Source organism: Meleagris gallopavo, chromosome 1 (assembly GCF_905368555.1).
Source record: "Meleagris gallopavo chromosome 1, MGAL_WU_HG_1.1, whole genome shotgun sequence".
Lineage (NCBI taxonomy): Eukaryota > Metazoa > Chordata > Aves > Galliformes > Phasianidae > Meleagris > Meleagris gallopavo.
The window spans coordinates 176,843,932-177,132,289 of record NC_139404.1 but is presented as its reverse complement, the minus strand read 5'-3'; the positions used below and the strand labels follow the sequence as shown (position 1 = coordinate 177,132,289).

Below are 288,358 nucleotides of genomic sequence, written 5' to 3'. Positions count from 1 at the left end.
GAAGGGCCAAGTTTTCGACACTATGTTATCTGAGACTGCCTCTATCTGTACGCAGTGCTGTAAATTTCTTATTATTGTGTCCACATCCAGCCTCATGTTTTTCTTAATCCATATGTCAGATCCTGAGCTACTTAGATTTCTTTGTGTAAGTCTCACACTCCATCAATCCCAACCGCGTGGCATGAAATACTCAGGGTTTACCAAAATAGTACTTCCAATTTAATCCTCTTTCACCTTTTTTTCCCAAGTACTTTGTTATAATCTTTCCATTTTGGTGGTTAAAACAACCAAGATTCTAACTTCATAATTTCTTTGAAATATTGGTCTGGTTTCATGAGTCCTTTCCATGAATGAATGCACTGTATTTCTGTATTTTTGGCAAACTCAAAACTAAGTTCCAAACCCCACTAAAATAAATAAATCAATAAATAAATAATTTAAGACATAAATAAAAGAATAAAGGGTAAAAAAAAACAACACTGAATTTGTTGAAGATAAGGGATAAATTCAGATGGATAGAAGATTTCAGAACTTTGTCCATTTTTAAGTGGTCTTTGGCAGTACTTCAGGGAACAATTACACATAAATTGCAGTAGTTTCTACATTTTATAGAGAAGTATTTTCGAAACTTTTAATGTACAAAACAGAGTCACAATCGTTATACAATATCACGCAGATGTAGCTGTAAACGCTGGAAGGCCATGGTTTGCTGGTGCACACGAAGTATCCACGAGTCAGACAGGAGTTTGTGAACTGACAGCATCCTCTGAATCAAAAATCCTGGTCAAAAATAAAAGTCAAGAGACTCTGACCTTTGTCACTGCACCTTCCTGAGGCTACTGTCAAGGCTAGTGAAATTGTTGCTTCAAAGATCCACAATTCTTATTTGTAGTTTAAAATCAAGAGACGTTCTTTAAACAGTAGGGGCAATATAACTGTAATTTCCAAACCTCACATAACGCATGACAACTTATTGGTATTTTTATGAATCATGGGTCGAGTGTGCTTCCAAACAGAATAATTTTCTGTTCCAGTGGGTACACTATTCATTCTGCAACATGTCAAAAGTAATTGCTCTCTGAGCTCCAAAGAACTCTAACATACTCTCTCAAACCACATGCAAAATGGAATCTCAAAAATGGTTGTGAAATTAACTGTTTAGAGAAAAATTAGTCTCCAGGTTCCCAAGCTCTTCATATGGCAAATCCAGCCTGGTTCTAATACAATTAAATTGATTTCCTCTCATGCAGACTTCTAGAGAAGTAGTTGGTATGTTGGTGGCTGAATGAACTCAATTCAATAAATGTAAACACAGGAAGAATTCTTTTGCACAGCTTTTGTTGGCTTCCCGCACCAGTGGATTAAAAATTGGCAGTTGCAAAAATTTCCTCTTTCATAAACTGAGATATTCTTTCAATTTAGATGTGGTTTTGCAGTGGTGTAAAATGCTGGAAGGTAAGAGGAACCGTTGCATCATTTTCTACCATAACGTGAAATTCTTGGTGAAAAACAATTTATCCTGCCTATACCTGGGCATTAAATAAATAAATAAATAAAAATAGAAAGATAATTAGGCTGAGTTTAAATACAAAAAGAAAAAAGAAAAAAATAAATTGCAAACCTCCTAAGCACTTCTAGCTTTATTTGTTGTCATTGTTATCCCAGAAAACAATAGCTCGTCCCATGAGCATTCTTATAATTTCTGCTCTTAGTTTGACTGAAAATACAGGAGACAAAAACCTGTTCTGTCTCATTATACAAAACTGAATTTCAGTTTTGTCTTTACAATATGCCACAGTGGAAAAAAGTAAGGAGGGAAGGGAGCCTTTTTTATCTATTCCAACAGCACCCAGAAAATGAATAGAAATGTGGAAATTAAAGCCCACCTTCTTACTTTGCGTAGAGAACTCAGATATCCTCCGAGGTTTGAGAGATAATTTGAATCTGTTTTTACTTATCTCTATTATGTAGAATGTAGGGGACATACATTTGAAAAGCTTCAACTTTATTCAGAGGAAAACACAAGCAGTTTTTACCTTTTCAGTGGTTGAGGAAATGTGAAAACATAAGCCTGGAACATAAAGAGGGAATCTTGCTCCACAGAATTCTGGTACCTCTGTTTTACAGATAAATCTCTTAATGCCAAGGGAGAGATCAAGAAACATCCAATGGAGATTCAGAGCTTCTCACTCTTAGGCTAAGTCTATGCTGATTTTGGTGTCTCTGTGAGAACATTCACACCGCTGGGGACCAATTCCCTCTCAACTGACCTGCCTCTGTCCACATTCCACAGCACTTGCAGAGAACACCAAGCAGACCTACACCTAAGCAACAGGTAACATTGCCTCCATGTATACCTTCTACAAGAAGTAAGCTTGCTCAGTGGAGAACAGAGGCTGTTGTTCTAGATAGCAAGATATTTAGTGCTGTCTCCCACAGCATCCTTGTCAACAAATGGATAAATTATGGACAACACAAGTGGACTGTGAAATGGACTGAAAACTGGCTGGACTCCTGGACTCTAATCAGCAGCATGAAGTTCAACTAGAGGCCACTAAGTATCAGTATACCCCAGGGACTGATACTGGGGCCAACACCAACGTTGTTTGTCTTTGTTAATGACCTAGATGATGCTGGGAGTACACCCTCAGCAAGTTTGCAGATGATACGAAACTGGGAGAAGTGTTTCATACATCAGATGAGTGTGCTGCCATTCAGAAGGACTTTGACAGACTGGAGAAATGGACTAGCAGGGATCTCATGATATTCAACAAAGAGGTGAAAAGTTCTTCATCAGAGAGCAGTAGCTCCATGCACCACTATGCAATGAGGATCCACTAACTGAAAGGCAACTTGGTTGAGAAGGATCTCAGAGTCTGGGTGAACAAGGAGATGTTCGCCTTGCTGTGGGCAGTGAGGGACTGTTCATTCTGGAGAAGTCTGTGTAACCATCCGGTGGAGGGGTGCAAAGAAGACTGAATTAGAATCTCCTCAGCAGTGCCCAGTAGCAGGACAGAATGTAAACTAGTCATAAAATAGTTTATGACTTATTCGAAAATTCGGTGTAAATACAAGAAAATCTTTTGTTTTGTTTTATGTGAGGATGATCAAACACTGGCAGGGGATACTCAGAGAAGTTGTAGAGTCTCCATACAGTTCCATTCAAAACCCATCTGGACGTAGATGATATAGGTGGTTCTGCTGGACCAGGTGACCTCGAGAGGTGCCTTCCCAACTCTGCTCTCCTGCTATTTACTTGTGTGTTGATTTCCTCTTGCAGAGAATAATTGTGTTACTCCAGGCATGAGTTAGCATGGAGGCACTTTGGATAAATGGAGTGCCAAAGCTCTGGAGAGAGGCAGAAAGCAAGCCGACAGACAGTGTAGGTGTAGTGTAAATTAATTTATATAAAACACAGCACAGAGTTCAACAGGGCCCAACAGAGTGACCTCTGCACCTTGGACTATAAATAAGTGAGGAATACATATAAGGTTACTAAAGATATTTGATCATCTGTTTTGCATGTTAGAGTTTCTTCTGTGCTGAAGCAGAGCTTTCTGTGTCTGTAGTAGGAGAGCACCTGGCTCCCACCACACCTCCATTGCAAACCAGGTGCAAGGCAGAGAGACACCTTGTACACATCAGATCTTTAGTTCAGACCTTCAGAAAGTCTCAGAAATGTCAGTGCGAGTGTCCTGATTACCCAGAAAGCAGAGAATTGCCCACACAGAGGTGTTCACATAGATCAACCTGCACTCCTACTTTTCCCCTGTCAGTTTCAGGTGACTGCTGGCTGCACAGTTACTAAGTGCTAAACATCCTCTCTCTACCTAGAAACAGAGACAACTGTCAAATAAACGTGGTCTTCATATGGTAGAAAACGGCATTTTGTTATCCGAGAGAGCATTTCATCCAAAGCATTCCTTTCCAGTATATGCTTTTAGATGTTGTGATGCATTAAACACTTGCTCTGCTTAATGAAATCAGTGTCATGCTTGATGCAAACCAAAAGCAACACCACATGGGACACAGCCACTCAGACCTCCGCACACAAATGTGCTCCACCAGCTAGGAGAGGGAAAATGCTGCTTCTATACCAGTTTTATGCGTTGTGAAACTTGCACTTGATGTGAAAGTTTGTTGTATCAGCCCTTCCTCATGGCAGGAATACTTCAGGTGCCTCTAGGTCTTCTACCCACATGTTGTGAGGAATGTCTTCTATGTAGTGAAAGAGGTCAGCCTTCTCATCTCCTCACACAAGTGCAGTTTTAATAAGTTTTCTGTATCAATTAAATACTTCTTTGGGAGTTATCATGGCAAAAAAAAAAAAAAAAAAAAGGGAAGAAAGAAAAAAGAGTTGTAGCAAAAGAACAAATGCGTTACGCTGTACAAATAACACTGCTATCTCACTTAACCAGACACTGAAGTGGACAGCGTAATCCAAGTGTTTACTTATTATAGGTAAGGCCTGTAATATGTCACACCCATAGGATTTTCAGATAACTAGTGATGGGATAAAACAATGTTACAGTAATTAACAGGAGACCAATACATACCACAAGACCAATGTGTTAGAAAAAGTGGAGTAGCATACTTGGGAATTTGGCAAAGATAGCTACTGAAAATATAAAGTTACCTATAGATTTCTTCTTAAGTACTGCAAATATGTATTTTAAATGTATGTTACCTTATTTGAATGCTAGACAAATATTTAAGTAATTCACAAACTAAAGCTACATTTTACTCTGTTGTTTTGTTTTTGTTTTGTTTTGTAAAACACTAAATTTTAGAATTATTTTCTTGGTACCAGATAAGAAAGTATTTCTTGCTTCCATAAAAAAACAGTTCAGTAATCTGTATCTACATTTTATTTCTGCTCTGGTCTGAAGAACCTCCTCAAATTCTCGTTTCCCATTTCATGATGCAAACGGCATCCAAGAGAAGCAAGTACACCCTGGACCACGTAAGAGATGTCATCTAGAAAGTCCCCTTCCAAGGAAGTTTGTTTTTTTTCATGTACTCTGATGTTGAAGGAGATTTCATGCTATGATGCAAAGCTTTCCCAGCAGCCACAATCTTTAAAATATCTCCATTCTGTAACACTTTTGCTTGGCTTTGCATTTTTGATGAGAGACTGCATGAAATCACATCTCATACTGAGACTGGCAAGTGACAGTCCCTCCCATATTCCTGTCAGCAAGGAATAAATTGGATTAGTCTAAAACAACGTATGGGGTTCTGAAGATGTAAACTCATGCCAATAAGAAATAACATAACTCTCCAATCTCAACAAAGTAATGCACGAAGGAAGCCAGCAAGAGCCATACCAAACTTGAGTTAGTCATAATAGGCAGCTGCTGAACATGGGATGCCAGGGGACTTATCCCTGGGGACCATTAGAAGTGTTAGAAATCAGAAGGGCAAACTTGTTTTGCTGAAGCTATAAATGATGCATAAGACCACATGCTAGATCTTGGGAGGAAGATACTGGAGTGGAAAGCACTGCTCTGAATCTGACCGGTCGTGACTGCAACCCACTATGATGCAAAACCAGGCAGCAACACGTGAGAAATGTCATGGCTTCACTTTGTTTTTCAGCTGCTACCATTGTGCAGCAGAGCAGCTGCCATCCTGGTCATTGTTAGCTGTTACAGTGAACTGGGAAAAGAGGAAGATACTGGAAAAGGAGTGGGAAAACTGAGCTGTGTTCTCACATTTCACAGATGTTAAAACTGAGTTTAGACCAGAAGGGGAGGAATGAGATAACCTATTCCTGCTCAAGGTGAACAAAGGACCCCATATTCCAAGTTACAAATCCAGTGCCAAACATACCATTCTTTCTTCCATCCCCAGATAGGAGTAAGAATAAAATAGATGCTATGGAAGTCAACAATTTCTGCAATTCACACTAGCATAACTGAGGGTACCAGCTAGCAACTGCTTGTAGAATATAGTAGAGATTTTGTTTTAGATTTTGCTATCTACCACTGTGTCTGTTGCAGTCAGACAGGTTTTTCATTCCTGTGTGGGTGAACATTATGACAAATAGCCTCTGAAGAGACTGAATGATCCCTGGGAGCAGTGCTGGAGGACACAACAGCTGGGAGGTGTTACCTGCTGCAGGCTGGGACCATCTGCTGAATAATATGTGAACAAATGCATGGCCTTGCTCACAACAGCAGCTGGGAAGAAATTGAGTTGCACAGAAATGAATCAAGCCTTCATAAAACTGCACTAAATCCACAATATTCATGTGCCTAGGTGACATACAAAGGGGAATTATTAAATATAAAGGAAAATAAACCTGCAGGAGTATAAATGCCCAGAACAGGAAATTTCAATTCCATTCTCACTTGTTGAAACCAAAATTCTGACCAAAGTGCCTGCAATGATAATGCAGGAGTATCTAACACATTTGAGTGTAGTCTCCATTACCTATTAATCTTTCAAGACCATTTCAGTGATAGTGCTGTGTCTGCGTGAGCCAGCATGACAGTGATTATGAGCTCTGGAATAGCATGCACTCAACCTTTTGCATTAGAGCAATTTTCTCTGAGGCAGAGAAAATGCTGCCCAGGACATCAACAGCATCCTTAGGCTTTGTGAAGCTCAGTGGAATGAGCTGCTAAATAAAAGGGCCTCTATTTCTGTTTAACAAACAGTAAGCTGAAAAATACATCTAGTGAGACAGCAGTATCACCAGGTAGGAGGCTGTGTCTACAGCACCGCAGTCAATACCCAGGCTTTTTTATTTCCCAGCCTTTCTTCTCCATCTGTCCTAGTGTGTATTTTGAACTAAGAAGCTTAGCATAAAATGACTGTGGATTAATGGCCTCTGCAGATTTCAGTCAGATGTTGCAACGCACTCTTCTTTTGCAAATGTGCTCTTTGTTAGCTGGCATTCCCATGTCAGCCCAGCTGTACCTTAGAATGCTGGATGCCACACTACTAGGGGTGGCAAGCAGTAGCCAAATCAATATGAACACCTGGGAATTATTAATATATAATGTGTCACATTAAACAAATACCACTCATTTATGTATATGAATAAGAAAGAGGGAATAATACAGCCAAAGGAGATGAAAACATTTGGAGAAAGGGACCTCAGTGTACTGGGGTAAAGAGAAAGAACAAAAACAGTTACCTGTGAATTCTCAGAACAAAGAATGAGAAGCAACAGCTACAGAATTATAGAGTCATTAAGGTTGGAAAAGACCTATAAGATCATTTAGTCCAACCTCCAGCACATCACTATCATTGTGACCATGTCCCTCAGTGCCACATCTCCACATTTCTAGCATCTAGCTTCAGGAGATGTTTCGTACCCCGATTCCATGGCTTTGCTGTGCTGAGATGAAAAGGTCAGATCTAGAATCCTGCAGACAGAAAGGTAAATAATATTAAATAAAAAAAAAAGAACAATGGCAACAACAAAACATGAAAAACTATAGTCTTTTCGTTCTTACTTTGCTAGATATGTTCCAGCTCATGTTTCTACATGTCTACCTTCAAGCATTCTACAGAGCTTTAATGCTAAGAGTCCCATTGGAAAGCACTTCTCTTAAAGCCTTACATATCACATATGGAAGAGGTAAATAACCAACAAGGTATTTTTACTTCTGCTTTACATATAGTTACATTTATTCTGTAAATAGAAAAATGCAAATGTACTTTCATGTAAATGTAACCTTTCTACTTGTAAGAGCTGAATGAAAAAGGCGTCAGAATCAGTTGGCTTTATAATACATTTTATAGCATCTAAAAGTTGTGCAATTGGAAAACTGAAGAGGGTTGTTCCAAAATTACCAAAGCAGAAAAATATAAAATCTGTTCCTAACATCACACAAGTTCACAATAAATGCTTCATATTGGTAGTGTAGAAACATTTTTAGGGAGCTTATCTCTATGTATCAAATCTCACAAAGATAATGTTTCCTCTGTTCCACTGAGATAAGAAAAAGATAGACAGTTAACACCTTTTAATGTCATTTAGAAACCCAATAGTTAAACCATGGCCTATATGCCATCAAAAATCTTATTTTCGAAGATCTCTGGAACCAGACCAAGAACATAAATGTGCCAAAATGGGTAGGCAAGATTGGAGGCTGATTTGAAATTCAGCATGATTAAATCATTACAATCTCAACTGCAAATCTGTAGTATTTATATGGTGCTTCGCACACAAAGGACTGTTCTTTGAGAATCTTCCTGTCAGCCTGCACATAAGCAGAATCCCATGTGTTTTTTCAGGGTAAGAGCCTAGCTCTGGCCAGGCTGCAGGTGGGAGGAGACAGCACTAGGCTCACAGCATCTGGTAAACTTAAGAGTCAAGGGAGGAACAATGAAGAGAGAGACAAACATGTAAACAGAAGAAAGTGAAAAGAAAACTTCATGTGCGGAGGTCAGCCAGTCATTTGAGTTGGTAAGTCCTGTGCTGTCCTATGTGGTGCTTAGCTTATGAAAAATGCATCTGCATATTCACTTGAGAGCCTTGGCTGACCTGGTGCCCCATTACAGGGTATAAGTGAAGATGTCTGAGAGAAAAACACAGGAATTCAATATTAAGCATACATTTGAGTGTTAAGGGGAATTCAGAATAATTCAGCAGAGCAGCAGTTACAGCAACTGAAGCAGAGGATGGAAGGTCAGCAATACCCAATGAAAGGATGAAATGCCAGCTACACATGAGGGGTTTCATAGATTTTCAGGCAAGAAATAAAATTTTCATTCAGAATTTCAGCAAGAAACTTCTGAAACAAGCAGTTATTTATAGAGGCATAAAATTCAATTTATGTAGCCATAGAAAGGCTATTGTACATGACCAAAACAGAGATGATAATTCAGTCTGTGTGTGTAAATTAGGTAATCTAAGGGAGTAAGGGAGTATCTTTAATGTAGAAAAGAATGTACCAAAGGTGCAGACCAGAGTGGACTGACAGAAAGCACAAATAAATGTTAAAATAATTTAACAACCTCTTAATCATAGATCCATTATAGCAGAAATTGTAATGAAGATAGAGTTGCTAGCATTTCTACTTTTATATTTTGCAGAAAAATACCCTGTCATCTAAATATAGAAAGAAGTACACATTGAATAGCAATTGATTTTATTTACTAGAGAGCCCTAAAGAGATAATGCATTGTTTTTCAGATTACATGCTTTCATGGAAATTGCTGTGCAAAAAAAAGACCGGGGGTTCATCTGCTTCAACTGCTGGCTTCTGCCATTCAGAGGAGTCATAAGCACACCGTGTAATGCACCTGGACTGCTGTGCAGAGCTGCATCACAGGGAGAAAATCCCAGCCCAGCCCCAGCTGGCAGACGTGCTCTGCCTTCCAGCAGAAGTCCCATTCAATTTCTCCAGCACTCTTTATTCCACTTGATGCCTTACATTTTACTGAAGTCCAGACTGGAATCTTTTCAAATAGCTCTTCTTATTTAATTTCTGTGCCAGTCCAGAGTGGGCTTGAATTTTCCTCAGGGACAGGGCAGAACAAAGAAAATGGATTTCAGGTGCACGTGCCAGGAAGTGGATCTGACCACAGAATCCTTGTAAGCAGATCCTGGCTCCTTGTAGGGCCCCAGGGGTGGTGGGGGCTCCTTGGGAATGGCTGTAGTCCCACCCCACCAGCCAGGAATCCCAGCAGGTTGAGGAGCATCCAAGACAGACCCCACACCGAGCACTGGCACCACTGGGGACAGGGATGGGCTGTGGCTGTACTCAAAGCGCATAACAGTGGGCATGAATGAGAGCTGCAGCATCATATCACTGGCCTGCCTCATCTTTTCAGTGTGTGAGCATGACCTTCTGGGATCACCAATGTCTCCCTATACACACACAGAATTTGCAGCCATCATAATGAGAAACTACCCATCTGAGTATGAAGTAGTTTGTGGTAGCAATGGTAGTGGGAGGACGGTTGGACTAGATGATCTTGTTGGTCCTTTCCAACCTTGTGATTCTATGATTCTATGAAATGAGAAACTACCCATGCGAGTATGAATCCATCCTTTACAACTGTGCACAATGTTTTGTTGGCATTTCATTGCGTGACTCAAGAAGACCATCTCCCATCTCAGGACTTGACAAAGCCATCACTGTTAGGACAGCCTCTTATTTCTGCAGCAGGCTTGACCTTTTCAGCAGTGGGTAGCACCTCTCTTCTAACCTAGGATGCTTCTGTACTTATCAGTGAGTTCTAACATTTCATATGGAGTTTCGGAGTATTCATAATTGCTTTTAGGTTACTTTCTGTTGAAAGCTGCACCTGGAAGTTGGGCTTTTCAATGAAAAATGTCCATTCCCATGAAGACTTTCAACAGAAAAAATGGCTGTAGGTTTTATCTAAGCAAAAGCAAGAGCTCCACTGTGACTGTAATTCAAAATTTTTTCTTCCAAGTGAGTTGTTTTGGTGTATTTCAGTTTGCTTATTTACTGTAATAAAACAGTGATGTAATAATGTGTTATACTGTACAGAGCATTTAATAATAAATAAGCTGCATGGTGTTTAATATTGAATGGCAATATTAAAGGCAAAACAAAATGAATCAAAGGGATACTCCTGAAATAAAATATTTTTATAGTCCCTGAACAGAAATTCTGGCAAATTTTCATTTCAGAAGAGGTGATATATGAGATGATATTGCAAGTAACAGCAGCCAAAATAGTAATCATTAGTTCATCCTAGGATCTTGGAACACTATTTATGTAGTGGACGGGGCTCTGCTGAAAACAAAATACAAAGACAGACACATAAAAAAGCCAAAAATATTAGAATCCAAGTAGAAAAAATAGTAATGTTAGAGACATGGTATACAAAAATAATTAGATAGTCTCATTCAGCAAGATGGGAGAAATGCTTTTGCTCACTATTAATCTAACAGTTGTCATAGCTACTCTTCAGAATGCACTGGGTTTGCATTATTTTGTACCAAAGTTACAGCATTGATTTCCATCACATGTTAAGCATTCAGGATGAAGACTTTGGAAAGGACCAAAATTCTTCACTGTGAAGTATGAAAATTTCTCCCTTAGCACTGCCTGGCCTGGCTTATGTTCCTGCGACATGACACAGTGGCAAAGCACAGCTGCTGAACCTTCTCCAATGAGCCATGACTCTAACCACCTCCAGGTATTACTTACAGAGATAAGAAATATCTAGATGTTGTGTTTGAAGTAAGGGCTAAATCAGCCTGAGAATTAAGCGTCTTTGTCAACCAGATCTATAGCCTCCCTCTGGATGCTACACTGAACAGCATCCATGTTTTGAGCTTCAACTCCAAAATGTTTTCTGCATACAGAGTCATAAAAACAGAATCATTAAGGTTGAAAAAGGCCACTAAGATCATCTAGTCCAGTTAGTTGTCAGCCCATCCCCACCATGCCCACTAACCATGTCCCTCAGTGCCACATCTCCACTTTTCATGACCTCTCCAGGGATGGTGACTGCACCACCCCCTTGGGCAGCCTGTGCCAGTGCTTCACCACTCTTTCCAAGAAGAATTTTCTCCTAATATCTAAACTGAACATCCCCTAGTGCAGCTTACAGTCATTGCCTCTCTTCCTATATGTGCAGCAGCTTCTTCTTTTAGCCCTGGAACACACTGATTCTAGGCTGTAGCATTGCTGTTACTGATCCTTGGCAGAAAACTAGACTTTGAAAAACTATATGCCAACCCTCTCCTGCTCCTATCTCACAGATACCTGTGTATATATATATTGTTAAGGCATGTATTAGTCAAGATGTGAGAAAAGTGGTCTTTTGCATGTAAAAAAAAAAAAAAAAAGATATTGCTGATTTTTTCCGGAAACTGAACTTCAAGCTCCTGTGGTTCTTCATGTTTTACCCAAGAAAGTGCATATGTTTCTTGCACAGTGATAGACTTAAAGGCCAGTCTCCTTCTTTAGGCTTCCTACAAACATGGATAAAGAAAGTGATGACAAAGGGGAAAATTGCCTCCCCAGCAGAAAGATGATCAGATGGAAAGGTTAACACAGGAAGCAGTTAAACAAGTGCACAAGAGTATTGCCCTGGATGCATGTCCTTTGACAATCTACAGAACAAGAGTAGCTCCAGGCAGCCACAGTTGGGATGTGTTCATGGATTTGTCACAGCAGATTTTTATGATTGCTCTTCATCTGGGTCATGTCTCTGTGCTTCCCTAATGTGGTGATCAGCATATTTAGAAATGCAGGATCAGCATGACTTCATATGAAATGTTTGACTTCCTCTCACTAACCATGATGTTAACCAGGAATGAACCTCAACAGGTCACTGCAGCTTCACAGGGAAAAAAGCTGAGATGTTTACAAAGAATCAGGCAGTGAACACCACTTAAGTACATACAATACCTCAAACACATGTTTTTTTCTTGCTGAAAAGAGTGGCTTTAGTCACTTACTTAAAGCTACAGATGAATTCAAAGTCTTCTTAAGTACGAATGCTCTTTTCTCTCCAAGTCTCTCCAAGCAGAAGAACAGCTGCCCTTAACGACATCTGGTCTTATTCCATGTTGCTTCGAATATGATTCTGCTTAGGAACTTGTCCTTTATAGGAAGATACCTGCAGTTCACACTGATCACAGTCCTTGAAGTCCCACACAAGCTTCTGAGTCTCAGGCAGCTATCCTGGTGCAGCATGGGCAGCCTGCAGGTGGTAAGCTGACATAGGGGATGTGCTGAACAAGCCCTCTCCTCACACGGAAGGTGCTGCAGCCCCCACCATCTCAGGGGCCTCCTCTGAACTTTACTTTGAACTCTTCCATCCCAGGGGCAGGATCTGGCTTTTTTTTTTTTTTTTTTTCCTGAATTTCATGATGTTTCTATCAACCCATTCCTTCAGTTTGGCTAGGTTCTCCTGAATTATATCTGTAGCTGCCAGCATATCAACAGGTCCCCCAGGCTGCTGTCTTCTGATCACTAGGCAAAAACACCATCAGCACCTGAGTCCAATCATGCAGGCAGTACATCTCATTGCCCACTCACAACACAGCACTACAGGTGCACTAGGAAGAGCCTTTCTCAGACTCAGCCCCCACAGCAGTGGCTATCTGCCTTCTTAGTCTATGCATCAGATATGTTTTTTACTTGAGTGCCTCTTTTATACTACTTCCAAAATCCTCTTTCACGCTGTACTATGGCCGTACTCCCACATTTCCTTCCTATCTGTTTTGTCCCAAGTATGTTTATTTTAACATTCTTGTCGCAAGATATTCTCTACCATAGTAATCGCTGCAGTAATATGAGAACTGTGCTTCCTCTGTGTGGGTGCCAGTGGGTGCCAGAGGCACAACTCCATGTTGTGCTCAAGGAGGATCTCACATGCTAAATGTATCAGAGGCAGCTGCCCATAAAGAAACAGGATGCTCCTGAAACCCATACTGCTGGAAGCACAATGCAAGCTGAAATCCACTCCACAGCTTCCCTCTCTTACCATGCTGAGTGCAGTAGCAGTATGATGAGCACATGGCCAACCAATGAGCAGAGTCTCAGTGGTACACGTGGGGAGTGATAGGACAAAGGATCTGCTGGTGTTTCCCCACAGGCTCCCTTCCAGCTTCTGATTTGGAGGAGCAGAGTCATCTCAAGCACATTTGGCAGCAGAGACCGCATCTGTGCCCTCTTTAGGAAATAAACCTCTACACCTGTGCAGGGCTGTTGAATCACAGCAATTCCCATCATGTTAGAGGCTAAAATAAATCTCTAACAGAACATGTCTCCTCCCAACTTTTATATTCCTCTTTATTGTATTCCAAGTAGGTTAAATTCCTGAAGTTTGGGCCCATTTTGTTGCTTCGGCTTCTAGAGGAACAGGAGGATTCCTCATGGGGTGAGGCTTCAGGGTAGGACTGGGTTCCTCCAACTGCAGTCATGCAAATGTTAGGCCTCTAGTGTGAGCCAGCATCAGGATCCTGTTGTGACAATGGAGAGAGAAGCACTAGACTGACAAGAGAAGAATCCTGAACTCATCGTTCCTCCTGAAATAGTTTGGGATATTTTTTTTAGTGAGACCTGGACAGGCTGGAGAGCTGGGCAGTAAGACACCGGATGAGGTTCAACAAAAGCAAGTGTAGGATCTTACACCTAGGGAGGAATAATTGCATGCACCAATACAGGCTGGGGGATGAGCTGCTGGAGAGGAGCTCTGCAGAGAGGGACCTGGGCGTCCTGGTGGACGACAGGTTGGCCATGAGCCAGCAGTGTGCCCTCGTGGCCAAAAAGGCCAATGGCATTCTGGGGTGCATTAAAAAGAGCGTGTCCAGCAGGTCGAGGGAGGTGATTCTCCTCCTCTACTCTGCCCTGGTAAGGCCTCATCTGGAGTACTGTGTCCAGTTCTGGGCTCCCCAGTACAAAAAAGACAGGGATCTCTTGGAAAGAGCCCAGCGGAGGGCCACAGAGATGGTGAAGGGCCTGGAGCATCTCCCCTATGAAGAAAGGCTAAGTGAACTGGGTCTGTTTAGCTTTGAGAAAAGACGACTGAGAGGGGACCTGATCCAGGTTTATAAATATCTGAGGTGTGGCGGCCATAATGGTGAGGCCAGTCTCTTTTCAGTGGTATGTGGAGACAGGACAAGGGGAAACAGACATAAGCTGCAGCATAGGAAGTTTCGCACGAAAGTGCATAAGAACTTCTTTATGGTGAGGGTGACGGAGCACTGGAACAGGCTGCCTAGGGGGGTTGTGGAGTCTCCTTCAAGTCTCGCCTGGATGCCTACCTGTGCGACCTGGTGTAGGGAACCTGCTTTGGCAGGGGGGTTGGTCTCAATGATCTCTAGAGGTCTCTTCCAACCCCTACAATTCTGTGATTCTGTGATTCTGTAATTCTGTGATATGATGACTTATCCTCTGGAAGTGCACGTTTCCCTCCAATAGAGGAAGAGACCAAACAACATGCTTACACTGTTCTAGAAGCTGAACTACAGAATCCTTAAAAACTAGTAAAACGTTTGGAAAAGGTCTGATGTCACCCTGGCAATTCCAGAGAGACGCACATCATTGCTGGGGCCCAGCCCATGCCTACCGAGCCCTGTTCAACCACCCTCGTGGAGAAGGGATCTCTGGATCTGATGAACATTCAGCAGGCCCTACAACCCCTGTGAAAGACCATGCAGTGACTCCTGAAAGGCCCTGCACTTGTGAGAGGCCCTGCTGCTCCTCCAAGCCTTGTAACGGGCCCTGACGTTGCTTCAGCACCTGTGATGGATGCTGCATTGACAAAGCAATTGGCAAAGGGATCTGAGCCTTCACCTTATGAAGATGTCTTGTCAGCTGTGAAGGAAATGTATCCCTTTAAGGAAGACCTGGATTTGGATAAGGATATTTCTGGCATTTTATAGTCTGTGTACAGACAATACATATTCAACAAATGACATTTTTCACTATCACTGCAAAAATCAGAGACTGGATGGGTTCACAGGAAGTCCTGTATAAATGGCACTGCTGTTTTTCATCCCTCTTTATCCTGCTTGGTCCTCTGAGTTTGCAAACTTCTTGGAACCTGGATCTGGCTCCTTTCTGCTGGCAAAGCATCTGGCGCACCATTAGCCCTATGCAAACAAGCAGCAATAATGCTTTCTAAAAGCAGATGTTTGGAACCTGTTCTCAAATGAAAATGGTTCAATCAAATTTAATGAAATACAAATAACGTGTTACACACAATTATCTCCATATGAATGCTGGACTCCTCATTAATTAAAAGGGGACTTAGGGAATTTATAACACATCACACCAGTCTGGCCTCACAGGTAGATATTTTCTGTGTAAATGAGCACGAGTGCTAATCCTTATCTTACTGACATCAGTGGCTAAAGGAAAGTCATAGAATGTGTTCGGAGGCAGATTTGTTTCTCTCCTCAAAGCAATGACTTTGAGTATTCCTTTCTCCCTCTAATAGGAACATAACTACAGAAGTATTATTAGGTCAGTGAGGAAGCCTCTACAGAATGATAATTGTCTTTGCGATTTTTAACTGCTTAATACCATACATTACTATTTGAACACTGATGCTAATTCTTTCACTTCACAGGTGATTTATACAGCTCCTGAGCTAGTGCACTGAGTAGGTATCTTTTAGATAGCAGAAAGCAAAGATGAGAGATACGTGGTATTAATTCTGCACAACCCACATTTCGTCTTGGATTATAAAATGCTGACTAATGTGTTAGCTGTTGAACTGGAAATTATTATCCCTTCGGTCACCCATCTGAACCAAATAGGTTTTATTGCAGGCAGACAACGAAGGGACAAACTTAGCAGAATAGTTAACCTACTGGAATTTACTAGAAGGGGATATACTTTCTGCTTTCAATGTGACATAAGATATCTGAGAAGAGAAAATCATACATTTATATACACATTCTAGAATCTATAAATTATAGGAATTCAGTGCAATGGAATTTTCAATTCAGGTGAGATGACTCTTGCATACCTCAATCACCCCCAGTAACCTTCAGCATTGGGTGATATCAGAGCTGCATGTCCTTCATCACTCCAAGCCACCATCTGCCTTCTTCACTAATTCATTGCTCAGAATATTATGGCATCCTTGAAGCAAATTTAGCTTCCAGCATTAGGGATCCAGACCTCCATTCAGCACAATTGTAACTGCATTGATTTCAGTGAAGCTGTCTCTAATTGGCAGCAGTGTAAGTGAGAAGGGAGTTAGAGCTATCACACAGTTGTGTGCTATGATTAGCTACAGACTGAGAGCTGCAGATAGTAAAACGTGTGCAGAAACTGATTCTGAAGTGCCTTCAGCTTTGCTATTTGTGATGAAGAAACCTGGACAGCATTTCTCTAGCTGACCAGCTTTAATTTGCTTTGCTTCTTGAAGAAATCTGAATCCTAACTGTGGTGGGGACAAGTCCTGATTAGAGCCTTCTCCCAGAAAACATTGTTCTGAAGAAATATGAAATTTCATTCTTTTACTAGTGTATCCCATGCTAGAATCATATGCTTTCAGTACAGAGGAAAATGCTCCAAGGCTGACACAGCAGTATTGAAAACAATTGCACTCTTCAGTAGTATGCAGTGATTACCCTTTGACACAGAGCGTGACAATGTCCATTAAAACATGAAGGGGAAACCATTTGATTTGTAGATGAAAAATAAGATGTTTCAATACAACATACAATTAATTTTGTATTTTATTTTGTATTATCTACAAAGAGGCACATTCAGAATCCCCACAGTTCCAAGCTCAGAACAAAGACAAATGCAGCAGCAATAAAAGCTTCACAGATGGGAATTCTGCATTTTGACCAACTCAACTAATAGCCTTGACATTCTGACTAAGCTTGGACTGCAACTCATAGAGCTAGGATTATTACCATACAGATTTGGAAAGAAAAATGGAGCCCGAATATTAGCAAGTATTAAGTAATTGGAAAGCTCATGACACTAGAATAGCATGTCAGAGAAAATTATTGAAGATCTTTCTTTGAAGTGCTGACTTTATGATTGGTCAAAGTAGTCAGAAAACTCTGCTGCAGAACAAGAAGACAATCGATCAGATTAATTCATCATGACAAAACACTTCTATTTCTACTATCTATCCTTCTAGTGAAAATTAAATGCTGATTTTTATAAAAAAGATTGTATTTGACCCAACTGCTGCAGAGCCCTCTGTAGTTTCATTATTTCAGTTTTCAAAGCTATTTAAAATAATTCAAGAAATTTCCCGAACCTGAATATTGCATTTCATCTTTCAGAGGAGATGAACCCAAGCACAGTGTGAGCAATGTTTTCAGCTCTGAGATTTGAAACTCACAGCAGTAATTGGAGATGTGAAGTCTTTGAAGAGAAATGAATTGTACTGCTTGACACCACACTCTGCACCATTCTCACATATGCTCTTCCAGATAGACAGAAGCTATGCCAAGCTCTCCAGTACTACCATGCACAGCAAATGTTGCATTGTACTGGGAAGAATGGCAAGGCTGCTATTCTGGATTTGTGGTTTCTGCTACCATTTCTCTTAAGTAGTAGTTTACCTCTATCCAAGTAGCAAAGTCATTTGACACATGTAAAGTAGTTCTTTTACATGAAATATAAGGATTATTGTTTATTTTTTGTCCCATCCAGTCACATTTTTCTAGTTTATATGGTGAAAACTATGTGATATCAATAGCAAATTCCTTGCTATAGTTAAATTCTATTCCACTCTCAGTTTTCCAAAAACTCGGTATGGTCATAGTGCTGTAAGAAATGAAAACTTGATTTCCTGAAAACAAGAAAGCTCTAGAGGCCCCAAGCCACTTAAGTTACTGAGCTCATTTAGAAGATTCCATTCCCACAAATTACGGTCTGGCCACTGGCTTCTTCAGCTTTGTTACCTCCTTCTAGGATTACAATACACCTTTTGTAACAATATTAACATCATTGTTAATGAGCTGTGTTAAATAAGCAATATTTTGGACATGAATCTTCCAGGACTTGGGAGGTGCCATTTAGCACACAGCCTTCACATCTGGGTGTCCTCAGGCATGCTAAGGCTAAGAAGCAAATCAAACCATCCTCACCCTCCCACACCTCCTCTTAAGCTTCCCCTGAGTAATAAATCTGAAATGAGATCCAAGGTAAGTCTCTAAGGCACACTGCAGCTTGCACCTACTTCTAGACGGAGTCTCTGTCTGAGACTTCATTTCTATAGCCCAATAAACCTCACCAAAGTAAGAGGAAAAGCTTTGTACAGGAAAAAAAACTTCCTCAGGAGGTGATGAAGTGCACTCACAATGAAATTCAAGCCCTCTCTACCTGCTGGTCTGAGCGCACAGAACATTTCCTTGGCCTTCCCTCCTCCAAAAAGAGCCACAGCTATGTATGTTTACATACCTTCTCAAATGTCCAAAATTAAACCACCACCTGAAAGTACAGATAAACCATACGCTTATTAGTCAACAAAGAATTCACTCTAGAAGGTACAATGCTCCTAAGAAGTATAGCTTAGCTTACCTAGCCTAGATGAGAGGAGACAAGAGGAAAAGGAAAAAGGAAGAAGGGAAAGGGAAGGGAAGGGGAAGGGAAGGGAAAAGGGAAGGGAAGGGAAGGGAAGGGAAGGGAAGGGAAGGGGAAGGGAAGGGAACGGAAGGGAAGGAAGGGAACGGAAGGGAAGGGAAGGGAACGGAAGGGAACGGAAGGGAACGGAAGGGAACGGAAGGGAACGGAAGGGAAGGGAAGGGAAGAAGAATGTAATGTTGTTTGCTTGATTTCAAGCTCAAATCAGTGTAATTATCCAGATGCCTGCCTATAGATACCTATAATATCCTTATTTTCACTTCCTATCTTAAACTTTAGTGGTCCTGCTACAACAGGAAAGCTTTATCCCAGAAATACGAAATAAATAATTGATTTTCTTTCTATGCCTTGCCTATGTCTGTAGCATTAGCAGGAGTTTTAATATTATTTTTCTGAAATACTGTCAAATTTTTGAAATCAAAGTACTGATAAAATACAAATACACTTGCATTAATAATAAGATCATTGTTTATATGAAAAAAGTTATCAGTCTGTTTGTCCAGATGAATCAGTTTTGAATTCTAGGAAAATGAAGGCTTTCAGCTGTAACATTACCACAGTTACAACTGTGGCTATTACCTTTATTAAATGCCATTTTGTACAGACCAGGTTAGTTTCATACCAGCTGAGATATTGCTTTAAACAACTATACTCTCAGAGAAATCACAGTGCTAAAAATTTCTCTCTGTGTGGGCTGGTGTAAGAAGCCTGTTATCATAGACAGCTCTGTGGTTTTCCTGACATTTTTCGATAGCTGCTAAGAATAGGATTTCTAAAGCCATTTCCTTCAGTTCCCCCTTTGGGAAAGCAGGGAGGTGATGACAGTGATCCAGAAAGACACAAGAAGTTGCTTTCAACTCTGTTTTTATTGGACTCTAAAGCAGTACAGGAAATAATAAAGGTAGTAAAAATCTCAGTATGTATGGTAATGCAAAAGAAAAGGTAAGAAGGTCTACTCAGATTGCCAAATAAAGAGGATGCACTGTAAGGGAGCATGATGTGTGCAGGTTGTTGGGCTGAGACCCCAAAGATGTGGGTTTCCTTGTTGGGTGGCTCAGCATTAGTCGCTTCACTTCAAAGAATCATAGAATGGCTTGGGTTGGAAGGGACCTCAAGGATCATGAATCTCCAACTCCCCTGCTGCAGGCAGGGCCACCCACCTCCACATTTAATACTAGACCAGGCTGCCCAGGGTCCCATCCAACCTGGCCTTGCACACATCCAGGGATGGGGCATCCACAGCCTCTCTGGGCAAAAAAGACACTTCCCAGTATCTTCGATTTTTTTTCTTCTGTAGATGGATTTAAGTAATCACTCCTGTAAGGAATTTCAGTGCACAAAAAAGCAAAATGATAGAAGAGGTAGACCTTAGTAGGTCATTCACAGCAATTTGTAATTTAATCTTAATTTAATAGCCTTCTTGAGACAGTACTAGCAGTTGCTGCTGATCCGACAAGTCCGGTTTCAGGAACACCACAATTATTAATTTCTGTCCATCACACTCTGCTACATCTCTGCAGTACAACCCAGCTGGTAGGAACAAGCAGGGATAAAAGCTTTGCTCTCCAGCTCCTCCTGCATGATGTGATGCCTCACTTTTCTTCAGGGTACACACTGAGGTGTCACAAATAATGTTTTTGTGCTGAGTCCAACTTTACAAGGGAAGTCCTCACACACCACAGTTCTCCCAGTCCCATGAGCAGTCAGGATGTTCCCACTCCTCTCCTTGCACAGGGCACAGCAGACAGCATCTGGCTGACTGTCCTACCGAGGCTCCGTCTTCAGAATTCAACTAATGGAGCAGGGAGCTAGAGAAAAGGAAACAGGTATAAGGAAACAGTGATGAGCAGGGTATGAGGAACACAATGCAAGGATGTAGACTGAGAGAAGTCAGCTGCAAATGGAGATGAGAAACATGGCAGAGGAGTGAAGAGAAATTTACTCCAAAGGAAGCAAAATTTCTCAGCCTTAAAGCCACCGCTCCCAACCAGGGGAAGGAAATGTTCCTCCAGACAACAGCCCTACTGATTTCAGTGGGATTGCGAAAGTGAGTATAGCTGTCGGCCCTGAGCACTCCTTGAATTATTTATCATCTCAAATGCTTCTTAGGGAAGGGGCTGTGCCATCTCACAGTGCTGCTCCACAAAGATCAAAGCTTTTAGAAAGAATCCACCTACAGGACTGTGGGTTTTGGAAGGTGAGTGTAACCCCCTTACCACTCAGAGTGCTACATGAAAGTCCGCTTTGTCAACTTAGGTAAAAGGAACAAGGGTATTTCATTGTCTAATAGCTGCCAATAAGGAAAACCAGAATATTCAGACTAACAGTAATTTTGTTTTCTGTAACAATTAACAGCAGGGCTTTTTCTCTAGAGTTGTGTGCTTTGAAGAGCAAAACACTGCACATAATCACATAATGCACTGAAAAGCATCAGGCACAAAAGGATTAGGGAAAAAAAATGCCCTTTGAGCAAAGAGAAGGCTGGAGTGACTTAGGAAGTAAAATCACAGCCTTATGCCTCCGGACAGCAAATCTGAACAGGAGAGCAATAAATGTAATGGGAATGAAAACAAGCTCAGTTTATAATTGCACAAAATGATGTTTTGTGTAATAGCACTACGTGCCTCTCTACAGAATTAGTGCATTTATTCAGGAGAAGAGAACCTCACTCAAAAGGTCTTAATAACCATAAGCCAAAATGCAGATTTTGGGCCTGGGTCAAACTATACAGCAAGCTGCTGACTGCAGAGCCTTGGAAATCAGCTATGGCCTATCTGTTAGCCTGAAAGAAAAGTAAGGGCTTAGGATTTGCCTCCATGATGGTGGATTTCCTTCATTAATTAACATCTTCTAAAGCAAAAATTCATCTTATTAGCATGATGACATAGCCTAAATATGTAGTAACTGGTACTCCAAGACCAGGATGAGCTGATGTCCATGCTGACATAGCTAGCTACAGTACGGAGATGACTAGAATTTAACGTGTACCCAAGTACATGTGGTTGAACTAGGTTGGTAAGGTTAAAGTTGCACAAATTTCTTCTGATATGGCTCAGCTATACTAACATAATTTGGTAGAATTTCGTATGGTAGGCATCTGTGTTATAAACAAAAATGGCCTAGATGGGGTGGACTGAGCTCTTCAAGCATTGAATGACAACCTGGGTGAGATTCTGGGTAAGATTCCTTGTTGCCACCTCAGCTCCCTTTATAGGCACAGTTCCTCTGACTCATTCCAGGTTTAAGATGAAAAGACTGTGACCCGAGTGCGCCTGTCTGCTGGCTACAAAAGCAGGCAAGGCAACCATTACTAGAGCAGATACGGACATCTACAGGATCACTATTATATTTGGTCACATAAATTCCACCCTGTGTGCCAAAAAATGAAAGTTCTGTAACTTTCAATTAGAAACTCATAATCTTCTAAAGAAAGCCATTCGTAAGAGGACAGCAGCTGATATCTGCTACAAACCAGCTCCAAAAATACTATTATAATTCATACAGTGGGAATAAAAGTGTTCTGATAGTGCCTCTGATTTGAGAGACATATGCTCAATTTTTTATGCTGCCAGTACTAAGCAATGCCTAGGGTTTCTAAAAATATGTAGTTCAGTTTCCTAACTCATGGAAAATATGGAAAAATTCTATATTAGGTTTTGTCTTGACACAGAAAATAAAGCTGATTATAGAAAAGATTGTTCCAATTAGAGTGGCTGCTCCAGAAAAAGTGCTTGTGCACTGGCTGCAGTTCTTCCAGTCTTGACCACCAAACTCGCGTCTTGAAGGACCTGGTTTCACAGAGCCAAAAACTGCTATGCACTAAGCTGGTTTATAAAAGCAAATTAAGTAGAAAGATGCTAACGAGAACTGAAAGCAGTTCAGAACACTTCCTTAAATGCACAACGCACTAAGTAAGAGTGGGATTTGGCTGGTTAGCACATCAGGCTAGCTTAAAGAAATTAAACTGGGATAATAGGAGTATTGCAAATAAGAATATTCACATTTTAAGCTAGAAATGTAAGAAAATTAAAAAGGAAAGCAAAGCCACAAAGACAGAGCTTCAGTCTTATGGATAATCTGCTGAGTTTTACATATCTTAGGAAAAAGAGAAAATATTAAAATAATTAAAGTCCTATACTGTTTATAAATGTTAATCCTGGGTAATTACAAAACCTAAGAAGTGTTCAGTAAATATTGTTCTTCATCAGGAAAGACAAAATAACTACTGATATCAAATGACGACAAAGCAATTTAATTTCAAGAACAACAGGAGACAATGTCAATCACCATTTATTTAAGTATATCTGCATAAATAACACGTGAGAGTTTGAAGGAGCCAACATAATTGTTTTCTGGCTCATTCACACTGGAGTATTTAGTTCAGCCCTTAAGAGTGTGGGCATTAAAAGATCCAGGGTTTTTTTTTGTAAGGTCTTGACATTCAGAGAAATAGAGTTGTGCCAATGCTACCTGTGCACTGACAAGTTTGGCATTGATCCCCAGAAAAATATAAAAAGCACATGACACATGCTCATATAGTTTGTACAGAATGACAGAAGTTAATGCAATCTCCGAATATCAGTATTGATTTAAACAGATTTGGTGAAACAGACAAAGGATTTTTTTTCATGGGATTACTCATTTGGTTGATAAAAAGAATAGTGTTGATGTAATAACAGCAGACTTATATAAGCAAGTTGACTTGAGACTCTATGACATTTTAAACAAAATAGAACCATACAATATCAACATGGCACATATTATGCAGACTAAAGGCTGCCAAACAGATTGAAAACATAATCTCTCAATTTATCAAGGGCATTTTAGATTTGATTATCATTTTTTAATACTTCCAGAAATTTCATAAAAGGATTCTTTGGCAGTTTCTTCTACATTTTTCATTTTAGTGGAAAAAATCACAAGTAATGAGACCCAGTAGGTGGAAGCCTAAAGTTAAATGGAAGAGCAATTAGCCATAGGAAGGGCTCTCTAGGCATTACAGTAGAGTTCTCTCCTATATATACTTGAAAATTGGGATTGATTACTTTTTCAGAGACAGTTTTGTAGATTATTTGTACATGAAGTCAGCAAAATCCTATGACTAGCAGTATGAAAAGGTGAGACAACAGGATGGCCCCTTCGGGCCCTACAATTTCTGAATTGCATTTGTTAGAGCATTTGCCTGGCTGTATGCCTGGGTTCACAGGCTGAAACACAGACAAGGGAAGAACTGTTGATATGAAAATGGTTCTGGCTTCAGTGGAGACAAGAGGAAGCACGTGATTGTGTATCTACTATTACTATTACTACTATTAACTACTATTAGAATCGCATGCATCCAGCGCTGAATAAAGAATAGATGCTGAATAAAGAACAGAATAAATCCTTGTTTCATTCAAAAACAAGTCTCAAAAGTATTTCATCTTGCAACTGGCTGCATTTTATTGTGAAAATGAAAAGGCACGTCACCACCTGGCAGCAAAATGCACCTTGGGCTGTGTACTGTGTGACTGAAAGTCCCTGTCACTGAAGGGAACAAAGGAACAAAGCACAGGTTTTTGTTCTTAAGTAGGAATTATTCATCCCTTGAAGTTTAAGGGAATAACAATTTCATGGGCTTTGCTTGAAAGAAGACTTATCTTTCCTTTTGTACATGTAGAGCAAAGTCAGAATGAATCCATGCAGTTAATTATTCCCGTGCAAAATAGTGGAAGAAAATGGTGAGACCCACACATGAGAAGATAGAATTAGCCAATTTTAGCGAAGTAATTATACACAAAGCAAGTGAAATATGAAAGTGTTCGTAGTAATTATTATCTCCAAGGCATGGTGCTAGCCCTGCCATCAGCTCTTACAGTTAGAGGTTATGTTTAATGGGCTTCCTCTGCGGCGCCAGAAGTCCATCTCTAACAGGGCTCTTCACAACCTGACTGTGGCAGATAATATGAACTACTAATAAGTAATTAGGCTTCATCTCTTCTGCATGTCTCTTTCAGTCTGTTATTGAGCCTCAGCCTTGAATAAAACTTCCAAAAAAAAAAAAATTTCTTTCAATTCCTGAAAAGAATTTTGTTATGGTTGTTACCAAACAAAAAAGAAGGTTGGCAGATACATCAAAATTCTTATACTTGGATTTAGGTAAAAAACTCAGAGGTGAATATAACAACCATATAATAATGCTTAAGTACCATTTTTCTACTGTATTTATTGTGACTGCATTGCTAATAATGGCAGAATCACAGTACAGCTCTGGAGATCACAAAGTCCAACCCTCTTCACGCAGAGCCACTTAGAGCAGGTTGCTTGGGGCTGTGTCCAGTTGAGTATTGGATAGCTTCAGGATGGTGAACCCACAGCCTCTCTGAGCAACCTCATTCACCTTCAGTATGCCCATATCTCTTCAAGGGACAGATATAGTCTGAGGAGCCCAGCACTGGGTGAGAAGTCCAGATGTCTCACCAGGGCTAAGCAGAGGGGAAAGGTGGTGAAAGTTCACCTCCCTCAACTCCCTACCAACACTGTGTAACGTAGCTGAGGTTGCTGGGTTGCAAAGGCACACTGCTGGCTCGTGGTCAGCTTGGTGTCTGTTAGGACCCCCACATCCTTCTCTACTAAGCTGTTTGCCATCCGGTTGACCACCAGGTTGACTCTTAGAGTGCACCTAATACATGCATACATTCCACTTAATCTTACTCACATCTACTGACATATGTGGTGTTAGGGTTTGGTTGAATTTTCAGTCTACATGCATAGTTACCATTGGGTATTGTAATCTTGCTCATGCAAACGCACACATCATTTTAGGAAAAGCAAGTTTACACTAAGTATTCAGATAACAGTAATGATGATGGGATAAAAATACAGCTTTTTTTAAACTAAGAAATAATGTATTGAATTACACTGAGGTTTATTTCAAATGAGTACTTGATTAGGTGTGAAATGGAGAAGTATCTATCAGCCTCATAACATATGATACAATGTAGCAGCAGACTGCCTTAACAAGTGAATATTATCGTTATTTTTACTATGACAGCACCCTACTCATGAGAGCACAGCAGAGGAGTTCACCAAACACTCTGACAACATACAAAAAGAAAAGGAGGATCAAGAAAACAGAGATGAAGTCACTCATCCAATCTCACAGCCACAAAGCTGGAAACTGAATCCAAATCTCCTGAATTCCAATCCATTCATGTCATTAAAGCAACATGTAAAAAGAGCCCTGATGGAACAACTTTTCTTCAGATTTTGTCATTTTGCTGAAGGGAAAACATCCCCAAAGATGGTGATTTTCAGTTCTGTTCCAGCAGAAGCCATCTAGAAATGTTTACCTTCTCAGCACTTTATCCATATTGCTTTGAAGGCAGTTTCTGATTTAGGATCCCAGGAAACCAGACCTGGGATCTTCTGCATCCACTTGTGTTTTGACATAGGAACTCTCTCGAGTCTGAAAAATCTGTTGAAGTGCTGTTACCTTTTCTAGCAAACTAAAGTGAATATGACCAGGTCAAATCTTACAGTGGGTTGTTTCATGTCTTGGAGATGCCTATCTCTCTCCAGAAGAGAGAATGAGAAAGCTTTGATTACTATCTTAAACCAGATCACATCTTTCAGACAGCTCTATGATAGCTGAGATGAACCCAGCAGTGTATGTGCAATACAGAGGTGTATTCTCCTCATAATGAATGCCAGCAATCTTTCTAATTAAGAATTAGATTTGAGGATGTATATCAATTGGAAAACAGCCTTCAAAAAAATCTTAATACGACAGATCAAAAGAATAAGGAAGAGGAGGAACAGTCTTCATTGTTTTCTCGAGTCCATTTAAAGCAATTAAAAGGAATGCTTTGATCTCTTCTCTTTCAAAATAACTGTCCTGCAGTCTGGAAGAGATCTTCTCCCAGATCAAGGAGACAACAGAAAAATTACCCTGGATGAATGCTGTATAAACTTCATGGGAGCAGTTAAATAAAGCCTAATTTTTCATTAAAGTTTCAGAAGTTGCTTTAATTAGAAAAGTCTTTTAAACAGTACTTTGCTCATATATAGCACAGCAGTCTGATAATGAAGAAGCAAATTAAATACCAGTTCCCAGAAGACCCACCACTGCTGAAAGTCTAGTCTTGTTCTAGTCTCTGGATTTCACAGGAGAACTCAAAGCTTTCACCACAACTTCATGATAAGCTCCTTTCTATCATCTTCTGACCTTGGGAATTTTTGCTTTATGTTGGCAATTTGAATGAGTGTGTAATCTGTACAATCAGAAAATCATATAATGGTACAATACAGTACTGATATTAAGTTTAGGACATCTATGAATTCAAATCTTTTAGCACCTTATTTAACTGACCAATATTATTGCCTTCCTTGATTATCACAGTAGGACTTCAGTTCTCTTCTTTGTATTTGCTCAGAGGAGCTCTTGCTCAGCCTCTGCCATCTGTTGGTTCTTAAAACAAGGACATAGCTAAGAATGGATGTATTGCTATCAGCAAGAGACCTATCAGTTTGTGGTCCCTTGTAGTTTTGATGTGCACCATTTTCAGAAGGATCGAACAGACAAATGCCAAAGCCCCAGACCTTTAGAAAGGCTAGACCTTTATTAGCCTTGCAGGAAGACATGCTTCTAAATCAACTTTGAAAATTCAAGCTCTTGGTGGTGGTGTTTTTTTAAGTCTTCAGTAACTCTGTTTTTCACGGAAAAGAAATATTGGTATTATCCTATGAATTGTACACAGTGGGTTTTGACAACGGAAGGGGAAAGGATGCAGAGAAGAATCTGTCAGCATGCAATTCCTCATTGTGACTAGCCATAAGTTAGAGGATTTATAGAATCACAGAATCCTTAAAGTTGGAAGGGACTTCTGAAGGCCATCAACTCCAGCTCCCCTGCAATGTGCAAGGACACCACAGCTAGATCAGGTTGCCTAGGGCCTGATCCAGCTTCACCTTGAATGTCTCCATAGACGAGGCATCAACCACATCTCTGGGCAGCCTGTTCCAGTGCCTCACCACCTTCCCTGTTGAAGATTTTTTCCTTATATCTAAGCTAAATCTATGCTCTTTGAGCTTGAAATATTTATTTATGAAATAAACGGTTAGTCTTACTGGAAGCAATGCTGATCCTCTCACACAAGCTAATGTGCTCCAAGAGGTAAAGTGATGCCAGGCCTCTGCTCTACAGCTGGAGCTTTTTCTCTGGCAAGAGGGAGATTTCTGAGAGGAGACAAGGGCATGGATCTGCATCTTCCCCTTGCACTAGTGAGTTAATTCTGCTTTCAGTCCATGGAATACCTACAGTGAAAAGGGAAACTCATTGTGACTATCCTCAGAAACCAACATAATTGAAGCCAGACTTCTTCATTGCTGTAAACAGAACAAAAATAGCAATGCCTCTGTCAGCAGGCATGCAAAAAGATGTCAGCAGGGATTTGGTAGGATAAGAGTTAGGACACATGTAACAGTATGGTGGGTAGATGGGAAAAGCAGACTGCAAAATGTACAGGTTCAGACAGCACAGCCTGAGCCATACTTTGCACATTCCACCCACTGCCTCTGAACATCAAAATCCACTAAGAGGAGTAGGAAACAGACAGTAATTCTGCCTTGTTAAGATATATCATAAGGAAAGGTCAGGATGCCAAAGCTAGATGCACCAGTTCTGCCTGATCTCCAGCCACACTCCTGAGATGCTGCACATCCCTCAGTGACCTTAGCCATGGCACCAAAGCAGCAGGAAGGGCTGGGTCACAGAGAGAACCTTGGGGCATTGGTAACATGTTATTTAGTGAGAGTAAAAAAAAAAAGGGTGAAAACAATTTATATCAAATCCTCAAGTTGATTTTTAAATGCATGATTTGCGATGCACAATCTTCATCTGTCACATGAACATAGAGATTGACACAGTGGAACAAATCAGTCCAATTTAATTAATTAGCTGATGCTTCAGAGGAAAACACACGATGAAATATTCAGTCATACTACACTCTGTGACTGGCCTATATATTGAAACGTAAGGACTATAATGGTTGTTTTCTTAAACATCCATTTTATTTCCTTGTGGGTGCCCTCATTTTCCGTATTATTCTCACCCTCGTATTCTCTTGATTCCAAAAAATTTTACAAAAAGAAACAAAATATACTCTATTTAAAAATACAATCTATAGTTTGCCTTTCACTTCTGTTGAAAGGCATTTCTGTCCACTGCGTTTGCTCACTCAAGTGACTAAGAAAATGCAGCAAAGAGTGTTAAAATATCAGCGATGGTCGCCTGGCCTTCCCTGAAATTTACAGATAATGACTTGATTTTTCTAGTGATTACAACCTAATCTCAGGAAAAATCACTCAATAATCTTCATGCGACATATAAAAGCTTTCCAAATTCTGTGTCATCTTGTATGTTTGTCTAGTGATTAGTGGGTCTATTTTAAGTGATTAGTGGTTCTGAACGCCTCATTTTGGAGATACTTAGTGTACAGGTTGATTTATGCATTTTTTAAACAAATAAATAAATAAATAAAATTGCCGATAATTAAAAATAAGGTATAACTAAATTTACAGCTGCAATTCTTACGTGGTGAAGCAAAATTTCTCTCCTGTGAACAGTTATCAGGGGATTGTTTATTACAGACCGCTTCTGGCAGAGCTTAGGACAACTTCAGAAGGCTTGAAGTGTCCATGTAAAACTGCTTTTCAGTCTGATTTTCAAAAAACTACCTAGCAAGTCCACTTGCCATCAATCTCCGATCTGGAAAATTATTTGCATTGGAAGAGACCCTCAGAGGCCACCTAGTCCAACTTCCCTGCCAGGAACAGGAACACCTACAGCTCCATGAGGTGCTCAGAGCCCCATCCAGCCTGACCTTGAGTGCCTCTAGGGACAAGGCATCCACCACCTCTCTGGGCAACCTGTGCCAGTGCCTCACTACCCTTATCATAAAATACTTCTTCTTTATATTCATTATATTCATTAGTCTAAATCTCCCCTATTTAAGTTTGAACACATTTCCCTTCGTCCTATCACAACAGACTCCACTATAGAATCTATCCCCTTTTTGTTTATAGGCCCTCATTAAGAAATACTTGAGATCAGGAACAGTGTTGGATGCTTCAACACCAATGTGTTCCCAGGACCCTCTGACAATGAGTATTCCAGGACAGCTTGCTGCTGGGCCAGGGCTTCTGCCACAGCTCATCTGTGTGCTGAGAACTGGAAGTTTAATTCATAGCCTATTTAAACAAACAGTAATTACACTTATTCCTACAGGCTCTGCCTTGGGATATTTAGTGAACAGCTTTTAGCTATTAGTTTGGCTCTTTGCTAAATCACTTACCTACAGGATCACTGCATGCCAAATTCTTTGCCATCTGCATCCCATCCAGCCGACACTGGCCTTGCTGGGCATCATCTGTGTTCCATAGGAATGGAAATAATGTTCAGAGTGCTTTGAATAAATTAACTTGTCATTGGAAATCTGGCACCCCTTTGCTCTTGTCAGACTTCCTGATACCATATTAAAAGATCAGTCGCTGATACCATTGACAGCTTTATTACTGCTAAGTGACAGCCTGTGTCAGCAAATCAAGAGGAAGCACAGCAAGAATGTGAAAAGGTTGCAAGCAATGAAGACAACACAACTGTTGCCATAGCAAAGAGCAGCATCCAGCAGCTGGCAGGACCACTGCGTGACAGCCACTCTCAAGCGCTTCCTTTTCCTTGGTCACACTTGTAAAGCACCGGGAGCAGGCAGGAATCTACCCATACTGATATGATTGGAGTTTGCATCTTCAAAGCCCACAGGGAAGCTGGCTCCCACTCTTCCAAAGCCACACTGTTTTCCTTTGTCTCTGTGCTTCACACACTGCTCTCTGTGCTGCTTTCTAGGCAGCTGTACGGACAAAGGAAAACACGTCACTCACAGCATGTTGCTCAGTTCTAAAGCTTTCCAAATCTCTTAATTTTTATTCTGAAAATTTTGCCTCAAAAATGTGGCAGAAAACAAAAGAAATGGCTCATTTAATGTAGGAGGGAGATTAAAACTGGATAAATGTCCCTTTAATTGCCAATATTCAATATTAATTTTACTTTTTGTCTATTTTGGATAGAAGCATTTCTTTCTGTTGAGGGTCGTAGCACAGCCATTCATCTGCAATGACCTCAATAGCTAAATAAGGAGGAAGGATTATAGAAGCAGAAATATCTTTTTTTTATGTGTGTGACTGAGCCCGATTTTTAATATCTTTACTGATGATCTGGATGAGAGAACTGAGTACAGCTTACCCTCAGTAAGTTTGCAGATGACACCAAGTTAGGAGGAAATGTCCCATCTGGCAGTGTGCCCAGGTGGCCAAGAAGGCCAACAGCATCCTGGCTTGCATCAGCAATAGTGCAGCCAGCAGGAGCAGGGAGGGAATTGTCCCTCTGTACTCAGCTCTGGTGAGGCCACACCTCGAGTGCTGTGTTCAGTTTTGGGCCCCCCACAACAAGAAAGAAATCGAGGCCCTGGAGTGTGTCCAGAGAAGGGCAACAAAGCTGTGAGGGGTCTGGAACACAAGACCTATGGGGAGCGGCTGAGGGAACTGGGATTGTTCAGTCTGGAGAAGAGGAGGCTCAGGGGAAACCCTACTGCCTTCTGCAGCTGCCTGAAAGGAGGTTGTGGTGAGGTGGGTGTCAGCCTCTTCTCTCATATAACAGCAGCAGCTAATGACCTCAAAGTTGTGCCAGGGAGGTTCAGGTTGGATGTTAGGAAAAATTTATTCTCTGAAAAAGTGGTACTGCATTGGAACAGGCTGCCCAGAGAGGTGCTGAAGTCATCATCCCTGGAGGTGTTCAAGAAATGTGGAGATGTAGCACTTAGGGACATAGTTTAGTGGGCAATATTGATGATAGTTGGACAGTTGGACTAGACAATCTTTGAGGTCTTTTCCAGCCTCGATAATTCTATAATTCTGTGATTCTCCTTGCATGCAAGGAGATGGCAGAACCCCACCTTGCCACAAACAATGCTGCACTAATTGTGACTTTGCAGTACTGAGGATACAAGTTTAAACTACTTGGCTCCAACTTAACGACATTGTATTTAAATGAATTCCTTTTTGGATTAAGACATATTAGTACTTTATATATTCTAATTATAATTTTAAATCAAGTTTTTACCAGAACAAATGTATCAGCTCACTGGCAGAAAGTGTATTAGCAACTTCCCATTGTCTCATGAAGGCAAGGACGGCAAACCCAGCCAATTTAACACAGGTAGACAACCATTAGTCATTTATGCATCTCCTCTTACTCTCTTCCTAATATGACAACTACTGGGCCAAAACTTAATCTGTCTTTCAAATAATGTCTTTGCAATGCTAAATGAAATTAAACATTGCAAAGTAACAGAGAAAGTGATCATTTGTCCATATATTCTGTTATAATCTGTTCCCATGTGAACGTATCTCCTACGTAAAACAGTTTTGAAGGGGACAAACCAGTAAATTTCCCATAAAGACCCATATAACTTGTATCTGCAACTCTATAAAGATCCTAAAGCACACACCCTTCATGTTATCTTTGTAAATCCTATTCCAGCTCCCAGAACTCTGGTAGCTATCAGGAACTTAAATGAGGCTCTTAGTATATACATGACTGCAAAGTCCTTAATGTGTAAACACAGGAGTTCTGAATTTTACAGAGAAGGAAATACACTTTTATAGCAGTAGGAATTTAGCATCACCACTTTCTTTTACATTTACGGGAGCACTGTGTGAAAACATATAGAGAGCAATTTGGATAGGCCTCCCAGTGTGTGCTAGGACTATCTCTTTGAAGATGTGTGGTATTGGGTACCCACACTTGGAAAGGGTAGGCAAAATAAGAACAAGGGTGTCTTGCACTCTTAGTGTAGGAAATTTTTTCCAATGAAGACAAGATACGCAGCTCTAGTTTAATGGAAAACAGGGAAAGCAAAGCACTCCCACAAGACCTGACACAGCCTTTGAGCTTCCCAGGCAATGACCTCTAGCTCCTAAAGAAACTTATAACAAGTGTTATGTTGCACGACAGCACAGAAGTCATTCATCAAAAAGGCAGGACAGCTTAAAAAAGTGAACCCTTCACAACCACGTCCTAAAAATATCCCACGTAATATTTTAAGAGAGAAACATCATCAACAAATTGTCCATTTAAAGGAAGGTTTTGATTATTTGATTTTTTTAATTTATTTAATTACTATTGCTTTTTCTGAAATCTTGTTATTTGTTCATTTCTGCAAAATTACTTGCACCTTCTTGTTTAATGTTGCTATGTAAAGGCTACAAATTCTACTAGCAAGTCTAAGCAAGAGTGTATCTTGCAAATCACAAGAATTGTAACTTGGAAAATGTCAAGAGCTTTTGTGAGACTTTGAGTGGAGGACCATCATCAGATTCAGGCATTGTACATGTGGAGTCATCATGGGGAATATGGCAGAATTGTTTTGTTTGTAGGTATGAACATAGATGTATACTGGAAGAGTACAGCAGAGAGGCTATGGGATGTCCACAATTTGAGCTCTTAGAAAAATGTCAGACAATTTGCTAACAAAATATACAGCTCCCAGGGAAGACAGATGTACAAAACAGTCTATCAAAATTATTTCCTGTTGCATTTCTGAAGTGCTAGGGTTTTCTGATGGTTCTTGTGTAGATTAAGAGAAAATTCCTCAGTAATTTAGCTGGATAGGCTGCACAGTGTGGGAAAGAAAATTTGTTTAATTATGCTTAATTGTTCTGAGCAAACAAAGAAGGAAATGGCAGGATCCACATAACATTGCCAAAGTTTCCAAAGCAGCTTGTGACCCACAGCTCCAAGGTGTGATGCAAACCTTGTCTGGGCTTCATAGAAACAGCCTGCCTCACTCAGCTCCATTTCTAACCCAGGTTCTCCTGCTGAGAATTAGGAGGAAAGAGGACATTTTCCCCTTCAATTTTGACAGTCTCTTTCCAGCATCTTACCATGTTAGCTGAAGCAGGACTAACTGAGAGAGCTCAGCAGTGGGTCATCACTTGCTTCCAGTTTCCTTTATGTGCATGAATTCTAATGCCACACACAGCTCACAGTTTAATTTCCTTTTCCCTCAACAAATAAAAGCTATCTTTCTTTTCTGCTGTAACTCTTTAATTAATAGATTGCTGGATATCAGTATCTACTTTGTTTCTATTAGTCATGCCATCACTACATCATCTGATTACAATCCCAGGAAATCACAGGACTGCAGGGAGAAGATAAAGTGGGAGGTAACTGGCTGGCCTAGGAGTGCACAGATTGCAAGACACCAAGGAAATTAGAAATTAGTTAGAAGTGCCATACACTCATCTGCCCTGATACAGAGCAAGGACTAGATTCCCAGAAGCTGTACTTCTAGAAATTCTCTCAGAAATGTAGCCCAGGAATAAATAATACGTAAGAGCAAGCAAGCCAGCAGCGTGCAGATGAACCAGCTCTCAGATTCAGTAATGACTCAACTCAAACTCAACTCAGATACATATAACATTGGCATATCCTTGGGAAAACCAAAGCCTCATAATCTGGGAAAAAGAATTCCAGGCACTTTTTGTAATGCCATGTATTCACCAATACCAGAGGGCAAAAATAAACAAACCTGCTCAGAATCTTATTTCTATTACAGTCTCACAGAGATACTCTAGAACAGGTGGATTGCATTCACAGTTTCAACCACTGATTTCACAGATTACAAAACTACATCTACTAGCAAAGTTCTTTTCGCCAGCCTGAAAGCCCTCCTTAGTGATCCAGGAAACTGGAAGACCTGAGAGCAGCATTCCAATATCAAAAGGGGTCTGTAAGAAAGAAGAAAGAAGGGGACAGTGTCTTTGGCAGAATCTGTTGTGGTAGGACAAAGGGAAGTAGTTTATAACTAAAAGACGGGAGATTTGGATTGAATGTAAGGAAGAAATGTTTTACAGATGGCACAGGTTTGACAAGAGGGTGGTGGATGCCCCATCCGTGGAGACTCAAGGTCAGGCTGGATGGGGCTCTGAGCACCTATTAGAGCTGTAGGTGTCCCTTTTCATGGCAGGGGAGTTGGACCAGATGACATTTAAGGGTCCCTTCCAACTCAAATGATTCTATGATCCTATGATTCTACAATCCTTTTCACTTTGAGAGGGACCATCAGCTCTGGTTCTTTGTTCAAGCAACTTCATCCCTCCTGGGGACATACAGTACAATGGTCTCTGAGCCCTCAGGGCCTTTCCAACACTTTCTTCCTGATGAAGAGCCCACTTAGCTGTAACTAATAATGACAGGCTGGGTCCATCATAAAGACTGCCTGCAGTCCCCTGCTTCCTCTTGTAACCTTTCCTGGGCATCGTTTGGGCATGAGTCCCTCTTCTGCAGGTTTTCAATCTGAATACACAAGGAAAGTGCCTTTTCCCCTGCACTCCCTAACTTAACTGAGCATAGAGAAACTGTCCTCCAGAGCACTTACATGTTGGTCATCCACAGCATACATGATGGCATCACTTGTCATGCCAATAGAAGAAGTGAGCCTAACACTTTAACCAAACCATATTTTAAAACAGTGTCTTTGCCTCTGTTTTGTGTGTGGTGTGTTTTGTGTCTCTGCCTTTGCTTTCTGCCTCAAAAAATCCCAGCACTTTAATACAAAATTAGGAAAATGAAGCATACTCTCAACCTAGATGTAGATGAAGACCTTCTCCATGTTTCCATCTGAGGCATTTCCAACAGAACTGAGGGACACTTATGATTCAGTTAAGCCATGCTTGCGTAACAGCAGATATAATAAATAGCAGGCATGGTAGCAAAAGCAATAATATTTTTATATTGCCGTCTGGAAAAGCTTATTAGTATTTTTTCCATTTTGCAATTTTTTCCATAGCAGCATTGAAGAATGACACATACTCTACCTGTAGGTTTATTAGAAAGGCACCACATGCTTTCTACATGAGAAGATATTCACAGTATTTTCATCACCAAATCAGCAGTTTCCTAACTCCATGCAGCATGTTTACCCAGCAAATACGTGTTCTGGACACAGCACTTGCCAAATGCTGGTCACTGGGCTGTTAGTGCCCATTGTTTCCTGCCAAACAAAACTGAAGCATGTGCTTTTTTAATGAAATTGCACAGAAAGATATGTTAGAGCTTTCTATTAAAAAAACATGGAGACTCTATATGAAATCACAGCTCTTTATTCAAGCCATATCACAATAAACTTGATAATGTTTCAGCTTTTCTATTACTACCAGCTGTGGATGCAAAAGCAAGTCCAAACTTCTTGAAGTACAGCCTTATTTTGCCCAGTATTTTATATGTAAACTGTGACCAAAATGTTTTTACAGAAGTAAATATGCAGCAACAGGGAAAAATAGCAGCCTGAGAGGGAAAAAAAAAAAAAAAAGAAAGAAAGAAACAGCAGAGTCTTGCAGATTAAAGATGCAGAGAGCCACACATATTCTTGCAGGCAGCCGCAGCAGAGGATCACAGCCAGAAGGATGCAGAGGGAAGAGCCTCTGCACAAAGCCAGGGAAAAGGGTCATGTCAGCACAGCAGAAGCACCAAACCCATGTCTGGATATTCTGGTGCACCAAGCTCTTCTTGCAAGGTATTGTCTGGGAATGAGGGCAGTCCTGGAGTACTCAGCACACCAAGCTGAGTGGCCATATCTGAGGATGAGGTTTCAGATGAAACACAGTAAAATTAAAAGGAATTTCCAAATAATTTGTCTGACATAAAGAGGCAGATGAACCAGATGTACATTTTTCTACAATAAATTAAGTTAAGCATGCAACTGTGAACCCAGAAAGTGCATTTTGAATCTACTGCTATCTGTGGATGCTGTTCCCTGACACATGCTTAAACAAATTAGATGAAATAGTAATGGAACAAAACAGTCTAAATTCACTGTGACTGTCCTATTAGACATGCATGACAAACTGCTGGTAAATAGGTATTTCAAAACCAGCAGAGCAACACTAAATGAGATTTGTTGTGGAATGTCACATTATGTATCATGGAAGTATAAAAGGAAAATTTCCGTTAATCTTTATGACTTACAAGAAATTGGTACATTAGGCAAAATACTGATGAACATTAATTGCTGCACGTTTGCATAGAAGTTGCTTCTGAAAGCCCATCTTCCTTTTCACACAGAAGAAACTGGGGAAATTTAGCATAAACAGTTAAATACACCTTTCTTTGTAACTTAAAAGGAAGTAAAGACAATTCCAAATTCCCTTTGGAAGAAGGGAGTGTTTTATGTTATTTAAACATGGTGAAGAAACCTACATTTACTGCAAAGCAAATACTGCAGAAAGAGACTTCCCATCATTGTCCAGATCGTGTTGCAGTAACAGCAGAGATGCTATGGGGCTTTGGCCCTACATTTTTAGATTCCTGGATCTTAAAATGAATACCTTTTGAGTAATCATAATGTAATTACTTAAACCAGGCTACTTGATTAAAATAGCATGTTAATATAATAATCTCGTCATTTCGATTTTGCTCTTAACTATCTTTTCTTTTTCCCTGGGTAATCATCATTACAGCAACAACAATGAAAGCCCATATGTTTCTTTGTCTTGTGTGCTGCTGATTGACGGAGTGTGGTGCAAGCTAATGCAAAATGAGCATTGGAACATTCTGCCCCAGATAAAGAGCCCACAAAGAATGATGTGAGAACAACTGCTGCTTGTGTAATACAAATCTAAACTCCAGTGTTTAGCAGAAAAATCCTGCAGACGTTGTATCTCCTACACAGTACAGCTCCTGCTAATAGAAACAAAAACACCTTGAAAAGATACCCTCATGGAAATACCCTGATGTTCACATATCCATCATGGCATTGATTGGTTAAAGAAAGAACCAGCTACACTCCTATCTAGACTGACTAAATTTTTTCTGGCATTTCAAATATTTATTAGCTTCAATCTGCATGTGGGAAAAGCACTGGCATACACAGTTTTCCTAAACTTCACTCAGATTGGTGCTGTTTAAAGTTTATTTAATTTGGTTTCTTCAGTGGGGTTGAACATTATTGTTCCAGAATAACACAATCTGGAATATGGATGTTTCACCCTTTTTCAAGCCAGTCCCATACTGGCAACTAAACATCTCAGGTTGCATCTGAATATTTGTTCCTTGATGTGTGGCACATAATCACATTGTTTTTCTGCAGTGTTCAAAGAATGAAAGGTAAAAAGTGTCACTGGAGTCCAAAGCACTCACGAGTTTGACTCCCATCACAGTTGTTGATCACAGAGAGACTTTCCCAGAGAATCTTGGCCTCATTAATGTTGACATTAATCCTTGACAGCAGACGGGAAGGACTGGCTCCTTAATTTAAAGCAGATTCATTGATTGCATTCATAAACAAGAAGGAAGAGCTGGAATTTCTGCATGACCTTTATCCTCCCCCTTCATTTAAAAAAAAAAAATCAAAATAAAACAAATCTTTTGACCCCATCTGGATGAGGTTTATGGATTAGGGTACTGCACTGTAACCACCAGCCCATCTCCTTTCCTGAAAACCCACTATTGATGGATCACAGTCTTGATGGATTGACCTTGATTTTCTCTTTCCAAGTGAAACTGTATATGCTGCCTGGAAAAGAGTCCAACAGCTTGTTTAACTGTGCAAGGAATATCTTTGGGGTGGAGGCTGCACTTCTTGCCAACACCAATTGCCTTGCAGAAAGTTTTCTGGCTTAGGAAAGACTAAATGCTTCAACACCCATTGCAACTTTTGCTCTTCTGTCCTCAAAGATGTGTAATCTACACTTGGGCAGGTACTCTAAATGAGGTGGGAGATCTTCCTTGGGGAAAGAAGAAGGCTTCTTTATGAAAACCGCCTGAAAGCCTCCTTCAAAGAGTCTTTTCTCAAGGCTGCAGATGATAAACCTCTATTTCTGGCATGGCAAAGGGAAGATAAGTCCAGTGTCAGCACAGTTTCCTATTTCACATCACAGCTGACCTCTAACCATGGTACATACTCCAAGTATATACCCAAAGCACATTTGTTGTTTCTGGAAGAATTAGGTCTGACAGGATAGAAGAGTTGCCCATCAGAAATTCAGGGTAGCCATTTATAGAATAGATGTCAAAAGCTTTAATCATAGCCAGTCAACCAAATCTCCCTTGCTGATGAAAATTAAAAAAAAATATTTAATGATGTAGATAAAGATTACAGACTTGACTGATAACTGTTGTTCAGTTTCATGCTGTTAGTATTTACATTCATGGACAAAACCACCCTGCATTTTCAGCGCATCATAATTTTGGGGTAATTAAGATTGCAAGAATGTGAATTTAAAGAATTTTTTCTTATCTCTTCTTCTGAAAAGGAATACAAATCATAGAAATATTTTGGAGTGAATTGGTGAGGAAAAAAAGAGTCTTGGAATGGAGCCAGTCCTTCATTCCTTTGTTGCGATGTGAAGAGGAGACCTGGCTAAGGTAGCACCATTTTATTCAACTTTGCTACTCCGTTCTGGCTCAGATTTACACAGAAGGGGTCTAGGATGCTGTAAGTCAGATCTGTAGTAAAGTGAGACAGAAAACCACAAGGATGACCAGATGTTCTCAGAAAAGTGCTTCAGTTTCCAGGGCACCCCTCTGGCTGCCGGTATGTAGCAATGTCTCTGTAGAAAGAACTGATACGTATTGACATTAGCAGTACTTTCAATGTCTTGCTTTTTTTCCAGCATAAAACTTCTAAAAATAGGAAATAAAACAATTCCATGATTCTATAAACTTCTTTACAGAAAGGGTTGTTAGCACTGGAATAGGCTCCCCAGGGAGGTGGTTGAGTCACCATCCCAAGATGTGTTTAAAATCCATTTGGATGTGGTGCTCAGGGACATGATTTAGCAGAGTTGTTAGATTAGGGTAGTATGATTAGGCTGTGGTTGGACTTGATGATCTTTAAGGTCTTTTCCAACTTGAGCAATTCTATGATTCTAAATTTCTTGTATTTAAGGCAATAGATGACAGAACTCAGTAATATTTTTTTGTGGAAATATGAAACTAGAAAAGATATCCAAGATAACTGAGTCTTGCCTTGCTGTACATTAAATGTTTCATAAAGACTCTTATGAAGTAAATAAGTTTTCTCTCAAAATTTGTTAGGTATTTTGACTCCATAGTCTCCTTTCTATGATGGCAAAAACTGTTCTTTTCCCACTTAAATTTATTCTCACAGCATGGAAGGGAACAGTTAGGTGGCTGAAGAGAGAGGAGCAGGTCTGTGAATGCTTGAGAGTGAGGTGGGCTAACATCTGCCTTTCTCTTGGAGAGCACAGGACATTGAAAAACTCTCAACCAACATGCAAACCTTTCCAGAACTTAGAGAAATTGATGTCTCCATCAGCTTAATCCAAAGTTCACTGTATAGCCATAATTATCCCTTCCAGTCTCTCAGCTTAACCAGTGCCTCCCAGATAGGCACTGCCCAAAGCTTCCTCTAACACTTCTAGCCCCACAAGAAGTTGCCAGGCCCCTCCATTCGCCTAGCCTCACCGTAACCCATTATTGAGCCTCGCACCAAAGTTGTCAATAGTGTTTAACTATCCTAATTCCTTCTCCAGCATTCATATTGCCCTTTCATTTTCTCCTCTCCCCTCCTTTCTGCTACCTCCAGTTAAATTATAGAGAAAAATAACGTCCACTTGCTAAATTCAGCTCTCTAAGACGAACCTAGCTCTTTTTCATATTCTCTCAGAAGATATCTCTTCTGCTTCCTACATCATGAAAGCCCTCCCTTGTGCCCACTCCTTTGTGACTGAATTCCTTCAGCACTTGCACAACACTGCAAGGGAGCACTTGTTGACGACAGTATATCCAGTGGAAACATCTTGCCTTGTTCATCATGGGAACGTGTTTGTGTATTTCATGGCCATAACACAGTTGTTGCTCATAGTGAACCCATGATTGCCGCTAATTACATCCAGCTCTTAAAAACATGGCTCTTTTTTCAGTCAGATCTCTTTTAGTGATGAATTCTTACGTTACTGCAGATGTTTTTCTATTACTTTCTGACTGTACTGTTGCCCATTTTTTCCCCCATTTCTACTTCTGCAGTTCTGAAGATGATCCTGTTCTTTCAAGGAAGTCCGTGCCCTCAGTTTGCTCTTACATGATCCCACTGCCTGCAGCCATCACACCTTGCCATTCCACGGGCACCCACATCTCACATGCTGCAGCTGTGGCAGACCCGGAGGAGAGAGAACAGATCTCTACTGCACTTTCTTGCATAGCACTTTCCCATTTCAGATTGAATTTCTGCCATCTGTTAAGCAAGAAAGGTGATTGCACTGACACACGCCATCTGTGTACCCTAAGATGTAAGAAAGACCTTCTTCTGCTGTCACTGACAATAGTCCAAGGGAGATGTGTTTTATGTATCAAAGTCACATTTGGTTTAGGACAGGAATGCATTTGGAGTTTCTGTTGTTTCACAGAAGTCTTCATCAGTTTTGTCTATTAACACTTTGCAGCTGCATTTTTTAAAAGGCTTTTAGCATACTTATTTTAATCCTAACAATAAACATACTGAAATTGTTTTTTCAGCTTACAAATATCCCCACTCTGAAATCACTGAAAGCCCTTTGCTGACATCAGCTCTGAGCAATTCCTGGTGCTGGTTACTTAAATTTAGATCAGTCACTAATTCATGTTGGGGAATTGAGTTAGAATTACACCAATGAAATGCCTCAAAGACTTGTAGGAGGATTATTTGCAAACTCAGTGCCATATACTCAGTTCCAAAAACTGGCATTTACTGAATGTATTTATATGCATCCCAATTGATCTTTTCATATTTCCTTGAAGACTTCAGTTTGTTGAGATGGATAAATAAGAAAATACAATGGATATGAGCAATGTCTTACTTAAATAACCTGAAAAGTTTACTTTAAGAAAGAAAATTGAATGACTATAGAAATAGAATGACATTTAATATGGTGTAGAGATAAGAAGTGATTGAAAGATGGGATGAACAACACCAGAGTCAAATGGAAAGCAAGTACTAGAAGAGCCATAATGAGTATGAGACAGATAGAAGTGGAAGAATCTGGAGAGAATCTGGAGGGCGGCTTCTGTACTCCTACTCCAGGAACCTCACTTCAGTGCTACAAAAACCCCAGTGCTCACCCTCTGCAGCAGATGAAACACCAGCACTGTTGGCATGGAAAGGGATTTGGGTGGGTACCAATAATTATATCTGCAGTACTTCTTATTATGAAAGGATTTATTTTCTAACACACCCATATAAAGCCTCCCTGCATGCAAGCTTTGTGAAGGTAAGGAATGAGCCCTCTGATGCAGCCACATAACTCTGAGGCAATTCCTGCACAGCCGTAAGTGCTGAACCTTGCTTGCATACGTTTTAGAAGCAATCTGCTTGACTCCCTCAAAATAATTGGTTTTATTATTTAAATTCTCAGAAGGTAAATTAATTAATTCAGTACAAAGTGAATAAAAAAACATGAAGGAGTGTGGAGTGTGAAATACGTATGCTATGGCCGTTGCTAAGTTGATTGGCTTCATAATGGTGAGGTGTAGAGCAAAGAAGTAAAACTGCTTCCTGCAGATCTTCTGCAGTAGACCCTGCATTAAATCTCTGTATTACCTGCTACTCATGCCAGAACCACTACTCACTGGTAATTTGATTTTTTACTAAGCTTGTCTTCATATCTCCAAAACATTGCAGGCACTTGGGTAAGGCTTTTCGTACAGTAAATGGAGAGGTTGAGACATATTTTATGGGAGACTGTAGGCAGTAACAAGAGACATTGCATTTTACCATTGATAACATAGTACTCTGCACAGCTTGGCCTTCCCAAACCCCAACATGAAGAGAGCAGGAGCTGCTCATGCCAAAGATCAGACATATGGACACATGTCAACATTGGCACCCAACCTGAGTCTTCTCATGGCCTTCCCAATACAAGTTGCCTCTCATGAGGTACTCTCCAGCACCTGCATTTGTGGATAGACATTGATAAGGAGAGGAGAACAATGAAGAGAATTAGGGACAAAAAATAAAAGCAAATCAAGAGATTGTAAGATTTATTTTAAGAAATAGATGAAAAAATAAGAGCACCACTGCAGAGAAAGAAGGCTGAGTCACTTCTCCGTGAGAGGTGCCCTATGGCTCCTGCCTCACCACTCTCAGCCTCATCACACCATCCTCAGATATCAAGGTACCTAAAGTTGTGGACTAAATTACAACTGAAAGGATATTTCAGGATTTAGAGAGTACAGTCAACATTAATACAATTGATTTTGCATCTACTTGGTGACTTGAAGAGTTTTAAAGATAATAAGATGTAATTCCAACATTTTGGGGCTAAATAAGCTTGCTGCTTTTGCAGCCTAGCCTTTTCTCCACTTGTTTTGCCTATTTTATTGCTAAGAAGATTCAAAATAATTCTGATCCATCAAATACCTCTTACAAGGCCTCAAGGAAAACTTGAGCTTGAATCTTCAGCATCAGGCAAAATCAGACCTGGTAGAGATTCAGCACATCACAAATCATGCTGGAAAAAATGAACGTTTTCATATAAGGGTGATTCTCTCGGTCTAGACCTCCTTGGGAATAAAACTGATAACCGTAACGGAGTAGTTACAGTTACAGTTAGTAGTTGTGAACAGAGTAGTTCACAATTTAAGCACAAAAATATTCTTTCTGATATATCTGAAGTTATTCCATTCTTGCCAAAGGAAAAAAAATGTGTTGTATGTTATTGTGCAGATTCTAGTGGTTTAAATATATGGTTTCTTCAAACTAGATATTGTATCCTAAAAAGCAAAATTTGTTATTTCAATACAGCCCATAGCAACCTTAAAAGCAACTTAGTTTTTCACAAACTTTATAGATATCATTTTATTTGTAAATTAGTGAGATTAAATTCTTGTGGACACATTCAGTTCTCCTTGGAGTTGCTTGGAGACACTGACTGGCGATGTAATCTCAGCAGCCATAACTAAGAAATATGAAGTCTTTTCTATTGAGTGACAAAATGTAAGTAGTGATTCACAGTGGTTTATAAGCAGAGAGTTTAGCATCTTATAGCTACAGATACCACAAAGCATATTGTTTGAAAAGATAGATTTCTTTCCCGTGAAAGGGACCAGAAAAACAGAGTAAAGCCTATAGTTGTTGAGCACTTAAGAGGAAACCCCATAGCACAGAAAGGTCAATCACTCCTGCAACAGCAAGTGTCTCCAGCAGCCTCGTGTATTGACTTTCAGCCCATGAAGGTCCATGAGTTGTTCCAGGCAATACTGGCAGAAGGCAACTTTCCCCTTTTGATTTGTAAGCAATGAAGACAGTTACACGGAACTATTCAGCAGCCTCACTTAGATATATATATTTTTAAGTACACTTTCCTTCCTTTGCTAAGCAGAAGGGCTGAAACAGATGGTAGAATAACTGAGGGAAATATAAAATTAACAAGATGCAGAAGTGCTCACACTGGGATCATGGAGGAACCTTACGTTTTCAAATCCAAGAGAGAAGTCAGAAAGCTCTAGTCTATCACTGTCCAAGCTCTCTAGCTGAACAGGCTGTACACCAACCTCTCTTGACACCCTGTGTTTGGATGCATGCTCAGAGTAGCATAGTCCAAGAGCTCAGCATCTTCCTACAGCCCCTTGCAGTCCAGATATTAGGCACATCATGCTGTGCTTTTACTTCAGAAGACAGAGTTGCAACTCTGCAAGGCATCAGATGTGGAACTTTCTCTCAGGCATATCACAGCCTCTTGCCCCAGATTCTAAGCAAAACCCTCAAAATAGGCAAAGTTTTTTACACAGATGTAAAAACAGTACAGCATCTTGCTTGAACCAAAGCTAGAAAAGGCTCACTAGAAAGCCCCATATAGCTAATAGAAAGCCACTTGCTGATTTCTGTGAAATTTAGATCAGGCTTTAATTGCATTACTTATAGTTCTGGAATCCACAGGTGTAGAGAAGCTCTGCGTACAAATCCTTAAAAAAAGAAATAGAAAGGGAACACCCTGTGATTTCTCATTCTAGTTACAAATTTTGAAGTAAAGGCAAATAATCAAAATAAATACATGTTTTCACAGCTGCTCATAATAGCTTAAGATATATAAAGCTTGAGTTCTAAGTGATTTTTCTACTTTAGAACTGCATCATAACTTCCGCCCCCGTATGCATTTGCTCAGAGAGCCTCCTAAAATAATTTGCCAGGAAAGAGAGAGCCTTCCCATCTGTTAATGGTCAAATAAGATTGGAACTAGCTTTACCCATTTTTTTTAATAAAAATCTTGTCCCCATATTGCCATCAATTTCTTCTCATCATCTGTCTTGATGTGTGTGACCTATTTTCAGTTTCTGAGCCAATCCTTAGGTAATGAGTAACAGGAAGAATAACAAGTTAGGCAAGAATCACTGAAGTCAGAGAAGAAGAACACTAAATGGACAAAAAATTCTGCCTCCTTACACACTTGTATATAGATATACTTTCTTTACAGTTTCAGAACATTTTATAGCACATCAGTTGTCAGTGTTGCAGACCTCCATGCTCCTTCTGGTTCTTGTTAGAATTGACTCTGTAATATAACAGCGCATATTACCACAAAGCATTTTGTCGTATCACGAGCATTTAGGAACACTGTTGTATGTATCCATCCTGGTTTTGGCTCCAGCTCTTCTCTCTTTGCCAAAGGTAGTAAGACACTGTGGCTCTGCAGTTACATCTCTGGCTTTTCTAAACAAGGTTGTGGTGAGGAGCTACAAAAAAATGGAATGTTTTTTCTCCATAGCAAGAACCTACTAACCTGTCAGGAATAGCATCCCAGCTGTTATTGAATAATTACGATTTAAGAGGTTCTTAAGAAAGTGAGAAAATGTAATGGGACTTCTGCTGTGTAAAGAATAAGGCCTCAGCAACCTACACGGCCCCAGGTCACAACCAGATATTTTTGGCAAAGGAGGTAATTCCATATTTGTTCAGTACATAATGGAAATAGGAATGGTCTCATTCACATTTTGATAAAGAAGGGCAAAGATGCAAAACTCTCAGATACACAGCTGAGGTAATGCATCTCCAAAACACTCATGCAAAAAGGCAAAGATGCAGCCATTTCCTTGGGATGTGAAAAGATATACATCACTTTATGCATCTTTCATAGGCAGGTAGTTATGAAGAACGTAATCAAAAGAAATATATCTTATAAGCAGCTATTGCACTAGTACAATTATGTATGACAATCACTGTTCCTACAAATTGATATTATTTCATATTTTAATAAATTCTTATCGTGAGTATCCTCTGCTTATCTCCCACTTACATCTACTTTCTGTAAAATGCAGGCAGAAGATTTTCCCATATTAGCTTAAAAACAAAATAGTTGCTGGGTAGTGGATGGGGAAGATTTCTTTTGATTTCTCTCACTGTAGCTCAAATATCAATGCTCACTCAACATCACTGTCAATCATTCAAGACAATATGGGAAATCAGTCTGTTCAAGAGCAGTCTCCTTTCATTCTTAGGAAAAGAGAATTTTGCTCGTTTAGACTTATTAATTGTAAATGTTGCAAGTGATAGATTTTGAGAAGTTTCATAAATTTGATTTCTGAAGTCTGCTTATATTCACACAGCATATATTATCACTTCTTCCTCATTTAAACAGTTTCATACGTGTTCCAAAATAGATGGAACAGTGCCTGAAATATGAAATATTGAGATAGAGAGCAAAAAGGTTTTATATCGTGCACCTCAAATCCTTCAGTTCTGTCATTTTAAATGTAACACACTCTGTCCAATGGCTGGGTTTGCAATAAAAGCATATAAGCAAAGGACAGGTGCCTCAGGCTTTCAAACTTTGTTAGCCAGATCACTGTTATGTTCATGGACAGGCCATGAAAAGTGAATGCCTGAAATGCTAGTACTGCCTGAAGAAGGGAGAGGCATTTTGCTACCTGCAGTATGAGATGTATCCAGGTATGCTCATACTGCTTTCAGCAACACTGCTCTCTTTCAGTATTCCTCCAGTGGAAAGCAAGAATTAGAAAACTAAATTTTCAAGTGTTGCAGATAATTTTCTATCCCATATTTTGGAAATCATCTGGACGACCGTAGTGAAAAACAAGAATCTCAAAAGCTAAAGAATGCTAAGGGAAATGTTTTTCCTGAAATTGTGTGTCTCAAAGAACAGATATGACCAAAGTCTGGTTAGGACAAGTGAGTAGTTGGATCAGAGACTCTTTGCCAAAGGCTGCGTGGTCTCCCATCTTGGCTTCATGAGGCCCAAGTAAGCATCTGGGTTTAAAAACTGAGAGACACAAGACTTACACTATAGCCTTGAACATGTGGTAGACATTTATTATGCTCTGACAGGGATAAAAAAGTACATTAAGCTGAATTTTTATGTATTTACATTATTTCTTTATTGAGACTGATGTAAGACCATGTCCTGGTGTTGCTGGGCCAACAGATGTGGGGTTTTCTGATTTAGAGATCACAGATATGCTTCAGCAAGTTCTTCTCCTTCAGAAGTATCACTATCCTCAATGATCCTAATGTTGTCCTTAGTTCGACGTGCTACAAAGAAGAAAAGAATCAAACCTAGGTATTTCCGCAAATAATAGTTCTTGACAGCTGCCAAACTTTGTCAGAGTTCAGGTAAGCAGAGAGAAGAATACAAGTATCTGGAACTGAAATGGGGTAGTGAAAAAAACATCATAAATTTTCAAACACTGTAAGAGCAAGAAATAGATCAGAGACGAACAGAAATGATAGATGATGAGGCTACAAAAGAAAGACTCAGAAAAAAAAAGAAAAAAAAGAAAAAAAAAAAGATTTGAAGGCATAGCAGAAAAACAAAATGTGTTTCCTAACTGCATTTGCTTTGGGAAAAGAATAAAAATAAAAAAATAATAATGATGAGAATACTTGGTAAGTACATGGAAGATCTGTCTCAATTCAGAGTACCTACAGAAGTGGTTATGGGGTGAAATAAGAAAGAACAGGAAGAACTGGACATGAAGGTAGGTAGAAAGCTAAAATTACTAGTGGGAAATATCAACACAGCATTCAGAAAGAGTCTTGTGAATCTACTTGAATTCTCTGATTACATTTCCAATAAAAATACTGACAAAGGGAATGTATTTGATGTAACCTATTTTCCACTCCAAAATGCTGCTAAAGAAACAAACTAGCATAGACAAAAGGAAAGATCTTCACATAGCTAATGACTTGAAAACAAAGACTAAGCATATTTAGTTGGTTTTAATGTTGTGGGAAATCATCATAAGTCTCTGCCTCGGGCCACATTGTTCCCCATATCTATAAATAGGTAGATGATATGCATAAAGGTTGTCAACATTTGTTAAACAACCCCAGATTTCACAAGGTAACAGAAATGCCATCTGACTGCAAAAATGCAGATGGGCCTTACCACTGAGAAACAGAGGAAATGGAAGATCAAATTCAGGGCAGGTAAATCTTAAATGACACAGAGGCAGAAAACCTTAGTTATATGTTTATGATGCCAGTCTCTGAGATGGTAGTTGCCACTCAGGAACAAGGCTATTAAGTAATTCCATGAAGTAATTCAATAACCTCATAAAAATACAAACTATTGTTTTAGAAGTACTGGAAGACAAAGTATCACAGGTTACAGTACAATCAACCACATCTTCATTACTGCAGGAAATTCTTATGCCTCCATATCAAAATAATAGAAAAATAGCATAAATAAATGCTGCTCGTTTCTTATGTTCTTACTCAGTATTGGCCTTTCTTATTAGCAGGGCTTCATGGGCTATAGTCTAATGAATAAAATTTTTTTTCTTTAATATCTTACAGTTTATCCATCTAAGAAAAATTGTTCTATTACTGTAGTATAATGCTTCAAATCCAGTGAGTAGTGTACCAGGAACACTTCTAGTCCTAGCAAGTGGTGACGCAGTGATTTCAGGATTTACAAGTCCTTTTAATCTACTAAAACTTTCTATGCATATAAGAGTTTGAAAAAAAAACCAAAATGATAGAATTCAGAAAGGAAGAGGCATGACACTTTGTGCTTATGCCAGTTCACATTCATTTCTGTGTGTAAGTTTCTCAATACTTTTCTGTATTTCCTAAGATAAGTTTTTCCACAGCTTATATATCTCATGTCCTTTCCCAGAGGTTGTGTCACTGTAATATTCAAACCCTATATGTGTTAAAGACATCTGTGAGAATTTTAAACACCCACTCTGAAATTAGGATCTTAACTTAGACAAAATTTCCTTTTGAATAATGTGAATGGCAACTCTTGAAAAAAAGCCAGAGGCCTGTAGCTGTAAGCACAGGAAGAACTCAAATTGCTTAGAAATAATGAAGTAAGAGCAAGTGTTTTCCCGTACACTTTGTACTAGGACTGCAGTCTGATCATTACATCCACCCTGTCCCCTTCCAACACAGAATATTCTATTATTTCACAAATAATCAGGTGGCCTCATTCTGAGCAGTATGATTTCTCTTAAATACAGTTGGACTGTTTCAAAATGGACTGCATGATTTTTTCTTGTTTCTTTCTGCAGCAAAGTAGTATCCTAGTTTGACACTTAGGAATGTCTCAAGTAAAACTAAATGGAAAGATGTAAGGCAATAACTAAATACATCTCCCCTTTACCACCAAATAAGCCCACAAAAATCTGTCTCACATATGTACATTCTATAGGCTTCCAAGACATTAACTAAAAAATAAGATGTCAATAGATGATCCCAACACCACACCTGAGTGTTTCAAAGAAGCATAGGAACAGATAGTTAAACACTGCAAAAGAAGCTGCAGAGTGTTTTCCGATGAAGTTAACAGCAATTGACCTTCCCCAGGGAGAGCCTTCCAGCTCAAATTTCCCTAAACAGTTCATGAAAGGTATTGGTCTTCATATAAGAGATGCAGAAGAACCAGCAGGTGCTACATACATATCAGGAGACATCTCTGAAAAATGCTGTAATCTGAAAGTTGCACTGGAGCACACATGGCTCATGGCCATCCTGTTGTCCACCAAAGCACCCAGGTCCTTCTCCACACATCTCTCAAGTAGGTCAGCCCCTACCTAACCTGTGCTGATGTGTGCAGTTATTCTTCCCTAGGCAGAGTACTCTACATTTGCCTATGTTGAATCTTACAAGGTTCCTCTCCACTCAACTCTCCAGCTTGTTCAGCTCTCACTGAATGCTTTCTGGTGTCTCAGCCACTCGTTTCAGATTCACATCATCAGCAAATTTCCTAAGCATGGACTCTATCCCATCATCCAGGTCACTGATGAAGATGTTGAACAAGACCAGACTCAGTGGCCCCACATTTTCCTTAAGTCTTTCTTTTCCTATTAACATATGTAAAGAAGTCTTTCTTGTTGTCCTTGATCACTCTCACCAGATTTAATCCCAAGTGGGCCTTTAGCCTTCCTTGTTTCATCCCTGCACACCATAAAAATGCTCCTATATTCCAACCATGTGGCCAGACCTCTTTTCCACATTCTGTAGAATTTCTTCTTCCATTTAAGCTTTTCCATGAGCTCTTTGCTCATCCATGCAGCTCTCAGCCACCTTTTCCCGATTTCTTACTCTTAGGGATGCACTGATCTTGAGTTTGGAAGAAATGGTGCTCTTGGATCCCCTTACTTTCTAGTGCTCTAACTCATAGGATACCTACAAGTAGGTCCATGATGAGGTCAAAGCTGGCTTTCCTGAAGTGCAGGGTTGCAATCCTACTTACTGTCCTGTTTCGTGTTAGATCTTGAATTCCACTATCTCATGGTCACTGAATTCAAGGCTCCCCCCAGCCTTTGCATTCCCAACCAGTCCTTGTTTATTTATAAGAACAAGGCTCAAAAGTACACTTCTCTCTGCTAGCTCCTCCACCACCCGAGTCAGAAGATTATCATTCATGTACTACAGGATCCTTCTGGTCTGCATGTGCCTGGCAGTGTTGCTTTTCCAGCAAATATCAGGGTGATTGAAGTACCCATGAGAGCTAATGCCTGTGATCCTGAGGCCCCTTTCAGCTGTCCGTGGAAGGTCTCATCAACTTCCTCCTCTTGATCAGGCAACCTCGCAGGCTGGGCTGCAGGTGTGATACCTGACCTGCTTCACGTCCCTCCTCATTACATCCAGATCTGTTAATTCTACTCTCCTTGAAGCTAATGGTAAAAAAGGTAGGAGGGCTTGTGTATGTGTAGCACCAGCGGAGAAAGAGGTTTAGCTAGCATAAATCACAAAATCAGAGGAACCAGAATTAGAAATGGTTCCTGAGGAAAGCTCTCCCTGCATTGCATTGACAATTCAGTGAGGTACACACACAGTTACTAAAAGCAGACACGGAGCTAGTAAGCCAGTGTTGGCCCACTTGCCAACACTTGGAGCTTTCCATCAAGAGGAACATGAGGGCTGCAGTAATAGCCCCATTGTGTCTGTGCTGAGGCAGAAAGCATCCCATGGCACCTCCACTGCAACAGCATCCCCTTGGGAGCTCTGCTGCTTGTACAGAGCACAAAGGCTGGCCTCTAGTGATGGAAAGAAGGAAAGCAAGTGCACATGTCAGAAAACATGCAAGCACTTGCATCAAAGCTGCTAAGGCTCACTAGGAGGTACTTGCCATACTCTTGTAGTTCAGAAAGGTGCAGTGCATGCTCTAAGAATGCTACTATGCACCAGGCTCCAGTGAAGACCGCTGTGAAGATGAGAGTTTTCAGACTAATTGGGAGGTAGAGTAGGATGGGAGGTATCAGAATTGAGAACACACTATTTTTTCTCAAAAACCTTCATTATATATAACCATGTAAAAAAGACATTCCACAATGTTTTTGTGTAGAAAAAAAGTCAGAGGCTTTTGGATGATTGTCTCTTTGACAGTCTTTGCTCTGGAAGCTGGTTTAACCTCTGCTGTGTCACTACTGCAGAGTACTTTAGGCATGCACAGCTCATTGTAGGAGAGGGAACGAATACATAAGACAAACTCTCGTAAATGCATTCTCTCACTTACAAATACATATAAAGTGCTAGGAAAAATGAATCTAATCCAATCTAACCTGATCTTTAACAAGAATGTTCCAACTAAGAAATAATAAGAAGAAAAATACCTTTACTGGGACAATATCAAGCATTCAGTGATGGACTGAGTAAGGAAGATGTTGTTATTGTCAAAATAATTGGGCTAACTTAGCTTGTTCTGCTAAGTGATTTCCTATGTTTTATTCTCTATAATATCTTCAGTTATTGTACACAACTCATGTGACATTGTTTTACTCATGATTAAAAAAAAAAGAACACAGAGAGAAAAGGTTCAGGAACAAAAACAAATAAACAGAATTTTCAGTATAAATTCTTGTAATGTCAGGCAGGCAACATGAAATGATAATTGTTGCAGCATAAAGAAATTGATTCCAAATGATATATCTTGCTTTTTTGCTATACGAAGGTGAAAAAGTTCTCAAAGCATTGGGTCTGCCAGAGGCTCCCAGCCACTCTGGAGCTAACAACTGCCCTTTAGAAACGTGCATATAGCAAAAAGATATACAAAATACTGTCAAATCAAGGCTGTACAGAAGTCAATCCACTGGGAGCAGACTTTCTGGACTCACACTACTGATATAAAAGTGCCTCTTTGTAAGCCTGCAGGTTTCTGAAGAGATCTGGATTCATGAGCATATTTTGGTATCTTACAGCACCCTTCTCAGGGGCCTTGTTTGTGGTCTCAGAACTCTTGCAATCTTAGTATTTAGAACTTCCAAAGTGATCTCCATAAGCTGAGAATTTAGAACAAAATCTTTTTTTATCAAACTGGTACATCTGCTAATGAGTTTATTGAGTGTCTGCTTCCAATACCAAGACAAAGACAAAAAAAAAAGTCTAACAAGTAAGCTTTACTAATACATGCACAACTACACAAATCTAAGCAATGATATGTAGTCAGATTAGCAAGATCTCACCGTTGACTGTGTAGTGGTCAAATAATATACCGGATCTGCAGTTTTGCCATTCGGTATGAGAAGTGGTGGTAGGATGGATATCTCAAAAAGGATAAGAGAACAACAGTGTGAAAAAATACACCGATGAGGAAATAATGAAGGAAATAATTTTCTTTATACAGAGTTATTCACTTCATTATTTAAAATATTTTAAAAACTGTGCTTGTTACATAATATATATTCCTGTCTCTTTTTGCTAACAAGTGATGAAGAAGGGGTTTCTAAGTAGGATGCTAGAAGTGTGTAAGGTTACATACCTACTGAGGATATAGATGCTTCAACAAATGGCTGAGCCTACAAAGAGAAGGGGAATCAACTCTTTGAAAGGGTTGATAGCTGCAGGACAAGGGGAAATGGTTTTAAGTTGAGGGAGGGGAGATTTAGGTTGGATGGCGGGGGAAGTTCTTTACAGAGAGAGTGGTGAGGTGCTGGAACAGGCTGCCCAGAGAGGTTGTGGATGTCCCGTCCCTGGAGGTGTTCAAGGCCAGATTGGATGGGGCCCTGGGCAGCCTGGTCTAGTATTAAATGGGGAGGTTGGTGGCCCTGCGTGTGGCAGGGAGTTGGAGATTCGTGATCTTTGAGGTCCCTTCCAACCCTGTGATTCTGCGATTCTATGATTCTGTGAAATGATTTATTAAGAGATTTTTATAAATATTATGCTTACTAGTTCTTTGTGTTACTATTTCTGTGTCCATCGCTGTATATTGAATTGCAGATTTCAGTATCTATCTTTTGAAAGAAAGTAATTTGTAGGTCAAAAATTGTGATATTACACATGATAAAGAACAGGTGATGCTCAAATCTTGATAGTATGCTACTATAAAGTATCATTTATCAGAGCAAGGGTTCCATGCAGAAGAGCAGATTAGGTTCATTGAAAAAGAGAAAGGAAATAAGGAGAAGATGCTTCCCACTGTTCTTGCTTTTCTGGTTGTTAAAACTCACTGCCTGAATTGTGGCATCTGTGCATCCTGCTGAGCTGTGTCCAGCTGCTGGATAGGTATAATAGTTACATCAGAAAATGAGTAACTTGGCTCTTGTTACTTCCTCTTTTTATTTGTTCATTTGTCTCATCTGTGAATGGCCATCTTCTTACTTGTTTTCTACACATAGTGCTATTTCTTAAATTCTATCACTGGTGGATAACATCAACAGAGAAAATACTTTTGAACAGTACAGTGTGATGTTCCTTAAGTGGTATCAAGCTGACTAGAACTGAAACTGTCCAAATATGTTCTAGGTCAATGCATTTAACCATAATACTTTGATTTTGAAAATTCCTGCAATAAATTTTGTCTTGTAACTTCTGTTAGTTATGACTTCTATGGTTCAGATATGCCCTAAATTAGAGAAAATAGTTATTAATAACAAGTCATCATAATTATTATTCACTATACTCCATGTTAGCTGCTAATTGCCATGTTAACAGCCTTTAGAACTGCATCTAGCTTTGCTTTAAAAACTGTAAATTACAGAAAACCCCTCATGTTCCTCAGCAAGTTGTTAAATTCAGTGTTAGCTTTTTCTACCTATTTTTAGGACAAAGTCGCCAGTATCTACATGCTGAATCACATAATGTTTCTCATCTGCTAACTCAGAGATCCATATACTTTTTAGAAATTACTCTGCTGTATAGAAATCTACTGACTGACCAAACTCTATTCACCTTGCATTAGATAAACTACATAGATCAAGCTTTTAATTCTTTGATATCAAAGCTCTTTCTACATTGTTTGAACTTTCTGACCCTTTGTCAAAGGGCTGGACAAAAGACCATGTACAGGATAATCACCATTTCACCACTATTAATGAATAGTGCCTGTTAATGCACTGCAATGTTGCATTTCAGTTCACCTAGAACTGAATCACTCTCAGCTTATATTCAGTTCATTATGTTATCACATCCTTGTCATTTTCTCTGCTTTCAATGGTAGTTTCTTATTTGCAAAATAGCAAACACATGAGTTATCAATGCTATATGTATTATCAATGCTATATGTAGGTATTTATTCAATTATACCTTTGAAAATGAACTGAGAGGAAAATTTTCATTATAAGAGTATGAAATTCATTATGAGATTATGGAAAGCATGAGTAGAGATTTAAAAATTAAGTGCTCCTTTATCATCCCTTCTTCTTGTACTACAAGTTCTGAGTCTAATGATTTGATTTGCCAGACAAACAAATTGAGATAAGGAGCCAGAGATTATTTTAGTTCATTAAGATGTCTCGCAAAAAGTGATACGGTAGATGGGGATGGTATTATCAGTATAGCTCTTCTAATTGCTCATATGCCCATATCTGTTCCATATTTTCTGCCAAGCATTTTGACCAAAAAGGCTATGGTTTCTGGGGTGACGATTGTACTGATGATGGACACACAACAATATTTCAGGGTTTGATTCTTTATTTTCTGCTTGCACTTTTCAGTTTCTGCTTGCCAGTTTGCAAATGTCTTTTTTCAAGTCTAGCTCAGGGTCATGTACAGAGGTGCCAGTCACCAGGGAAAATGTCAGTTTTGGTTTAGATGTCAGAAAAGTCCCAGCTATTGTCTGTCTAAAAAATAGAGTGGCTGAGTACATTTCTTACTAAAACATAATCATATTTACAGCTCTCATAATTCTTAAGATATGTTATGTAAACAAATGTTTCCCACAGAAATTCAGAAATCATTACTGGGTCCAGTCCTCTGCTGCATTCCTTTTCCTTTTTGTTTTACAATTTCATTAATGTAAGTGAAGTCAAATTGACAGAAAGCTGATGTGAGGAAATGGAACAGCAGATCCCCTCTGAGAGCCCTGATTGTTTTGCAATAATGTATTGGGACTGGAGAACCCTGTTCTGACGTTTAGAGAAGATAACGTAGCTGTGAAAATGTCATGTTCATTATCAAGATCTGAATGTCAGCATCCTTTGACCTCCGTAGGGATTGGTAACACTAAAAAAGTTGTTGTGTTTTCCTTTCCTGTTTGTCTTCTGAGCAGAGTCACTGATGTTTCAGGAACTGCACTGACATTTATTTGAGTGGTAGCCACAAAATGTATCCTTGAAACAAACATACAGAAACATGTTGAGGCATGCTGGTAGCTGGATGCTTCAACCTATGCTGCCGTTCTGAAGGTCTCCATAGGCAGATGTTTTGTAGAAAACAGGTATCTTGGAGGACATCTGAACAAAACTGAAAATACTGCCTTCTTGGTTCTTAGGAAATTCTTGACTTCTGGTAGATTACGCATTGAGCCTAGTCCAGACTGAATGTGAGAGAGATCACAGGCTCTTCATATGGTGGCTTTTCCTGGCAAGTGACTGATTTGCACAATGGCTAGAAAAACTGCTGTACTGCAAATGCTAATGCAATCTGTGACCTTTGCATAATAAGAACATTGATTGTGGATTTTCCAATGGTGCATTCATTAATAAAGCATAGGGAACAGAACTTGTACGATGGGTGTGAGGCAGATATAATTAGTCACTATCCTTAATCATCTCTTCTGGATGACTGAACTGCTACACATGGATTTATCTTGGAGGTATGGGCTGGAATAATAGATAAGAACTCTACAATCTCATTAATCTCCAAGTAAATATATGTTTTCAAGCATACCATGCTTTTCAAAATGATGCTAGACACTTTTCTACATAGCCTGTGAGTCAACAGGTGCAGAAGTCGAATGCAGATGTTCAGATGTTCAGTAGGTTATTGAGTCTTCTGTGAGAATGAAGGGTAATGCCATACTGAATGTTCTCCAGAGTTCTCTCCTATTTTAGCAGAGCCACAAATAATGAATTTTCATTGAAATATCCTGTTAATGATCTGCTAATTTGTTCTGCATTTTACTGAAACAGATTATTGACTCCATTCTTCCTAGCAAGGAAGCCACTCTTCTTCTGGAAACAGTACTTTCCAGGGGAAAAAAAAAAAAGTAAGATGTGGAGGTTCCCATAGGAATGTGGGAGACAACATGTACTTTGGTAGGACTTAGAAGTAATAGCAGTAGTACTGTATATATTGTATACAAAAAGAATCCTCCTCAGGCTGCATTAAACATGCCATTGGGCCATGTGAGGTTTGAGAAGGATCCAAAATGTAAGATAGTGAATTAAGAAAACACACTCTGGCATAATCATACATGATTATCATACCTAATTACATTATATGCATCATAAATCCCATTGGTATCACAGAAATAGATAAATAAAGTAAATATTAATCTGTGAAGCACTGAATAGACCATTTATTCCAACTATATGAACATGTGAAAAGGCTGAATGCAGCCACACTGCTTTTGTTAAAAGACATTTGATTCTGTTTTTGGAAAGGGAATCTGAGATTCTTAGTAGAGACTTCTATGGTCTCATAGTCATTTCATCTCTTACCTCACTCAGAGTTGTTTTGGTAGCTCCTCAGCAATACAAGGGTATGCAGTCACACAGACCTTTCCTGTAAGAGCTTAGTTTTAGGTAGAAGTTAGACTCAGGAGTGACCTTGGTAATTATTTGGGGCTGGAGATATTGCTAGCGATCTCTTGTTCACAGTGAGGAAAGGTGTAATTATTATTTTTCAATTTAGTTGTGATACTCTGAATTTGTTGCCAGTGTGGCATGTGCATTATGTTCTAATTAAATAAATGTTGCTATGGACACACAGCAAAAATATGAATTATCTGTCAAACCCCCATTGACAGAATTGCAGTTCATAATGGAAAAAAACATCCAAAGCAAAGAACAAAGAACTGCACAAGGGATTTCAAATGATGTAGAATCTGCTCCTAATTTCTCTGAGTAACAACTATTGCTGCAGCTTTATGTTTTAGTTACCTATTTTGAGAGAAGTAGGATTGCTGGAGATCTGTATTTTTTTGAAATAAAACTGGCAGAGTAAAAAACCTAAAACGATGACAAGGAGGACGTCTGTTGTCCACTAACCATGTTGATTATGTGCTTCCATGGCCTCATCCTCAAGCATCCATACTGCCTTACTCTGGGAGTATACTTGACAACATCAAGAGAAGTTTACTTGGAACATTAGATCCAAAACACGCTCAGTCTGACCTTTCAGCATGTGTATATGTATGGCACATGCCCTTGATCTGGTATCACTAGTGTGATATTTGGGGTGGAGCTGCCATATGGCCCAAATATGCCTAGAGACTAGCAAAGTCAGAGCCCAGAGTGATATTATCATGTTTGAATAATCTTTGCAAGTACTGTGAGTATTTAGATGAAGCATTTTGGCATTTCAGCTTCTACTATGCATAGCTGTGCTTAAGTCTTTCGCTGCTTCCTTATGAGACAGCAAAAATTGTGCCAACCAGCTACTGCTACACAAAGAGGCACCAGCATGAGCTTCACCCCATGAAAACGTGCAGATGCAGCTAGCATGCCAGGAAAAGGTGCCAGCACAGCTGTCTTTCTCCAGACACAAAGCATTCTCATGCTTTCCCATCACTGCTCATTGCCAGCCGAGGGCTAAGAAGACAAAAAACTGAATATTAATTGTAGAAAATCTAGAAAATCTTTCTGGTGACAACCTTGCCCATTCTCTCTTTCCTCTGTCTTCTGCTTTCTTAAGAGGAATCAATCCACCTTCTCTCATCACTCATAATGACAGAAAACTCAAAATGCCCTTTACTGGGTCTGTTTGTGTTCACAATTGGGTTTTGATATAGAAGGAAAAGTCCTGCCTGGATATTTTTCAGATCAATGCATTAAGGAGGTGGGAACTCACCTTACTTGTGTCATTGTGTTCTTGAGGGTAAGGAAACCAGTAAGATTTTTTGGGCCACCTAGTCAGATGTATACTTGAGGAAAAAAAATACCCCAAGCTAAAGATTCTCTACCTTCGAAGTCAACTACCTGTAAGTGCAGTCCTGAGAGCGCTTTGGGACTAGCATCCTTGACTAGAGTACTGTCAATGATGGCAGTCAGGAACAGTCCCATGCTTCTTAGGGAAGATGTGGGGATGCTATTACAAAGTGGACTTTTGTGCTTACAGGGTGCTGCTGGCCTTTTTTTCCTTTTTCAGTTGGCTAAGTTGCTGGGGTAGATGCTCCTCTGTCCAGATCTTCTATCTGATTTTGATTGCTTCATGAAACAAGAATTATTTATCAGAGGATCCTGAAGGGCCTGGAATGTAAGGCAATAGCCCTTGAGAGGAGAGAAAGCTACAGTTTCATATGGAGCAAACAGACTTGCTCCACTAAGGGCCATGAGAGCTATGGCTATGAAACTGTGTCCAAGCCATAGGCCTAGTGAGTAGCTTTAACTTCCACAGCCAGCCATACACCTTTCACGTAATGAATGACTTATCCAGAATCCAACCTTTCCAACATCATATCACTATCTCACTCCATTTCACTCCTTTGTTTCTTACTTTTTAAGAACTTTATTAAATTTGGGCAAGTAGGAAAATAAAACAAAACATAACAGCACGTAGGAAATACTTTCCCAAAAATGTTTTTTGAGAAACAATAAAAGAATTGTGTATTTTAAGTAATCTAACACTTTATTGTTCTGTTCTAGGGAAGAGAAAACAAGAAATTAAGTTCATAATAGTAACTCGTTTTAAAAAACTATATGGATGACATCCAACGTAACTCAAGTTAATCCTCAACCAGGTTTTCCCTTTCACACAAAAACAATATTTACTTCAACTGTATCAGGACCAGTCACAAAGCTTTGTTATTTTTGGTAAGCTCTGTCAGCTCCTCCACCCTGGGTGGAGCTCCATGGACTCCAGCTGGTCATTGATGTAGAAGGCAGCACCCTCTCCCCTTTCTCCCATACCTGTCTTCCCAGAAGAGTTGATAACCTATGATACCATGAGGAGTCTATTCCCACAGTCCAGTCCTGGGAGCCATCCCATTACGTCTCAGTGATGCTAATAACATCACAGCCATGTAGGCATATGCGTGCCTGCAACTCTTCTTGCTTGTTCCCCTTGCTTCGTGCATTAGTGTGCAGACATTTGAGTTGAGCTCCCACTGTGGCTGATTTACCAACTTGAATTCCCTTATCCTACCCCTTAGGTGCTGTCTTACTGGCCTGTGTGACTTAGTATGTATGACTTAGAGTAGTCAAAATTCAAAAAATATTCTAATCCTAGCCTTTGCTACAGAAAGTCTTTCAAATGTGTGAGAGGGAATAACACATTTACATATCCATTGATAAATATATGTAAAGTTCTCTAGAAATCCATCTATCACCTTTTCTTTTTTACATGTTGGCCTATCTAATGGTTGCCCCTTGCAAGCATGAAGCAATGCATTCAATAATATCTACCTAATACACTGTCATAAATTCCCTTTTGCTGGACTATCTGCTTTAAAGAACATAAAAGTCATCTGGATTCAAAGCTGTCTAATCAAGAATCAATCATGTTACTGGCTCAGGTGGAGTAACAGACACCGGAGTGAAACTATGAGGGTTGTTCTGAAAGTAATGCTTCCTATTTTGTCATGTTGACCTGAGATGTCAGAGGCAGATGTTGGCAGTATGGTTGTAGAGGTTGAACCTTACTACCAATATTCTGTTACGTTTTTTTGCTGTGTGACAGGTGTTAGCAGTGGGACAGTCTGACAAATTGGCATCCGACATGGAAGTGCATATGAAGTGTGTGTCATTGAGTTCCTCCATGCAGGAAAAGAAGGACACCCACTGACATTCTTTGATGCTTGCTGAATATTTATGGAGACCAAAAATAGTAGATGTGAGCATAGTGAAGCAAGCCATGGGTGGTGTGTTTCAGCAGTGGTGACAGCAGCAGCAGGTCACCTCCAATGGTGCAGATTTTTATGAGCATGACATGCAGGCTGTTGTTCATCAGCGGCAAAAATGCAGAGCTCGTGGTGTTGGCTATGTTGAAAAATAGTGTTTTATAGCTGAGACTTTTCTCTGTCAAACAGTGCTACTATGCTCTTTGTATCTATTGCTGTTTCCATGGAAACAGAGGCATTACATTTGGAGCAACCTACATAACAGTATTAAAGCTTAAGAGTTGGATCGTGGAGGGAAATGTTATAAATAAGAAGAAGAAAAAGAGAGAGAAGCCTTTCAAGGAAAGGGAAAGAAAGAGCAAAGAGGCAAAACTGAACAAAATTCAATACAGTCTAGAGCAGACCAGTATTTCTTAGTGAACTGCAAATGTAAACAAAAGATACTGAACAGATAAATTGTAAGGACCTAAGTGTTCACATTCAGCCTCTGATCCCTGTGCATTCTTTCTACTGATATCAATGGTTAAGAGCTTTGTGCTTTGGGATTTTCTGTGTTATGTTTTTAATTAATATTTAGCTTACTGACTCCAGAAAATAAGACAAAAACCAGGGGAAGGAGCAATATGTACCTGTACTTCTCTCAGCATCAGTTGTTTATCAGACATTCCTTAAGATGGAAAGGGACCTCTGGAGATAATCTACTCCAACAGCCTTGCAGGATCACCTGGTATAGGTTGTTCACAGTCATGTTCAATCAGGTTTTGAATATCTTCAGGGAGAGAGATTCCACAACCTCTCTGGGCAAACTGTTCCAGTGTTTGACCACCTCTACAGTAAGAAAGATTCTTATTATCTTCAAAAGGAATTCCCTGTTACTCTAGATGTGCCCACTGCCTCTGGTTGTATCACTAGATACCACTGAGAAGTCTCTGGCTCCATCTTCCTTACACATTCCTATCAGATATTTATACACACTGATGAGGACCCCTGAGCCTAATGGTCTTAGCACAAAACTTTATCACTCAACAACATCTGAAAAAGATCGCCACTAGAGACAACAGGTGCAATAGCAGCCACAGAGGAGACACGGCAGAAGTAAGTGCTGCTTCTATGCAGCAAAACATTTTTCTTTCCCAGAAGTGTGTAGCACAATTAAGAGTCCCACACCGAAGACTTCTTCCCCTTCTTTGAAGTGAGTTTAACTGTATCACCTTGCACAAAATACTGAGGATAATAATGTATTTTTGTTGAAGACAACATCTGCTAGAGCTACCCCTGTTAAATAAAATCCTTATGTTTGTTTCAAATTACTGCAAACACCTTCTCATTCTAAATTACTTGCTTCTTGTATGACTCCTTAGTGATGAAGCACTGGTATTCCTGAAGGACAAAATTTGTTCAGTGTCACTCTATTTTCTCCATCCCAAGTATTCCGTGATTCAGGCTAAGATCAACGTGAATCACAGATCTTATATCACTCATTCAATAGCACGCAATGATCACATTGCTTCCCAAAAGGGAGAAGCCAAAGGAACGCCTCTGGCATAACAGCAGATTTGTACTAGAAAAATATCCACTCATGTGGCACTGCTTACATCAAGGGTTTCATGCTCAAGAGCTGACAGAAATCAAGGCTGTAACAACTTCTCCTGAACTTTGTTTAAAAAGGTCTTCAGGTTGCTTTGTTTATTGAGTAGATCCAGCTTCTGAGATTACAGAGTAAGCTAAATATTTAAAAGCACTGAGACAAGTAAACTTCTATATGACCTGTCAGAAGCTTGTGTTCCCATATATGCATGGGCATGAGAATTGCCTTGTGAAAATGCTAGGGCCACAGTTTTCTGCCAGTCTTGTGGAAGCGTAGCACTTCTAAAGATCAGAAATGTCTAAGCCATTGTTAACATAGTCTATTAATTACATTAAATGAGGTCTTGTTGAAGTCAAATGATTATTTTCACTTCCTTCTTTGATGCTGCATACAACTCAACCACTATTAGCATTGTAGCCAGTGAGGATAAAATAAAGAAATAAAGGGACAACAAAAGCTGCATATGGATTTTGATGATTATTATGTATATTACACAAAGACATCATATGATTCAAGCCTGGGACTAAGAAGCTCTCCTCCTCTCAATAATTATGTAGGTGTCCAAGGTAACGTGTTTACAAATGCAGGTGATCTTGGAAATCCTTACGCTAAACTAGGAGCACAGTTCCCTCTAGTTTACATTTTCCAACAACATCAACTATGGATTGCCAAAGTCTTATTTCTTATCGGCCATCTGCAGATTTCTCTGCTGTGAAGGAAAAAAAAAAAAGAACAAGAAGAAAACTTAATTTTAAAGTATTACCGTTGATACTTTATCCTAGGGAAAGGACAGGCAGCAATATCCATCAGTCTTTAAATCCCTTTGTTTACTGTGCCACTAGACTTTACGTAATGTTGTTTTTCTTCCTGAAATACATCTGCCAGTGATACGAAATGATTGCACTGTAATACCCTAAATGTTTTCATCGTGTGTAATTATTTATTTTCTTGCCATTTTGAAATCCTAGGCAGATTGCTGACTTGATGATCATGTTTTCCTCTAGAAAATACTTAATAGGCAAAGAAAAAAGCCTTAAAAGGACAGAAAATATTGCTTATGTAACCTGCCACTTGAGCAATCAGAGGAATAATACTAAATTTTATTAGAAAAATACGAACAAGTTTTTCTTATCACCAGCTTTTAATTCTTATTGTTTGTCTGAAACAAAATGAATTGAAATGAAATAAAACAAAGCAAAACAAATGAGTAAAAGCCAAGCTGATTGAAATAATCTGTATTGTCTTTTCAAACTCAGGAAAACGCTGAGTAGTATTATTAGCTTAATTGAATGCTTCTAGAATTTCAGGTATACTAACTCAATTCACAGAAATTTGTGAATAAATTTTACCAAGTAGGCCTTAGCTGTTAACTTAGATGAAGAATGAAGATAAACCAGTAGTGGCACCACAATCCTCTTTGTTTGTGGGGAAAAAAACAAAACAAAACAAAATGATATGAATGTTGCAAAAGATGGTATTGTTGGAAATGTCCCAATAATTTAACAGGATGGTATCTCTGATGAAGCAGATTTTATTCGCAATTGCAATGGCTGGTGTCCTGCAAGCAGGAGCACATGCAGAAAACAGCATTACATCTCTTATGCCCTATTACTCAATGGTTCTCTCTTCCTCCCCTGGTTCCTCATTGGCTAAGTACTTCAGGTTCACAATCTTCCCTCAACTGTACATATGGATACTGGATAAACATAAAATTTTACTAGCTAAGTATAAATCACTAATTATTTAACTTCTAACATTTGCTCACTCAACACTCGGTCATTATTTCTGGACATCGACTCATCCTTGGATAGACATAAGTTTGGAAGGAGGAAAGAGGGGAGTATCTTGGTGCCTGCCCGTTGCATCTACCCACAGAGCAAGGCAATCCAGCCTTGTGTGGAGACCCTGGCTTCTTTAATGTTTGTTAATGTTTTTCTTTTGCTGGGGTCTCTTCTCCAAACAGAATAGCCTTACAATATGCTTTCTAGTCCATAATACTATACCAAACTGTTTGCAATATTTAAAAACTATTGCAGTTTTGCAAGCAGAAATTAATCACATAATTCAATGACTATATTTCTAAAATACGCTACTAACATATATGGTATTTCTACTTTTTCACATCAGCTATTTCTAAGGACAAGTTATGAAATACAAATACATTGTGCTCTACTTCTTCAGATCAGTTCCCCCTTTTCAATACCTAATGCAGAAACAACATTCCATTCTTACAGTATTTAGTACATTTTCATACCAGATCAACAATTCTGAAGGCTGCCATCAGAGTGGATTAAAACATAGGACTTCAGGAGTGTGGGAATGGTCAACAAAGTAGCATGAAAAAGCACTCTTAGTCACTCCACTAAAACACAGATACTCTAACAAGCATGTTCCCTGTGGTCAGACTTTTTTTGTCATGTGCACTGAATTAATATGATTTTGAAAAGTCAGTTGCTGGTTGAGCATAAAATGAAACCTTTGTTCTTTCCTGAGGATGGAGTTTTCAGGCACCACGGACACTTCTGCACACTTGTTCAATCTTTCACTCATAATAAACTACTACACTTCAGTCTTCTCTTAGTCATGTTCACAGGCATTAGTAAATCCCAAACCTAGTACATGGCTGATGTGCATGGACAGAATGCCTGACAGTTTCTGCAGGCTGGATAGAACAGAACAAGTTTCTAGCCATAGAACCAGATGGATGGGATACCACTCAGCTAAAGTTTGTAAACATAGATGTCTCTATCTCAGCTAGTCTCCAATTTCCTGTTGCAGTTAACAGAGAAGAATAGGTAGTGTCATTCAGCAGTTTTGCTTCAAACATCTTGAGAATGTAGACTGGTATTCTAAAAGTGACTGCTCCTCTTCAGTTGTTACAAGAGGATGAATCATGTCTAGGTTACAAATAGTTATGTATCCATCCACTTAAAACCAACTCTCGAGGTAGTGAATTCCTGTTACGGTTGCAGACATGATAGCTTTTCATCACAAGTAGCAGAGAGGTGGCATTCTGCACTCTACTGGGTCTCATGTTCTTGTTAGCTTTTTAGTTTCAGCTGCAATGGAATTGCTTTCTTCAGAGTGTCTGGTATAAGGATAAGTTTTGGTTCTAGGAGAAAAACAGTGCTGGTAATGCAGCAATGCTTATAGTTGCTGCTAAGCTGTCCTGTACAGAGCCAAGGTCTTTTGCAGTGAAGGGCCCAAGTAGCTGGGAGAGAACAGAATTGGGACAGCTGACTTACACTGGCCAAAGGGATATTCCATGCCATATGGCATCATGCAGGAGTTTTGAAAGGAATGGGAGTTGATCTGTCTCTGTTCCACTGCTCAGGGGGTGAGCTGGGCATCAGTGAAAAACTAATGACATATGCAAAATAAGTGTGTGTGTACAAACTTTATGGTATGTATGCTAAATCATCATGTGCCATAGTTGAATTTAATTCTCCAGAAACACAGGCACAGTGTGTTGTTTTAACTCTAAAATATCAACTTATGTATTAGGCCTTCTTTGGATTCTTGTGTTCAGAATATGTTAGTATGGAAATACAAAACAAAATATATTGTTGCATGTCAAAAGACAATTTGAGAATGTGGCCTTACCTCTGACACTGGCCACAAGTGGCTGTTTAGAGCAAATACATAAAAATGGATGAGGGTGGATGATGCATCTTTTAGCAGACTTGATAGCTACCAAAACTTACAGACTATAAAAGCTACAGCAGGTCATGTCTGAATCATCCTAACAGTTCAATTCGTGGACCATAAAATTGACCAAATTTTAACACATTTACACTTCTGTAGGAAGTAATTTTTATTGTTAAATTATGGATTGTTTTCAAAAGTGATTCTTGCTTAATTTAAGTCTACCACTTAATCATTTCATCAGATGCCTTCCTGTTCTCATGTTAGAAGAAATGAACGAATATGCCTGCCTACAATCTCAGAGATAGGTATGATATACTCTATTCTTTCAGCGATATTCATCCTAAGCTGCAGTCTTCCTATGGAAATCTCTCTATACTTCTAACCATTCACAGTGATTTTTATCTCCACCTTCAACTGCAAAAAGAACAAATGCTCTTGAATGTGATTCAGAGTCATATTTTCTTTAATGTTCCATATTCCGTATTGCAATTATTAACCTCAATTTTATGCTCAGCATCATATGAATGTATTAATGATAGCTTTTTAACCAAGAAAAGTTAGCTATATATTTCAGTCATTACTCCAGAAAATATCAGAATGATAGATAGGAATGTGAAAGAGGAAGTAGCCAGCAGTACCAGCCAAGGTAAACAAAAACCTTTCTGTTCATTATATTTTCTTGCATTTTGAAAGTGAAACTTAAAGTACAGGTGTTTTTTTTGTTTTGTTTTGTTATGTTTTTTATTTGTTTGTTTGTTTGTTTAATTCAACCTAAGCTCTCAATGTGATAATTCTCTGTATGCATAGTAACAAGACTTTCAAACAGCAAATGTGCACTCAAAAAGTGAGCAATACAGCAATCATTTCTGGGAACAGTAGGTACAAGTGGCATACAATCATAGCTTCCTCTGGGACCACAAACACAAAGTTCTTTGCGTTTTTAATATAATCTATATAGTTGTATAGGGAATCATAGATTTAAAATTAAAATGCTCTCATTCCTGAGAATGTGCCCCACTTGCTTAGCAGCCTCTTGAAATTTTGATTCTCCATTTGTCACTGATTTCATTACTCTTCTTTTTTGTACGTATGAATAACATCAAAAAATCTTAGGACATAGAGTATTATTTAGTAAAACGCTTAAATGTCTTTCCTAGGATAGCCAGAATTCTTAGTTATTACAGTGCCAAGGATTGGAATGGGTATGGACCAGGGCAGCAATACTTTTTCTGTTAAGTAACATCACCTTTATTGGTAATGCAACAGAATTCATGAATGGTATCTGACATTTCTCATGGGTACTACACTTCCTAACTCCTTTATCTACAGTTTGGGACAAAACATCACAAAACAACAAAAATGCACTAGGAGAATTGATAACTGAATAAATAGCTTGCTTGAGGTTATCAAGGAGTAAGTGGGAGATTATGATACTACACTCTGAGTTCACAAATTTCATAATCAAAGCTCAAAACCATCAGACATAACCTAATTAACTATAGGAATTGCACATATTCTCCTTTCATTAATTCCCATTCTCAATGCATTTCAATGCAAAAGTGTTTATACAAATGAATCTTCATTTCAGAATCAGGAAAATCAGGAGCACTTTAATTTCAAGGATTTTTAATTTTCCATTTGTTTCAAGATATGAAAATGTTTATCATCACATTTGTTCTTCATATTAAGGAAAGTTTCCTTTTATGGCCTATTGTTTCCACATTGATTTTACAATGGTGACTCTTCCACAAATTATAACAAATTTGAGACACTTTCTGTTTGAAAACTAGATCTGTAAGAGAGATCAGCTCTAGCACCACTGACAGTTGAAATAGGAACTACTAACATCTGAAACGGAAATAAGAGAAGACAGATTGAGATGTAGCATGCAGTATCTGATAACTCTCACCCTCGATAGATGGAGCTAAATGCACTGAGACTAACAGAATTTCAGCTTTCCCATGGCACATGATTTACTTTCCCATTTCAAGGTCTTTTGTCTGGCAGTTCATCTGATGTGCCCTCAGCCTTTGCCACATGAAAATCAAAATGTGGAAATAGCCAGAAAATGATTTAAAACAAAAAGCAAAATTAAAAAGCCTGCAATTGCAGTTCAAGACCAGGAATGTGCCTTTTCAAACAGTCAAACTAGTGAAATAAAAATCAGGTGCACTAAAAAGAATCATAGTCTCCAGTTAAACAAGATATTTGAACATGAATGCCTAATCTAGAAATACAAATGTTCCTTTTAGCTTCAAGGAAGCAAACTGATTTATGAAAACTATTCATAGTCCTAAAACTAGGCATATGATGACATAGCTTGCTGGATGAAGGTCAAGGCTAATCAGATGTGTCTCAAGGTAATTCCACCTACAGTAAGAGACTTAAACACAGGTCAGCTCCAGACTAACCTACTTCAGTGTTTTTGAAAATCCCAAATCTGAAACTACCACATCTATCTCAGTGCATGAAAACAAGCTGTTACATCAAGATGCAGGCAGCCCCAAAAAGATTATTCAGATTCTGCATTCTTTACGCCATCATATTTATTTAGAAAATCAATAAATCATATTTATTATAGAATCATACATAGAAAATGATTTAGGTTGTAAAAATGCTTGAGATCATCAAATCCAACCTTCAATCAACACTACAAATACACCACTAAATCATGTCCCTAGGTGCTATATCCACACATCTCTTAAAATGCTTGGAGGATAGCAACTCTACTCCATTTCTGGGCAGCACATTCCAATGTATAACCACCTTCTCTGTGAAGACAATCTTCCTGATGTCTAATCTAAACCTCCTTCGGTGCAACTTGATGCCTGTCAATTCTCACATGAAAAAAAGAAACCGACATCTACCTCTCTACAATCTCACTTCAGATTGTTATAGAGTAATGAGGTCTCCCCTCAAACTCCTCTTATCCAGACTAAGCAGCCCCAGTTCCCCAGATTCTCCTTATAAATCTTTGTTTCCAGTCCTTTCACCACATTTGTTACTCTCCTTTGAACACAGTCCAGATGTTGAATTTCCTTCTTGTTGAGGAGCTCAAAACAGACTGCAGTATTCAAGATGTGGGCTTAACCTGTCCCAAGTACTGAGGAACGATCACCTTCATAGTCCAATTGCCTAATCACCTCAGAGCTAACAAAATGTTAAGGAATACTGAGGGCATTGCTCAAATGTCTTTTGAATACTGTCAGGCATGGAGCATCAACCACCTTTCTAGGAATTAACAGAATCATAGAATCACGAGGTTGTGAACGACCTTCAAGATCATCTAGCCCAACCGTCCTCCCACTACCATTGCTATCACAAGCACTAAACCATATCTCATAGCTCCTCATACAGACACCTCTTGAACACTGCCAGGGATGGCAACTCCGCCACCTCCTAGGCCAGACCATTCCAGTGCCTGACCACTCTCTGAGAGAAAAAGTTTTCCTTATGTCTAACCTAAACCTCCCTGGTACAACTTGTGGCCATCTCCTCGGGTCCTGTTTGTTGCTGGGAGAAGAGGCCAAACCCCTCCTCACCACAACCTCCCTTCAGGAAGTTGTAGAGCACAGTGAGGTCTCCCCTGAGCCTCCTCTTCTCCAGACTAAATAATCCCAGTTCCCTCAGCCACTTCTCATAAGGCCTGTGCTTCAGACTCCTCACCAGATTCATTGCCCTTCTCTGCAAACGTTCCAGGGCCTCAATGTCTGTTGAGGGGCCCAAAAAATGAACAGATACTTGAGGTGTGGCCTCACCAGTGCTGAGTACAGGGGGATGATCATCTCCCTGCTCCTGCTGGCTGCACTATTTCTAATGCAGACCAGGATGCCATTGGCCCTTTTGGCCATCTGGGCACACTGCTGGCTCATGTTCAGCCATGCATCAAACAACATCCCCAGATCCCTTTCCTCTTCATAGTTATCCAGCCACTCATCCCCAAGCCTCTGGCGCTACATGGGGTTATTGTGGCCAAAGTGCAGGACCCAGCATTTGGCTCTGTTGAACGTCATCCCATTCACCTCAACCCAGCAATCCAGTTTATCTAGATCCCTCTGAAGGGCCTCCCTACCCTCAGGTAGATCAACACCACCTCCCAACTTGGTGTCATCTGCAAACTTACTGCAAACTTACGTATACTCAATCCCTTCATCTAGGTCATCAATAAATATATTAAATAAGATGGGCCCTAGTACCAACCCCAAGGGGACACCACTTGTAATGGGTCGCCAGCTGGACTTAACTCCATTAACCATTACCCATTGGACACAGCCCTCTAGTCAGTTCCTTACCCAAAGAAGGGTATACCTGTCCAGGCCACGGGCAGCCAGTTTCTACAGAATACTATGAGAGACCGTGTCAAAGGCTTTGCTGAAGTCTAAGTAGACTACATCAACAGCCCTTCCCTCAACTACCAGTCTGGTCACCCCATCATAGAAGGAGATGAGATTGGTTGAGCACGACCTGCCCTTCATGAACCCGTGCTGGGCCTGATCCCCTGGATGCCACGCACATGCCGTGTGATCTCACCCAAGATGAGAGTCAGTTCCAGTGTTTAAACAGTAGATAAATTTTTCCTAATATACGATCTGAACCACTCCTGGTCCAGCTTTCTAATCTCACATTCTTTCTGTTATAGCAAATAAAAACAGTATTACTATCTTGCTCAGTGATTGTTGTGAGTTATCTTATTCATAGGGCCATCTCATGCATTCATCTCAGCATCCATCATGGTATACAGCACATAGATATTGACTCAGAAAGACACCGAAAGAGAACGGAGAGGAGAAATAGTTTCTCTGCAGGTGAGGCATTCTGGTTACCTTTACACAAAAAGTTGCAATGAAGGTATAAGCTAAATCTCTCATGTTTTTCACACATAATCTCTGAGGATTCAAGAAGAGACCACATCTGTTTCTCAGAGTGCTTATGTTTTTCTTAAGCCTTTGGCTCCAAGACCACTGATTTTGACTGGCTAATAATTTTCATCTTTGAAAAACAATCACACTTGTGGCATGTGGTCGCAATATGTGTATAACTACCTTCGATCTAGTTAGACAGTAATACATGAAAAAACTGCAAGCTTCATTGTGGACTGAAAAGATTACCAGGGCACCTCGCTGCCCGGGTTACCATGTTTTCACTGTTTTGCAAACAAATTGCGTAAAACACAGTTGGAGCTGTTCCTCCATGCATGAGCAGAAATAAGGCAGTCAAAACTACATGCAATCTTTACAGCATTGTGCATTATAATATTTTCTGCAGTACTCCATTCCACAGACAATAAAATCACTATTAATATTGTCCATCAACATACTTGATTTGTGAAAGCAGTTGCATGGTGCCATGCTCTACTTTTCTTTTTCCTGGAGAGTTTATAGTCATTTTAGAATACACACACATGTAAGCAGTTGAAATATTTCTTTCCAAAAAGTGTTGCTTGGCATTTTTCAGTTTTGGGTTCACATGCTATTCACATACTGCTATTCCTTAGGCTCTAGTAAAGTTTCCTGAAGACTCTGTGTACATTTAGTATTTTAGAGCTACATTTTAAAATGATCTGAACAATAAAGAAGAAGCTTAAAGTTATTCTGTATGATTAAGTGAAAACAAATTACAAGCCTACTCACCAGCGTGTTCCCCTCAGCTATGTGTTTAGAACCAAAGAACATACGCTTTTTTTTGGCTGTTGTACTAACTAAACAGTAATTTACACTCCAAAGATTTGGTGGGGAAAAAAAAGAATATTTCATGAAGAAGAATCTCAGATGGATTTTTAATGTGAAACCAAGTTTCTTAAATATTTTAAAGACCAAAGGAAAAGCTTGGTTTGCAATTTGGGATGCAATTTTATTTCCCATGGCTGATATACAACCTGCAGCTCAGAAAGATGTCAAGATCTTTTACACACATAAATATAATCAAAAGAATGCCAGACAAATTTCAGTGACTACACAAAGCCTTCAGCTAGACCCCACAGGGCACGGCAGTCTCTCTGATATCCTTTCTATATCTGGGCCCAAATTTGTGTCTTGCTAAACAAATAAGTTTTAGAAGTTGAATGATGAAGATAGAAAAAGGTTTTCTTCTTGTATAAAGAGTCTTTCTTTCCAGATGTCTTTCCCCTATTCATATGGTGTGGTCATAGTCTTTTGAATAGTAAATCAAATTGGGAATACATGCTCAGCCTTGCTAGTGGATAGACTTGGAGACATGGAGCTAAAACCTTACCTCTGCTGGGCTCCCAGATCTGGCAGCTGAGCACAACAGACAAAGCTAAGTCACAGGCCAACCTCTGGCTGCCATTTTCCTACATGGAAAAACAGCTGGAAGTACAACAAGAAGTACTGTGTCACAGTCACAATAAAAAACTTGTAAGAGGAATGTCAAGGGATGAAAGCTTGATTCAAATGTGAAAGGCATCTTATAAAAATCACAGTAATATTTTTAATCAAAAGCTTTTATAACCATGAGTTTTCATGCCATATTTCTTGTTAATACATCTGGAGACAGATTTACCAAATTTCTTACACTCTGTTTAAGTCAGGAAAAAAAAATGCATGTAATGAAAGCAGTCTGTGATCAGCACTGAAGGACCAAACTGTCCTCCATTACACTTACAGATGGTTCGTTTTAACTGTCAGGGTGGGTGAGAAAAGGATACCTGGCATATTATACAATTAATTTCATGAGTAGAAAATTAGATACATAACAGCTACTCAATATAAGCAATAAATAACTGTTAGTATGAGGAAATGCCCACTGAGAACAGTCACAGACTGCATTGTTAAATGGAAGGATATGTGCAAGAATTGTGGGGGATCTAAACAGTTACACAACTGCAACATATGGACCCATCTCACTGCATGGTTCCAGAATCATAGAATCATAGAATCATAGAATGACAAGGTTGGAAAGAACCTACAAGATCATCTAGTACAACCATCCTCCCACTACCACTGCTATCACAAGCACTAAACCATATCTCATAGCTCCTCATACAGACACCTCTTGAACACTGCCAGGGACGACGACTCTGCCACCTCCCAGGCCAGGCCATTCCAGTGCCTGACCACTCTCTGAGAGAAAAAGTTCTTCCTTATGTCTAACCTAAACCTCCCTGGTACAACTTGTGGCCATCTCCTCGGGTCCTGTTTGTTGCTGGGAGAAGAGGCCAAACCCCTCCTCACCACAACCTCCCTTCAGGAAGTTGTAGAGCACAGTGAGGTCTCCCCTGAGCCTCCTCTTCTCCAGACTAAATAATCCCAGTTCCCTCAGCCACTTCTCATAAGGCCTGTGCTTCAGACTCCTCACCAGATTCATTGCCCTTCTCTGCAAACGTTCCAGGGCCTCAGTGTCTGTTGAGGGGCCCAAAAAATGAACAGATACTTGAGGTGTGGCCTCACCAGTGCTGAGTACAGGGGGATGATCACCTCCCTGCTCCTGCTGGCTGCACTATTTCTAATGCAGACCAGGATGCCATTGGCCCTTTTGGCCACCCTGGGCACACTGCTGGCTCATGTTCAGCCACGCATCAAACAACACCCCCAGGTCCCTTTCCTCTTCACAGTCATCCAGCCACTCATCCCCAAGCCTCTGGCGCTGCATGGGGTTATTGTGGCCAAAGTGCAGGACTTGGCACTTGGCCTAGAAACACTAGTGGCAACACAAGGAAGGGTAAATATACATCTGGGACCAGAAAAATGTGATACTTCCCTTTTCAAAAACAAGACAGGTTTATATCAACCTTAACTGATCCTGAAAATTCTGTTTGGGCACAGTGATGAGAGCAACATTTTGGCTGAAGTTGAGTACACATGAATGTTTGTTTGAATGACAGTAGGCAGCTAATAGTGTTGTATAAGTCAGCTACTTATAATGACAGAAACTTCACAGAAGGTGCTACAAAAGAAATTAGGCAAATTGGGTCATTTTAGAAATCACTAATATGTACATACTAGTTAAGTAAAAAACAACAACAAAAAAAAATAAATACACACACACACACACAAAAACCTGACATTCTTTGCAAGCCTGATCTCTTTTGTAGCATATAATCTAAACCTGGGATACTTCAGAAAGAAAATTAAAAATAGCATGAACCAGAAACTGTGGGTGATGAGTTGAGACCAAGTACAGTGTGCTCCCTCAGGTATCAGCTTCTTTCTGTTAGGCACCGTAATGTCCTGAGATTGATTACTTGTCTAGCCTGTGTAAGCCTCAGAAAGTGGACAATTCAAATGTTAATCTTCTGGAATCATTGATAAAATTATTCTTCCAATAAACCTGCACATCCCCTATGTACAAACATTTCTAAATATTGCTTTTAGTCTCCCTTCTTTAAACACGTGTGTAGCCATTCCCACAACATTCAGAGGAAAACTTTTTCTGCTTTCCATAGTGATTACATACCAAATAACAAAGACTTGTATCTGCAGAACCTGACAAAAAGAAAAAAAAAAATAACCAAAGGAAAAAAACTGTCCATCTTTAGTGCATTTTGTGGTTAAATTTAGAAAGCAAATTTTATTCTGAGAAAGGACAAGATGTAGAGGATGAGAAAAAAGGGCACTACATGTTCCTGGGAAAGATGATCTACAGAATAGATATATGTTTTCAACCTAGATTTGATTATGAAATATGAAAGAAAATGGTCTGTTCAGTGTTCCCATTGTACTATATTGTAATTGCTATTGTAGACAAAGCTACAGAAGTAGATGAGATCACCCTCAAGTGAGTCCACCCGCGGTTAATCCATGCTGCCATCTTGTGGCTCCCAAGTAGATTGACCTTTTATATGGCATTTTAAGTATTGGAGTGTAAAACCAAGAAACCATGGTAATTTTCTCTCAACAGCTAATTTCACAATTAGAAAATGTTCATTCTATTCTGCATAATTACTGTTGTCTGTCCTAAAATATTAAACCATGTTGCCATTTTTGTCTTCATATTCTCAGAATGGCATGAACACAAAACTGAAGGAAGAGATGAAGTACATGTTTATGTACATGCTGACATACATAAAACAAGATACACATGATAGAATGACGTATATGCATGTATTCTATATTTCCTTCCAATTTATGGGAGATGTGTAGAGAACATCAAGCACAGCTATATTTCTATGAATTTTAACTAGCAATTAAAAAAAAGATTATATACTAAAAACAATTAGCATAAAATTTTAAATAATATGAATACTTTTTCCTATTATTCATTCATTTGTTAAATGCAACTAAAGTTAAAAGTTAAAGTTAAAAGCAAGGATGAGCTATAATTTAATCAAAGAGCTAAGTAGGCCAAATTAGACTTCTCGTCAATGAGCCAGTTGGGCTGCTTTCTAGACAATTTTAGGCACTCTCAGTTTTAAATTGCATTCAGACCTTGAACACAGAAAATCCTTCCCATCATTTCACTTTCTCAGGTACATTCCAACCGATCTGACATTACCTACCCTACATTTAACCCACTATCCACTATTCACTATTCTTCAATAACCTTTATTAGATGTTTTTGGTTGTTTGTTGTTTTTTGTTTTTTTTTTACAAGAAATTAGCTCAGAGTATAGAATAAAAGGGCAAATTTCATGTTCACAATTCATTTCTCAAGTTTGAAATAGAGGAAGTAATTTTCAAAGCTAAAGAGAAGGTGAGAAAACTCCTTAGATGTTAACTTCATTGTGATAAGTGGTTGGACAATCTAAAGGAAAAGACAACTGGGATTTATAGTGAAAGAATGGGGATTACCTCCTATGGGAGTAGTCAAACATGAGTTAACCAAAGATGTGGAAATGATAATGGGCCATAGAACTTGTATCTAAGTTGAGTCTATGAATTTTGATGTCTATATATATTTCAGTTCTCACCCATGTCTTTTGAAAATATTTTACAGAAGCCTTCTCTAGTACATTTTTGATGTACTATGGCTGGGTTTGGTTTTGCAGTGATGTATCTTTATTTTTACATTGCACTTTGCTAGCTACCCTTGTGTAGAAACATCTCACAGAAAACGTGGTAGCTTCCAAATCAAGGTGGAAAGTTAAAAGTAGGCCATTTTCTGAGTCTAGATGTTGAAGATGCCATCTGTGTGCTAGAGACGGAAACGCAGAACTAAAAGACAGCAGCTTGTGAAATTGCTGGAGCTGTGTGGAAGGAAGGTATTTGGGAATCTCTCTTCAAAACTGGAATATAATTTGGTGTTTTTTTATAAATTCACAGAATCACAGAATGGCCGAGGCTGGAGGGGACCTCCAACCCCCCTGCCACAGGCAGGGCCACCAACCTCCCCATTTAATACTAGACCATTTAAATACATAGACCAGTTTCTCTTGAGTTTAAGCAGGTCCTGCTTAATAAAGAGGGCTTCTTGCATAAAGTGCTGAATTAGCTTAGGATAAATTCTAGAAATTTCTGTTCTTCACAAACAAATCATGCTGGAAAGCACATTCAGGTGCAACTGTAGCATTCAAGCTCACCTGGTTTTATTTTACTAAAAGCAAGTGAGAATGTAGTACCATAGGATAGTTTGATGTAGAACTTTGCTGCTCTTTTTAAGTTTTTTTCCATTGAAGTACTCTACTCAAAGGATTAGAGTACTTAGAACAACCCTACTCTGAGGACAGGATGAGAGAGATGGGGCTGTTCAGCCTGCAGAAGAGAAGGCTCCATGGAGACTTGAGAGCAGCCTTTCAGTATCTAAAGGGGAGTATAAGGAGAGACAAATTCTTTAGCAGGGTCTGTTGTTATATTTCAAGGGGAAATGGTTTCCAACTAAAAGAGAGGAGATTTAGATTGGATTAGATTGAAAAAAGCTTTTCACAATAACGGTGGTGAGGCACTGGCACAGGTTGCCCAGAGAGATGGTGGGTGCCCCATCCCTAGAGACACTCAAGGTCAGGCTGGAGGGGGCTCTGAGCACATAATGGAGCTCTCGGTGTCCCTCTTCATGGCAGGGGAGTTGGATTAGGTGGCCCTTAAGGGTCCCTTCCAACCCAAATGATTCCATGATTCTGTAATTAACTTCTGTTGGAGGGGTAAAGCAATCACTGCCTGAGCAGAGGAGACTACTCAGCTGTGATATACAGCTGATCTGCAGTGGCAGGAGAGTTGGACTAAGTGGCCTGTAATGATCCCTTCCAACTCAAGTGATTCTATGATTCTACAGTGAAAAAAGAAACCTAAGATATCATGTGATGTTTTCAATACTGCTTTAATTTCTTCATCAAAACTCCAGTCTAAGAAGCATTTGATACACTTAAGATGAAGGACTTCAGAAGAAAACTACTTTTACAGTGTGAACAGTGCAAAGACACAGATAACTGAAGGCTTGTTAGGTAACCCGCCTCTTGGTTTAGAGGCTTATGGTAGCAATGGTAATGGGAGGATGGTTGGACTAGATGATCTTGCAGGTCACTTCCAACCTTGCAATTCTATGATTCTCTTTGAAATCTGGCCTGGCTTATGATTTAGCAAGAAAAGCTTCTAAAATTGAAAGGGGATATAAGTGGTGTTAGCTGTCTTTTACTGTTTGTGAATTAAATAGAAATGTGGAAATTAGCATGATAATTTTATGATAGCCAAAATAGGAATGGTAAAACACTAGAAGTTGTGCCAGAGGAGGTTCAGGTTGGATATTTCTTCTCAGAAAGTGTGGTGAGACACTGGCACAGGCTGCCCAGGGAGCTGGTGCAGTCACTGTCCCTGGAGGTGTTCAAAAACCATGGAGATGTGGCACTGAGGGCCATGGTTAGTGAGCACTGTGGGAATGGGCTGTGGATGGACTAAGTGATCTCAGTGGTCTATTCCAACCCTAATGATTCTGATTCCTGTTCTGAAAGAAATGAGAATGCGTATGGAAAATAGTAACTCTAAAGTGTGACTTGGCGGCTCTGAGCCATGGCAATGCCTCACCGAAAAGGCTCAGCCCTTGCAGCGAATGTGCGGTGAGGGAGGGATGTGGGAGGAGGTGAGGCCGGGCAGCACCTCACTGCGCCGCGGTGCGCTCTTCCCGCGCGGCCCACAGCAACCGCCTTCCCGCCTCGCTGGGATTGGCTGCGCTGGGAGCAAGGGCAGACGAGGCGCTCGGTGATTGGTTGCGCGGTCGTTGCTTTGCTGCGTGACCGGCTGTGCGAGGTGTGTGGGTACTCGTCGCAGCGACGAGCGCTGGGGGACGCGGGCGGGTTTGGTGTTGGGCAGCTCCGCGGGTATCCGTGTGGCTCCGGGTGCCGGCTGAGAGGGGAGACCGCCTCTCCCCGCTCCTCTTACATTCAGAAGGCTTTATTTTCAAGGAGAAAACAGGTGTTTTCTAGAACTGCGTCTCTTCTCTTTAAGCCTTGCCACGGGGTGTAACCAGCAGTGTTGGCTGAGAAGTTTGTGTTTGTCACTTTTTTCTTCTTTTTTCTGTTGAAAGCGTGACGACATGCTGAGAGGAAAGCAGGAGAGCCCTGTGGATGGCGGTAATGTGGAGGTACAGAAGAGGAGAAAGCTGAATGCTGTCAGGTGTGTGCCTTGGAGGCTGGTGAGATCAATCTGACTGAAGTTCTGACGGTGTAGTTATTGGGAAACAGTACTGAGGGAGTGTGAATAATAATGTCTGTGCTGGGCTGTGAGAGTATTTTCCTTTGTAACGTCTGTAACATTAGCAGTCAGGTATACCTGAGCACTTAGCATTTAGGAGGCTTGGGGGAAAACATTGTGAATGTCTTGAGATGTTTTCAGGTACTGAGGTATTGGGATATGAGTATCTTATATCGTTCTGAATGTATCCTGCAAGAAGATAGCTCTGTTGGTAGGTTCAGTGTATCATTATTAAAATTAGTTAAATTAGTTACACAGGACAAATATGATTCATACTGTTATACGGTCGGTTTCCTAGTGGTGGTTCTAGTGATCTGGTTCCTTAAAACCTCCAGTGCTGCCTTTGTGGGTGACGAACTGTTAGTTTGTGGTTTGTGGCTCATGTACTGAACCTTTTTCCTGTGCAATGCCATTTGGTAAAATTGGGCAAGCTGTGTTCTAAGAGGGCTGGAAATCACCAGTATTTGTGTTATGTTGGTGTCCCTAATGAGTTTAAACCTTTATTTCTGAAGCCAATGCCTTAAGATTCTAGAAGAGGACTTCACAGGACCAAGTTACAGGAGCGACGACTCAAAAGGTATGAATATGAAAGGTAAATTTTTTGGCTCTCCTATTTCCATCACTTTTGCACGATGCAGTATTTATTATTCATTCACCAGCGTTATGGTCTCCCAGTGACAATAGATAGGCTGCAAGATGTGATTAAAGTTACTTTGATGCCTTCTCTTAAGAGTAGTAAATTCTGTTGAGTATGTGCATGTGTAGATACTTCATGAAACATGGTTTTTTCCTAATATAGCTGCATATTTTGAATATGTGTTTTCTTTTGCCGTTTTATTTTCATTTTCATATTTTTATCTTAGTAGCAGTAATATTATGCAGCTAATCGTACAGATAATATCCTAGTCATTAAATGCAAGTAAGTTTTCTGTAGTTTCCATGTAATTTTTGTGCATATTTATAGCTGGACTTACAGCATGTATGTCCAACCTTCAGGCTTGGCTGGGCCACGTTGGGCGAAGAATTGTCTTGGTCTGCATAAACATGCTCTGAAAGTAATGTTTCCTATTTTTTTCTATGGAAATTAGAACAGCTACAAAGAGCATGATAACACTGTTTGACAGAGCAAATTCTCAGTTGCAGAGCTCTGTTTTTCAACGCAGTCACGACGATGAGCTAGGCATTCTCCCTAGCTATGAACAAGAGCCTGCGTGCTGCGCTTGTAACAGTCTGCACCAGTGGAGGTGATCCACTGTTGCCACTGCTGAAATGCATCACGCACTGCCTCACCATGCTCATATGCACTGTTTGGTCTCCATAAACATTGAGCAAGCATCAGTGAATGTCAGTGGGTGGCGTATTTCCAGCATGGAGGAACTCACTGATAAATCCTTGCTTCATACACACTTCCATGTCAGACGCCATTTTGTCAGACTCTCTGCTGCCATCTGTCACATGGCCACAAACGTAACAGTATTGATGAGAAGGATCAGGCTCTACTGCCATAGCACCACCATCTGCCTCTGATGTTGTGAGCCAATAACATAAAGTAGGAAGCGTTAGTTTTGGAGCAGTCCTCACAAAATAAATAATGTAGTTCATGTATTAAGGAACAAAATTTATTTTAATCTTCAGTATTCTTCTTTAAATTAAAAAAAATCAAAAATGTAAAACAAGTGGGATATTTGACCCCAGTTTTTTGAAACTAATGAGTCAGGCTGGTTCAATGGAAATAGATAGTAATTCTAATTCTTAAGCTGCTCATGAGAGATTTTGACTTTTGACTCTTCCTGTATTTCATCTGTGAAAATGATTCTTCACATATGTGTGTACTGCCAAAAAGCCATGACATGAATAAGGCATGGGTGTGAAGCAAAGGATGCTCTCCTCTGTTAAGAGAGAACTTAAAGTCTGATAAAGAGGCATGATCGGATTACTGAGTTGAATGTCTGATTGCAGCTCTAAATGTTCCAGATGAAAATGTGCAGGTAGTGTATTTATATCAATTGGAAACAGTGTCAGAAACAATTTTATTTTTTTTTTTTGTGATCTACAAACCTTTTTCATGTTCCTTCATTAAAACAGAAAGCATGGCTGTGTATTGTTCTCTGTTCAGAGCACTGTGTTTAGCCAAATGCAGACAACTTAGCCATCTCTCGAGTCAGCACTGCCCTCCCTGTGCAGTGGTTTCGGTCACCACAGTGTTAATAGCACAGTGACAGTTTGGTTGTTGCTGAGCGATAGGTGTTTGCCCAGTGCTGCTGCATGGTGTAGAACTGCTGCCACTACAGTAGGGTTTGGGTGTTGGCATCGTGAGCCGTGCCAGGCTGCATGTCGGACGTGCCAGACTTAAGGTTTTCATAATATGCCATCACAAAGGTGAGTGGCTGAATTCCTGTTGAGTTCACTAAGTTTATGTGCAAAACTACTGTAGTGATCATGTATTCCTGATGGTTTTAGTGGTTAATATACTCTCCAGTTTAAATCCTCACAGTCAAGTGCTGTTTATTCTTGATTTTGCAGAGTTGTGCGATGTTGTGAACAATGAAGAGACTGATTTTTTGGGTTCCTCTTCTACAAAAGTAGGTTGATCTAAAGCTTTTTGTTCAGAAGTCATTGTGATGCTCTGAAATAGCAGTATTACAAGATCTTCTAGGTTGTTTTTGAACGTGGTTAAAGTAAGCTCAGCTCCTGACAGAGATAAGTGTGTTCTGTCTGTGGCCTCCAGCTCTCCAACGAGTCTTTGCTGGCACATCTACAAGTGCAGCATAGGTATGCAGTTAGCACCTGGCAAAGTTCAAAGCCTGGTTTTAGGAAAATTTCTTACAGTTGTTGTCAGTGTTCTGCTTTTTCATTTTGCTCATTACTGTGCAAGAAGGGAACCGGTACACGTGTGTTTAAAATAGATAATAGTTCTCCTTTCTCTGTCAGTTACAACTAAAACGAGCTGTTGGAGCAGGTCCAGCGGAGGGCCACAGTTGGAGGGCTGGAGCACTTCCCATATGAGAACAGACTGAGAGAGTTGGGGCTCTTCAGCCTGGAGAAGGCTCTGAGGGCCCTTACTGCGGCCTTCCAGGACCTGAAGGGGGCCTACAGGAAAGCTGGGGAGGGACTGTTCATAAAGGCAGGTAGCAACAGGATGAGGAGAAGTGATTTTTGACTGGAAGGGGGTAGATTTAGATAAGACATCAGTCAGAAATTCATTCCTGTGAGGGTGGTGAGACACCGGAACAGGTTGCCCAGTGAGGTTTTGGATGCCCCCTCGCTGGAGACATTCAGGACCAGGCCGGATGGGGCTGTGAGCAATCTGGTCTACAAGGAGGTGTCCCTGGCTATAGCGGGGGGGTGGAACTAGATGATCTTAAAGGTCACTTTCAACCCAAACCATTCTATGATTGTGTGAAAAAAATTAAGTTAATTTTTTAAAAAAAGAAAGCACTTAAAACAGTAGTGTGTGCCTTACGAATATCTCTCTTCTAGCATTTTTAAGAAAATGCTGTGTTTGTGAATCCTTTCTGCATTACAACACACTGATAGCATTTTGGAAGAAACCCATGTTTTGGACAAACACTCAGAATATTTCTTAGGTGTTTGTAATGTATCTGAAAGATAGGATGTGGCCATTCTGGTGCTTCCATTGTGAAACTCAGATTTGGCCAAATTGCAAAATACAAATATATTAAGTCTTTAAGGGAACTACACTATGTTGTTAAATTTTATTGAAGTTATTTTAGTGAAGTTATTGAAAAACAAGTTTACTAATGCCGTATGTTGGAAGCATTTATTAGTTTTGCGTAGCAGAAAGGAAAAATACTTAGTAAACAGGAAATGAGCATTTTACTTTTACTAGGAACATTATTTATCACAAGGAGAATGATGGCTACAGAACTTCAGCTTGAGATCTGTTTTCTTGCACCACTGGTTGCTCCTGTGAGCAGTGATTGCTGTGAAGCTTGGTCTCATAGAAATATGTACAAGGGATGATTTACTGAAGGTAGAAGCAGGCTTGTAGTGTGTTTTATGTTTGCTTGCTTTTTTACTGGGATTTATATCTGTGTTTGAACTTGTTTTGCTTTTTCCTTCTGACTGTAGACCAAAACTGATGTTAAACTCGGACTGTATGATGGCACCTCAGAAAGGGTAGCAAGGTAAACCTTTTTTTTTCATGTGGTTAGATGCCACGAGGGATGGGAGGGGGGTGGTAGGAATGACTGAGTGTTTTTAACAACTTTTTGTTGACTGACTTATTGGATCTATTATTTTAATTAAAAATGTAAGTATGTTAATACTAATCTGTTCCCAGTATGGCTCTTTAGTGCTGCTAAAAAACAACTGAGGGCATAAGACAAGCACTGAGGGACTCCTGCATTTCTGACATTCAAATGCAAGTCATATTTCATTGAAAGGCAAAAAGAAATAAGTCTGGTTTGGCTCAAAAATACTTGGATCTGAAGGTTTTATACTCTATGAAGGGTAACTCCATGATAAGGGATCTGAGGGAGAACGGAGAACTGCCAAATCCCCACAAGCACTGTATCACTGAGGTGTGTCCTCAGTGCCCCTCCTGTGCCTCTGCACATTCTGCTTAGGTGGCCAGTTCCAGCTGTGAAGGTTAGATGACAGCAGGGTTCTCTGGTCACACTTAAATTACATTAATTTACGTACTTAGCTTAACCTACATGTGAACTTCAAGAGAGTATTAAAGAGAGAGCATGTTTCCCTTAATGCCATTGCCATGGAGGTTCATGTTGATAGAAATAAAAATAGTCAGAGATGATTCTTAAAGTTCCTTTAAAAGTATCTAAGAGATAAGTGCATCTAAGATGTATTGCTGAACTTCAGAGTAAGATGCAACCTCAAAATATCAGTTATGGCTGCCTTTGCAGTAAGGTTCTCCAAGTTCTTTTGCAGTCCGTTGAAAACAAGCTGAGTGCAAGAACAACGTGGTCCTTCCTCTCTGCTGTTTGGTTGGTTTTTTAGGCTGCTTTTGTGAGAGTCTTGGAGGAGAGCTGGGATATGTCACTGTGATAGCATTTAAGAGCTTTTCTACAGTGTCACTAGATTGTTTTGAGATAATCTGTCATCTGTTAAAAAAAATTTTCAACAGTTTCATCAATATTTGATGGGATATCTAAAAGAAAATGGGCAAAAAATGAAAAATAAATGCTGGAATGTTAGTAGTTGTACATATTACTTTCATTTAGAGTGAAGAAGCTACCTTGGAAGCTTTTGTTTTGCCTTCCCAAAATTGTTCTATAAAATAGTAGATGCTACAGATCGATTTTAAGATGATATTGGTAGGAAGGAAACTTGAAAATGTCTGGTATATCACCATGTAAATTCAACTCTGTGTGCGTGTGCTTAATGAAATGTTTGGAAAGACCCAGCTGAGCATTAAAATTTTGGGGGGAAGTTTGTTATTTTATTGAGAATGTGTAGGTTTTTCCTTGAAGTTTTGTTTTGCAGGCCCTTCAGATCTATCACTGGAGAGAAAAATGTTCAGCGCTTGATTTCCTCAGGCAATGGGCAGAAATCTAAACTACTTCTGGTTCCTTCAGCAGACGTGGTGTGTTGATGTTCCATTTCCTTATATTTGCACTTAATATTTTTGTGTGCATGGTTAATACTGCGTTACTTAAAATACAAAAGTTTGCAACTTCAGTAGTTGTGACTTGACGTGGATTTCAAGTGCAACTGTTATGTTAATGAGGTAACAGTGAATTCTGCGTGCACCTAACAAGATCGTAGCTGAAGAGGGTTAATGTGTTCAGTTGGCTGTGCTGTTATGTATTTTGAATTTAATTTGGAGAAAAAATTAAAAACCTACACACTCTTGAGGCTTTACAGTATTTGGTTGGGGTTTTTTTTCTTTCTTTTCAAACTCAAGGCTGCTGCAAGGCACGTGCAGCACATTCTTAAAGGAATCTAGTAGTTTCTCCTGGCAAAAAGACTGTTAGGCAAAACAGTGTTTGAATAAAACAGTGTTTTAAGAGAGATCTGTAAGTTTTCTAAGCAGGTATTTCTGAATGAAATTTGTAAAGTTTCAGGCAGGGTGAAAAAATTTTATGTATATTTTAAACTGACAATTAAATAGGAATTAGTGGTATAGCTTCTACTGGTCCTACTTTTTGCATGGAAATCATCCTGTAAGGTTAGTTTGAAAGCATGTTAAGTTGTAAGCACTTGTCTTGGTTTCTTATTTAGTTTTTGTAACAGTGCACATCAGAGTTTGAATTTTTTCTGAACATTTCTGGAATGCGTCTGTTCCAAATAAACCTTGAACTTTGATGTATTAATGTTGACAAAACAATAGAGCAGATTGCCTTAGCTGCCGCCCCTCCTCCTCCCCCCAATCCATAAATACTGCACTTTGAGAGGACTGCTGTATTTTTTTTCTTTCTTCAATTTGGCATACTTTCTTTGCTTTGTGTTAGTTTTGTTTTCATGCGCTATATTTGATTCCTTATTTTTCTGTGTGCATGCATGCAAATAAATTCTGTGTATTCAGCAGAATGTGATGTAGATGCAGATCCTTTAGAAGACTGGTGGCAGCCACCTCAAGTGCTTGTCTGTCAGAGCTGCAAATGGGTTTAGCTCATGTTATCTTCTAGTCGTGTAAGCAACTCACTATTCATTGGCCAATCTTTCCCTAGGAAAATGAAACTATAGAAGGTATTGATGAAGCTTTGTGGGCAGGTGTATGTAATCTCAGCTGCTTGCAAGATGCACATGAGGTGGGTGAAAACAAACATTTTGGGATTTGCTTAATATAATATTAGCCAAGGTAAAAGCTTTTTGTTTTGAGTACTTGCACACAAATGCATTGTTCAGATGCTCTTAGTGGCTTTGTTTCAACATCTGTACTTAGGTGTTAACACTGTTACTGTGAGTGTGCTGCATTAAACTCCAGGCTGAATGGAGTACTTGACCCTGTGCGTAACTCGAAGTTGTTGGGTCAGTCTGTACATCGACAGAGCCATATATAAGCTAATCTTTGAGTGTTACACATGTTTTTCCTTGGATCAGGCTGGAAATCAGTATCCACTCATGCTCTTGCAACTGAGTTAACTCTCTTCTTTTGCTTCATTTGGATATGAAGGTGGAAATTATCTGTGGACAACAGAAGGTAGTACTTTTCTGGAACAGGCACAGTACAAAAATCCATCTATTTTTATTTACAGTAGAATAAAGAATTCTGAAATACTGGATAGTGCTGTTAAGAGATCTTACCAGTTGTCATTAACAATCACTATTTCCTTTGTACTTTTAATTCTTAGTAAATGTGCCATGGGAAAGCTTGCATTTCTGTATCTGCTATTTACTTATATTTCACATGTACTGTAAGATAGACAGGCATAGAAATGTTCAGTGATCCAAAAGCTTAAAGCCAGACTCATTCTAGTAATCATAGCATTGAAGTGTCCTTAGGACCTGCCCAGGGCCTGCACCAGTGCTCTGTCACCCACACAGCACAGAAGGGCTTCTTGTGTTCAGAAGAAACCTCCTATATGCCAGTTCCTGTTTTTGTTTGAAATTAGAAGTTAGAGAAAACAAAAAGGGTTAATAGGCTCCTGACTATTGTTGTATATTATTTATGTATGATTTCTTCTTTTATAGAAGCCACAGTACACTTCAGTGTAACTGCTGCTTATTACTGTCTGTTAATTGATACTGTTCTGTTTTGTTCTGAATTTAAAATTGGAAAAAAATAACATAAATAATGAACAAGTGCATGTTTGTTCTATGCTGAATGAAATAGATGCTGAAGCACTTGGAATTGGAAGTGAAGCAGGAAGGAGGCAAAGTTTCAGAAATCGTGGATAGAAAACTTGATGAACTTACTACTTGTATCCTGTCAAGGTAGTATTCTCTTCTGAATAGGATGTGCAAGTTGTTTCAAGAGCTTTTCAATGTTCTTCAAAGTGATTTCATAAATCTTGGCTTTACTTTAATTTTTCCGCAGTATTTTTGCCTGTTCATAATTGTATCTTAGTTCCTGAGCTGGTTTGCGTAGTTGGAAAACACCAGCATATGCAGCCTCTGTTTTTCAGAAAAAGAAAAAAAAATCTCATAGTATTAATGATGATCAGCTTAACAGCAAGGAAAGCTTAAAAAAAAAAAAAAAAAAAGTTTTCTACAGATGTTGACAGAAGCCCAAGGATTTTTATTTCCTCATCTTTAAGAATATTTGTCTTTCAGATTGATATATATAGATACTTAGAGTGCTGTGTGCCTTTGGAAAGCTTAGTACTCCAGAAGAACATCTGAAAGGCAGATCTTAAAACTCTGAGTTGTAAAATCCAACAGTTATCTACTGGATGCGTATGGAATTTTCTGTAGGCTTGAGTGCAATTGTGATTTTAAATACGGAAAAAAAATCATTTATCCAAAGGAAACAGCTTTTCTCTATAAATTCTCTTAAAGTTCTTTGTTTTCTGTGACTTCTGTATTGGGTTTTTATGCTGTCTGTGAAGAAAACAGTGTTTGTGTGAGTTGCATTCAGCTAGTATACCAGTAATTATATTTCATATTTCAGATCTGATGTGATGAGTGCTTAATAAATTTTTGAAAAGTAATGTTTTTAATACAGGAAAAGGAAACTGCATGCAGAATTAGTGAAGAGCATTGACAACTACAGTGTTGGTATTGCAACAGCTAAGCAATACATAGAAGAGAAGAAAAAATGCTTGATTGGTGCCATTAGGATTGCAAAGGAGCTAAAAATTACACCTTCTGTAAGAACCTATTGTGACCTGACTCAGGTAAGGAAAATTTGGTAACAATACAATTCTGAATGTGAAAATTTTCATCATCTGTTTTTGTTTTGTTAACTTAAATACTGAGATTTTTGCAGTAATATGTTCTGTACACATCTGCATGCACCTTGCCAGTTCAAGGTCGATCTTGGCCACAAATTTGAATCTCGCTATTGACATGAAACAAAAAAGATGATCTGTGTCTCACAGTGCTTCCTTTCTCTGTAATGGCTGCTGGAGGAGAATGAGAGGAAGCTAAGAGCTTTTCAGTGAAAGGGCAGTGTTGTCATGATTTCACATTCATCTTAATCCTTGTCCATTCTGGAGATCTCCAGCCTTCTCACTGAAATATGCCAAAATTCAGTATGCTCTGCAGATCCTCCTGATGCTAGGCCTTCACTTCCACAATTCCTCTGCATTAGAACTATTACTTACAGAAATGCATGTACCTGCTGTATGGTATCAGACCAAAGCTCCATACAGTGAGGTAACCTCTCCTTCCCAACAGAGAGGAAAAGATGTTTGAAGGAATTGTCTGCGAATTTGGGCGTTGAAAGGTTGATTTCAGTAATGCATGGGCATTTATTTGTATATTACGTGTATGTTTGCATATGTAGTGACACTTTGTTCCATGTTTTAATACTTAAAAGGAAATGGATATTGAAGAACTTCCTTTGTTATTCTAAATTGATCACCTTATTGTTTCATTTGGAGCTTTTTAATCCTCATGTTAAGCAAAATCATGGAATCATTATTTGTTATTCATTAGTCATTTTTCCATGCAGTTTGATTTTTAGACTGTCATATTTCCTGCATCCAGTGTCACTTCCCATTTGCAGAAGCTTGGTGTCCTACATCTGACCCAGGAAGGAAGTCTTATCCCTTGCACCTTTCTTTTTGGCATTTGTTCTTAACTTTGCTCAACCTAACCTCTGGGACCTGGCACCCACAGTTTTCCTCCCATAGGCCCATCTTTTTATTTAGTATCACCTTCTGAGTAGCTGTCAGTGCAAAAGAATAATCCAACTCTTGCTTTTAGTTCCGTGCTGTGGTTACAAAATCCCCACCTGTGAGTGTTAGGAATCCAGGAAGGCCTACCTAAGAACTGGCTACTGCCTTCCAATGAGTATGTTTCTGGGTGGTTGGTTGTTTGTAGAATTGAAGACATTTCATTCAGACTTTTTCAAATTGTAAATAAAGATTCCTGCATGACTTGCTTCTTGTATAATACCAACCAAAACTGCACTTGATTATTTCAGGTTATTCGTGATTTGACGTTTCCAGTTGATACTGAGCTCTCAAGAGTGAAGAGTTTGAAGGAAAAAACAGTTCCAAGGTAAAGGACTGAAGTGGGTGGTATACTGAGAGCAAAATGGACACACTGTTCTTTTAATTGTAAAAGCTTTTCTGTTAATAGTAAAGCAGCAGAAACCAAGCTGATTCATTTGCACAGTTCTAAAAAATATCAGTTCAGAAATACACAAATAAATTGCTGGAAAGGCGCAATTGCCTTCATCTGAGGCATGAGGAGAAAGCACACAAAATGTGCTGATGTGTAGAGAAATACATGTGTTGAAAATACCCTTAACAGAAATCTGCCACTTCTAAACTTAGTCCCCTTCCTTTACAAGTAGAAGTGTGACGGGCAAATGTTGGTTGAATTCTTATTCTTGATATCAGTCCTTACCTGGTGCAAAGATGAATGCTTCTTGGTGTCTGAGAGGAAATCGGTGGTGATGGGTGTAGTAAATGCAAAAACTGAGCAAGTAGATGTTGGAGTGTCCTGTGCATGAGAAATAAAAACCATAGGAAGGCAGGAGAATTTCTAGTATGTATGTGAAAACAAATGAGCTCAAAGTTCACAGGAGCAGAAGAATGACACTGGAGTAATTAGTCTCTTCTTTTGCCTGTCCATGACAATTTTGTGCCAAAAAGCATCACGTGTATTAAACTGCTAGTTTATAGACATTTGTGGTGATGGCTGTGATGCTTTTTCTCTCGAGATTGTTCCTGAACACGGATGAGATTATGTCATTATTACAAAATATGGGGAAGATTGAATGGGAAACATCGGTATAGTAAGTATTTTTTTAATGAAGAGTAATAGGTACAGTGATTTAATAAGTACAGTAATTTAATCTTTCAATGGCTAAATATAGAGAGTAAATGAAAAGAAACTAATGCTTTGTAGATGTATAATGAACCAAACTGAAATCTGAGTTATTTGTGCTTCAGTCAACACTTAATTAATCCACTTAGCATTTCAGTTTTGATGCTTCTGTTGTACTTCTTTTTTCACATAACTATTATCTCCCTAAAGTAATTAAGTTTTCAGTATTTTTTATGCTGTGTGCTTTTCAGATTTCGCGTTTATTGATAACAATAGAAATGTTTATCACTTCAGCATATGACAGTTGGCTCGCATTACTGTAAATAAATCTCTCAAATCAATGGCAAATACTAAAATTCGTAATGTTTTGGCCTTTGTAATCTAAACTCTGGGTTGTCACAGACCCAAATAAGTGACCTAAGATGAATAAGAAGGAAAATACTTTCAAGATTACAATTGCTTTTATGTTATTTGTCTCTTGGATTTATTTTTTCTGCAGCCTTAGACAAAAGCTTGAGAAAATGAAATGGACTTGCTGTGAGGATTCCTCTGGTTAGCTCTGGTTATATTAAAAAGTGTTACAACATGCTGTAACTGTCAGTAGTAGGTCATCTAGCAGGCCTTTTGACTTTAACATGAATTGTCTGTCATGCTGCCAATGTTTTTCAAATACTTCATGTTGTGTGTACTCAGCTGTGCCCAAGAGTATGTACCCAGTAGGTGCCAATCTTTTTTTAGGTTTCAGAAATTGTGTTGCTGTTCTGCTGTCTTGATATTCAAGCACTATATAATACAGTTTATTTCAGCCAGCATTTATGAAGTGTTTTTAGACTACGGGGATTCTGTCCTAATAAAACCTGCACTTTGACTTGTACGTTTCTCTGAAAACAGACTGGATTAATTTATCTCATTTTCCCAAATACAGCGAAGATGATGGACAGCGTGCTCTTGCCTTTGGTGACAGAGAAAAAATACCATGCTCTGATAACCAGTTACCCGTAGACAATATGTTTCCAGTACATAAAAGAGAAAGTAAAGAAAAGGCTCTGGCTGATAAACTTGGTATTTGTGAAGGAGTGAAAAAGGTTAAAGAATCACTTCCTGGGGTACCTCATCAGAATATTCGTGCTGTATCCAAGTCTCCATCCAGCCCTGACGTAATAATAGAAGAAATATATGAAGATAATCTAGAAAGTAAGCTTCTTAATACCTGATGCTTTTAGTTTTCAGATGTCAAGCATTTTTATCAGTTGTGCTAGTAGCTAGCTCAGAGCAAAGTCTTTAATGATACTTGTATCTCGTTGTCTTTGAATTACTCCGGTACCTTTTTTTGTGTCCTTCTTTAGCTTAGCTAAGGAAAAACTCCCAGAAGTTCTCCTGAACAGGAGTCATGAGTGACCTCCACCTGAACAGTTCCTTGCCTTTCTCAGTCATTCCGGCTCTCTCAGACTTTCTGTCACTGGTTGCTGGAGGGTGCGTTTCTGGCAGTTCTCTGGGCTTCTGAATCTAAGGCATTATCATAACTGACAAGAACAGTTAAGTTCTTCAGTTTGTCAGGTTTTTTCTGGACTCTGTTATTAACGAAATGGCTGGGAGGTGACCCTTCCCCTCTGATGGGCACTTTTGAGACTGAATATGAAGTGCAGTATGCAGGTTTGGACCCTGCAATAATATAAGTCTCCAGCATACTTGAGTGAGTCCAGCAGAGCCTACCAAGCTGGAGTCCTGGAGGTGCACAGTAGAAGAGCAGAAGGTACTAAGAACAACTTGGAACATGAAAAATTCCACTTAGATAACAGGAAATAAAAATGTTACAGGGTAGTCAGTAACTAGCACAGCTGACAATAATGAGAAGAGCAGTACTCATTTAAAAAAAAAAAATATCAGAAATCATGAGGAAAGCTAAATATTCTCAGGCAGATTAAGCCACTGATGTTATTGAGGTGGATGGAGCAGTTTTATAATCAGGAGTGACTGTCCTTTGAGAGTAATTGAGTGGCTACAGAATTTGTGGAACGCCCACAAAGTATTTTTGAATGGTTTGCTGTTGAAGTGGGAAGGACCTGAAGTTCTGTGAACTTCGAATGATACTGATTTGTTGCCTTCGGTAACAGCCAGGTTAGTACTGATTTAGTGACAAGAGGCTGTTAAGAAAAAGTTAGGATTAGGGTTTCAAATGATCTCAGGAATGCTTATGGAAAAATAGGTTATCATTTGATACTGTTGAATCCAGTGTGTTTCAGTCAGGCAGAAGCTGTTACTTGTACTCAGAGCTGGAAAATGGCTATTATGACATCAATTCCTCAGGAGATTTGATTAGTGTTTGTAGTGAATCATAGCCTGTGGCTGCCAGATGCCTTTTCACGGACAGGAGAAGAGCAATAAGATTGCTTGTCATCTTGTAATAAGGATATTGCTTGACTCACTGATTCAAAAGAAAATTCGTAGAGCAGGAAAGGGTTTATTTCTAGAAGCCAGTCTAGCTAAACAGGTAAGTTTTATATGTGGGGTTGGGTCTCATCTTTTCCTAAAGCTTTTCTTTCTTCCAGCTTTTCATTCAACACTGAACAGTATTGATAGTAGTCTTTTTCACTGCCCTCTGGCATCAACTGTAAATTGAGGCATTTGTGCTTTACAGATGTTGATACCTGTCAAAGGTCTTGCATGTGTGCTCCATCAGTGAATAATCTAGCCTTTCTACAGGGCCTAAATGTCTGTATCCCCAGTCTCTGTCCAGAGCTAAAAGAATGTGATAGAAAAGTCTGATGATGGTGTAGTTAAGTTTCTGTTCAGTGGTCTTATTTCCTCCTTTGTTCATAATGGAGTATTAGTTTCTTCAGATCCCAGTATGTCTGTTTCCTGAGAGCAGAGGGATTACTGCCTATGCTGGCAGCTTCTGTGCTCTCTCTGAAACAGAGGAACTCAGAGAATTTTTTTTTTTTAATTCACATTGCATTGAACTACAGGTAAATGGAGGTTACCAGAAACTATAGCTATTCCTGTCACTGAATGCTGAAGATTTTAGCAACCTGTTGTCACTCAAATGATGTTCTTGCGAGGGTTTGTGATGTGGTAGGTAAAAACTTCTGCATCAGCCACAGAATGCTGTACTGTAGGTAAATGCAGTCTCTCATGCTTCAGGGCAGTGTGTGTTCTGGAGTGCCTTCCAGAAGTATGCATTCCAGGGGCGCTTCTTCTGTCGCGTTGCCCGCAGGAATGACAAGCTTCTCCCAGAGCTGAATCTTAAGGTCACTTCTACAGGCAATTTAGGTATGACAAGAAATCCTTCTTGCAGCCTTCAAGGAAATCTCCAGTGATTTATGGACGTACTTGGAAGTCTGAAGTACAGAGTATATGTACTTAAAGGCAAAGTAAATATCCAAAAGCTGTAAAACATTAAGAAGCTGGTGAAAAGACAACAGCAGAGACTGCTGAGAGGACAAAAGATGTTAGGTGGCCTTAACAGCTGCTTGTAGTCATGGATAAAAGTGTCCTTGGAGCTCCATGCGCATCTGTACAAGCACTGTATGCCATTCTTGAAACTCAAACTGGAGTAACTGTAATTAGTTGAAAGGATGTGATTGAAAGGATGCCTGCTTTGGGATAGATGGATGAAGCTTTTTTTTTTTTTTTTTTTGAGACTTTTGTAGGATAAGTGAGTATCATCAGTATACTGCAAAGGCAAAAAACATAATTTCTGATGGAACAAGCAGATACAGTGCAGCAGCATGGATACAACTGTTATGAAGTTTTGATGGTTTTGTAGCTTATTACTTCAATATGCATCACTTTATTTTGTTGGCTGCTTTACTCCATATGTATAAAAACTAACATTCATTACACTTTTTTTTTTTCCTAAAACAATGAAACAGAGTTTCCAACAGGAAATCATCATGACAAACAGAGGAAGAAACTTTTCAAGAAGGAAACGTACTCTGAGCACAGAGCTGGTTAGTTAGTTTTGTTTTTTTCTTGTCAGGTAAACAGATTTATATGTCGTGGGGGGGAAAAAAAAGCACCCTGTAAACAGTGAGGCAGAGCTCTGGAATTACTTGCAGAATTAGACATACACATCAACACTGTAGTTGAGATCAGGAGTGTACTAAGAAACAGAGATTCTGATTTTGGCCTGTTAACATGTACTTGCTCACATGTAAGAGCAGTCTTAGGTCACATGAATTACTTTCAATTAAACCAGTTTGGGCATTGTTTATGCTGCTGATGTCATTCTTAGGACCAGCAGTTTTACTCTGCAAAGGTGCTCCCTGATCATCTCACTTCCAAACTATATTATCTTTCAAGATCATTGAATGGCCTGGGTTGAGAAGGACCACAATAAAACCACAATAACCATCTAGTTTCAACCCCCTGCTATGTGCAGGGTCACCAACCACCAGACCAGGCTGCCCAGGGCCGCATCCAGCCTGGCCTTGAATGCCTCCAGGGATGGGGCATCCACAACCTCCTTGGGCAACCTGCTCCGGTCTGTCACCATCCTCTGAGTGGAAAAACTTCCTCTTAGTATCTAACCTAAACCTCGTACTTAATTGGAAGATGTAAAACACCAGCTCCTAAGCAACTCTTGGAAACTCAGCGTTGGTGGTGTTCTCAGCACATGGTAGACACTCAGTGTATCAATGCATCTTGTGGGCAGTTGGACCCATTTCTTAAATTGGTAATTTATTGAGTTTTGAACTGTTGCTTCTTTCCGTGTATGTTTAGTGTTCTGAATTACGAGTGAACGTGCACCAAACTGAGTAGTTTGATTACTCGATTCACAAATTCTGTAGCATCATTGAGTATAAGAAATAGTGATAAAGGTTGAGTAGAGATCCCAGTGTTGAGGAAGAAGGAAACTGACATAAAAAGTTGATAGAGGAGGAAGCAGACCTGGGTCACAGTATTAGCAAAGAAAAGATACTAAGAAAATCCGTCTCTGTTTCTGTGTTTTAACCTCAGAATCATGTAAAAGCACTCCTAACCTAACCTACCCATTTCATCTCAAGTAACTTGTAAATCCACTGACTGCTCTGAGAAGACTGGACAGAACAGTTAAGAGATGGTGACTTCCTGCATGGGTGATACGGAAGAGTTAGTGTACCTGTAGGTTAAATGTTCTAACTCATTTGGACTTCAACTTGGATACTGTTCTTTACTATTTGAGATGTCCAAGAATAATCCTGGGTCTGTTCTGGATGCTACATTTCCTAAGTTTGAAAAGTACAGCTCAGTGTACTTTTCTCTGGTAGTTTCGGATGTTGGATTCTTTATATCACTTTTGGCTATGGTTGGTTGTGGCTCAGAGGAGCACTGGAGTTGAGTTCTTCAGATTTGTCAGTTAGCTGCGCTCAAGCCAGTCGCACAGGTGACACTGGATACAGTAGAGATGGCAGCTGTTTGTAGTAATGATGCTCTCCAGTCTTTGCAAATATTGTGTTGTAAAATACTCTTGCAGGAACTGAGATGCTGAGCTTCTAAACCAATCACACCTATCCGCTCCCTTTGGTGACTAGCTTTAAAAGGATAACTCAGTATTTTGGATCTCAAATCGAAAGGAGTTAACTGCAGTACATAAGATCAGGATGCTGAGTCAGAAGTAGTGTTGTACAGAGGAGAATCTTTAAAATAGTTGTAGGACAACCAGGACTGCTGGAGTTCAAGGAGCACTTGGACAGCGCTTTCAGATGCGTGGTTTCATCGATGCAAAGCCAGAAATTTGACTAAGTGATCCTTGTAGGTCATTTCCAACTCAGGATGTTTTTCGGGATATTCTTTGGTCTTTATACAGTGGCACAATAGCTGTACAAAAGTCCTTGTGATTCCTGCTCTTACAGATAGGTGTATTAGGGTCTCTAATCTACTTTATGGAAGCCTCTTAGACTTCTGTTAAATAAAGGGGATAAAAGGTTTGAATTACTTACTTAAGATCAAGAGGCCACTTTGTAAGAAGTGAGACAGCATTTAGTTTTGTGGAGTGGTTTAAGGGAGATAAGTCTTAATGATCAAAAGAGCAGATTTAATCAGATTGGAAGTACGTAACTCATTTGAAACAAGTAGGAGCAAACTGGTTTGGGTGAAAGGTGTGGTTATAAGATGTCATGATTGCAATGTAAGCCTAGTCGTGTGTAGTAATATCTGTTGGAACCACTTGAATGGTGTTTTGTGTGCTCTTTGTCCTGCTCAGGTTCAACAGAACTAGTGTTTGTAAGTCATGTTGTAAATCCGTGCCACTTCTATATTCGGCGATACTCACAGAGGAAAGAAGGTGCTTTTTTGGAGATGAAATTGAATAATTACTGTTGTAATAAAAGTTCATATTTCTTGCCTTCGGATGTTTTGGAACCAGGTAAATTAAATGTTTCAAACATTTTTTTAAAGCCTGAATTAGCTTAAAATATAACCTTGCATGATGTCATCTTTAGTAAAATATTCATTTCTTATTTTTTTCTGTTTTCTATTCATTTACTAGGATGTTCAAAAATCTACAGTTAATGGGGGAGTGGAAGGGAGGTTATATTTTTACTGTTCTGTAAAGTGGATTTAAATCATACAAAAGAAAATCATGGAACAAAAAAATGCGTCTTCAGTTCTTTAATAATTTCAGTGCTTAAAGTAACTAAAATTGTGACAGACAGGTTTTCACTGCTGAAGTTTTCCAGCCTTGGGTGATACCTTTTAACTCTTAAGGTCTTTTTCAGTATACAGATTTTAATGAGTAGACCAGATTAGTTCTTTGAATACTTCAGTAAGTCTGCTTTGTCTTAATGCAAGCTGTTTTCCTTTCTGGGGATAGATGGTTTTGTTTACAGTTCACTAACAGAATAGGAACTATTCTGGAAGTAAAAATGAAAAACAGTAGAATAATACATTGCTAAATCATTACAGCTGTTCTCTGCCTCACCTGTTGGTATTTCTAGAAGGTGTTCAGAAAAGTGACAAGTATGTTATACTCCTGAGTTGGGAGTATCACTGAAAATTATCTTGGAAAGTATGAATAATTTTACTGGAGCGATTTTCTTAGTGAATTTTGAAGATAGCACACCCAAAGTCTTGGTTTTATGCAGAAATAGGGAACTTGTAGGAAGATGTAAACTTTGGAACCTTCTGATGTTGTGAGGAAGTGGTTTAGACTTTCTGAAAATGGTTGGGTTTTCTGTGAGTTTTGACTGTATTATTTGCAAATGAACTAGACTTTAATTGGTTCTGGCATTTCAGTAAAAGATAGGAACATTTGCCAGAAATGATTTCTGACTACAAGCTGTAAGCTGTGCAGATGCTGTGTAAATGAATGTGGGGAGAACTTCTGACAGATACCAAGGCAAGGTTATTAACATCTTTGTGTCTTCATTTTAACAGCACCTCTTGTATGGAAGGTAGAAAGCAATGGAATGTTTTGAAGATCTGTAGTAATACTTCAAGCACAAAATATCTGTAAAGCTTTAACTTACATTTTTTATTTTTGTTTCCATAAAGGTGTTAGAGCTTTTATAAAGAGGAAGGAAACCGGAATATGGTGCCGTGGAACTATCACTAAACTAATTCCCATAAAAACCAAAAACAAGGAGAGGACTGGTGGTCCGATGAGATGCAGAGTTTGTGATATCGCAGTGATTGAAATATTTCTGATCGATTTTGGGAGTTCTGAAGTATTTAATTTCTCAAGGTACAGTGGGAGTTGTTCATCTGCAATGATTGTCCTTTGGCTGTTGGTACTCAAGAGGATCTCTGTGAAGAAAGAAATCCTCAGCCAGCCAATACTCTTGGCACAGGCTGCTGATTGGACATGCACGTGACACTGATGTTCTGTACGTAGCTGTTTCCCACAGAAGGAAAACGGGAGGTTGTGTAAATAGACAAGTGTACAAATATTCACATATTAACATGTGTAACTTGGACATCTGTTGCAGAGATGGGAGTCCTTAATGCTTAAAAGTGAAGAAATGTGTGTAAAATAATGTTACAGAAGTTTCAGTATTATGGTGTTACACCAATTATTACAATAATGACCTTTTTCTCAAGTTTGTTTGTTTGTTTGAAGGGGGCGGTGTTTTTTGAGGGTTTTCTTGGCATTCCTTTCAAGTTGGTACCATTTTTATTTCTGTGGCTTTAGATACGCTCCTGCTGAAAGGCCTGATCTTGCTGCTCTACAAACTATTGAAACAGATGACATTTGCTTGCTTATGAGGAAGCCTGATCAACGTATTGAGGCTGAACTTGCAGCTGTTCCTCCCTTAGCAGTACTGTGTTCATTGAAAGATATTGTTCCTAAAAATGCAGTAAGTAAAAGCTCTTCCGACTACTGGATAATGATTTTTTTTTTTTAAGATTCACATTGAAGAATTTCAGTGAAAGATAATTACATATCTTATTCCAGTATAAACTCTTAAGAAAGAAAACTCCTAACAGTGTGTATGTATGTTTTTATATGTGTACATTTATATGTATATATGTACTTTAAAAGATTGGTTACACTGCTTTATTTGGAAGCAAACACACAGCACTCTGTCTTGAAAAGCCTGTGGGTTTATGGATATATGCCAGGTTTCAATCTCATTTCTTTAGTTCTTGGCTTGTCAAATAGAAAGACAAATTATAGAACTTATTTCATGGCTGGCTGACAGCTATGTGAGCAGTAACTTTTTGAAAAATCATCCAAACAGAGAGAAATGATTCAGGATTTTTAAGATAATTTGTTCAGAGATTTTCCTTTTGTTACTTCAGATTTTGTGCCACAATCTAGAAAGTGTTACCTGTTGTCTATCACTGTAATAACAAGTAAAACACTGTGAGCCTTTATTCCCTTGGAGAAAAGGGGCATACATTGCAGCATACTTTTTTTAAATATTTCCTTACTTATGAGACCCTCTTTTATTTGCTCAGCATTGGTGTGAGAGTGGTTTATGTGCGATGCAGTTGTGCATTTTTGATGGTATAACCTCAGGGTTGTTTTGTCATTTTCTTCAAGGTTTTTTGCTTGGTTGTCTGTTTTTCTTTTTTAACCTGATACTTTCTGAAATGCTTTCAAGTAGGACAGATCAGGAACAGTTTTCACAAGTCTGGGTAAGATGTTGTGCATGTGCTTGGATCCCAAGATCCAAAAACGAGAGATTTGAAGTATTAAATGAGAAATGCTTTAGTTTGATCCAAGGCAAATAAACTTAGAGGGGCTGCTCCAAGGTAGATAAAACATCAAAAAGGATGTTGTGAAGAGATGAAATGTTCAAACTGACCAAATTAGGTCGTGCATTTGTATGAAGGTAGAAAAAGAAAAGAGCAAACTTGCAGACAAATCAGGAGAGTAGGAATGCAAATCATGAGATAAAACAACATACGACCATTCAAGTTTATCTATCAAAAAAATCAGAGGGATTGAAATCTGGAGCTTTGAGTTTAAAAGAAGCATTGCAGAAATTGCATCCCCCATTATTTGACTTTGTTTTACAGTTAAAAATATTTTAGAAGTCCTCATAAAATACTGTCTTGTGCTATCAGATCAGTGCTTACATGAAATACTGAACACTCTTCTGTTCATATGCTTCTGTGATTACTTCCTTGCTTATTTTTTTTTATGCTTTGTTTGATAGTCTTAGACCTCTTGAGTAACTCTTTGTTCTTTTTAACATAGAGTGAAGGCTGGGGAGAAGAAGCAAAGAAAATATTTCTAGGAATGGTAAATAATAAAGTTGTTTTAATGACTGTATTTAGAGAAGAGGACGGCGTCCTCTTTGTGGATTTAAGAAAACCTCCATGTAATAAAATTTGCAGTGACATGCCCACATCTCTCAAGGATACATTAGTTTTTTCAGATGTGGCAAGGTATGTGGTCTCTTCTGGTCTTTGCTCTTATGTCATAGATGAAAATGTCATACTTGCAAAGTAAAGTTTACAAAGCAGGTTGTTTTGGAGGGTTAAGAGAGTGGGAGATGCTGTGGTGTTTGGGTACAGTAGTCTGCAAATCTTCAGGAAATTCTACTGCAGATAGAAAAGTGTATATATTTGAATGTAACTAGCTGTGGTGATAGTAGTAGGAGATGATTTTTAGGGCTTCTGCACTAAGTGTGGGAAAGAAGATTTTTAAAATGGTTTTGTCAGTGTGGAATTTAGTGGATGGTGGTGGTTTTTTAAGACAGTTTAAGTGTACAGTGCTGCTTCCCAAATAACAGTATTCTTAGGAGTCAGCTGCCATACATCATTATTGCTATGTTACATTTGTGGCAGAAAAAGCACTAGACTTGGTGGCACAGACTGAAGAGAGCTCAAGCTATTCACGTGACTGTGGAACAAGTTTTTTTGGAGATGATATTTGCTTCTTTGCAGTGAAATCAACACAAGTCTAAAAGTCTTCTTCTCAGTTAGTTTTCACATAACTTATTTAAAATCGTCTTCTTTACCTTAGGTTTAAATCACATCTTCCCAACCACTTAGAGAATAATACGGTGTTGCAGTATAGTGCACCTAAGATGCCACAAGAAAGAGAAGTGTTCTCTGTCACAGTTTGTCGTATTAATAGTCCAAGTGATTTTTATCTCCAATTGGTAAGCTTAGAAATGAGGTCTGTACAACTATTCTTACATTGTATAATTATGGTGCGCTTCAAATGAGAGACAATTTCTAGTTATTTCTGCTATCAGTTTAGAATTCCTAAAATTAACAGATTAATTCCTAGAATCCTAGATTAATCATAATAAAATCAGAAATTTCTAGAATTTCACAAAGGTCTTTTTCTTTTTTACTTTTTTTTTTAACAGTATTAATTTGTATGCGGGTACGTAGCATTTCATTCCTTAGAGTGGTGATTGAAGAGGGCAGTAGTGAATAATTCTTAGGCTCTTCAGTTCGTTTTACACGTCCATAACTGCCTTTCCAGAGGAAGTGACTGAGTACACTACCAGAAAAAAAGCATCCCTTAAAAGAGCAAAAATACAATTATAAGAATTAAGAAATGTTTGACATATCACAGAATGTTTAATTTTTCTTATTTTAGGCAGGTAGTCAGTTGGATTTAGCATTTCCACTGAAAATTGAGGAAATACAAGAACATCGGAATAGCAAAGACAAGACAGTTGCTTGCCCAGTTGAAGGCCAGGTTTGCGTTGCAAAACACAAAAGTGGCAATTGGTACAAAGCTCAGATCATAGGTGAGGTATTGATTCTTTCCCTGTAATGCTGAGTTGCAGAATCAGATGTGGTACTAGAGCTGAATTGCCTGCCAGATGTGAGAAGGATACTGTTTTCCACTGGGCAGTCTTATGCTTGTAGCTGTGTCCATAAATTCAGGAGCACTGATGTGTGTTTATGTATTATTTTTTTTCCAGTTAATGGAATGTTTTATATAGTCTAGTTTCAAAAAAAAAAAAGTACAGTTTATTGTCAGAATCTTACTGAAATTCTGTTATATAATTAAACACTGTATCACTGAGCATTACAATTTGATCTTCAGGTTTGTCTGCTACATCCAGTCTGGAATTGCAGTTGATGTGGGTTGATAATTTCCCACAGTACTCTCCAAGACATGAGAGGCGAGGGGAGAATAGTGCATTTCGTTGTGGTGATCTCCAAGTTTAACTTGCCTGTATGCAAACTTGCATATGTATCTACTTGTAGTTAATGTGGCAGCATCTTTGGAAATGATATGTTGGGTTCAGAGTGTTAAATCTTATTGTTTCAGGAATTAGAAAGAGCTGGCTGTTAAAAATAATACAGAAATACTCAATTAAATACTGAAAATAAATAGAATCCTAAGGGATAGAAAGGGAATTACAGAATTGTTGAAGTTATGAAGTAAACAATGTTTTCATTGGGGTGGAAATTACTTTAGGATTCTAGTGCTTAAGCTAAGACTTCATAGTTCTTGGTTTTAATAACTTGATGTTGTCTGCGGGTTTTTTTTTTTTTCTTGAAGGGTTGCCACATCCTGAAGCAGTTGTGGTTAAGTACATTGACTTTGGCAGCATTGCTAACATACCTCTTAAAGACATACGTGATACAGCAGATGAGTTTCTGAGCTTTCCAGGAAAGGTAAGCTAGTGATTGCCCAAATTAAATACTGAAAATAAATAGAATCCCAAGGGATAGAAAGGGAATTACAGAATTGTTGAAGTTATGAAGTGAACAAATTGTGAAGCAAGTTCCTTTACAGATGGGTTTGTGATACAACATTTTAAATGTCTTTGGGCGTAGATCTATGACTTTTTATTTTGGTAATGGAAAAAACTAAGTTGATTGGGGCTTCAAATAAAATCTAGTATTATCTTGGGGAAAGTGGTACATGTATATATTTATTCAAATAACTTCTCTTACACCATAGAAAGGATAATTTTTACACTCTTCCGAATAATAAGCTAATCTAATCGCATTTTTGTTTGCTTCAAGGCATTTGACTTCTTCTTTCCTAACTTCTGCATCTTGTAGGAGTTCCTCCTTCTTTAACAAGAGAAAATCATAGTGGAAAAAGAAATGAGAAAGTGTTCATTAAATAAAAAATGCACATAAGCAGAGAATAGTTATTTTTCTTCCACTGCTCTGGTTGCTCGTACTTCTGATGCTGAATTTAAAACTTTGCATGTTGATAGTCTTTCATAACCTGTCATAGGCAACAGAACTAATGATTGCTGCAATGACAGTTGGCCAGCTTCTATTAGTGAAAATAGGGTTTGGTTGTTCACATGTTGAACAGAATGTTTCTGGGAAAAGTTTCAGCAAAAATAATTCAGCTTTTATGACAGCAAGGGAAAAGAAACAGTGAAAACGGCCAAATGTTCTTGTAGTTGCAATGTCTTAATACTGCAGATCAGAGTGATTAATGGATAAAGGTGCTGGGATTTTGATAGGCTTTATCTCATCATCCCAGTTAGTTAGTTATTTCTAAGGTCAGTAATATCTGTAAGGTAGGAAATACAGATTCTTAGAAAAATCTGTAAGGTATTTTTCAACTATTGAATACCTACTACTGGGTCATGTCACTTTGACCAGAAGGGTGAGTGGGCCATGAAGATACTGATACAGAATGGAACACGAGCACTAAGGAAACTAATTATTCTCAGCATTCTTCGTGCCATTCATAGGTTACAGTCTGGCAAGATCCATAGGTCAGAAGTTTGCGTAAGAAATAGTAATTTCCTATCACTATTACTTCCAACACAGAGAGTGTAAAGATCTGCAGGCCTGCTTTGTGTTGCTATGATTTCAAATCTTTCCAATTTAAAAGAAAGGATTTAGAATTCTTTGAAACATGAATGAACACAACATCACAAAATCGGATGCTCAGAAAGCAGGAGTCCCAGTAGTGAGGCTGTTTGTACAGGTCTGGTCTTGGTTGTCACAAGAGATTTGAATTGGGCTGTTACAGGAAAAGTTGGACTTCTTTCAACTCATTGATACAGTTTGCAGGCATTTAATGAACTTTGCTGTTGCAGAAATGTTGCTGACCCTGAAACAAGCAGTGCTTAATGTAGTGTTGGGTTTGGCATCCACAGCCCTTCTCTTTTAATGTTATTTACAATCTCCAGTTTTATTCCTGACTGCCTGTATCCTAAGTATATCTTCACATGATATACTTATTTCCATTACATTGATTTATTTTTTTTCCTTCTTTCCTCTGCCTGCGTTACTCTTCTTTCTTTTAGTGCAGTAAACAAGAAGGAAGGAACAATGCCATCCACAGTTAACTTGAAATTGAACATTAGTGTGGTCACTGATGTTTGAAATAAGGATGCTAAGGAATAATTATTTTGATCAAAGTACTTCATCAGATTTCTTATTTGTGTGTTGTTTTGTTTGTTGGTTTGGTTTTGTATTTTGTTTTTGTCTTCCTAATAGCTTTCCAAAATCTTGCAGGAGTGTTCTAAAGTTTCTGTGGTACTGTGATGTCTATGTATGCAGTCCTTCAGACTTCCACAGTGGTACAGCCATATTAAGCTTAAATGCATTAAGTGCATGTTGCTGCATTCTCTGTTTCAGTCATTCTCATTGTCTGCAGTCAATTTCACGTCTGACCATAAAGACCATAAACGGGGCAAGGAGAGTTAATATCTGTTCAGGCAAGATTCATGTCCAGCTGTAGGGGTGGAGGATCACAACGGTCTTAGATATTAATAATGTGGAACCAGAAGCCTAGGTCATGTTGTCTTTGCTGTCTTGCATGGCTGTGATTTTACTGCAACAGGATGAGATTGATATATGTGCTAGCAGAGAATTTATTAAAGTTATTCTGCAGGTGATCAAGTGCAGGCTGGCTTACATTGAGCCTTGTGAAGCAGCAGGTGAGTGGAGCAAAGAAACCACAGGAAGGTTCAAAGAAATGACTGAAGATAAATCTATGGTGTGCTCAGTTGTGGGTAAGTTACCAAGAGTGTATCAGTTTCTGCTCCAATATTGTTAAATTTTCTCACATATAGAAATACAGTTTTCATAGCTTAAAAACAGCATTCATTTGAAATGCTTCTACTCATAAGTGGGACAGGTAGCCCAGTGTGAGCGATTTCAGGCAGGAACTAATTGAAGCAGAGCTAACAGACAAACCTGTGATGAAAGTTCTTTGTTTTTATTTAGGGCCACACCAGTATTAAGTGATTTCAGTAATCTGCTTTATTAAGATTGGCTTGTTTCCAAACCTTCTAGCTGTCTCTGGCAATTTCTGACTTTATTGGCAGCTGTAGATGTGATCACTGCTGCTCTAAAATATCCTGCCCTTATGCCTCAGAAATGGATTGCTGTGTGTGTATGTGTGTGTATATACTGCTATATAATTTATATAAATGTGTATGCCATAATATATTTTTTTCTCTATGCCATTTATTGTTAGTAGGTAATTATTTTTCAACACCCATACAGTGGTGGTTTGGAGTCCATATAGTAAATGAAATTACATGCAGCAGGTGGTTTTCAGTAATTATTGGTGTCTTTTAAGTTGATGTTACAGTTATGTGCAGAGCTACGCCTCTTTACGTTGTTGATTTTTTTTTCAGAATCATCAGTCAGATGTAATTGCAGAAAATTACCTTTCTTGTTATTATTTGCCGTGTCTCTGAACCAGTAGTGTTTAACGGATCTTTGATTGCTAATATTATTATTTGTTAATTATGTCATTAATTCACAGAGATGTTAGATAATATTTTGTCTGTTGAACTTTTTGACTCCCGTGCTGCTTGTGGAAGAGGCTCAAGTATTAACTGCCAGCTAGTCAGAGAAGACCTTGCATCCTACATACCTGGGTAAATACACTGCATAATTTAAAAGTCTTTGGAAATACTGGATTTCTGTAACAAAACATTTGGTTTCAGTGTATCACCTTCAGTGATTGGAATTCACCACATTTGTGAAACATTCATCACAGTCATCAACTGAAATAAGTTGTGGTTCTGCTGCTGCATGACTGAATTCTCAAACCAAATCTTGCTTAATAGATACTTTGCTAAAGTGTGATGGAATCAGAAGTAGCAGATAAAGTGTTTGCATCATACTTCTGATATGCTTGTAATGTGCCAAATCTTCCCTGACTGGTTATTATGGTTCACTTTCCCTTACACTAAGAAAGAAATACCACCTTTGTTTGAGCTGCACCTCAAGTACCTCATCTCTTTGGAATCTCTATTATTAGACAAGAAATTTCTCAGATATGCCTGCTATGGACAGAGAAGAATTGGGAAATGTCATGGGAGAGATGAGGCAAAGAGATTACTCTGCCACGTATAATTTGCGTTTGGAAAAGACAATCCAGAAGTCAGTTCTGCATTTAGAGATGATTTTCCAGCTCTTTACATGTCTTTAGTTGACGCTGTTCCTGTCATTTACTAGGCCAGGCTGTTGCTCACATAAATTGGCAAATACTGGCCAACTTCTGATGGCTTTATTCTGTTCAGTTCACACCATTAGAACAAGTTTCTATCAAGGTATTCTTTGCATGACTGTGCTGAATTCAGTTCTCTAATGAGGAAAATTGTTGTGTTGTGCTTATCTTTCTAGCATTCCCTGAGAACATAAATGCTTCACTCGTTTGATATTCTTAGTTATTATTCTTAACATTTATTACTTCTGAAAAAATACTTACTCATCTTAAAGGTGGAATGTTGCAAATTTCCCTCAGATGCAACATTGATTTCTAGAAGTGTGATTTTAATGATTTGATATTCTGAAGACCAGATGGTGAGCATTGATGTTTGGCAGTCCATTTTATATCAGACTTGCTCCTCTTCTGGCAGCCTACATTGCATCGTGCTTTCGTCTTACAGTAAGATTTGCAAGAAAACTTCCTGAAAATGAGTAAAAATAGGTTAACCATCCTGAATGTTGCATTTAGAAATGCTTTTACCTTTTGTTGGGATTATTTTTTTTCTTTTTTATATTGTTCTTCGTTCTTGACTCTTCGTGTTGAAGTATTCCTGTCCTGCTGAATTGTGACTATTGAGCAATATTTGATTGTTGAGAAAATGTTTGATATGTGGATCCTGATTATTTTACACTCCATTTAGGTACATTAAAGGTACTTCTGCAAGTTCCAAGGAAACATGGGACATTTCTCTGGAAGAAATTCCTGAAAAACTGAGAGCTTTAAATCCTGTAAACATGAAAGCCCTGGAGAGTCAGGACTTCAGATCACTTTCTAAGAAAGAGTTACAGGTGATAATTAGTCACGTTGTGTCTCCTAGTAAAATTTTTATCCAGTGGCTGTCATCAGAAAGCAAACTGAAAAGGTACTAAAATTCAAATAAATTTTCTAGAGTTAAAGCATTTGTGTTACTTATTTTTGAAGTGTAATTAGAGTAAACTCTCTTGAATTAGTCATGGCATTAAATGAATACCACACCCTTTTATGTTGTCAAGAGAAAGTAGTCTGTTTTTTCAAATAATGGGATACATAATGTCCGTGATCTCTGAATAATTGAGCTGTTGAAGGGTTTTAATTGGATTGTGTCTGTTTCACAGCTTCATTTCATGTATTTCTAACATGCCATAAAGAAAAGCTACAACCTTATGCTTCTGTTAAATAGCTAATAAAATTTTACAGTATGCTAGTTAACCAGTCATTGCCTAAATAACACTCATCACTCATTTGAGAGAATTTTACCACTAGAAGAATGTATTTTTGAATATTAGTTTACAGGAGAAGATGGATGCCTTCTACACAGAATCCCAGCCCCAGTCTGTGAAGTGGGGAAATAATATGCACTGTGCTGTTTATGTGCATGATTTGAAACAGTGGCGTAGAGGACGGATAAGCAGAATTGTCTCTGAAACAACTGCTGAGGTAATCTCTCATTCTTACTTTCCTAAAATTTGTAAGCATTCATTGATTAAAGTCTGCATCCTCTGCATTAATGCTTTCTCATACAGCCTTCTGATTTTTGTCAAGCTGCAAATAAAATTGCTGCCCATCAAAGCTCAAATGCTCTTCGCAGGCAACCTGATAAATGAAAAAGGTGGATGACGTTGACTTTGTGTGTGTTTACGCTATGCTTTGCAACATGGCTTAGATTCACAGGCTACAGCCTAGCAGATTACCTTAGATTCCATTGGGAATGTGAACCTGTCTTTGTAAGTCAAACTTAATGATACTTGCTTAAAAAAATGGGGCTGATTGGACTGAGTGCTGCACCACAGGAACAAATGTAATCATGTTCCTTGAACTCTAAGCTGGTGGTGGTGTACTGTTCCATGTGAGTCTGACATCTGCCTTCTCACATAAGTCTGTTTCAAACGTGTTTGGTTGCATTTCTTTGTCAAGAGCAAAGAGTGCTGGGGAAGGCATGTCTTTCTTAGGTAACAACTTGGATCAAAACTAAGAGTCTTACAGTCACACAGGGTATCCAGGACTAGTTTACAGCTGGTTCTTTCGAGCTTCACCACGTTATGTACGTGGGACTTGCCAGAAGGAACAAAAGCATGACTTTATCTGCTTGTTTTGCAGTAGATTATCTGCTTTCTCAGGCTAAGAACCCTCAAAAAAACAGTTTTAAAATATCAGTTGGAAATGCTGGAATTACACTATTCTGTCACTTTTATAGCACTAACTCAGTGGATAACAATTCTTGTTGTTCTGTTATATGAAATGACAAAGGGGCAATCGCCCTTTTTGTGAGATAGCTGCTCGAGCATACAGAGCTTTACCTAGGGATAAGGAATGAGCTGGCTTAGAGTTTATGGTTTGAGATTAGTGGCAAACCAGTATGGACAACTTGGTGGTTGACTGCTACAGATCAACTAGGAGGAAGTAGAAGAGACCTACGTACAACTGGGAAAAGACACACGTTCTAAGGCTGTGGTCCTTAGGGGCTTTTATATGTTAGAAGGGCAACACAGCAAAGCACAAGCAATCCAGGAATTTATTCTACAGTGTGTTGTTAACTTTATGACGTAGATGACTGATTAAGGAGCTGACATGGGAAGGTTCTTTTGGAACTGATGCTTTTGAACATGTGAGAGCTGGTCTGGAGATATGCAGATGGCAGGCAGCCTTGGCTGCAGCAATCAGGAGGCAATGGAATTTGGGATCCTGAGAGGAAGGAGCAAGGCAAAGAGCAGAATCGCAGCCCAGGACTTCAGGAGAGTCCGTTTTGGCTTCCTTTGGGAATCTGCTTAAATGGTACCATTAGGGAACAGGTGAAGTGAACGGGGGTCCAAGAGCTGATTATTTTCAAAGATATCTCCAAGCTCAAGACAGGTTCATCAGCGTGGCCTTAGAAAAGAGAGAGAGGAGAGCAGGGATGTTTTGACTTTAGCAAGGTTATTCCAGCATTTCTGGATTTACACACTTAAATTTACCTTAATTTAACTGAGACAGCGGAAAAGAAGCAAGTGACAGTCTTTGTGAAGTTGTTCAACCCTTTATGAAGACATCAGTGTGATTTGTCATCTCAGCACTGTGACAGACATCTGCACAAAGGCCAGCGCTGCTCTGCATGTGGCGTCTGTTAGGAATCTTGGTAATGTTTGTTTCAGTCTTGCTTACCTGTTCAGGAATGCTTTAGGTGTTAGTGGTAACACCAGGAGAGTGTGTGTGTGTGTGTGTGTGTGTGTGTGTGTGTGTGTGTGTGTGTTTGTTTGTTTCATTGTATCTTGTTTGTAACAGGTACTACTCTATGATTCTGGAGCGGAAAAAACAGTGGATATCAGTTGTCTGAGAGTACTTCAGGAAGACATGAAGAGAACTGAAACATTAGCAATAGAGTGTGCCTTAGCAGATATAAGGTAGCCTTCCTTACCTTTATGCTGAAATAACCACATCAGAAACCTGATAATGATATAACTTAATTTTTTCCTATATTAGTACTGATGATCTGTGATTTGAATATGATGGTTTTGGTGGGGGAGGGGGAGATTGGATAAAAAAGAGACAAGGTGGGAGCCTCCTGTTATCTTTTTTGTTGTAAAGGGTTTGTTGTTTTTTTTATTATTAAAGTTATGGTAGATACCAGTGAAACAAAATACGATACACAAACAAAGAATGTTTTATAGGGTGAATTATGCTGGGGAGATGCTACAGGTTTCCTTATTTCTCTGAAGACTTCTTTTCCTTGACATGGAATTTGAGATGAATGAGATCTCATGAAAGTGTTTAGGAGATCTTTCTTTTATAGACTACAGACAAGGAAGAGAACTGGGGTATTCCCTCCTCCATTCTTTTTTTTTTTTAATATACTTTGAAGAAGTATTTGTAATACTTATTCCATGAATGGATATAAAAGGCTATTTGCAGGTGAAGTACGCATTTTCCTTCATTCTTTTAAGACAGATATTATACTTTCAGAGTGCACGGTTCTCAGTTTTAAGGTACGGGATGTCTAGATTTGAATCCTTTCTGTCTCATGGATTGAGAGGCAGAGGCAAAGTAACTTTTTCATTTAAAAGGTTGACTGTAATAGAATTTGAGGTTTGTTGGTTTGTTTTTCCCCTGGCAGTACAGGCAGTCTAAGAAGAACATCTAAAACCTCCGCAGAGGGTAGGTTTTGTGGATAAAGTTTGGGTGCACTGCCTTCTCTTTCAGTAAAGGAGATTATTGTTTCCTTTAGACCAACAGGTGGAAGCACGCAGTGGACAGCAACAGTGTGTGAATGTATATCCTACTGCCTAACCGGGGCAAAAGCGAAAGTAGTAATACAGGTTTGTAATCCAGATCTGCACTGCAAGTAGTCATTTAGCTTCTCACTTCTGTTTTTGAGTATTTTCACTCCTCTAGGAGTCCTGAGAGGAACGTGATTAGGTTGTTGTTTGCTCTGAGGTTTTTTTTGTTGTTCATTTGTTTTACTTCTGTTTTTCACTGGAGCATCCATGTACCCAGAATAGAAGGGAAAAAACATCTTAGGTATACTTAGTTACTGAAGAATAGTATTTCCATTTTCATGGTCTCTGGGCTCTGGCAAATCCAGCAAGCAGCTGAGCTTTGAAGCACAATTTTACTCTGTTACTTCTTCCAATGCCATGTTTGGAACAGTGTGTAAAATGATGAGGACAGTGATACGGGTTAAGTAAACTTTGTATGTTCTGATTGGAGCAGAGACGTTCAGAGTCTGACTGGCAGTCTGCCTGATGAAGTGAAAGAAGTGCTGGTAGTTGAGCAGAAATGCATGTAATCGTGTTTTATGGCTCTCATAACTTGTTGCAGGAAACCATTCAGGGGAGCACATTGCCTGTGAAAATCCTTTGGAAGGATGAGGCAGGACAACTGATAGATTTTTCAGAACACCTTATTGAAAGGGGTTTGGCTTTTAGAAACACAAGGTTTGGATCCTTCTTTTTATATCCTTTCAGACTCGTAGATCTACGTTGTGGTGAAATAATTCAACTTTCTATTTTACTTATTACCTTCTACATTGTATGTAGCAACGGAACACCATCTTAAGTAACTTACGTAACTTAAGAATTTTATATGTTCCACATCTGTTTAAGCTGGTAGATGTGAGATGTGGTGGTATGGTATGTAAAAAGGATTTGCTGACTTTGTGGGTGTTTTTTTTCTTTTTTGCTTTCCATTGTTCATCAGTTAATATATTGATATGATTTGGTTGTGCTAGAACTGATAAAGCTGCTGTGGCTTATGCAGTCCCTGTGAAACATCCTGAAGTACGTTTAGAGCAAGTGAACCCACAGGTGAGCACTTGTAACTCAGAACCTGCATGTGCAAGAAGCAGCTCTGCTGAACAGGAAGACATTAATGTTTCAAAGAATGAAGAGAAGTCCAAACTGCCTTTGGAAATGAATAAAACATACAAACCCCCCATTATACCTGAAGAAAGAAACTTTCAGGCTGTAGTGAGTTGCGTTGGAAATGATGGAACTCTTTATATAATACCAAAATCATCTGGTAAGTTTGCATGGAAGGAAACCCGCGTATGTCTATGAATCCGACTGTGTTAGTGTATCAGAAAATGCCAGATGGCTTTTATTGTATGTGTTCTGTATTGAAACGTAGTTCTGAAAGTTTTCTCTTAGGGAATGCTGTGCTTTAGATAGGGTAAGATTTTAGTCTTTTGAGTGAGGGCTGTGCCGACCATTGCAGCTTCGCTGCTTTCAGATTAAAAAGCTCAAATCCCCACCAGGTGGCGCCGCGCCCTTAAACAGACCCAGCTCAGCTCTCCTGTCCTTCATCGCCCCGCAGGTCGGGAGCCTCGCCATCCGAACGGGCAGGCTGCCTGTCTTGCTTCTCTATGCCGTGTTGGCTAAAGCAGCACGCATTTTATTTTAACTTTTTTTTTTTTTTAATGTGTGGTTCTCTTATATTGCTGGATTTTTTTCCTTCAATTTGAGCCCAGTACACAGGGGTTTTTGTTTTTTAATAATTTTGCTATGTTCGATTCTGTATCTCTTATTTTCTGCTGGAACCCTTTGAAAGGTGCAGTTTAATCTGGCAGGTGCAGCGTTAGTCTTCAGTACTGTGATAATCTGCTGTGTTGAGGAAAAAGAATTTTGCCAAGGGAAAATTCCTTTTGTCTCTCTACAAATATATTTAGCTGTATGAAATTACAATAAACCCTCTGGTCCAGTGCTGTGTTCTTATAGTTGTTCCTGTAAGTATGTCCAGGTGAACAAGATTTTTTAGGCAACTGTTCTGTGCTGGCTTTTGTCCTCTTGTGTCTGACAGTCTGCTGGCTTGTTCATGCAGCGACTGTCGGATTCCTCTTGTCAAGGTGTCAGCTGCAAAGTTTGTAGACCCATCTTCTCAGAGATTAGAACCCACAATTACTAATGGGCTTACTATTAGAAAAGCAATTTCCTTCTTGTTGAAGTAGTAGCTGATTTGCTTAAAATACAAATTGAACATACCTACTGTAACAGTCTTGCAAAACATCGTTTTGGAATAGCAGATATACTTAATGCTTATACATGTCTTTGAATGTGCTGTCTCTTTCAGGTTTCTCTTTAGTGATCAGAATAATTTGTACAGACTTCGAATTTCATACTGTACTGCCTTTTTTTTTTTTTTTTTTTTTTTTTTTTTTTCCCCAGAAAGTGAACTAAAGAAATTGATGGTTGAAATACAAAGTAACTTTAAGTGCCTTGGTCTTCTGGAACCCTATTCCTGGAAAAAGGAAGAAGCTTGTGTTGTGAGAGGGTCAGATAGCCTTTGGTATCGAGGTAAAGTTGTAGAGCACGGTGGTGGTACTCTGCAGGTAAGTTTGATTGTATGTCTCGTGGGTGTGTGTGAACACGTACCTGTTCATTTTATGTATTTGTAAATAATGTATTTCAGTGCTTCAAATTTCTAACTCTTTCTGTTCAGCTGACTTTGCTATCCAGATGCTCATTCTGTTTAAAGTTGATCAGTGTTCTGATTTTGTATTTATCTTAAAGATAAATTCTGTCTGCTTATTTCAGTTTTCAAGTTTTTCCCATGCTTTTTCCTGTTAATGATAAATGCTCTTAAGTAAAAGCTGTCTTCAGTCCCTTGATAAGCTGCAAGTAATCTCATTTGATTTTCTGTGTATGTTTTTGTTTTTTTTTAACATTTTTGTTACAAACATAAGCAGAATGCATTGAAAATACTTCTTTAGTTTCCATCTGACCAGCCAGTAGTGGTTGTCTCTTTGAAATCTTTCTATTGCTGTGTTATAGAGTTCCTTTTTCTACTTACCTGCTACTATTAACTAGTCTCTTCAGTCTGCATGAGCTTTTTTATTATAGCAAGTCTGACACTTTCCACAATGTATTTTTAGTTAAACTGTTGTAGATTATCACACAAGAGGCAGATTGTGTGTAAGACTAGATTCTGATCTACCATGGTGGTTCTTTAATCTTTTCCTTCGTTTCTACTTTGTCACATTACACACATATCAGGAAATGGTTGTTTTTGTTCCAGAAGAGTGGATACTGTAAATGGACACTTTCTTTTATTAAACTTGTCTCCTTAAAAACAGGAATGATTTTAGAAATACTTTACAGGTACAGTACGTAGACAGTGGTTGCCTAGAGAGGGTCCCTCAGTGCCACCTGTATCCAACTACATTGTATACCTCTATTCCTCCATTTTGCATACCGTGTCAACTCTACAAGACAACACCAGTGAGTAATACTAAATTTTGAGGCTTTTTAGTAGGCAGTTATTCAAACTGATAGTACTGTTTTGTCATATAAAGGTTGAGTAGTTTGCTTGTATTTTTGCTTGCCTTTGAGAATTCAGAATAGCTGAAAAGATCATTTCATGAGGGCTGTTCTCTATCAGAAAGTGCTTGATTGCTTTCAGAAGTGACCATGCTTCAAAAGCAGCCATCATTGGAACAAAGTCATTGTGAGACAGGACACTGCAGTGGCTGGTGGTTTGCTGCTCCGCAGTGGCAGTTTGTTCTACAGTATCAGCAACAAGAACCAAGTCCTGGCTTTCATGTTGCAGATCAGAAAATGGTAACTTTCCAGTTCTTGGGAAAGTGATTCTGTCATTTTGAACATAGCTTCATGGGAAACAATTTGTTTTGCTAAACTAATACAAATAGTTCTTTTAAGGCTTTTTTTTTGTTAGACTCAGTAAGTAGTTCACGTGATAAACTGTGAAGATGTTTACGTATGTTACCCATTTTTTAAGAGGTGCATTTAAGTGTAGACTACTGAAATAACTAGCTGACTTTTAAGAAAACAAATTGCCGCAAGATTTCAGCGGTTCAGTTGATAGATTAATAAAAGTAAGCTTACAGGTGTGGGGATCAGGAAGCAAACAGATTTGAAGTATTCTGTCTTCTGCTCTCTGCTATATTCAAGTCTAATTCTATGTCTTTGGATTATGTCTCACAGAACTTACACATGTACATGATAACTCACATAGTACCATCTCTTTCTGAGCCACTTCAAGATTTGAAAATGGCTGCATCAGCATTGTCATCCCGTCAGTTTTAGTGTAGCAAATAGCAGAAAATGTTACATGGCTCTGGACAGGCCGGACTAACAGTGTGTGTGTTTTCAAAGAAGCTGTTCAATGATAGGCACATCTTTTTGTAGTAGTATTTTAAGAATAATATGAGCATGCTATATGTCAGCACGTGAAAGTTCAAGAGTTTCTTTCTTCTTACCAAACAGATTGGAAGTTCTTGGCAGCAGGATGCAGTGGATCTCCTTCAAAAGCTACTTAGAAACGAGGAGGTTGAAATACATGTTCAGGTAGTGTAATTTCATCGTTGGTGTGGAATGAGGCTTATCTTTTTTGTTTGGATTTCTAAACCTGCATTATGAACACTAGCTGAAGGAAGGTAGCAGTAACTGTGTTTCTTAAATAAAACGTTTTTTCATCCTCGGTCTTTGTTATGTGTGAGAAGGAAGGAGAATCCAAAACTGAAGTTGCCGTCTCATGGTTTTCACGCTTTGAAATGTATCCTTGTGATGTAAACGATTTTTTGTTGATGTTTGTCTTCTGTTGTCATTCTGATGTGGTAAATTCTTCAAAATCCAGCTTTCAAGTGACGAAATTTTGACATAGTTAAGAATGGGCATGTCTAAATTAATATATTAGCATTACAAATAAACAAATATCTATTTTGTCCAAAAAACCTGAAATTTCACATAACTTCTAGTTGTGAAAGGAAGGAACTTAAATTCAATGAGAAACATGAGATAATGTTTCAGTGTTACACTGAATAGTCGCTGCTACCATTCCACGGGGAGACTGTGATGCTCCAGTTTGTCATAACTCGTGTTAAGCCAACCTTATTGTGTTTGTACCTTTGAATGTATGTGCGTGGTGTCGTTAGAATTTCCTAGCCACTATTTCTAAAACCTGACCACTGTTATTACTGTTGTAATTTTATTCTGCCTCTTGTAATTAGGAACTCCCTGATAGTCCCTGGGGAAAATTGTCCATCTGCCTGTATTTCAGTGGAATGTCAGTTTCTTCCTTCATGGCAGACAAGAAGTACTGTGTTGTTGATGACTGTCAGGAAATAGCAAAGCAGGTGAGGTTTTTGTCTCTTTCAGCTATTGGAAGGAATACGTGGATACTTATTGTGAATGTTGATGATTTTATTTTCTTACACTTCTGTATAGTTTTGCAGCAAGACCACGTATAGCAGCTCCTGAGCATAACAAACGTAGTGTGATACTCTGCTAAAATTGTATGGAACAGTGAATGGCCAAAAGTTTGTTCTTGAACCTTGTACTGAAAATGGATTTTTAGTCTGTTCAATTTGTATGTTCCTCTAAAATTTAATTTTAAAAGGATAGGAATAGTATAAAACTCCTGTCACTTTGAAGGGATTAGTTAATCCTAGAAAAGCATCTAAACAGAACAAATCTACAAATTCATGGAAAGGTTGGTTGTTGTGTCACGTCAGTTATTGTGAGTTGGCTGCTTCAGTTCAGATACGTGTCTTAAAGTTCACCTATATAACTGACTTCACCTAGATAGGGCCTCTCTTTAGATGGGAGAAGATCGATGTGGAAAGTATTTTCTTTTCCCCCACCTCCTAACTCTTTATAATTGCTGTTATTCACTTCTTTCCATCTCACTGTGCCCAAAGACAATCATACTGGCTCTGGAGGAGGAGGGGAAAACTGATAGGAAATTGAATGCTCTCACTTCTTTCTGGGAGCAAAAGTTGGCTATGTCACCAGCAAGGTAAATCGAGTGACAAGTGAAGGCTCTCCACATAAAGCCAACAATCCTTAGAATTAATTAGATTGTCCATTTCAAATATTTAAGGTCTTAATGCAAGTGATAACTGCTTCCATGTAAATGACTCCCCATTTGTTTTCCAAGTAGTTTCTTAATATCTACAGTGACTTTTATGAAGTGCTTGAGGAAGTAGAAAGAAGTAAAGAGTAGTTGAAGAATAACTTTTTCTTTCCAAAGTGAGTCTCTGCTTCAGAAAATAATTCTGCAATATAATGCATAGTGCTGTAAGTCTATTAAAATGCAAGTCTTGGAATGTATGATGCAGTTCAGAGAATGTTTGTGTGTATTAGGACTGAGAAACCACGGAAAACGTAAGGAAAAGTAGTCTCAATGTTTTCATGATGTCAGCACGTGACACACAGCTGTCATTGAGCTAAATGTGAATCTTGAGATTGTACCATGAAAATGAAACATGGAAAACAAAATTTCAGAAGGAAGCTGAGCAGAAGGAAGAGGAGCAGAATTCAGAAAGCCTGGAGTACTTTCTTCAAGCAGATCCTTTTCAGGAATAAGTTGTTCTGAGCAATTTATAGGAAAATGAGTATCACAGATGTACCATCTCCTGAGCAAGAGGAGCAAGGCATCCGGAGCTCAAGCTGGTTCCAGAAGCTGTTTGGAATAACAGGTGGATGAAGCTTGCAGCTCTGGGTTTAACTGTAGAGACTGAACAGCCATCATCACAAGCCTTGGTGATAGACTGACTAAAGGATATCATTAGTATATAAAGCATATCCATTGTAGGTTTTTTAAGTGTGTTCATGTGTTTACATGATTGCGTGCATGTGTGTGTAGTGTGTGTGTGTATAAATATACACCTACCTATATATATATTGTGTGTGTGTGTGTGTGTGTGTATGTATGTGCCATTGTGGGGGCTGCAGGTTTGTTTGGGTGTCACTGTAAGAGCCATGCTGCTAGGTGCTGACTTGTGCTCATGTGCTCGGACATGGGGGGCTGTGATCTTGCTTCATTCAACAGACAGGTTTTTAATGTGTTTGTTCTGAGCTCAGACCAGACTTCTAGAAATGTTGTTTTTGTTTTTTTTCTTAATAGCATATAACTATATAGAAGTTATTTCCATCCATTTGAAACAAAATCAGCTTGAAATTCCTTAAACCGACCATTTCTGTATTTACTGATGTATTTATTTTGTATCTGCATTTTGCAATACATATTGTTCCCTTTGCTGTGAGGCTCTTGAAATCTGCAGATTTAAGCTCTTAATTTGAGCAAAGGTTTGCTCATTCTGTTCCATCTTAAGCTGCTCTTGAGATTGATAGGTTGTTTTTAATTGTTGCTGTTGGTTTGGGGGTTGGTTTTTTGTTGTTGTTGGCTTTGGATGCAAAACTGGGGAAAGTCTCTCCATTTTAGGTCAGGAGAGAGATGAGCTCCAAACTGCAGCTGTTGTGGTAGTTACATTCAGTCTACTGACCATAAGAAAAGACCCTTAAAAACAAAAATAAATCCAGATCTGTAGACATCACAGAATGGCTGAGGTTGGCAGGGACCTCTGGGTCCATCTGGCCAAACCTCTGCTCCAGCAGGGAACAAGCTGAAATGTAAACTGAATCTTCATAGCTAAGTATAATCAGGTTGCCTGTCACAGTGTTCTTGATTTTTATATGTCTGTGTGTATCAACAGCATACTGTTTACATTATTAGAATGATGTTATTACAGTAGTATTTGAGCGAGAAATCATACAGATGCCAGTTTGCATTTTTGTTATGAAATACGGTGCTTGACTGAAGTTTGTCCTGGTCTAGGGGCTGGTTGAAGGACGCACTCCTGTTTTGCCTTCATACAAGTTGCCGCTGCTACCTGTTCAAGGAGATATCTTTCCTGTCAGGATAACCCATTTTGTGACCCCTAAGGAGGTACGATTTGTGAACATCTCACATGCGTTGCAGATAGGAAACGCTGCTGTCTCATCTGCTGGTGAAGAAGATATCAAAGCTTTGTTTTTCAGAAAATACCAAAAACAGTGTTGCAGAATGCTACTTATTTTATTGATCCAAGGCGGTCAGGTATCTGAATGAACTCTTAATAGGAATACTCTTAGGGGGTGTGGCAGACAGAGAAATAAATATTGCTTGTTGACTCGGGAGGAGGGGGAGGAGAGAAAAAAAAATGAAATTTTAGGAAATAGAAGACTGTAGTGTGGTACTATTAACCCTGTATAGTAAGAAACTAGATCACTAGGTTCAGTTTTGCAGAACAATGAGAATTTTTCTCTATTCTCCAAAAATGAAATTGCTGGGATTTTGTGTACAATGTGAACCTTTTCTTTGTTCAGTGATTGGTCATTGGTTTTCATGTGATCCATACATAGCTGCCCTCTCTAGTCTCCCAGGCAAAAGGCTGAATATTGATTGATTAAATAAAAGATGCCTGTGTGGACTAAAAATGCTGGATGAAATACAAAACCAGGAAGCAGTGAGAAGCTGATTGTGCTGCAAAATCTAATGTTTTTTGAGCGTGTTTATCTGTGTACAAGCACTGTTTTGGTAAACCAAAAGAACAAGTTTGACATTCTTGAAGTGATGGTTTTAAATTCAGCATTATGTTTTGTTGTAAATTCACCACATCTAATTTACTTAAACGTAAAGCATCTTCACCAGAATGTGTATTCTGCATAGTCCATTGTTTGGACTAAATGCAGGATGGAAGTATCTGGATGTTTTCTTTGATTGTCTGGTCTGCTTCCTCTCTTATGGGAGAAACATTATAATGAGTATTTTTTTGTTCATTTTGTACACATTATTTGAACTCTTGCTTCTGATCGTAGCGTATAATCATAAACACTACACTCTGCTCTGGACTCATGTATTTAAGCACCATTACAGGATGGAGTTGTAGTTTGACTGTATGTTTGGTACAAATTAGAAAACTGATTTACTTCCTGGCTCAGAAATACTCAATTATTAGGACTATCTGTAAAATATCATGATGTTCAGAGATGCCTTGGGTGGATTTCTTCGGTAGTTGTTTTTCCTTTGGACCCACAGCATTATGCTGATGACCTAATGACACATGAGGGAATTGGAATGCCTTGGCATAGCAAATACAACACTGTTTCAAAAGTTCTTCTTTCAGAAGTTTTAAAATTAATCTTTGGTTTGCCATTACAAAGTGAGATCGTTTATCAAGTAGCAGGAGGGAGGAATCCTAATGAGGTACAGCTATGGAATCTTACATAGGTATGTTTTCTAGTACATGTGTTCCTTTCACTTTTTTTGTATTGAAATGTGGTTTTGATCAATGGTTACTTGCTTCTAATTTGGGGGGAAAAATTACATGAACACAAAATTATTCTTAAGAAAGAGAAGAGAGTTGTGTGCAGAAACCTTTCCAAGATGCAAATAAATATACTTCCAGTAATCCTCGATCACTGAAATTCGAGGGTTAAAAGAAGCCTGCAAAGTTCATAAGAGAGCCTCTTCCTCAATAGGTATATATCTGCCTTAATCCATCTGAGAACCTTACCAAGCAGTCTGCCACAGAGGGAGATGTCAGCTGTTTCTCAGAGTTGAAGACCCTTGATGAAGCTCTGAAATGGTGCAATAAATACGTGTATACTCTTCCCCTTCTCACAGACTTCAGAACAGGTACATCAGTGTGTTCATTACCCCCTTGTTCTGTATGGATGTTCAAAAGCCTGAAATTATTTTCCAATAATAGAAATAATTCTGTTTCAGTGTAGCTTTAAATAAAAGTCTTTCAGAGTGCATAACTGCATGATGATTATGTGATACACTAAATGGAGACTTTTTTGTCATATTTCTCCACTGGAAAATGATGGAAAGAACTCAAATTTCTGTTGAAACTAATGAGAACAGACTTTAGATTGTATGTGACAGTAATAAAGCTCTTCCCTGAAGCTGTAACTGTGGAAGTCTTTCTGTCAAATACTCAAAAGTAATAAGGTACTTGAAAAAGATCACGTAGCCAAGAGTTGAAGTGATGTGAACCGTAGAGAGTGTCACTTCACTTTAATTCTGAATTTCTCAGTTTAGTCAAAAGACAGACTTGGTGAAGGAACCAGTTAGTGCTGGCACTGGGTTTCTCCAACTAGTAAAATTCTGGTTGGGGCTTGATGCAGTATCTGCCTTGTACGTTCTAGATGCTGTCTTCTGTGTTAAAAGAATGTGAATCAAAGTCGTAAAGCTCCAGTACTGAGCACTCTGAATCTTTATTCTGGTAAAGAAACCAGACTATAATTGCATACTAGTGATAGTGAATTAGAATTCAGAGGGAATTGGAAGACATGTAGAAGAAAGTAATAGCATGAGTTAGAAATGGAAGAAAACCTGAATTTTTTGTGTTGTTTTTACAGAAATGCCTTGCCTTGTAGAATACGAAGATAGTTTATGGTATAGAGCGAAGCTCCAGTCTGTTGAAGAAACTGACACCGTTAAGATCCTGGTTCAGTTTGTTGACTATGGCAATTTTTTAGTTGTCCCAACAAGCAAGTAAATATATAAAAAAAAAAAAAAAAACAAATGCATGTATAACATGGGTGTGCACGTGTGTGTGTGTGTGTGTGTACGTATATATATACTTATAACTGTTTGTTTTTTACCAATACTCTTAACGTAGAGATACATAAGTAATAGTTCATCACTAGATATGTATTCTGACTGGTGCTGAGCCAGTCCAGGAAGAGCTTCTGAAGCACCAACCCCATGCACTGGTGTCAGCTGGATATTGCAAGCACTCGACTTTTAGGGTCCCCTAAACTACTTGGAATTTTCTCTCTTGAAGTATTTTCTCTTCATATAAATACTGCTCAGTCATTCTGACATGCTCTTGAGCTCACTCAGTAACTAGTTCCTTGCTTAAGGTAACACAAGAAAAACGGGGATTTGAACAGCTGCCCTGCTTCTCGAACTAGTTAAGATCTTGGGGAGAGACTTCTTGCTCAGCTTCCACATTTTTCTTTCTGAGATAAAAAGACTGTGATGAATGGAGAGATAATAATATAAAACTGAAGTACTCTACCAGGTAATCCGATTTGGGCAGTTCAGAGTGAAGCATCGCAGAAGTCCACATGTACCAGCTTTGGAGATCTGCATTGGGTGCCTCGGCCTCCCCCCAGGCGCAGTAATGAAACCAGTGTGCTCAGCAGGCTGAGGGTTCTGTATGGAACTAGCCCTGCTTCTTGATAGTCACCATGCTGAAGTCCTTTGAGAGCGTAGCCCTCCAGATGGATGAGTTTGGTGTAACGCCATCAGGTTATCATAGAGCAGTGTCCCTGATCCCAGCCTCCTCACTTTAAATCTTTTGCATCAACCACTGAGCTGTCTTTCTGTTCTTAATAATGGTTTTGATTGACAGGTAGACTTTTATAGGAAAACATTTTTCTTTCTTTGTTGTAGATTGCGTCAGATACCTCTTCACTTGCTGAAGTATCCTGTTCAGGCAGTACACGCCATGTTGGCTGGCTTTAAGCCTTCATTATGTGATACAAACGTAGAAAGAATTCCTTACTGCCCAGAATGGAGTGTAAAAGCATTGTGGACTATGATGGACTCCGCGGAAGGAAAACAGCTCTCTGCTTCCATACTTGTGAGAAGTATTTTCTCTTCACACTTGTTTAGCCTGAAATTCTGTCTAGCAATCTCAGTATAATTTCTTTTTTGTTCTGCTCTGGACCCTCATTATTTAAAATTGTGAACCATTTACTATGAAGAAATTGCTGTTGAGGAGAGAAAATCATGTGGCTCTTTTCTTTTTCATGGAATCAAGACGCTTCTGAGCATCCCTTTTCTTTAAAAAGCAGTTTCCTTTCCTTAAAAACAGAAATACTCCATGCATGCATGGAACTGTGAATAGAGCCAGTGAAGTTGTCGTTAGTGTTGATTTGCTTGGAGCTGTGAAGGGCTTATTGTCACAGTACTGAATAATGTCACTTCTGATTTTCAGTCACTTTCACCAGAGGTCACAATTTTCCTGTATGACGAAGAACAAAAACTAGTTCATATGAAACTGATAGACATGGGACTTGCAGATTTGGACGAATGAAGTGTAAGTACAGAGAATAAGAACTACAAATTTGTACCATCATGAAGGGCATTATTTCAAAAACTTTAAGCCAAGGTCTAATTTGCCATCTAGTGCTAATTGACCACAAGCAAATTACATGTATTTAAAAAAAAAAAAATTCTTCTGTCCCTACTTCTCTAATGAAATAAAAGCTGTTTAAAAGTGGGAATTACGTAAATATTATTGAAGCCCACATAATAGCCGTAAAAAAAACAACGGTTACTTGGAGTGTTAATATAACAGGGAGAATGCTTCCTGCTACTCACTGAAAAAGGTAACTTGCAGGTGAGCAGCAGTATCCTCTTCCCAAGTAATTTTAATAACTTATTCTTCATTTTCAGCATTTGTTCTCAGTGTCTGTGCCAGTGGTTCTCAGACTGTGTTCTCATCTGTGATTGTTTATGAATGTCCATCCAGTCAAACATGAAACATAGCAAAGAGAAGCTTTACAGTATGTGTTGCCTACAGAGATACTGAAGGGCTACTTCGTTCTGGTTTTTGGAGGGGTGGTTGGTTTTGTTTCTTTTTAACCAACTCAGTGTTGCGTAGTTCTTTTCCCTCCCATTTATTAAGCACTCTTTTTATCTGTGTTTTCTCTGGTTCTGAATCTTGAAATAATTGGACTTCCTCTAAGCCACTTTTGACCTTAAAGCCTTAAGTACTGTTCTATCAACTGTTTTTGTGAGAGCAGATGGAATGAGTGTGAAGTAGTGAAGAAACAGATACGGAAGTAATGTTGGGGCACCATTGATCATTCTAATAGGTGAAGGGATGATGATGCTATGGTATAACTAGTTTATATTTCAGGCATATTTGATGACTCTAGTGCTGCAGTACTAGAGTCTGGAACTAGGAATGAGCAGGTGGGAGAGGTGGGAATGTTACTGCTGTTGTTGCAAAACACAGTTGCACTGTTGTGTTTTGGTTTCAGTACAAGATGGATGCGTTTTGTTGTTGTACCTTTTCCTCCTCCCTTATCTGCAGCATTCAGTTGAAAGCGTTAGAATAAAGAGGAGCTTGCTCAGCATGAAAGATGGTGTCTTCTCTTTTATATGAAAGCATTCAGATCTTACTCATGTAGCATACACACCTATATACCCCTTACATTCAGGACTCAACTCATAGAATGTTTTGTTTAAATTACTAAGGAAAGACAAAAATCAGTGCACCAAAATACCGATATTGTAATCTTAGACGTGGAGAAGGTGAGAGCCTTCTTTTAACAAAATAAAGTTATTTTACTTCCTCAGATCTCTCTGAAACGCATTCCTTCACCACACATATCCACCTGCCTGGCTTCCATCTAATGCAAGACCAGGCTTGAATCTCACTAAAATCAGCTGAGTCCTTTACATTTTCTAAAAATTGAGTAGTTCCAGTCCGACTCTCTTGCTTCAGTTTTGCTGATTTGATCCTCCTTCAGTTCTTGAGCAAGGTAGCTGTCTGCTGTTTGTTTTCTTATTGTCACCATAGTACTTAAAGATGCCCACTCTTCTTCACTGTAACTGTCACATAATCCTGCATTCAGTACAGGCTGCTTCAGTGCACACACCACACTGTGCATTCATTGACTGCTGATAATCCTGTCCTGTGTTACTGTTTATAACCTTTATATGGAGTGTTTATGCAAATCATTTCAGCGACCTGCCCATTCATACTAAGTAATGGTTAAGAATACCTCAAAAGAACAGCCTCTGTTTTGGTGGTAGCAAAAATAACTGTTACTGCAACTGGAAGATCACTTTGGGAAGATGCCCTCTGTAGAGGTGTTTGCAGGAGCTCTTATGCACAGGTTACTTTTATTTCTTGGCTTTCTGCAAGTTTAACAAGATGAACAAAATGGAGGAAAGGCAACATTCTGTTTTTAGGCTGTTGATTTTGTCACTGACGCCATGCAGGTAACGTGAAAAACAGCCTTTCCAGATGTCCACATAGAACACACATGCACAAAACTTACCTGTAGAGATCAAAGCCATATCTTGCTCACTGTTGCACAGGTGTGCTGTACATTTACATCATGTTTCTACTAGCAGGGGAAAGGTCATTTCATGGTCTTTGACTGTATTCTGGTATTGAAATGCCGTGTGCTTTTGAAAATACCATACAAAGCTGTTGTCACCTTCAGAATGTAATGTCCTTACTTCAGGATAGCTGTTTATAATTAAGAAACAGACCTAATTACATGAAGAACTGCCATTTAAGACTGCCAGAAAAGAGTGCTGGCCCATGCACACAACCATGCAACTCCTAGTTGAGTAAGCATAGGTCCTAGTCCAGTTTGACTTACCTCTTCAGTAAACCAGTGCAGGCACAGTAACTGGAGCTTGCTTTCCCTGAGGAAAAGGGGGAGTGGGACAAACACAGTGCAAGGGGAAGCAGGCATCTGTCTTAGGTTCTATTGCACAAAAGAAAGTGAGTTAAATGTCAATATCTACTGTAATAGAGGATTGCAACAGACACTACAGCAGTAGCAATATTTTGCTTACAAGTACTGAGGAGGTTTTAAATACAAGTCAGCTTACAAGCGATTACATATTTCCTTTGGTGATGCACTGAGAAGCAGTAGTGCCATTCATAAAATGAAAGGATGTTGAGCTAGAAGAGGCCACGAGGGTCACTGAGTCCAAATTCTCATCAGTAGAGGACCCATGCTAAACCAAACCCTGTGATTGAAGGGTTATCCAAACACTCCTTAAATGTGGGCAGCCTTAAGGCTGTGAGTGCTGCTCTGGGAAACCCGTTTCAGCGCCTAACTGCCCTCTGGTGCAGACCCTTTCCCTCACCCCCGGCTGCCCTCCCCTGACGCAGCTCCATGCCGTTCCCTCGGGCCCTGTCGCTGTCAAACAGCAGAGCTCAGCGCTGCCCCTCTGCTCCCTGTGAGGAGCTGCAGCCGCCATCAGGCCTCCCCTCAGCCTGCTCTGAGCACACTAGGGGTCTCAGCCCCTCCTCACACACCTTGCCCTCCAGCCCTTCACCAAGCTTGTAGCCCTCTTTCGGATGCTCGCAGCTTTACATCCTTATATTGTGGTAGCCAAAAGGTGAAGCTGCACAGAGCAGAGTGGAACAACCCTTCCTTCACCTAGATGAGGGTGCTGGGCCTGGTGCACCTCAGGGCACAGATGGCCTTAAACTCTAGACAGTGAGTAAAACCAGCATTCTGCTGTATTAGACCACACAGGGTTTCCAACAGCACAACCTTTTATCTTAGACTGAAAAATCTTCTCTTGGGTCTCTAAAATAAGGTCAGCTGCAGCTGTTTGACATATTTTCACTAGTAGCCAAGGATCTGAAAAATACCCATTAAACACAAGACAGTGAATTGATAAAATCCTTCTGGAAAGTAGAAACAGGCAAAAAGAAAGCTGTTGTAGTAGCACCCAATGAAAAATAAGTAAGTTTATTTCAAAGAAAACTATAAGTATATACACAGCATACAGTTAAAGGCATTTGTCATCTTATTTACAGTAATGTACATTATTTCTGTTGTGCTAACAGAGTCAATGCTAATTACAACTTAGTGTCCATGAGAATATTACCATCCTTATCCTTTACTCTTATTCGCCCAGAGACATACTTGGTTTCCTGGTGTCCATTTGAGTACACAGTCTTAACAGTCCCATCTGGATATTCCCGTCTCTTAAACTGCGATGTGTGTAGTTCTCTCTGACCATTATTGAACTCTATGGTCTTGCTTCCATCTCTGCATTAAATACACGTACGTAAGATGTTTTTTGTAAAAACCATTATAAGGACTATCAACAGACTTAAGCTTATTGTCAGAACAAACAGTACAGACATAAGCCTAAAGGAAGAAATGAAAAAAAATCTAATATGTTTTGTTAAATACCGTGCCATTTTGTTGATACTCAAAAGCATGTTTCTGCAAAACTCATGCAACTTCTTTATACTTGAGAGCCTCCACCACACATTCTCTCGTCTAACCCTGTTGCTACAACAGTTCAGAAGTTTAATATTTTGAGTACCATCAGTTTGGATCTGAGCCCTGCATGAGGTAAAGCTAGGTACTCACATGTTCTCTAGTATTACATACAAGTCAGAAAAGTCATTCAGGCTAGTGTGTTAGACTGCATTGTTGTTGTCTGCATTTCCTTTATCTCCTTCACGCTACAGAAAATAAATGTCAAACAGCAAGCACATCTTCACAGTACAGTATATTCAAATGTAAGTTTTAAAGAATATATCACTATATACTGCCTCTGTCAATGAGCTCTTACCTACTACATCCCCGTCAACAGGACAGGGTACCTGAAAATACAAAGCTTACCGCTGAATACGAACAATTGTGCCATCTGGAAAGATGCTTTCTTCTTGTCCATCCGTAAATAAACTTTTAATAGTTTGATCAGGGAAAGTAATTTCTTTCTTGCCATCAGGATAATGTTTCTCTAGAATGTATTTTGCGACAAGTTACTATTACATAAACACAGATGCATTTGTGTGCATCACACACACACACACACACACACACACACACACACACACACAGTAGTTTCGGGGGTTGGTTGGGCTGGTTGATTTCTTTACCTATTTGTCCATTTGAAAATTGCAAAACCTCTAAGCCATCAGGGTATGTAGTATGTGTAGTCTTCGCATCAGCGTAATAGTAAATCTGAAGAAAACAGTTGAAATTAACTATCTAGCCGGAAACTGTGCATGTACATGTAAGTATTTATAGAAAAATGCAGGAGATGAAGGATACATACCACCGTTTGATCAGGCATAATGTGCTTCACGTCTCCGTTAAAGAAGGTTATTGTTACAGTTTTCCCATCAGAACCCACTTTTTTCCACGTCCCATTTGGAAGGAATATGAGGTGACAGCCATTTTTCAAAACCTTTTCAACCTAACAAATAGTTTACAGAGGTCAGTATTAAGACATCACATTCAACTACCCATTGATCTTTCACTTCAAGTATCTCATGGAATTTCAGATTCCACACTTTCATTTTACCCTTCCATCAGGATAAGCAATTTCTCTCTGTATCTCTTCACTGTCTGTATCCACAGGTCCAGATGGTAGTGACACAAGAGCTTCAGCAGGAGAAGTATCCTGAAAAGACAGCAATAATATAAGCTTAAAAATCAAGCTCCGTCTTCATACGTGCTTCATTTCATAGGCTGTCAGGTATTTTAAGAAATGAGTATGACAATAGGAAGACAAATATAGGAAGTTATAAAACCAGTGTGGGTTTTATGCAACTCCCAGTATAATTACAGTGATGGATTCAGGCCTGCAGTAATCTGAGTGTGATCGGCTTTTGTCCAGACTAAAATGAAATTCATTGCTATGGCTTAGTGCTAACTGACTGAAGTTATCCATATCACAGAGTGAAACAACTGCTAAAGTTTTATAACATCAAATGCTACCTACAGCTTTCCAGAATTAATTCAGCTACATGAAGGGTTCTTGCGTGGTTTCCCTACGTGGAGCATACAAATAGCCAGCCTCTTATAATGGAAAACTTTGCAAAACTCTAGAGGGTAGGAGATTATTATTTTATTTCCTTACCTCAGCCACAGCCACAGGTAAAACATTCTGCATTGACTATCACATAGCCATTTTCATGACAATAACAGCATTGCAATTAAAGAATGGAGTCAATAGCTTTCCAAGTCACCTTCCAAATATTAAGTATTGAAAGCTACTCCCTTAAAAAACAAATCAGGATACAGGACTTATTACCATAAAAGTTTTAGAAGAATCTTCTAGTGTCATCACTGTCTCAGACTTGCTGTTGTCCTTGGCAGGTGCTGATGCAGGTCCTTTAGGAAGTTTTCCTACTCAGATAAATGTAGTGAAGTTAATTTGTCCAGTAAAGTACAGATTAAATGTTAAAATCATATATGAGATCAAGCTGTACAGGACACCCTTTTTTTTTTTTAAGTGAAGCAGAAACTGAAAATAGTATGTCTATGAAAAAAAAAAAAAATCACTATATGTCAGCTCTCTGAGGTAAGTCATCTGCCACCAAGGCAACCAGAAGCACTTTCATTCTGAGAATGGGCTCCTAGCAGCTTTCTCCAAAATCTTGCCCTGGGACATGTCTATCTGCACTCAAGTTCATTACAGCTATTCCCTATCTATTTTTAGATGGTCTTTTAAACACATGCAAAAAATCCACATTTATTTTCTCCATTAAAGAATTAACCGACTAGACAAATGTGTACCTTTTGCCTCGGAATAACCTTTGCCATTTATCTTGCCACACTTCTGAGCTGGAGGAAGCAAAGATCCAGTTTCACTTTTCAGGCCTCTATTTTGCAGACACTGGAAGTAAGGAAGTTACACTTGTGGTTTATGTAACATTTATTCCTAACTCTTCATGCAGTTGCAATAAAATTTGTACACCATTTGAGAGGAAATTCACTGCAAGCTTTCTTCACAAGCTGTACATTTTTGAGATTTAGTCATCAGAAGAGCTTGTGTGATGTAGCCCAAAAGCTGTATTTTGGAATTGTCTGCTACCTCATGACCAAAAACTACAGAATGTTAATTTGGTGCAAGCAATCCAAAATAACAGTTATGTTTCAAGATTAAATGTAACTACTTGAAGCACTGGTGAACTGCCTGGTTTGCCCGGCTGATCCTTGAGGTGCAGAGGTTCTCAGATCTCACCTACGTATTTTTTCTGCTTAGAATTGCATTGTTTGAATTTCTAAGAAGTTGAATTCCTCAACAAAGACACTGCCCATAGCGATGTGTCCTTGGAGATGTTCAGAAGCTGCTCAGACATGGTCCTGGGCACCCAGTTCTGAGGGTCCCTACTTGAGCAGGGGCTGCCCTGCATGCACCCAGAGAGCCCCTTTCACCTTAACCCATTCTGCGAACATTTGTATTTGGAGAGAAGGTGCCATTAAGAACAGTTCTGTCTGGCACCATCTGTAGAACCTCAAGATTAGTGAATTAGAAGTCTAGATTGTGCCTATTAGATTCTAATTTCATGATCCAAAACACAATGTTCACACAGACCTAAACACTGAGATGAATAACTTACTACAGATTCTGTTCTTTTTAAACTCATCCCGGAATTTTCCACTTTCTTCTTGCTTCCAACAGCTTCTACTTTTTTCCAGGCTTCTAAACGAAACTTCTCCATAATTCTGACTTCTTCTTTCAGCTCCACGTTCTCATTTACTAAAGCATCTATTTGATCTTTCAGGCGTCGATGGGTCGTTGACCATTTCGCTTCTTTCTGTTTAAAATCTTCCTGTAACTCTGCAATCTGCTGTTTTAAAGCCTTAGAAAAATACGTTTATAAAATGTTTCATTTTTTTAATATATTAAAAGATTTCAAATTTTCTAGGAAAATAATATAAGAAAAGAATAAGAGAAGGGAGGTTTTCTTCTGTGAAAAGAGTAGCATTAACTTTAGACTACCAACTTGAATATCTCAATTTCAGTCACAGAAGCCCCTGTGATCATCACACTTTCCTCTCATCTTCCTTTACACTTCATAGTCAGGCCAGCACAAACACACTTGAGGCAGAAATGTGCTACCCTCAAAAGGACCCTTAACAAATCTTGGCATGAGAAAACAGAGAGGCCACAGTCACACAAAATACTCATGAATCCATGTAACCCATTCTTCAAACGTTACTTCAGTCTGTTGAGGTAGCATCAAGAAGTGATATCCACATGTGAAGCTTGATACAACTTGGCTGTGTACCTGATGAATCTTGACAGTGAAGGAACAAACAGATCTTGCTTCTTTATCACTGGCATTTAAAGACTTACGGGTAAATAATCACAAAACATAACTTTGAAATTTATAGATGATAACTATGTTTACTGTGGAACAGTTACAAACAAAATTTCAGCATAGTTCTAGTTTGTATTTTCATTCACTACACAAATCAAAACTTGAAATGCTGTATGAGCGATAGTAATTTTGTATCAAAGTTGAAGATCATTCTACCATAGTCTCATGCAGTTTTTATGCATGGAAATGTGACAAAAATATTTGTAAGGTTTTTGTTGTTTTTTTTTTCTCTCTCCTTGAAAGTACCAGATAATGTTGTGAAGACTGCAATTGTTTTCCCAATTGAGCCAATCAATTGCAACCCTTCACATGATTGGCCTAAGTTAGAAAAGGTTAGAATTAGTTCTCAATTGCCTTTAAATGAATTTCAGTGTTGCTGTGTAAATAATAATAGTAACTGTTATTTTCATACCTGAATTTCATCACGTTCTTTTTTATCTGGAATTGCTCTAGCTTCTATGGTATACTTTTCAAAAACTTTACGTTCCTTTTGCAGTTTTTTCATTTCTTTTTTTCTATATTCCTCTATTTCAGCAAGTTCTTGGGCTTTCTGCTGTTGGAAGTCTGCAATTTCTTTCCTACAGTTATAAAACAAAGCATTGTTTTTGCCTAAAGCTATACAAACCTGGAGTGAGAAAACAGACTCTAAATTTTGTAGCCAAACCCAGCATCTGTTACCCTTGGAAGATTGGCTTATAAGCAGTATTTCATAGAATCATTTAGGTTGGGAGACCTCAAAGATTGAGTCCAACAATTGTCATACAGCTTGTGTTCGATGTCCAGCTATTTCTGGATCTGTATCTTCAATCACAAAAGTTATCCAGAACCTAGCAAAGCTTCCTGTGGAGGACTTGGGGGTCCTGGTGGATGAGAAGCTGGACATGAGCCAGCAGTGTGCGCTTGCAGCCCGAAGGCCAACTGTGTTCTGGGCTGCATTAAAAAAGGGGTGGCCAGCAGGAGAGGGAGGTGATTGTCCCCCACTAGTCAGCTCTTGTGAGGCCCCATCTGCAGTGCTGCATCCAGGCCTGGGGCCCCAATACAGGAAGGACGTGGAGCTCTTGGGTCCAGAGGAGGGCCACTGAGATGATCAGAGGGCTGGAGAACTTCCCCTATGAAGAAAGGTTGAGGGAACTGGGCTTGGTTAGCTTGGAGAAGAGAAGGCTCCAGAGATACCTCATTGTGGCCTTCAAATACTTGAAGGGAGCATATAAACAGGAGGGGGAACAGCTGTTTACGAGGGTGGACAGTGATAGAACAAGGGGGAATGGCTTTAAGCTGAGACAAGGGAAGTTTAGGTTAGATATTAGGAGGAAGTTTTTTCATACAGAGGGTGGTGACGCACTGGAACAGGTTGTTCCAGAGTGGTTGTGGATGCTCCATCCCTGGAGGCATTCAAGGGCAGGCTGGATGTGGCTCTGGGCAGCCTGGTCTGGTGGCCCATGGCAGGAGGGTTGAAACTAAGTTATCTTTGAGGTCCTTTTCAACCCAGGCCATTTTATGATTCAATAAAGCCTTGTATGCAATTACAGCCCAGAAGGCCAACAGTATCCTGGGCTTCATCAAAAGAGAGTGGCAGTAGGGAGAGGGAAGGGATTGTCCTCCATGGCTCTGCCCTTTTGAGGCTCTATCGTGTTCAAACAGGCCTGGGGCCCCCGTACAAGAAAGCTGTGGAGCTGTTGGAGCAGGTCCAGAGGGCCACAAAGATGATGAGAGGGATGGAGCAATCTCCTGTGAAGAAATGTTGAGGGAGTTGGGCTCGTTCAGCTTGGAGAAGGCATCAGGGAGACCTCATTGCAACCTTCCAGTACTTAAGGGGAGCATATAAGCAGGAAGGAGACCAACTTTACACAGTGTACTAGTGACAGAACAAGGGTGAATGGCTTTAAACTAAGAGGGGGAAAACCTAGGCTAAGCGTTAAGAAGAAATTATTTTCTCAAAGGGAGGTGAAGCAGGGATGCCCTATCCCTGGAGGGATTCAAGGCCAGATTGGAACTGGATGATCTTTGAGGTCCCTTCCAACCTAAGCCATTCTATGATTCTAGATTCTGTGAAAGCTTGCCGATATTCCTCAGAGCAGTGGAACACCATTCCACCAAAAGTTGCTTGTAAAAGAACTAGTGACTAATAGCAGGTCACACATTAAACGTTAGCCAACAACATGATGTGTATCCAAACAAAACAAAATTAACTTTGGCAGAAATAGGTATGCCACTTTTAAATCTCCGCAGAATTATTCTGCTATATTTACTGCCTATAATTCCCCTAGCTGAAATGAATACTAATACTCAGTTTGTACATCCAATCCAAATGGACAGCATCAATCACATTCACATGAAATCTGTTTTATGAGACCAGTTTAGGACTGTGTTATTGCTCAGTACAGAAGTATACACAAGAAAATTCTTACAGGCATAGCCTTTAAGGATATCATATTAAAGCAGCAGGAGTGCTCAACATTCTTCATAGATCGGCAATCTGTTCATGAATTATGAGGACATTTAATACATACATACAGAAACAACCAGTTTCTTGATTTATGTCTCCACTATTACTAAAATATATCAATTACTTACCTATTGTTTTAACAGTATCTAAGTAAGAACTGCACAAAGTGATAGCCTGGAGCATACCATTTTATTGAACGCACCAAACTATGGATTTTAAATTCAGGATTACCTGATGCTTGCCAAGGCGTGCTCTCTTTCTTCACGAAGTTTAGTTAGAATTGTGTTTTCAGCTCTGAATCGCTCAATTTCCATTTCCAATTCAATGAGTTTCTCTCTCAGTATCTGGGATGGAACAGTGGCTCCTGCCATAGAACAACCACACTGAAGTTGTCTAAGAGGCATCTGTTAGACTGAAGAATTATTAACACACTAATTTTAAAAACATATATACTATCTTATAGATAGTGGTAGCATTGCAAGAAAACTCTAGTACTGAAGTGACATTTTGAAGTACCCTGCACTACATACTCAAGTTCCTCATCCATCAAGTTCATCTATAATATTTGGAGAACTAAACATCTATCAGAAATGAGAATGTGAAGGACCTGTAAAGAAATGAAATGAAGATATGATAAGAGCAAAGCATCAGAGAGGAAAGTTACAAGTGTAAGTTTTTCCAAGTTCACTCACAGCACAGTCTGCTTGAACCCATTGCTGACCTGAAATGTCAATGTTGTAGAGGCCCAGAGTATTTGTGGGCCTCTCTGCCATTCCAGTTTCCTGTTCAGTTACTGCTTAACACTCCTAAGGCTTTCATAGTCTGCTTCTGAGCGTGCAAAAAGAAGAGCCTAAGTACTGATCCCGTAGTGTAGTTAGTTGCCTTGATTACTCATAAATGCTGCTAGCCGTTACTTCCAGCAACAAGACCCAGCAGATTTCTTTCAAAAGCCAATAAAACAGTTTTCCATAAAACACTAAACCTACCACTTCTGCTTCATATGAACTTCACAAAAAACAGGAAAAATCCTAAACGTTCATTGGTGCAGAGTTTGAAACTGACACCTCACCATCTTACAGAGAAGACATGCAAGGCTACACCATCGTGTTGTCTGTACTAGCACAAACACAACAGCTTTTACAGGAGCTTTTAGAGGCAGCCCTTCTGCGTACCACAGTCGTATGGCTGAAATGGTTGAAATCAGTGTGGAAAGAGCAGAAAAATGAACTTGTTTTCTATATGCCAGGTAAATTCTCTACCTATTAAACTACAGACAGAAAACAGACTTTGCTGATGCATCCTATTTTACTACAGGAACAATCTAACCTAGGAGTGCATGGCACTACCCAAATGCGGTGTAGATGCACTCATTGAAAAGGGAGGCACTGCTTCATTTTCAGCATGCTTTTGCTGCTTTGCTTGAGTTTGAAACAGTGGTCAAGCACCTTCAGATTAGGTTAGTTGAATGAAGTGATGAGACAAAAAAAACTAGCCTTCAGGGTGCAAATAAATAAAAGTTTTTGCTGAACTTATCATTCTGCAAGCTGTATGATGACTGCATCTGGCACCAGACACAACCAGAAGAGATGAAGGGTGCCTACAGTAGAAGTCTGTACCTTTTGGTGTAGCGCCAAGTTGCAGCTTAAGCCTTAGAAGGAAAGACTTGTAAAACATGTTTTCTTCAACATTTCCTACCAGTTGCTGTTCTCTCACCTCCTGACTCCTGTTCCACATTTGATTTGATTTCATGCTCTGGATGACAGCCTGTCTTCTGTTTTGGTTTCAGTGAGGGAAACAGTTTCACCATCAGGTCTGACGGAGGTCCATTTGAATCGCTGTCCACTGCAGGCTGTTTAGACAGTTCTTCCCCCCTCTTTGAGGCAACTTTTCTCTTTAATGCTTTATCTGGGAAAGGTGCATCATTCTTACTGATAAAGTCAGTCTGTGAGGGCATTTTAGTGTATTTTTCAGATAAATCATCATGAACATAATTTGCATCAAGGTCACTCCATGTTCTCTCATCATCAAACTCAAACTTATTCCTGTTTACACAAGACATGTTTCTTTGGTGGTCTGAAGCTTTTCTAACCTTTTGGTTTGACTGTGCACTATTATCTTTCTCTGACAAGTCAAAGTTGGCACTTCCAGTTTTGCTTTCTTTGCTGACATCTGTAGCAGAACTTCCAAAATCTAACAATTCTGGATCACTTTCTTTATGGCTTATGAAGGATGTCTTAACATCTTCATTTTCATATTTTAAAGTAGTCTCAAATTCTTGCTCAGAATCTGTAGTACTATTACCATTTTCTTCATCTTTGTCTTCATTTACAATCCACTGAGAACTTTTTAAAGCAGGAGCTGCTGTCATGGAAGAAGCTGAAAACATTATGCTATCTGCTTTATTCAATGGATCCTTTAGTCTAGAAGCTGTTTCTGAATTTGAGATCGTGTGATTAACTGCTTTATCATTTTTATTTCCCACAGCCACACATTCTGCCTTTTTCTTATTAATGATTTTAACTGCAAATTCCCTTACTTGCTGCTGTTTTGCCTTGATAGGAGTAGAGGACATTCTGCGTCCTTGTGAAGTTTGCTGATCTTGATCTAAGATCCTTTGCACAAATGAAGAATTACTTGAGAAAGATATTTCATCTGCAGCCTGTTCTAGAAACAAAAATTCATCTAATTCCAGGTTTTCTTTTTCCTTTTCTTTTTCCCAGTTTTCCAACTTATTCTGAAATGAAACTTCAAAAGACAGTTCTGAATCCTTTACAGAGTGACTCACAGAACAGTTAGAATTAGAAAAGGCATCAGCTGTCTCACAAGAAAACGGAGGCTTTTCTGTGTAAGGTAGTTTGTTTCTGATTTTGCTGCCAGTGTTAGGCTTCGTAAATTCCACTGCATTCTCTTTATTTTCTATTTTATTGTTGACTTCTGATGAAAAAGAAACCTTAATCTGTCCAGCAAGATTTTTTCCTGGTTGCATTCTTGTTTCTAGTTGCAAGGAATTTTTTCCACTGTGATTCCTGAGTACCAGGGTCTTCTGAAGAGGACGTTTTGCTTTGTCAGGCTGGTTATTTTTTTTACATGGTGTAAGAGAGCTCTCAGAAACCAGTTCTTTGCCAGAAGGCAGACTTCTCTTTTGCATTTGTGATCTGTCCACTCTCACATTTCTGTCATCCGAAACCCTCTGTGGAGGCTTCAGTATGTTTTCCCCAGATTTTGCTATCTTAGATCTGGCATTAGTAAACCTTGTTAAGCCTTCTCCTCTTTTTAGGAAGGGTCGTTTGATCACTGGTTTTTGAATGGCTGATCCATATGTCTCCTGAAAGGGGATAAGGAAAAATTAACATACATACAACATTAAATCCCTCATGCAGTTTTAAGTTGCTGGGTTTTTGAATTTGGTTGTTTTGTTTGCTTGTTTTCCAAATAAACCCCACATATTAGTAGGAATTTATAAAGTGCATTTACTTCTACTGGATTTCTAAAAGCATCTTAAACAAAATAGCTAGGACTTACTGTTTTATTTTGAAGATGAATTATTAAGAAGTGAATATTGCAGCATTAGCTTTTGATGCCAGAATCTGCCGTCTAAGTTTTTAAACTTCACACCACGGTATAATATATAAAAATATAATATATAAAAAACAAGTTCAAAAGAATAGAAAACCTGTAACTTCTGTTTTTGCTTCAGACGCTGCTCTTCTATCTGCATCTGTTCTTCCACAAATTCCTCAAAGGTCTGTTTCTTCTCCTGAATCGCAGCTTTAATAGGTCTATAGTAATTTTTAAAAACAATTAACTCTTACATTTCCATATAATTTAATTGCATTTAACATCACGGCTATTCAAAGACTTAGGATACAATTACATAAACGATGACAATTATGAAGTACTTTAGTCACTGAGCGGCAAAGCTGATCTGAAAAATGCATTGTAGTAATAGTTGATTATCTTTTGATAAAATTATTCATACACAGCTAAAAAAAATAGCATACGTGGGTTTTGCTTTCATCTTTCACTGCTTTTCTTGATGAGCCATTCTTCTGCCCAAGGCATCAAACTCACACTCAGATTTTAGTCATACTGATAATTTCTATGGTTTGTCCTCCACACTGATTCACAGAAATCCTACTGAGATCAGCCTGCATAATGGGTCTGGCTAGGATGGAGTAAACTTTCTTTATAGCAGTCCATACGGTGCTACTTTGGATTTGTAACCAAAACAGTATGGTAGCATCCAACGTTTTTGCGCTGTTGTTGAACACTTCTTGCAGAGCATCCAAGTTTTCTCTGGTTTGTCATGCTGCTCACTCTGTTCACCCCATCAAATAGGCTGAGGATGGGCAAGAGAGAGAGGACAGAGCCAGAAGATCTGATCCAAAGTGACCAAGAGTTCCATGCCACACAACATCATGTTCAGCAATGAAAACCGTGGACTTGGTTTTCTAAAACTACCTGTTGCTCAGGGACCAAGTGTGCATCAGTCTGCTGGGAGATGAAGTGACTGCCTTCTTAACGCTGGGGTCTCTTCCCCTCTTTTCTTCACTTGTTAAACTGTCTTTATCTCAACCCACAACTGTCATTGTACCTCTTCTAATTCACCTCCATTGAATTCTGAGGCAGGTGACCAAGTGGCTGCCTGGGGTCAACCCTCCTGGAACAAGTATTTCTTGTTATGACCAGGCAGACAAGGCAGAGCTTCAAAACAATGCCAACCACTACTTTCATTCCATCAACAACAGCAACAACAAAAAAAAGCTTATAACAGCCATGAGAAGGCTTCTCCCACAGGCACTATTATTTCTTAGCCACACATAGATGCTTAAACAAACATAACTCCTGGTAACAAACTAAAAAGTTATCGCCTTACATTCCTCCTCCGGATCACTACTTTTGCTGTGTAACAGTGGAGAGGAGATTGTAATAAATCAGATTGAGTACGGTAATTGTAACTGCTAATATACTAAGGCTATACCAGAATGTGCTTCTACACTACCATTACCCCACACTGCACACACCTCTTCAGCCAACACAGCACATCTGTCACAATCTCAAGCCAGAGCCTCTCTTGCTATTGGTCTCCATGGTACTACTGAAACATAATCCCTGCTTAAGAAAGCTATACAAATTGAGAATATCAGACTCTTATTCGGGATTCAGAATTCGTTCAAACTTGCAGTATAAATTACTTACACTTTTTACCAAATCACATTCTGAATTACCTTTCCTCTGCATTAGTCACCCATAACTGTTTTCCTCTGATTTCAGAGAGTTCCGCACTAAAAGGATCCACGGGTGGATCTTCAGCCTGCATTAATTTTTCCATCTTTTGTTCTGGACACCACATGCTTTTTCCTATGAAATCAACAGAATACAAATTTGTTTTTTTTCCTCCCAAAAGCATGCAAACAAACAAACAGTGGCCTTCAGACTAGATTAAAACCAGAAGACAGCTTCATGGTCACATAGTCTGACTTCCCACACAAAAGAAGTCCTACAATTTTCCCAAATTAACTCTTCTTTGAATTTGAGCACTCTTTTTAAAGCAATATCCAACCACGTATAAGTTTTCTCCCCCAGACACACACCTTGGCACTCCATTCTGATTCATCATCTTTGCTAACTTATAAAAGGCATAAAGGTAAAGTAACTGAAGCTTGGATATCTGCTATACTTAAAAATTAAGATCAATTCATCCTTTCACATCTCCTTAGACCAAGATTAAAAGCTTTTCATCATACTTCATACTTGTAATGCACTCTCCTTTCTTTTCTCTGAAACCTCTACAGATTTACAAACTCCTTATTAAATTTCTAGGTTAAAACCAAAAATGCTATTCCAGTCATAACAGCATAAGTGGTAACACGATGCCAATGGTACAGCTAAGAAAACAGGAAAAGGTGAAGAATTCTGGTGCATTTCTTCTGGTGTATAAACAACTCTTAATTACCTTCCAACTCTAAGGACATTATGACTCTATGCCATAGCATCTGTTTGCCAATCCATCTTGATTCCTAATTCCAATTCAGTTATTTATCCTCTCAACACAGTTGGTCTGGAGACATCCTGTATGCCAGTATGGATTATTTTCTAATTGCTACTTGAAAATATGGTTTCAGTTCATTCTAACTTACCAAATAATGCAGCTATCCAGGATCTGTCATTATTTTACCATTTTCCCAGTCTGTATCATACATAAGTTTTAGCAGTAGTGATTTTTTTCCCGACTAGAACAGACAAACATTTCATGCTGATGGAAGAACTTGTTTTTTCCTCCTGCTGCTTTTAACAACACTCACAGGAACACTGAGGCTTCTGAGCTGACCATATTGAGCAAAGGAAACCAAAACTTGTATACGAGCATCACTACAAGCAGTGAGTTATGCTCAGTAACTGAGGGGAGAAGGGAAGGGAATACACACTCCAGATTATTTTTCTCCAAATGACTAACCAATATATTTGTCATCTTCACTGCCTTTCTGCAATTCTGCATTTTCAGGGGCCATGCTTTTTACAGACAGACACTACTGAACAACTGTTGTCCAAAGATGAGATGCATTCTGCATTGTTTAACTTTTGTTATAATTTCACTGTTTTATGTATGTGGAGACCAATTACTCAGAGCATGAGCTTTGTTGCCCTTCTGATTCTATTACTCAGATGATTGATTTGTAAAAAAAAAAAAACAAAAAAAAAACACAACAAACAAACAAGCCCAACGAATGCTCAGGTCTTAGCTCCACAGGAATAAAAATAAACATACAATAGCACAGGAGGGCAAGAGCCAGCCTCCATTCTCATGTTCCTAATTCAGAAAAAAATCATCAGGCAATTTAGCTTTTGTTTAAAGCCTAAACCCTAACTTCAGTTTCTCAGATAGGCTATGTAAAAGAAATACAATCATTTAAATCAGGTGGGTCTGATACTACCTGCAAGAGAAGATGCCCCTCTCTCAACTCTGGGGGCTTCTTCCAGTTCAGGACTGTCCTCTCCCTGTGCACAAGCTAAATTGGACTGGAACACTAATCCAGGTTATAAATGTTTGTTTCTCAGTACAGATGAGTTCCCCAGTCTCATTAAGTTCATCACATGAAAAAACACATGCTGTGAGCACAAACAAGGAGGTACCACTTCATGTGGATAAAGTGATGGCTTAAAGCAATCAGAAGTATTGAAAGAAATGCAACTGCTTATTTTGTCTTTTATATTTACAATATTTTCTTCAAAACAAGGGCTCCCATCATTAATTGCAATTACAGTTGGCAAAAAGATAGTATTCCTTCAGCAGTACCATGCAGCAGTCATTAAAATGATGCATTTATCTTTGACTAATCAAGTAGTCTTACGATGAACACTGAATACACTTTCTAACTGAAACAAGAACAATAGATCACATTCTTCAGTTTAATAAAGTACGTATTTTTTCCACTCAGAGAGTGGTGAGGCACTGGAACAGGTTGTCCAAGGAGGCTGTGGATGCTCCATCCCTGGAGGCATTCAAGGCCAGGCTGGATGTGGCTCTGGGCAGCCTGGTCTGGTGGTTGGCAACCCTGCGCATAGCAGGGGGTTGAAACTCAGTGATCGTTATGGTCCTTTTCAACCCAGGCCATTTTATGATTCTGTGATCCTATGCTTTATTTCTCAACTTACCAAGAACTGCTGTCTGACTAGATACCATGCTAAGTAACTTCTGCTGTTCTTCCATTAGCCTTTGAAGTTGCTCCATCTGTTGTTTCTTTAGCTGTTCCTGTTTCTGTTGTTGCAATTCCTTCAGCTTTTTAAGAAAAAAAAATTAAAAAAAATTAAAAAAAATCAGCATACTGTGGGGTAAGTATACTTAGAATGCACCAAAACATAAGCATCATCAAGACAACAAGTTTTAAAGACATCCCATTATCTAACTGTAACATGACATGTTGCATACAAAGTGCTTTGATGAATGAAATTCATGCTGTTTCTAGTGCACCCCAAGGCACTAGTTTTTAATTGACCAATCTGCAAATAGTAGATATCAGAACTCTCATTTCTGCAATTTGCGAAATGTTCATCTTTTGAGGTAAGAAGATTCTAAGAGCAAATATGCTGGTGCTAAACATAATTTCATTTTGAACTGAAATCTGTGCCTATGAAAACCAACTAGACTCTCAGTAACAGCATGTTATGAGGAGGACACTAACCTTTACGCAACTGACACATAACTGACTCAGGGCTTGCTCTTTAAGCTTATGTTCTACAAATACTTTCAGGTATGAAAAATTATAGAATACTAGAATCTACTTAGAGTTGGAAAGGACCTTTAAAGTGCATCTAGTCCAGCTCCCCTACAATGAACAGGGACATGCACAGCTCAATCAGGTTGCCCAGGGCCTGATACAGCCTTACCCTGAAAGTCTCTAGGGATGGGGCATCAACCTGTGTGCCAGTGCCTTACCACCCCCGCTGTTAAAGCCTTTTCCCTTATACCCAACCTAATCTCCCCTCCTTAAGCTTGAAGCCACTTCTTGTTGTTCTAATTTCACATACCCCGCTAAAGAATCTGTCCCCTTCTTTCCTGTAGTTCCCCTTTAGATACTGAAAGGCTGCTCTCAGGTCACCTTACAGCCTTCTCTTCTCCAGGCTGAACAGCCCCAGCTCTCTCAGCCTGTCCTCATAGAAGAGGTGTTCCATTCCATGGATGCACAGGAACAAAATAGATCTTAATTTATGAATATCAAGAAATTCTAGAATTTTTTAAATTTATTTATTACCTGTTCAAGCTTTTGTAAGAGAGGATCATTGCAATTGGATTTATTCTGAGCATCCATTTCACTGTGGCTGAAGTCTGCTTTAGAGCTTCCTACATTATATGCTGTTGCTGGAAAGGATGTTTCAGTGCTATTTTGCTGAAGTGCACAGGAGCTGCCAGACTCAAGCAATTGTTCTTCATTCAAGGAGTCCTCGCTTACAGAACAGCTGTCTAAGAGATGCTGCACTTCACTGGGGAAAGCCGTGATGTTTTCAGGTCCAGGTAACAGATTTTCTGTGTTGATTTTCAATCCAGTAAAATGGGGATCTAATAAGACACCAGCACGGGAATTATTGGACATCCAGTGTGCAATGAAGTTTTGTTCACTACTCAGATCTTCAACAGTTGGCATCCTGTAAATTACATTCCAGTGCGATTGCTGATGTAGCATTAACATAACACAGTGTAGCGCTAGGGGAGTAAAAGATGCAGTCACAAGTATCAGGTATGGGTACTCTCTTGTTTTTAGCACTGAGAAATTAAGCAGATAAAAGAAAAAATCCACAGGAAGAGACTCCCAGCATCAGGAAGTCACTCTTAAAACCAGCCGATTGTGTTTATAAAAAGTAGTCAAGCCACAAATCTTCGTACTAACGCAACGCTGCAGAGATGCCCACGTAAACACGATAGCTTTACTGTGCATATTTCAACGCGCACTTAACCTTCCCGCGTAACTCCACAAATAACTGCGTGTTCGCTTCTCACTGCTCTTCCCACCACCATCACCGCCCGGTGACACTCTGGGATCCCCGCAGGAACCCTCACGGAACTCCTACAAAACTCCCGTACGAGCAGATTTCGAAACACCCAAAGCTTCCCCAGAGCGTAATATTCCAAAGGGCCGAAGCCGAGGTCACCGCAGCAGCGCCGCCACTCAGCACCGCGACAGCCCGCCGCTCGCAGTTACAAACGCGCCGCCATGGCACAGCCTCCCGCCGCCACAGGCTGGGCGCCGCGCAGCGCAGGGTATGCCGGGATTTCTAGTCCCGAGCCGCCGCCCGCCTCCTGCAGCCCCGTAGCGATCTCTCGGCACCCGACTACAGCTCCCAAAAGGCTCAGCGGCGAGAGTGCCGTTAATAGGCTAACACTGCAAACCGTCCAGCCCTGCCTAGACTTCCGAGGGGCAGGGGGAGGCGCACGAGGGCGGTGATATTCGCCCCGCCCCGCCCCGTCCCGCTACTGGGGGAGGGGCCGCTCCCCGCCTTCCCGCCCTGCGGGGGCGGCAGTGAGGAGATGACCGCGGAGCGAACCCGGAATTTCCGCTCGCCGTGCCTTTGCTGGGCGGGTGGGGCTGTGCGCTTTCAGCGTGCCTTCCTTGTAGCTGCCTCTGCCCTTTTAATCTTTAAATAGCTGCAGTAAGGGTGGAGTGAAAGGATAAATGCGCAGAAAGCATACAGAGTCACAGGACCACCTGGGGTTCTTTCCGTCCCCAATCCTGAATGGGAAGGGGTCCATAAGGATCACTGAGTCCAACCCCTGGCTCCACACAGGACCACCCAAAAACCAGTCCCGATGTCTGGAAGCACTGTCCAAACGCTCCCTGAGCTCTGGCAGCTCGGGGCTGTGCCCACTGCCCTGGGCAGGCTGTTCCTGTGCGGATCCAGGAGTTAGACTCGGTGATCCTTATGAGTCCCTCTCAATTCAGGATATTCCATTAATCTATGTTGAAAAACTTTTTCAGAATCCCAACCTGACCCATCCCTCCTCCCCCCGACACAGCTCCATGCCATTCCCTCACGTTCTGTCACCATCATCAGAGAGTTTTCAACATTTTGCTCTTTAGGAATTCTCTTACTGAGCAAAACAGTTTCCTCGGAGCTCCAGCAAACAGTGGAGAATCTCACTCCAAGACCTGGTGGCACATTGCTAGCTGGGCCTCAGTTTTGCACCTCTTTGCACCTTGGTACAGGACCGAGCTCCAGACTGCGTTAAAACCAGGGCAGATCTTTCAGCTGCCGACTGCTAAATCTCATATCAGCTGTGGCTCTTTCCAAACTTCCCATCACCTTTCCTGCACTTAAGCCAGTTATGAATATATCACCTGCACAGCTTTCCTGAAGCTGAGTTCTGCATTAAGAGTGGGAAGCTACAGTGCTGGAAATACATTTAAAAAAAACAAACCACAAGGATTTCTACCCCTGCCTTTTCAAGCACAACATCACACTTAGTGCATTAACATCCTCATGAAAATTCAGTATTCCTGCACACTGAAGGCCCACATTGAGTTCCAGGTTATTCTTAGTCTATTTTTGAATGAGGAAAAAGTTCTCTTTGGTGCTCTCCTCTGTCAAAAGCGTAATCTATCACTAATGATGATCTCAAACTTGCAAGCTGATCATGATTACAAGCTCATGGATCTCCATTGAGACAAATTGAAATTGCAAGAATTAAACCAGTGACAGTTGTCAGCAACTCTCCATTGCATAACTTCTTATTCAGTGCTGCATCAGCCTTCTTCCAGTTATAAAACTGTTTACCATTCTTCACTCTTACATTAAATATTGTCGTTTTCTATTCTGATTTTGAATTGTGGAAACTCTGCAGTTCAAGAAGAGTAAAGACAAACACTTTGCTAAAATTCCTTGATAAGTTTGATCCTCGGGGGAAATTGCTAACGAAGAGAGGCTAATATTGGGTGGCAGCATTCATCAGCAATAAGGGGGAATAAAGCCCACTTCACTCAGCAGAGAGAAAAGCTGCTGGGTACAGTCTGGAGAGGTTTCAGCTTTACTTCCAGCTTTCTGGAGCGTCTTTCAAAGTTCACTTGCGCTTTAACAGTGAGTTTCCTCCTCCCTGAAGCACCGGAAGTGTTAGTGTTCCTTATTCCGCAGATGACTGCACGTCACTTGGTCACTCGGTTTGTTTATTTGTCAGGGTCACAACTGCTGCCGCTGTGCCTTTGGGCGATGTACAGGTGGGTGTGAGCTGCCTTAGCCCATCCTCCCTCCCTCCACCCAGGCTTTTCAGCTGCACCTCGCTCTGCTAGAGAAGCAGAAGGTCCTTCAGGCAGGGAGCTGCCTGAGCAGGTGAGTGTAAGCCATCTTTCACCTAAAGTATAAATAGAGCAGTGGGATCAGGAGTCACTGGATAGCTGTCTCGCTGAGAGCAAAGACAAGCTTTGTTGGCTAGGTGGGGGGAACTTCACTTTGCAGGCAATCTTTGAGGAAGTGAATCTGCCCTTCCCTCAAGCTTTCCTTTCGTCTTACTGCTCACTTAAAGTTTACATACAGATCAGTTATCTCAGTATTTTTTCCAAATTCTTAGCAGTATAACTTTCATAAGCAAATGTCATATGAAATATTTTTGTGGAGTTTTGCACCACAAACAATTCAATTGCTTCTTGAGTTTCTGGGTAAGATACACCATGTTGGCAGGACTTGTGACAGCTTGTATGTATTTCAGTACCCTCCTAATAATCTTTTGGGTTAGGCTGTGCGAATGGAATCCATTATTTCCTGAGGAGGTGACTTTTGCTGAAATTTCAGCAGTGTCCTGAATCTGCTGTAGAGAATTTGCAGTGAAATTAGAGCATACAAAAATCAGTGCAAAAGAAGGCAGTGCCCTCTATGCTTTTAATATCGAAAGCTTTTGGCAGTGGCACATTTTCTTTTGTATATGACTCAAATAAATCTACTTGAGCCAAGTTATAAGTCTGCATCTTAAAAGAAGAGTTACAGGGGTTTTCTTGTGCATGAGCAGAGAGTACTTTATGACAAATGTACTGCCAGACAATAAAACGCAAGAGGCACAAAATATAAGTATATAACAATTTAATGTGCCCTTTGATCCTCGAGCTGCTATATGCCTCACCTCAACCAGCACATTGCTGGTTCTCTCAGAGGTGTAGGGTAGTAGTAGATTTGGGCCCTTCCTGTAATTCAGATTATACAGGCATATATAAATGTGCACCTGATAGTGTTAATTTTCTAGGTTTTCTTGGAACCCCAAATTCAAATGAATTATGTTGTTCTCTCTCCATAAATAACATCTTAGGTGGATAATAGGAAATAAAGATTTCTTAGCCAACAGAATAAAACAAACCCTTTTCTATTTTAACAGGAGAGCAATGACAATCTTTGAAAACTGTGTGTTCTTTATTAAAGTGAAGTACTTACCCATTCAGAAGAGGAACAGCCTGAAAGCATGCATAAAAGAAAATGGTGGAGTAATTAATTTTGTGCTTAATAACAAAGTAAGTTCTAGATTTGTTTCTCTGAAGGAAAATACCAAATGTTGAAAGCATCATAGAGTTTTAATTGTTCCTCATGTAGAGAAATATTTCTCTGTTCAATATTTCACTGGAAATATTCTGCTTATGTTTCTAATTCATCTATCTCTGTAGTACTGAAATGTCTCCTTAAAAATAAATAAAAAATTAAGAGCAATGTTCTGTCTCTCCAAAAGAACCAGGAAGGGTTTTTTCTTGTATAACCAGGAAGTATGTTTCAATTAAAATCCAGTCCAAAATTGTTGTGTTTTTAAATGTTTCCTTTAGACTGTAGGATTTTACCAGCCTGAATTGCAAATAAACAATATTTGGATTAACACTGTAGTTTTGTGTGCATAATGACTTTAATTGTAATTTGTCTTTCAGTGTACACATGTTCTTGTGGATAATGCCAATGTCCTCAGTCGTCATGATCTAAAAATTACTCAGAAATATCAGCTGCCTGTTTTATATGTAGATTTTGTTTGGAAATCAGTTGAAAATGGGAAGCTTTTAATAACTGATGCATTTGAGGTTAATACATCACAAGGCAACATTTCTAACCAATGGCCAGGTGGACATGGTAGGTGTATTTGCATGGTTTATCCATTTATCTGTTAGTTTGGGAAATAATGTTTTAGAAAGTCAGTGTTTCAAATAAACTTTTAATAAATCAGCAGCCATAAATACTGGAAGTAAAGGTGACATAAATACAATTTTTTTCTGAAAAAAAAGGTGGAAATGTGTTGGAGGAATTAATCCTAGAAACCATTCCCGAAAGCTTGTAGGACAAGAAAGTCATCAGGGGTTATTTGTGTGGATTCATCATGGTGAAGTCGTGCCTAACCAGCTTGATAAGTTTCTGAAATGAAATGATTGGCCTCATAAATGAAAGATGGGCAGTGGGTGTTGTCTGCTTGGACTTCACTAAGGCCTTTGACACCGCTTCCTATAAGATTCTCATAGAGAAGCTGTTGAAATATGGTCTGAATAGTGAGGTGAATCGAAAACTGAATGACCAGGCCTGGAGGAGCTGTCGTGCAAAGTCTTGTTGGAGGCCAGTAAGGAGCAGAGTGCCTCAGGGTCAGTACATAGTCCAGTCCTCTTCAGCACCTTCATTCATGATTTGGATGATGGGGTAGAATGTATCCTCAGCAAGTTTGCTGGTTACACAAAACTGAGGGGAGCAACTGATAGACCAGAGGGTCATGCTGTCATCCAGAGAGACCTGAACAGATTGGAGAAATGGGCTGACAGGAAGCTCAGGTTCAATAAGCCTGCACCGAGGAGGAAGAACCCTGTGCACCAGTACATGCTGGGGGTCACCCAGCTGGAAAACAGCTTTGCAGAACAGAACCAGGGTCCTGGTGCACAACAAGTTGAATGTGAGCCAGCAATATGCTCTTGCTGCCGAGAAGGCTAATAGCATTTTTGGCTGCATTAGGCAAAGCATCACCAGCAGATCAAGGCAGGTGATCATAGGTTATGTTAAATTAGTGAAGCTATATTATATGAAGTAAATAAAGGTTTTGATTGCAGGTTCGGAAGACTTGTCATCTTCTGAAAATAAAATTGCCACAAATCAAAATGAAAGCAATGATACCAATCTTACTGTTGTAGGAGAAAGTGACAAGAGAATTGAATTCGAAGTGGGAACTCTCAGGTAAAATAATACAAAATTAAAGATGCATATTGATTCAGCTATGTAGATAATTATATAAAAGAAAAAAATACATTTTCCATTCTGTTTCAGCATCAGAAATGATTCCTTACCTTAAGAACAGTGCAGGGGAGGAAAAAGCTTTTTTTCATTTTCTATACCTATATAGAAATAAAGGAACAGAGCCAGCTCCAACACTCCTGTTTTTAAATCTATTAATAAAATGCAGCTTTCACTTTCAGAGGCTGCTGTTCAGTGTTAAATAAGGAATATAGCTACTCTCCAGGGGTGTTCTAGAATTTATATTTGATCTAAATGTTCTGATGCTGAATGATACAATTAGATGTACGTATCCTAACGTGAAAGTTAAGAATGAGGGAGGGTTTAGAAAGTTAAGAATGAGGGAGGGTTTAGCATTGGGCACCACAGGGAGCTGATGCTGACCAAGCTGTTAAAAAAATTAACATGCAGTCAATCAGTGGAAGTCCATTTAGTTTGTTGCTTCCAAAGTGTTTCTAAAGAATGAGGTCTGAAATCGAGTTTATTATCTTCGAGTTCACACCAGATACTTACGCCTCCTTGTGTGGGTCAGCAGCTTGGCAGTAGGGGATTTCTCAAAAAAATTTTTATTGTTATTTTGTGGCTTAAAAATAATTTTATTTTCTTATATTAATTCTTACCGTAGGATGTGATGTTGCAGCCTGTAATAGCACAGTATTTGCTGAGTACGTGTGGTTTTAATTGTAAATTTTAATTTAATTTCTGATTCTATTCCAGATTTTACAGTGAAAATGCTCCTTTTTTTCCTCAAGATTTTGAAGTTGCAAAATACAATGTCCTTGAAAAAGTAAGCTTGTCTCTTACTGTGAGACAGTGTAGGAGGATCAGTGGATGAGTAAAAGTTTTGTGATTTCACACACATCAGCAATAACTCTTTAATGTTACCATGTCCTGCAATGCAAAGAGCTGTACTGAAAAGAACTTCAGTGCTTTCTGTCTTTCAGTGTGACCTAATTCTACCAAAATAAAACTTCTCTGTTATCACTGTAGTGTTGTCACCCAGTTGTTGCAGTAGAATAACACATACATGCTTCTGGCTAGATATATTTTATCATGGCTGTTAGGTTTTAAATCTATTTTAAGCATTAATCTTTTTTTATTAAAAATCTTTTGAAACACAACAATGATGGAATTGTACATCAATCAATACAGTGAAGTCCTGAGAGGAACTTCTTCTTATTACTATGATATTAAAAAATAATAATAATAATAATTCTGCTTGTTTTCTTAGCCATTGTACAGTTCCAAGTGGGTTGAAAAATTAAGTAGGCTGTGGGAAAGTATGTGTTGCAATATCATGTGAATATAATGTGAATGAAACATGCCTATGTATTAAATTGGGGGCTGGGGTCTTCATTTCTCTCTCCATTCAGATTAATTCCAAGGGAAGCAAGGATTTTGTAGTTATTGAGTTACATTGTTCTCAAGAACAGTCTGAGTTTCTATTTCGATTATATGCACACTTCAGTGCTTCAAATGGAACCAAGGTATGAGCCACTTACTGACATTACCTGTTTCTTTCTTTGGAGACCTTGAGCACTCCTGTCCTGGAGAGCACTAGGTGTTCTTCATTTTTACTTGCAGGCCGATTCTCGCATTTACATAGTAGGAGGTCATTCTCTTAGCTTTAAAGTAAGAGGTCTGGTTCATACTTGTCCCTTTTACATTGTGTTTGCCTGCAAATCTCTTGGAAGAACTGTTTGGGTATTTGACAGCAACACAGCATGGTCCTGGATGCACGTGCCTGATATACTCATATACAAGTGCTTGGTAATGACTAAACAGTATAATGACATGTTTAACTGCTAAAATGCTGCAAAGGATGATAGATTGGACATACTCTTGAGAGTCAAAGGAGGATGCATTTGGAATAGCTCAAATGATAGAACAAGTTTTCCAGTACACACCTAGGTGAAACCATCTTGTCACTGTGGGGTTTGTATGTGGAGCTCCCTGTTTGTCCCATGAGCCCTCATGGTAGTAGTGCCTTGCTGGCAGCATGTTCAATCACATCCCAAATGCTGTGTGGATTTGTCAATTCTTACTGTTGTGTCTGGTAAATTGTTTCAGCAAATCTGAATATCTGTTTCTCCATCTAACTTTATTTTTTCCATTTTCAGAAAAATAAACAATTCCTAATAAATAAGACTGCTGAAGAAATAAGAGAAAATTATGATATTCTTGTTGCAAACCTGAAGAGCCAGGATTTCCTGCTCAGAGAAACTTTTCCACCAGAAGCAGAATGTTTAGCTTCTACAGAATTACAAAAGGCTTGTACAATTTGTGTATTTACACTTTTCTGTCCTTAGTTATTTATTTCAGTTTCCAGTTTTCTGGACGTAGTAAACATTGTTTGTACTACAGTGATACAGTCATATCTTAAAGGAAATTGTTCATATGCAAATGTTCTGATTTTTTTTTTTTAAGAATATTGACTGAATGTTGCAAGTCATTAAACACACTAAAAGCAAATACAATCATATTCACTATAGTTTTTATTCTCAGTAGGTCCATTACCTTCTGAAAAAAAAAAAAAAGGATGTACTAATATAGCAACCAGAATTCTTGTGTCATGTATGACTTTGTCATAATTATTTTGCAAACTATACAGATATCATAGGCTTGGTGTAGATGTCATTAAAATCTGTAACAGAAGTCCCCCCAGTGGCAACTGCTGCAGAATTCTGCTCTCTGAAGTAGTTTTCATTCAATGTTTACTGCTGTTTAGGATGGTTGCAGTGGGACCAATTTTTTTTCCATTTACTTTCTCACCGTACTTCATGTGCTTCTCTCTCCCATCATGGCTAACTTATGTTTTAGAACACAGCTGGAGGATAGATCAGTCCCACATCCATGTCATCTAGTGACCGCAGGGGCCATATGGTTTGTAAACAAGTAATGTATCCAAATGTGTGAGAATTGTTTAACGACATCAAGTTTAATGGCAGTTGCTGGAGTTAAAGAATAACAATGACAAAAAGCTCAAGAAAATATTTTAACAGTGCTCCTTAGATCACAAAATCTGTTTTCTTTCTGGACGTATGAATTGCAATGATATTCATGGCCCTTCTATTCTCCTTTTGATTTACTGCTCCAATTTTTTGTTTTTTACAGTTACATTATCTCCAGTGTTTATATCTGTTCTTTTATCTACTGTGTAAAAAGGCCTTATACCTGATAGTACTATGTAATGATAAAGATATTGAGCAAATCAACTTCTGTAATCTGTAACATGTTATATCTGAAATTTCAGAAAGACAAATCACAGCCACTTGCCTGCCGTAGTCTTCACTTGAAAGAATTTATGAAGACAAACTTTCCCTGCAAGTTGATGGGACTGAAGCAATTAAATTAAGCATAAATGTGTATTGCAAACCGTATTGTTTATGTGAACAAGAAAGTTCTCACATTACATTTTTGTCTTTCCACTGATTTGTGTTTGTTTTACTACAGTTACTTTTAGAAGAATCCATCAATTCAAGTACTGTATGTCAACAAGTTAGTGATTTTGTGGAGTTGATCTGGGCAGAAGCTCTTGGCCACCTGGATAGTCTACTACTTGAATCAGTGAACAACATCAGCCTAAATGATGTAAGTTAATTCTTTTTACTCCATGAGAACACATAGTGAATGCTATTATAAGTAATTTTTCCCCAGCAAACAGGAATGTTGTGTTTCACATTGGAATTGGTAATTACACTGAGTATTCCAATACGACAACATATTCATGCTTCAGAAATTTTAACCTCAAATTTTGCTTTAGAATTATGACACTAAAAGCATACTGTACTCCCTAGAGCAGATGGCTGTCTTTTCCATTTTATAGAAATGTATACAATGTTTATTGTAGGATCCCTTCTGCGTAATAAATCAAGTTCCCTAAGAAGATGGTTACAGAAAATAGTGCATAGTAGCAGTTTCTTGTCTCCTGCCAATATATTTCAACCATATTTCAGTCAGCCTCTCTCTAGTATTAGGAAAATCATTTAAATTATAATGCATTTGTGTATTATCAGACAACACAAATAATTAGCATTTAATTAACTGTTGTTAAGTTCTTCATATAGTATAACTGTTAATGAGAGTAATTGCTTATCCATCCTTCATTAACTCTATGGTTTATTTAATCCTATTTTTCCACTTACCTTATGGTTTTGCTTTCCTTCCTAGACATTTAGGAGTCTAATGTTTATTCATTTAACTTAACTTACAATATAATATAATTTAAGTTACAGCTGCATGAGACTGCAACTTTGTTAATTTCTTTTACTAATGAAGGAAAAAAATAACCTGGAAATTAGGTCGATTTTAAAAAATTTTGCCAGTAGAAGTTCCCTAAACATGGAATGATTTTGCCCTCATACTAAGACATAAGGCTCTTGATTCTCTTTAATTGTCTTACATAGGAAAATATTCCTTTCACTTTTTGATATGGAAATACACATTTATGTAGGTTCTGATGGGTAAGTATTACATTAGTATTGTTTTATACATTTGCTCAGAGATAGTAGCAAGTGCACTTTATAAAACAGTAAAAATAGAAAGGAAGTGCTGTTTGTGGTAGATGCTTTTTATGAGGTGCATTTGTTTTGGTTATCAGGATCCCTACCATATTTCAAATTTGATAAATATTTGATCATTTCATAAAAAATGCCCAATCATTGATAGCTTTTGGAAAAGCTGAATCACAGAACTGCAGTCCAATGCATCAGTCTGTAAGAATATACTAAAACTGTTTTCACTACCTTTTCCCACTTATAATTAGTTGGTAAGAGAAATAGCATTTGTGTAGGAAGAAAAAAATCTCTGGGTTTTTGAAACAAGGAAGTGGATTGCTGTTCAGTTAGATTAACTGTCCAATTTCCTCTTAAAGGCTTTTGTGAGACTGAGTCCAGCCTTAGGTCAGTATTGAACTGCAGTAAGACTACTGTGCTTCCTCTGATGACAGCATCTTACCAGCTGTTGCCATTGGTTATAATAATATGAAATAACAGAGTATTCTGTGAAAAATTTCCAATTGAGAATGAATATACGGAGACACAAGCAAGTCTATATCCTACCTGCTAGACAAACTGTCTAAAATGATTCATAAGATTATTTTTGATCACTAGGTTGCATTTTATAAATGGTACTTTGTTCAACTTTACGTATTTAGGATAAACCAGTGCACTTAGAAATTTATCAAAAAATTTATTATCATGTTATTTCTGCAGTTATTTCAATGATACCTTAAAGCTAACAGTGTGAATTGAAATAATGTGAAGGGTCATTATCTTTCAACATGATTCAAACTGTTTTACTTCTGAGGAATTATTATACTGGCTCTTAGCTCTTCTGGGGTACTTTGTCCAGTATGACGGCTGAATAATATCCAACTTTTTAAAACTGGCTTCATATCTGAGATGCAAGTAAATTTTTGTGCACATTTCACTAACAAAGAGTTAAACTTTTATTTCAATATGGAATTAATTCACTCACGTTCAGTATTTATTGCTTTGTGCTCTTTCATTAATTTTGTAATGTTTTTCAGTTCAGTAATCTCTTCTTTTAAAGGTGAGCAAAGCAGAAGGTATTTTGCTTCAGGTAAAGAATGCACTCAATGAGGGAGCTGATGAGGCAGCACTGCAAGAGATGATGATGGAATTCTATCAACTTATACGTCACAAAACTGAAATAGACTATGAAGTTTCCAAAAGGCTGTTATCTACAAAACAGGACCTGTGCCAGGTAGCTTTTCCAGACTGCTAGTAAGCCCCAGTCTGCACTGTTACACTGAACAAAGTCAGTTGATAAATTAACAGGATATTTTGCACTGCACAACTAGTCAGACTGTGGGTTTAAAAAATAATTTACTGAAATCATAGAATCATTAAGGTTGGAAAAGATCCACTAAGATCATCCAGTGCAACCATCAACCCATCCCCGCCATGACCACTAACCATATCCCTCAGTGCCACATCCACTCTTATCTTGAAAACCTCCAATGGCTGTGACACCAGCACCTCCCTGGGGTGCTTGTTCCAGTACTTCACTTTTTCTTCTGAGAAGAAATTTTCCCTAATATCCAGCCTGAACTTCCCCTGGTGCAATTTGAGACCACTCTGCCTTGTCCCATTGCTAGTCACCTGAGAGAAGAGGCCAGCACCTATCTCACCATAATGTCCTTTCAGGCAGTTGTAGAGAGCAACTAGGTCTCCTCTGAGTCTCCTCCAGACTAAACAATCCCGGTTCCTTCAGCTGCTCCCCATAAGATTTGTGCTCCCGACCTTTTACCAGCTTCATTTGGGCCTTCTCTGGACATACTCCAAGACAGCAGTGTCTTTTGCATAGCAAGGGGCCCAAAATTGAACACAGTACTTCGAGGTGCAACCTTGCCAGTACTGAGTACAGGGGTACAGTCAACTCCCACGTGGAATCTTACAAATAAAGTAACGTTTGCAGGGGGAACTGAACTGAATACATGGAAGAGGAAAGCCAGTTGCCATCTAGATGGTGATAGATTCCCCCACAATCATTGTGAATGGCATCTGAAGCTGGATTAAATGAGACTCACAAAACTGATGTTTATCATCCTGCTGACGCTGGCAACCATCCAGCATACACACAATCAGTTTCTATTGGCTGCTATAAACTATATACAGATTGAGCTTCCTGTGTTCCACTTTGTGCCCATTGGCTGTTGTTTTGTCTCTGGGCACCATGAAAAAAGCATGGTCCCATTTTCTTGACACCCACCCACTAGATATTTATAGGCACTGATAAGATCCTTGTTCAGTCTTCTCCAGAATGAACAGCCCCAGGTCTCTCAGCCTTTCCTCCCAAGGGAGATGCCCCAAGCCCCTAATCATCTTTGTAGCCCTCCGCTGGACTCTCTCCAGTAGTTATATGTCTGTGCAGAAACAGTTTCTTAGAGATAACTAACTTCAAATTATCTCTGTACAGTTTGGACTGTTCCTACATTTACAACAAAAACAACCTAGGGGAGTTCCCTGGACTGCAAGCAGCATTTATCAGTAGGTCTAAGCACAGCTGCTCTGCCTAGGGGCATCTCTAGGGATCTCTCCCACAGCTCCACTGCTCCTGTGTTAATTTGTCAGTTCATTTTTAAGCTGCTCAGGAGTTCAGTCAATCGGGTGTTCAGCTACTCTGCTGCAAATCAGTCCATTTGCAGAAAGTAGCTGGGAAATTTCTCAGCCTGCCCCGGGGACTGACAATGAGGTGAGCTGAGTGTGCACATAAATGCAGCCCTTGCACCCAGCGGCTATGAGGGCAGAGAGCCAGGGCTGGAGTGAAAGTGAGCAAGGCCAGGGCAGTCACTTCACTGGCAGGGGCACAGTCCCACAGCACCCAATTAGGATGAGCAGAGCAGATGACAGTGACTGCTGGTGACATTAGACAGGGTCAGACAAGCCTCATTTTGGGCTTGTCTGTCTGGTCTGCAGTCAGACAAGGAACACAAGTCCACAGGATCTGGGTCTGAACGTATCTGCAATACAGCTCAGCAAAGAAACCAAGGGCAAAAGCTTCAGCTTAAAGGTATCTCTCGAATGGAGAAGGAGCAGGCTTCTACTGAGTCTTCCCACTGCTCTCTTCCAGGCCCCACAGCTGCACCATCAAAGCTGGCCCTGAGCCCCAGCAGCCAGAGCCTTGGGAGGGGAGGGGGACACTCAGGGCTCTGACACTGATCTCACAGTTGTAACTATAGAGCAGACTGGAATGTTCTTCCTTGTAATTCAGTTATAATGTAAATTCCATAGATTATGCCATCTATAGCTTTTGGTTTTGGCAAAAAACACTCAGAAGTTACAAGAAATTAAGGGGAAAAGAGAAAGAGAGGAAACTCTTTGTTGTTCTAAAAGAATGAATATTAATAGTGCTTTTAACCTTGGAAACCTTTTGATAATGAAAACCTTTTGATACTTCTGATATAAAAAAAACTACGATGTCTCATAAAGCTTTGCCATGACTCAGTGAAGTATATCTTTCTTTGCTTTGTTTATTTGTTCAATGCCCTTCTTTCTCCTGATGTGAGAAAATTATATGAATGCCATATGCTACTGCCCTAACTGGATGGTGGCATCAGGGACAATGTGACAAGTTTGCAATCTAAATAAAAATTGCCTCAAAAGCAAAATGATATCCAAGCACAAGTACTGTTTGGCGGAGCTGTCATGAACAGGCTCCATCCAGACTTTGATTTGGAGTTGTACAGAAGTAATTTATCACTGTTATTCATACGCCTTTTTAATTCTGATTTGTTTTCATAGGATTTAATTTCACTTCTTTATCTAGTAAGTGAAAATGTTGTTTTGCATGTTCTTTTCATTGTTACTCCACTGTCACTGCATATAATTTTATTCTGTTTTGTATGTTTTCTTAATTAAAATGTATCAAATATTCACAAATTTCTGTCTTCATTTCCTAGCTCATGCGAGACATGCTTAATGTACGGGAAACAAGTATATCATGCCCAAACCCATCATCTCTGGCCAAGTACCAGGCCCTGAGGTGCAAGATTGATGCCATTGGTCCAATAAGTGATGAATTTCTCAATGTTGAACGACAAGTGTTGAAAAACAATTATAAGTGAGTATTTAACAGTTATACAATGATTCTAATAGCGTGCAAGTTATAATGCACAAAATACTTCTAAGTAGGACTGAATTATCGGGTTCTGCTACTTTGTAGTATTGATTAGCTAATAGGATTGCAGAACAAGAGGATTTATCTACGCTAGAATCAAATGGAAGCTGCAAAAACTGAAAATGCTCATATTCAATTTTTCAATTCAATAAGGTATTTGTCTTTTAGTTTTGCTCATTTTCCTTCTCAATATTTATTTCCAAGTGTTTTACAAAATATTTGGAAAGTAATGAATAGGGCTTCAGGTACACATTTTCTAAACCAAAGATCTTCTCAAATTTTTTGCAGTGGCTGTTCAGTGAGAATTTTACAAGTATATAGGATTGGCAGAGTAAGTGAAACAGCAGAATTTATGAGCAGTCTTGGAAATGTTCGATCTTTATTCCATGCATCATCTGTAAGGAATTTCATGGGAATTCTTTCCAGGTAAAAATTTACATTACCTTTTTTTTTTTTTTTTTTGGTGTGTGTGTGTGTGTCTGTGACACTGGATATGTTTTAACAGTATATTATTAAGTATATTTCCATTTTTTTAAAATGCTTTTTTTTTGAAGCTCTTTTGCATTATGTTTCAACTAATTTTTACTGTCAACATTTATATGAGTGCTCATACACTTCTGCAGGCCTGTGGAAGGAAAATCAACCTTTTGTAATTACCTTACAGCTGGGTTAGCATTGAGATGCAGCTGTTTGATTACGATGAGGAGGAGTGAAGTTTAAATCCAGATGAAAGATGACAGAATTGAGAGAATAGGAGAATAATGGCCATGTGGATAATTTATTCTCTTTCAGGAAATAAGTCCATTGATGGTGTCCTCCTTCTACTTCTATACATTATTTGTCAGAGCACAACAAGGGAGGGCCACAAAAATGACCCAAAGGTTGGAACACCTCCCCTACAAGGACAGGGTGAGAGAGCTGTGGCTGTTCAGAGTGTGGAAGTGAAGGCTCCAGGGAGATCTGAGAGCAGCCTTTCAGTATCTGAAGGGGGGCTGTAAGAAGGAAGGGGACAGACTCTTTAGTAGGGTCTGTTGTGACAGGACAAGGGGGAATGGTTTCAAACTAAAATAGAGGAGGTTTAGAATGGACGTAAGGAAAAAGGATTTTTACAGAAGTTTGATGAGGCACTGGAGAGGTGGTGGAGATATTCCAGGTCAGGCTGGATGGGGCTCTGAGCACCTGACTAGCTGTAGGTCTCCCTTCACTGCAGCTGGAATTGGACTAGATGACCTTTAAGTGTCCCTTCCAACTCAGATGATTTGATTCTATGATTTGCCTGTGACCACTTTAAATGACAAATTTTTAGATTATGATAATTTGCTGTTATAACAGAATATCTAGTTTTATTACTGAATTTTATGAATTCAGGTCTCATAATAATTTTCATAGCTAAAATCTAATACAAATTACCTAACATTTTTAAATCCTCATCATCTTATCATCCTTGTCAGCATCTTATGCAATGAGTGCCAGCCACTGAAAATTTAAGAATGTTGGAAAAAATGTGTGACACAGTACTAGCAAAGTTGAAATCATCTCAAAAGTCATGTTAGCATTGTTTTCCTTATATTGCAAATTTTTTAAGTGACGAAACAGTTGAACTTAGTTAAATGTTTTGTCTTCTTGCATACTTTGTATCTAAAAGGCTTTGTGTGAGGATCAATCAACAGCAAATCAAATGTCTCTTGAACAGTCTAAGAATGGTATCACTACACTAACAGATTTGCAAATCAAACACTGGAGAAGTTTCCAAGCATCCATTTCCCACTACCTTAAAAACTCCCTCTTCCTTTTGCTTTGATATAGAAATTTCATGCAGATTGTTTGAAATTTAATACATCACAGTTGCTAGGAATGTAGAACTTGTGTTCAGGAAACATACAGATGTGGGACAAAGGAACATGGTTTAGTTGGGAAATAATGGTTGTAAGTGCATGGTTGGGCTAGATAATCTTGGAGGTCTTTTTCTGCCTTGGTGATTCTATGATTCTATGATGCTATGAACTACTCATCTAATAACTCATCTAAAAAATTATTTTGAATATTTGGCAGTGAGTCTCGGAAATGTAAATGAAAATGAAAAAAGCAGTCTTTACTGCTTTTTTTTTTTTTGCAGTCTCTTGGTGATTCATATGGCTTTGGGATTTATTTTTTGATGAATATTTACTTTATTTTCCTTGAGTCTCTGTTGTTTCTGTAAGGTGTATTTTGATTTAGTCCTCTGTGGTTCGTAACTGCACAATATGTATTAGCCCACATACTTAATGCATAGGTATTTCAAACTTCATTCATCGTGTAACTTTTTTTCTCTCTAGAGGACTCCTAATGCCAAAAGTGGTTGTTGAAGATCATGGTGTGGAAAGAACTGACACTGGGAATCTGGGAAGTGGCATTTACTTCAGTGATTCTGTCAGGTCTGAATAATGACAATATCTTTTTATTTTATCCTTTGTGTATTCTTTTTACTTTGCAAACAAGTAGATGTAATGCTTAATAATCTCAAAGTTATTTAATTATTTTGATTATAATTTTTCGTACTCATCTGTTCAGAAGTACTTGTATAAGCGTAAATTCTGATGGTGTTTACATTAATATCAATTGGAATAACATATGCATGATCTTTCTTTACGTACAGTGCCAGTATTAAGTATTCTTCACCCAGTGAAATGGATGGAACCCGACTCCTGGCAGTTTGTGATGTGGCACTTGGATCCTGCTTAGATTTGTATGAACGAGATTTTTCATTAACTGCTGCCCCATCAGGTTACAACAGCGTGCACGGAGTCCGCAAAACAGCAGGCATCTCTTCAGACTTTGAGGTACTGATCCTACAGTACTTGAGAAGACACCAACTTTTGGATGTTTTTATACTGTTGGTAGATTATATAAATAGTATAACCTGTATGTCTCAGTTCAGACACTAAATCACTAGACAATAGAACATAAAATCATTTTTGTCAGGTTTACAAGTAAGGCTGTAAGTTATTAGTCATAAAGAGATTGGAAGTTCTTGCTGGAAAGTAATACTTAATATGTTAGTATTCTTTATTTATTGTTACTTAATTATCTGTAAGTATCCAATCTGTGATATTGAAATTATTATTTATAAAAATGATGTCATTTAGGTTTACTTCATAATAAGCAGACCTTTTTTAAAATGTTGTCTAGAGCTTTGTTCTTATTGTAAAATAGCTTTCTTTGTTTCTACCAGGATGATGAATTTGTTGTGTATAAAACCACACAGGTTAAAATTAGATATGTTGTTAAGTTTTGCCTTGCTGAAGATGAAATAAAACTGTTCCAGCCTGGAATTGGGGTGGAAACTGAGCAAGATAACACTGAGTTGGAATCACAGTGTCATTCACAGAATGAGAGTAAGAAATGTTTTCTGTCTGTATATTGACTTGCTACCAGCATTCCCTATATATATGTCACAACTATTAGAATTCTTGCATCCAGCCAACTTACGAAAAAATAATTTGTAGTTTATTTGTGGACGTTACTAAATTAGTCATTACCACATAGCATCTGTATAGCATCTGTTTAGCAGATTTCCTTATAGGTCGATTTCCCAGCAGTTGTTGCAGCTCCTCCTGTCACAGCATGTTTCAAGAGAAGCACAGAAAGCACTTCTGCGTGAATCATCAAATGCTCTTTTAATAATTCAAATGCAGGTTTTGAAACAAAGACCTTGTAAGACCTTAAAGACCTTTTGTGAGCTCTTGATTCCTTTGACAGCTTACAGCTCAACAATGCCGTACAAGCATTCATGACAGAAAAGGAATGTTACTTTCAATTTACGTGTTCTGAATTGCATGAGTGAACACAGGCCATTAATATAGGGTTACTATCAAACTTGCTTCCCAAATGTGTATTTAAAAAAAAAGAATTATAACATTTTGCACACTCTTTTCTTTAGGCTATGAATTACCCAGTGCAAATATTTCAAATACAGTGAAAACTGGTCTTCAAGACAGACTGGGAAATCCCATTCCTCTGGAAAGTGTTCATATCAAGGCAAGGATAATAGACTTTGTAGCACAGGTAAAGTATGCTATGCATTGTCTCTTTCCATGTCAGACCTGAAAAATTATTTCAGTTCTTAAATAGTGTTTTAATAATTAAAAAAAAAAAAAAAAAGAGAGGCAATTCAATCTTTAAATAAAGGGAAGTCTTGAAACCGAGTGGAAACTTTTTATTCTCAGAGATGTATTGTCATACAGGTGCCAAAAGCTCCTTGGTCAGTGAAAGGCTTGGCTTTTCTTTTTTTTGTAAGTTTTCTGTCTCCTGCAACTGCAGATAAACTTTCCACTGCAGCATATGCATTCTTTCCCTTTTAAAGACCTTGATGAGTTTGCCACTTGAAACTGGTGAGAAATACCTAGCATGATTAAAGATTTCTGGAAATATATTTGTGTGTTTTGATTTTGCCTGCAGCTGGAAAGCCTATAATAGCTGTTGCAAGTAAAGTAGCAATTAATACAAAAGAACTTGCTATTCTAGCTTTAAAGTTAGCTAATAAACATTAACCTGCAGGCTAAAAGAGCCTATGGTGTTGTGGATTGGTTTTATTTGTTTCTTTTTTTTTTCCAATATATATGCCCTAAGGACACATTCCATCAAGTCACCTGCCTTTTTCTATCCTGAGGCATAATTCCACAATCTACCCCTGCAGCTGAGTTCTGCCTGGTTAGGTCTTCATCATAGCTAAAGCTATAGTTCCCCTGACTTCTGTCATTTCTGTCTCTCTGCACAGGAATCTGTGATCAGGGGTTTCCAGAGCTCAAGTAGATTCATAAGGGCAAATCATGTTTTCATCTTTCCTGAAGCCTTAAAAAGGAAAGCAGAGAAAGAAACAGGAGAGAAAAGAGTTTAAAGAATTGTTGTTGCATGAGTTAATGCTTAAATTATTCTGACACAACTGTTGTCTGATTCTGTTTTTCTCAAGGAGCATTATCTTTATTTTTTTGTTTTGCTTCCTATGGAATTAATTACTTTACAGTATCATCTGTTCTATTGCCCAGTCCACCAGAGCAAAAACCAACCTATAAAGCTGAGGTACATAGCATAAACCAGAAATGATAATAAAGGGCAATAAGAATGGCAGCAAACGGGAACGAGGAATTCCTGGGGTTTTGTTAGGACACAAAGGAAGCAAACAGAAGAGCAGATGTGAAAAGAAAGTCAGATGCAATCTGCTACCTTAGAGACAGAAATTCTGTCGCTGGAGGACAGATGCTACACATGTAGAATTAACGCAGGCTTTCACAAACATCCCCTTCAGTGTATCTTAAAAATAGATCTTTGCAGTTTGGTTTATTCTTCCTTCTTGTTTAGATGTTACTAGCTTTGAAGCTATTGCAGGCATATGGGAGTAGCGATACTTATTGACAGGCAATACCTTGGCATCTCCACCTCTGCTAGTACATCATATAACTTTTATAAGGTCACGGTTTACTCTTCTTCTAGAAGAGAGTTGATTAAAGATTTAGAGAGTAAAAATTCTGCAGCTCCTTGCATGTTCATGAGATATCTATTTGTCAGGCACTGGTGAATGTTACACCTTAGTTTCTAATGTACAAATAGGTCTTTAGATTGTGGCATACATATTGGTGTCTTGCAGTGCAGTTATTCTGTTAAACTGAAGGAATTGATGTTTTAGCATTGCAGAATTGTGAAAAAAAAAAAATGTTCATTTCAGGTAGTGATGTTTCAGACCTACACCAATCAAAACAGTAGTCCAATTGAAGCTAAGTATGTTTTTCCTTTGGATGATAAAGCTGCTGTTTGTGGATTTGAAGCTTTTGTCAATGGAACACACATCATTGGGCAGGTAAAATGTTACTGTACATTAAGCTTGATGCAGCTCCTTCAGTTTCAGGATTTGAAAGCACTTGTTTGGAATGAAGATGTGCAATACGAATGTTTTGTTTTCTCTCAAGTTCTTTGTTGTTAGCTCTTGACTGGATTGCAAGGTAGTCGTGTCATGTAAGAACATTGGCTAAGTGTTCTGTGTACAGGGATGAAAGCACTCATTTTGGAAAATATTTCGTAGGTTAAAGAGAAGAAACAAGCGCATAGAGAATATCGCAAAGCTATTAGTGAAGGTGATAGAGCTTATCTAATGGACCAGGATGCACCGGTATGTTAGAAATCATGGTTTCTTACCCATTTGAAGATTTCTCACATTAGGGATAAATCTTTTCTGATTGTGAGTCATGTTTTAGTTGGGAAGCTGCAATTTCTTTGGGCTATACATTTGATCCTTGTAAAACACTACTGCTGTTTCTTTAAATATGCACCACACCTTGTATAAAACAGATATTTCTCTCCTAGGAGCTTACCTTTGTAATGAAATCATAACTTCTTTTATTTTAATAGCGGACTTTTAAATTCAGTTATTTTTGATCAGTTTTGCCCCAAAATCTCAAAGAACTATTGAAAACTTAACATTTCTTGTCTTACTATCATTTTTCATTACACTTCTGCAAAACCAAATGGTATTTTCTTTGTTAGCATTTGGTTTAAGTGTGCTTAACCACCAATTAAATTACTGTTTTGGACAAGCTGGGCTTTAATAATTTCATTAAAGATAGTCTTTCTTTTTTTTAGGATATTTTTGTAATAACTGTTGGAAATATATGTCCAAACTCTACAGTACTGATCAAAGTTACCTATATCACTGAACTGAGTTGCCAGAACGGTTGTATCACCTTTCATATGCCTGCTTCTGTGTCCCCATGGCAACAGGACAAAGCATTGAATGAAAACACACAGGTTTGTTGGAATACAATCTTGAAATAGCAGCTTCTTTTGAAGCAAAAAAAATTGTGCCTACGGGATTGCAGTTACACAAGAGTAAGCTCAGGATTGCCTTTTGATTTCTTCTCTTTTTATTAAAAGATAATAATTTGTGTCATTCTTGTTATGACAAAGCAATGTGAACACAAACTTAGGAATGGTGTGAGTGGTGGAAAGCCTGTAGGATCTCTAAGGATTTATTTACTCATGCAGTACTTCAGAAGTTGACTTGAGTTGGAAATGTTTAAACTAGAGCTTGTATTTTGAGTTATCTGCTGTATCTGTGCTTCTGTTCCTCCTTTAAAGGGCTTACAGGAAATTAGGCATTGTGAATCTCCACCATTAATCAGCAGCTAAGCATCTGTTGAACACTTTCTTTTATTCTTATTTCTCTGACAAGGTTTCCCATCTGTTTCTTTGGATGTCCCTGATGGCTCATGAATTGTACAGGTGGGAGGGGAGGTCATCTCTGTTTAAATGCTGGCAAGGAGCCACAGGTGGTCCTTGTGGTCCTAGTCCTCATGAGATCATATAGCTGTGTCATATGTCTGACTATTCAACTATGTCTATATGTCTGACTATTCATGCCTTCTGCTTCAGAGCTGTATTATTGGGAGTTCTGAAGTTCATTGTGTCTTTGGGAGATAAGCACATGCAAATTCAGCTGAATTTTAGCTGCAGTGATACTTGGATGACAAGGCTGTATGAATGAACGACGTAAAGAAGGTTCCAGGCAATCCCATTTTAGTGATAGAAGGAGCTCCAGCTGAACAGAAGTACCAGGAATTACATGCCAATATTTCATAACTGGTGCTATATAAGATTTTTTTTTTCTTTTGTAGGATACAGTAAAAAAGATTTGTATTAAACAAGTAGAAACACTGAAAAAGTAAGTTGCTTTCATTGATGTTATTTTATTTATTATACCTTTAAATCATTCACTTAAAATGTGTACATTTAACCTTGTTCTATTTAACTGAAATTTGCATTGAGAGACTAGTTCAATTTCATCTTTCCTTCTAATCTGTTGTTATCCTTAGATGGGTAATATCACAAATACTTCCCTTTGTTTCAGAAGCATTTCTGTTACTAAGGATTATACGTAAATTCCCAAGTCACGAAGCTTAATGAGCCTACATGATATTCATGTTTTCAGTATCACTGCACATAACATTTTAGCCTTTGCACTTGCATTTTAAATTAAACAATACAATTATCTGAAACTATAATGCTGTTGGCAAAGTAAGACTTCTTGTAAACAAAATATTATAACTTATTCCCAGAAATGTTTTTGCATAAGGCCATCCTCCATCAGAATCACAAGGAATGCAGGTAGCAGTAAATATGTTAAAACTTACGTTTTTCAGGGAATTGAATTTTCCTTACTAAAAACACATGAAAAGAGTTTTTCATGAGCATGTTCTTGTTTCTTCTCTGCTCTATCAGCAAAGCTGGCACAAAGCCACATCCATTGCAATTTTCTTAACTTGTATTTAATCCTGAAATAATGCTCCCTATTATTACCTTGCTTTTATTCAGTACAATTACTGTTGGTTAGTAGAAATATTGTACTGACTCGCTAAAGATCTGGTGCCATTTCTGGCATAAATACATCAAGAATAAGTTTACAAGTTCTTACAAAACACATCCTGTTGTAGAAAAGGTATTCAAAATAATGATTTAATTTAATTTTGACGTGAAAGGATAATTCAGCTAGAAAATATAAGTAAAAAGTGGGAAACACTTAAGAATAGTTATTGTGTGAGGACTGAGATCAGGTATGACTACTTCACTCTTTCCAGAATCAGGTCCTAGAATCAGCAATACAAAGACATTGAAGTTAGCTGCAAACATTTACATAACGCTTAATGATATATATTTTCTGGCTTCAGTCTGGTTCTGCAGCTACTCTGGGACTGTGCATACCCGTTGTACATTTTATCCACTAGCATCTTAAGGATAACGGAGGTGTGACTATAACTAGAAAATAATTGCTCATACACTTTGCAAAGGATACACGAATTCATCATACATTCAGTAATACCAAGGTTAGGACTCTAAATAGTCAAGAATATTTTTTAAAGGGGGCTCATTCAACAAAAGTGTTGTAAGGCTGATTAATGCAAGACTACATACAGAGGAAATAGTTGTAGCCCTGTAGACCTACATCTTGGGAGATTATATCCTGGAATATAGTGACTATCTATAACCCAGCATTGTGGTGAGTAGCAACCTGGAATGCACAACCATTGTGATAATGTGGCAAAAGTAGCTAATGCAATCCCAAAATATGCTGACAAAGAAGTAGTGAAGAGAGAAAATAAACTTATGAGGCCAGACTGGCTGAAATTTAAAAAAACAACGAAGGAAAAAAAAACCACCACCACCAACAAAACCAGCCTGAAGGCCATACACAATGAGCTCCAGCTACAAACTGGGAAGTGTTTCCATGACATTACATGCTATCTTGTGTTTTGTATGCATCTTATTTATTGTTTTCTGTGATACCAACTATCAAGTTGATCTTTGATGTCATTACAGAAATAAACTAAGAAGAAAAGACTAAAAGTTCAAGCTGAATTAAGAATAAATATAGTTTTAGAAGTGAAGATTGTTGAAACAGTCATACAGGGAAATATGATGAACTTGCCTTCCCTGAAAACTAGTTTGATAGCCTCTTAAGAAGTTTCACTTTAGATAAATAAAAACATTGAGTAAAATGAAGAGATAGTTGGCTGCATTATGTACTGTATTATGCATTATGTAATGTATTATACAGACAATCATGTCAAATGACCTCTTTCTCCGTTCTCACCTTTTAACCTGTGAATGCCCGTAGTGAATCAGCATGGTAACTCTTTCAGACAGAAACTTGTCTAAGTAGTTCAGTATTCTTCATTCCATCCAGACAGTTAAATAGGACAGGAAACATAGCTCATTCTCGTAGTGACATCCTGGCATGCAGATTAATCATTATTTGGGTGGAGAGGAGCCTTATGAGCTTCAACAAGGGCAAGTGTAGAGTCCTCTCCATCTGGGAAGGAATAACCACACACATTAATACAGGTTAGAGGATGACCCACAGGAGGGGAGCTCTGTAGAGAAGGACCTGGGTGTACTGGTGGACAGTAGGTTGGCCATGAGCCAGCAGTGTGCCCTTGTGGCCAAGAAGGCCAGTGGTATCCTGGGGTGCATTAAAAAGAACATGACCAGCAGGTCTAGGGAGGTGATCCTCCCCTCTGTTCTGCCCTGATGAGGCCACATCTGGAATGCTCTGTCCAGTTCTGGGCTTCCAAGTTCAAGAAAGATTGAGAAACACAGGAGAGTCCAGCAGAGGGCTGCAAAGATGATGAGGGGCCTGGAGCACCTCCCTAGGAGGGAACTGAGAGACTGTTCAGTCTGGAGAAAAGAAGACTGAGAGGGCATCTTGTCAACACTCATAAATATCTGATTATTAAATATCTGATTATTAAATATCATAAATATCTAATGGGCGGGAGCTCGGTGGTTCAGCTCAGTGATGCCTGGTGACAGGACAAGAGGCAACAGGTACACAGTGGAGCACAGGAAGTTCCATACTAACACAAGAAAGAACTTCTTTACTGTCAGAGTGACAGAACACTGGAACAGGCTGCTCAGAGAGATTGTGGAGTTTCCATCTCTGGAGATACTCAAAACCAACCTGGATGCTTTCCTATTACCTACAATAGGGAACCTAATTTAGGAGAGGGTTGGATTGAAGGATCTCCAGAGGTTCCTTCCAGCCCTGCACTTCATGATTCTATAATTCAAATGACCGCCATTTACTTCTATTCTCTTTATTTAGCAGATTCTCCTTAGATATGTCTATTGAGATGCCATATAGCATTGAAAGCCTACACAGTTGGACACATAAACTTAAGATAAAGGTAAATTAATTTCTCTATAACTGCTCCTCTGCCTTAGAAGTTCTGCCGTGTGTTTTAAAAGAAACTGTAATCCTAGGAAATATGTGTGCAAGATCTGTGTGACTTTGTACAGTATTCATTCCTCAAACTGATAGGTTCTCTGTTTTTCTCAGATGAATAATTCTGTTGTTTTTGAAACCTTTTTGTTTTGTTTGTCTTCGAGTGAATGATATTTGAAAGAATATAATATGTAAATAGCAACTGTACCTTTAAAGATTAATATAATCTTTCTGGAAAAGATCTCTATTACTACCCTTATTAAATGTTCTGTATTCATTCCCTATCCTCATGAATCACAATTTTGTACAAGTAAAAAATATTCACTGTACAGTTATTAAACTGAGATCACATGCCTGTTTTTTCCTCTCTTCCAGAAAACAGAATGCAAGGCTGTAATTAAGACCGTAGACAACAGTTCTTTGGACAGTAGTGGCTTTGGTCTAGATATATGGATTTCTCATGCCTATGTGCCCCGAATGTGGGTAGAGAAGCATCCCAACAAAAATAGTGAGGTACGGCATACCTGTCATAGAGTTTATGAGGTAATATGTTAAAACAAAATAAACAGATGGACACCACAGGCAGTGTTCAGTACAATCTCGGTGGCTTTCTTTTATCCTTTGCCTTGGAATAGAGTGAAGGTTGAGGTGCGTTTTCAACAATGTCCAATCACATTTCAGTTGAAACACTTCTTTCTAACTAACTGTTGTGCTGCCGCTTGTATTTCACAGAAATGTGACCGTACTGCTTAAGTGGATAGTGGCAGTTATGACTACAAAAGATAATACCTGTAAATTGTTTTTAAGTTGGAGAAAAGAATTGAATGCTGTTTGCCAAAGAGTGAATTGGATTGTAAAATTAAACAACGAAATTGCGTTTTCAATTTTTCATGTGGAACTTGAGGTATAAGTAAAGCGTAAGAAAATTGCACTTTTCAAGAATTTAAAGTAAATGAAATATATTTGCTAAAATTTTCAAATATTACTTTATTCTGCTCTCATTCTGTAATGAGGAAAATGAAGATGCATAGGTACATTTCTAGTGAAAAAGTATTTGTTCACTGCACTGATTTTGTTTCTCTCTTTGTAGGCTTGCATGCTTGTATTCCAACCAGAGTTCGAAGCAGCATTTGATGAAGAGCAGCTGTCCAGTGAAATTATTATTTTATTAGATTGCTCAAATTCTATGGCAGGTTCAGCTCTATTGCAAGCAAAGCAGATTGCTTTACATGCCTTAAAACAGCTTAATTCCAGACAAAATGTAAATGTAATCAAATTTGGCACAAGTGAGTTTCTTTGTTTCTTTCTTAACTGTAAGTCACCTTTTACTTGCCATGACTTAATTTTACGTGCATCATTATTATCAAACCAACTTAATACACTCAACTGCAGCTTAGAACATGCAGTAGTGTGATGCATTCCTATTCTGATATTCTAGTCATGAAACTTACTTGTGTTTCCAATTGTTGATAAATGCTTAATATTTCAGTGCTTTTAATATCTATCTTTGTTTACAGATTTCTCAGAATTTTCTTCATTTTCAAAGGATGCCTTAAAGGATTTGGCATCACTAACTGAGTTTATTACAGTAAGTAAATCAATTTGGTTGTATTCTGAAGAACACTTCTTTGAAAGGAATGGTTATCATTACAGAAGTTACCCAACTTTTTCTTTTCTTTAGGCTAGCTTCTAAGGATTTTTTTAAATAATGTTATAATTTTTATAATAATTTACCCTAGTAACAAGCACAACCATATTGAAATATTAATTCCACTGTGGTTTAAAGTAATTGCTTAAGTTGTTATTTTGAAGGTAAGTAGGAATCTGTATTAGAAAAGAATACAATGTTTCCCCCTAAAATAATCCTTTGGAATTCATGCTTCTGGTTGCCTGCCCACAGCAGAATAGAGGAAATTATTTACTTCATATAATCACAGAATGGCTGAGGCTGGAAGAATCCTCTGAAAGTCATCTGCTCCAACCCCTGCTTGAGCAGGGACACTTAAATCAGATTGCCCAGGACCATGTCTAGGTGGCTTTTGAAGATCTCCAAGGAGAGAGAGTTTACAGTTTCTTCAGTCTGTTCCAGTACTTTGTTACCTGCACAGTAAAGAAGTGCTTCCTGTTGTTAAGCTTTATCATTTGTAAAAGAAGGCAGCATTTAGATGGGCCAGAGGACTTTTATTGAGAAGAAAAATGCTTTTGTCATCGAAAGATCAGATGTAAACTATTTAGGATGAACAGGTTTGGTTAGATCTATGTTCTAATAGGCCCTTCATCTGTAAATAAAGTTTCTTGATGCTAGCATAATACTTAAGATACTAACATAATGCATGGTAAGGCGCAAATAATTGATGCAAAGTAACACAGAGGGGAAAAAGGTGCTAACTGTACCTGTATGATGTTGGGCTTCCTGCAATACAGAGATACTACAGCCACATTAAATAGCCCTTTTAAACCAGAGCCCACCATTCAGCAGCAGGCAAATACTTAGGTAGCTGTATAAATCTGTGTTGCTCTGGTGTCTTGAATACTATAGACACTTCTGGTCACTTCATCTCAAAGCAAAGAGATAGAGACAGCAAAGATAGCCAGGTATATGGAAGACATGCTGTGTGAGGAAAAGACTTTTCCTGATTTTTTTAGTTTCAGTTGCATCCCTATATAGTCATCTCTTCCAGGATAAACAGAGAGGAAGGAGAGAATAGGAATGGTTATTTGCTGTTTCTCACCTCTGAGGGTCATAGCACACCCAGCAAATGATCCATCAGCAGATTTCAAAGAAAAACTAAAGTGTATAATAAATAGTGGAACTTCTTGTCACGCTTGAGGACAAATTATTCTTCAGTTCAGAAGTGAGATAGGCAGATTAAAAGATAGAGCTGTAAACAGCTTCTGGATGCAGTAATGTGGATAAAAACTCCAGAAATTCCCAAAGCACGGATTACTGAAATTTCTGAGAATATTTTGGGAGAATTTATAATTGTTGTTATGTATTTTGCCTATGAAAAATGTTTATTGCTTAAACCAGAGAATATACAAATGCAATTAACCTCGAGCTCCACCTCTAATTGTAATTATGGAAGAGCAGAAACAAAATAAAAATTAATAATTAATAGTTTATATTTAAATAAGTATATAGTAAGTAACAAATCAATTATGTATTAGGTGTTATTTTAGAAAAGATAAATTAAGTTTAAACTAAAATTTTAATACTTTACTTTTCAGTCTGCTACAGCAACAATGGGAAACACTGATTTATGGAAGAGCTTGCGTTACTTGAGTTTGCTATTTCCTTCTCAAGGACATCGTAACATTCTTCTTATATCCGATGGACACATTCAGAATGAGAGTGTGACCTTCCAGCTTGTGAAAGACAATGTCCACCATACGAGGTTATTCACATGTGGTGTTGGGTAAGTCCCGCAATTTGATTTTCTTTTAAATCGCTGGTATTTGATTTGAAGTGAGAGATTAGTAAACTGGGAAGTGTCAGATGCTTGGGTGTGCCATCTTAAAGATCTATATATATTTAGATGAAATGCAGAAATGTCTGCATACACTTAATAACCAAAAAGAAAAATATGTAAAGTAAAATACCTACAGTAAAGTTAATTCTATGTTCAGATAGCCTTACCTATTCATATCTTTCTTCGTTATAACAACTTTACTTTTTAAAAGTAAAATCAGAAAATATGAGAGTTAATACTTTAAAACATTGTGTTTCATGTTGTGGTATAGTATGATTTTGGTGGTGGAATTTCAATTTAACATTAATAGTTGTACAATTTCATTATTTCATTTTCATTTCTTTTGTAAAGACAGCGTAAGCATTAGGTTCCCAAACCTGTGGTACATTTCACTGCTGGAATGCAAGCTACTTCAAATGATGTGAAAATGTGAAAATGAACCTCCTCCACTCCAAACCAGCCTCTGTCTTTCAGAGCAAATCAGGAAGTGACTGTGTCAACTTTTTTTGCTAAACATCCAAATTCACACTTCCTCCTCTCAAATGGAGGCAGGAGAAAGGAGACATGATTTCTCTATTACATGTGCGCTCCCAATCCAGAGGAGGGGAGCAAGAGCAACTGCTATCATGTGACTTAGCTCAGATCTTTCATAATGGTGGGAATATTAGAGAGAATAAAGCTTGGGAACATTTGGTATAAACTATTTGCGTTATAAAGACCTCTTAGCAATTACAAGAACAAGTAAAATTTCACTGAAATTCATTGTAATGTACTTCAATTGTTCAGTAATTGGGAAAAAAAAAAAAGCAATTAGAAAAAAAAAAGGCAAGATACATACACATCTGAAATGACTTTGGAAAAAAAGGCTTACAGCTGGGTATTGCACATTGCCAGGTGTAAGTGGGAAGGAGTCAGATAGTATTAGCTTCTTACTATTCCTCGGGAGGGAATATATCAAAATAGAGACCAGTGGTAGGGTCCTGTTCTTCTAGAACATCTTTTACCTTCTGCATGGCTCACAGCCATGAGCTGTCTCACAGCACTGCACAAGCACACCCTTCAGCCCATGGGCCAAGCATCCCAGTACGCTTCCAGTGTAATCACACATTTTAACTATAGCAGAATTTGCATCAAATCACAATAAAGAGCAGATGGTGCGTGTCTCCTTATATGCTAACACCCTTTTTAACATACTTACAGTCATATTGTGTTCATTTTCAGCATATTTACCTTCATATTCTTGTTATGACAGAATTTGGCCTGGGGATGGATTGTCTCAGTGCTGATAGGCTAAGGAGACATGGCTTTTAATAGTTCCTCAAGACCTGTAACACAAATATCATAGTGCTAATGTGCAGCAGTCTGCTTTCAGGAGGTGGGATCTGTGCTTAATGTGTTACATTGTTAAAGAACGAATTGGGAAAGAGTTGTGAAAGAGAAGCTGGCTCTATGGTTTGTACTTCTGTGTAGACAGAGTTGTTTAGAAGGTGACAATAGTCACCATTATCACGGTTTTGTCTGTGACAATTCTCTTCAAGTGAATGACAAATAATCATAGAATCATAGAATAATTTGTGGTGGAAAGGATCTCAAGGACTATGCAGTTCCAACCCCCTGCCATGGGCAGGGACAGCTTCCACTAGATGTTGTGTTCCTGCTATAAAACATAACTGTACTATTTGTTCAATTCAATTTTTTCTCAAGGAGATTTGGTGACAGTTCAGTAGGTTTCTCTAAAACAGTGCTATGGTGCTGTCAACTACTGAATCTACCTGTCTGACAAAGAATCAAGATGTAATATTCTGTTTCTCACTCACAGTAATTTTAATCTGTTTAATTGTTCTCCTGTAATACTCCCTAGAGCTCTCTTTGTCTATAACTTCATGGTAGTCAGAGCTGGGGAGCAGAGCTGATAAGTGTTATCGTATCAATTATGTTTTCCAGAAAGTAAGATTCCCTAATTGATTCTGGATTTAGCTGTAACATGATAGTGCCCATACTAAATAGTTCTGCTGAGACTGAGATTAATTAGATGAATCAATTAATTAATGTCATTTTTATGATCCTTATTAGTGTTGGACATTAGTTAATTTCTTTTCACATCCTTGCATTAGGACATGGAGATACTCATATGCCATGTAATTTCCTCAAATATTATTGGGAAATCTGTAATTCAGCAGCACCTTCATTGGCTCAGTTGCTGTCAGTTGGTCCATATCCTGAAAAAAGTATGGAATTAAAAGTATTTAAATTCAAAAACTTTGCAGTACTAATTAAAACCAAGATATTTTAAATGGTATGAGAAGTAGAAAAGAGATTGTATGACTTAATGATTTGACTCAATAATTACATGAAGATTTGTTTTTCTCTTTAGTTCTGCAGCAAATCGACACATGCTGAGATCTTTGTCCCAGTATGGTGCTGGAGCATTTGAATACTTTGACTCAAAATCAAAGTATAACTGGGAGGCAAAGGTACACTTACAAATGTTGAATATATTCCATTGTCTGATATATCATTATCTGATACTGAATATTTTCAGTATCTCAGAATGGGAATTACTGCTTCTTCATTTCATGGGTTAGTGGGGCTTACTATAATAAGAAAAAAGGAGAGGCAGTTGATAGAGTATGGAGGGAGAAATGCTTGTCTATCAAGCCTTCTTTTATTTTAAATATAAACGCATAAATATTTAGAAAGGGAAGTATTTGGTTTGAGTGTGACAAAGATTTCAGGTGCATGCCTTGTTTCTCAGCAGGAACATGTGCTACAGCAGAGTACTGATAAGTTCTTTGATAAGGGAAGGAATTTGTCACTGTACTTCCCCACTTTCCTATTCATACTGGTCACTGAATGTGTAAAAGAAAACAAGAAAGTCATGAGTTCATTTTCCTAATGTCTTTGAGAGAAATCTGTACTTTTTCTGAGTAAGTGCAATAACCCCAACTTGGAAAAAAGACTATGAAATTTCAAACTTTGTAAGTAATTCTCATTGCATGAAAAATATAGTTTCACTTCTGTCATAGCTCACAGTCTATCTGCAGCATTGTCCTTGCTGTAATGTTGAGGGCTGTAGCAACTGCAGCATGGCTAGTATCTGGCATGTTTTTGGCAGGGGAAAGGACTGAAAATGTAAGTTTATCCTTTTGCTAGTCTGGCTGCCATTTGAATGATACATGCAAAATTATCCAAAGCAGACCATGGAGATGTGCAGAACTGTTCACACATTTCAGAGTTCCCACTCTGGAGGTGCTGGGTGTAGCAGAGCACATTCTCTAACTTTTTTGCCAACCTTAAGAAACTTCAGTCTCATATCTCACTTAAAAGCCAGTGCAGTAATGGCTGAGTGATTATCCTCACTACCTCCAAGCATTAGACTCTTTTTTACCAATATGTGGTAACAATTTTACAAGTACATGCCCTTAGTTGTACCAAATATAAAAATTAAAAGAAAAAGAAAAGGAAAAAGGAAATATGTTATTTTTGTATCGAGAGGTTATATTTTCTCTTAAAAGCCTAGAAGAAAACAGAGCTAATTTGTTTTCAATCTTTACACAGATACAGAGCCAAGTGTCTAGAATATTTTCTCCAGGATGCAGTTCTGTTTCTATTAAATGGCAACAGTTTGATATAAATGCACCAAAGCCAATGCAGGCTCCTGCTCAAATACAGTCTTTGTTTACCAATGAGAGGCTTCTCGTCTATGGATTTGTCCCTCACTGTACTCAGGTAAAGACTGGGATACATACTACTGGATGGAAATTCACAACTGAAAAGATTGCAAGATGTACTGTGTTATATTATGTCATGCTTTATCCAGCACGCTTTTAGCTTCTTCACTGCTAAATATAATTCAATATTTAAATTATTAGTCTTCCTAGTAAAATGCAGAGAGGAAAAGGATACCTTATTTAATGTTCAAGTCACTGTACTTTGATAAATACAGGATTCCTTTCTTTGCAACTGTCCCCTTGTTGTAAGGGGAAATGTTTTTAAACACAGCCATGCAGAGAGATACAGATTTGAGTTACATTCAGTAATCAGGATAACATTCACGCGTTCTGGTAGCACAGCGTAACACAGAGAAGGAAACTTGTTTGTTTTTTTTCATTATAGGCCACCTTAAGGGCGATAATAAATGACCAAGAACTACAAACTGTGGTGTCAACTACTGAATTACAGAAGACAACGGGAACAGTGAGTTTGTCCAAATTGTCTGTACATACAGCAGTGAGCGAAGCTGCTTTAAGCAACAACATGCTGCACTGTGCTTCTTTGAGTGAACTGAAACTTCTGTTTTCAGTAACTCTTTTTTATTTTTGCTTCTGATGTTTTAGCATAGACCAGCAGTCTTCAGGCTTTTAAAGGGAAACTGTTTTACATACAAGTGTCAGGTTTCTAACTCAAGACTTCAACTTCTCAAAACAGAAGGTGCTGCTTCTTATTCTGATAATTCATTTGGGCTCTAGTTTTATCCTTGCATTGGCAGGTCTTCAGGTGATTTCTGCATGCTGCATCACTCTCTTTCGAGTTGTAATTTTTTTCCATGTGGACAATCTGCTTACTAGTTTTTAATCTTTTAAAATGTCAAAACATTAAAGTGTTACTAACCTTTCAGTTGCTTCAGTAACAATGAAGTAACTTAAGAGAATTTATATAGAGAAAAGTACAGCACCAATCTTGAGAAGGCAAACAAGATAAAAGAACCATTTATTAATCTAATGGGTGTCTACGCTTTAAAAACCAACAGAATAGTCAGGCTTCAGTATTGATTCTGATAAGGCTATCATCCTTTCCTTACTGAAGAGCTGATTTGTTTTCAAATTGAAAAGATTTTGCTCCCTATTTAGTGTAGTCCACTTTGAAAACTAATATTGTGGGTTGCAGTATTAGAACAGTTAGTTTCCCAGGACATGCTCTAATACAGACAAGTGAAACTGGCAAGAAGAAGCAATGTGTTTGCTTAACACGAAGGATTTTTGTTTTTGTTTTTTTTTAAATCTGTAGTACAAATTCCAGATGTAGTTTAAAAAATACAGCTTTGAAAGATGTCAGGTGATGTGACAAAATGTTGAAAAACAGGACCAAATTAGAAACCATTATTTCTAATAATTCTTGATGTTTTAGATGAACCCTGAGCATTCCTACCTGTTTCTTTTGCAAGTTCACCTAAGATCAGAAGTAACTACTTGCTTATGAGATTAAGAAGTGGCTCCCTTCAGCATCTATTGTATTCTTCTGAAAATCTCAGTAGGAATGTTGAGCAATTAAAACTGGAATACAACAGTACTTTGCCATGTCACCTCCATGGTGCTCTTTCTCTTTGTTACCTTTAATATACCAAGCCAAAAAAAAACATTTTTTTTTCCTATGAAAGCGTGGTTCCATTTCAAAAAGTAGTATCTGATTAATAGAGTTCAGTATTTCCCTTTTCTGTATACAAACCCTCAGGTCAAAACTGACTTGATTGTGGTAGACCTAATGATTCTTTAAAAGTTAAACTCAATATACTTTTCCCTCGAATTCTGTCCTGTTTTATGCACAGGACTCATTTACCTCCAGCTATCTAGATATTCCTGTTTAAGTCTGAAGTGATTGTCCAGGTTCCATTTGCAGTTACTGAAGAGATTTTTTTTTCTTCCAGAAAGGGAATTCTCCCTACTTGTTTTAGGTGGCTGTTTCAAAATGAGATTAATTACCTGAATTTTCTTCATTCATTTATTTGCTTTTTCTCATCCTTGACTGGTGAGAATATATGCAAAAAGTGAAGACCTGATTATCTTTTAGCTTGGTAACATTAAGTGAAATAAAAATACACCTTAAGTGCAAGTTATGGTTGCTTGTTAAATGCAGAATTACCTTGCCCCTAGAAAACTGGATTCTGTGTACATTTGGAAGCTATCTGCCTGATGGGGGATTTCTTAAATAAAAGGAAGAATTTAAAATATATATATATATACATACATATATATATATAATAATAATAATAATAATTATTATTATTATCACCTTTGTTTTCTTTCTAGGTGCTACACAAACTCACAGCAAGAGCTTTCATTAGGGACTATGAAGATGGTATTCTTCATGAGAATGAAACAGAACATGAGGTTTGATAATCTAAAAGCAGAAAATGTGTATTTAAAATGTCAAAAAGCAAACATTTCAATCGAATAGAGATTTTTTTGCCATGTTCAACATGACTTTTAGGTTGCAGTTCCAGTGTCACTTTACAGTGACACCGTACAGTGACACCATACAGTAATACATTTTCCCACTAAATGAGATTTTGAAGAATTTTGAGACAGTCTTGTGTTCTTCCCATTATAAGAATATCTTCTCTGAGCATAATGTGTATACATTTTTCCTAACCTATGCTTGTCATGGCAAGCTGTTGGTGGTTCTTCTTTCCCTGTGGCATATAACATTTTTGTTTCCCGTAGTTCATACTAGTACAGGGAAAGTTCTTATCTTTTGTATAGGATTGGGTGGAAGACAGTGACACTTCTCTTTCCAGTTCTGGGCTCCCCAGTTCAAGAAAGACAGAGAACTACTGGAGAGAGTTCAGTGGAGGGCCACAAAGATGATGAGGGGCCTGACGTACCTCCCTTAGGAGGAAAGGCTGAGAGACTGGGACTGTTCAGCCTGGAGAAGATAAAACTGAGAGGGGATCTTATCAACACCTATAAACATCTCATGGGTAGGAGCCAAGTGGATGGGGCCAGGCTCTTTTCAGTGGTGCCCAGCGACACGATAAAAAGCAGTGGGCACAAACTGGAAGACAGGAAGTTCCACCTGAACATTAGAAAAAACATCTTTACTTTGAGAGTGACAGAGCACTGGAACAGGCTGCCTAGAATGGTTGTCTCACTAGAGAAAATACATGCCCCTGTCCAAAGGTAAGAGTGGAGAAAGTTAGAAAGCACAGAGCATTAGGCAGGCCAGTATATTCACGAGCTCTTCCTTTTACATATCCCTATTTTGAGTACATTCATGTGTTTCTATATTCAGTTCTTACATCAGTTGATTTTATCTGATTATGTTTTTTCTACTCCTTCATTTAATTGTTAACAATCTAGATGAAGAAGCAGATCTTGAAGAACATGATTATACATCTCAGTTTGGAGAACTCGATTATAACCCAGTTTACAAGCTTCATTGCAGTTGAGAAGAGGGTATGTTTTCTATTAAATGTCTTGTTCCCTCTATCTGTCAGAAGACTCTAAATTATTTAACCTTACACATATCAAAACCAATCTTCATTTAGCTGAACAATGTTTACTAGTTTAGAAATAGAGACAAAGCTATGATTTTTGAAAATATTTTTATTTCTTCTGCAATACAGTGAGTTATTTTTGTTATCTTTCTCATATATTGCTTGTCTTCAGTTTACAACAAAACTTTGTCAGTCAGCGTGTTCCTGTTGGGGATTGTCACAAGGATTTGTAGTTTGTGCTAGAGCTGTGGAAGCCAAATTGTTCAAAGAGCAAGACCATATGAAGTGCACTTATTAATCCTTCTTCATGCATAAGCCACAGAGCAACTTTTTTTCATCAAGTCACAATACTAAACTGTAGCAAACTGGCCACCTTGGTCATGAATTACTGAAGAAATGGGTTTTGTATGGCAGAAGTCATTCGAGGAGAGTCTGTGTTGGGTGGTAATCACGGAAGGAAACCAAAACTTGATTGTATTAGGAATTATTATTAGTATCAGTATTCCTATAGTATTAGGAATTCCTTTACTGGGAATACATTGTTCCTCAATATAGTCAAAAGTCAGAAGTTAGATTTACTGCTTATTGGCATACACTGAGTATTTTTAATGTTCTACTGTATCTGCTTGTTCTGTTTTAAATATGTTTTGAATGCACAAATAAAAAACTCACTCTCTCTGCTATGGCAGATTTTTTTGGTCTAACAGCTATCATAACTAAGAAGTAAATAAAGACTGAAGAGAATTCTCAAGTTTATAACTGTGATGAATTTTATTTTAGGATACTAATGAAATTTGTTCTGCTAATGTTCCAAACATCCTGGAAATTATAGCTCAAGAAGATGTTGATTTTTTACCTTATATGAACTGGGAACAAAAGCCAGTGGGATCCAGCGTCTCATTTTCAGGAGAACCTTACGGGATGCCTCCATTTGATGTATGTTCCTGTTACTAACATCTCTGGTATATTACCCAGTTGTGATGCTGTATTGTATGTGATAATATGCAGTTATTGTTTATGACATTTCTTCAATTTTTGAATTATCTAGAAAGAAATTAATTCCACACTGGAGGCTTCTGTCTTTTTTTCCTCCTGCTAGCAGATGGTTGGATAGAGGTGCATGGGGAGAGTGGGTCCATCAAGGAAGATCAAGGTTTTGATGAGATGAGAAAAACTAGTGAAATAGGATGTTTGCTAGTTATGGTAGCTCTTGTCTTTGAAAACTAGCCAGCAGGTGTCATTCTATCAGTTCTTAAAGTCTTAACAGGTAAAAGCTTTACATCTCCACATTTCTTAGGGGAATCATTTAAATCATTATTTGTCTGTTAAGTTATCTTGTACGTGACCATGGTGTGCATTTAAAACAACTGAGAAACATCACCTTAACCTGTAGACTGTAATGTAAGTATTGAGATTGTGGATTATTTAGAATTGTGTCTGTGTGTTTGTACTGTAACTTAGCTCAAAAGAAGGTAACTTATCAATGGGTATAAATACATGAAGCAAAGGTGCAAAGAGGAGGGAGCCAGGCTCTTCTGAGTGATGCCTAGTGCCAGGACTAGAAGCAATAGCAATGCATCATGTGAGCTTCCCAGCTTGAGACAGCACAAGCAGAATTCGCATTTCAGTTTGTATAAATCCATCTTCTGTGAATGTAAAATAATATGGTGTGGTAGAACTTCCTTGGATCCAAACTATCATTATAGTCATTGTTTTTATCTTAATAATGCACGACGCTTCTCCATTCGTATTTTATCAGGCAAACTTCACCTTAGTAAAGTAGAATAAGGTAGGAATTTTAGTTTGATATACTACTTTCATCTTAAATGTAAGAATGAGGATATAACGGTATGCACAACATAAGAAGAAATACTGCATTCATTAAGAAAAAAATATCTTACTAATTCTGGTATTATTTTATTTTTATATTTATATTTATATTTATATATATTTCCATTTATAATTTTACTAACCAGGGAGATCTGCAAGATTCTGAAGCTTGGTCAGATTGTTTCACAGCTGAGAGATGTGAAGCTGAAGGCTTCCAATTTCGACTTGGAGAACTTTCTGTTAATCAAGAAAGCACCTCACAAGAAGTCACACCACAGGATTATGGATTTCATGATGGTGACATCACAACGATGAAATGTTCAAGAATAATGTCATCTTTACCATGTAAATCTTCTGTGAATGCTTTATTATTTGGCTCTGGACTAGAAGCAGGAGGAGAAGCTTATATAACTCAAACAAATTCACTTCCAACACCTGCACTTCCAGATCCAGGTGCCCATCTGAGACTTTGTGAACCTCCCATTTATTGTTCTCCTCGAAGTCTCTTTGGAGGAATGAAATATGATAATTCTTCTGTTGATCACATTCCAAATATAATTGTGTTCAATTCATGTACAAGCACATACTCTTCTCATAAGACTAATGCTGAAAAACAAGTTACTCACAATTCTCCTGCTCCCCAACATAGTAAAAAAAAAAAATTAAAGCCAAAGTGTAGGAAGAAAATGGTAACAGGTCTGCACGATGCTACAGCTTCTGAACAAGAATTTCCTGAGAGTGCTAAATTTTTGGTAAGTCTTCTATCAGGAGTCTTCTATATATATGCTATGAGCATTATGTTGAAATCCAAGCTGCATTCACTTAATGAAAACTGCCATAAAAATGCTTTTGTTTCAAGGTTCATTGCTGTACAGCAGAACAACAACATGGTAAGGGTGGTAATGAAACTTCTTTCAAGAAACCTGAACCGCATTATTTTTGTTTGTTTTTCCATTGCTGTTGTTTGTGAAATATGTGAAATATGTTATAGTCTGAATTCTGTCACTTGTTCCTTACTGCTCTAATAGGTAACTTTTAAATGGAAAAAAATGCCTCATTAACTGTAGAATTGCAAATACTTTCCTAAGTGGAAAAGAATGAACTTAAAATCTTCAAATTTCAACTTGAGAAAAAGAAGTTTGTTTTAAAAAGAAGTTTCTTTTAAAACTTTTTAATGCAATTACTTTTTACCGTGATGTAGTAGCTGCATGGGTAATGGTGGTAGAATAAGATTGTGATTCTGAGTGAAAATTGTCCTCTTCAGGTACAACCAAGGTGTTTCATAACAACAGAGAAAGAAAGAAGCCAACAGAAACTTGAGTTTACTCCTGTAATCTGGGAAGAAATTTTTGATCTCCAAAATCAGGTACAGTACCAACAATCTTTTTGTGCATTACTTAAAGTAAAATACATCTAGAAGAAAAAAGTATTTTTACTTTATATCTGTCCTGAGATAAGCATTTTGTAAATGTATCTGCTTTTTTTCCCTTACAAATTGGTCTTAAGAAGTATATAATGACCTCAAGGTCATGTTACGTTATATTGATGTCACAGGCAACTCATTAATGGGTGCCTAAGAAACTGTAAAACTAGAGCCAAAAGTAGTGATATACCTCTGATTTAGAGCCCCCATCAGTTTGCAGATTGGAGACTTCCTAAAATGTGTATGAAAACTCGTAGGGGAAGACAGGCAGAAGTAGTAGATGCAAATAATGCTCATTAAGCAAAAAAAAACCTTAAAACTAATTGAGGTTTGGAGAATTGGAGAGAGTGTGGTGGGAACTTCTGCAGGATAGTCAAACCAGCTGAATGGCTGGTGAATTTAAAGCAAGCAGAATTGAACGAATGCTGTCCAAGAATCCTGCAAGTAGGAGTCAAAGCAGGTAACGTTTCACCTCGTTGAGTATGCCTCTTGCAGTGGGACAAGTCCCTGTTCCACCTTAACCATCACCAGTTTGGTGAGCTGACTAAACTAGAGAGTGATGTGATGATCAACAGGTCTGCAGGTGTATTATATGATCCAAGTGAAGAAACCACTGTGGTGTTCCCTCAGTGGAAACTCCTGTCATGTGTCCAAAGGGACTGGCCATTCAGATTGGTGATTTGTTCTACTCCCTTTTGCTCTGATCCAGTATGCCAATTTGTATGCAAAAGTAGGAAAGTATAACTAACTTAAGCATCAAGAAGAAATACACATTTTCCTATATTTTTGATGGGTTATTTTTATCAAATTATTTCTGCACGTTGAACGATTACCATATGTCGCGTGTGGGGATACAACTGGGAACAGACTTGTGATTGACTTAACTCACAAAGTGAGCTTCAAGATTTCTTTTCTTTTTAAGCAGAATTGCACCTGTTGAATTTTAGAAAGAAAAACAGTTCCTCACAGGTTTTTACACTGAATAAGTTTAGTATTCTAACAGAATCTCACTTTTTACATAAATTGGATGTTTAATATTTAAAGATTCATTTAAAATCATGTTTTGTTTTCTAAGTTACCTTAAATGAATCTATAAATTGTTATCAATTTGTCCACAGTTATAGTTATCTGTGACATAATACTGCAAGGGCAGATAAAAGTTTTGAAAGTAAGTAACACTGAAGAATAAGTGGTTGAATATCCTCTCAAAAGCCTGTCTTCCATCTCATCTGAGAGTAGCAAACTGACAGCTAGTTTTAATCAGTTATTTAATTTTTGGCAGGAAAAGGCAGATAAAATAGGATTGGTTTTGTTAATACTTTACTTAACATAAACAGTAATCTAACTTTACAGAGACTTTGCAATCCCTCTAGAGGAGAGAGATCCATTATTGCTTCTTTAGGGTAAGACAAATGCTTATTTTTGAGCACTCTGAAAATAATTTTCTGAAAGAATTTGTTTGAAGTAAATCTGATGCGGCTGTGTTGTCATTGTGCATAGTTCAAAATTAGTTCTGTCTGATTTTTTTCATAGCTTAACTACAGTTTTTCAGATCAAGTAGAAACATTGAGTGGTACATCAAAGATTCTTGAAGTTCAATATTTGAGACGCCTAATAGATCACAGGAAGTTCTGTTTTGGTGAGCTGACTAAACTAGAGGGTGATTTGTGTTTGTGAAAGCTTTAAAAAACATTTTTAAATACTTGTCCTTTGTTTTAGGTTGTTCCTTACAAATATATTTTCAGTCTTCTCAGTCTTTGCTTACCCATATCTTTGTTTATTCCACAGGATGGCTCTTGGAATCTCAGTCCACAGTTGGGAAAAATCTTGAAATTTGATGTTGATTATTTAATTAATCATTTCCTTATTAGAAAAGGCATTCAGTCACTCGGTAAATACTTTTTCTATTATTAAAACAGCAGTGCATTGTATTGCATTTCCTATCCTTCTGTATTATTACTTTGTATGCCTGGTGCAACTTTCAATAAGATATGCTCAGCGTTTATGTGGATCTCTTAGCTATGTTTTCAAAAGCATCTGATTTTAATTACACATATTCATCTCAACTTCTCTTGCAATATAATGTTGTGCTTGCTAAGTATATCTCCTGCAGAAGTACGTGGAGGATGTGAAATAGCTGGAATACCAATACAGATTCTTTTCTTTCAGTTATTATTTCTGCTGTATTAATACCTACTTTAACAAAAAAAAAAAAAAAAAAGGTGGAAGGAAAGTCGGAAAGTCTCCTAGGAGAGAGACTGAGACCACTTCTGTTTTTCACATTTCAAATAACATGAATAATATATAATTTTTCCCTACATGCTGTCTGCAGCTCATTCAGTAGGCATTCTGCCTATACACACTTTGTCTGCTGCTTGATTCTGTCAGTTGGTGCTGTTTGCTGGCAGCAGACCAGAAAACTTGGGGATGAAAAGGCAACTCATTCTCTGTAAATTATGAGAGGGTGCAATATTCCTGATAGTTCTGATTGTATCATGAAACAACTGGGTAGCATCAGAACTTAAAAATGTTCAAAGCAATGTGGAGACACACTTTGCAGAAAGTCTCTTTTCTGCTGACATTTAAATGATTTCCCATTTCTTCTTCCTTAGGCACAAATGGAAAAGAAAAGCTACTGAAGTTGATTGCTACTCTTCTTGTGCTACAGTTCATACGCTGTGCAAAGGAACTGCAAGGGATAGTCTTCAAATCACTGATGAAACTGGATAATTTAACAACTTCAAGGTGTGCTTTTAAAAAATCTTATAATTTAATATTGTAATATAAACCTTAACAGCATACGATTAATCTCATTATAGAGAGTAAATGGCTATGCTACAGACTGTAGCTGCAGAAAAGGGAATGGGAAATGTTGATACTGGTGGCACAGAACTTCTTTTAGGAGGGTGAGTTGGAAGAAAGAATATTTTGCAAAATATAATACAAAAATTGAGAAGTATTTAAAGTAGGAAAAGATTTGTACCTCTTCTCAGAATCACTGAATAATTCATTACCTCTTCAGGTCATCTGTTCCTTAAACTAAGCATCTGTTCCCGAGCTAATTCAGATAAATTGTTCAAAATCCTGCCCAGCTGATTTTTAAGGATGGAGATTCCACCATTTCAACTTTTTCCAGACATCAATCATTTCCAACTTTCCCTTCATGTCACTTTTGGCTCTCGGCCTTCATCCCTTTTTAGCATTTTATTTATGCATTGTTGATCTTCACAGGTGTACACCATAAAATACAATACTTCTGAAGTTGTTAGGGCAGATGATTCATCACAGCACAGCTTCCACGCTTTCCACTTCCCCTGGGGAATACTGATGTTAGCTCATTCTAACAACTCCCACGTACTTCTGTATGTCCCAGTGCTCCACTAGCTTTTGAATATAGGATTGCTGCATCTGGAAATTTCCTTTCATTTTCAGTGAAGCAAATAATTGTCAGGTGGGAAGTTTTTTGTTACAGAGGAAAGGCAAACATCTTAAAAGAAGCCTGAAGGAATAGGCCTTTCAGTGAGTCTGGATTGTCCCAGATATCAGCTGATTGTGGTGCCAAAATGATAAGCTAATGCCCTTAATGCTTTACCAGGGAACTTAAGAAGAGAATAAAGAACCCAGGAAAGCCCTGCAGAGTCTTCCTCCCTCTCTTGAAATTCCCTGACAGAGGGAAAAATGATTGTAAAATTTGGGCTGAACACAAATAAAATCACATTGACTGCTGGATGAAAGCAAGTGGGGTAGACCACAAAAGTGAAAGAATCCTAACATGCAATTGTACAAAGGAGTCAAGTTTGCCATTATGAAATGCATAGTACTTCATTGTGGGGACTGGAATAGTGCAAATGAATGCAAGTTACCATTATGTATAGACATACTTCCCATATGGAAGACTCTGAAAAGATGGGGCAGAGAAAATGATGTCGTTTTCTCTGACAAATGATATTTTATGTAGGCTGTGTTTGCTGTACTATGGACCACTTTCTCTTTCAAATGATTATAAGAAATTATTTCATTGCACATCTTACCATGTCATAGAATTTATTCTAATAAATTTCCATTTCTACACACAGCGGTGTTCACTGGGCTTTTGAGTCCATCAAGAAAGCAACAGAGTGGGTAAAAAGAGTTGAGGGACAATTTGCATCTATTTGCTATCGACTCGAACTTGGGAAAGACTGGGATTCTGCCACCAAGAAGATACTGGGGATCGAGTGCAACTAACAGCAGCTCTACTTCAATCGTTTCATGACTGTGATTGTTTAAGACAATAGCAACGTTAGGTTTTCTTGCTGCTTTACATATTTTGAGTAATTTTCACCTTACGTTATTCTTGAATAATTTTCATAGTCACAGACAAATACTCCTAGTATTGTTATAGTATCTCTGCTGTTTTATTTCTTCCAAAATCTTATCTTCTCTGTAACAGCACTGTCAGGTGTAACGCAGTGTGTTTTGATGGCTACCGCTGTGCTTAGCAAAGCCCTAATAAACACCTTCACAATGCAACCTATCGGTGCCCTCATTTGGATGCCTTTGTACTTCCTGCAGCGCGCCCTGGAGGAGCAGAACGCTGCTTTTCTCCGGCCGTTTCCCTATCGCTCACACGTCCCTTTGCGGCCGCCTTGTCAGGAGGTTTTCTGACAGCAGTTCTCACTTCTGTTCCAACCATGCCACCAGCGCCGGTTTTCAAGTGGGCTGGAAAGCGCGAGTGACAGTGTTCCTTGATACGTGCTTCCAGGACAGCTCTACTAACGCTCTGGCACCGGCAGAAGCGCTTAGCGGAGCAACAAAAGGCTTACCGCTTTTTCTCACACGAAGAGCCCAAAGGCGCAGCCGCCCGCCGCGCGCTGAGGACGCGTAGGCCCCGCCCCTCCCGTGACGTCACGGCAGCCGGGCGCCCATTGGCTGCCGTGGGTGTCGCAGCCGCTTTTCCCCATCGCCGTTTGAAACTCGGCCCAAAATGGCTGCGGCGGGGAGCGGGGCTGAGGCGGCGGCGGCCAGGCTGGAGGGGGCGGGGGAAGAGGAGGAGACGGAGACGGCAGCGGCGGCCGAGGACGGGGAAAACGAGGTCGTGGACGGCGGCGGCGGGGCCGCCGGCGAGAGCGAGGAGGATGAGGAGGAGGAGGAGGACGACGACGACGATGACGTGACGGCGACGACGACGACGACGTGTTCGAAGTGGAGAAGATCCTCGACATGAAGACCGAGGGGGTGAGCGCGCGGCGCCGCCTCCCGTCAGCGCCCACCGCCCTCTGGGGGCCGCGGCGGCACCGGGAGCGGCCGCCGGGCCGTCCGGCGGCGGGAGGGCGGCTCCGGCGGGGATTCGGGTTCCGGCCCCGTCCTCGGCTGCGCGTCGGCCGGGCCGGGTGGGCCCGGGGGGCCGCCGCTGCCCCCGCGCCGCGTGCGGGATGGCCGGGCGCTGCCGGGCAGAGCTCGGGCGTTGCTCGGCCCTGCTCGGGCGGGTGGCTCCGCGGCGCGGGGTTCCGCTGGCAGCCTCGCCGTGTCTTCCCGTCTCGGCCGAAAGAGCGGTTGATCCCCGTGTCTCTTCGCAAACTTCGTTTTTGTCGGCGCTGTGCGCTGTGCTGTGCCCGAGCTGCGGCGATGCCGGGCTGGGCAGCGCGGCTGGGAGAGGGCCGCTCCGAGCAGGAGGACCTTCTCCGGCTGAAATAACGGCTGCCGTGGCCTCCAGGCTCTGTTAGGCGGGACTCTCTTCCCTTCTCTCATTCCGCTGAGAGCAGCCTGCATGTTTTCAGAAGAGTCTTTCACCGAATCACTGAGGTTGGAAAAGATCTCTAAGATCACACAGTCCAACCGATAACCCCCCCCCCCCCCCCGCCTTGCCCACCAACCGCATCCCTCAGTGCTGCATCCACACGTTTCTTGAGCACCTCCAGGGAGGGTGACTGCACAGCACCTCCCTGGGCCGTCTGTGCCACTGCCTCACCGCTCTTCCTGAGGAGAAGATCCTAACGTATAACGCGAACCTCCCCTGGTGCAGCTTAATGCCATTCCTTCTGGTGCTCTCACTGTTACCTCGTGCCCGATTGGCTGAGACCCCCTCCCCTCACCACAGCTGCCTTTCAGGCAGTTGCAGAGAGCAGTAAGTCTCCCCTGAGCCTCCTCCAGACTGAACGATCCCAGTTCCCTCTGCCGCTCTCCATAAGCCTTGTGCTCCAGACCCCTCACAGCTCCATTGCCCTTCTCTGGACATGCTCCAGGGCCTCAGTGTCTTTCAGAAATTCTCTAAATTTCACAAGCAAAAAGTAACAAACACAGCTTTTTAAAAATCTTTGTATTTTCTACTTGTTTGTTTTCAGTAGCTCATATTTTGGTGCTAGGCTTCAGTCAGGATCACACCGGTGTGGAAGTCTACCTGCTCCCGGTGGAGCATCAGAGATACAAAGCACTGATGTTGGGGAACTTTCAAATGAAGAATTGCTTTATGTGTTTATGATGCTGTGGTGGTTTGGTTGTATCTTGGCTGAAATGTCTGTGGCTTGAGAGTATTAAACTGTGAGGTATGAGGTGTTAGCCACAATAGTTAATCTGGCCTGAAAGCACAAGCACTTTTCTTACAGTCAGGGATCTGAAAATCAGTCTCCATGGGGAGGAGGATCATGCTCTGCACACACTTCTGAAGAGCACCAGAATATCTCAGGGAGGTGATCCTGCCCCTCTGCTCTGTGCTGGTGAGGTGTCACCTGCAGTACTGCGTCCAGATGTGGAGTCCTCAGTACAGGAGAGACATGGACCTGTTGGGGCACATCCAGAGGAGGGCCACAGAAATGATCCAAGGGATGGAACACCTCTCTTATGAGGACAGACTGAGAGAGCTGGGGCTGTTCAGCCTGGAGAAGACTCCAAGGAGACCTGAGAGCGGCCTTTCAGTATCTAAAGGGGAGCTACAGTAAAAAAGGGGACAGACTTCAGCAGGGTCTGTAGTGATAGGACAAGGGGAATTGGTTTCAAACTAGAAGAGAGGAGATGTAAATTAGATATAAGGAAGTAGTTTTCTATAGGAAGAGTGGTGAGGCACTGGCACAGGTTGCCCGGAGAGGTGGTGGATGCCCCATCCATGGAGATATTCAGGGTTGGTCTGACAGGGCTCTGAGCAGCCTGATGGAGCTGTAGGTGTCCCTGTTCGTTGCAGGGGGGTTGGACTAGATGGCCTTTGGGGGGTCCACTCCAACTCAATCAATTCTGTTATTCTGTGTATATACTGAGTAACATCTAGATCAATCTGTGCTGTGTACAGGCTAGTGGCAGCTGCTCTGTGCACACAGGGTTGGAGCACATGGCTGCACAGGACATTTACTTGCCCAACATGTGTTGGTCCTGGGGGCTGTGGTTGCTCCAGACCCTTTCTGTGGCTCTCAAATGGGGGCTGTGCTCCTGTACTACAGACATGTAGGGCATGGCAGGTAATCACTCAAGCCTGAAAGGAATGGAAAAAGCTGTATGCTGCATTTGATGGGGCGTATTATGTGCAGTCAGCTTTAGGCTGATGCTTTTCAGGTGCGTTTCAAAACTGGGACAGATGCACAGAGCTGACAAGACAGGCTCTGGGCTCCCGTGCTACATCTGCAGGTGTGGGAACTGGAGGGTGCTGCGTAGAGAAGCTCCTATCAATTCCCATGCTGATACTCTGTGCCTGGCAGTGATGGGTGGGTGGGAGGGACAGCGCTCTGGGGATGAGTCTGGGCTGGGGAGCTGCCTGCTGGCAGGTGAACATGGGCTTGTCCTGCTCCAGGAAAATAGCAACAGAAATTCCGAGTGTTTCAAAAGCTTCTGTACTGCATTAAAATCCCACTGAAGTGACAAGCTGCAAGGCACAGGGTGACGTTCCCCTGGATTTGGGGAACGTTGACTCTGTGCTTTAATGAGCCAAAGGCACCGTTATTATGCTTCTCCAGAGGCATTCTGGTTAACATCTATGATAATTTCTTTTTAGAAAATAAGTTCTGGGATTGTTATGCTACCTTTTGTTTACTATTACATTTTTAATGGAAAAGAGATTTATCTTTTAAAGTTTGCTGCTGGTCATTGTCATACCTCTGTTTAATGAGGCTGCATGGTCAGTGGAGGACGGTGACCACATTGACTCCATGGGATGCGTCTCTGCCATTCAGAGGCTGGTGCAGAAGGCACAGAGTGCTGCTTGCCTGGCTGTGGCAGGCTGTGCTCCCAGCAGGCCTAAAACCTGACATCTCAGCAGGGGAAGGAGTCCACCACCCCAAGGAACAAGAGATTTGGGCTGTTCAATTTATTTAGGAGAAAATCAAGAGATACTTTAGTGAAAAGCTTCCCTCATTACCCCCACCTTTTCTTTTTCTCCTTTTTCTCTTTTTTTCTCTTTTTTTCTCCTTTTTTCTCCTTTTTTCTCCTTTTTTCTCCTTTTTTCTCCTTTTTTCTCCTTTTTTCTCCTTTTTTCTCCTTTTTTCTCCTTTTTTCTCCTTTTTTCTCCTTTTTTCTCCTTTTTTCTCCTTTTTTCTCCTTTTTTTCCTCCTTTTTTCTCCCCTTAATGCTAACAGACTTCTATTCTGACGAAATTACTTAGGATGAAACCACGACAGTTCAGATACTGTTGAAAGAATTGATCTAGGGCTACAATTACAGTCTTTTACTAGTATGTGTGTAACTAACTCAGAGATGCACGTACTCAGGTTTTGTCTGAATCTACATTTGACTTCAAGGGCTCTCGTTTCTCATTGTTGGTATTGCAGTTTATCAAAGGTGGCATTGATTGTAAATCTAACAGATGATAAATTCCAATTTAGAGCTGAGTGAGCAGTGCTACTGTGTAACAAATCTTAAGGTTTGAAATCCTCCTCTTCACCAAAGAGAAGCCACAAGAATTGAGTGGATGGAATAATACTGTGCTGTAACACGTTCAGTGTTGTGGTTCTTTTCTTACAGGGTGTAATCCTGTACAAAGTCCGGTGGAAGGGCTATACCTCTGATGACGATACCTGGGAACCAGAGGTTCATTTGGAAGACTGCAAAGAAGTGCTGTTTGAATTCAGAAAAAAGCTTGTGGACACCAAGACAAAGCCTGTGAAAAAGGACCTTCAGGTGTGTTCCTCCTGCTGTTGTCCTCGGTGGAAGACAGACAGCCTGCCTAGGCTCTTCTAATGGCGGGCATGGGAATGCAGGATGTTTGGGATTTGGAAGTGATGACTTGGATGATCTTTGATCTGAGAGCTTTTTCTTCCAGCAGACTTCAGATATTATTGCTGTTGTGTGGAGGTTTTTCAAATTGACAGGCTTGCTCGTAGAGTCTGAATCCATTTAATATGGCAAATTTAATATGGCTTCATTAGAAACTGAGATGATGATGTATAGTTATTTTAGTTATTTTTTGACAACAAAAGCAACCTCCTTTTCCTGCTCACAGGCTTATTAGCACTGAAGCTGGGTCTGCTCTTTTCACCCTCCTTCTTGAAGCAGATTAATTTAATGAATAAAAAGCAGTAATTCATCAGATAAGAAAATTACAGACAACTTTATTGAAGGAAGGCAATTTTCCCTTGTTTATTTCTGTTTAAATGCTCAGTCGTTTTCAAAATCCTATGTGAGAACCGTTTTTGAAAGCTTGTTTAAATCCATACGTAAATTTTGCAAAATCAAGGCAACTGGTTTTGGTGTAAAAGAGTTGAAATTTAGTTTGGTTCTGGAATTGAACTGCTGGGCATCCAGTTGGTTTGCTTTGCTTCTTTAGATGTTGATTCTCTTTCAGGTAGCCAGTAGTGTGAAGTAATGTAAGAAAGTGAGTTAGAATTGTGCTTACAAACTTTGTGTTTTGGCTGCAAGGGATGTTTAAGAACAGTTTATTTTTCCCACACACAAGCACTGCCATTTTTGTACGGCTTGCATTCAGGTGATACAGTTTAATGGGAAAGTAAATATTTTCTTTTTTTTTCCCCCTACATTTTAGAAATTTTCTCTAAATAATGATGTGTTTGAAGCAGAATCTGATAATGATGGGCAAAGCGAAACAAAAGAGGATGTTTCACCAAAGAAGAAAAAGAAAAAGTCAAGAGAGGGAGAGGATAGAAGTGCGGATGACCTGAAGAAGAAAAAGTCAAAGTCTGCAAAAGTCAAAGAGAAACCCAGGACAGAATGTGACAGTTCCTCAGATATTTTGGGGTTGGATTCAAAACCCAAAAAAAGGACTTCAGAAACAAAGGAAGATTCAAAGGATCCAAAGAAGCAAAGGAAAGAAGATACTAAAGAAGTAAAGAAAAAGAAGGGAGAAGTTAAAGATGTAAAAATAAAAATTAAGGAAGATTCTAAAGAAAGTAAAAAATCACGGAAGGAGAAGCAAGGAGATGCTCAGTTTGACACAGAGCCAAGTACTTTAGACGATGCACTTTTTCAGGAGATTGATAATGAGGATCTACCCTTATGCCCTGAAAATAAAGAGGAAGAACAACAAGTAATATGTGAAAAAGAGAGGTTGGAAGAAGAAATTGCTGAAAAAGATTCCATTGCTGACAGACAGCTTGATGGATCAGCAAGTAATGAAGATGATAATGTCGAGGTTAAGGCTAAGAGAAAGAAGAAAAAAAATCAGAAAATGGAAGATTACAAAGAGGAGGATAGAAAAGTGGAAATCAAAGATACCTATTCAGAGAAGAAAAGCGTGCTCAAAAAGCAGAAAAGTCAAGAAAAGGTGAAAGTGGTGGCTGCAGAGTTGGAGAAAGTGTCAGCTGCTCCCGTGTCGGCACAGAAGGCTGTAAAGATGGGCGCTGAGGAGAGAGGGCACAAATCCATGGAGTCAGGCGAGGAGGTGAGCAGTGTGAGGGCATTGCGGAGCGCTGGGGAGGGGGTTCAGATCAAACACAGCTGAGGCAGAGGTACCTGAAAAGGCTGCTGTTTATGATGGCAAATGGAAACATGAGAGTCTGAAGGTTAATGAGATGGATAAAGCAATTGAAAGGTGCACTGCAGGGTCTACAGGCAGGGTGGAAGAACTGGGTTTTGAACACTAGAAAGAGGGGAGTGCTTTGGGACAGAGGAGTGTCTTAGGTATGAAAATGTGAATCTCTCCTTTGCTATGTGTATGTACTTAAAATGAGAACTTCTGCTCCACAGATGCATGTTGTCCTTTTTAGCCTCTTGTTTCTCCCACCTTCAACCGCTGCCTCAGTTTGGCTTTTGTCTGCTTGCATAGTAAGGCATTCAGTTTTCTAGCAGCTATCCAACTGCACAGTGGAGTATGCTTCCGCACTTGATTTCTCTCAGAAGCCAGCCTCTCGGTGAGACTTTGTGTGTGTTAGTGGCTTTGGAAGAACTGGAATGCTGAAACTGCTTCTAAACCAAATTGGTGGCCCTGCCTGCGGCAGGGGGCTGGAGCTTTTTGATCCTTGAGGTCCCTTCCAACCCAAGCCTTTCTGTGATCTCCCAGATAATTGCCCAGCTTGTCTTGTCTTGTTGGAATTCCTGTGCTGCTTTCAGGAGACTCTGAGTAGCACGACTTGGTGACACATTAATTACAAACGCTGTGCCCCTTCTAACAAACAAGCTAATCAAATACTCGCATACTATTTAATTTCTGCTATTTAATGCAATAATATTTTAAGAAAAACAAGAGGATAAAATAATTTTTAAAAATGTAATTGTGTATGTGGGGAATAAAGGAGTATTTCTAGAATGTTTATAAGGAAAATCTGCTTTTGGAGAATATATCTTACAGCTTCTTCAGACTATTCTGATACAGTTTGTAGTTCTTCAAAAAGAATCATTGGCTGCCCAGAGAAACTCCTTCCTGATTTGTAACTGGGCTGCAGCCATAGTACCTTGGTGTTAATTGGATTATGTCCCACTGCTTCTGAGGCTATCATTCTGTGGTGACGAGTGTCTTTTTTTGTAGGTTCAGCTGCAGTCCTCTGAGACTGTTGTCTGTATGGGGTAGGCACCTTAACGTAAGCAAGTTGATTTGTTTTGGACAGAGAATAGCAATATTGCATGGAGTAACCTCAGAGCTGAGCTACACAAAGTACTCTCTGTGGGAGCTTAGTGGTGAAAGCTCTTCTAAACAAGGTTAAGCAATAGCTGTGGGGCATAGCTGGTTTCACACAGTTATTTAACTCATTTTCTTTACAGCAGTAACTAACTGAAATGGCATGGCCCTTCATTACTCCAAGTATTTTCTCATAGTTTGAGGCCATAGATTCATAAGAGAGCAGCATCAGATAATCAGATACATCCTCGGAATTCTGTTTATTACCAACAGTGTACAAACCCTGTCACCACAAATACGAAGAAATCAGCAGCAGGGAGGGAAGGTTGATTTTCTTACTGCTCTTCAGCCAGCATTCTCACTAGGTGTAGCTTGGAAAGCATTCTGCTTTTTGCCATCCATCTCCTGCATGCTGAAGTGGTGTGTCTGTATGTGGCCAGTTACTGCCCACAGCACCTGTGGGACTCTGTGTGTGTGGGCTCAGTGCAGAGCTTTGGGGTTTGCTGTGTGTCATGAAGTTGTGGGCCCAAGTATATCATTCTTCTGAAAGTAAAGCATGGCCTTTGTTTCAGCTGCCTGACTCTTCTCTGATTACAGAACGTTGTCATGTCAATCTGTGGTACAGTATTCCCTGTTTGGAGTCATTTTGTATGATGAACCCTTTCTTCCTTTTGATTTACCTTCTAAAAATAAACGTGTAAGGTACACTGTGCATCTCATCAACATCAGGAAATCTGGAACAGAACTCAAGTTTTTTAACAGCCCTTGTGCTTAGCAGTATCTGTTAATGTTGTCAGTTGTTTGCTCCTACTGTGGGCACTTGCCTGGAATGATGTCTGTGCTACTGGTTCATAGTGTCTGTCACCAAAAGGCAGAGTTTTGAGGGGAGAGAAGGAAGGTTTCATGATGTACTGAATTCATTTAGTTTTTTACCTTTCTAAAAAATGGCAGCATTAATGATTCTGTGATCACTTAAGGACTTGAATGTTTATTTGTGCCTCTTTGAGCTGTAATCCACTTATTTGGTACCTTGGGATTTCAGCTGTCATATCTCAGTTTTAGTAGAGAGAACACTTCTAAGAGAGGATTCTGGTTTCTACTTGCTTTGGAGTCACGAATGACACACCAGCTAACATTTCAGACTCAGAATATTAAATGGAGTGGTTTCCTGGTGTGTTTTGTCTTTGCTATGTGTCATTTTAGGAAATGGTAACACAGCCTAATTGTAAATGTATGCTGGTTTTGATATGTGCAAGTGCCTCACATGGCTGGGATGCTACAGAACTCAAACTGAAGTTCCCTAATTTGGAAGATCTTTTCTTATTAGTGAAGAAGCCTTCCCAGAGCAGCTCCTGTCTCACCCACTTAATTCGTTTCTTAGGATTGTATCTGTAAGTCTGTTGTCCATAAGATATCGGTAGTGTTATTTTCCACTTTCTCCATACCGCTCTCATTTGATCCTTTTTCTTAATAACAGGAGAAAGAAATAAAGAAAACTGAAATGAAGGAAAAATCTGTAAAAAAAGAGTCTGAAAAAGAAGAAAAGAGCAGAAAAGAACAGAAGGTCCTAAAAAGTAAGTGTTAATTGCTTAAAAGAGAAAGGGAGCACCTTCAGGGCATTCTCCGCTTATTCCTTTAAGGGCAGATACAGAACAACATTTCTAGTACATGCTACAAAAGCAGTTTCTGCTTTCCTTTTAAGAAATGAAAGCATGCTATTTTATGGCTTTGTGAGAAGGCTGCCTGAGGCATGAAAGTTTATAATGCCTGTAATGTTTTTATAGACAAGTCAAGATTTTGCCCTTTTTCATTTAGTATTGTTAACTACCTCACTTTATCACACCAGTGACAGCAATCTTTTTGGGTGAGTTCATCCAACTATTATGTGTTTCCAGAAGCATTTTGATATCATTATAAATACACACTTTGTATTTCTGGAGTTAGCTGGTAGAGGTTCACTTCAGGCAAATTTTATGCCTCTTGCTTTAGCCACTGTAATGGCTTACTGTACAAGCCTCAAAAAATCACAACAAGGTGACTTGAAACATGAAAGATCTGGGTTGGGCTTCTGTTCTTAGTTGTGTGATGGGGTGTTAATGTTACCACTCTTGATCTCAGGAAAATTCTCAGTGAATTTTCTGCTTTTGGCATTCTGAATGGGTATAGGAAGAGCTGTGGTGCTTCAAAAGCTATTGGCAAAGAAACAGCTTTCACTTAAAGGACAATAGATGCTAACAGCTCAAGAAAAGTAGCCAGCAGATGATTAATTCCTGCTCTGTATACAGCACGTGTTCTTTGGTTGTCACAGGTACTGAAACATTTTTTCAAAGTGGTAATTTATGCATAATTCTAAATTAAATTTCTTAAGAAGTTAATACTAAGTAAAAAGCAGTCAGAGCCCAGACTTACCAGGGTCACTGAAGGTGAACTTGCTGTCCCTGATTTTGGCTTTTTTGTTAAGCTTGCTCCTGTGCTTCAGCAGTGATTAACTTAGGAAGAGAGGATAGACCTTTACTAAATGGACACTTACTTAAACTTTGTTATATAAAAGCCTTCAGTGGCTCAAGAAGTCATTCTTGGTAACTGTCTTAATGTTCTAGGCTACAAGGACATCAAAAGTGCACTTGACATGTTTAATGTAGCTTCAGAAGAAAAAAAGGAATGCTCTGAGAATAACTGCAAAAGAGAAGAACCCTCGCTAGAATATAAATTCATAGAAGAATTAAAATTAAAAGACAGCAAAGTGCACAAGGAGAGGAGGATAAAAGATGAAGCAGAAACATGGAATTACGTTGCTGCAGGAGGTGGTCGAGAAGCAGTGGATGTGTGTCAAGTGGAGAACTCTGGTGAGCTGTAGAACGAAATCTAGGAGAAAGATGAGCGCTTGCATTTAATATTAACTCCATTCCTGCTTGCATCTTTTAATGTGCAGTTCTTACTACCCCAGGAGGCTGAACCAGTATTTTCTTGTGAAAGTCTTGCTAATTTTTGAGCCTATCAGCGTGTTCCCAGTATATTCCTGCTGTTATAGTTATGGAGTGTTTGCCATCTCTGATCACTTCAGCCTAATGTCATGGAACAAACAAGTGGCTTCTTTCAAGTAAAAGCCTTTTTTGTGCTTGCAACACAGCTTTCATTGTTTAGAATCATTTCACGTTGGCTTCCAAAGTCTGTTTGAATGAAAAATAGTATGTTGTGCTGCTGCCTGCTGAAGTAATGGCAAGCAGTGAATGATTAGGGAGTTTAAAAGTTATTTATTTTATTGTTTTCTTTTATAAACATGATAGATGGCAAGCAACAAGTTTTGAGTTTGGGTATGGACATGCAATTAGAATGGCTAACGCTAGAAGACTTTCAGAAGCATCTCGATGGAGAAGATGAGAATCACATCTCAGCAGAACCAATATCCAGTAGTAAGTAGTTGTTGGGAGGACTGGACTTTCCTTATCCAGCATCTCAAAGTGAGATATGCTTTACCTGCATTAAATTTATTTTCTAGCACTCCTGAGGGATGCCGTCAAAAGTGGAGATTATATGACAGTAAAGATGGCACTTTCTTCAACTGAAGAATATAATCTGGATCAAGAGGTAACTTTTCCATAATAGAGTTATTGAGTGAGGGAGTGTACAAATTTGGACTGTTTGAGAGGTTCTCTCTTGTTGACCAGTAGCAGATTTAATAGGAAAAGCACAGTGGGTGAAAGAGGAGCACAAAGTTAAAGGCATCAGTATTTGTTCCCCATTTCCTTGAAAGAAGTAAATTTTCATAGAAGCACCTTGTAGCTGGAACTGCACCAAATTTGCCCATTTTTGAGAATTGAAGTCCATCATTTTAAGGACTGTTCATCATGCTAAAACTTCTCTTGCATGGTAGAACAGAAGATGCCAAGTGAACTGTTGAGGCAGGCATGTGCTTTTTGAATTGTAGTGTGTGGTGGGAAATGTAAAAGCGAGTGAGGGGAGAGTGGCTGCTCACAGAAATCTCTTCGTATTTTTACTCAGTTAAAATCCAAAAGCAGTGTTGTGGTAGTAGCTGGCTCAGGCCCTTGGGCTTTTTCTCCAGCACTTGCCAATTTCTTTTTCCACTGTCTCGCTCTTTTCCCCGCTGTCCCATACCTTGCTGCCTCTTATTCTGGCTCATTCTGATTTCCTTCATATTTCTGGAGCTCAGCGTGATGTTTGTGAGTGAGAGGAGTCTGTGGTGATAATTTGTCAGTGTCTGGCAGCTGTGTGTGAAGAGGGGAGGAGAATCTTGTGAAACCTGTGGCTATGTTTGCATTCTTTGTCTTGCGGCTGTGATCTATCTTCAGATATTTGATTTTTATGGTGATGATTGACGTCGTTGCAGGATTCCAGTGGAATGACTCTAGTAATGCTCGCTGCTGCTGGTGGGCATGACGACCTCCTCCGCGTCCTAATCAGGAAGGGAGCTAAAGTTAATGGCAGGCAGAAAAATGGAACAACTGCATTGATACACGCAGCTGAAAAGGTTGGCTCGGTCACTGTCATATTTGTAGTTCGTGACTCTTTTGTTTAAATTAAAAATGGTATCCTTTTTTTTCCACCTCCCGTGGGCGATCCTTAAATAATTAGCAGGATACAGCAGGATGACCATCACTGCATAATATTGGTGGCTGTGGTTACTGTAGGCTAAATAAATTCTGTAGGTGACAGTAAAACCTGTCTATGTAGGGAATATCACAGGGCAATTGGAAGGAAGGCTGATGCAAGGGCTATCTCTAAATTTCTCTTTCATGGGGCTGAAGTTCTTGCAGTAGAATTGCTTGTTTTCTTTGGATAGGCAGGATCCAGACTTGTGAAACTTGGAGACCAAATCTCTGATTAAGCAGAGTTTGCTAATTGAGAGCAGAGGAATAGAGGTAGTGACAAGCTCTGCTCGATCTAAGGCCACCTTGACTTGACTGCTACATTAAAGGATGTTTGGTGGTTTCAAGTTGGTTCACTTACTTCCCCAGGTAGAGGAGGTATGTGGCCAAAAGGGAACTTGATTCCTGTTCGGCGATTAATGCAAACATACTGCTTGGTTTTGGGTCTTTTTCTTTTTCCCCTGGGGTGTTTGTTATTACAAGGTTAAGTAAAAAGTAAGAATTGTAAATGCTCATGGCATTTGCCTCAGTCTGAATTGATCTTTATGAGCAATGAAAGAGAACAGCATCAATTCTGACATGCATCATGCTTGTGTTTTAAAATGAAAACTGAATATGTTATACCTACTTGTCTTCTGGTTTCATTTGTTGTTTTTTTTAAAGAATTTTCTAACAACAGTAGCTATTCTTCTGGAAGCTGGAGCATTTGTGAACATGCAGCAGAGCAGCGGTGAAACTGCATTAATGAAGGTAAACTCAGTTATTTATCCTGATGTGATTTAGTTTGGCAGTTATTGTTGATTATTCATACAGAAGACAGAAGTTTATTTTCAGAGTTGATTTAGCTGGGACATACACTACATTTGAAATACAAGTACTGCTCTCAGTTACATGAGGCAGTGTTTTAGTTGCTTGGTTTTTTCTAGCTTACTGTTGTATCTCAACAGCACAATGCAGGGTTAAGTGTGGTTTGGTTTCTTCTGCTGCTTGGGTCAAAGAAATGTGGGGATGCTCCTGAAAGTGAAATAATGTCTATGAACAGGAAAATAAAAACTGTAGAGATGAAGCCCACTTGAATATACTGTGATTGGCCTCTGTCTTTACAGGAGAATGGTGTTCTGTCATTGTTGTTTGGTTGGTTTTTATTTTATTGTAATGGGAAAATTCTAAGACCCTTGAAGCAGTCTGTGCCCTTCTTAATAGGTTTTTGGTTTATATCTGTTAATTCCGCCAAAGTTTGTGTTCCTGGTGAACTTGCTGTATTTTTTGAAGGCTGTTTAAGGCAATTTGTTTACAGAAGAGATTACAAGAACTCTTCTGTTCCAGACAATGTGGTGTTGTTTCTCTGTTAACCTGCCCAAGGCTTAGGGAATTCACGTCTTCTGTACAGAAAATAGTGACGCACTTGTGGTTTCCTCTGTCACCGATGTCCAAAATCTCTCCGTTATTTGACTACCTCCATGAACCTCAGTTTTGACCTTCATAGTTTTTCAAGGGTATTTTCTTAGTGTTTGATGCACAGCTCTGCATACCCTCTAATTGAAGCCCGTGGAGCCTTACTCCACGTATTTGTTCTGCTGTGCAGATATGAAGAGTAGTGTCTTCATTTCCAGTAAGTTACTAGAACAAGTTCAGCTGTGTCTCAATAAACATAGAAGTGCATTTATCAGGACACTCTTACTTAACTGTAGGAGTTGGTTCTTATCTCTAAAAAGAGGCGAAAAAAGTCTCAACACTTTCTCTTTTTTTCTTTTTGTTTTATCTGTTAAGGGTGAATGTTGGTTTTGGTTTTGTTTGTCAAACCAAAGATTATGGATTGAAAAAGTACATATGAAAGTTCAGGTCTCAAATAAATGTCAGTTGATGACTTCTGAAAGGCTTCATAAGGATATTCTGTATTGAGGTACTTGGAAAGAGGTCAAGAGCATGCTTGCATTCTTCAAAGCAAAGCTTTCTTTAGATTTTCCAGTGCCTTTTTCAAGTCTTCGCCTAAACACCTGGGCATTCTTGCTGTAGGCAATGCTGACAGCTTTGGGCATGCATGCAGTTAATACAGTGACTGTCTAACATAATAAAGTGACACTGTGAGGCAAATTCCATTCCTTTTCTGAAGTAACATTTAACTGACATTCCTAGAAACAGACACTGTGTTCCTTCAGTCATTCTGAATGCTTCTACAGAAATCCATTTATTCGGACCAGCTTATATGTAGTGCACTGTTGCAGATTAGATCTTTTCAAAGAGCTTAGTTTCTTTTAAATTAAGTCCATTTGGTCACCCCAGTGTTGCTTCTGTGGGATCAGGTACATTGTGATTTGTTAGCATTCACCGGGCGATTGCTTAAACTTGTTTTCTGAGTCGTAACTTTGGATTGAAATGTGTTTCTGCAGTCCTGCTTTCTTCAGTGTCACGCTCTTCTTTAATGGGATTTGTGGTGTTGTCCATTCTCCCTTCTTGTTGCTTGGCACAGGCATGTAAAAGAGGAAATTCGGACATTGTGCGACTTATGATTGAAAGCGGAGCGGACTGTAACATTTTGTCAAAGCATCAGAACAGTGCACTGCATTTTGCTAAGCAGTGTAACAATGTCCTGGTGTACGAACAGCTCAAGAGTCATTTGGAAACGTGAGTAAACTGTACTTGGAAGTTTGGCCTGGGGAAGTGTGAATTAACTGTGCGTGTAATCTTGGGTTAAGCTGGGGAGAGGTTTTGGGAAGAAAGTATGGGAAGTATGGAGTATGCCAGTTCTTCCCCACCTTCTAAGAAGGAAATCATGGTATGTTGTATGGGAGCTGTTGAGTCACGGTCTGAACCACTGGTTGATCACCTGAGGAAAGGAGTGGGTCAGCCGTGGGAGCACAGGTGAAAGCAGTTCAGCTGTGTGATCAGAAGGGGTGGAGCCTGGCTGCACCTCTCCTATACCCCATTTAAGGGCTGACTGCCACTGGGGAAGAATCTCTTTCTGGAGATCCCTCCTCTGTGGGGTCTTTCCAGAAACCTAGATCGGTGGATACAGGTGAGCATTCCTTCCCTCTTTGTTTCTTTTCCCATTTTCACCACGATAATCTTTCTAGCTGTAACACCAACTGTAGTATGTGTTCAGTTAGGCTTTTGAAGGCAACAGAAAGTATTGGCACATAAAGCTTGGCACGTGCTGTTCAGTGAACTTAATCTTTCTTTCATTCACTGTTCAATGCTTTCTCCAGTCCATCTGCTATTTAAAATCTGTCATCAAATGTGTTTTGTAAGATCTTGAACGTATAACTTTACCAGTGAAATGTCAGGTGAAACTAAATAGTGGTAAGTGTGAAGTGATGTCTGTGGGGTACTACCAAAGTAATGAGCAAAATGGCTCCTACCAGTTGAGAAAGCTTCTATGCTCATCATAATCAGTGCTTCTTTTCAATCAGAAAGGAAGCCAATGTAGGAGTAGTGTAGCTGAAAGTAAAATCTAAATCCACGTTGCCTGAACATCTTAAATAGCACATCCCATTTTGGCTACCCTGTTGAAAGAACAGATGAAGAAAAAAGGTGGAAGGAAAATAGAGATCATCAGAGATAGAGGAGCTTCAGTGAGCAGACAGAATGAGGTGAGCATGTCCCCCTGGGACAGATTAAAAGCTCAAAATCCTTCTGAAGAATGGAGAAAATAAGGGGGGAGGGGAGGAGCAGTATGAAACATAAGGCATGTTCCAGAGGCCATCCATTAAAATGATCGATAGATTAGAAACAGGGAGATATTTTTTGCCCAGGAAAGCTGAATTATGGATCTCATTGCAGAATGTTATGGTCACAGTTGTATAGGAGTTAAGAAGGGATTGAGTAAATCTGCAGAGGTGTACTTTGGCTGCAGTGTCTGATGCTGGATGTTTCCAAACCAGATGGCTGGAATCTGGGACAGCGCACCACAAAGACACCTGTGATTTCCCTTAGCTTGGTCTGAAAGCTGAGCCAGGTGGGCTCCTGGGCTTGTGTTGATGTGGCATTCTGGTGGTTTCTTTCCAGTGGAAAACAAGGTCAGGGTTTGGTGGACGATGGTCTGGTGCAGCACAGAGGGGAACCAAGCTTGCAGTAATGGCTCAGGAGGCTGCAAGGCTAAGAGGAGCTTTCTGAAGTGCAGTACTTAGCAACTGGCTCCTAGAAGTGCCAGCTACTGCTGGTTAACTCAGTGTCTCTTCTGAAGGCCAGGCCGTGTGCTTACACAAGCAGCCCCCCTACCCCTGCCAAATAGCCTCCACCTCCCAAACTATCTAAAGGATGGGACTGTTGCTTTTTTTAGGGATGTGGTTAGTGGGCATGGTGGTGATAGGCTGACAATTGGACTAGATGATCTTAGTGGTCTTTTCCAACCTTATTGATCTGTGGTTTTAATAAAGCTTAATTTGGGAATTGCATTACACTAATAGTATGACCAATAAAAGGAGTGATTTGTTTTACCCTGTACTGGCAGTCATTTTACGGGGGGAAGCAGTTGCCTGTTCCCATTCAGCCCGTGGTGCCTACTGGTGTTCCAGCAACACCTTTCTACATAAAGAAGTATGTGGTTACTGAGACTTCTGGCGTCTGCTGTAGTGTGCTTGTCCACAAAAGTGAAACGCTGAGGCCTGACAGATGGAATTTCACAAACAGGTCTCTGAGAAAATGTTTTATTAACAAAACGTTGGGACCTGGGGCTCATCTGTACATAAATGTAGGTGATAAAGTCCTGACAACTGGGAATGCAGAAAGGAAATCTGGAATCGTTCTTTGTATAATCTCTCTTCAAGACTGTCTGCTGAAGTAATGATACTGTGTGAAGTACAGGCCTCGCTTGTTTCCTCATGTAGACTCTCAAGAGTAGCAGAAGATACCATCAGGGACTATTTTGAAGCTCGCCTTGTTTTGCTGGAGCCAGTCTTCCCAATTGCTTGTCACCGTCTCTGTGAAGGGCCGGACTTCTCCACAGACTTCAACTATAAACCTCCACAGAACGTGCCAGAAGGTAGGGATCTTGCTGTGTGGTGGTTCTGCTTGTCTGTACTTTAATTAAAAAAAAAAAAAGTGCATTAAGAATCTGCCCTTTTGTCTTAATTATCTGCTGTATGAAATGCATGACATGTTGTAAAACAGCACGTGATATTAATGGTGCTCCCTATATTCAGGTTGTGGAATGCAGGAGTAATATTTTCATGCATTGTGGGTGAAATACTGCTTAAACTGGGATTTTGAGGTGTTTGTCCAGTTTTTATTTGTTCAGAGTTGTAAACATCTCATTTTTTATGATACACTTTACTGAATTAGGAAGCATTATGTAAATTTATATATTAAAATGGGGTACTTGTATGTACTGAATATTGTTGCTTATTGAATTTCAGTGCAGATCATAAACACCCATACTTGACTGAGCTTAGCACTCCTTACCAAGAGAAAAGATAAGCCAAACTACACGATGTTCCCAAACTACAGATGCATCTGTTTTTGCTTTCCTTTCTGATTCCTGCATAAGGTTTATTTTGCTGCCAGAACCCCTCAGCCTTGTGAGCAGCTCAGTTGTGTTCTCTGCTTGGGCTCACTGGCTTGGGAGATTGGATTTCTACGTATTGCTTCGATGCTCCTTTGGAGTTTAATATTTATACAGACACTAAAGGTACCTTGCTGCTTGCATTCAAGTTTGGTGTTTCCAATTGCTCTAAATCATGGATCCCATTTCAGCTTTGTGTGACTGAATTGCCTTCCCTTCTAGGATCTGGAATTCTTCTCTTTATTTTCCATGCAAATTTCTTTGGTAAAGAAGTTGTTGCTCGGCTCTGTGGACCATGCAGTGTACAAGCTGTGGTTTTAAATGACAAATTCCAGCTCCCTGTATTTTTGGTAAGTATTTTTCATCTGACTAATTGGCTGTAAAACTGTCTGCAGAACAGCCTGGCAGATGTTAGAGCCAGATGTTAGAATTGGATTTTGAGTACTACAGTGGTTTTTAATTTTGAAATGAAACTTTTTTTTTTTTTTTTTTTTTAATATGGAGAGGAGTGCACAGCCTGTAGGCAGTAGATTCCATAGAGAGTTAAATAAAAGGCAGGGCTGCAGCTGTGGGCCCCCTGCTCTGCGTGTCTTTGCTGGAGCCCAGGTTGGGCCAGGGTGAGGCAGAGGGCCTTGCTGTCCTGTGACTGAGTGATGCCAGAGCTGAGGTTTTGGGTAGAAAAGTGAGAATTCGGCATCCGAAGGAGTATCCTTTCTCCAGCTCACCTTGCTTCTCTGCCTTTTAACACAAATTCTTTAGTGTAATCATTTTAATGACATTTTAATGAGTCATGTAAATTTATTGTTTTTTTTTTTTCCATTAAATGTATCACTGTCCACACACTTACGTCCTCTTCTCTGTGATTGCAGATTGCACTAAAAGTTCTCTGCAATGTACACAACTTTTAAATATATATATATATTTATATGTTTAAATTTATATAAATGTATATATACTTAAATTTGCCCCCAAACAACCATAGTTTGTCATATTCTTTGACTCACGTGGCACTTTGGACCGTATCCTGCCATTAACTTTGTCAATTCTCTTTTCCTTTTAGGACAGTCACTTTATTTATTCCTTCAGCCCAACTGCAGGCCTTAACAAGCTTTTTATCCGGCTAGCAGAAGCTCCTACAGCCAAGGTACAAAATGCTTTCACTTGTGTATGCTGATCTGATGCCCCATCCCTGGAGGCACTCAAGGCCAGGCTGGATGTGGCTCTGGGCAGCCTGGTCTGGTGGTTGGTGACCCCGCACATAGCAGGGGGCTGAAACTCGATGATCATTGTGGTCCTTTTCACACAGACCATTCTATGATTCTGTGATCTGCTGTGCTGTAACTCCTGTAATCTGTGTGCTTGCAGTTAAACATGCCACATTGTTTGTTGGATGCTCCCATCTTCATGTCAAACCTGTGTTTGCTTTTACAGGTGAAGCTGCTAATAGGAGCATACAGAGTGCAGCTGCAGTGACCTCACAATTGCGAGCCTGTTGAGTGGCCTGACAGCTTTGGGATATACTTCTGAGTCCTCTGTTTAGAGACTGACAAAGCAGTTTGGAACTTCTTGGCACCACACTCTTAGTCCCAAGTTCCCATGTTCATGTTGTTTGTTGGCAGTCATACAGGAAAGTACGTGTTGGAGAGCAGCTGAATACGCTGTGCTGGTTGGGACAAGGTTGTCAGCTCTTTTTTGATTTGTACAGACATAGATGTAAGTATTTGTGCCAATACATACAATGCTGTCTTTCTTTAACTTGTTGAGTCCAGACTGCATATTTCAGCTTTTCCACAATGTGGAACGGTGCATACAAGAACTATTTAAGGTAACTAAGTGAAATGTCTTGTTTTTTTTTTTTAAATAGAAGGATCTTTTCCATTTGTAAACTACAGTTTTCTACTTACTCAAATAACTGAAATGTTTCAGTGTAAAATGCGGGACTATTGTATTCTCAGAGCAGTGGGCAGGAATTATACCTGAAAGCCCCTGCATCGCTTAACCATGAACTGCTGGAGGTCATGTTCTGGTTTGAAATTCTTCCTGCAGTTGTTTCCTGGTGACAGAGCAGGAGTGATTGCCTATGTGAAAGCCCTGAGTGATTCCCTTTGAACAGACAGTTAAGTCTGCAGGAGTGAATAGGGATGTCCAGATAGGCTCAGTGAGTAGAGCACTGTGGTCGGATTCCTAGTTACATCAGTGCTTTAAAACTAATCTTGTGTTAGAGAAGCAACTGATAGTTATACAGGCATCTTAACTTTGGAGTTGTTAGTCAAGTGGCATGTGAGAAAACAAATAGCTGGAACTAGCAAACCAGAAAACGTGTTAACTGCTAACTTAACTGTGGGCAGTGCTTTCCTAGGTGGCTAAAAGGTACAGAGAAGTTCAGATGTTTTCAGCCTGACTGAGAGCAGGTGCTGCCCTCTCATTCAGAACTCAGTTCCTGTGTGCAAAGAGCTGCTATCTATCTTTTCATTTCTTTAATTAAGTGACCGTTTTATCAGATGACAGCAGTTCTGCAATGGTTCTGTGCTGTAATATACAAATGTAATACTTCTGCCTGAAGTACAGAGTATTTTTCTTTGTAAATTAAACAACATCTTGAAAAGTAAAGGAAAGAAAAATAGATTGTGCCTTTGCTGTTCTGGTTGCCACGAGTAGTTTACATGACTCTATGTGCCTATATTGCTTAAGAAACTATTGGGGATAAATAATGTATTTGCACCATTTTGATGGTGAGCACTTGGTTGTACCCTTTTAAGAACTGTGACTTTATATTAAAACTTTCAGCTTACCACTTTTAAGTTCTGGTTCTTGAAAGTTTAAAACTTTCATACGAAGAGATGCCAAATCTTAGTACTGAAGCACACTATCAATCATCTGTCTCAGTGTTGTGGAACGATACATTTTCTGTGTAAAACTACACCAGCACCATGACATGCTCATTTCTGGTGTCATTCAAGGCAGTCAATCAAGCAGATTGATGGATGTGTTAACAAGTCTGAATTTTGAACAATTTGTTACCTGCATCTCTCTGAAACTTGTGATACCTCACTCTCCTATGCATAAACACTGCAGTGCACAGAAAGCGCTGCCTGAGAATCAGGATTGTCCCTACCAGCAGCTGCTGGTTTTCTTCTGAATTTCAAAGTGTAGGTATTAGGAAATAGTCATGGAAGATGAATGTGGATAGGAGACAGTCTTCAGCATTTCCTTAGGGTCGATGGACAGCTTTCCTGTGGTTACTGTTTCCTTGGCTGTCCCTGCAGTGTATGCTTAGGAGTACGTGTGTACAGTGTGCCTCAGGGAGGGGGCTGAGCTCTAAAGGACTGTGCAGGTGGGCCCAAAAAGGTTTTGAACAGGTGTCCATGTAATTATCTCAAAGCAGTGCAGAACTGCTACACAGTCTAACTGAAATGTTGCTCCAAGAGTTGACATAGCAAGTAAGTTGTCAGAGGTGGTGCTGAGAGTGGTGGGTGGTGTTGGTCTGCTAGGGCTGTTGTCAAGTTTAATACTTCTTCCTGTCTTGACAAGCTCAAGGTGCAGAAGGGAGTCTTAGAGGAAGGAGGAAGAAAACCTGTGTTCATAACATTGTTACTGAGGGATGGATTTTGCAGCCATCTTCCTCTTCTGATAGTGACATAAGTTCTAGATTCCTACTGAAGAGATGTGAAAAATGTTCAACGCTGGCTTCTGTCTGATTTTACTACATCCTTTTTATCCAGCTGCTAAGGGAGAAGTTTTGGTGGACAAAGGGTAAAGAGCCAGCCACACTAAAAATCACCTTAGGCACTAGGCAGAAGTACTTTTGAAGTACTTGCTTGTTGTGTTTTTTTTTTTTTTTTTTTTTCTTCTCTTGCTATTTATCAGCAATGCTGAGCAGCTGGGATTACTCTCTGCAGTAGCAATAAATGGCTCTGAAGATATGAACTCATTTTCTCCCACTGCTGCACCTTGGCTTCTCACATGTGCTGGAGCTTGGTGGGTAACATGTCGTCTTTCTGCAAGGTCTTTGGTGGTGGACACCTCCATCCTTACCCTGTGGCCATTGTGACCCTCAGTCCGGTTTCCATGATGTTGCTGCACTACTACATGAAGTTATTCTATGCCCACGAGACTTTGCTTAAGAGGTTCCCATGAGCTGCTCAGTTCACCTTCACTGTCTTTGAGTTCAGGAAACAAAGTTAATATACAAGTAACAGGAAGCTTATTTGAAAGAGTTTCATTAGAAACAGAAACCCTGAAAAAAGGAGAGCTACAGCACTGCTATGTTACAATGCAGTGTTGGAACCTCATGGCATCAAAAAAACACACATTTTTCATTTTGTTTTATTCATTGTTTTTCCTTCTAATAAACTGTTAATACAGGGTTTTTTTAATCATCCACCTCAACTGCATAGATAGTGAAACCTTAAAACTATTTCAGATCTTCCTGGTAACAGTTGCTCACTTTTCAGGCTGTTGCTGCAGGCTCAGAGTTGTCCAGTTAACTAATGCTTCAGTGTTGTGTTAAGCTGCAACTTCAACACAAATTCACTATTTTTCCTTCAAATATGGCAAAGTATGGTTATTTCTGTTTTGGCACGTTTTAGTGTTTAATAATATTATCATTCTCCTTGGAGTTAAGCAGAATCAGTGTTTTTAAATTCAAACGCAGTCATGTAAGTGATACTTTAATATGACTTACTGTGGTTCCTGGTCCAGCACATACAACTGGGAAGCCTTTATGAGCACCCTTTTGCAATACTTGTACTGGAGGACCAGAAACAAAGTGTTCCCAGTACACTCAGTAAAAAGAGAGGCAAGACCTCAGGTACACATCCAAGTTGTCAGCCATCATCTCTGCTATATAAAGCGTTAAAAGATGAACCCTGGAGACTGAACATCCCAGTACCTGCAATTTGGACTTTCCTGTGCAAGGAGATGCCACCAGTTGTTTTTCTGATGTATCTTCTGCTCCTTCCAGTGCTGGTAAACTTCCCATCACTGCCTGTTGGTCTTGCAGGGCTATTGGTCCTGTCTGCAAGCATAAAGAATACAGCCCAAGGGAGAAAGCTAAATAGCAGAGGACCAAAGTGATCAAAGAGCTACTGCTCTAATTATTATTTTAATGGATAGCAGCATTGTTCTTGTGCCCAAGAGCAATAGAACAAAGATTAGGGGGAAGAACACAAAAGAGATGGACAGTCCAGTAAAGGGGAAGAGATGTCACCACCGCTCACAACCACCGTTACTTGTTCCAATTATTCTGAAAATCACTTTTTTGCTCACCTCAGGTGATCTTTTAAGTTCTAACTCGAAGAGATGAACTTGCACGGTTACAATACAGCCATCTTCAAGGATAAAGGCTGTATGGCCACCACAAGATTTCCTTCAATCCTAATGCAATTAAGAACAGTGTTAGTAAATAAGTAGCTCAGCCTGACAGAGTTAGAGATACTGAAATTATTGAAAAACATTCCTGAAAAAAACACTTTTGCAACCAAAGTACAGCAACCAGCAGGACTCCAATAGCAAGTTACAGAGCAACGCATTGGCAGATACAGCTGGATAATGGACTTGGAAATGCTCATCCCAGCTAGCACTCCTGAGGTTATGTGAATCACAAGGGACACTGACAGCATTCTGACCTCCTTGGGAATTAAATCAGAGCCAGATACCCATCCTGGAATGGCAGAACCATATGAAATCTTTTACTGACCAGGTGTAAGTTGTATTATTTTAAGTGTCTAAGATCTGGCCAACTCATGGTCTTAGCAACTGCTTTAAGTTTGCTGTTGCACACAATGCCTCAAATATCATGTGATCACTCACATTTTAATCTAATCTTGTCTGAGTTCTTAATGCCATTTCATTGTACCATTACGCTTTGCCAGCTAGGTTCACACTGCAATCTGAAGGATACCCACACAGATGAATAGTGGGAGAAAGAGAAGGAAAGGGCTTCATCTCTGCCCTGAGACAAGGAGTCACTATTCAGCCAATCAAAGAAACATCTGTCTCCAGGGAGCCCCGGCCTTCCTCTCTTCCCTTAGCAGGAAGGAAGCGTAAGCTGAGCACAGAAAGATGCTGAAGTGCCCAGGAAACGTGCCCAGCACTGAGGCTCTCAAATAACCCTTTTGCTCAAGGGTAATCCCCATGTGTGAGGGAAAGGAAGGCAACTGAGTTCCCAACAGCTACTTCATCATGACAAGAAGGCAGCTGGACAGAGAAAAAAACGATGGCTTAAACCTCACAGAAATGTATCAAGTGGTTTTCTTCACCTTCTCCTGTTTTCGCTTTTTCTAAAAACTATTCTTTTTTACTTTTTTTAATTAAATGCTTTTCACTTTTTTCCTTAGCCTAGTGTACACGAGACTGATTTTGCAGCGCTTAGAAAGTAACAGGGAACCTCTAAGTAAAGGGCACAGCAACACCACAGAACAAGGCAGAGGGCTGGTGCCACTGTGAGGCTGCAGCCAGAGGATCCTGAGGCCTGGGAGGAAACAAACATCGCTCCTGGTTGCAGTAATGGGGCTCCAGGGAACTGGGAAAAGCCTTGAGAAAGAGATGAAACACCACTCCTAACAAACAAGATGATGACTGGGAATAGTTGGCATGCATTTACAGAGGGGCTATGTGTAAGGCCTTAACCAGCCCCTTGTGACAGCCCTCTGTGATGAGGTGACCAGCTCAGTGGATAAAGGGCAAGCAGTGGATATTGCCTACCATGACTTGAGGAAGGTTTGATGGTATCTGCTATAGCACCCTCATTGACAAGCTGAAGCACAGGCTGGGTAAGCAGACAGTGACCTGGGCTGAGCAGGCCCAGAAGGTTGTGATCAGTGGCATAAAGACTACTTGGATCTCAGCAATGAGCTGTGTATGCCACCAGGTCAGCACTGGGGCCAGTCATTTTCAAAATCTTTATTAATGACCCAGGTACACCAGAGAGTCATCCCAAGATGACCTTGACAGTCAGGGAAAATGGCTGACATCAACCTCATGACATTCAACAGGGAATTGCCAAGTACAGTACATCAAATTGCAGGTGTGAACACAAAGCCAGCTCCCAATTTCAATAATCACTTAATCCCAATATTTTACAATACATACCTTGTACTAAAGCTTGGTTTAGAATTCCCTTTTGTATTCATAAGGCAGCAGAAGGATTCTACAGAAGCCTATCTTCATCAGCATTTTAACATTTTAACAGTAACCTAAAAAATAAAGAGACAGCAGTGACACAAACTAGAAAAACCAGTTTTTTCTTTTCACATACACATGTGTATAAAATGAGGATATAAACATTAGTAATGCTTCACACCACCAGAAAAATCCATTTATTCTGTACTCATTCTTACCCTTAGTTGTTCCTAGACACTTTGGCTTTAAGATTTTAAATTGAATTTTACTGCCTTGCAGTTAAAAACCAGCTGGTTCAAGAACATAAGTACCTAATTTTCATACCTCAGCTTTGAGTAAATGCAGTTCTGCTCCATAGTCCTGTCACCTCTTTGTATGGTTTTAAAATATACATACTCAAACAAATCACATTCTTCTGCTAGGCCTGCCAAATCTGGCTTCATCTTTGCATATTATTGCCACTAAGATAAGTAGGATCCCCACACACAACCCAGTGCTATTAATAACACCTGACACCTCTACTTTCAGCCTGGTTGTGGTGAGGGTACGTAAGCAGAAAGGCAGCCTCCATGTTCCTCAGACAGCTGTGGTACTGATACATAACAGGAGCAGAGCTATATGTGAAAATTCAATTGGAGTAAAACTTCCCGCTTTAACAACTCAGAGCAGAGCTGTGCACAAGTCTCATGAAAATGTATTTCTATACTGATTTTGGAAATAGATGCAAGAGTTTAAGACTTGTTATTTCAAAGCTTCTAATATAGATCAGCTTGTGTTTGTGCTAAGTGCGGTCACAAGAAGGAGCAAACCAGAATGTAACTTTATTCCTATTAATTGATAATTACAACTTATTGGAAATGAATCAGAACTGCGTAAGTAAGAACCCAAAATGTTAATGAGGATATTCACCTTGAACTCCGCGTTGCTTCTTCTGCAGTCCACATGAAAAAGCTCTTAGTGCTTAAAATACAGTACTTCCCTGTGCCACACATTCAGGTTTCAAAACAAGTTTCCAAACAGCCCCCCAAATGCCTCAGATTTAAGATCCAGTTGCTGTGCTGGATGAGTTAAACACAGTGAATTGCTCAGGCTGGAGAAACAGACCCAGAAGTGTGCTGCAGGGCTAAGGAGCACGACAGAGTCTTCATACAGAGGAAGACTAATGGGAAAGACCCTGATTACAGCAGCACAACAGGATGAAGAGCTCTGTATCTCTCAGATAAAGGCTCCTTAGAGCAGTTTACAACATCTTGAGTTCTTGCTTCACAACTAGAAAACCTGGCACACATGTAGAATACATGTTAGACAAAGAAGGACTCTGGAAAGCCCCACACAAGGCGTACCTATTAGGCTGGCTTCAAGACAACTCAGAATTGACTTAGGTGCTAACTGCAACACAACCATGAACATTATAGTGAAGGTACCATTACCTGATCAGATACAGCTGAAGAATGGCAGGTGCTAGAACCTCAGATTAAGCACAGCTGACAAAATGTATCCCTCAGTCCTATTTAAAGTGCTGACAACTTCATCAATTCTCTCATTTCCTTTTCATCTACCTCCCTCCCCCCATATACACAGTGCAGCTTCCTACATGCCCAATTTTAAAAACTGTTACCTATTCCATAACAGACAGATGAGTATCTTCTTAAAGCAGGTGGTGCAGAGCCTGTACCCTTGGTAACTACAGCTGCCATTCTGCAAGTTCTCATACTAAAACCCTTAACAGATCAAAGACAAGTAATTGCCACAGCCCTGGCTGTCAGGCTAGAACAGTCATCTAGAGAAACAATGGTAACAACACAGCATCCAGTGCCTCCAAATGGTGAAGCTAATTCAGCTACTCAAAAATAAATATGTACCCATCTTAAAGGGAAACTGTAACTACAGACTGCCATTCTTTCAGGTTTTAATATTATGAAAAAAAGCACTAACAATTAGGCTTTCTTTTCTTTTTCTTCCTCTATGCACAAATAGCAATCCTAAAACTCCAAAGGCCTTGCAGTCTCCAGATTCTGCAGCTGCCAGGGCACACGTTTTCCTTTTGACCACTCAAGATTTACTGAAATCTGCGAAGACAGATTCTTGGCAGCTACAACGTAGATGTTAGTGACAAAGCTGTAGCCAAACTCCCAAGTGAATGCTGTGTTTTTGAAGACCACCCCTAAAGTCAGCAAGCAAGACCATATGGTAGTGTTCCCAATTAATTCCTTTACCACAATGCGTACTTTCAAGGAGATTACATAGTACTTGGAGGTTTTTCTCTATGTGGTTGTTTTTTGTTTTAATGCAAGTCACCGGGCTCTGCTTCAGAAATGCATCCTTTCTAGAAACAAAGACCACTCCAAGCTCTCTATACTGCCTAAGGAACTTCTACAGTCATTACTCTTAGTCCTGAGCACATCCTGGCAGCTAATGCTGATGTGTCAGATGTGTCAGAGCTAACAGGGACACAGCAAATGGTTATTTTCAAGTTAACAGACTCAAATCATCTTCCACTGTATGATACAGCATGTCTTTAAGTTCAGTAAGTGGGATGGTGCCAAGCAAAACAAATCTAACATAATTTAAGTGCACAATGCAACAAGCATAAACTAAATCAGTACCGTGCATATACTGTCACTGTCATGGAAAACCTGCTCCTGAGTACAATCTAACATGAGCTATACATACTCAGTTTAACAACATACTTTCCACTACTGTTTTTCTAATACAAACTTGCTCTGGAGACAAGCTCCACACTGCCAGGCAGAAACAGCCATGACAACCTACAGCACTGAAGAACTTTCACATTTATCTCACATACTAAAACTGTTACAGTCCTTCCAAGGCATACATTAGCTGTACAGCCTCACTCTTTTACCTAGCAGAACAAGTTCTTTTGTGTCTGTGTTGTTTTTGTTTGCTTTAAATGAACAGGATCTTTTGTGGCTATTATAACAAAGAGCTTCCTCTCTACATTTCCCCATTTGTTTTACATCTACTTTAAGAATTACCTATCAAGACAGAGCAGCAGCATAGGTAAACTCTGACTTGCACGTGACATTTTGCCACAGCAGGATGAGGCATCCTTCTGAGAGCAGCACAGCCACCATCCATCACAGCACAGAAAGAACAACTCCCACTCCGAGCTTTTCTCAGGATAACATGCAATCCCTTGTGGTCATTTACGTGGGGCTACCAAAGGAACCTGAGACAGGTGATCCACAGAGCTGAATTCAGGTCTTCCTAACAAAAGGTAACAGATTGGCTGACGTACTAACAGAAGACAGTGCTAGACATTTTCAAATGCTCAAGAAATCCTCTTCTCTTCTCTCCATTTTTAATCAAGTCTGGCCAAGCCTTGCTCACCTTAATCATAAACAGCCACTGCTGTGGACAAAAGCATGCATTTACAACACCACCACACTGGAGAGTAAGCCAGTTGTTAACTGAACTTCATTGCATGGCAGCCAGCGATCACAGGAGATGAACCCAATGTCATCTTTTCTAATCTCATGTTCCCAAAATGCTCCTCCAGAACACATCCTTGCATACAACTAGAAACAAGTAACTGAGTACTACCAAACTAAGGCTCAGGAGGAAGACTCAGTTCCTAGAAAGACAATGCTACTTGAACCAAGCCATCAAGCTATTCATTTGCCTTGACTATTAAAAGCACTTGATATCTACTTCACTATTTCTTATTTATAAACTACAGTGTATCTGAAGTGATATCTTACACAGAAAAAAGAAAGTTCTTCTTTGGAATAAGATTTCCAAAAAGAAAAGGTGGTGGCAGTTACTAGAATAGTTACTACTACTATTTAGGTAACAGAAAATATAGCAGTATCAGTGACAGCATTATAATCAAGGGACATTTATTTTCCTGTTTGGCCTAGGTAACAAAACTTCACTCACATGTAAGTTAGAGGTATTTCTTCTGTATTTGGAGAGTTACAAATGTCTGAAAGTATTTAAAAAGGACAAAGATTTCATATGCGCTGCTCAAACAAAGCCCAAATTTGAAAACAAAAGTGCACTGTAAGCTTTTTAAAGAGTCATTTCATCCCTAAATGTAAGACTAAGCAATTAACAGCAAAGGCGAATCCAGTTTTTGGTAAAATTTAAAGATTCCTTACAATTGCAAAGAACCTCATGTTTGATCAGCAGAAGGGAACCGAGTCCTTCAGTTCTTAACATCACAAACTTTTACTGCACGAAGTAATGTTCTATTTCATTATGTTTTTATGAAATTTTGTGAACTGCAAGGCTGTAGTCATACATTCATTAAAAATAATCTTATACGAAACAGCAACTCCACCCCACGCTTTGGCTTGCTGGCCCATCCTCTATGTGGCTCATTAATACCTCCGTCTCAAGCTGAGGTATGTGAAGCACCAGAATAACTGGTTCATGGTTGTCACAATTACCCATTCTATGCACATCATCATTAATTCAGCAACAATGTCTTCAGATGTCCAGATTTCTACTATCTATGGTGCTGTTCACGTGGAGGTGTTTGGAGCAGAGCCCAAGCAATAGTACAATCCTCTTCATTCAGAACTCCCGTGACTTTTAAAACAAATGCAAAGTTCCTGAGCACTTTACCATACTTTACCTTATCACAAGCAGCTAAGAAGTACAAAGCTGCTGGAAGGAACAGGGGAAATGTCTTTAACTCTTACCATATCTTTCACCTCGTAAGTGATATAGACAAGAAACCCGACTGATCAAAGACAGTTGTCAGCACTGAAGATACTGTTAAAATTTCATGAACTTGTGTTAAGTTCTAGAAACTCTGAGCAACTTCAGCCAATCACAATAATGTACAGAGCTTAGAACAAATTATGTCTGCTGTAAAGTAGATACAGTCAGATCAGCACAACTAGCACGTATTTGAGTACAATCAGCATCACCCTACTGCTCCAACAAAGGTCAGGTCAATACTGTACTACGCACTGCCCAAACAGGATTACAATTATGCTGAGATGAAATAGCCACTCAGAAAAATCTAGAGAAGAAAATACGCGCAGTTTTATCAAACCATTTTAAAACCATTTAAAAAATGTTTGAAGTAACAAAGGATGCGTACAGTCAAAGCCTACAAGCTTTTTCTCAGATTTTACATTTTAACATAACTGAACAACAACATAACCTTTGCATATTTACACGTAGCTGGGATGTGATCATCTAATAGTTTGAGGATATTTTAGATCTTCAGAAAACTAGGAGGAGGGAATCTCTTTTAAAGGGAAGCTTCCTGCAATTTACATGATCCAATTTCAATATTAAAACAAAAAGACAGCACTAAGGAATTATGAAACTGAAATACAGAGCACTTCTGAAATGTTAGCAATGCTGCATTATATAACTTTACACAATGTCCCCCCTTCCCTCCTTTAAGATTCCTTACCTGACATTTTTGCAGCGGGTGCCAAGTTAGGCTCGTGTCCTAACTTCCTCTTCCAAAATAATGAGAGAAGAATTAATGATCTCTGTGGGGCTACAGCTTCTGAAGCCATAAGACTGTGTTGGGAGCAAGGTTGCAGTTGTACAGTCTTTATAGAGCTGCAATTCAAGTTTCTCAAAGAACTCAAAGAACTTTCATCTTTGAAGCATTCCACTTGAGAATGTAATGTAGCAATGCTAAGTGATTTATACTTTTGTATTAAAAGGAAACCTAGTAAGTATTTAACATTAAAGCCTGTTACATTGATTCATACAAACCAAGAACAGCAAAGCTTTACTCACATCAAAGACTTGAGGCTGGCAGGGACCTCTGGGTCCCTCTGGCCCAAGCACTGCTCCAGCAGGGACACCCAGAGCAGGGCGCTCAGGACCACGTCCAGGTGACTTTGGAAGACCCTGAGGAGGAGACCCCACAGCCTCTGGGCAGCCTGTGCCAGTGCTCCTGGCGTTCAGAGGGAACCTCCTGTGCTCCAGTTTGTGCCCAACGCCCAATTTCCTCCCTGTGCTTTTAAATTTGCCAGGTGACAATTTTTATTTCCATTTGCTTCATCGTGACAAAGAAAGACTAGCTACTTCTATCTTCCATTGCAATATAGCCATGCTTGTTAGAAAAAAATTAGAATCTTACACTACATTTGAACTACACAGAAAATGGAATCTGTACTTCAAGATGAAGATGATGAAACATCATTAACAAATTTCAAGGTATCTTGCAAATGTCCTGTTAGTCCACCGAAGACTTACCTGCTTAGGAAAACACAAACCAATGCTGAATATAAAGGTAACATTTTTCATGAAAATTGCGTTTTGTGGAGATGAGGGCATTACATCTGTTTCAATACAATACTACTGGTCTTTGCCAGTACTTCTCCAGTCAAAATAGATTACTGTTCAGATCTGGGCTGAAAGCTGTGCACAGTCAGAATAAGGAATCTGTGAAAAAATTTAATGCAGCAAATTTAATATGGTGAACTCCACCATATAAAACCAATAAGCAGAGATTCTCAGTGACTGCTAAGCAATCTTTATCATCTGGTAAGCTGGACCTTAATCACACAATCATACGTACTTTACTGGATGCTATGCTAACATTTCTCAACTTTCTACTACTACTTTATTTGCCCTATTTTAATAGGGTGGCTTCCACCTGTAGGATAAAGCTATTGATCCTACCCAAAGTAGGACAGGTAAATGAAAAATAAAAAAAAAGCACACAGAGCTAGGAAGCATCTGTTAACACCTAGTAAAGAGCACAATCTTAACAGTAATTCTGAGGGACAGATTTAAATATCAAACACACTTTGGTACTTTTTAGGAGTAGTATTTAAATTAACCCTTCCTCTTCTACCACCCCTTAAAATGACAAATCCAGTTGGCTACAACTTCCTTCATTTGGAAACAATGAAGTCTAAAAGCCTTAATAATGAAACGATGTTTGATCAGAACTAAGCCAAGAAACAGGGAATCTCCTTTTTTTCACCGACTCACATACAAAGGTAGGTCAGGTGGCATCATATTCAAGATGAAAATGTTTTGAATCCAAGACAAACTGACTTATTTTTCACTGGAGTTGGTTCTGATTTCAAGAAGTAAGCTCATACTGTAATTTTCACCTGTTTAAAATCAGTCATCAAAAGTATGTGAAATGACAAATTCAAACACATTAATAAAAGTGTATGAACGTAGGCTAAAACAGAAGTTACTTCATTACCTGTTCTCCATTTTTAACATATACAACAATAAAAAACAATCCATCTAACACTGCAAATATCATTTGCTGTTTTGAAAAGAATCTCCGCACAAGCAAGCAGAAGTTTCTCCATCAAAGTCCAAACCAAACCTCAGTGTACCATCTGATGAGCCAACTGTGTTAACAGAACATCAGATTCACATATTGTTTTTCATGGATCAGCAACAAAAGATCTAGGTTTAGCTTTTCTCTTCTGCTCCTCTTTATTCTGGCCTTCTCAAAACTTTGCTTCCCTGTTACTTAAGATCTATTTCAGTTAACTTCAATTTCAAGCTCTACAAAATCTTTCATCTGATCCGAACCTGACTGCTGACTGTGCCTCATGGTATGCTTATACATACACTTGAGTAATTCTAGTCTGCATCAAAGTGTATAATCTAGAATGAATGCAGATATCCAAATAGTTTGAAGATGAAACGGCACCTGGACACAGAATTAGAATTAGGAGTTCACATTTTTATTATATAATTAGAGAACTGGACTCCAATAATCACCCAGGTTCATTTTCTCTAGCACATCTGAAGCTACCGTAGGAATTCATGCTGTTGACAATACAAATGTAATAGCTTTACATTACACCTGAGAACTCACATCTGTAATCCATAAAAAGTATTATTTGGAAGTGAACTGCAGTGACTGAAGAGGTGAAAGCCAAATGGATCGCAGCTGGGGCAAAATACTCCATGATCATACCACCCTCAACATCTAAACTGCAGCAGCTGCCACTGTGCAAATTAAATTCACTAAACCAAAGAGGCAGAAAACTTTTAAAAGCATCCATATGGCCATGAAGAAACCTGAGGTGGGTAAAGCAACTGCTGAGGTAACCGAGGGCACTACCAGATTGGCAGAGTAACAGCTGTGCAGAAGCATACATATCCAATCAGCTGGCAAACCACCTCAGGCACTGGCCCTCAATTGTCTATTCCTCAGGTTTATCACTGTGGCAAGATAATTACGTGAATCATAAATGGAAATCCTGATAGTCCCATTCTGGTTGTTTAGTCACAACCAAAGCAAATCAGCAGAACGTAGGTCTTGCATTTGTGTTTTGAAGAACTCATCAAAAATCGTGACAGAAGTTATCTACTAGAATAAGTGGAAAATTAAGTTTTACCTATTTCTGCTTTTTTTTTCCCCTCTCCAGCATGATTCTGGTTTGCATGTGCAGTCTTTCCTTACATTCCATTCATAAATTTCTCCTCCTTTTACATTATATACAGTGTCATGGTTCGGACCGTGAAACCATGACATATAGACAAAAAATCAGGAGAAAATGTGAATAACTCGCCACTGACATTAGTCTTTATATCTTCATGAAACATGAGCTTTAAGGACTTATTTTGTCCATTAATGTGTGTATTTTATTTACATATTTACATGGAACTAGTTCCATTTATCGTAGAACTCTAAAATAACATTCAAGAAATTTAGATAAAGGTTATTAGGAATCATATTTGGTGGTTGTACTTTTATGATGGCCTTCAGAATTTTAGATGTAAAGAACTAGAAGATATCATCTTGCTTTTCCACATTGCCATCTCCCTCCATGTGTAAACCCAGACAAAGGAATCATCTCTTTTGACTTCTCCATATTACTATCTGCATGCACTAAGGAGTCAAGGAAGGGTAGCTATCTATTTTTAAGTTTTCCTGCATTTTGTCACTTAAGTCCTGTGTATTGATTTAGAGAGATTTCAAAACGAATCTAAAAGAACAACGTTTTTCCCTCAGGAAGCGTTGTTAAACCTCCTTTCAACCATACAGCAAGTCATGATACAGCAATAAAACACATGGGGTGTAATGACTTGCCATCTAACTTGCCAATGCTTCATACTCTAACCTATTTCTATCAAGTTCGGTATTGTAGGACCCAAATAGTCTTACACAGCTCATATCATCAGGAAAAGCTGAAGTCTTTTACAATAAATAAAACCTGAACAGGGAACAAAGTCCTAAACGCAATGGATAAGGACACCCAAAGGAAGCTGGTGACAGCCTTCAAAGATGCATGGCTCAGCTTGATGCTGAAGTTAGTACATTACACATCCCTTCTTCTAGTGCTCTGTGGATTGCAGCAGGGAAAAAAACCCACAAAATTATCACAAAAGTAACCAAAGATTTGGGCTCCTTAATGTCCTCGTGTCAGACCAGTGGAAGACTCAGAGCTCTAACACTTCACAAACATTTACAATCTCTAGTAAAAAAGACAAACATTTTCTCACCTTCTTGAAAAACAAACCATTAGCTTGCCTTGACACTGTAGTTTAAGATCACTAATTTTTTTATTTTTTGAAGTAATACTAAGAATTTTCTGCATTACGAGTTTTCCCAGTTTAAGGCCACAATAATTAAGCAGCACACATTGAAAGAATCCCATACTTTCTCCTAAAAACACCTACAGATGAACACTTTCAAACCTGTGAGCACTTCTGTGACTACAGCAATAAAGGAGAAGTGCAAATGGAGCACCACCATTGTAAGCGTTTGTTTTAATCAGTGTTTATTTCCCAACCATGTCAGACACCTAAAAAATTCCCTTTTATGGTTAACTACAAGATACATGGCTTTATTTCAAAGGTATAGTAGGACTAATGCTTAAGACCAATTTTTATCCAACCTAAAAGTAAAACACAGCAGCACTCTTCAGTAACTACCATCATTTCTATTATCCTATTTATGATATTCATACCATATGGCTTCATCTACGCTCAGGCACATGTGCCTGATCCAACCAATTCTATTTTCCAGATGCCACTACAGTGAGTTAATCCTAATGACTGAGACAAAATAAAATAAGGCAAACGGTATTTTTCTTAAGTCTTTATAACAAACAGTTCTGTGCAAAGAGAAAAAATGCAGGCCAGTAACAAAACACAACTCAAATAAGATAATTTCTCCACAAGTTTGTACTGTTTTTCCCCACAGTGGACAGTTGTACTCTCAAGTACAATTTTTTGATGTTTCAATTTAAAAATGCTGGAACTATTTTTGTTACATTTAGTATAACTCAAGAAGTTACAGCACTGTTCAGAGCAAACATCAAGTCACTTGTGATTCCATTAGTGTATTGCATGTGTGCTTATGATTAAAAAGATATATGCAAATTCAGCCTTCTTATTATTAACATTAATACTGAAATAGTCCCTAAGCAAGAAAAAAATCACGTGTAGACATGCAGAAAAGTATTCCAAATAATTTTATTCTAAGCTGCCATTTTAAAAACAGTAAGAAGCACCCTCAGAATTTCAGTTCACTCTCCTAATAAACACACTTAAATGACTTGATACTTTTTCCCCACATGCAACAGGAAAAGCGTATTTTGCACAGAACAAGCAAAGTGAACACAAAATAAAGCAAGCTTAGCAAGGAAAAACACTTCTAAACAACAGTTACACAAGAGTAAACAAACGCTCTAGTTCTCACCTCCTGCATTTCTGCATTCAGCACAGTGAATACAAGGTGAGATTGTACACAAGTGTGATGCAAGAATTAACAAAACTGAACATGCATTAAATGGTATTGCAAAAACTATGAACAAAGCATAACATGGCAACAGTCAACCAGCACATTTACTAAGCAGCTCTAATTTCAACTGCCAAGTTGACAATTTTCATTTATAGACCAGGCATTTAACATATGACAATCATTCTATAGATTTTATTTCAAAATTCTGAACTTTCCATTTTTGAAATGCAATCACTGTATTTGTCACATGCTACGTCAGAAACAACTTCTGTATTGTTTGGTACAGCTCTGGTTTTCAAACTTTCAGATGTGGACCTACCAGCAGCACAATGCTGTGAGTCCTAGAAGCACAATGCTCCAGGCTGGAACAAAGCAGAAGAGGAGCTACCATTTCATTGTTACACTTTTCCTTCTGTGCTTTCTGGAAAAGGTTTTGATTCAAAGTTGCTTAAAACTGGAGATGCAGCTTACCTTTCATATGCTCCGCCCCTTAGAAGTGCTTACAAGAATATCTGAAACAATGCAGTGCTATTGTATCAAAGAATGAAGAAGGTCCCATATTTGTAACTGCAATTCAAGTTTTCTTCAAAGAAAAAATACTTATGAATAAGTTTGCCTCCATAAAGCAACTGTATGTATTATCTTTCTTGGAGAAAGCACAAAGAATGCTATTGTCCATGTTTTATTGTGTTGCATACAACCATAAAAACCACAGAAGGTGGACAGGCTAAGCTCATACAGAGTTTGGCCCAACATTTTAGCAGTAAACCAATTCCTCATTCTTCTGAATACTTGCCCTCCTAGGTCAAGTATTTAACAATGCAAAATGAAACAGTATTATTCAGAGATCTGAGTCTTGAAATACATTTCTCACCTGTTTCTAAGCTAAGTTATTCCTCAAAGTATCACAGCACTGAATTACTGAATAGGTATGCAGTTTCACTTGATGAGAACATACATAAAATTACATTCTCTTTGTAGTATGTAGATACAGCACAAACTAACCCAAGTCCACAGTCATATCGTCCTGTCTCACTGCCCCCTCATAGTTCCTCCTTCCTTTACCATGTAATGAGCCCAATCAGTAACATTTATGAGGCTCCCTTACCCTCTCAGAGCAGTGAGCATGGGCACAGAGATGTAAGGGTGGCACAAGCCAGGCAAGTAGCAAACGGCTCTTCCTATCTGCAGCAATGTATTTATTCTTTTATATGTACATAAAGACTTCAAATTTGTTCAAGATTTCTCATACAAACATTTAAAACATCTGTAAGCAGCTTAAAAGACCAAAAAAAAAGATTAATTGTGAGTTCAGAGTAATTATGTTCTCCAATATCACAGTACCTGGTTTACATGCTCTTCTTTCTGCAATTTTATGCCAGAACAAATATTTTAAGCTTAGCAACAGCACTGCAGAATAAATCCTTTTACAATAAATAATGAAGGCAAAGCAGTATCTATAATACTGGAGCTTAAAAAAAAAAAAAGCATATTAGAATGTCAGTGACACCAAGAGCAATCAGCTGCAAAAATAATATAATGTCTGTGGTTTCTGCATCTTTCGAGATTAATTACATTTCCTCTTTCCACCTTGCTTAAGTATATATGGTCATCTGAAGAGGGAAAACCATTGGGTTTTCTTCTTTTCAAGTATTCACTGAGAATAAAATTACTTTCTCTTCCGCGTAAATGAATGATTACAATGAAATAAAAATAAAAGAATCTAATGAAAATATCCTTGCCCTATGCCACATTTCACAGTAAATACTATTTTACTTTCCTTCATACTTTCTGCTTGCTGCTTATCTGGCAATGATACACAAGCTAAAGTTTGGATTTTCACTGGTTGGAGAAGAGAGAAATGTGAGGCTTGTACATTGTATCTAGCTACTGTAACCAGTCACAAAATTCACGTCCTACTGAAGCTCTTCTAAAGAGTAGCACAGAAGAAATGTATCCAATTGCAATGACCTTCCTACAACTCATGAACCTTAAGAAGAATCCAATTATCTGTTCATTCCAGTTCTGATTTTCATTGGCAAAAGACTTAGTTTCTAGTTTAAAAACATCCAAGCAATTAATGTAATTTCTGTCCTTCCTGTTAAAAATGATTTTGTGGGTTTCACAGAAAACAAGGATCCAAGTTACTTTTGTACATCTTGTGTAGACATAGAATTAAACCACAATTCTCCCGTTTTTAATGTTTCTTTATTCCCCCACCCCATTTTCCATTTACATACAAGACTTCACATTTACTCCTGTTCAGATTTGTGTGATTTTTTTTTTTTAAACTGAGAAACCAATGGCAAGAATGACATCTTTATTCTGACTGCGCTTCTTCCAAGCCCCACATACATTTAGCATGTAAATTCCATCATATTATACAGCTATGCTTTACTCTAGAGAAATGAGACATAAAAGCACGCCAGAGAAACTACAAACAACAGAGCTGTAGACAAACCAGTTTCTAACACAAAGCGGAAAATCTTACCAACACTTGTATGCAATAACACAGCTAAATTCCTTTCGAATCTCATTCCTTACTGTAAGCATTTTGTCTCCTATTTCAGGCATTACACACAAATCAGCAAGTGTTTACTCACATTTACAGAGCTGTTTTTCTGATACTGTGGTTTGCATATAAAAGCAATTGTGAAAAGCTTTAAAAATGATTTTACCTCTATTCACTTACATAACCTCTATTCATCGTTAAACTTAAAACTGTTCCGAATGTTTCCTCCGATGACCTGTCCTTTATTACTTTTCTGAAGAAACCCACCTATTACCAATTTTGGAAATCAGAACGAAGTCATTCAAATAAACACCAAACTTCAATTATATTAAACACAGTTTAAGGAAGTTCAAGATGGAAAAGACCCATTAAATCTATCCCACTGAGAATAAACACGCACAAGGCTGGCTTTCACATGCTTTAAAAACAAAAACATTGTTTCACAAAAAATTAACAGTTTATTTTGTCTATCCTACAATTACGCTTAGTCAGATAACTTTATTTTTTTTTTAATTAATGCCAGTATTTTGCAGATGACTATGAAAACAAACCTGAAATGCCTTCAACTACGATTTTCAAAAGGTTCTACAGGAAACAAACAACACAACAGATTTCTTCAAGCAGAGGAAGGCCAAAGTGGAAGACAACCTATGTCTATTTTACAGCATATTCCAAAGTGCAACAAACTGCCAATCCTACAGGAAAAGTTATGTATGACTCAGCATTAAATGTTCTTAATCGCTCCTGCTATCAAGTTCTCATGCTTCATCAAATTGATTTTAATGAGAACAAATGCTTTGGGGTCTCATATAAACCAATAATTTAACAGAGCAATGTCAAGCTCCTGATTTCCAAAAGCCACACTCACTGCCTCCTCACTATGACAGATCTGGAAGCTGGGAGTGATACCGCTTTGTGCCAGAAGCCAACGCACCAAAGAAAGCACCAAATCCCAAGACTTTTTTTGGCAGCAGAGCGACCAAATTAATAAATTCAGAGCACTTAAGGACACAATGAAATAACACTTATTTCAAATGCTATCTCAAGTCCACAGTCTTGGTGTGAGGCATGAGCTAACAAGACATCACGGCTGCAGACTGTGTAAGGGGATGTATGGAAACGCACCATTCCAAACCTCAGGAATGGGACTCAGAATCCACTCACCCCTATGGCTCAATGTAAAGCGACTTCATTAGTCACCACTTGGCCTTCCCTTCTATTTCATCAGCTCTCTTGCTGTATATTAATACCTGTCATCTTAAATGAGAAGGAATTGTCATGTAACTTGTTAAAAATGTTTATTAAGATGTATGCCAATAAATCAGTTGTCACAACTTAAAAAAAAAAAAAAATTGAGCCTCACAGCATCAGAGCACACTATTTCTTTGCTGAATATCTAAACCAAAAACATGTAATGTTGCTGCGTGGATTTCATTTTTTATTTTTTTAAATAACATGAGAATGTCTCTTAGGGTCAGTTACTTCAGCATTACTGAGCAGTTATCTACAGGCAGACTGTAATGGTTAATAATCAGCACTTCGTATAAGTTCGTATATCTTCAATGTAGTACTTTTATTAAAAGAATCACTAATTACTATTCTATTTTTAAAGTGACAAAGAAAAAAACAAAGGAAAAATTAGCTTGGTATAAATTTGAAAATATGAGAATATACTTCAGATCAGAACACCATTCAATGAGAAGCTATAAACTTCTATTAGATAATGGTTAAAATTAAGTCCATGCAATATTTAGTTTCCATTGTATCCTTGTTGTTTGTTACAACCTCTGTCCTAATGAGGGTCCTCACTCTACTGTGCCTTTAGATTCAACTGCAAAGAATACAGGAGTGCGCAATAAAGAATAGTTAGATAATTCACAGTAATTTTAATGTTTTTTTTTTTTACAAAATAAATGTAGTTCAAGTATATGAAACACCACTGAGTTTCCCAAGGTATCCATGTGCTCTACCTAATGAGCACATTGGAATGAAGAACTATGAACAAATCAAGTTTTTTGTTGTTCTTTAAGTGACCATGGCAATAAACGCAAATGCAATTAACAAGCTGGACCATTTGAAAATGCTCTGAACTGCAGTTACAGCTTTTCACAGTGTTTCAGTAGCTCTCACTGCTTTCCTTTCATCCCAGCAATGAATGCCCACACCCACTAGCAAAGAAAATAAAACCAAAACCAAAAGAATTCTTAACTATATTCTAAAGAGTATTCAAGAGAAGCTTTTCTCAAATATTTTAAATCAATTGCCCACATAATATTTAGAGAGGAAAAATGCACTGACCCATGTCAGAGTACTCTGAATGTTTATTTGTCAACATTTAACCAGGAATAATTTTTTTTTCCCCAATCTGGGCAGCCACCTACTGCTGTCACACTGTAAACACCAAGAGCTCATGGATGACAAGCTAATAAACAAGCATAGAGTGATTTTCATTATTCCCAAATGTGTTCCATTTGTTCCAATAAAAATAGAATACACTGTAGTGTTCTATGAGAAACTGCATTATTGGTTTTGTTTGGTTTTACTTATATGGAATATTAAAGCTTTACTGCCTGCTTGTACTGAAATTATATCTCATACCACATTTTACACTGAATTCATACATAACATAAGAACTCAAATACAAAGAAAAGAAACGATCTTCTTAACAGTCTCACACACCTTCCAAGCTTATCTGCACTGTCACAGATCACAGCAGACAGAACCTCACTGTTGTTTCCAGTCTAACATACCAAGGAGTTCAAAATCCAAGCACATCTGTGCACAGAAGAACTGATGAACTCCTTTTAATCTTGATGAATCATTTTGAGCACATGGCCATTATCTTCAAGCAAAAAAAAATTCTAATTCTGTAATTTCTAAGGAAATTATATGTTCCTTGTACAGCTACATTCACTACCACATATGGCAAAATGAAAAACACTGCCTTTACTGCTGAGCAGTATACAATCATGTTGATTCTATGGCCAGGTAATGCTAAGAAAACTTATCTTAGAGACAGGGCAGCCTGTCATTAGCTACAGATGGAATTCATTAAATCCAGAGGGTCCAAAGGAAAGCCACAAAGATGATCAGGGACTGGAGCACCTCCCCTACTAAGACAGGCTGAGGGAGCAGGGCTTGTTCAGCCTGGAGAAAAGAAGGCTGTGAGGTGACCTCATTGCAGCCTTTCAGTACCTAAAGGGAGCCTACAAACAGGAGGGGAATCAACTCTTTGAAAGGGTTGATAGCTGCAGGACAAGGGGAAATGGTTCTAAGTTGAGGGAGGGGAGATTTAGGTTGGATGTCAGGGGGAAGTTCTTTACAGAGAGAGTGGTGAGGTGCTGCAATAGGCTGCCCAGAGAGGTTGTGGATGCCTCGTCCCTGGAAGTGTTCAAGGCCAGGTTGGATGGGGCCCTGGGCAGCCTGGTCTAGTATTAAATGTGGAGGATGGTGGCCCTGCATGTGGCAGGGGGGTTGGAGATTCATGATCCTTGAGGTCCCTTCCAACCCTGGCCATTCTGTGTGATACGATAATATCCATATTTAGCATTTCTGTATTTCTTCAGGACTTAATGGCTTGGTTCCTGGATTAGATGGTTTTCTGCAATAAGGGCAGCAGACAAACTCACTGCTAGCATGCAGCAGTCATCCAAGGACCACAGTTTTACACTGACAATGGCTCTCAACTATAAAATGAAAACCACCAATATCAATTTAAACCTACAGTAATCTTCAAATTATCTCGGCTTGCAAACAAAAAAAATGCAGCACAAGTACACGCACTTAAAATAGTCTGTGGCTGGCTAGGAAATTATGAACCACTTTGCAGTATTGGTATGCTTACTGGGCTCCTGAAACATGTTCAGACACTACAGAGATGGTGGTTTATATACATGAAATACATAGGAGTCGGTTAAAAGTTCTGAATGACTGTTTTCTTCTTTGGGAAAAAAAAAAAAAAAAAAAAAACAGAACTCACAAACATGGTACGTGTTACCTTATTTAAACCAAGTCTCCCTTTATGGTTTTGCAGATTAGAATTACAAAATAACTCAGACCAATACTATCTTTCTCAACCCCCATTAAAAGTGTTGTGTTCAAAACAAGGCCCATTGAGATGGGACATAAGGAATCTAATACTTATACACACTAGTAAACTGTATTTTCAACTGAATGCAGAACATGGAAGTAAGAAGCTTAAGGATTTGCTACGAATACTTGTTCACACCTAATGAATAGTAGCAGCTTTCCCAAACGTTCAGTTTTAGGAACAGTATACTTATTAAAACTGGTTATACGGTTTTTGTTTGTTTGTAAAGAATGAGCACTATAATATGATACGCATCAAGGAGGGAACAGTATTTCAGAATTTGAATCTATCTTGCTATTGCAGTACAAACTATAAAGATGTGGCATGCATCTAAATGAGAGCAGAAAAAAAGACAACAGTAGAGATGACTGAGAGGAAAATGCTTAGTAATACCACAAGTGAGTATCTAATGTACATGGTAATATTTAAATTCCATGAAAACAATCTCTATCTTTGGCCATACAACATTGACAATCTAAACAGTGTGCTTCCAAGATGTCAGTAATGCATCTTTCCCACTACTATTTATTCACAGTTTACCAAGACCATCAGTGCTATATTAGAACATAACACATGCATGCTCTCTGCTGCTTGCATCCCATGCTTTGAGCGACATACATATCATCCTTATATAATTAGAGAACATTACCTCAAATTAGTTTTGAATCAATTTAATACCACTATTCATGCAAATAATATTCATCTTTTCTACTTGTGAAAACATGAAGCGAACAGATAAAAACAGAACACTAATACTTTCACAGGAAAAAAAAAAAGCAATAGTAATCAAAAACATCTCAGTTTTCTTGCCATTACAGGAATAGAACCAATAGGCCTTTTCCATCACCTTCCATGACTGATGAAGTTTGAATACAGTAAGCGTCCTAGCAGTTTTATCATTAGTTCCATCTTAAGACCTGATCAGCAAAGCTAGCCTGAAATGTTGAAAATGAGTGTTTTCCACATTCATTGTTCAGTAAAACCACGTCAAGAATCTTAGAATCATATACTAATGTGCAGTCCTTCTAGAAGCATATGAATCCTCTACCTATGAGTGAACAATCATTCCAGCAGAGAACACTTGTCTTCGAATTAAACAGTGAATTGTTGTAACAGATTTGTTTCATGTCAACCACTGGGGGAAATAAGTACTGGTGTATACCTACAGTGATACATCATACATCAAAAGGTTTTAAATAAGCTTGCACAAATGCTTCCTTCCCTTGCAATGCCAGGATACTTTAACAATCATTAGAACATATCACAACAATGTTTCTTAGATAAATTCATTCATTCCATCGTGAACAAAGAAAACATACAGGTTTCTTTTCCAGAAGTTATTTTTCTGTCAAAGTTAAATTTTTCCAGTGATTGATAGGACAAACACTGTCAGACTAAATTTGCAGAGGGAAGCTGAGATAAAAAGACACAGTATCCTTATAAGAACACTTTGTATAAAACTTTATGCTCTTCAAAAGTTGAAGCAAACTTAAGCAGTTGCAATGTAAATTGTTCATAGTACGCACTGCTACATGCAGTTCAAGCTGAACAGATTCACTAAGAACGGAATTTTCGACACACACTAAGAATGAAAACGATGCCACTTATAACCAAGCATAAAATTATTCTCACTCAGTATTTGTAATAACATTCCCAAAATCCTTTCATGTGTATTGTATATTTTATTGTAATCAGATAACCGCATGTTTTACAGCATAGTCACACACTGTATTTTGCTAGTCACAAACACATTGCCTTACATAATGATCTGCATAATTTCTGCTCTATACTACAAAGCCTATGACTGAATACAAAAAAGTTTTACAAAAGAAACTGTTTTAAAGACTACAGTAACAATAAAACCGTTTCCAGATAACAGCTAAAATTATAAAGGCATATCACCGTATGTTTACTGGAATTTCTTAACAGCAAGGAATGAAGTAAGTTTTAGTATCTGCGACGCTTGTTAGGTCCTTCAAAGTTGCCCCCTGGGTTTCCTCTACCAAAGCCACCAGGTCCACCACTCACGGTACCTACACCACTCATGGGCGGCTGAGGAGTTTCGGAGCCCGTTCTACTAACCAGAGGTGAGCCCATCTGTGATGGACCTCCTTGAGGGAATCTCTCATTATGCTAAAACAAGTCCATTTGGAACATGCCAAATGTAAGTTACAACAAAAGTGATGTAAGTTACACAAGTGATGTTGTCAGGAAGTTCAGCAGATAGTCCAGCAGAATCGGGATCACACATAGAGGGAAGAAAGGAGCAATTCAATTAGTTATTATCAAAAAGGATTGGAAATCAGAGACTGCTAATGTTATGCTCCAACTTTGTAGAGTAAATTCTTAAGTTTTTAATTAAGACCAACTCAGGTGCTCAAGACAAAGCAGTAATATATTCTATGTAACAGAAGAGAGTGAACAGTAATTTTATACCCTAGTCTTCTTTTGCCTCACATACTAACCATAACACTTCTCTATCAAAGAAGTTAGACACAGAAACATTGTTAAATTAGAAAAAGTTCAACTTTTTTTTATTATTTATTTCTAGAGACTGCGGTTTTATTCTTTTAATAGTGAAGCCATCTTAGAACTTACATATCCACCTATTTGTAGTTTAAGTGTATTTCAGACCATACGACCTGGAGTTAGCCTTTTGTAATGAATCTTAGTTATCTTTAAATGGACTTTTAAAGCCCAAATCAAATACACTAGTTATAAAATGCATAGACTGCTTCATTCAAAAATAAACTATAATCTGAAATATGAATAAAAGATGAAAATCCAGTTAATGTTCCATGTGTTCCTTAGTTCCTTATCCAACGTTAACAAAGTTTTATGTACTTAGGTTTATCTGGCTATAGCAATAAAGACTTGAAACAGAAAACATGCATCTGAATACTTATAGTTCACCATTCAAGTGTTTAAAAAGAGAATTCCACATAATGAAATATAAAACATTACCTCAGCATAAGACAAACATTAAATGCACAAATGTATAGTAAAAACAGATTTTGAAATAACTCTTCAGCCGCTGAGGACAGTTACACTTTCAGAAGAAATTCCTCTGAACAGTGAGCCATACAACTGCCCGGGGATTGAGAGCTCAAAAAGAGCTTTAATAACTACCACTTTATTTATATGCCTGAAACAGAATAATTCTTCCGAAAGTCTAACTCCAGTAATAATAGTAGGGCTCAAGAGTTCCAAAGGCACTTAAATGATAAACACGTACTAGTATCTATATTAAAGAAATTTTATAGAATTTAGATCATGGTTGTGCATATATATGCATTACTTGAAAGCTCATATATCATATATCAAAAATTATTTCAACAGCTGCATAAAGATCTGCTAATGTCCCAAATTAGCCTAAAATCTACAGCACTATTTGGAATTTGTTTAGAAAAGTATCTTAAATGAATACAGCTTGGTAGCAATGGATATGAACTTCAACACATGCTTATCACATACTCATGGTCATATTTACCATTTCGTTATTGGACAAAAAAACAACTCTTTCTAACAAGGAGAACTCAAACCAGCTAAAGAGAAAACTACACTAATTACCTACCTACAATAATGTATAAGGGAAAAAGCTATCTTTAATCATTATGTTCAAAGATATTTTAAAGGATAGCAGTAGAACAAGAAAAAAATTCTACCTAACAAAATTCAAAGTCTAAAAAATGAAAATTACTCTTCTGGTCTATAAATCGTATTCTCTGTTTCTCTCCATAGAAATGGAAAACAACTCTCACAGTGCCTCAGGGGACAGAGCTCAGACAATCTTTGAAGTGTCTCTCCAATGCCAACAAAAACACAAGAAGGACCTTTCTGTAGGCATCTGTCACCCCAACTAAAAGCCTTTAAAGTCCAAAATGAAAGGGCATCTAATTTGTCCTTCAGTAACAGGAGAAAATGAAAACTAACTGCTTCATATTTAGTCTGTATCTTGTAAAGTCTGTAAAAGCCATTCCCTATATTTTCATAACTGGAATGACCTTGTAGAAAAACAACAATTTCAGATAGACAACATGATTGGTAACTCCAGTTTTTTTCCTCACACCTCTTTTCAGCATCTATATAACCACAAAATAATGTTCCAGAGGTGACTGGTCAGTAACACAGGAGTTTCCAGTAAAAGCATCTCTGGCAATAGTATTCTTTGAAGAGTGCCACTTGTCCCCCGTCCTTGTGAGAAGTTATGGAACTGATAAAACGAGCCTGTCATACGATATGAAGCACAATCAACTCCTCTCACTGGGAAAGAACAGACTCATCGTACGTTTTGCACTCAAAATCTCATTTTAAAGAACAAAGGATTTTCTCACAACTTCATTGTATGGATATCTCAGTCACAGACTGATACTGTTTAGAAGGCATTCAAAAACTACAGCTACCAAATGCTTCAGTGTTCCAATGAAATTAAATGGAATCACTGCTGTACTTCCTACTTCTTTATAACACACCACCACTAGAACATCTCAAGTGTCTATTTACAGAAAAATACTTAAAGGTATGTAAACGTGAGACCTAAAATGATAGAGTTGTTTCTCTACATAAGACATTACAGCTAGGAAAAGTGACTGGCTGTAAGACCAGAGCAAAAATAGCTAGTGCTCTAATTGCAGCCCAATGGCATATCTGCTCTTGATAAAAGAAATCCAGATGTCTGTCCTATACTCGCAGTACCTTCAGCAACTGGGCAATTCTACTTTCCTGCATTGACCTGACAGTTATGCCTAGCAGCTGTTGGCGTATTTGTTTTCCAAGTGATTACTGTCAAACTCATGCTTTCAACACCATTTGGAAGAAAGTAGAAAATACTAAGGTCATATTAAAAAACTGAGTAGTTTACACAAAGATATCTTCACACTATACACAGCTTCCAATATTTATAAAAAAAAAAAGCTGGTAATGCAATCTTGTTTTACAAAAGAAAAAAACCAGCAGAAGCCTAATTTTACAGATTACTCAAGTACACGGATGCTTCTTCACGTCTGATTTCCCTTTATCATCGTTTCTGAGGACAGGTTATACATGCAGGTTTTACCACAAATACTGTGCAATCTAACCTCAATTTTAGAAGTCTGCTTACTGATCAAATAATTTCCTCCTCACCTGAAGAAAGAGGAATTTTCCTAATTCTATTTTAATACTAAATATTTTCTTTCTGCGACGTATTTCAGTGAACAAGTCTATCAATTACTTTTAACAAAGTCAAAACTTTTAACGGGGTCTTATTCAGTGTGAAAATATCTTTGGTAATAAAAATGTGTCATGAGATATGACAGCTATTCAAAGTAATTAAATTCGTGATACGTTACCACTGTTCCATTATCTGGCATCATTGGTGTTCCCATATTTGCAGCTCCTTCTGGTCCCATGGAAGGACCAGGACCCATTGCAGGGCCAGGCAAAGTTCCTCTGTTGTTCATATTCATACCCATCATTGGAGGAGGGCCTTGGTTACCAGCAGGTGCTGGGCTAAACGCATCTATGCAAAACAATCTACACTTAGAGCTGTCCTATCTGAATTTTACAAAATAAACAAACAATTTATAATATTTTAAAACCCAAATGTACCAGACTTCCAATACGTGAAATATAAAAAAATATGTATTCTTTGGGACTGTACATTTATCTCAATCATCTGCTTTTAAACAGATTAATTTTGTATTACATCATCTGCCTTCTGTAGTTGAGAAGCCTAAACTTTGCAGCTAAATTTAACTGTACTGTTTCCATGCAGAACATGAAGTGTTCATATAATGTATATATGCACTATGCACTCTACATTTAGAAAAAAATCTCAAGTGATTTTGCAGTAATTGACACCTATTAGGCAACTTGGCTCTTTAAGGATTACTGTATTAAATACAGATTTGCAAAAACTGTTCTGTCAGCATTAACATTACTTGTAGCTGTTAAAATAATATAATGTAACATCATATAAATGCAATAGCAATGACGATACTCAACTTTACAATGAGTTATCAGTTATCAGTAACACAACATAAAGAAATATAGCATCTAAATTATTTTTATAATAAAAACACAAAAAAAATTTTGTTGGTGTTAAAAGTTACAGATGAAAATTTCTCCAAAACTGTGATTCACATAGCTTAAGAACTTCTTTCAAAGAGATTATTTAGCTACAACATTGAGTTACAAAAACACCACTCTGCCAGCATTCGCTTTTGTTATGAGAAAGAAAAGGTCAGATTATATAAATCTTTTATATCTGCTATTATGACATGTCATCAACTCTAAGACTCATGGTGATGCAACTTTCTCCCCCCCACAATAACGCACGCTATTCAACCAGAAGCCTGCATCCAAAATTTTGCAAAGGAAGAAAACATATCTTTGGAATCTAGCATATGTTTCAAGTCCTAGCAATACTTGAGGGAAAAAAAAAAAAAAAAAAAAAAAAAAAAAAACTGTCAAGAAATTCAGATGTTGCCAGACTAAAATACATCATTTTTATTCCAACATATCAATCTCTCGACTCTCATACTTTTAGAAATATACATGTTCATCGTCATACGCAGTTCATGTAGTGCAAATATAGTACTCATTTTCTGCGTGTATGTAAAATTGCATATTTATTATCAGTATTGAGCACACATCCCATCTCAGCAGTCACTGAAGTACCACATCAAGATGCTGTTGCTAAAACTTAAAGACTTAGGCAACTGCAAGCTGCTTAGGAAAAACAATCCCAGCAATACAATGCAGCAGCACATATGAAGGTTATCAAAAGCAAGAGAGAAAAACTCTGTATTTTTAAAAGCAGTATTTTCCTAAGCTTAGTGCTGACACTCCAAGCATTACAGCATGGAGCCAAAATAAAGGCATGTGTAACTTGGATGCTTCTTATCAACCCACAAACTTATCATTTCACAAGTAAAAGATTGTGCTGTAATCCAAGAGAAAATTATAGATGAAAATCTCATAAAACTGTTCTTCAACGTCAATCATTCAAGAATTAAATGTGGAAGGAAAAGGAGGTATTTAAATTGACAAAATAAGGACAAACCTCTATTTTTAAAGGCTAATCATATCCTATATGACTACAATGATGGCAGTGCTCAGTGCTGGTAGCAGAACTCAAAGCAGTCAATGCTCAGTGACCTGTTAAGGCCTGCTTACCAGTATGCTCATTAAGCTCAGCCAGACTGCCACACATGCAGATACTGTTCAGTCATTCTTCAACAGTAGTGAGTTCTTATCCTACATAGCCATTGCCCCCTGAGATTTTCAAGAACCACGTAGATGTGGCACTGAGGGACATGGTTTAGTGAGCATGGGTGATTGGCTGAAAGTTGGAATAGATGATCTTAGTGGTCTTTTCCAACCTTAATGATGCTATGATTCTTTACCATACAAACACATACATGCTTCCTCCAAAGTAACCCATGACAGAAAGCCTCTCTGTACTAGTAAGCCAATTTCAGCCAGCCATGATAGAAGGAAGGCAGCTGGGGAGCGTAATATAAACTGGAGTCCTGCACAGCTTCTGTAAGAGGCCACAAAAGCTTCTTATCTATACCTCAGAAAGCTCTCTAACAAATCTTAAGAGCCAATCACTTAATCCTAATTCTTTCCAGAGGCACACTGATGTTAGCAGTTTGTTTCTATACTTCATCCAGTGAATAGACAGAAAGCAGTCTATCGAGCTCATGCCACAGCAGAGACTAATGCACATCTCTGAGCAGGGCTGAAAAAATATATTTTATGAGTCCAAAACATACATGCCAAGGTCTGGCACAACAGGCAATAAATCAATAACTCTCATCAATACAGAGGTAGTTCCTGAAATCAGTTTTTCCCAGCTTAGGAGAATATTTATTAGCTACCTCTAGCATTAGAGTTACAGTTAAGTGCTATGATGTGGTGTTATGGAATCTCTCAGAATGTGCTTGCTAAACATGATATAAAAATGATTGGTTCTGCAAATGTCAGTCTATCACTAGTTAAATCCATTTCAGAGGTGTCTAGCTTTAAAATACTGCTGTCATGTAGGCTTCCCATTACTGAAGATACTTCAGCTCCCCGTATCATGAAAAGTCACACGTGGCACATGTAAAAGCCAGTTAAAAATTACAATTCCAGTAGAAATGTTGTGAAAAACTATGATAGCATCAGTAATAAAAGTCTACTATTTAAAGGTTTAAGTTCTGTTTTTTTCCCCTTTTCTCATTAATTTCTTTCGAGGTTCTTGGGATTTTTGAGTTATTTTGAGTAGTGGTAATGTTGTTCATGGCCAGGGGAAAAAAAAAAAAATCTCTATCAGGAGTTAACCTAAAATTCAGATACTGTGGAGAGAAGCACTAATTTTACCTATTCAGAATACTTTTCCCTTTCTAAAACTGGGGTTAGCTGTTACAATAGCTTATTTTGAAACCACACACTTATTTCTAGATTTTTTTCTTTCTTTTTAAATCAAGTTTAAAATGTACAATGATAGCACAAAGCCTACAAAGCAAGACAATGATGGATATAGGTAAACATTAAAACCTGCAAAGTGGAAAGCTACAGCTATAAATATACATTTTAAATCTATTTATATAAAGTATATCTTGTGGAAACTGCTAATGCTGGTGGGCAAGGTGCACGATATCAATACTCACAAAGCCTCTTTAATTGAGATTTTCAAGACTCCACTAAAACAATAAGCAAAATTTTAACTACAAAATTAAAAAGTCATCAGTTTATGCTTCAGGTTACTACTTCAAAGTAACTTGACCTTGACAATGTCTTCCTTTGGAATTAATTCTAAAGTTCATCTTCTGCAAATGAATAAGTCGGATTCCATTTTGCAGTTATAAATGTTTCAGTGAATGCAAGTGGTGAATAATGTATTCTAAAATGGAGACTGAGCAAGTACATTCATCCATTAACCAATTCACATTACTCTGAATTAAACCACAGCATTTAGTAAGTTTTGTATATGCTTTCAAATTTAATATAGAAATACAGAAAAAAACACTTAAGTTTATCATTTTAAGTTAATGTTAGTCAAGAAGCTTCCTAAAAGAAATATTCTATATTTCAGTCTTGTTTAAAAGCAGATATTCTGGCTGAGTAATATTCCAAGCTGTTTCAAGTCTGAGCGTACAAGGCAAATACTAATTCTTAAGCCAATACTCTTGTAAATTAGCAGTGACAACAGTTTAAGTCACAAAAGTAAACGGAGAATTACTTGCAAATACAGATTCACAATAAATTTGTAGAGCACAATTATTTACTAAACTTTTGTCAAGAACTGACCTACTTAAGTACGGAATCATTTCACTGCGCAGTTACAGTTCCAATTGTTCTGATCCCTCTAGAAGAGCACCAAAGACTTTTGAAACAGAAAATTCCTGTCTTGCATTGCATAATTTCTGGAGTATTATCTTTCCTTGCCTGTTGGCTTCTCTCATCTCGCACACAGCTTTTTTCTCCCATGGGTATTTAAAACACATTAACTGGAAATAAAAAAGCTGTTTGTAAGGAAATCATATTTTTGTTTCCTATTTCCCAATTCTGTTTACTCCATTTTACCAGTAGTTGCCACTGATGAATTACACTTGAGTAACATGTACAGTCCCAAAGAAAAAGAAATTTTACATTATAGAAGCCTTTTTCCTTCAGATCCCTACCTCCCATGTTAATTGCTCCACGAGGACCCATATCACCCATTCTCATTTCCTGTTCTCTCTGTAAGTAAACATAATTTTCATGATCAACCTATCATTATTAGAATTGAAAACATTCCCATTTATTCAATGAAAATGAAAAATGTCAAGGTTTTACAGTTTCCATTAATTACGAAAATGTACATGGGACAAAGTTAAATATATTCCTCTACTTGTATAAAATCAAATGTAGAAGTTCATCTTCACAATACAGAATAATTGTGATATTTAACCTTTAGTCTTATAAAACAAGTTTCACTTATTAGATGCAATCTTCAGTTCCCAAAAAGTTAAATAATCAACTGCAAATGACTCCAACTTAGGCCAATGTTCCTCATTAACTAGTATAAATTGTCAATGAAGGTCTTATTACATTGTTGTCTAAAGGCCATCGTTCAATAATACAATTAAATCTGTCTTTACAGCTTAAACCAATGGTTTTAGTGGAAAGCAAGGTCTGATGCGTTACATTATGATAAGCAAATTCAACCTGCCAGTTCTACTTTGCTCAAATAGTTTTAACTTAACTAAGCTATGGTACAACTTTTTTGTCTGAGTTCAGAAACCAGCACAAAAACGTAGTATCAGTGTAAACAGTATAACATGCATTTAAACTAAACAGAGAAATAAGTGAAATTGATTCTGATTCAATCGATGCTCAGCCATCCAACATTTAAGAAGTTCTGACACTACTGATCATGGACCATGTCCTGCTGTGAAACAACATGCAAAAATCATTACTTTGAGGAAAACAGAGTTCACCTATCACAGATTGCAAGAGATGCTGGTATCGCTGTTCATATCAAAAAGATGAAGTAGAAAATTCACAGTTCATGAAAAACAATGAAACTTACACCAAAGAAATATATTCTCATGAATGTTCTGGAAGAAACATTAAAATATATTCTGCCCTCAAGTGTAGACACATGCATCTTGAGAACAAATACAAAAAATTTACCTGATTCTGAAAATCATTCCTCTTAGGATTTACAAGTTCAGACACTCTGTAAATAGCTTTATTATCCTAAGCAATTGAGCCAGCTTGCTAAAAGCTATTTTAACTGAGTATTTGTGATTTCAAAATGCATTCATCATAGCAATTTTAATATGACTAGACGATTTTGAAAGGAATAAGGCTTAATGTGGTGATGAAGAAAATAAGGCCTTATAACTGAAAGACAAAGCCAGGTTTCCAGGCCCTGCTACAAAGACTGGTTGATGAACAAGATTTCTTCTGACTCTAGAACCCACATTACAATTCTGTTACAGAAGAACGTGCAACTATTTTGTCAGATCTTTCAGAGTAATGTTAACCAACATTTTAATATATCATCATCAGTTCAATTTAGATGAATCTATGTAGTTGCAAAATGAGCATACAGTCTTATTGATATGAGCCTACTACTACACTTCAGCTCTGAGAAACAAAGAAGCGTATTCCATCCTATCAATCCCTCACCCAGCATAGTAGAAAGATAACATGGCTAAGGTTTCTGTGAATCAAACCATGCATACATAAAAGCATGCCTAGATGTCCACTTGTGAATAAAAACTTGGCTTCTTCATAGTTTTAAAAACTATAAGCCGCTACAAATAAATGCACAGGATTTTGAATTACTGCACGTATCTAATTCGGGAGGCTTCCAACTCTTGCAATATCAAATCAGGAGTGATGCCTTTGCAAGCTGTAAGGTTTTTTGCTTATTTCTAATTTGAAATGTGTCATACAATGCAGAGCCAAATACAGAGTCAATTAGATGAGAACTTTCAAATACAAAGCTACAGAATTACTGCTTCCTAGAAATAAGCAGTTTTTTTTTTTTTCCTGAGAAAGACAGAAGGCAAACTACATAATACACACTTCTTACTACATCATACTACACTTCTTCAACCCAATAAACTACTGTTTTTTCTCAGCTTGAAATTCTACAAGTCTTTAGTTACCCGTCAGTAAAACAGAAGAAGGAGGAAGGGTAGGACTGATACCCATATTTCATTTTGTTTTGTATTTAAGTCTGTTGTTAATGTGATTACAATAAAGTTATTTATCATTTTGCAGCTTTAGCAATGAATTTCTACTATATAAAAATGTTTCTGGTGTAGACTTCAGAACCATGAACTTAGAATCTCTATCTGCTGATCTATGTACTTCAAAGAAGTATTATTCCTATTGTTTTACACTTACAATTTGTAGTATTCTTGTGCATTTTCATAACGGGGACATGAATTATACAGCTAACACAAATTTAAAGCATTTAAAGTAAATCCCCTATCAAGAAATACTCAATGTTAACTGACAGCATGTATCATGAAAGTGATTAAATGCTTGACATATTAAATATTAAAACTTCTACTTAACTTACTACAGCTTTTACTCAAAGGAATCCAGATACAATCCTACCCCACAAAAATTGTGAACTAACAAATTTTTGCAGTATGAAAAAAAGATAAAAAAAAAAGGTAAATCTAACTGACTATTCCACATCATTTATTTGAAACACTGCATAGAAAGGAATATCAGCAGACAGTTCTGATAGAGCAGCTGAACTGTTGCTGGCTGATACGGTTGAACATAACGGTAATCAGGTTGCCTTTTAAGGGCTTCTCTTCCTCACTATGCGACTACCCACTGTTCTGTTGAGCAGCAGCCTGCTTCAGGCCCTCCCTGAAGTCACCCCTAACCATCCATTAGAGGGAGGTAAAATTCAGCAGCGAGAGTATTTTTCCTAGTGAAATACACAGGCAAGCTGTTAAGAAGCTCCGAAGTCAACCGGTACCTGGAAAAACAACTTAAACTGCAAGAGAACAAGAAAAAATGATGACATGCAGTTACAGGGGAGACAAAAAAAAAAAAAAAAGCTCTAAGGCAACAGATGAGTAGTAATGAATAACAATTTGAGAAGCTCCTTTTTCAAAAAAAGAAAGGACGCAAACAATGAATAATCCTATTTTCAAATTATAATTCTTCCTACAAGTCAAAAGACTTCCCATCCTGTTGCATGACTTTCACAAGATATTTCACAATTCACTAATACAAATAAATCTAAAGGGTCTGATTCATCCAAGTATTTTGCTTTCAGAAAAACCTATGATGGTAACTAACAATAGCACTATGCTTACTAATCACTCCAGGTGCGAGCATTAAAAATTTTTATTTCCTCACATTTTCAACTCCTAATGTTAGCTGTAGAAATCAAATATACAAAAAAAAATTGAAAAGTGTTTTCAAATTGCATATATATTATGTATGTAATACAGTACAGGTTCCCCCTGCTTCAAATACTACAATTGATATTTCTTGAGCACTGCACCGTTATCACATACCATGTTCTTGCACCCTCATCACCACCGATAGTAGTCTTAAGCATATAGAAAATTGTCAAGATAATTTTCAGGTTTTTAATGATATTAGTATGTTCTTAAGCACTCTATGAAACCATGAAATTAACAGTTTTGAACAGATAGTTCAGATGAAATAGAGGAGACCATACCAGATATATACATAAATACCAAGAATGTAGTTCATACAGTTTTCTTCAAGTATCAGTGGCCAGAAGCTTCACAATTCACATAGAACTACTCACCTTTCAGCTAAGGAATGGTCACCAAAGCAGTAAGGCACGGCAACAAAACAATACCTTATAAAAAATACCCCATCAACTCAGGTTTGAGCATTAAGAAATAGTAACAGTTAACTGAGTTCTACATATAAAACAAAATATGATTCACACAAATGTTCATACTTATCTGTTTTCAATGAAGTCAACTCTCTTACAGACTTTATAGTAGACAAATTGTGTAAGGCATTTCTCAACCTCAGTGTAAGTCATTACTTTCTTCAAAAGTTTCTTTTTCTTTTATTAAATTCTGTCTAGTTTTTCAAAAAAAATTCTATTGGTCTCTACAGGAAGCCTAAGTAATTTTGGTGTAATCTTTCTCAATCCTCACACAAGATCATTTATGCAAAGCCATCTATATTTTAAATACAAACTACTAAAATGGTTAACATCACTGATTAGACACTCAAAAATAAAAGTACATGGGATACTTCCGACTACAAATTGTTCGCCTCACAATATTCTGCCATTTCAATCCAGTGTCTCCAACACTGAGACACTGGTGGGTTTTCAACTCACTAAAAGTTACGCTGCCAATGAAGAGCTGAAGAAAAGCCTTCTGCCTACCCATTTCTGACAGCCTTTCCCTCTTAAGAGTTTTTTTCCATCAAAATCTACACATAAGATCCTAAAAGTTACAATATTACAAAATATTTCACTTTATTCGATCACATGAAAAATACCAATCTTATTTCAAAATGCAAGAGCATCTTATACTCCTAACCAATGTTACTTGAATTCAGAGCTACTCATTCCTCCAAGGATCTTGTTCAACCCAAACAATAATTCTATGAATGACAGCTCCCACTCAGGAAAGTTTTTAAAACATCCCTTACATTATGTAAAATTATGCATACAAATGTATTAAACTAGATAAAGTAAACGTAGCCTTAAAACATACACTGTATGTGAATGGTTTAATAAAATCAGGTTTCGTAAGTTATGAACTGGACTCAGTTTTTGCAAAAAACACTGCATCGAGCCTAGAGCAGGCAGTTTCTTCTGCAGTGATTTAAGTAATGATGAGTTGATTGAAATGACTCACTAAACTAAATGATTAAAGAATCATATCAGTAAAAAAAACAGTAATAAACATTGCATGAAATATATGCAAATACATATTTCGGTAAACATTGGAAAAATATTCCTAATTAAAGTAAAAATTATGATTTAGCTGTTCACAAAAAAACCACAAACATTTCCCTTATGAAAAAAAGACACATGATTAGTCTGGCACGCTCAGTTCACTGAAGACAGCTCTCAGCACCTGAACACCACACAATAAAAAAGTACTTAAAGTCAAAAATATTTTCTGCTGTTTAAGATGAAGCTGTTCTCTAAGAAACACATATATTTTAAGCAACACTTTGAAATCGCTTCCCAGCTAAATATTAGTCAGATGTACTGAATACTAGATTTACTACTAAACATAACATAGTCTTAACATAAACATTTCATACAGAATAAACAAGCAAAGAGGACAGCACTTTATCACAGAACTTCACTAGGTACCAGTGAACTAAGTGCTAGTATCATTTAACACACATTGGTGCTGGCTGATAGACTGCACACAGAAATGGCAGGAGGGAGAGATCACACACCTCTGTTACAGACTCATAAGAAATTGTTTTAAAGAAGTTACATTATTGTAAATTCATTTTAATTTAATACCAGTTATTTCTGATCTTTATAAGATGGAAGACGATTTAAAGTCTTCCTTTATTCGAGTAGTAAGTTAAGGTCTTCACTTCGCTTAGTTTCTACTTACCAAAGCATGCAATTTGTTTTTTTGGCAGAGCATACAGTGTTGAGTATGTCTGACCTTGCCAGCATGTTTTGTTTTGCTAAGTCATTCGCCTACAGCTAGATTCAATGTAGAATCTGACTCCAATTTCAATATACACTGTTGAGTGATGTTTAAGTCAGGTCTATACTGCCAGCTCCAGAAAAGAAAACACTTTAATTACACTGTCCTCCACTTTATCGAGGCATTTAGGAGACAACTCACTCCTTAAATAATTATATTTAAGAGTTCCCTGAAATAAACCACTATTTAATACAGAGGGGACAGCCATCAACTCATCTTTCCACCCAGTGCACGAGGAAAGGCTGTGAATGTAACCAATCTAGACTTCAGCAAAGCCTTTGACTCTGTCACCCACAGTACTCTCCTGGAGAAGTTGGCAGCTCATGACTTGGATAGTTACACTCTTCACCAGGTAAAGAACTCATTGGACAGCTGGGCTCAGAGAGCAGTGGTGAACGGAGCTAAATCCAACTGCTGACCACCACGAGTGGTGTTCCCCAAGGCTCAGTGCTGAGGCCAGCTCTTTTTTGTCTTTATTGATGATCCTGAGAAAAGGATTGAGTGCATCCTCAGCAAGTTTGGAGATGACACCAAGTTGGGAAGCACTGATCTGCCTAAGAATAGGACAACTCTACAAAGGGATCTGGATAGGCTGGATCGATGCGCTGAAGCCAATCGTATGAATTTCAACAAGACCAAACACCGGATTCTGCAGTGGTCACAACCAGCCCTGGCATCACTACAGGCCTGGGGCAGTGTCTGCCAAGCTGTGCAGACCATCTAGCAGTGTTAGCTGCTGTGAGTAAGCAGTGTGCCCAGGTGGCTGAGAAGGACCATCGCATTCTGGCTTTTATTAGCAATAGCACAGCCAGCAGGAGCAGGGGGGATTATTTCTCTGTACCCAGCCCTGATGAGGCTGCACCTCGAGTTCTGCGTTCTAGGCCCTTCACTACATGAAAACATTGAGGCCCTGGAGCACGTGCAGAGAAGGGCAATGGAGCTGCTGATGGGTCTGTAGCACAACGCTTATGGGAGCAGCTGAGGGACCTGGGATTGTTTTGTCTGGAAAACAAGCTCAGGGAGACCCTACTGCTCTCCACAACTCCCTGGAATGAGGTTGTGGGGGTTGGCCTCTTTTCCCAGGTAACAGCAACTGGATGAAACAACCTCAAGCTGTGCTAGAGGAGGGTCAGTTTGGATATTAAGAAAACTACTCCTGCAGAGAAGAAATTTATGTATCAGAATGCGTTACCTACGGAGGTGGGGCAGTAAATATCTTGACCAAGAAGCTGAAGAAATGAGTAGATGAGTCTCTAATGAATGTGGTTTATTGGGCATGGTGATGAGTTGACAGTCGGACAGGATGATCTTAAGAGATTTCTTCCAACCTTAATAATTCAGTAATTGTATAACTGTATGATTTTACTATTTTTTTAAACTGACAGCCTTTGACTAGCTGTACAATGCAAATTATACTGACAATTTATCTACTGAATGTGTTCAATACTGATATAGGAGCGCAGACAGTTAGTGGATATGGTGTCGATGGGTAGATGGTTGAACTGCATGGTCTTAGTAGTCTTCTCCAACCTTAATGATTTATTTAATGATTCCCTCAAATTCAAAAGCACCAAAGAAGAATGAGAAATCCTGTAATATTTCTACTAAACACTATTCTGACAATCTCATTTTTCACATTAACACTCAAAGATTGTCACCTACAGCAACATCAGATGAAATCTGCTAAGCATTAATAGTGCTTTCTTGTGTATTTTCATCACATTCTATCAAGTCTCAAATTTATTTGCTGCAAGCAATTGTAAGACTATTATATGACTTATAAGATTTACCTCAAAATCTAACCTAAAGCACACCCAATTATACTAATACTTACTGTTATTACACATTAGCCAATATTTTTTTCTTACTTTCCACATGCCTGCTATTTATGAGATGCAGCAGTTCACACGTAGTTCTTTTATTTATAATGCAGAAGAGCAAATATTTTATCATCTAGATTTTACTTACATTTCAGGTGTCTCTCTCATTCTCTCATTTGATTCTTTTTAAATCCAAAATTTTCTAGTTAATTCCATCTCTAAGAGAGTAAACCTGTGACATCTTGCAGAACACGAGCATTCACTTAATCAAAATTAAAAATAAAACACATATTTTATAAGATATGGATGAAAACGCCATAACAAAAAACAGTAATTTTTTTTTTTTTTTTTTTTTTTTTACCACAACCAAGAACTCCCAAACATTCCACTATTCATCAACTTCCATTTTGCACACTAGGTTTTCCAAACTATAAGTATGTTTTTCAGCTAATATTTCACAGTTAGTGAAAGGAAAACTTGTAGAAAAAAATACTGATGGAAGAAGTCAACATTAGGAGCTGAGGTTCTTTCAAGAAAGCAACAGCTGAAAACATCAAATACCATAGAGTGGAATGTGTGTGCAGTAGAGTAACTGCTAGTGAATTATTAGTTTAAATAATGTCAAAAATCTGATTTAAAAAAAAAAAGTTTGAGGGAGAAAGTTAAAAAATAGATTAGGAAAACAAACCAAAATATTTGCAACTGTGGAAAGGAAGGAGAAGTTTTCTCACTGCTGTCAAGAGAAGCAGAAAATAATCACTGTGCTCAACTACATGGAATAAGGCAAACGAAGTAGAAACAAACTTCAATGTAGAAAAAACATGAATAACCACTGCTTTTTTTTTGTTTTTTGTTTTTTTTTTAAGGCATCCTCTGAGCTAGAAAAGGTAGTAAAAAGGTCTTTGTTTTTATTCAAGACATTTATGAAGAGATAGTTCTGAATTATTGTAAAGATAACTGATAATTCAGATTCCAATTCTGATCACAGACATTCACCCCTCTTTAGTATTAAAAACTGGTTATTACTATTAAAGAAGTTGTCTGCATTCCTATAGCAGATATTCTCTGAGCATCTTTATCTAGTGACCTTACACACTAATCTTGAGGAATGCAATAATTTGCAAAAAATCAATAATTCGAATAAAAGCACTAACATAAATACGTGTTCATTAAAAAAATCTGTGGGTTTTTGTTACAACATTTTATCACCTAAGCTACTGGAACTTTGCTCATACCTTCAGACTGCTGTATTATATGCCCAAAATTCAAAAACTGTCCATACTCAGGTCTTTTCTGCTCATCTTACAGTTATTTGCTGCTTCTCTGCATGCTATTGTTATATTTAAAAACAATGCAATGATGTATAGCTCTTTCCCACATTCCCACCACATTCACCATTTGTTATACAACAAAGCACAGCATATGCAACAACACAGAAAAAAAAGGCATGTTAACTGTAGTTCCTCACTTTTTCAAAACCTGCAGAAAATGTTATTCAGCAGACAAAATGATATAAACAAATGGCAAAACATGTCACCAAACAAACAACATATAATCCAGAATGACTAGGAATACAATGCACTTAATTACGTGCTTCAGTCAATCACCATCACCTCCATGTATTCTACTAAAGGAAAAGCTTACCAAGCCCCTTTACAGTCTGTGGTTATACAGATAAAGCACAGGAGGCATAACTGCAATACAGATTTTTTTCAGATACCATCACTGGGAGCAATTTAAGAGCAAACAGGAACAGAAGTGTTCTGTCAGAACTTGTCCTTGATCTAACAATTAACATTCACAAGGAAGGTAAACTTGTGCTTCTCCAATAATTAAGTGTAAAATTCAGAAATAGTTTTCATAAGACAAACGTGCATAAAGAATGTAACCACCTACAGCTCTGGAAATCCTCCAAGCAAAAGGCATATATCCATATATTAACTCTTGATTGTAACTTCCTCAGTACAACATTCAGCCAATTAACTCGGATCCAGAGGAGTTATGAACCACTTTGGATCCATTGAACTGGTATCTAAATACACTTCTATTTCTAGTATCTTCATTTTTTAAATGATAATGAAATGAATACAAGAAATACATTTCAACTTCTGAACATTATCTTTTTTTTTTTCATTTATAATCAATTGAAGGCACTTACTTGCTCACTTACCTGTAAAACATAAAGTAATATTTACCACATGCCCCACTTCACAAATGCTATGTGTAATCACATAGTCATAGAATGGGTTGGAAGGGACCTCAAGGATCATCAAGCTCCAACCATTGAGCCACAGGCAGGGCTGCCAACCTCCACACCTAATTCTAGACCACTTTACTTCACAATATAGTCAGGGCATATTAGATAAAGATATAAGGCCAACCATACATAAAATTATTTTAACTAAAGAAATTGCATGGGAGTAGGTAAATATCAAAATAGATTATTAGGACACACCATGAAAATAGGAAACAAACCTTAATTTCACAGAGCAAGTTCCACTTAAGTACTCCACAATTCACCCTGACAGGTGGAGAGTTAAAGGGCTGTCTAACCAGTAGCCAGTCCAGATTAACTGCAGCATCATGTGGAAATAAACTAAACATTTAACTGAAAATTGTGTTCTAAGACAATGCTACATTTCAGTTGTTATTGAACATCTAACAAACCTACACAAATTATCACAGTGAATGTCTCAAAATGTTTTTGAATGTCTCAAAATTACAATTCTCAAGAATTACAAGATCAATTATGAGATTAAGTGAAAGTGGTCAATAATTACTTAGAAGACAAATTAACCAGCAAAGAATATAGCCGTATCATGAAGTATGTATTTATGTAAATACATAACTTTTTAAATTTGAATGTCAAATTTAACACTGCAAAATCACCTTGAAGTAACTCTTACAGCAACACTAGTTACAGCCACAGTGATCTTACCGAGAAAGATTCTTTTTTGAGTTCTGTATTACTATTTTTTCTCCCCTTAGTAAATATGGTATTTATTGACTGAACTGTAACTAAAAGTCCAATTGCTGATGCCATTCAGTAGCTGTTCAGAGGCATCAGGTGATTACTATGCACAAGCATTTACAAAACATTAGCTGAAAGCAGAAGTTTTAAACCAGGACCAAAGTGTGTTCTCCTCAATATCATATGAAAAACTTTCAATAAACACATGTACTTCTTTTAGAAATGGTAAGTGTTCTTAACAGGCAGGATCGTTCAGTATTTGAGTTCAACAAGGAAGTTCTGGCCAGTCCAAACACGGCACTTAATGCATCCAAAACAAACAAAAAAAAGCGTCCTGGCACGATATCAAGCTCCATATCTCTGCAAAGCTTCCCAGTGAACATTTTAATACAACCTGGAAGCCATTTACTGTGAAATAGGAGGAAGATGAGGTACACTAGTCATTTGATTAAACAGAGTTCTGAATAAAGAACTCAATATACATTGAACCAAACAACTCTAGAATTTTCAAAAGAACTTTAAGGAACTGATCGTTTGAACAAATCCGAATGGATTAAAAAAACACTGTTTTGTAGTTATGTCTCCTGACTCAAGTACATATACAGTAACTCTTGAGTTATAGCGTCTGCCTTCATCAACAGATATTTAAACAACTATTATGTTTGTATGCAATACAGAACACAGAGTTGAAAATCATGTTAGAGACAATGGGAATCCCAATGTAACAGGAACAAAGAAGAAAACAGTTAACTTTTTTATAGAATATACAAGTTTCCATGAGGATAAATAGATGCTTAGTAATTCGGAACACAGGTGTGAGGGGGAAAACACACCAAGTGAAACCAAGTGAAAAAAAGACCACAAAAGCTCTAACACATATACAGAAGAGAACCACTAACATAATTTTGACCTTAGACTATCCTTGCCAGATCCTGTGTAAGAATATATTTAGAAGTGACAAGAGCTAACCTGCCACAAGTGTAACTATCAAGAGAACTGCTTTCAGCACCATTAGGAAAAGCAGTGTACTTCCTGCCTTGTACACAACAAAATTAATACAAATATTCTTCCATCTTACTCAACAGTAAAGCTAAGTTAACAAGTCAGGAGCTGCTGCAGAAATCATGTTTGAGAAAAAACTTCTTTAATGAGAAATCTTAAACAAAATAATTGATCCCTTTAAAACTACCTGAGTTTCTATTAATCAAAAAATTAATTAAACTCGCCAGTTGAAGATGTACATGTCTCGTGTTTTCAAAAAAAAAAAAAAAAAAAACAAAACAGTAATTAAAAACATCAATGTATCTAACAATACCAGCAGATCTCTGGAAAGATGTAGTGGAACCTTAAGAAAAATATGACAGAAAATAAAAATATTATTTGTATTTCGTATTGTTCACAGAAGAATTAGTCATCCAGAACAAGCATTAATTAATGAAGCAAATCTGCTTGATGCCTACACTGCAGCAATTGTCTAAGGCTCATTAAAAAAATGTATTTTAAAATATTAAGCAGTATTCAGCTTGATATGAATGGCGAGGTAACCTCACTGAAAAAGCTCCTTTCTAGGTTGCAGTGCACTGTGTTATCACTGTCAAAGTCTTCCATTCTGCCAGCCACTGAAGCAAAACAGAGGCTAAGCAGAAGGTCAGGTCTTATTGCTCGTACTAAGAAAAAAGCAAAAGGCACTGCATCCCAAGAGAGAGAAACCAGGAGTGTAAATAAGGTCTCCTCACATCCAGCAGTTCCTCTAGAATTCTATGGACTCACTTATCACTCTTTAGGTGTTTTGTTCTTCCTTCAGTGCAGACCCTTTGAATAAAGACAAACTTAGCTAAGTACAGGAACTTATTTTGGCTGCAAGTTTCAACTCAAGTAGGATCTCAGGATTCACACAAGTGGATAAGTCCAAAATAGGTACTGAGTAGACAATTGAAACTGATTGTTATCTCTTCTTAGTCTGGATAAATACATGTACAAACTCCAAGTTAAACTTAAGTCCAGTAGCTGAGGAAAAGAAAATGAAAATGATTAAAGCAAATGTTAATTTTAGTTTCTTAAATATGTACAGCATTTAAAAAAACAATTACATTAATATGAGATTTTTTTCTACTCTACAAAAGCCTCGTTCTTGTATGTCAGAAGACAGAAAACTCAAGGAAACTCAGTATTTGTGGAGCTTTGTTAGATAGTTAACAGTATTTGTGGAACTCTGTTAGGCAGCTTTATGAAAACCTGTGAGCAGTAATAAGTTTCATAAGCTACATTAAATACATGGACTATAGTCCTCATATTTGCTTTCTAATGGAGCTTTTTAAATTGCACCTGCAAAATCCATTAAACAAGGAGAAACTAAGCAAGATGGTCGAGTATTTTATAAACAAGCACTAGATGGCAGCTGAACTCTTTCCATTAATAATTCAACAAAAAGAGCATCTGCTTCCTCTAAGGCCTCGTGAAAAACTATGACTGACCAAGGCTGATGGCCGTTTGCCATACTACAAGAAACATCTTCAGAAAAATGTTCTTTTAAGTTTCCTGCTCCATCAGTTCTTACTGAAACTTAATTCATAAACAGAAACAACCTAAAAAAAAAAAAATAGGGACAAAAATCTGTATAGATAACTGTAGATGAGAACAAGCTCAGGAATGCCTACAAGTAAATTTGTATTGGAGATCTATGCATATTTGATATAGCACATTAATGAACAAGAATGACTTCAGAATGGTCACTTGTTCTCCCTACAAGTTTACAGGAGGTAAATATTAGTATGTTCTAAGCATTCAGTGCAAGCATTACTGCACCTGAGTAGAAGATCCAAATTTTACAATGTTAGATACTCGTAATAAAGCTTAACATGGGGAAAAAGGATACATTATCTAAAATATTAATAGTTTGCACATACTGAAATATGAAATTACTAATAAAATCTAACATTCCAATGATAATTTGCTCCATTACTGAAAAATCACCTCCTTGATGCACATCAATTTAGAAAGTCAATTATGAATCATGCTAAAGTGGTCACAGAATTAATGCCAATTAAACCTCCAAAATACCAAAGCAATTTATGGAATAAAATGTATCTCTGGAAATTTTTACTGATGAATTTATCACTGGAAAACTGCCTTAACTTAGTTTTCTCCTGAATGAGGTAAGAAAGAATTCTGCGTACAGTGTGAATGCAAACTTCTTGTCTAACTGGTGCTTTGGTAATGGATTAGAAGGTGGAACAAAATCTATTCGGTTTTGTCCACTGAATAGTCTACATGTCCAAAAATAGACTGCTGAATTACAGAGATGTAGGAAAATCCAATTAACATTCTTCTCTCAAAGAAATCTACTACTGAAGTTGTACGGGAATGTAGAAACGAGCCACTCCTCAGACATACCACAGCAGGCTTGAAATAGTTGATAGGAGTGAGGAGGAAACTTCATTTGTAACTGCTCTAAAGGGAGACAGTTCTTAGGACAAAGATATCAAATTACATTAACCAACTTTCTGGCATTTCCTCAAACTACAAACTTTGCTGTTGTTCTGACGTGTTCTTTTCTGATGGTTTGTTTTTTTTGTTTTTTTTTTTTTTAACCTTCACACTCTCCTCTGTGTTACAGCTTTCAAATCCACTATATCTGTGCTGTTGAAGCAACCTCCACTGCTCCAGTGCCTGCCACTTCATTCTGCTATTAATGCTACATACTCAACAGTGGAGCTTTTGTCTAAGAAAATAAAAGGAAAGGAAACTTAGAGTTAATTCACAAAAATAAGAAGTGTAAAAAATTAAGTATGAATAAAAAGTCTCCCACAAAAGGAGCAGTAAGCTTTCAGAAGTTGAAAGTGATTAATTGTCAAAACACAATTCCTTATTTGTGAAGTTACACTTGAAAAGGGGGAAGGTCCCCATGCAGGAATGGGAAAAAAAGAGAAGAGAGAGATCTAAAAATCTCAATTCTATCTTTAAACCATCAGTAAGAAGAGCTGTAAACTCTGCTGAAGGACAGTACTGTAGCTACTGCTTCATTGAGTACAACATCCACCTTCCATAATGTTATTTTGGAAATAAATGTGCGTTCCACAAAAAAGAAGAATAGTATTGCCACAAATCTGGAGCTCTTTTGTAAACACTTGAAAACTATTTCAATACACAAGACATAAATTATTCTCTTTTCACTCTTCTACATCAGTGACAGCAGTTAAAAAAAAATTCCCTAGCAATTATTTAAGAATTATTTAGCAAAAAGACCGATTCAGAATAAATGTATCTGCATAAGCCATTCACAATTGGGTACTAACCACTGCACAGCAAATAATATATTAAAAGCAGTTAGAATAAATACTTTTAATTTAAAATATATTTGTGCTGCTGAAAAACACTGTTTATTTATAATCACTATCTCCAAGCTCTCCTTTCAGGAGAAAAGACATATGCAAAATAAAAATTATAGGAAAAAGTTTCCTGATTAAGATACCATATCATTTATTAGAATGCATAAACATGTTCAGGTATAATAGCAGATTTCAACTAAACAACCTTTATGTAGCAAGGTAGAAAATTCTACATGATATGGAAATGTAAATAATAGCTTACCTACTATAGATTGCACATCTAACTTGATAAACTGTCTGGACATCACTAGGAAGCCCACTGGATTAGCAGTCAATGCAATCAGATTTTTTTATATACATACAACATCACCATGAATGCTACAGCAATGACAACGCTCATACAGAAAACATTTATCAACTGTAACTAAACAAACAACTTCTAATTGCATGAAGTTCCATTATAATAATTTTTTTTAAAAGAGGTCATACTGAAAAATAAAAGTTTAACAAGTTAGGATAAAGACACAGAAAGAAGCTTTAAACAGGAAAGCCTGATACAGCAACCTTATATGACAAGTTCCAACTCCGGTTGCCATCGCACTTACCATTTATGTCCTCCTTTTATACTGAACAGTAATAAGGAATAGGATATAAGTGAAGGAAGCTTACTTTTCAAAGCTTTTAAGAAACAAAAACAAGCATTAGAAAATTATCAGTTGCCTTCTAAATACATGGTAGGCAGAAAACTTCAATGTGTTACATAATTTAAGCCAAAAGAGCTTATCAAGACCGGATACGATTAAAAACTACACCCCACTACCATAAGATGTTGTGGTAGAAAAGAAGCAACTTTTATACTCTCAAAACTGAAATTAACTTTTTTCAACATATGCACAATGGTAATCTAGGACTAGATGAAACTACCACATGGAGTCTTTTTATAGTAAAACTAATTAAGAATAAATCAAGAAAACTTCAGCTGTATAAGAAATTCTATTAAATAGAATAAAAGATGCATCATTTTGCAATCTCCAGATAAGATTTATAATTCTTATTGGCTCCAAAATGCAAAGGCTTTTTCAAACCTCCATTCATACATCACAACCTCAACACAGATCTAAAGACATGTTGTAACAAATGCTTGTAGAATGATAGGTCATGCTTAGTTTCATAGCTGCCCTTATTAGAAACATGTTAAAGTAAATAAACAATACATCACTCCTTATGCTCTTTAACCCTTAAAGAGGAAGAATTAAAACTGGAATCAAAGAAGTCATCACATAACTATAATATTCCTCAAAACGTTGGAAAACTTATTGTATACGTCACTTCAAGTTCACATGATATAAAAAAAAGAAGATGGCTATGCTTCATAGTCCTTCAGTCGACCTGTATCTCTATTGGCAGGCTTCTCACTGCACAACTACATCTACATATTCTCACACCATACGTTATTCCAGATATAAATATATAAATAAAATCCCCACAAATGAAACTCAGTAGGAGAGCTACACACACTCTAGAACATTCTTCCACCCCTTTTTCCCCCAAAGTTTGATTGTATAAAATCACATAAATTACAGTGATTGAAGTGCTTTCCACCTGAACTATTCTTTTCTTCCTTATGCTATGACTTTTTCTTATGTCCAGCACACAATCTGAAGAGCTTCTAAACACACAGACTTCCAAATTTAAATATGCAGAACAGTATGAGGATGGCAAGCAATTCAAGCTCACAAACTAAGTAACCTTATCTCAAAGAGCTGCAAGAAGCAATTCAATAGAGGCTGCTGTGGCCAGCATTATCCAGCACTCCCTCAACCTTGAGCTGCAGGGAAAACACTACAACCCAACAGCAAAAGGAACTGAAGGAAGCTGCTGCCATCCCTTCCTGCAGCGCTCAGCAGTGAGCAACTGGGATCTTGTAGCTCAGTCACAGGATTATTTTGACACATAACTTGCACAATCACAAAGTCAGACTGCCCCCAAAAGATGTTATGACATTAACATGAAATGAAATTACATACTTGGCTCTAGAGAAGTCAGAATCACTTCAGTATTACTTCTAGATTACATCAGATGATTGTTACGTCCTTTTTGCAAAATATGACTTACCACTTTAATAACAGGAATGCATTAAAGGATATTTTAAGTTTTCAGTTCTAGATCGTCATCCCCCCAAAAATGTATCCCTGAACACAGTTTTCCTTACAGTGAGAGCACGCAGGGAAATAAATTACCAACTATTTCCAGCTGCGAGTTTCTCAAACACAATCAGCAAAATCAACTGACAACAGTTGTTAACATCACAAAGGAACTATTTTGCTTCCTCTCTATCTTTACTAAGAATCCTAAGTCCAACTGGAAAAAATAAAAGATTCCTGTTCTATCTTCTCTTGGGAGATCTCAGAACATATTCAGTATACCCTTCAGAGTTCTACAGGCAGAGGTATTGTATAGCATGTAAAATAAACATTACTCCCACAAAGCACAAATCAGAAAGCAGCTGAGAAACCAGCAATTTGTTTCCATTTTATACATCAAGTTGAACCTGCTCAGAGGATCACTACGTGCATCACTCACTGCTTCCCCACTAAAGCCTGTTTTAGCAGTATGAGGTATCCTTACTACATAAAATTAAAACTGCTTTGTGCTCACTTCACTGCTCTGGTTGGTAGAAACCATACCCATAACCAAAAGAGATCATCCTGAAAATTTAGAAGCTGATCCCTCTGATATCCCCATTTTGCTGTTCCCTCAGGACGAGACTTCAAAGGCAGAACAGACCTAAATACATTACTGCTACGTTATTTAATGTAGAAACTGTGGCACAGATTTTTTCCTTCCTTTGAACATTTTGGTCATCTTCAGTACAGATCTGGAGATTTTCCTCATCTAGTCTAACAGTAGGGTCTTAAAGAAAGGGATTTTAGGCTTCACGTGAAGCTCCACCGCCTGTTTCTAAAGTATATTATTATTAATAAATTAAGCATAACACATAATAAGCAAACAACAAGCTTTGCAGTATGAATCATTTAAAAATTAAAATTTTCAACCCAACTAAGGCACCTCCTCATGCCCACAGTATCCAGTCTCTAACCTTCCACTTAAAAAAACCAAATGATTTTCTTGGAAAAATTAATTTCCTGAATAAAAAAGGAAAATGATAATCTGAACACCTTCAATTAGCTGAAATGTTGACTTACTTGTTTTCCTACAAGATAGTGATGTCATAGTTCAAAACAATTGCACTACTAATTTGTGTAACTCCATTCATGAGAATAACGGAGTTCTGAAGGAAAAACAGTACACGAGATGGCAGTTCAATAAGACAAAGTATTAAAAAACCCTAAAAACTACAGTAAAATATTTACCATTTCAACTTTAGTCAAAGTTCTACTTACATTGTCCATGAAATTTGGCTTAAATCCTCCCTCCTGCTGCCGCCTCAATTCCTCCTGTTCCCTCTGGCGTAGCATCTCCTCTTCACGTCGTCTATGTTCTTCTTCATGTCTAGGATATTTTTCAAAAATTGCATAAATCAAGACTCATGATCTGTTCAGGCTCATAACCAGTCTCAGGAGCTAACATCAAGCATATAGAGTATCTACCTACTAGCTTTTAATGCAGTGTAATGCACTAATCTACTCAACCTGATAGGCTTGAACATTACCAAAGTGTTTTTGTTTAACAAGTATACCGGTATCCACAATACTAATATTCTTGTTCTTCTGACTAAAGTTAATCTGTACAAACAAGTAAGCAGGTTCAAAAGCTTTAAAAAAAAAAAAACAACAACGCTATGGATTACAATATTTCAACACTGCCTACAGCCGAACTGCTAACTCTACTCAGTATATTGTTCTTTTGTATCCTCTCCGTTTCTTGAGATATTTAATACAAGTAGTATGTATACTGCTTCAAAAGCAATGCCTCCTATTTACTTCCACAGAAACCACAACTGATACAAAAAGCAGAATAACACCACTTGATAGAGAAAATCTTCAGCTACAAAACACTACTCTTCAACAGTCACCACCATCAGCTCTGCATTTTTATCAGTGATAAACAAAAGCCTGCACGACACGTGTAAAAATCTGTACCAGAAGAAGTGACCCACTGTCACCACTGCCGAAATGCATCACCCAGCACCTCACTGTGCTCACATCCATTATTTGGTTCCGCAAAAACATCCAGCAGGCATCAAGGAATGTCCCTGGGCACCATTTTTTCCGTACAGAGTTATTCAATGACAATTCTGCTTCATACACACTTCCATGTCAGTCATCATTTTGTCAGACAACCCCTCTGCTCCAACTGTCACACGGCCACAAAATGGTACAGAATATTGGTGCAAAGGTTCGACCTCTACTGCTTTATCAGCAACATCTGCCTCAGACATCAAGGGCCAACATCACAAGATAGGAGGAATTACTTTCTGAGCAGCCCTTGTATTCATAAGAATCAGCTCTTAAAGAGATAAGCAATACATCAGAAAACAAAGTGCCACAAAGCGCTACAGGAAGACGAGAAAACACTCCCAAAACTCTTGATTATAAATCCACAATGCTACACTTCTACATGCAGTAGATGAATATCCCCCAATCTTCCAAGTGTGCTCTACTACAGCTCCATTACAACTATGCTTCCATCACGTTGAAACATAAATCATATGAAACATTCACATTAAGGCATTTCTAAGCTTGTTAGAAAACTCAGATATTTACAAAACAACTGAGCTGAAATAAATGAAAAAATACTAGAAATACTTGCAACTACTATTTATATTAGCATAAGTGACCATTTTTCTCTGCAAGAATGTTATCAGAAACGTTTCATGTTATGCTGTTGAAAAACAGTTTTTAAATGGTAGATGTTCATATTTTGCATTAGAAGCTCTGCACATCAAAGTATCTAAATCTGTGCAGGCTGACAGCAGATGCATGCTTTAAATTACCGCCACAACTTCACGCAGTACAAGACAAAAATACCTCAATTGTATCTGCTTGCGTTTCTGAAGTTCTTGATTCCGAAGTTCTTCCAAACGTCTCAATTCTTCCTGACGCCGCATGAGATCTACCAGGATTCAAAACATAATGAAGGTAAAAGCTCTCAATTAACAACATGGTAACAACAACAAAAAAATCACTATCAGATTACCATTCTAACAATAATCAATTTTAAAATTAAAGCAATTTCTCAATACGTCTAACCAGCTCCTTCCCATTCAGCCAATGAAAAACCACAAGGACCCAAGGCTCACACGCTAAGGCACTACGCTGGCTATGCCCTCCAAAGAAGGTGATGGACACAGAAATTTGAAGCCCTCAAACAAGGAGAAGGGGAGCTTAAAAAAAAAATCTCAATCACTTTAATCATGCCCTGGTTTTGCAGCTTTGGCAAGGTATCCATTTTCTCCCAGTGCTGCATACTGCTGACGTCCCTTTAGCAAGGCAACTAGTGCAACTCATATTCTCCATCATCTATTGCAGACAATTGCACAACACACCAGAAACAAGTGAAATGAACTTGAGGTGCACGTGATCTGAACCTCTAGAGAGATTAATCATGACTGGTCTTAGAGTCACTTAGAAATAACTATAACTGTTAAGACTACCAGAAAGAATAGCCACGTTCTTCCTTAAAGAGCAAGCCAGAAGTAATAACAACTACTTTAGCTCTATTTGATACTGCCCAGTCAGATTACTGATTTCTGCCTGGAAACTCATGCATTCTTCAGTGAATATTAATTCCACCTCTTGTCACAATAAAAGCAGCTGTTTGCATATTCCATCTTCGTAACACATTGGCCCTGTTATTTACAGACACCACGAGGAAAACTCCACCATGGCACCTATTAGATGTGTTCTATGCTTGAGTTCAACTACTCCACACATTTTTACACGCATTTCTTCACCACATCAATTAAATCATTTTATTTACTCTGCAAAAAACTCCAGCTTGCAGCAGCACATATTATTATAAACTTTTACACTGCTACATTTACCAAAATATCATGCATTTGTTTTCTTTTAACAAAGATCACCAGAATTTTACCATATATTTAATAAATTTGCCAGATAACAGCCTTACAGACAATGTAAGTCTTCTCTCAAACAAGTTTTGCAGGCCTGCTTTTACCATCTTTGCAAAGTCAATGTATTTGAATGGACTAATGATTAAAGCAAAGATTCATTCAAATCAAAAAGTCACAGGACCATTTCCTTACAACAGTGCATACTATAGCAGGCTTGGCTATACTCATACTCCATACTCCACCAGACTCCTTAAAATAACATTTAGATTGTTCAGAGCATTAATGAGATCACGAATCAACCCATTCTGCATTCAGCGTTGGTCACTGTGGGAAAAGGTATCTACTGTCTTCATTTTATTTCCCACTTACCTATCATTCCTTTTTTCCTTACATGAATACGCTGCAACAGTTTTTACCTTCTCTCTACTGCTAACTGCTATGAATTTATCACTTTCTCCCCTCTGAGTTCTACAGTCCTAATTTCACACATTTCTAAAAATTTTCAAGGCCTATTTCTGATTACTGTCCTTCCTGAAACTGTCAGAACTTAAAAGCTCAGCATAACAATTACATTTGGTGCCACCTGACAATGGCAGAATCTTGACATAAAGCTTTATTAGCTAGACAAAAATAAAGATCTAGATGTTTGGGCTGTGCACAGAGCCTCTCATATTAGAGGATTTGTAATACTGCTAATTCTGGACTGACATTTATTGGACACGGGTCCCTTCTCTGAACAGAAAAAAAACCTGCACTGAAGCTGATAGCTGTGAAACAGATGGAAAGCATGACTATTGGCTTCTTCATCTTCTCATGCCTAAAGAAAAAAAGACAGATGTTTCAATATCCAACTTCCTGCAGATTCAAGGACTGAAGGTGAAAGCAACCCCTCATCTCAGGAGTTAATCCTACACGCACGAATACCAAGACCGAAAAGCTTCATTGCTTTAGCTGCTAATTTTTCAGGTTCTAACAACAGAAAGCAAATGGCCAGTTTCCACGCAGAAGAATGAAGTTTCTGATTAAATCTAGTCAAATCTTGTAGTACTTTGTCAAACTATTTCACTATCATTATGAGGAAATATTTACACAACTCTAAAGCATACCAGCAATATGTAGATCAGAAATATCATACCAATTTACTTACACATGGAAACACGTATTCTGCTTTACAAATTACTTCTGACTCAATCTGTCAAAACATGACACTTCAAAGTGAAAAATTACACATGTTGGAAAAAAAAAAAAAATGAAGTCTTTATCTTCAGTGTTAATACCATGCCATGAAAATTCAGGTACTTCAACCAGCATGCTCCAGTGCAATTCCCAACACCTCTGATAAAGCAACTTCATTAAAACTTGTTTTCCTTTATCTGCTGAAGTAGATGGATTGTAGGAAACTCATTCTTCTCTCATCTTTTTAGCTCCTGCTAACTACTATGCTATAGTTTTACATTCCGTGTTTCAGAGCAACTATTTCAACAACCTTTGCAATCAGTTGTTTGGTTTGTGCATCAGCTATGCAAAAATAGTCATTCCAGGTTTTGATGCTTTATGTTTCACTGCATCTTTCTTAAAAAGCACATCATTCAATCTCATTAGGTTATTTTCATATACATGAAGCTGAAGAGTTGGTAAGAGAAAAAAAAAAAAACAAAACAAGAAACATGCCTACAGCTCAGCTATTCAAATTCCTGCATAACAATAAGCCCAAATCTGAGCACCTGCACAAAATTTCAGGTTGTTTGGTACCAAAGAGAAGTGCTCCATTATAATCAAAGAGGAATGACAAACCCTCTTCCCACAGCAACAAAAAGCCAATTTTTTCACTGGAATATTGGCACCGAAAACATTCCAGTGGCTCTTCAGCAGAAGGAATAGTCTTTTTTTTTTTTTCTGTGTAAAAGTGGATCTTAATAGATATTCCACAAAATGAGAACCTTTTCCTTCAGCATCCATAAAAGGAGCTACAGCAATTATATGGCATTTAAAATTTGTTGTTTTTCCTTATTATTTTATTATGCTCTGTATTGTAGCACAAGATCTTATATAAACACAGTTTCTCACTTAATGCAAGCATGCTCATTGAGAAACGATAGGTGAACTTCTTCCTAATGATAACTTTCAGTTGCAGCAAAACTAGTAAGTTTAAAAACTGAAATCAAATGGTGTTCTGTAGTTCTCAGCTGGAAAGCAATGCAAACAGCAGTAATTATGGGCCATCAGCTTTTTGGGACAAAGACTAACAAGCAGAAAATATCAGCTACTTGCCCTGTTTCTGCTTTCTCTGCCATGGAAATACAAGCTCAACTCAGCTCCATTCGCAAGGGTAGGGCTTGAAAACAGTTTCTAAAGGACTTTCCCCCAAAACTACAGAAAGGGAACATCTTCACAAAGTTAAACAAGAGTGATGCACCATTTTATACTTTCAAGAATAACGTAGGTTAATGGCAACTGTCACTTATTTTGAGTTGCCTACAATAATCGTGCACACAGATTTCTCGGTTGGGTTTCAAATGTTAAAAAAAAGAGTAAAATTATTTTGGATTGTATTGGAGAGGCACAATCAGTTATAACTATGAGCTATCATTTTACATTTTTTTTTCCTGCCCAGGACACACAAACAGTGCTTTGTCCTATCTAGTACCATAAGCAACACCAACAAAAAATTTTACAGATGAATTTGAGGCTACCATTCATTCTTGTTATATAAACTATTTACAGTACAAAAACTTAAGTGAAAAAATACACCTAGGCAACCTCCCTTTTCTCAACTTCTTAATCCATTACTGCAAACCCTCAAAGACTACGCAAACAGAAAAATACTACTTCTTTTGCCTCGGTTCAGCACATTTAATTAAATAGCATCTATCAGAAATCTCTGCATTTAACATACAGCTCAATATGCTACAGACAGAAAATTTGTGAAAAGAAAAGAATTAACGCTAATACATTATCTGATTTTTTACCTTGCCTCATCAACATTAGCTGATGCTCATGTCTAGCTGCTTCCATTTCTGCCTCTAGTTTTTCTTTGGCTTCTCTAATGTTCCTGTCAACCTGTTCACGCTGTTGCTTTTCCATCTCATCAAGAGCCTTCCAACGTGAAGCATACTCAAACTCAAATGTTCCAGGTTGAGCAAAACGTGGAGGCTGTTCTCTTTCCCTAATAAAAATTTTGCAGTTAAAACGTACAGAAGGACACGTTAAGATCAACAGCTGTAACAGCCAAAGAATTTACAAACAATCACTTCAAATGTAGTAATCTGATGCAAAGTCAGATCTGCGTTGCAAGCCAGTTGGTCAGTTTAATTCAGCTGTTAATGTATAAGTAATCTGATCAGAGAAATCTTGCAAATAAATATCTACTTGATTTATATAATCAACATAAAAACATTTAATTACCATGGTATGAAACATTTAGCTGTGACATTAGAAGGGTGAACCCAGTTAATCTAAAGTGGCCACATCATATAAGAAATTAAATGCATATTAAAGCTTACTAAACAGTTCAGACTGTTAGTAAGAATATTTAAATATTTAAAGGAGCCAACATTTTATTCACATTCTAACACTGATGTTGTAAAGAACAATGATTTTTTTTTCAAGTATTACTCTACAGGTTTACCTGCTTACCAGAGTAAGTATTTTAGTTTCAAGCAGCAAGATTTCTAAATAGCAATCAGATCTGAATGTTAGAAGTAATATTCTCTAATGAAGTAAGGAAAACCCTCTTTCACCTCATGCTAAAGACTCTTTTTTATTCAAAATTACATCCAAATCACAGAAGCTGCCAAGATTTACACCCCATTGACTCTACAAAGAAGGTAGTGCTAGTCAGAGGACAAAATTCTGTGGGTGTACACACCTCTGCAGGATCAGACCACACCCAAAGCTCACAAAAGACTATCAGTGACTGGGAGTAAGCTCCAGCTGATTTCAGCTGAGACCAGGAATCTCTACTTCAGTAAAATCACAGAATGCTAAACCAACAAGACTCCATTTTACAATGATTAGGAAAACTAAAAAAGTTGCTTGTTAATCTTTAAACAAAAACCAACGTAACATTACAATAGTTAAGTTGGAAGGAGCCTAAAAGATCCTAAGGTTCAACATCAGGGACCTGTGGGTGCTGTTGACCACAGCTCAGCACCAGCCAGCAGTGTGCCCTGGCAGCCAAGGGACAAACCACCTTTGGGGGAGCATTAAACACAACATGGCCAGCCAGTTCCATGAGGTGATTCTCCCACTGTATTTAGCACTGGTGCAGCCCAGCCTTAAATACTGCGTGTAGCTCTTGGCTCCAAAGTATAAAAAGAACGTAAAGGTATCAAAAAAAAAAAAAAAAAAAGCATTCAGAGGCAGGCAATAAAGCTGGCAGGACTGCAGGGTACATCCTATGGGTTACAGAACACATGGTTTCTCTAGTTTAGAGAAAAGGAAGGGAAGTGCAGACACAGGTACCAGGCTCTTCTCTCCAGTAACCAATGACCAATGGGATACAAGGAAAAAAATTCCTTACCATGAGGGTGGTTCACACCTTGTGCTTGTTGGTGGTCAAGAGGCAGTTGGATAATGCTGTAACTTTTGGTCAGCCTCAAGTGCTCAGGCAGTGGACTCAATGATCTTTGAAGGCCACTTCCAACCGAACTATTCTAATGCCAATTCTGAATACAGAAATGACAGACTGTTTTTCTGTGGGAAAAAGTTAACTGACCCAACATCTGGCTTCCCCATGGCTGTACAAAATAAACATACACCATCCTGAAATAAAAATGTTACCTTACTAAATACTTACTTAGTAACTTGATTTTATAAAGTTAAAAGTCAATCCGAACTTACTTGTGGTACTGTTGTGTTTTTTGCATTAGCTTCTCTGGGAGCCCATCCTCATCATCAAATTGCTCCATTGGCTCCACAACAACAGGTCGAGGTGTTCTGGAAGAGAATTTCAATTGAATAACTGAATAATGAAAGAAACAGTAAAATAAGCTGCTTTGGTAGTTTGAAGCAGCACTCTTGGAAACTAACATATATATTATCTCACAGTCCTGTTTCGCAAATTCTTCTGAAATAACAAAATTCCAATTAATCCTAATTTAAAAAATCATCTTTGAAAGTGACAATTGGTTCTACACCCAAAACCAGCTGTGCTATTCTGTATAAAAAATACAACCTCACATAGTTTTGACTGCTGTGAAGTATAGAAATATTTGAAGCTGAAAAAAATCTCAAAAATGTTACAAATTATTTAGACAGTGTGGGAACCATCATTGTAACAGTACAGCACCAAACAAAGCCAAAAGGTAGCAATATTCACTCTGCTCATATTTCCACAGAATATGAGCAGATTCTAATTATAGTTACTCTACAATTAAAGACAGCTTGATATTTTTGCAATGATTTTTCAAGGATAGTTCTAGAATAACTTCTACATAATGTAGAGTGCATTCTTGGAGTTTGCAGTATTTGAAGAAATCGGAGTCAAGTATTAGCTAACGATGGATAACAATAAAATCTTTAATTGTATATAAGAACTGTACCAGTTTTGGGAGCATCTAAACAATACCTTAACATTTTAAGAGCTACAAAGCTCCTACTGTCAAAACACCAGCACTTTGGATTTTGTTCCACTTTTTTTTTTTTTTTTAAACTTTGCAGATCATAGAAAACAAAACGTTTATATATTTTAAGAACATGGACAGCTAGAAAAAATCTTTAGGCATCAAGGCAGAGTGGGAAGGGGGGGGAAAAACCAGCCTGGAATCATAGTGCACAACACTGCAAGTATTTCTCCTAGAATTTTTCCTTTCTATTCAGAGAGATCTCCCCTAAAATATCAAGTTTCTAATTTTGAAGCAAAACAAAAACCATCACAACACAAAAACTATCATAGCAGGAGATTCATATTAATTATGTTAGCTTAGGTGTCTGATGTTTCCTAGTGGGCAGCTGAAAGACAAAGATCAGGTGCTTTTTATTCGCTAAGTCATAGTTAGAAGACCACTTCCACCAAACAAAGCTAGCCAGCAGCTACTAAAACAAGCTGGATATGAGGAAGGATATTCTTTTTTTTTTCCCCTACCACATCTCTCATGCCAAGAATAGTACTCATGTAACAATATAGCATTCACTGAACTAGACTAGTTGCCTGGTTTGGCTCACCATGCCTCCACTCAAACACTAATGCCAAGAAAATCCACAACAAGTAAGAACAAATTGCCAGTGCCTACTGATAATAGCAGAGACTTAGACTGAATTTACTACGTATCCACCAGGTCAGATAATGAGGATTCAGTCTAGTCACAAATACGATTTACGATATTATTATCAGCAAGAGGAGTTCCAAATCCTTTTTCCACCTGCCATCTCATTACAGCAACGCATTTTCCTGCCTTATGCTCAGCTGGACCTGGTGCTCTTAATACCCAGGTGAGCAAGCACCTTCACCTTCTGAAACAGCCAAAAATCAATGTAACAAAAGCAGCCACATACCTTTCCTTTGTTTCAGTAAGCACAGGTGGCTACTGGAAGTATCAAACTGTTCTCAAGGTAAAAGCAGCCTGAATCAGAACTGCAACTTCCCAACACTATGGCGGCAAGCCTTGACACTGTGAAACTGCAGCCTTATTTTCCCAAATTATAGGGGGTAAAAAAAGAGAAGAGAAGAAACAAATACAATTCCTGAACATCTACCATTTCACTCAGCCTTAACGAAAATACTGGAAGCTGTCCTTACCTACGGTACGAAAAAGCACAGCAGTTAACTCTTTTCATTGGGTACCAAAATAAGAGATGGTAGAGAGAAGTACCGTAATTCACAAGCTTGCTTGACCTTGAAATTTTTCCAGAAATTTCTGCCATCAACTTGTGCAAAACCTAAGTTCGCATTTAAAAAGAAAAATCCTACAGCTTTCAAAGCTATAAGTAAAGCTTTCTTGAAGACAATAAACCAAATAACATTTTCCTATGTTTAAAGAAATATCAGCAGTTGCGCATTCCTTTGCCAAGAACATCTTTACATGCTATCATTACTGGAATCAGGAAGAGTGCAACCAGTGAAAACAAAGCCTCATTAAAAAAAGCCCTATTAAACAGGCTGGAATCCAAAACTGAAAGACTTGTAAGCAGAAGAGTGGCTTTATTTTTTATTCTCCAGTGTGGAGAACAATGTATTTCAGGCATTCATGTAAAGCACCTTTAATTTCTGACCTCACAGCTTTCATTATTTGAAAATAAGAACTACGGAATGCCCTCGAATGCCATTTTCTTTCACATGAGAAATGCATACTCAACACAAATGCAAACAAAATCCCGTGAACTTACGTTGTTAGCAAGAATGCACCATCACTGCATCTTTCTAGAGCTTTCCGTGCCGGAGGTTTTGCCGCAAACTCTACGAAACCTTTTCCTGTAGCTCTGCCACGATCATCTACTACAACTACAGCTCTCTCCACTGGTCCAAACTGAGAGAATGCTTGTTCCAGCAGCTCATTAGAAACCACAGGTGAAAGATTCTTGACCGTTAGGGCAGCTCCGTGCGTAGCAAATCGAATTCGAAGTGGTCTGCTCTTCAAAATAGTACCATCAAGTTCTGCTTTTGCTATTTCGGCCAGTGTCCTAGATTCCTTTTTCAAGATACAAAATATTGTATATGTTTAATTTGCAAAGACAACAGACATGGCTTTTGTGCTGCTGTTCCTCCCCTCAAACCCCAGAAAAGTAGCATTTTTTCTTTCTTTAATAGGAACTCATTTTCATTAAGGTCATTTAGCACTCATTTTTGCCCTCCAAAAGTTCCTATCCACTGACTGCCAAATACGTGCTTTTCATCTCCTACGATTTAGTCTAAAAAAAGTTACTTAGATGCACATTTTTCTTACACACTAGAGGACATAACATTCTCATCATCATAGATATGTCTGTACTGTGCTGTAAAGGCTTTAAGCAGAGTTGAGAATTTGACACCTTTTTATATTTACCTACTGAAATGCTTAGATTCACACTGTAAGGAACAGTATCTTCAGAAATCGCACTACAAGATCTAAGGTGCCGGTGCTTCTGATTGCTTTCTGGGATTTTTTTTTTTAAATCGATGAAAACATCCTTTGAAAATAACTTGCTTGTTGCTACCATTGGATGAACTCTCCACATGTCTAATTCTCATTTCTTGATGTAATTACATTGCTACTGCTGTATCAATTCCTCTCACACTTACGGGTTTTCTGCACCCACATCCACGAGACAAGTCCATCTCAACAACTGTCTTTTTCTCATTTCAGAAATCCTCAACTAATTTTATAGCTGCAAGCCCAAATATTTAAGCAAATAATTCACAAGGTGGCAGACATTTTCTCCACACCTCGACCAACCACATAAATGGTTTAAAAATATTACTCACTTAATACAGTGCAAAAGTAGATACTAATCTCTACTACATGCAGAACTGAATAGTGTATGCAAATATATTGCACTCTCTACAGGAAATTGTTAATTCAGGTTGGGAGTATTCTGTGACAGTAAAAAACAGATAGCAGAATGCCACACTTATCTGTGACAAGCAAAAGATTTAAAAAAAAAAAAAAGCCTAACCAGCAAAATACGCAGAAAAATCCTAAGTAGGGGTGGCACACAAAGCACTTTAAAGCTTTTCTCTGAACTCAGTAAATCAGACCATCCTAGACATGGCAGTCGGGAAAACTAATCCTGCACATGGAACTGAAAAATGTAAATGCAGTACCACACGCTTTGAGTATGATATCTTTTTTGAACGCTTGATTTGAATAATACTGGTCAAACTGTATGAGCCTGAGAAATGCAATCTCATTAAATTCAGACAATTTAATATTCCAATTCGGTATAAGTGTGAATTACGTGTTCTGAGTTTTCAATACGTGTGAGCAACAGTATTTCAAAACAGATCCGTGCAATTTTTAAAATTAACTGCATAAGGAAATACTCATAAAGAATCGCACGGACCGAAATTTGCTTCGGCACCGAGACTCCTAAAGCACAATAAAACGCTCCCAGTTAACGAAAGAAAAATCTTTGTACGGGCATTTAACGAACGGTGCAGATCGCATGAAACCTCCCGCTGCCCGAGCAGCGGGAACAAGGCGAGCAGCACGTCAACGGGCCCAGGGGAGGGACCCGAAACCCGCACAGCCCCGAGGGGGCAACGCCAGGGGCTCACAGCGCGGCTCCGGCTGGGGAGTGCGGGGCGAGGGGGCGGAGAACAGCGCGAGCAGCGAAGGACAAAAAGGGAACAGGGGCAGCGGCTGCGCTTCACGGCCGCCCAGCGGGGAGAGCGGGGCGGGGCGGGGCCGCGCAGGGCGGGCCACAGAGCCCCGCGCGAAGCTCACCAGGCGGATGAAGCCGAAGCCGCGGTCCCGGTTGATGAAGACTTCGCTGGGCTCCCCGTAGCGCTCGAAGAGGCGCTTGAAATCTTCCTCGGTGATGTCGGTGGGCAGGTTGCCCACGAACAGGCGGCAGCGCTGCGTGTAGCTCTTCTCACCGGGTTTGAGAAAGCTTTTGATGTCGATGGTGAATCCGCCCTCCTGCTCCTCATCCCCGCCCTCTTTGCCAGGCACCAGCGCCATGGCCGCCGCCTCGTTCTCCGTCTCCAGGCCCCGCAGCCCCTTCAGGCCGCCGCCGCCGCCCCCCACCATCCCCAGCGGCGCCGCCGGGGAGCTGTTCTCGATCCGCACTTGTTTCAAGTTCCGATTCGCCGCCATACTCGGCCCTCGCTCCCTTCTCCCCGCTTTTCTCGGAGAACGCGGAGCCGCGCTCAGCAGCCACCGCCTCCAACCCGCAGCCGATTCAAAATGGCGCCGCGGCCGCCCCCGACGAGTTGTAACGTCCCCGCGGCCGGCCCCGCCCACCGGCGGCCGCTCTCCCTCGCCGGCCACCGCGCCTGCGCGCCGCTCCGCGCGCCGCTCCGCGCAGGGAGGGGGGGGCGGGCTGCGCACGCGCCTTGCCGCGCGGCACGGCGGCGCTGTGGAGGTGCCGCGGCTATCGGCGGCGGGCCGATCTCCTTCGGGCGCCGTCGTCGCCGTTCGGCTCTGGGAGCCCGGCGAGCCCGCGTCGGACCGCGGGAGAACGGCCTTCGCATCTTCGAGGCCCTGGGGCTCGGCCCAGCCGGGAGCTTCCCCGCCGCTTTCGGCCAGCGCGGCTCCCTCGGGCCTACCCACCCGCCGCGAATCCGGCCGTGCTCGGCGGAGCGGTGCTCTGAGGCGCGTCCCGATCGCGCGCGCTCCGCTGCGGTCCGTACCGAGGCGGGGGAACGCCCTGCGGGGCTCTGCGCCGAATGGAAGGCGGCGGCCCGGCGGGACCCGCGCTCGACGCCGAGAAGACTGCGGGGAACGGCGCAGGGAGACGAAGAGCCGAGTGCTGTGGAGGCAGAGGGAGGGCCCCGGGCTGCGGGAACGCGCCCACTGTTGGGTGCGGGCGGCACGGCTGCGGGGGCAGGCCTTGCTGCGCGGGATGCCGGCACAGCGCTGTCCTGCGCTCCTGCTGCCGCCCTGTGAGGGGGCGGCTTTCGTTCAGACAAAGCGCTGTGCTCTGCCTGCGGCCTTGGAGGGATCTGATAAAAGTAGTTGGTCTTGCTTCCGATTCCCATTGTAGCCTGAGCAAGACCTCGGGGGAAAATAACTTTTTTTATTTATACAGCTATAACAATTAAAAAAAAAAAAAACCACCTCTAGAGAACCTTCTGTGGTTATATTTATTTAGCTAATCCATGACATGGGCTGTTCTTCTTCAAAGCAGCAATGAATGTGATACTGAGGAAGTTAGCTTCACAGCAGGTGTGAGTGCTTTGCTGAGCAATTTCACAAAATCGGAATATTCTGTGTTGGAAGGGAGCTGTAAAGATCATCGAGTCCAACTCCTAGCTCCACGCAGCACCAGCCAAGAATCAGACTGTATGTCTGAGAGCATTATCCAGAGGGAGCTGGGGTTGTTCAGTCTGGAGAAGAGGAGGCTCAGGGGGCACCTCATCACTGTCTGTAACTACTGGAAGGGAGGTTGTAGTGAGCTGGGGCCAGCCTCTTATCTTGTGTGATTGGACTAGAGGGAGTGGCCTCAAAGTGCACCAGGGGAGATTCAGGCTGGATGTTAGGAAATGCTACCTCTCTGAAAGAGTGGTCAGGTACTAGAATGGGCTGCCCAGGGAGGTGGTGTTCGAGGAATATTTGGACATTGTGTTGAGGGAAATGGTTTAGTGAGAATTATTGGTGATGGGTGGATGGTTGGGCAATGGTTGGATGATCTTGTAGGTGTTTTCCAACCTTGGTGATTCTATGATTCTTTCCAAAAGTCTGACAGCCTGTATCTGGATGGCATAGATGCTGGCATTAAGGGGCTGCATGGCCCTGAGCAGCTAGGAGCTAGTCTGAGCCTTGCTGCACTGGGCACAAGCAGTCACGCAAACAGGTGTGCACATGTGCATGCATGCAGGCGCACACGCACACACGACTGCCCCGTGACAGAAGACATAGAGAAGGCGGTGTTACTGAATGCCTTCTCTGTCTCTGCCTGTGCTGTTGGTGGCTGTCCTGAGGAGTCCTGTACCCCCTGAGACCCCAGAGAAAGTCAGGATCAAGGAGGAGTTTGCCTCAATTGATGTGGACTGGGTTAAGGAGCAATTAAACAATCTGGACCTCCATAAATCCATGGGTCCTGATGGGATGCACCATGGGTGCTGAGGGAGCTGGTGGAAGTCATTGCTGGGCCACTCTCTATTATCTTTGGTAAGGTGTGGGGAACGAGAGAGGTGCCTGAAGACTGGAGGAAAACAAATGTGACTCCAGTCTTCAAAAAGGGCAAGAAGGAGGACCTGGGTAATTATAGACTGATCAGCATCACCTCCATCCCTGTAAAGGTGATAGAAAAACTTATCCTTGGCGCTGCCTCTAGGCATTTCAAGGATAAGAGGGTCAATAGGAAGCAGACAACATGGCTTCACCAAGAGGAAGTCATGCTTGACCAACCTGATAGCCTTTTATGAAGACATAACCAGGTGGATAGATGATGGTAAAGCAGTGGATTTGGCCTGTCTTGATTTTAGTAGAGCATTTGACACTTCTCCCACAGCACCCTCCCAGCTAAACTGAGGAAACGTGATCTGGACAACTGATTGAGTAGTGAGGTGGACTGGCTGAAGGAAAGAAGCCAGAGGGTTGTGGTCATTGGGACAGGGTGAGTTTAGTTGAAGGCCTGTATCTAGCGGAGTCCCTCAAGGGTCAGTACTGGGACCAGTGCTATTCAATATATTCATCAATGACTTGGATGAGGGAGTAGAGCGCACTGCTGGCAAGCTTGCTGATGATACAAAACTGGGGAGGAGTGGCTGACACGCCTGAAGGCTGTGCTGCCACCCAGCGAGACCTAGAAAGGCTGGAGAGTTGGGTGGGGAGAAATTGAATGAAATATAACAAGGGCAAGCATAGAGACTTGTATCTGGGCAAGAACAACCCCAGGTACCAGTATAGGTTGGAGACTGGCCTGTTGGAGAGCAGTACAGGGGAAAGGGACCTGGCGGTCCTGGTGAACAGCAGGGTGACCATGAGCCAGCACTGTGCCCTTGTGGCCAAGAGGGCCAATGGCATCCTGGGGCATACTAGAAGGGGCGTGGTTAGTAGATCGAAAGAGGTTCTCCTCCTCTTCTACTCTGCCCTGGTGAGACCGCATCTGGAGTATTGTGTCCAGTTCTGGGCCCCTCTGTTCAAGAAGGACAGGGAACTGCTTAAGAGAGTCCAGTGGAGAGCCACAAAGATGATGAAGGGACTGGAGCATCTCCCTTATGAGGAAAGGCTGAGGGACCTGGGTCTCCTTAGCTTAGAGGAGATGAGAGGTGACCTCATTAATATTTATAAATATGTAAAGGGTGTGTGTCAGGAGGATGGAGCCAGGGTCTTCTCAGTGACATCCAGTGACAGGACAAGGGCAATGGGTACAAGCAGTAACACAGGAGGTTCCACATAAATATGAGAAAAAACTTCTTCATGGTGAGGGTAACAGAGCACTGGAGAGGGCTGCCCAGAGAGGTTGTGGGGTCTCCTTCTCTGGAGACATTCAAAATTTGCCTGGACACATTCCTTTATGACCTGATCTAGGTGTTCCTGCTAAGGCAGGGGGATTGGACTAGATGAGCTTTTGAGGTTCCTTCCAATCCCTGACATTCTGTGATTCTGTAACTGGTATGGACAAGAGACAGCAGCTATTAAAATGAAGATTTGGTACAAAAATACTCTTTTCACATCTTAGCCCAGATTCTGGCATTTATTTATTTTTTTAATAAATAATACAATTTTTTTAGCTCATTCCCTCTCCTCCCTCTCATCTCTCTCTCTCCTCTCAACTTCCCTCCTTTTAAATTTCCCTTTTCTTTACCTTTTTCCTCCCCTCCCCTCTCCTCACCTCCTCTCTTTTCCTTTCCTTTCTTATCTCCTCTCATCTCCCCTCCCCTGTTTCTTCTCCTTCTTTTCGCCGTCGTCTTTTCTTTCTCCGTCGTCTTTTCTTTCTCCATCGTCTTTCTCCATTGTCTTTTCTCCTCCTTTTTTTCCTTTCTTTTCCTTTCTTCTACCAGCTCTACCGTTGAAGAGAAAACTCTCTTATTCTCCTCCATGTCTCACTAGAAAAAGGAGAGTCACAACTTGAGTAATTTTCGCCTCAAACAGACTTTGAGAGGAAAAAAGTAAAGCTGCTTTCTCCCTGGATCCCTCTGGCAGAGGCAAGCAACAACTGTGACCGCAGCTACAGCAAAAGCAGGAGTGCCAGTACCTGTCTGTGGGCCCAAGCAGCCGGGAGAAGTTGTCGATCATGACCTCTGTGTGACAGCGCGTGAGGATGTACGTGAGGATGACCACCGCCTGGCACAGGAAGGGCACGAACGTGCTCTGCTGCACAGATGATGTGCAGCTGCGCAGGATGTAGAGGATTGGAGGCACCTGAAAGAAGAAGGGGAGAAAGAATGACCTGCTGCATCCTTGAATCTGCAGGGAGTAACCATGGACATTCAGCACATGAGCAGTGCCCGTTCCCTTGATATGCTGCCAAGGCCTAAGCCTAAATTTCCTGCCAGCCACCCTGTCCATGCCCTGGCTCTGCGCTCAGGCTGTGCTTCTTTGGCACAAGAGGAAAACAGCACAAGGCATAGCGCAACAGCTAGCAAAAGTCCAAGATACGTGGAAGAAAGTCTCTTACATCCCGACAGATATCCTTTCCATACATCTGCAGAAAGGTGGTCATCCACTTCCCAGCAGCACGCACACGCACTCCTTTGGCTCTCCGGAAGGTCTCCTTGATGGCTATCATGAAGTCGACGGTGCGTTCTAGAGGGAAGTTTCTGCACACAATTTGCAGAGAAATGAGAAGCAAGAGAGATCCCATCACTGCTCTGCGGCAGCTCTTCAAAACATAAAGCAGTCTTGAGGGCATTCTTAGTTCAGCAGCTTGCCATCATTCAGGCAGCAATCACAACGTTCCTGCTGTCTGTATCCTGCTATTTATACAGAAGGTGGTTGAGCCTTCTCTCAGTTTCTCCACCCATAGTGTTTGCTTACATGCAAAGCCTACCTCCCAGCAGCCACAGTCACACATGCACACAAAGACACACAGTCACACACAAACACAGATCATGGAGTCAGCTCCTTCACTGGGCGCCTGAAGGCAGACATGGCTCAGAGCCTCTTGCTACTTGCTGATAAAAGCAGTCTCAGGGTGACAGCTCACTCTGGAAATGGTGTGAGAGGCTGGGAGCAGCACAGGGTCGTGCAGAAGCCCATGCACTGAGATCCCACCACCGCTTTTTGGGTCCACTTACCCTTCCCAAGTCTGGAGATGACAGATGGTGCTGTAGGCATGCAGCCCCTCACATAGGCTCCCGATGTCTCCTGTCTCGATGCCTCTGTTGGCTGCTTTGGCTGGAAAGAGCACAGGGAGAAAAGGAAAGTCATGCTTCTGGAAATTGAACTGCTTTCCAAGGGAAGAGAGACAGAGGACAGGGTGGGAACAAGAAGAGAGCTGTGCATGGTGCCTCTCCCTCCTGTAAACAGGGCCCAGCCCGTGGGACTCTGGTAGTGCTGCAGAGGAAGGCAGAAGGCAGGCGCACACCTGCTCTACTCACCTTGGATTTGGAGAAGGGAGCTCAGACAGGTGACGGCCAACTGGCGGGATGTGGGCTTGGGGTCACACGTCAGAGGTGCCAGCAATCCCACCAAGGAGCCAAACTGCTCGCAGGCATCTCCTCTCTGCAGGGGTGAGAGGCAGGAACAAAGCTGTAGGCGGCCCCAGCTTCTCCCACCTGTGCTTTCCCCATGCCATGATACAACATGCACAGCTGAGTGGAGCTCGCCTTCCAGCTCAGGGGCACTGGGGAGGTAGCAGGGGGCATGTGGCGGGGCTTTTTACTCACTTGAAGCTCTTCACAAACAGCCAGCAGCTGGGAGCAGGTCTGCAGGGCCCTCTTGTGCTCCCACACGTTGTCTGATGTCATAGATCTCTGCAGGACCTGTGGCAGAGCATCTGACTCACTGAGGACGTCTTTTCTTTCCCTTCCTGCCACTCCTCTCCCTGTCCCTCCTTTCCTGACACTTTTCCTCAGGGCCTGCCCTGGTTCTACATGGCCCCCCACCTCACTGAGCACCAGCACTGCTACCCCGGCTCTCTGCAGACACTCCTGCCTCCTAACCCAGGAGCTTTTCCTCGGCTGTGGCTTGCCAGGGCTGGCTCCTGCCTTTCCCCCTGCAGGGTCCATTTCTCTGCCCATTTTTGAGCTCGCAGTGAGCTGGCATGTCAGCAGGAGATTTCTCCCCCTCTGACTCTCCTCTCAGTCCCCAGATCTCTGTCCCCGCTATTGACACTTACCATGCTTTCTCCCTTGCCCCGCACATACTCACATGGACTATGTTCTGAAAAAAGCCACGGGTGGGTTCTGTCTTGAGCAGGACCTCCATGAGCCAGCCCAAAGATTTCAATGATGTTTGCTGAAGCTGAAAGCAGAAGAGGGGATTGAGGTGTGGCATCATGGCTGCTGCCAGATCATAGGTCGTGTGTGCTGAGGTAGGGTTCTGACCAACAGGTGGCCAGGAAAGTTATGGCAGGTTACCTGCAGGTACTGAGCTGCTTGCTGTGACTTTCTGATCTTCAGCATCATCTCCGCTGAAGGGTGCGTCACAATGTTCTTGCAGCACAGAACCAATATTTCACGCATATCCTTGCTTTCTAAAGAGGGCTTCAGCTTGCTCACAGGAGGAAAAAAGGAGAAAGCAGAAAGAGCCTTTACCAATGCTCTCCAGACTGGTTCAGACAACATCTGATTTTCTCCTAATCAACAGCTACGAAGCCAACACTCCCAGCTCATGCTGCTGAGCACTATCTTCAGTTCCAGCAGCACCCACCTCCTCCCCGGCAGCAGTGAATGAACCACTTCCCGCTCTGAAGGGAAGGAGACCCCAGGTCTCCCTTCTCTTCCCTGCCAGGGGGCAGAAGCACCAGGGCCTTTCTCCCTGCCCAGAATCTCAGCTTCTCTGGGCACAACAGCCCAGCCATTTCTCCTGTAGATGCGGCTCCTCACCCCCAACCCCCTCCAGGCCTTTGGCAGCTACCCAAAACGGGGACCATCATCCTGCCTTGCAACCCTAGACCTTACCTCAACTGCTCCAGGGCCAGAACCACCTTGAGGGGAACTGGGGAGACAGGGATGCCTAAGTAGTACTTCTTCAGCAACTCCTGCAAGTCCCAGAGAGACAGTGTCAAAGTGGGCAAGGGGCACACGACAGCTGTTCTGTCTGGCCCAGAGACAGACACAACTGCCACACACCAGCCCCATCACTCCCACTTTTCCCATAGTGGCACTGCAGGATGCAGCATCTCTATGGCTTGTGGACCTAGCCCACTGCCCAGCTGCTGCCTGCCAGCACGCAAGGTCCCCACCAGCTGGAGACGTGTGGCTGAGGGAGACCTGTATGCCTCCAGGGAAGCGAGCCCTGTGGCACAGCCCGGAACTCTGCTGCAGATAGCCCTGTCTCTAGGCACTCACCATCAGGATCTCCAGAAGCTTGCTCTTCAAGGAGGAGTTAAAGCAGGCAGAGTCATCCACAGCTTGCAAGGCTGAGCTGAAGTCAGTGATGCTCTGCACCAGCGCAAGGTTGTTCTGCAAGTCCTGAGGCCCAAGAGAGAAGAACATTCTTTGAATTGTGGGAAGGGCTGAAGGCTGCAAGGGGGACACATGTGGGCAATGCTAAGGGAAGGCTTGGATCTTCATCTGGGCACAGACGGTCCCCCAAGGGAGCTTTGAAAAGAAAAGGCCCATCTCAGCATCCCCCCATGTGGAGAAGCTGCACCGGGTGTTCAGACACTCTGGCACGCTTCAAGTTCTCACCCGGCAGCTGCAGCTGTAGAGCATCAGGATGTTGCCCTCGATGTCTCCCTCCAGGTGGACAAGCAGCTGTTCCTTGGAGGCATGCAGTGCCAAGCTGCCATGAGCAAGCATGAGAGCGCTACGTGTGGCATGAGCTCTCGTGCTGTCCAGCTCCATCTGTGTGGGGAGAAATGCCTTGAGACACTCACTCAACAGCCCCCAGTGCCCCGCGATGCACCTGAGCTCCCAAGGCAGGAGCTGCTGTGAAAATAAGGCAGAAGAATGCCAAGATAGAAACCCGTAGCACTTTACCTTCTTGCGTCTGGAAATCCTCGCATTCCGGCCTTTGCACAGCCTGGACGCAAACATGGTGAGTGTGTCCAGGACTGGGTGGAAGTTGCCCTCAGCAGCATGGCTGAGAAGAGAGATTATTTCCTGCACAAAAGAACAAAGAACAGTTGGCGCAGGCCTGAACCTACTGGTGCTGCCACCACAGTGACCGGGCCGGTCCTTGCCTGAAGGAAATGGCAGCAGTGAGGAGATCAAAAGGCCCGGAGCAGGGCCAGGAGAAGCCCTCTGCCCCAGGGACAGAGCAGGGATGCTCACAGAAGCCGGAGGAGAGGAGAGCTCACCTGGGCCTCAGATGGCTCCTCCGCATTTGCTTCCTCCAAGTGCTGCAGCAGCTTCCCTTGGATGTGGAGGACTCCCTTACAAGCTCCCAGTGCTGTCCCCAGAGCCTTGTACAGGAAAGCCTGCATGGGAAGGGAAGGAAGAAGCTGAGATGTGGCAGCAGCCTGACCTGCAGGGAGAGGGCCAGGTGGGAAGGACTCACTTCCTGGGAGTCACTGAGAGCAGCTGCAGGGCCGAGCTTTAGCCAGCCTCCAGCCAGACTGCAGGGAAAGGCTCTCTGGGGGGCACGGACCAGGCAAGCAACATGAGCAGCCCAGGGGGGCAGAGCACCAGCCACAGCTCCAGCCCCAGTTGGGCACCTGCAGCTGAACCTCTGGCTAGAGCCAGGGGGAGCCCACCTTTTCTCCAGAGCTGCCACCGGCTCAGGTCGCAGCTCAGGGCCTCGATCCAGGTCTCATCCTTGATAGTGTCCAGTGACGCCCTCAGGAACTGTTGGAGAACAGGAGAAGCCAATGTTCCCTTGCCCTTTGCCTCTTGCCTCACTCCCAAGTTGCTGCAGACTTCTGGGGAGAGTGCCTGGAAGAACAGTCTCTCTCCCAGCTGCCCCAGCATTCCCTCCATTAAAGCCACCTGCTTCTCTTCTCCTAAGTCCCCCCTGGGCTTGGGACAGAGAGGAGCAGGCAGTGCCACAAAGGCATGCAGCTGCTCTGCTGCAGCATTTGAGAGGCTGTTCCCTCCCCGCAGCAACTCATATGGGAGCAGGGCTCCTTGAGGCAGACAAGCATTTCTCTGCACCGCGCCTCCCAGCAGTGCTGTACCTTTAGCAGACGGCACTCCCACTCTGCAAGGTCCAGGAAGCTCTCATCTTTCCCTGCACAGCAATAGGAAGCAAAAGACCTTTACTTGGGATCAGGCCACAAAAGAAGAGCTGCTGCAAACCTGGCTTGGCCTGGGCACTCGACACTGCCAAGCTGGGACCCGCACCCCTTCCACAGTGTCCCTGCCCTCAAACAGTGTCCCCGCAGGAACACCAAACTAACTGCTCCACGACTGCTGTCTGAGGGGACATGAAGGGCCCATCCGTGTTCTGGAATGGGCAGATCCCCGGGGAGAAAGGTCCCTGGGCCTCAGCGCTGTCTCCCTGGAATGGAAACAGCAGCAGAGCAAGCACCAGAGTGCAGGAAACGCTTCCCCTCTGCCATGCTATAGAGCTGCATTTTCACTCCCCTCTCCTTCCCTGCCTCGGCCTCTCCCTCCCCACCAGCGCTTTACCTTGGAGACACTGCAGCAGCAGGGGGATCTCAGCAGCCCACATGGCCCCCACAGCTCTGTGGAACCTCCTGTGGAGGTTTTGCATCAGCAGTAAGGCAGCAAGTTGGAGTTTGCTGCCTGCAACAGGGCTCCCTGCCACCATCTGAGCGAGAGCAAGGAGAAGCAGGGTCACTTCTGCAGCAAGAGCAGAGGGAAGCAGCTTGGCTCTGCCCTGGCGGGCAAGGAGCAGCCAACAGCTTTGCCCATGGCCATGCTGCTTCTTCTTGGGGGCTCATGGCACTGGCCTCTGGAGCGTCTACTCACCAATAGGCGTGCCAGCAGTGTCTGGGGAGTCAGCAGTGGGTTTGCAAGGAGAAGGAAGTGCTGAGTAAGACTCCAAGACACTCCATGCCCTGCCACGCTCAGCTCCGCTGTCCCTTCTGGGTGCTAACACAGATCAGCAGGGCTCACTGGGGGAGTTTCTGCTCCTACCTTGAAACATGGAGCTGACAAAATGAGGATCCAGATCTGCTATCTGCCATCCTGTCAGGTCCTCTCTCTCAGCCAGGGCTTGGACACAATGGGAGACTGGAATCAGCATGCTCGTGTACTGAGCTGGCACCACAAACAGCAGAAGCCGCAGCCACAGGAGCTGTAGGGAATGAAGCAGTTGAGCATGTCAGCATCCCTGCCTCTGCTCAAAGATGAAGAGGACTCTGTGAGTTTCCCTGAGTCTTGTGTGCTTCAGAGCACGTTGTAGGAGAGACCTGGGGTGTTGGAATGGGATGAGGAACACGTGATACAAAGGCAAGGAGCAGCAGGAGGGCCAAGTGTGACTTACTTTGGACATCCTTCTCACAGAGACATCCATCCAGTGACTCCAGGATGTCCATGCACAGCTCCTGGAGAGCTCCTTCTTCCTTGGCTTTCTGGGCAGAAAGGTTCTCCAGCTGCCTGCACAACAGTGGTGTTGAAACGCTGGTTACTTCAGTTCTGGAGAACTGAGAGTTTCAGGAGGCTCAGGTGTGGCCGTACTGGTGCTTCTGTGCCAGCCTCTGACAGCACGGGTCTTCCAAAAGAAGATGCTGCCTACTGTCCTTACCCTTCTTCCTGTGGCGCGGCTGAACTCATTAAAGATGTGCCCCACCACATCCCAAGCTGAGCAGCTCCGGGTGTTAGCACTGAGCAGATCCTTGATGAAATACAGAACAGCCCTCCTCACCTGCAGGGGTCAACTGTGGGTGTGATTTTCCTGGTCAGAAGGCAAAGGGAAGCCACCTGCTCATCGAGGCAGATGAGCAGAGACAACAAGAGCAGAGGTCCATGCACAGCACAGGGACCCGTCTTCTCCTCTCTACCTGCTCTTCCCACAGGAGCCATAGTGACCATGAGGTCAATGCCCGAGCAACCTCCCTGGACACCCCAGCCCTGCCCGTATCAGCAGCAGCATCACCACCCCAACAGCGCTTTCCTTTCCCAAAAGAGCTCACCCGGGTCCTGGAGTCCATGCTGCACAGCCTCTGCAACCTGGGGCAGCATCTCTGTCATCACAGGCTCTGCAAGAGATGCACAGAAACATGCGCGGAGACACAACCCAGATGGCAAAAGGGATCCCTGAAAGTCCCAACCCATGGTACTTACCATCAGAGCAAACTGGAGCACTGAGCAGACCCAGGGTTACCACATATCCAGCCTCCCACTCATCACCCAGCTGTGACTGCAGAAGCAGGAGCATTTCCTCTGGGCAGATTCGGACTGCAGGAAGGAAATCCCACACGATGTTAGCGAGCAACTCATGTCCATTTGTGAGGTTTGAGAGAGAGGTTTTGGCCAGGGCTCCGGCAAGCATTGCCAAAGCTCCTCTCCTTACCCTGCAGCAGTATGCAGTGGGTCAGCTCTCAGCTATCAGCCTCGCTGTGCTGCTGGTGTCATCAGAGAGCTGTGGGAACAAGTCCATTTGAGAAAATCACATCAGAACTGAGGATGGAAAAGACACTGTGCTGCCAGCACTCATCTCCCTTGGCACTCTCAGGAAGAGGACACGCAGACAAAACCCAGCCTGCCCCACAGCATCCCTAGGGGCGCAGGCATGGCTCTGGAGCAGCTTTGGGCAAGCAAGAGCTAAGGCTGAGCAGCCATCAGAGGCTCGGAGTTTTACAGCCCTCCTGAGATTTAGCCAAGAGGGAAACAGCTGCAAAGATAGGCTCCCCTTACCTGGTAGAACACAGCAGTGATGATGTCCAGAAACTTGTCCTTTGGAATGACACTCTCAACTCCCTCTAAGGCCTCTAGGAAGATAGTGAGGCTCTGCAAGAGACCAGGAGAGCCACATCTAGCCACTTGGAAGCAGAGAAACTGTTTCCCAGTGGTTTGTCTGCTGGGAGAAGCTCCTGCTCAGGTGTTCTTTTTGTGCGCCCTCCCAGCAGCACCAAGAGAATCTCTATTCTCTCAACTGAGCCATGCTTGGGCATTGTTTGCAGGCATTTCCCACCCAGCAGCCCTCTTCTCCCCCATCAGATGCAACTGGATGTGGTCCTCCCAGTTGTTAGCACAGAGCTCCTCAGGCACTCAGAGCCCCAGAGCCCCACGGTGGTGGTGATGAAGCCTCCCATCCCCAGGAGATGAGTCCCAGTGACTCTTGGCTCCTTCCTGGCTTCTGTCCAGGTTGTTCCTTCCTTGACTGAAGAACTCAGGAAGCCTCAGACCTCCCTTGAACACCTGTTCCTTCTTTCTCCTAGTGCTCCCTGCCTCCTCCCGCATCCCCCTGCCCCCTCATGGCACTTGCATGTGCTCCACACTGAGCCCTGTGCAACATCTCACCTTGGCCATCCTGCAGGTGTCTTGGACCTCCTGACATGGGTGCACGAGCCAGAGGAGCTGCTCCCAGACGTGCTCTCGGTGCAGCCCCTCTTGCAGGAGGACAGCCATCATGGCAGCCACAGCCCCAAGGACGGCCTGTTTGTCCTGGAGATGGATGGCAGAGGCCTGGCATCAAAGACTGAAGGTCTGCCCTTCCGACAGAGAGGGCTTTCTCTTCCCCTTCCCCTTCCCCGTAGCCCCATGTCCAGAAGGAGATGGGCTTGCTCTCCATGGGCAGGCAGGTTTTCCCCACATCCCCAGCTCTCCCCGCCACAATATTGTGACATGCAGCTGCTTCCTGGCAGGGAGATCCAGCCTCGAGCACAGAGCCAGTTCAGAGCCCTTTGCAGAGCCAGCCCACTCCCTCTCGTCACCCCTCTGCTCTCAGCCCACTGGGCACAGACAGAGCTGCTGACATGGATGCCAGCTGGGAATGTAGCAGTGCTCACTTTTTCCTCCTTGCAGTCCTGCCAGTTCCTCACCACAAAGAAGAGCTCGTAAAGATTCTCATGGATTTGTTCTCTCTCTGTGGCAGGCCAGGGGCATTGCTTTCCAGAGGACAAGTAAATCTTAATTCCGTCCAACCACTGTTTCACAACTGAAAAAACAAAGCAAAACAAACAAACAAAAAAAAAGAATAATTAATTAAAAAAAAAAAAAGAAACAAAAAATGCAACAAAACAAAACAAGAGAAAAGGGAGCTGAGAGTCTGCAGCAGGGTGAGGTGCAAGGGCGGTCCCGATCCCCCCTGCTCTGAGGACAGCACTCACCAGCACAAGCGATGCGCAGGGTCCGACTGCTCCTCACCACACTGTGCAGGCCGGCCAGCGTCAGCCACACGAAGGGGATGCACTGTGGAGCTGCAGAGAGGAAGGAGAGGGCCACGGTCAGAGCCCTGGCAGCGAGGGAGGAGGGGCTGCAGCCCTGCATCCCCCAGCTCAACGCAGATCACGCGCGGAAGGGAGAAATAGATGTCAGGAGGCTGAGGGCATTCTACCATAGCTGCTGAACAGTTTGCTCAAGGTGATGAGCACATACTCCTTGGACATCTCCCCCGTGGCCTTCAGGTGGCTCTGGAGCTCAGCCATCACCAAGCTGAAGTGCATCCAGGCCAGAGCCACCAGGACATTGCTGGCACCGTCCTCACATTGCCTGTACCACCCTGAAAAAGAATCTCTGGTGACACACGGCACGGGAGACTGCCTGAGGCCCTTGGAAGGGCTAAGCCAGCGCCATCCGCCAGCAGAAGGGAGCAGCACGGACAGGCTGCTCCCTTTGCCTTGGGGAGTGACCCCTTACCTGGGCTGCTGTCAGGTCCTGGGACACCTCTCCCAGCAGCCGGTTCACCACTCCACATGGCGGGCGGCTGCTGTCTTCCCACAGGGCGCTCTGCAGCTCACGGTACGCTGCGCTCGGTCATCCTGGGGACAAGGATCAGTCATGCTCACTTTGCCCTCTGCCACCCAATGTTGTGTGGATGTGCGGCCTGGCACCCACGGGACTGTGGCACTGGGCCAGGGCAAGGACTGATGGTTGGATGTCCCCAGCTCACCTCGTGGTCTTGCAGGTGCTGCAGCAGCAAAGTCACGGCACAGGCAGGGACAGGGCTTGACACCCTGCCTGTCTCCCTGTGCCACGTACATCTGGGCACGCAGCCCACACAAGCAAGGAGACCTGGAAGGAAAGAGCAGAGCAGCTGCCGCTGGCGTTGCTTGGAGTCGGGGCCGAGCACCCAGCCTCCAGCCCCACAGCACAGGGTGAGCTGTGCTGGCACATGTGTAGTTGATGGGGAGAGGGGAGAGAGCCTTCCCCTTGCTGGGGTATGGGGGAAGCCACCATGGGCAGCTGCACTCATCAGAGCAAGGACAGTGCTGCTGGCACGTCCTAAACAGACACTGGAGGCACACATGTGCTCAGACAGCGTCACGGTGCCCAGAGAGTTGGAGGAACCTCACCTCGAAGGGCTCTCAGCTGTGCCATCGCAGCAGGATATCTCCAGAAAGACACAGTGCTCTCTCTGGCTCCACTTCCTGCGGGTCCCACAAGTAGACTGGGCCACCACTCCCAGCGCTGCCACAAGGGACAGCCAATGTGACATCTCAGCGTGGAGTGTCACCTCACAGACAATGGCGCGTCCTGGGACTAGACAGCAGTTCTATGGATTCCTGCTGCAGAACACTGTGGCAAGCCTTCCGTATCATGATGGGGTTCTCACCTGCCTCCATTCCCTTCTGGCATTAGCATGCAGTTCTGTTTGGATCATGAAAAATCTGTGGGTTTGGGAGAATTAGAGAACAGGTTTCAAGACTGCCAAAAATTCGTCAACTTTTTTGTTTCTTTGCAACTCCATTTTTCACTGACATAAATACATTACTGGTCCATTCTCAAATGGAACATGCAGAGCTGTTAAAGTCTGATCTCTTTATTAAACAATAAAAATTAGCAAAAAAAAAAAAAAAGTAAGTTTTGTTACTTATTAAATTATATAATGCATTTTCTGAGGGCTGCTCTGAAAGTAATGCCTCTCATTGTATGGTGTTGGCTCACGACATCAGAGGTGGATGTTGGTGGTGTGGCAGCAGGGGTCGAGGCTTCCCACCAATATTCCATGATGTGTTATTGCCGTGCGACAGATGGCAGCAGGGGGGCAGTCTGACACGGTGGGTCTGACACGGAAGTGGACATAAAGCAGAGATGTGTCACTGAACTCCTCCATGTGGAAAAAATGTCACCCACTGAAATTCATTGACACACATGGAACACTGCAGAAGATCCCTCCAAGCAGGGGATGTGAGCACAGTGAAGCGGTGGGCAGTGGCAACAGCAACAATAGGTCAGCTCCATTGATTTTTACAGATTTTTACAAGCACGGCATACAGGCTCTTCTTCATCACTGGTGAAAAGACATAGCTCATGGTGGTGACAGTACTGTCAACCTTTCCAGCTGTCTGATCACACTGCTGATTCATGTTCGAATTGCTGTTGACCAGTGTCTCCAAGTCCTTTTCATCAGGGCTGCTCTCCAGCATTTCATCCATCAGTCTGTATCAGGGTTGCCCCTTCCTAGGTGCAGAATCCAGCACTTGCTCTTGTTAAACTTCATGTAGCTGAAGATCACCACCCAGCACTTAAATTGTCTAGCTCTCTCTGCAAACCTCCACACCTTTAGTGGAATCGACAATTTAGTATCACCAGCAAACTTGCTCAGAATATCTTCTAGTTTTACAGCCAAGTCAATTACAAAAACATTAAAGAGAACTGGTCCTAAACTTGAGCCTGGGAAAACCCTCTAGTGACTGGCAAACAGCCTGATGTAACCCCATTTTCTATAAAACTTTGAGCCTGATCTGTCAGCCTACTGCACACCCATCACATTATGTTTTTATTTAGCCATATGTTAGACATTTTATCCTGAAACATACCGTGAGAATCAATTTCATAAGCTTTACTGAAATCCAAAAAGATAACCCTTGGTCACCTAGATATGTGATCTTGTCATAAAAGATAATTAAGTAGCTAAACAGGACTGTCCCCTCATGAATCCTCCTCATTGGCTGTGATCAGTGGCTGCATTGACTTTCAGATGTTTTTCAGTAACTTTCAGCATAATTTCTCCAGCAAAACTGACAGGTTTATAATTAGCAGGGTTTATCTTTCTCGCCCTTCTTGAAAATATGAACATTTTCCAGCTTCCAACCCAGGTTTGGGTTGGAAGGGACCTCAGAGGTCATCTAGTTCCAACCCCTCTGCCATGGGCAGGATTGCCATCCACTATGTCACACTGGCCTTGAACACCTCTAGGGATGGGGCATCCATCCACAACTTCTATAGGCAGCCTGTTCCAGTGCCTCACCACTCTCTGAGTGAAGAATTTCTTCCTAACATCTGAACTAAACCGCCCCTCTTCCAGTTTAAATCATTTTCCCCTTGTCCTAACACTACCTCCATAAAACAACAGTCTCCCTCCTGCTTATAAGCTCCTTTCAAGTACTGGAAAATCACAGTGAGTTCTCTCCAGAGCCTTCTCTTCTCCAAGCTAAACAATCCCAACTCCCTCAACCCAGGAGAGGTTCTCCAGCCCTTTCATTATCTTCTGGGCAGCCCCAGGCCTGGGCACAGTGCTCCAGATGGGGCCTCATGAGTACAGTAGAGAAGGACAATCTCCCCCCTCTCCCTGCTGCCACCCCAGTGTTGATGCAGCCCAGGATATTGTTGGCCTCTGGGCTGCAAGTACATACTGCTGGCTCATGTCCTTTGTACGTGCACTACAGTCAACATTCTAGGATGATATACAAAAATAACCTCATTTTTGCTATATTTAAACACTTCTTCACCTTCCTTTACACTGTATCATTTAAGGCTTTGCTCATTCATATGAACAACCGCAGAGCTCATCTGGCGCCTAACTGCCCAGAGTCTTTGTGGCAAGGTATAACACCAGTTAGAAAAACAAAAATCATTTTGAAATGGGATAGAATGGATCCCTTTTACAACGATTTCCTTCTGTTATAAACATCCATAACAATTTTTATGGCTTACTAGTTGCAACTTGTATAATGTGAGGAGCACTGCCAAACCGTTCCACCCACCCCTATGAGTTGGGTATTGTATTTGATAGTTTGTATGCAGATGAACTACAAGGAAGTCATTTCAGAAGAATGAAGGAATGATAGTTACGATCACACGGCAATTTGTTTTCCCTCTAATTCTCGAGAGAGCTCTTTTTGTTTTTCTTTCCTTTTAAGTCTAATTTTATTCAACTTGACATTCGAAAGGCCAGAGCAGAAATCTCTAATTGTGTACTAACAAAACTGATTTGGGCATAGAATTTATTTTAAGACCAGAAAAAGTTGCAACTTTTTTGCATTAGGAATATACCACACTTCCATGTGGTACTGGACTCCCTTTTCTGCAGTATGTATAGCTTTGATTTACGATCTAGCAAATAGTTCTGTATTTTTTATTTTTTTAACATACAATATTCTACATATGCACAGCTGTCCACAGCACAATCACTATTCACATGAGAACAAGATCATTTTAGTAGTAGAAAACAAATGTAGAATTTTGAAATTCACCAGTATTTATCATTTTGTTTGCTCAGTCTGTGCTGAAGTGTTAACACTAACCAGAGATTCTGCTGCATGTCCCAGACACACTCCATCCAGCTTTGTGCTATATGAGACAGTCAAAGACAACTGTTCTGTCTTTTCATTTCCTGTATCACAGCATTAGTTCCCTACCAAATGCATGAGTCCTGCTGGAAATAAAGGAGTCACAGACATTGATCTGCAAATAAAAATCCCAAACTGGATGTATTTACCCTTGAAACAACTGTTTCCACAAAAGTGGTGGATTGCTCAGATAACAGCACTGATAGCAGTGTTACTGCCATAGTCAACTTCTCATCAGAGGCAATTGCCCTGGATCAGGTGGCAAGTAGTAGGTTACTGTTCAACACATTTATTACTTCCCAGGTTTCTTTTTTTTACTTCCTGCATTAAATTGTGGTTCGGATTTGTACTTGTAAGTCAAGCTGTAGCAGAAGATCGAATATACCAGGAAGCACTAGAGTGCTAGAGCTGAGAGCTGATAGGAAGAGAGAAACAAGGTGAACCATGAAATTGTGTACTGAAAAAGTAGGAAATGTTATAGGCAGTGGCTGATGGCCAGAAGCTGGGAACCTATTCAGAAGGGTGGGGCAAGAGAATTGAAGCACACCTCTTTCAGGTGTGTTCAAGACCTGGCACAGGCAGGAGCTGCTGCTACTGTTCATCACTTGCAATTGGACAGTGATTGTCTGCAATATCCCTTGTGGCAATACCTGGACAAATTAAGCCTGGTGTAGGTTTTGGTCTAAATTATTTAATTATTCTTACAAAGTTAAATTACAAATATTAAAAACACTAGCTATCACAGCAGTGCCAGCAACTTTGAAGGTATAAGCATGACTGTTGAGAAATAAGTGCCTAATGCGATCTGACAAAGTGAGCAATACTGTGTAATTATCTGATGAATGCCCGACTACTACTCGGACTCAAGAGTGGTTACAAGATACTGTCATTGTATTGCCATCTGGCGACAAACAGTGGAATTATCAACAAGAACTTCAATGGAATACATCAAATGAAAATAAAGATTGAAAGCCTACAATAGAATTATCTCTCTGGTCCCAGATGGACAGGATGACTTGGATTTTCTATTTTTAAACTAGGTGGGCAGGCCTCCTTTCTCTCTTCTCCTCAATACTAGCATATTTCAACAAGATAAATTTATTGTGTTGACATGAAGAGAAAAATGTATGAATCACATTTCTAAAATAATCTGTACAACATAACAGTCAGTAGCTACCTGCCAGCATACAATTTATATGTATATATAAATGAATGACAATTCAGTATTTCAGAATTATCTGAATATGAGAAGTCAGTCTCACTCCTTAAAACAACACCGGTCTCAGGAAAACAAGGACTGAAAAGATATGTAAACATATTTGTCTGTAAAAACGTATGTCAGACTGACTTTTAGGCTTGAGAAAACTTCCTGATTTTCCACAACTACTCACTATTTATAATCAGTGCATACAGTGCAATGATTTTTGATTATTTTTCAGCATACAGCCTTTACCTGTTCCCTAGAACTTCTCACTAATAAAAGTGAAAAGTTAAAGCCTTAGAAAGCATTCCCCAAATGCATTCAGCCTTAAATTTCTCTCTAAGCAATCATTGCCAGCACATCAGAGATTCCAAACAGGCTCTGGGATCAGTCAGTAGGAGCAGTTTGTAGGTGACAAAGAGGGCTGTGAATGCTGAAAAAAAAACCACACCACACCCATGCTTTATTCAGGTGGTTTTCATCAGAAGAACTTGAGGCAAACTCAAGCAGTTGCAATTTGCTATAAATCTGGGCACTTGACCTGACCAAAATAACCTGCAGACCCCCGAGGCTTTCCCCTTTGTACTTCCTACTGTGCAAATTTGCATTCCTCTGGTCCCAACTCCCATCTCTTAAGTCATCCTCAATCATGTGACATGGGCAAACTTTAAACAGACTGACTCTTTAACCCTAATACGAGCTGCTCCAAATCCCCAAACTCCCTTCTGTTCTTCATTATGTGTTTTGCACAGTATGGAAAGCACCCAGCACCAGTCTGTCTGTGGTTACAACCTCTGCAGAACAGCTGCCATCAGAATAATCACAAGCTATGGTAATGGAAACCTGCTACAGTGATCTCTGCAGTGGAATAATTGCTCAAAATTGCCATTAGTACCACACTTAGAAATACTAACTCCATCACCCATTGGGTATTTTCTTCCTCAGTACTTGTGACACCATTTATGATGCAGGAAGTATTTGTCATTGGAATAATGTAAGTAAAGGAAGGGCACTGGGCAGAAGATGAGGATTGTGCTACCAGCCACCGAGGATGAGCTCTGCACAGACTGATGCAGAGCTAACATGACTCTTTTGCTCCATGATGTATTTAGATGAAGGGTGTAGAGAAGTGTTGACTCACCCCCTGTGGAGCACGAGTTCACCAAATAGGAGGGGACTGTGGCATTGCACTGAGAGACTGAGGGAAATAGCCTTTGGTCCAAAACATGATTAGGAGTATCATGGCAAATGCGTGAAACAGCATAGCTGGGAATGGAGAAGGAAGGCTGAAGATGTTATGACAGTTAATGCTCAAATGATGGCTAAGCATAAGTCATAGCTGGCAATTACACTATTGATGTTGAAGTAATGTAGTTCCAAAAATAGATTATCTCAGTTTGTTACTGTGAAGATTTACGAAGATAGTGTGCAATTCTTTTCAGGGCCTTCTCTATTGCCCCAGAGATTTTGAGTAAGATTTCATTGCATTAGCAGGCAAGAAGTATGATGGGCTTTGAAAGAGCTCTCTATGTTCTGTTTCTTTAATTAAAAGTATGGATTCCTAGTCTGCACAAAATGTTGATGATAGAATCATAGAATGGCCTGGGTTGAAAAGGACCTCAATGATCATCTAATTTCACTGCCCTTGCCATGGGCAACTCACCAACCACCAGACCAGGCTGCTCAGAGCCACATTCAGCCTGGCCTTGAATGCCTCCAGGGACAGGGCATCCACAACCTTCTTGGGCAACTTGTTCCAGTGTGTCACCACCCTCTGAGTGGAAATCTTCCTCCTTATATCTAACCTAAATCTCCCCTGTCTCAGTTTAAAACCATTCTCCCTTGTCCTATCACTATCCATCCTCATGAACAACCGTTCTCTCTCCTTTTTATAGACTTCCTTCAAGTACTAGAAGGCCACAATGAGGTCTCCCCAGAGCCTTCTCTTCTCCAAGCTAAACAAGCCCAGTTCCCTCAACTTTTCCTCACAGGAGAGGAGCTCCAGCTCTCTGATCATCTTAGTGGCCCTCCTCTGGACCCGCTCCAAGAGCTCCACGTCCTTCCTGTACTGGGGACCCCAGGCCTGGACGCAGTACTGCAGATTGAGGCCTCACAAGAGCTGAGCACAGGACAATCACCTCCCTCTCCTGCTGGTCATCCCTTTTTTAATGCAGCCCAGAACACAGTTGGCCTTCCAGGCTGCAAGCGCACACTGCTCGCTCATGTCCATTTTCTCATCTACTTGGACCCCCAAGTCCTTCTCTGCAGGGCTGCTCTCCACATCTTGCCCCAGTTTGTACAAACACCTGGGATCACCCTGACCCAAGTGCAGCACCCTGCACTTTGCCCTGTTGAACCTCATTAAGTTCTCATGGGCCCACTCTCCAGCCTGTCCAGGTCCCTCTGGATGGCTTCCCTTCCTCCCAGTGTATCGACTGCACCACTCAGCTTGATGTCATCTGCAAACTTGCTGAGGGTGCACTCGATGCCATTGTCTATGTCACTGATGAAGATGTTGAAGAGCACTGGTCCCAGGACCAACCCCTGAGGAACACCGCTTGTGACCGGCCTCCCCGACACAGAACCCTTGATCACAACCCTTTGGCTGCGTCCAGCCAGCCAATTCCTAATCCATCAAACAGTCCGTCCTTCAAATCCACACCTTTCCAATTTAGAGAGAAGGATGTGGTGAGGGATCGTGTCAAAGGCCTTGCAGAAGCCCAGGTAGATGACATCCACCGCCCTTCCCCCATCCACCAAAGCCGTCACTCCATCATAGAAGGCCACCAGATAGGTCAGGCATGATTGAGTTATAATGCTCACACCATACTTAAGATACATTTCCACAAACAGAGGATCTGATCTGATATAGTTCATCATCATAGGAGTAAGCAAAGCAAAGAGTGAGTAAACATTCCTTTTTCTCCCTCTACTGCCACTCTCTTCCCCGCCTTCCTCTCATCATTGGCCATACAGTGCTCATGCTGGCTCACGTTTGGCAGATTCATCTATGAGCTAGTTAGCTTGCTAACAAACAAAAATCTTTACGATCTTTTCTACAGAATCAACTTCTGCTGAGTTAGTGAATTGAATCAAAGAGTGGTGGTTAGGTGGTGATTAATGAGTTGATTCTACCCCATCAGAGCTTCCTTCTGCGGAGCAGTGGCACAGGCTGCCCTCAGGCAGTGCGGTCTCCTCCTTGGGATGTTGCAAAGCCGCCTGGATGTGGCGCTATGCACGCTGCTCTGGGCGTCCCTGCTGGAGCAAGGGTTGAGCCA

The 288,358-nt window shown here is 39.6% G+C and overlaps 7 protein-coding genes and 2 long non-coding RNA genes across 12 annotated transcripts; 4 read left to right on the top strand and 5 right to left on the bottom strand.

Moving 5' to 3' along the window:
- Positions 1–78,121: 78,121 nt before the first annotated feature.
- Positions 78,122–79,116, top strand: LOC146545798 (uncharacterized). The gene is made up of 3 exons (XR_014881288.1): positions 78,122–78,260; positions 78,373–78,461; positions 79,052–79,116. It is a non-coding gene; the product is annotated as an uncharacterized LOC146545798 (long non-coding RNA).
- Positions 79,117–79,516: 400 nt separating this feature from the next.
- On the top strand, positions 79,517–122,566 carry RNF17 (ring finger protein 17). The gene is made up of 37 exons (XM_019612092.2): positions 79,517–79,594; positions 80,834–80,918; positions 81,063–81,121; positions 82,632–82,687; positions 84,006–84,105; positions 85,193–85,273; positions 86,299–86,399; positions 87,130–87,301; positions 88,555–88,631; positions 89,299–89,373; positions 90,331–90,599; positions 93,278–93,355; positions 95,590–95,751; positions 96,879–97,068; positions 97,516–97,681; positions 99,031–99,221; positions 99,802–99,940; positions 100,390–100,543; positions 101,308–101,423; positions 103,621–103,741; positions 104,503–104,617; positions 105,875–106,096; positions 106,500–106,650; positions 108,472–108,590; positions 109,412–109,502; positions 110,005–110,120; positions 110,414–110,703; positions 111,846–112,009; positions 112,779–112,898; positions 113,904–113,984; positions 114,647–114,772; positions 117,256–117,366; positions 118,941–119,097; positions 119,826–119,961; positions 120,868–121,057; positions 121,415–121,516; positions 121,876–122,566. The coding sequence occupies exons 1-36, from the start codon at positions 79,517–79,519 to the stop codon at positions 121,511–121,513; spliced, it is 4,758 nt and encodes a 1,585-aa protein (XP_019467637.2). The 3' UTR covers positions 121,514–121,516; positions 121,876–122,566.
- A 2,333-nt stretch (positions 122,567–124,899) lies between these two features.
- Positions 124,900–141,540, bottom strand: CPAP (centrosome assembly and centriole elongation protein). Its single transcript, XM_010729042.4, has 15 exons — positions 140,516–141,540; positions 139,419–139,542; positions 136,991–137,123; positions 135,436–135,541; positions 133,476–135,087; positions 131,994–132,126; positions 129,729–129,894; positions 128,552–128,794; positions 127,725–127,824; positions 127,240–127,334; positions 126,508–126,606; positions 126,259–126,399; positions 126,080–126,164; positions 125,820–125,940; positions 124,900–125,234 (listed from the first exon to the last, which is right to left on the bottom strand). Exons 1-15 carry the CDS (start codon positions 140,948–140,950, stop codon positions 125,042–125,044), a joined length of 3,786 nt encoding a protein of 1,261 aa, XP_010727344.2. The 5' UTR covers positions 140,951–141,540; the 3' UTR covers positions 124,900–125,041.
- Positions 141,541–143,357: 1,817 nt separating this feature from the next.
- Positions 143,358–184,318, top strand: PARP4 (poly(ADP-ribose) polymerase family member 4). 3 transcript variants are annotated; one of them, XM_019612271.3, is made up of 35 exons: positions 143,358–143,579; positions 144,613–144,745; positions 145,148–145,343; positions 146,300–146,423; positions 147,198–147,267; positions 147,854–147,967; positions 148,601–148,750; positions 149,934–150,071; positions 152,034–152,207; positions 154,906–155,066; positions 155,412–155,549; positions 157,439–157,537; positions 157,759–157,942; positions 158,335–158,497; positions 159,043–159,167; positions 160,825–160,956; positions 161,179–161,265; positions 161,736–161,900; positions 162,767–162,813; positions 165,751–165,832; positions 166,246–166,383; positions 166,961–167,156; positions 167,388–167,458; positions 169,099–169,286; positions 171,715–171,814; positions 172,899–173,069; positions 173,457–173,537; positions 175,367–175,447; positions 176,417–176,512; positions 177,334–177,489; positions 178,530–179,135; positions 179,648–179,749; positions 181,595–181,697; positions 182,419–182,551; positions 183,883–184,318. In XM_019612271.3, the coding sequence occupies exons 2-35, from the start codon at positions 144,620–144,622 to the stop codon at positions 184,031–184,033; spliced, it is 4,848 nt and encodes a 1,615-aa protein (XP_019467816.2). In that variant the 5' UTR covers positions 143,358–143,579; positions 144,613–144,619; the 3' UTR covers positions 184,034–184,318. The 3 variants fall into 3 exon arrangements, with proteins under 3 accessions (XP_019467816.2, XP_085072352.1, XP_085072351.1); XM_085216226.1 differs by having other exon boundaries at positions 143,366–143,467; positions 165,754–165,832; XM_085216225.1 differs by having other exon boundaries at positions 143,366–143,467.
- A 422-nt stretch (positions 184,319–184,740) lies between these two features.
- MPHOSPH8 (M-phase phosphoprotein 8) lies at positions 184,741–204,682 on the top strand. Its single transcript, XM_085216230.1, has 15 exons — positions 184,741–184,937; positions 184,970–185,023; positions 188,729–188,884; positions 189,747–190,601; positions 193,252–193,348; positions 194,375–194,620; positions 195,062–195,187; positions 195,274–195,362; positions 196,123–196,263; positions 197,045–197,131; positions 198,852–199,006; positions 201,208–201,362; positions 202,104–202,231; positions 202,942–203,025; positions 203,313–204,682. The coding sequence occupies exons 1-15, from the start codon at positions 184,773–184,775 to the stop codon at positions 203,352–203,354; spliced, it is 2,580 nt and encodes an 859-aa protein (XP_085072356.1). The 5' UTR covers positions 184,741–184,772; the 3' UTR covers positions 203,355–204,682.
- PSPC1 (paraspeckle component 1) lies at positions 201,012–266,337 on the bottom strand. Of its 2 annotated transcripts, XR_014881101.1 has the most exons (12): positions 265,966–266,337; positions 263,930–264,231; positions 261,446–261,541; positions 259,573–259,769; positions 255,558–255,642; positions 253,971–254,079; positions 235,928–235,985; positions 231,605–231,774; positions 208,974–209,077; positions 207,150–207,257; positions 206,773–206,898; positions 201,012–201,400 (listed from the first exon to the last, which is right to left on the bottom strand). XR_014881101.1 is itself a non-coding variant. In XM_085216228.1 (9 exons), exons 1-9 carry the CDS (start codon positions 266,335–266,337, stop codon positions 228,222–228,224), a joined length of 1,575 nt encoding a protein of 524 aa, XP_085072354.1. In that variant the 3' UTR covers positions 227,937–228,221. The 2 variants fall into 2 exon arrangements, 1 of the variants encoding a protein (XP_085072354.1); XM_085216228.1 differs by lacking the exons at positions 201,012–201,400; positions 206,773–206,898; positions 207,150–207,257; positions 208,974–209,077 and adding an exon at positions 227,937–228,407.
- Positions 266,338–269,866: 3,529 nt separating this feature from the next.
- LOC116216262 (maestro heat-like repeat-containing protein family member 2B) lies at positions 269,867–275,017 on the bottom strand. The gene is made up of 14 exons (XM_085216229.1): positions 274,994–275,017; positions 274,598–274,717; positions 274,278–274,400; positions 273,987–274,142; positions 273,645–273,767; positions 273,255–273,334; positions 272,712–272,847; positions 272,503–272,595; positions 272,019–272,114; positions 271,731–271,854; positions 271,428–271,527; positions 270,809–270,950; positions 270,386–270,552; positions 269,867–270,236 (listed from the first exon to the last, which is right to left on the bottom strand). The coding sequence occupies exons 3-14, from the start codon at positions 274,332–274,334 to the stop codon at positions 270,194–270,196; spliced, it is 1,317 nt and encodes a 438-aa protein (XP_085072355.1). The 5' UTR covers positions 274,335–274,400; positions 274,598–274,717; positions 274,994–275,017; the 3' UTR covers positions 269,867–270,193.
- A 1,213-nt stretch (positions 275,018–276,230) lies between these two features.
- Positions 276,231–277,151, bottom strand: LOC104916795 (uncharacterized). The gene is made up of 3 exons (XR_014881100.1): positions 276,949–277,151; positions 276,688–276,800; positions 276,231–276,498 (listed from the first exon to the last, which is right to left on the bottom strand). It is a non-coding gene; the product is annotated as an uncharacterized LOC104916795 (long non-coding RNA).
- Positions 277,152–277,716: 565 nt separating this feature from the next.
- LOC109365386 (uncharacterized) lies at positions 277,717–281,743 on the bottom strand. The gene is given in 8 exon segments (XM_085230973.1): positions 277,717–277,785; positions 278,061–278,153; positions 278,667–279,565; positions 279,703–279,857; positions 279,906–279,916; positions 280,005–280,148; positions 280,258–280,467; positions 281,570–281,743. Coding segments are annotated over 6 exon segments (909 nt in total). The 3' UTR covers positions 277,717–277,785; positions 278,061–278,153; positions 278,667–279,350.
- Between the last annotated feature and the right edge of the window lie 6,615 nt (positions 281,744–288,358).

What these genes read in the sequence shown, in the direction of transcription:
- RNF17 (XM_019612092.2), top strand. Translation starts at nt 79,517, where the DNA reads ATGTATGTCCAACCTTCAGGCTTGGCTGGGCCACGTTGGGCGAAGAAT. An exon ending in CATAATATGCCATCACAAAG is followed by an intron (nt 80,919 to 81,062) that starts GTGAGTGGCTGA and finishes TTGATTTTGCAG; the next exon opens with AGTTGTGCGATGTTGTGAAC. An exon ending in AGCTCTCTGCTTCCATACTT is followed by an intron (nt 121,058 to 121,414) that starts GTGAGAAGTATT and finishes TCTGATTTTCAG; the next exon opens with TCACTTTCACCAGAGGTCAC.
- PARP4 (XM_085216225.1), top strand. Translation starts at nt 143,385, where the DNA reads ATGACTGCACGTCACTTGGTCACTCGGTTTGTTTATTTGTCAGGGTCA. An exon ending in TTCATGGGAATTCTTTCCAG is followed by an intron (nt 155,550 to 157,438) that starts GTAAAAATTTAC and finishes TTTTCTCTCTAG; the next exon opens with AGGACTCCTAATGCCAAAAG. An exon ending in TACTTCAGTGATTCTGTCAG is followed by an intron (nt 157,538 to 157,758) that starts GTCTGAATAATG and finishes CTTTACGTACAG; the next exon opens with TGCCAGTATTAAGTATTCTT.
- PSPC1 (XM_085216228.1), bottom strand. Translation starts at nt 266,337, where the DNA reads ATGGCGGCGAATCGGAACTTGAAACAAGTGCGGATCGAGAACAGCTCC. An exon ending in AAAACACAACAGTACCACAA is followed by an intron (nt 259,770 to 261,445) that starts GTAAGTTCGGAT and finishes AATTTTTATTAG; the next exon opens with GGAAAGAGAACAGCCTCCAC. An exon ending in AGCCAAATTTCATGGACAAT is followed by an intron (nt 235,986 to 253,970) that starts GTAAGTAGAACT and finishes GTTTACTTACAG; the next exon opens with AGAGAACAGGAAATGAGAAT.
- MPHOSPH8 (XM_085216230.1), top strand. Translation starts at nt 184,773, where the DNA reads ATGGCTGCGGCGGGGAGCGGGGCTGAGGCGGCGGCGGCCAGGCTGGAG. An exon ending in CTGTGAAAAAGGACCTTCAG is followed by an intron (nt 188,885 to 189,746) that starts GTGTGTTCCTCC and finishes CCTACATTTTAG; the next exon opens with AAATTTTCTCTAAATAATGA. An exon ending in TCCAGCTCCCTGTATTTTTG is followed by an intron (nt 202,232 to 202,941) that starts GTAAGTATTTTT and finishes TTTTCCTTTTAG; the next exon opens with GACAGTCACTTTATTTATTC.
- LOC116216262 (XM_085216229.1), bottom strand. Translation starts at nt 274,334, where the DNA reads ATGTTTGCGTCCAGGCTGTGCAAAGGCCGGAATGCGAGGATTTCCAGA. An exon ending in TCTACAGCTGCAGCTGCCGG is followed by an intron (nt 273,768 to 273,986) that starts GTGAGAACTTGA and finishes CTTGGGCCTCAG; the next exon opens with GACTTGCAGAACAACCTTGC. An exon ending in CTCCCTTCTCCAAATCCAAG is followed by an intron (nt 271,528 to 271,730) that starts GTGAGTAGAGCA and finishes TGCTCTTTCCAG; the next exon opens with CCAAAGCAGCCAACAGAGGC.
- CPAP (XM_010729042.4), bottom strand. Translation starts at nt 140,950, where the DNA reads ATGTTAATGCTACATCAGCAATCGCACTGGAATGTAATTTACAGGATG. An exon ending in TGTGGAACAGGAGTCAGGAG is followed by an intron (nt 132,127 to 133,475) that starts GTGAGAGAACAG and finishes GTTCTATGGCAG; the next exon opens with GAGCCACTGTTCCATCCCAG. An exon ending in AAGAACGTGATGAAATTCAG is followed by an intron (nt 128,795 to 129,728) that starts GTATGAAAATAA and finishes TATTTTTCTAAG; the next exon opens with GCTTTAAAACAGCAGATTGC.